General features: G+C 41.6%; 15 protein-coding genes and 1 long non-coding RNA gene across 46 annotated transcripts in view; 7 read left to right on the plus strand and 9 right to left on the minus strand.

The window, feature by feature from the left end:
* Positions 1–9562, plus strand: part of pde4d (phosphodiesterase 4D, cAMP-specific) — a 217063-nt gene extending 207501 nt beyond the window's left edge. For all 12 annotated transcript variants that reach the window (XM_061767848.1, XM_061767849.1, XM_061767850.1 and 9 more), the window contains 5 exons: positions 110–209; positions 2560–2714; positions 3223–3345; positions 3442–3624; positions 4357–9562. In XM_061767848.1, coding sequence (XP_061623832.1) covers positions 110–209; positions 2560–2714; positions 3223–3345; positions 3442–3624; positions 4357–4893 — 1098 coding nt within the window. In that variant the 3' untranslated portion in view covers positions 4894–9562. The remainder of the gene's footprint in view (positions 1–109; positions 210–2559; positions 2715–3222; positions 3346–3441; positions 3625–4356) is intronic.
* Positions 9563–11211: 1649 nt separating this feature from the next.
* rab3c (RAB3C, member RAS oncogene family) lies at positions 11212–25660 on the minus strand. 2 transcript variants are annotated; one of them, XM_061767861.1, is made up of 5 exons: positions 25509–25660; positions 22961–23185; positions 18783–18901; positions 14918–15042; positions 11212–13539 (listed from the first exon to the last, which is right to left on the minus strand). In XM_061767861.1, the coding sequence occupies exons 1-5, from the start codon at positions 25581–25583 to the stop codon at positions 13349–13351; spliced, it is 735 nt and encodes a 244-aa protein (XP_061623845.1). In that variant the 5' UTR covers positions 25584–25660; the 3' UTR covers positions 11212–13348. The 2 variants fall into 2 exon arrangements, with proteins under 2 accessions (XP_061623845.1, XP_061623847.1); XM_061767863.1 differs by lacking the exon at positions 25509–25660 and adding an exon at positions 25037–25240.
* A 2977-nt stretch (positions 25661–28637) lies between these two features.
* On the plus strand, positions 28638–37209 carry plk2b (polo-like kinase 2b (Drosophila)). Of its 2 annotated transcripts, none has more exons than XM_061767859.1 (14): positions 28638–28915; positions 28988–29095; positions 29186–29302; positions 30017–30146; positions 30241–30424; positions 31156–31465; positions 31553–31700; positions 32210–32304; positions 32490–32625; positions 33491–33571; positions 34892–35051; positions 35180–35309; positions 35392–35502; positions 36442–37209. In XM_061767859.1, exons 1-14 carry the CDS (start codon positions 28730–28732, stop codon positions 36631–36633), a joined length of 2088 nt encoding a protein of 695 aa, XP_061623843.1. In that variant the 5' UTR covers positions 28638–28729; the 3' UTR covers positions 36634–37209. The 2 variants fall into 2 exon arrangements, with proteins under 2 accessions (XP_061623843.1, XP_061623844.1); XM_061767860.1 differs by having other exon boundaries at positions 31267–31465; positions 36442–37208.
* A 37452-nt stretch (positions 37210–74661) lies between these two features.
* On the minus strand, positions 74662–76638 carry LOC133474563 (uncharacterized). Its single transcript, XR_009787554.1, has 3 exons — positions 76300–76638; positions 75886–76026; positions 74662–74985 (listed from the first exon to the last, which is right to left on the minus strand). It is a non-coding gene; the product is annotated as an uncharacterized LOC133474563 (long non-coding RNA).
* Positions 76639–85348: 8710 nt separating this feature from the next.
* mier3b (mesoderm induction early response 1, family member 3 b) lies at positions 85349–100149 on the plus strand. Of its 3 annotated transcripts, none has more exons than XM_061767865.1 (13): positions 85349–85393; positions 86245–86269; positions 89377–89522; positions 90966–91088; positions 91220–91343; positions 91870–91943; positions 92040–92112; positions 92190–92332; positions 92800–92881; positions 95348–95442; positions 95520–95647; positions 95735–95898; positions 96338–100149. In XM_061767865.1, the coding sequence occupies exons 1-13, from the start codon at positions 85385–85387 to the stop codon at positions 96793–96795; spliced, it is 1644 nt and encodes a 547-aa protein (XP_061623849.1). In that variant the 5' UTR covers positions 85349–85384; the 3' UTR covers positions 96796–100149. The 3 variants fall into 3 exon arrangements, with proteins under 3 accessions (XP_061623849.1, XP_061623848.1, XP_061623850.1); XM_061767864.1 differs by lacking the exon at positions 85349–85393 and adding an exon at positions 85406–85622; XM_061767866.1 differs by lacking the exon at positions 85349–85393 and adding an exon at positions 85413–85489 and having other exon boundaries at positions 86243–86269.
* A 3181-nt stretch (positions 100150–103330) lies between these two features.
* elac1 (elaC ribonuclease Z 1) lies at positions 103331–108292 on the minus strand. The gene is made up of 5 exons (XM_061767868.1): positions 108008–108292; positions 106701–106907; positions 106566–106624; positions 104840–105047; positions 103331–104029 (listed from the first exon to the last, which is right to left on the minus strand). The coding sequence occupies exons 1-5, from the start codon at positions 108162–108164 to the stop codon at positions 103539–103541; spliced, it is 1122 nt and encodes a 373-aa protein (XP_061623852.1). The 5' UTR covers positions 108165–108292; the 3' UTR covers positions 103331–103538.
* A 52-nt stretch (positions 108293–108344) lies between these two features.
* me2 (malic enzyme 2, NAD(+)-dependent, mitochondrial) lies at positions 108345–122526 on the minus strand. Its single transcript, XM_061767867.1, has 15 exons — positions 122388–122526; positions 119306–119454; positions 116689–116822; positions 116467–116616; positions 115655–115730; positions 115421–115582; positions 115130–115343; positions 114227–114324; positions 114034–114147; positions 113802–113913; positions 113055–113197; positions 112583–112685; positions 112219–112289; positions 110382–110480; positions 108345–109778 (listed from the first exon to the last, which is right to left on the minus strand). The coding sequence occupies exons 2-15, from the start codon at positions 119420–119422 to the stop codon at positions 109614–109616; spliced, it is 1758 nt and encodes a 585-aa protein (XP_061623851.1). The 5' UTR covers positions 119423–119454; positions 122388–122526; the 3' UTR covers positions 108345–109613.
* A 691-nt stretch (positions 122527–123217) lies between these two features.
* On the minus strand, positions 123218–147465 carry mapk4 (mitogen-activated protein kinase 4). Of its 4 annotated transcripts, XM_061767869.1 has the most exons (11): positions 147335–147465; positions 147106–147208; positions 143104–144178; positions 142585–142760; positions 142136–142255; positions 131529–131673; positions 128836–128918; positions 128654–128732; positions 127560–127779; positions 127318–127471; positions 123218–126836 (listed from the first exon to the last, which is right to left on the minus strand). In XM_061767869.1, the coding sequence occupies exons 3-11, from the start codon at positions 143468–143470 to the stop codon at positions 125988–125990; spliced, it is 2193 nt and encodes a 730-aa protein (XP_061623853.1). In that variant the 5' UTR covers positions 143471–144178; positions 147106–147208; positions 147335–147465; the 3' UTR covers positions 123218–125987. The 4 variants fall into 4 exon arrangements, with proteins under 4 accessions (XP_061623853.1, XP_061623854.1, XP_061623855.1 ...); XM_061767870.1 differs by lacking the exon at positions 142136–142255; XM_061767871.1 differs by lacking the exons at positions 147106–147208; positions 147335–147465 and having other exon boundaries at positions 142585–142734; positions 143104–143363.
* Positions 147466–152441: 4976 nt separating this feature from the next.
* Positions 152442–163312, minus strand: tspan36 (tetraspanin 36). Its single transcript, XM_061767873.1, has 7 exons — positions 163067–163312; positions 158691–158882; positions 158534–158608; positions 157202–157297; positions 156904–157053; positions 156733–156816; positions 152442–153892 (listed from the first exon to the last, which is right to left on the minus strand). The coding sequence occupies exons 1-7, from the start codon at positions 163124–163126 to the stop codon at positions 153812–153814; spliced, it is 738 nt and encodes a 245-aa protein (XP_061623857.1). The 5' UTR covers positions 163127–163312; the 3' UTR covers positions 152442–153811.
* Positions 163313–171800: 8488 nt separating this feature from the next.
* On the plus strand, positions 171801–172571 carry LOC133474922 (protamine-like). Its single transcript, XM_061767099.1, has 2 exons — positions 171801–172207; positions 172400–172571. The coding sequence occupies exons 1-2, from the start codon at positions 171801–171803 to the stop codon at positions 172569–172571; spliced, it is 579 nt and encodes a 192-aa protein (XP_061623083.1).
* A 3279-nt stretch (positions 172572–175850) lies between these two features.
* Positions 175851–176496, plus strand: LOC133474830 (protamine-like protein). Its single transcript, XM_061766887.1, has one exon. The coding sequence runs from the start codon at positions 175851–175853 to the stop codon at positions 176421–176423; it is 573 nt and encodes a 190-aa protein (XP_061622871.1). The 3' UTR covers positions 176424–176496.
* Positions 176497–180724: 4228 nt separating this feature from the next.
* On the plus strand, positions 180725–184054 carry mpeg1.1 (macrophage expressed 1, tandem duplicate 1). Its single transcript, XM_061767874.1, has 2 exons — positions 180725–181262; positions 182036–184054. Exons 1-2 carry the CDS (start codon positions 180813–180815, stop codon positions 183716–183718), a joined length of 2133 nt encoding a protein of 710 aa, XP_061623858.1. The 5' UTR covers positions 180725–180812; the 3' UTR covers positions 183719–184054.
* A 1131-nt stretch (positions 184055–185185) lies between these two features.
* prf1.5 (perforin 1.5) lies at positions 185186–190595 on the plus strand. Of its 2 annotated transcripts, none has more exons than XM_061767884.1 (5): positions 185186–185537; positions 185669–185972; positions 186045–186316; positions 187332–187473; positions 187559–190595. In XM_061767884.1, exons 2-5 carry the CDS (start codon positions 185709–185711, stop codon positions 188444–188446), a joined length of 1566 nt encoding a protein of 521 aa, XP_061623868.1. In that variant the 5' UTR covers positions 185186–185537; positions 185669–185708; the 3' UTR covers positions 188447–190595. The 2 variants fall into 2 exon arrangements, with proteins under 2 accessions (XP_061623868.1, XP_061623867.1); XM_061767883.1 differs by having other exon boundaries at positions 185703–185972.
* On the minus strand, positions 189810–213956 carry smarcad1a (SWI/SNF-related, matrix-associated actin-dependent regulator of chromatin, subfamily a, containing DEAD/H box 1 a). Of its 7 annotated transcripts, none has more exons than XM_061767880.1 (26): positions 213518–213657; positions 211232–211268; positions 210986–211103; positions 210784–210904; positions 209842–209908; positions 208023–208162; positions 207349–207418; positions 206341–206435; positions 206018–206143; positions 205364–205442; positions 204644–205275; positions 203324–203520; positions 203150–203240; positions 201980–202079; positions 201594–201653; positions 201357–201432; positions 201151–201286; positions 196613–196744; positions 195987–196082; positions 195326–195440; positions 195128–195240; positions 194225–194413; positions 192889–193007; positions 191873–192055; positions 190864–190973; positions 189810–190031 (listed from the first exon to the last, which is right to left on the minus strand). In XM_061767880.1, exons 3-26 carry the CDS (start codon positions 211096–211098, stop codon positions 189970–189972), a joined length of 3222 nt encoding a protein of 1073 aa, XP_061623864.1. In that variant the 5' UTR covers positions 211099–211103; positions 211232–211268; positions 213518–213657; the 3' UTR covers positions 189810–189969. The 7 variants fall into 7 exon arrangements, with proteins under 7 accessions (XP_061623864.1, XP_061623865.1, XP_061623866.1 ...); XM_061767881.1 differs by having other exon boundaries at positions 210986–211106; XM_061767882.1 differs by lacking the exon at positions 211232–211268 and adding an exon at positions 212732–212879 and having other exon boundaries at positions 213518–213651.
* Positions 213957–245538: 31582 nt separating this feature from the next.
* Positions 245539–251381, minus strand: atoh1a (atonal bHLH transcription factor 1a). Its single transcript, XM_061767889.1, has 2 exons — positions 248029–251381; positions 245539–246724 (listed from the first exon to the last, which is right to left on the minus strand). The coding sequence occupies exons 1-2, from the start codon at positions 248180–248182 to the stop codon at positions 246090–246092; spliced, it is 789 nt and encodes a 262-aa protein (XP_061623873.1). The 5' UTR covers positions 248183–251381; the 3' UTR covers positions 245539–246089.
* A 2040-nt stretch (positions 251382–253421) lies between these two features.
* grid2 (glutamate receptor, ionotropic, delta 2) overlaps positions 253422–288358 on the minus strand; it is a 456195-nt gene continuing 421258 nt past the window's right edge. The window contains exons 15-17 of one of the 6 annotated variants that reach the window (XR_009787777.1): positions 268872–269109; positions 258433–259379; positions 256243–256374 (exon numbers count right to left, since the gene is read on the minus strand). Coding sequence is in view for 3 of the 6 variants with exons in the window: in XM_061767886.1 (XP_061623870.1) it covers positions 255913–256374; positions 268872–269109 (700 nt within the window). In the remaining 3 variants the exon portion in view is untranslated. Of the gene's footprint in view, positions 259380–259715; positions 259805–268871; positions 269110–288358 lie in introns of all 6 variants that reach the window. The other 5 variants (XR_009787779.1, XR_009787778.1, XM_061767886.1 and 2 more) reach the window with 5 other exon arrangements.

A 288358-nucleotide genomic window follows, 5' to 3' on the forward strand; every position in this document is an offset into this window, starting at 1 on the left:
CTTTTTCCTCAAAACATGAAGACCCTTTTCTTCATGACTTTGTTATATTTTTAACTTGTGGATTTCTGATTCTCCCCCCCCCACTTCTTCGTCCCTCCCTGGCTGGCAGGCAGTGTTCACGGACCTGGAGATCCTGGCCGCCATCTTTGCCAGCGCCATTCACGATGTGGACCACCCAGGAGTGTCTAACCAGTTCCTCATCAACACCAGTGAGTCTAAAAGCGGCGCCATATTCGCGGCTACATCACGTTTGTTCACACGCACTCTACTCAGAAGTGGAAGTGTGCGAGCACACACACACACAAACAAACATATACACGCATGCCAACACAGTGACCGAAATACACATTTGAGTGACTAACCATTTTCATATGCAATGATTAGGGTTCCGGTTACGCTGTACAATGTTGAATGTGTCCCTGTTTATTTTCTTGAGGGGGGAGTTTAAACTGCTAAACATACAGTAATGCACAGTAGTACTGTACTTTTGTTTGACTGTTTTATCACAAAATATTGCAGCATACACTCAAAATCTCATTGCTAATTATGCATGAATTGAATATGAATGAAAAATCTGCAATTTCCTGAATCCGAAACAGCGATATAGCACAATATAGTGAGGGAACAATGTACAAAAAAAAAATGTCAAAATGATACATTCACAATGTTTCCACACTCTCGTGGCTCGTATTGGATTTATTTAAATCATTCACTGCGAGCCTTCCCAGTTAACATGGATATTTGACTTCGAAAGCCGTCAATGGCAGTGAATGTGTTAATAACGATGCAGTAATTTAGATATTTCTTAACATGAGACAATAAATAAAATACATGCATGGGAAAAAAAAAACCTGTAAATGTTTTAAAATTATGTATATACTGCAGTTACATATAGATGTTATTTTTTTACATTTTCTGCCTCACCGTTCTGAGGACCGGGGTTCAGTCCCCGGCCCCGCCTGTGAGGAGTTTGCATGTTCTCCCTGTGCCTGCGTGGGTTTTCTCCGGGCACTCCGGTTTCCTCCCACATCCCAAAAACATGCATGGTAGGTTAATTGACAACTTTAAATTGCCCGTAGGTGTGAATGTGAGTGCAAATGGTTGTTGCCCTGCGATTGGCTTGCAACCAGTTCAGGGTGTACCCCGCCACCTGCCCAATGATTGCTGGGATAGGCTCCAGCACGCCCGCGACCCTAGTGAGGAGAAGCGGCTCAGAAAATGGATGGATGGATGTATTTTATTTAGATTTTTCAGTTTAATATCAAATATGAAAATTAAAAACAGCACTACCTGGTGGCTGGTAACATATTTGACGGATAATTTTATCTATGCCTTCTTATAAAATGACAATGAATAATCCAAGTAAAACTGAAGACAGAAAGTCTGTCTTTTAGTCTTTTGTTTTTCTTTAGCTCACTGTTAGTGACTTAAGTAAATACATAGCGACAAAGGACTGTGATACATGATGCATACATACTTTATACATATAAGACACGGAATATATACAGATACATAAGGATTGTGACAGTTTGATCGAAGACATCAAGGAGGCGCTTTGTTTACACGTGATGTCCACGTGTCCGAGCACATCTTCACGTGTGATGACACGCGGCCTCGTGCTCGCAAGTCGGTGGACGGAGTTCAAAGTGGAACGTCGATAACGCTTTTAAGCACCAACGCAACATCATTAGGCGCTCGCAGCTCTTCTGGGAAACGAAGCAGAGTCACTTAAAGGACAACTTGCTTTAGGAGCTGAATTGAATGAAATGCCATGGCCATTACAAATGACTTCGAGCAACCCTATGGCCATTCAAACGTCGTTACTTACAGTGTATGCGGAAAATCTCCACAGCACATTTTGTTATGTTGCATCCTTATTTCAAAATGTGTGTTTTTTTTTTTTTTTTTTTTTATCTTTAAAAGTCGACACACAACACCCCATAATGACAATGTGAAAAAAATCAGAAGAAACACGTAAGGTCAGTTTTGAGCTTCGTGGCACTTGTATAAATACACAGTACATGTGATTTCCTTGTATTTTTAATTTTTTCTGAATTTGCAAAAACAAATAAAATAAATTCACCGCATTTTTTAGCACATTGTCATGAAACATTCCATTGTGGAATAAAGCTGTAATGTAAGAAAATAGGGATGAAGTGAGGCACCATGAATACTTTCCGGGTGCACTGTACTTCAGTGGTTGACAACAGTTGATTTTAGCGGACCAGCCAGGACACCTACCATGTTAGTGCTCAAGTTACTGCACAACGTTGCGTGCTTTTTGTGCAAACAAATCTCCATACCGACGTGAGCACACGGCACACATTTATTCCTTGTTGTTGTTTTAAGTATGAATACGTAACTAGTATATGTACATCTTTACTTGAATGGTTTTTAATGTTTGTTAATATCAGTGGACCAGCCAGGACACTGTCAGACTTGGGCGCAAGGTGTGTAATCAGTAAAAAATATCGCTTAAAAAAATTAGCTTGACTGTAGCTTAATGGCCTTTAAATCTCGTCATAATAAACGCTGGCTGTGTGGATTCCTTCCCGGCAGACTCTGAGCTGGCGCTGATGTACAACGACGCGTCGGTGCTGGAGAACCACCACCTGGCCGTGGGCTTCAAGCTTCTGCAGGAGGAGAACTGCGACATCTTCCAGAACCTCACCAAAAAACAACGACAATCACTGCGCAAGATGGTCATCGACATTGTGAGTGCAAAAAAAACGTATTCCTGGTTTCCCATTGAAAATAGTATCTTATCTCTCTAGCTAGCTGTCTGTCTTTGGTCCGTTCATCCATCACCTACTTTAGTAGTTTGTACTGTTAGCGGACCAGCCAGGTCACCTCTCGTGTTGCATCAACACTTATTGTTGTGCCAAGTGCTTATACAAACATTTCTTCCCAATAAAATAAGCAAAGCACATGGATAGTGCTAATATTACAGAGTAGTATTAGTGGACCAGCCAGGACGCCTCGTCCTATGTTAGCACTTGTAGTGATGTTGCGTCAATTTAGTTTAACTCTTCATCCATCATCACCCACTTGTTTTTAGCGGTTTATAATTTTGGTGGACCAGCCAGGATCCCTCTCATGTTACGTTAGCACTAGCGTTGAGGCTACTTTACAGTTGTGTGTTTCCCAGTTTTTTTTTTTTTTGGTTGATTTTGTGTGTGCATATTCTCCCGATGAGTCATAACGCGCTGTTTCGTGTCTTAGGTGTTGGCTACTGACATGTCCAAGCACATGAATTTACTTGCTGACCTGAAAACCATGGTGGAAACCAAAAAGGTGACCAGCTCGGGAGTGTTGCTGCTGGACAACTACTCGGACAGGATACAGGTCCCGTATCGCTCGTACTAAACATGTTCCATCGAAAAGCCCCATTGAAAACTATTTATTTTTTTTTTTGTATTATTATGGACTTGTTTTGTGTAGGTCCTGCAAAACATGGTGCACTGCGCTGACCTGAGCAACCCCACCAAGCCACTGCAGCTGTACAGGCAGTGGACCGACCGGATCATGGAGGAGTTCTTCAGCCAGGGCGACCGCGAGAGGGAGCGAGGCATGGAGATCAGCCCCATGTGCGACAAACACAACGCCTCCGTCGAAAAAAGCCAGGTGACACACTCCATTTTGTTGAGGCACTCAATACAGCGCAGTTTTGTTCTAATCGTGTACGACGTCTATTCGGCCCTACCTGAGCATGCCTTGTGTAGTTTGGCAAATAGCGAACAGTTCTTCAAAAAAAATGCAGAGTGTGCTTGCTTCAAGCTGTTTATTGCCACTCCCAGTTGAAGTTGACTGTAAAATCAAAAACAGAAAAAAAAAATTGCGCATTGTTTATTTAACCAAAACCACGTAACTTTGTGTCACGAAAGTCCGCTAGCTTAATGCTAACAAAAATTGGAATGCCATAGACGGGCTAACGAAACTAGCATCAATAATGTTTGTAAACCTTTAAAAAAAAAAACTATTTAACTGTGAATATAACAATACTCGCATGCAAATAGTTTTTTTTCCTGCTCTTTGATAATGACAAAAATTACTGACGCCTAGTTGCCTTATATTATGCATTGTATTATATGTACTGTACTTATGCCTAATGTTACAGTTAAAAAAAAAAAAAAAGGTTTTTAAGAATACAACCTTATTCAATTTTTTGGGTGAACATGCTGGCCTACTATGCTACTGTATTGTAGTATTGTAATGTTTGTCTTGATTGAGAGCTCAGTATTTTTGGGGAGTTGGTACTTGGTGTTAAAAGTTTGAGAGGCGCTGCTTTAGTGGTTTATTAGTTGGACCAGCCGGGTCAGCTCTGCTACATTAATGGACTCCCTCCCCTTTGCACAGGTCGGCTTCATCGACTACATCGTGCACCCCCTGTGGGAGACGTGGGCCGACCTGGTGCATCCAGACGCTCAGGACATTTTGGACATGCTGGAGGACAACCGGGAGTGGTACCAAAGCACCATCCCCCAAAGCCCCTCGCCCGCCCTGGACGAGGCCGAGGACGGCGGGCGGCACCCGGCCGGGGACAAGTTCCAGTTCGAGCTGACGCTGGAGGAGGACGGCGAGTCGGACACGGAGAAAGACAGCGGCAGCCAGCCGGAGGAGGAAGATGAAGATGAAGAGGAGGAAGAGGACGAGGAGGAGGAGGAAAAAAGCTGTACGGACTCCAAAACCCTCTGCACGCAGGACTCGGAATGCACTGAAATTCCATTGGACGAGAAGGTGGCAGAGGAAGAGGAGGTTGCGGAGGAGGGGGACACTTCCTGCTCACAGACGTGTGTCGCGCAGGAAGAAGAAGAAGAAGAAGAGGTGGCTGCGGAGGAGGAGGATGAAGATGAGGAGGAGGAAGAGGAGGAAGTGAAAACTCCCGACACATAACAGAGTTAGGGGGCGGTGAACTGTTCTTCTTAGTAATGATTATTTATAGAATTTTTATTATTTTTTTTGGGGGGGGGGGGGGGGGGGTTATGTGTTTTGTCTTATTTTTATGTTCCCCGTCCACCCTGCTCAGACAGCCCTCGTAAGCCTGTTCTAGACTGTACCGCACAAGCAAAAGATGATGATGCAAAATTTCCCGCGTACTCCTGCTAGGCCATTGGAACCGCGCTCGAGTCCACTTGACTCCAGAGCGTTCGGTTCTGATGTGTGCTCAAGTTCGGTACGCTTCCCCCAAGAGATTTGACCCGATTGGTTGTTGATGTGCACGGTATGAAAACAAGTCTACGTCACATGCAGGCACACTTACACAATATTTGATTATGATTATTATGATTGTCATCTCTCCTCTTGCCAGTTACTCACGATCACCGCCGCCTTCCACGGTAGAAATGAACCAAATGAGTACAAATAAAACGGGATGAAAAACACACGCAATGTGTATGATGACATAAACAGAACAACTGAATCTAATGCACAGTCACCAAAAAAAAAAAAAAAAAAAAGACCACAGTACACTGTCATTCGATTGCACTGGAAAAAAATGATCTTCTCAAAAGAAGTAAAAATATATATATATGATATGATAAGATTCTTAAAATAAGGACAGTAGGATGTGTTTATTAGATATAAGACAAATGCACTAGGTAAGATTTTGCGTTTTTGCAGCGTATGCGAGTGTTCCCCGTCACGATAACCGCCACCTTTTCAAGAGGAATCTCAGGCAAGTCCGGCCCGCTTTCAAATGGCCTTGGACTGGCTGCAAAAGGCCGACAGTGTAGGACAGGCTTCGGGCCACACCAAGCACACCTCCATCCACTTGTGAGCTCTGCGCAAGCGTCCCAACCGCACGTCTGCTTCAAACATGCCCAACTACCGGTACTCGGTCACTTTTTATTTTTATTTTTTATTTGTTTTTGCACTCAGGATAACTTTGTATTCCTGTTCACATTGAGGTGTCGTGTTTTGTCCTCCATCCCCCCTTGTTCTTCTTCTCTTATGTCTGAGAGGGTGTGTGTATGTGTATATGTGTGTGTGTGAAAAAGACAGCCTTTAGAAACACATTAAGGATGTGGAAGTCTTCCTTGGAAAGCGGAGCGATGCTGTCTTTTTGTCTTGTCGTCTTCTGACATTTTCTACATATTCTTTTACTGAGCGAGTGCGGATGTTATGGTCTTTTTCTTTCTTTTTTTGGTTCTTTTTTTGGGGTGTGTGTGATTGTGGGACTCTTCTGAGGCGTTTGCACTTGCTCCGATAGCATTTATACTCCTTAATATACTCCCACTCGGCTAACTTGCTAGGACTAATTATTACTTTTTGTTTTGACCATGGAGGAAGTGAACTTGAAGAAAAAAAAAAAAAGAAAAAAGTTGAAGTGGGGTGAAGCCTTTAAATATTATCGTTGCCTACAGTTCTTTTTGAACACATCCTGAGACAATGCAATGCTTTGTAGTCCATACAACAAAAAAAGCACCTTTTTTTCCATTTTTTAAAGAATACAACTAGCAACTGTTTAATGGGTAACGGGGTGATTATTTTTTTAATATTATTTATTTTTTATTTGTTTGTTTCAGTATCACTTCCTGTTTGTTTTGCTGTTGTTTTTCCACCGCATTCAAGCCAGTGGCTGTCTTTGTTTCTGGACCAGACAATCAGCTCTGACTGGTTAACTGACACCTTCACATGTCGCCTAGTTTTATTTTTTATTATATTTATTTCTTTTTCATTTTTTCATTCAATGTTCTTTTTTTCTTTTATTTCTTTTCTATTCCATTTTATCTTATTTTAATTGTCATGTTTTTTTATGAAATATTTATTGTTCATTTCTTTTTATTTTAATTGTATTTTTTTCTATTTTCATTTGATTTGTTGATTCAATTTTGTTCCATTTCTTTTTTTTAATCTTATTTTTATTATAGTTTGAGTTTTAACTTTCATTCAATTCATTTTTAAAAATGTTTTTTTAATCAATTTCTTCTGTTTTTATTTTATGTTCTTTCTTTTTTGTTTTTTATTGTTTTTATTTATTTTGCTTTCATTGTTTTGTTCTTATTTTTACTTTCAGTTCTGTTTTTAATTTATTTTATTCTCTTTTACTCTAACATGCCAACATGTCTCGCGCACTCATTACAAGTTTTAGTTTTTTAACCCTTTTTTCCTCCCAATTACACATTTTCTACTATATTTTGTATTTTCCCTCCATTTATTTGAATCATTTGAAGGTGGCACAGTAAAGAAGTCATTGCAGCATAGACAGGCTTGCCAGTTCAAACATCCAAATATTAATTTTTGTTTTTCTTCTTTGGTGTACATAACGTATGAACAACAGTTACCAAAAAAAGGAAAAAAAACACACACTTGAAGAGTACACACGGATTTTCTTTTCATTTTGTGGTGTCTCTCTTTTTTAATCTCTCATTTTTGTGCCAAATGTATTTTTCCCTCTATTCTCACGCTCACCCAATGCCCTTACCTGTAATACGATCTTTTTGAGTTTGAATCGCTGTTTACAAACATGATATTTATTGTTGTATATATGCTATATAGTTATCATTATTATTAATGTTATTACTATCATAACGCCGTTTGTTGTAAATGGTCGACTCTTAATCATCCCTTTTGGTGATGGTGTGGCTGGAATCACGTACCTCTTGTTGAGAGAATGTGTTTGAGTGAAAAAAAAAAAATAATAAGGTTTTTAAAAATGGTTGCTTGGGGAGGGGGAGCTAACCGAGGGCGGTATAAGCCAAATTATTTTCTAAAAAGCAACTGTTCCTTGGCCCATGGGCTGTGCCTTAAATTCAACACTCTCTGTCGCCCTTTTTCTTTCTTCTTCTGCTGCTGCATTAGCGATGTACGGGGGCCTAGAAGGACGAAGTTGCAAAACTGAAAACAAATGTTCATGTTTGTTGAGGTTGGCATTGTAGCGTTACGCACGGTACTATTTTGGGATAATACTACCGACAAAATCACCGTTCAGTGATTACATGAGGGGGAGGAAAAAGCAACTTCAGTACATTGTGATAACTTCTTCACTGAAGAAAGGAAAACTTAAGCATACATTTAAAAGAAAAAAAAGTTTAGTCAAATTATTTTGGGGGATAGATAATTAAAAAAAAAAGAAGAATTCAACAAAAAAAAAAAAATCGGTATTTACTACAATGTTGGACAGCGATAGTATTGTTGTTGGATTTTGGTGTATCGATACTGTCCTGCGATAGCAATAGCCGTGCGAGATAATGCGGGGAAGCCAAATATTTAAAAATACTGTATTTATTCAAACTTAGTAATCAAGACTGTGTTGTGGCGCTTCGTCAAAACGAAATGGAATGACGAGTAGCGGAGTACCAAATACATTTGAGAAACATTTGATAGTCATAATATTAATTAGAATAAAGTAACAACAAACCTCTCTTTGCTCGACAGAGCGACAAGTAGTGGGACAACCGAATCGTAAAAATCGGACGTAGTAAAACAACAATGGAGAAAAACATTACAATGTTTTTAAAATTATAGTAATGACAGAGCTGTTTTCTTACGGACTCTTCGTCAAAAGAATTTGACTTGATGTTAAAAAACAAAAGTGATTTGGTCAAATTGTTCACAATACATATTTACAATATTTATTAAAACTAACGACAATCAGTGCTGTCCTCGACGGTATTCGTAAAAGCAAAATGTAACGCTAATCGTGTAGTAAAATGTTTGCATTCATGAATTGGAGTAAAAACCGCAGCAATGCATTGCAGCTGTTATAGAAACAACGAAACGACAATTGGCGCTTTTGAAATCAAAACATAAAAGTAGTATCGTCCTTAACAGCGGTAACATCGATGTAATCGAGCATCGATCTGACTTTGGTGCATCCGTGCAGTACGTTTGTTAGAACAAAGTAATGACAATTGGCCCAAAAGTAAATTTATTAAGCAACATATCTTTCACAACATGTACATTTGTTGAGCATTTTTGTTTGTGATACTTCTGGGCCACCGTAGCGATGTCCTCACCTCTCGATAAATTGCCTTTTTGTTTCGCTGTTGAAGCCAAACTTTTCCCCAAGGAAAGCACACAAGGCTTAGCGACACACACACACAAACCCACTCACACGTGCACGTTCAGCCGCTGCTGCATTAAATTTGGCTGACATGCTGACTGTGTGTGTGCGTCGCTAATGGACGCCCCTCCCCGGCAATAGAACCCGACGTTCCGGCCAACAGAGACGCTTCTTTTGACACATATACTGTAGACGCTAAACAGCCCTGGCCCAATGGAAACAGTCTGTTCTTCTTTTTTGTGTTCTATTTTTTTAATGGTATGACAGAAAGGAAAGAAAAACACACAAACTGTAACTTAAAAAAGAAAGGAAACAAAAAGGTCTTCAGGACGCGACTATTATTTTTTTGGGGTTATGTCTTTAGAATGCCAACTTGTCTGGACGTTTCACAGGACAATTCCAAATGTTATTTTATTGGAATTCTTGTTGATTGCAGTCTATTGGATAGCACTGTAGAGCATACAACTTTATGGATAAAAAAAATGGAGAAAAAAAAGAATGAAAAAAGTGTTTTTATATGCAATGGATTAAATAAAAGCATGGGTTGATTCTGCCTAATCTGGGCCTTCTATTAGTTTCTTGAATAAATTACGCAGATGGTTTTCCACAAGTTCACCTATGGAAACGCTGTTACAACTTTTACTTTCTCTAATAGGGCTGTACTATGTGTATGTATATATATATATATATATATATATATATATATATATATATATATATATATATATATATTTAACTTCATTGCGATGTACGCAATGGTCACTGCGATGTTGGTGTACTCTAATAAACAATCAAGTGTAATATTCAAAGTGACCAGCAGAGGGACCTGTTCGGACATGCTCATAGAAAGAATGTTTACCTGCTGCATTTCCTATTTCGCTCCTCAGAATGAAACTAGGCAAGCACGTGTTAGCTGCGTGAGTGCGCGAGGCGCGTTCAGGGACACTGCGTAAATGCGATTGAATGTGTTCTTTTGTAATACAGGACATCATTGTAAAAATGGATTACTAGGAAAAATATTTGTATCAGAATGCTTTAGTTAAAACACTGTAGGATCACACTGTGGTATTAAGTCATTCATTTTGTTTTGTAATATGAGAGTAGATAAATTATTTTGGTAATATACTGTCGTCAGCCAGAGCTGCGAGGAATGCAAAGTTATTAATGTCCTTTCACCGTCGTTCCTGTCGTACTGTGTTGTGTGTTTTTGTTTGCACAAGGACAAAAGTCCTGTTTATCTTTTAATTCCAAATTAAAAAAAAAAAAAACACACAATTCAAGCAAAACGTTTGACCGGTGAACTTAGTTCAAAATGTTGAATTATGAACGATGAACTGAAGTAGTTCATTTTTGGAACGATGAACTGAACTTTGAACTAGTTTGCATAGAAAATGAACTTTCCCAACACTGATCCTCTATTATTTCACATCATAATATATATTGCAGATTTTAAAAATAAATAAAAATACCATGTAATTTTTTGCCAATATCGTGCAACCCAATCCTCTATATAGTCAAGTTTAACTGTCTTCTTGGTGCTCATTTAAAAACAATTACACATTATACTTTTTTTCAATAAAATTATACATTTTTAAATAAGTTACACTATTTTAAAATAATACACTATCAAATTAAAATAATCATTTTTCACAAATGACATTTAAAAAAAAGGAAATTCCACATCAAATTTTCAAATAAACATTTTAAATTAATGACACTATCCATTTTTAAATAAATTATACTATGAGCATAAAAAACAAAACCTTTTACAAATAAATTTACACAATTTATAAAATAGTCATGTTAAAAACAAACGATCAATAATATATATATATATATATTTAGAAAAAAATATTTCTGTATTGATTTTTAAAACAAATTTTATGAATTGATGCAGTGTAAAGATTCTAAGTCAAAAATATATTAACTGTTCATAAATTGTGTGTTTCAGCAAAAAATATATATCTGCAAGTAGCTATGCATGCAGTAATGTTTCACTGTTTTCACAATATTATGTGTATTACCATTATCAATAATTTGTTACTGAGCAAATTTACACGTTCAGCAGGTTCCAAAATGCAAATTACAAGCACACTGAAGGAGGAGCTGTGTTGCAGCTCATCACTAGGTGGCGCTGGAGATTTGGCACTGAAATTGGAGGCCCAGTCAAAGGTGTTCTGACACCACAAAGCAAATGAACACACGGCAACATAGAGTTGATTTTATTTCCTACCATCTCAAACACAACCTTCTCGCATATCCAGTCACTATTATGCAAATCACCCTGCTCCAAAATGGATATTTTCACTTGAGATCGACATTTATATCTTATTTCATGGCATCAACTGCAAACAACATCACACAAACTCTGTCACACACACACACACACGCACACAAGATCTAATTGATCCCTTTACGACAACACTGCAGTTTGACATGATTGACATGTAGCGGGGACACCATCTCCTTTTTTTTTCTTACAAAAATGTGTACATAAACAATATGGCACACACACACACGTACACACTGCAGTCATAGTGATGGAGAGACTATTTACAGGCTTTTTAAAGCCATAAAATATTGCACTTATTGGCCCATTTGCACGTCACGGCGAGCGCCGCAAGCATGCTTTTTTTTTTTTTAAATCTGTTAACATAGCATTAATATATATTTATATATACACTTATTTTATTTATACTGGGATATAAATCTACTTTCAAGGTCATGCATTTTCCTGCTGTTATTTCGTTGACGACACAACAAACAAACGAAGCTAAAGGGAGTGTTTTTTTTATTTAGTTTTTTTTTGTTTGTTTTTTTTACTTTTCTTTTGGCACAAATATTTCCATGATTGCAAGTGTTCCAACAGAACCAAAAAGGCCAAGGATATTCAAATAAGCTACAATTGGACACAGCTCACTGTTGCAGTGCCCTCGGCGCCCACTAGTAGGAGCTGTTGGCTCTATTAGCGTGCTGACTCCCAAAGGAAACTATGGCTGTCAATTCCCCTCCATCCAGACAAGTTAAATAGTACATTTACTTCCTGTGCTGTGTCACAGTTGTGAGATCAAAAACGCCAACGCACGTCTTGTCTTTTTAAGCTGAACGCGTGATTGGCTTTTTTGTTTTGTTTTCAGTGCCATGCGGAAGCTCGTGTAAAAGGGCCTCGCTGGAGGACGACGCGGAAACAAATAAAAACAGGACTGAGGCCGTGTTGGAGATGCTAAAAGGCCACTTTTTTTTTTTTTTTTTAAACACCTTAAAATCCCCTCAAAAGTTCATTCACAAACACACACACAAGCGCCTCAAGGAGCGCCCTATTTGGCAGCCTAAGATTTAAAGGGGACATATTATGGAGATTTCACTGAAACCACAGCTTGAAATACATTAACATCGTTATCAGCGTTAGCTTCTGATAACTAGCGCATACTCCAATGTTTGACTAAGTTGTTGACCAGTACACTGATTGACAAAGTCGAATTCCACGGCTTGGTGGTCAAGTGCTGCCTCCGTGAGTGCAAATGCAATCAAATGTTTAGTTTTGTTGTTTAAGCTGGTAACAGTGAGTAGCCATTGCGATGCCCTAGCTCCGCCCCTAGTCATCATGATAGTTTAAAAAAATACAAATAAAATCTGGATTCGGAATCTGCATGAGGCCGATGAAGTGCTGCCTTCACAGGTGAAAATTCAGTCGAAATTTTGCTAGCCGCTTTTTAAAATTTATTTTATTGAGTAGTCCATAAAGGGGTCTGAAATTTCACTAAATATAGCAACAAACTTGATAAATTGGCAACACTGAGTAGCAGCGCACTTCATCACAACACCCTAGTTTCAACCCCCGGTCATCATGGTAACGAAAGCCATACTCCACATTTGCATAAGAGAGACTCGCCAGCCCCCCAAAGAGAGACTCGCCTCCCCCACCCCCCCAAAATACAGCACACTTCATATTCAGTAAGATGAAGTGTGCTGTATTTCTTTGTCCTTTGTGTATTTTGACAGAAGAATGTCAGAGAGTAATTTATTAAGAGAGGCAGGAACTGTTTAAGATTGTGAAAGCATTTGCATAATATGTCTCCTTTAAATAAAAGTTACACAACATAATCACTAAGGTTTTAGGTTTAGTTTGGATGCTTTACAATGAAGTGGACTACAAACATGGAGGTTAGCGACGGTGTCGCTAAGTGCACATCCTGTAACTTCTTATTTGCTCGTGTTAGAAGGTGACGAAGGTTAGGCGCTAGTACGACAGCATTTTAGTAACTACCACTAAACGGTCCAGATGGCGAGGGGAGATGCGTTTGGGGGCAGTGGGACGACATAAACACGTTGCAGGAAGTAGAACTAACAGTTGCAGGCGGGATGCTGGAGGGGCGGAGCACTGTCCGTCAGTTTGGCAGTGGGCGCTCCTGCGGTGACGGCCGGGTCGCCGTCCAAGCTGTCGGACATCTTGTCGCAAATGAGGTCCACGAGGCGCTCGAAGGTCTGCTTGACGTTGATGTTGTCCTTGGCGCTGGTCTCGAAGAACTCAAAGCCTTTGTTGGAGCATTTCACGAGAAATTGGTACATTAGCATTTAGCGTTAGCGTTTCCTTGACACACACTTTTGCAACCAACAAATACAGGTCGATACTGCATAGTTGATACCTGTATAGTTTTAGTATTTAGCATTAGCATTTCCTTGTCACACACTTTTGCAACCAACAAATACAGGTCGATACTGTATAGTTGATACCTGTGTAGTTTTAGCATTTAGCATCAGCATTTCTTACGCACACGTTCTTTAATATCGCCTCTAACCAATAAATATATACAGCTAGAATAGTCCCTATAATGTTTTAGTGCTCTATCGCAACGTTAGCATTCAGCATTAGCATTTCCTAATGTGCTTTTGTTTTATTAGCATTTTGCATCAGCATTTTCTGACTCACACTTTTTGACATATGTGCTGTTACCCAAAAAATAAATACATATAGATAAATATAGTTTTCTCTATATAGTATGTAGTCCTTATACTCTTTTAGTGCTTTAGCATTAGCATTTCCTGACAAAACATTTTCTGCAATTTTTACTGTAACCAGCAAATATCAATAACGTTGATATATAGTGTCTATACCGGTATTGCTTTAGTGTTGTAACATTGCATTAGCATTTTCTTACACGCACACATACAGTGCTGTAACCAATAAATACGGATTAACATAGTATACTCTTTCTACTGTTTTAGTGCTTTAGTGTTTCATTGGCATTTAGTATTAGCATTTGCTGCAGGCACACTTCCTGCAATATCTGCTGCGAGAAATACACACAAAAATAGTTTCTATAGTCTTCATACTGTTTTATTGTTTGTGTTACATTATCATTTAGCATTACCTTATACACACATTCTGTGATAGCTGCTCTCACCAGTAAATACAGATCAATATATACTTTCTATAGTCTTGAGTTTTTTAAAGTTACCTAAATACTTAGCATTTCTTTACACACTTTCTGTGATATCTGCTGTGACCAACAAATACTGATATAATTATATAGTCTTTATACCGTTTTATTGTTTCAGGTTTACATTAGCGTTTGTTTTATTTGCATTTCCTCATGCAGACTTTCTGTGATATTCGCTGTAACCAATACATACAAATGAATATAGTATATTATTCATACTCTTTTAGTGCTTTATTGTTAAAGTACCATTTTGCATTAGCTTACTCACACACTTTCTGTGCTATCCGCCGTAGATACATATTTTATGTAGTCTTTACACTGTTTTTATATTACATTAGCATTTCCTCACATACGTTTTCTGCATCTGTTTTAACCAATAAATTCAGATAAATCTAGCTGATAGTACAACTCACACCTATTTTGTAGTTTAGTTCACAGTGCACCCCCCAAATAAGGTTTTTCTCACACTTACCCAGCTGTTCCGCCAACAGCCTGCCGCTATCCACCGACACCACTCGTTCCTCTCCCATATCACATTTATTACCAGCCAGCACCACTTGTGCATTATCCCACGAGTATGTTTTTATCTGGGTAGACCTGAGCATAACAACACAAGAACACGCTTCGGTCAAACCACAAAGACAAGTTGTATTTGGGTCACCAGATTGCGCAGAATCTTTTCAGCACTAACAGAGAATGGACAGGATGTAAAGTTGCTCCGCCCATTTGGACGGGTCATAAGTCGAGATTGCATCATCGTTTGTTGGTCAGTTTCTTGTGTGAATCACTGCTGGTAGGGAAAGGAAAGTGGGTCAAGTGCTGTTCTGGGCTGAAGTCGTGCACTCGTTTGTAGGTTCATTGTTTTTCTTGTCGTTATCACGACTTCTGCAAACATTGAGGCTAATTTGCATTTCATATTGTCTTTGCGGACATGCTACAAGTCGAGATGTTTACAGTGGAGAAGGATGCTAGTCAATAAGGTGGGTTAGATAATCGGGGCGAATTTGAGCATTTTGCCTCCCTTCAGATCAAAGTCAGCAAAGGTTCGATTATCGATAGAGCTCTAAGATTATCCTGAGCGATTATCCTGTGGTGTGGGCTGTGTTGCGCATTTTTGTTCCCCCCCTAATCTGAATTTTTTTTCATAAAGTGTCTCCCAACTCATTCAACACAGTAAAAATGACGAGAGGAAGACGTTACAACTGGAATTTAGTTACTAGATAAGCAACTGTCACGATTGTCTGTGACGATGTGTGTGTTGGTCATCTTGAGTTCAGCACACACTTGCCGATATTTCCCTCAGCACGTGTGGGGTTGCTCACATTTTTGAATGCTAATTTTATTCTCAACTCTAAAACCTTGACACAATGGAACATCAATTCCAGGGTCAAACGATCACCATCATAAAATCATGTTTAGTTTTCTTTTTTTTTTTTTTTTTGCCAGTTTCCAAACTTCCATACGAGTGTAAGGGAAAGTCAACGACTGCCTAATAAAACTAAAATAAAGTAAAACTACTTACCCTATAATGACGTGGGACAGATACATAATGGAGAGGGAACTGTGAAACTGTCACCACGTGGTGTTCTATAGGTATTGCTATAAATTACTGTAGTATAATATGTGTTTATATGTCAGCATCTACTTCGTAAAATGAATTTGTGTATGTAATTGATATTTACTTACTTATATTTCTTGGTTTACTTCACTAAGGAAGCATTTTTTTCCCCCTGAAAACTTTAGATGAACTCCAAAATTGTACCGCTTTCGGAGGCTTTGACATCAGCGGTTCCACTGTACTTGATCGTTAAAAGGCCCCGCAGCCAAACAATGCGTCAGGTGGGTGTGTGTGTGTGTGCTTGCGCACAACAGTCCCTGTGACTCAGTCAGGCGCATTGAGAGAAAGAGCTTAAGGAGCAAATATCTCCTGTGGTGCTGCAGCCCGACTGAAAAGTAGGCCAGCGAACACGCTGCGGCCTCCGACAAACCGGAGAGCGACAGAGGCGGCGAGGCGGCCCGACGTGCTGTGTATGTGTTCGTAGAGCTGTGTAAGATGTGACTCACTTAGAAAAAGCATCTGTGTGCATGAAATGGAGCGTCGGCACTAGACTAAGAATATGTGCATGTCACAGACAGGATGTGAAGACGTCACACGGTTAAATTCAGGAGCAGCTGAGGAAAGAACGGTTGCCATGGTGATCCTTTTTCCTTTTTTTGGTTCTTTTTTTTTTTGCTTGATGTCGCACAGTGCAATGGAAGATGGGAGGAGAGGGTGCAGACTGTATTACTATATGAAATCCAATGTAACGTACTAAAAGAAGGGAATGTAATACATAGGAAATCACAAAAGAATGCGGCAGTTCAGTCATGTTTGCGTATTTTATGTTTAGTTTTGGGCTCACGTTTGGTTGAAAACCATCTCAAGAGGTCGAGTAAAGAAGTACTGGTCGCCAGCCAGTCGTAGGACACATAGAGACATCTTATTCTTATTATCTTATTATTTTATTTTATTTATATTTAATGAATTAGTTATTTTTATGAATTATCATTACAAGTTATCAAATCTTAGAACTCAGAAGCAGATGTGCTAACCACTACTCTACCGTGCTGCCTTTTCCCCATCCCATTAAAAAAATTAAAATAAAAAACATCTAAAATATACAATGAATTGATTTACTGATTTTTAGTTTTCCCCAGTTTATCGAGGAAATTGTTTTTCAAAATGAGCATCCTGACTATCCAACTGTACATAAGTAAGCCAATCAGGCAATGAGTTTTTGTTCTTTTTTTTTGTCAACATTGCTTCAGGTCTTCAGCTTCTGCAGGTTGTGTACTTCGACTGTGCGGATTATTCCAGTTAATTCACATGCTGCAGATTCTGCGGCGCTCAGCACGTTTAGTGTCACGTGCCGCCATTGAAGTGACGAGCACGGCGTAGACGTCGTCGGCCTTAATAGTGATTGAAGTGTGTTAGCTTCGACTGATGCAATTCACTATAATTGCTCATCTGGTTCTGCTGACGTTGGCCGCGTTTCCTTGGACTGCACAGGACTGAATAAGCAGCCTTTTCTTTAATGAGGTATCTTGTCCATTGCGTGTTTGCATGTGCAATACAAAAGTTCCTCGGAAATCATGTGTATAAATTACAGAACATAGAATAATCCTATAGGCCAGTGGAACCCCTAATGTTTAACACTTCAGCTTCAGCCTCGTTTTCGATGTTATGCTGTTTGAAACTGAAAACAAGTAACCACACGTATGGTCACGCCATAGTTGTTCTACTTTCAATATACTGTAAGTCCTTTGCTGTTAGCTCGGAATTGAAATAATGCCAGGTGCTTTATTTATTTATGAGTCAGCTGTTAACATTGGGGTGAGAGAGTACCAGGGCACGACGTGCTTCATTTCATTGGAATGTACATTGTATTTTCTACATGAATATGACAAATAAACTAAAGTTGCTGAAGTGAGCTTCACATCTCCAAACTCCTTTTTAAGCAGAGATCAGATATATTCAACTATTAAGAACAGTACAATACATGTGCAGTTAATCTTTAAAACTGTTCATTTTTTCCCAAGTATTTCTTAAGATGTTAGTGTAAAAAGTTTGAGAATCACTAGTCTCAAAGTGTTTTTTTGTTTGGTTTTAATAGGCAGCACAGTGACCCAGCGATATAGTATATACTGTAAATCTTTATCCCATGGTTTCTAATCTTAGTTCTGGGGTTCCTGTGTGGAGTTGGCATGTTCCCCCCGCACTTGCGTGGGTTTTTCTCTGGGTACTCTGGCTGCCTCCCACATCCCAAAACATGCAACTTAGGTTAATTCAAGACTACACTTCCACAAGTGTGAATGTGTGTGTAAATGGTTATTTGCCTTGCAATTGACTAGCGGCCAATCCAGGGTGTAGCCCGCTTCTCGCCCAAAGTCAGCTCATTCTCAAACCAGATGAGGACAAGTGCAATCGAGAATGGATGCAGGGATGTTTTTATTAGCCATTTGTCTTGATCGTATGTTTTAGGTCCATTAAGGTGTCTTTGTGATTGAATATGGTTAGTTCTCGCTCCCCAATGTGCCCTTATCTGAGTTTAAGACATTATTAATGTTTACGAGGAAGTGTCACATGCCCAGCGCAGAATGACCACCCAGAAACCTGGTTTCTAAAGATGGTTGAATATGGCCCAATTTAGACACTGACACAACACTACTTGAGAGCTCTCCAAGTCTATTGCGCCTACTTACACATCAAGCCCGCTTAAGTACTGTGGCTATTTCGGTCTTAAATTTTCCAACAAGATGATAGCCCGAAAATGAAAGACGAGATAACAGTGACTTACCAGTCCTGCACGGCGCCGAAGGATTCCTCGTTGGTGATGTCATACATGAGGATGAAGCCCATGGCGCCGCGGTAGTAGGCCGTGGTGATGGTCCTGTAACGTTCCTGGCCTGCTGTGTCCTACACACACACACACACGCACGCACGCTCTGTTCACTGTCATGTGCATACACGACTGTCGACACCGTGACAATCTGATTACAAGAGAGCATCAACCACATAGGATGCAAACAAACTGCTAACAAAATGAGAAAGGAAACTAGTAAAAACGACTTGTTGTGTAGCTGGTAGAAAATCTGCTGAGAGGAAAATCAGAACACAAAATGTGCAAAATCACCATGGAAACGAATGCCCGCCATTGCACCTTTTTGTGCGGAAATCTCAATGAAAATGCTAATGATGACGCTTTGATGTTCTTGATTGTATTAGAGGAGGACTTGTAGGCTAGTGCTATTTGTTTACTCCTCAACCTGTTTGCCACGAGTTACATAACGACAACACGAGGCCTGCCGTTTGCGCTGGGCAGTTTGTTCCGCCCACAGCAAAGTGTGTATTGCGGGGCGCGTCTGTCTGTGAATCATGATGGAGGACATTTTTTTGGCTGCTCCACTTGGCGCCGCTTAAACACGCTTTGCTCTCCGTCGGCGTGCGCATAGCTATGACCACGGTGCGCTCGCTGTAGCTGGAGGCCTACTCTGACCTTCACTCTGCAGAGATTGTGCTTGCCGACACACGCGCGCACACACACAGCGGCGACCTTTTAACCGCTTACAATGACACGCACAAAAACACACACACACTCAGGCTGTTTAACAAGCGTCATAGACAATTGTTTCTGTTGCTAGATTATACAAGATGGTACCACTGGTTTGCCCTGAGCTTCATTCGAGAATAGCTGAGTGCACTTCTCCAGTGATTTTTTTTTCTCTCATTTAAAAAATGAGCATGTCTGGAATAAAAAAAAAAACAAAACAAAAAAACGGCAACAACTGCTGAGTCGTGCAAATCGGAGCTCAATGAAAAGCTGGGCTTGACGCTCACAGGAAATCAATGCAAACAGCTGACACCATCAAGTGGAGAACGAGTGGGCGGAGTTATTTATTTTTAAGGGTAATGTTGTAAGATGAGTTTGCAATGATATTAAACGGTTATGGGCTCATTCGAGGACTTTAATTGTCATACCAACACACATTTACACATGGTATGGCACCAAATTTGATACTCAAGGTCCCACATTAGCCCAATAAATCTCAATTTGTGTGAAATTTAACTACAACAAGACATAAGATCAAATAAGAAAGAAGAAGAGAAAAAAACCAAGATGTGCAAATGTAGCAAGTGCCAGAGGCTGGAGTTGCACATAGTTTGGAGTACGGTATATATATGGTTGAAACTATTAATATAGAAAATTACAGGGTTGTAGCCATCATTTCAAAAGTAGGTGGGGCAAACTGTTCAGGAATAAGCCAAATGTTATGAGCAAATGATCATCCTCTACCATTCAACTACTCCTCTCCATAGTGGCCAAAAATCTACAATAGATTAGACAAGACAAGGATGTATACAGTGCCAGTCACAATTTGAAATATGAAAATCCTCGGAAGCCCACCAAAACCTCAATAGCCTAGACGAGGGTCAATGATTCCCAAATACATGTTCGTTTTTTTTTTTTTTTTATCACCACAATAAGCATATGTGAACATGGGGAAATAAAAAGGCAAATAATAAGCAGTCCAACGCGCTCATTCTGAACATAAATGTGAACATGGTTTCAGCCAATAATTTAAATGTTGAAATATAGTATGAAAAACAAAAAATGATCAGTAAAGTACACAAGTACGTTTACAAGCGTAAATGTGGTTTCAGCAAATAATTAAAATATTGAAATATACAGTACAGTGTTCCCTCGTTTTTCACAGTTAATGGGGACCAGAACCACAGATGCATAACTTCTGCCCTCTTTGATCAAATGTAAAAGTTTCACTTTTTCACAGGGGCATTGTAAGGGCTTGCTTAACTAATCAAAAAAATGATCGCTTAAACAAAAAACGTTCTTGCGAACACAACAGCGTGGACGAGACTGGCGAGACACAACGAGGGAAGATGCTGGGTGAGGCTGCGATGATGCGCAGCCAATCAGCTCACGGGAAAAATCCACTCGTGCTCTCATTGGTCGATGTCACGCCTTGTATGAGTGCCCGTACAGTACAGGCATGTACAAAACCTCTGAGTCAACTCATGTCTTTGTTTGGCATGCGGGGAAACCTTCTCTCGCGCGCATCAACATGAAACAACGCGTCTTTCCGCAATATGGCTGCCGATATGGCTGTATTTATGAATATTTGGGAAAAACCCGCGAAGAACTGAAGCCGCAAAACGTGAAGCGCAAAGTGGCGAGGGAACACTGTAGTATAAAAAACAAAATATGATCATTAAAGTACACAAGTGCTCTTTCTATTGTAGTATGAAAGTTTGAAAAATACAGTATGCGCAAAGCAGTGAACACAAATTCTGAGCAGAAACTAATCATGATTACGTCTCTGCATTAAAATACTATATATAGCAAGCAAGCTAAGATACTGTAATGTATTATGTAACGATACTGTACTAATTCACACTATTGTTTTCCAACAAGCAAAAAAAACAACGATAGCATCCTGATAGATTACTTACTTCATGCCACAAAGTGTATTTATTATACTGTAGTGCTCATAACTTTTGACTTTTGGGAGGTAATAATGACAGTAATTACCAAATATTGATCATCCCCTAACATTTATGCTGCCTTAATTTGTCATAAATTGGACACATTATCAACGTGTATCAGTTTAACTCGACTTACATTTGCTTTTTTGCAGGCTGCTTATTTTTTTAACTCTGCCGGTGTTACAAAGGAATTGAATTGTTTTAATGCTTATAAAAGTGGAGGGAGGGCATATTCGGAAAGTGGGGAGTGTGCCCCCTTCATTTACACTCATAAGCAATCCTAAACATTTTTGGGGGGCGTCAGTCACCTTCAGTTTTTCACTATTCCCAGCCGGGCTCGGTCCCTATCAGAATCAGAATCATCTTTATTTGCCAAATATGTCAAAAACACACATGGAATTTGTTTCCTATGACTTGTGCTGAATCATAGATCCAATGAGTCGCTATCATCTGGCAACCATTATGTTCACGAGACGCTTACTGCAAGTAAAGACATCTCAGTCTGAGTCCAATTAGAAGACGACTGGTCAGTTCCTTGAAAGCAAAGAGGACACTTAATAGCAATGAAACAGCACACATCCCGACTAGACGGTCACTACGCTGTTGAAAGCTATTTTAACGTCAGGGGTTGGCTAATTGCTGCAAAATAATCTAACGAGAACAAGAGGATACAATCTCGACAGGAATGTTAACCTTTGGTGTGAAAGTGAAAAGAGGGAAGAGAAAGAAGGTGACGGAGAAAGAATGGCACAATGTGCTTCTGCAACTCTTAATTAAAAAGCTTCAGATCATCTTCACTCCCAGACACACACACGCGCACACACACACACACGGGTAGGTGTCAGTGTGTGTTCTTCCCCTCCCGCTGGGCACCAAGCTAACACTTACTGGTCTCCTCTCAGAAATGTTCAGACTTCCATCTGCCTCCCCATTTCCAATGAATGGCAAAGCACAAAGACTAAATGCTTGATACCGGGAGATTACTTTTTAAATCAACAACAGAGCGGATGTGCCACACCCTGCTGGATGTTTTTACAGGATTTTCTTCCCATTTTATCCTGTTTCGAGTCACTGGGAAAGCATAGCCAGTCTCAACTGACTACGGATCTTTTTAAAAATGGGGAACAATGTCCATGCATATCAAGCCTGATACACCATGACTGTAGCATGACCCTAAAGTGCGGTTCACACGTATGTATCATGTGTGCTACTTTGATTCTTCCACTTAATCCATTTACAGATCATCAAAAATGTCATCTCTCAAATCGGAAGTCATGCGGGATCAAACCTGACGCGGCCCACACACGAGAATTCTTTTTAATTAACTTGGGGAGGACGTGCAATAATTGATCCTCGTATTGCAAGCCGAATGAATGAAATCCTTTCCTGTTCACGTAGCTGAATTTTTTTGGTTGATTAAAATCAATGGGTGCAATCCCGACCATGATAAGGCACGACTGGGGGATTTCGTACCCATATCTGCAGCTTGATCCTCTTGTCGTTTTTGTACACCGTCTTCACTTTGAAGTCAATGCCCACTGTGCTGACGAAGGCCGAGGTGAAGGCGTCGTCGGCGTAGCGGAACAGGAAGGACGTCTTTCCCACGCTGCTGTTGCCGATGATCAACAGCTTGAACATGTAGTCGAAGTTTTGGTCACCGCCCTCGCCCTTGCCTTTCGCATCCTGAGTGGCAGCCATCTGCAATGACAGTGAAAAGACTATGAGATGGTAGCTATTTAAGGAGGTACTCGGCATGAAACATCATGAGAAGGCTAGAAAGGGACTACATTTTTAGGCGTGATATGACTTTACTCTTCAGTCTTACGCCTTCTACCAGGGAATGGCCTGGTAGCATACAGATGGACAAACACAAATCATTTTTGCAAGCAGTTCAACCTTGGCGCATGTCTGAGTGTCATTCGAGTTAAACATAATACTTTTGTCTTAGGCCCGCTGCCTGCAACTAGCTTTCATGACAGCCGACGGTCCGGCCACTAGTTTTGTTGCAATACGAAATTTGAATTGCAATCAAAAATGCAACGTTGTATCACAAGAACCTTTCATAACAAAAATTTTCGGGAACAAAGCGAGATCCAGCCAGCTGCCACCAAGCTGTATCAATACAGTAAATACAATATATATTTTATCTAGAAGTATTTTAACTTCACTATATCTGGAATTTCATATGTACCGATGGCTAAAAAGCAAAGCATGAAGAGTCTCTGTCACCGGAATACACCATTGCAGTCTATGAAGGGGGAAATTAATGCAAATAGCCTTTTTAAATTAAACCAAAAAAATTCTTGCCCCTTTCCGGGCTACAGCTGCTACGGCAATCCGCTTCTTCCTTGACAATCACACCATGTTGTTTGTGGTTCAATAAAAGTAAAATAAAAAATACAGTACAGTACATGCAGCCAGATCATGGTAGGTTGATCGAAGACTCAAAATTGCCCACAGGTGTGAATGTGTGCGCGAATGGTTGTTTGTTTCGATGTGCCCTACGATTGGCTAGCGACCAGTTCATGGTGTACCCTGCCTTTCACCCAAAGATGGCTGAGATAGGCTCCAGCACGCCCGCGACCCTAGTGAGGACATAGTGGTACGGTAAACGGATGGATACTTTTTTTTAGCTAGTAGCGAAAAACGTTTTAGATCTACTAAATTCTCCTATATTTATTTTTCCTGCGCACATCGCGCTTTTGTGGATTCACTTGTTAAACTCACTGATGTTTTCGACAAGAACATAAACATATTCCAGTAAGACTATGACTTACTTTTCTTTATATTCTAGCTTCATTTTTCTAACATGGTGCATTGTTCATTTCAATATTATTGCTTTATTTTCATAACATTCCAACTTTTTTTTTTCTCCCAACATTACTCTGTTACTCTATATTATGCTCTATTACTCCGACTTCTTGCTTTGCAGAATTTCTTGAGCACAATGATCCATCACCCCAAAAATAGTATCATATGCAGTATCACCTGGGGCACTTCCTCCCCTGCCCCTAACGCAGTGTCACCAACTAAATGTTTGACCTACTGCAACTATTATAACCATCTGTCGCTACGTCTAACCTCCTCGGTTCTATGTAAGCAGCAGCCGTCCACCTGAGAGGACACACACACAAGCACAGTCATCTTTGCTCCAAGGTTAACCGTGCAGTCAAAATGCACCATGTTCATTACTGTCAAACAGCAGCCTTGCTATCATTTTAGAATTGAAAAATAGAGCATCCATTTAACCTGCTTCTATTTAAAAAAAAAAAAAACACACACACACACACACAAATATACTTGCAAGGGCACACCATAGAGGAGCTGTCATTTACACACACCTCGTGTTATAATGTATGATTAATGTTTTTAAAAAAAAATGTGGTGGGAATGAAGGAGATGGAGGCTAGAGGGTTGGGGGGGGGGGGGGGGGGGGGGGGGGGGGGGGGGGCTGTACAGGCTGATGCTAGCAATCTGTCCCCGAGGTCATTTTATGACGAATGATGAACCATTCACAGATGAGGCTACTTGACATGCTGACAAACATACCTGTCTCCAAGGCCCTGGACTGGAGTTCAGTCTGTGTACAAATTGTCCTTCTTTGTTTTAGGAAATGTTTGTTTATGTTTTTTTTTCGTCTTCTTCTTCTTCCGCCTCCCCTCCGCGTCGCTCGTTGGCTGTGCTGAAGCGATTTCAGCACCAGGGAGCTGTCCCGCCACCTCCCCCCTTCTCTCTTTCCTCGCCCACCCCTCCCTCCGTCCCGCTTCTGACGTCATCTACCGCTAAGCTTGACGGGAGTTGTATTTTTCTGGCGACTCCGACGAGGAACTGCGGCCACAGCCAAAAAGCAGAGCGTTGACTACTATTCCCAGCATGCAACGCGGTACGTTCGTAAACAGCTGTGTGATTTATGATGGCGACGCGGTGAAAAGAAATGATAAATTAGCTTTTTACCGCTCGCGTGTCATAAATATCGCCTCCCGACTTCACGGTGGTGTTTTATAGCGTGTGTCTTCCTTACCTTGCCGTACAAGTCCATTGTGTCGTCGTTTGGATAACGAAAGCTGTACAAAAACGGAATAATACGTGATTGCATAAGCTAAAAACTACTATTATGGTGGCTTCGGCTGTCAAGTATTTGTGGGGGCCGTCCTTATGGAGCTTGAGGCCGTCTGTGATAGGACGACTGGCTCAGAAATACATGAAGACTGCTTTCCAAAGTTCTAGCTAGTTGGTGGACGGCCACCATGTTCCAATTAGGCTGCAAAGTCTGCAAGGATTTGGCTGAGTGATGTTTTGAGCCGGAATAATGGGGAGTGAAACAGTTGGTCCCTTTAGTGACATATCAGAACAGGCTACATTTGTTAAAAAAGACTTTTGGAAGGTACAGTCATAAATGTATAATAAATTACTTGTCCTGTTCTGCTGCTTTGTCAAGCAGAATAGGGAATCTACAATATATCCCTTTTATGCCACAACAGTGGAGCTTTTTTTTACTACCGCTGTCGTTCTTTGTATTATGAGGGATATTTATTGAACATTTCAGTCGGATAGAATGAGATTTTGCCTCCTACATTTTGAGGGACCAAAAGTAATGGGACAAAAAAAACTCTGGTTGGTAACGCAGTGTGCTTCGGGTCATTGTCCATCTGTGCTGTGAAGCGCTGTCCAATGAATTCTGTAGCATATGGCTGAATATGAGCTGATAATATTGCCCGAAACACTTCAGTATTTACTGTATCCTGCTGATTTTGTCAGCAGTCATATCATCAATAAATACAAGCGAATCAGTTCCATTAGCAGCCATACACGCCCATGCCATGACACTAACACCACCACCACCACCAGGGTTCCCTAATGTGGCTGTATCAGGTTTTGGATCATGAGCAGTTCATTTCCTTCTCCATATTTTTCTCTTCCCATCACTCAAGGTACAAGTTGATCTTTGTGTCTTCTGTCCATGGGGTGTTCCAAAACTGTAAAGTTTTTTTTTTTTTTTTTTTAAGATTTTGTATGGCAAACTGTAATCTGGCCTTCCTGTTTTTGAGGCTCACCGATGGTTTACATCTTTACATTCTCAGTATTCACTCTGGTGAAGTATCCATCCATCCATCCATTTTCTGAGCCGCTTCTCTTCACTAGGGTCGCGGGCGTGCTGGAGCCAATCCCAGCTGTCATCGGGCAGGAGGCGGGGTACACCCTGAACTGGTTGCCAGCCAATCGCAGGGCACATACAAACAAACAACCATTCACACTCACAGTCACGCCTACGGGCAATTTAGAGTCTCCAATGAATGCATGTTTTTGGGATGTGGGAGGAAACCGGAGTGCCCGGAGAAAACCCACGCAGGCACGGGGAGAACATGCAAACTCCACACAGGCGGGCGCCAGGGATTGAACTCTGGTGAAGTATTGTCTTGATTATTGTGTTTGACACACATGCACCTAACTCCTGGAGAGTTTTATCGATCTGGCCAACTGTTGTGAAGGGGTTTTTCTTCTGTAAGACAGTTGCAGTAGAGGCCTGGCAGAGCATCACCAGGATGAAATCCACACTTCCACACTTCAAACTGTAATTGACTGCAACGGATTTGCAACCAAGTGATCAAAAAGTGAAAGATTGAATTATGATTGTTAATTTGTTTGATTACTTTTGGTTCCTTAAAAAGCAGGAGGCATACATACAAACTGTTGTAATTCCTACACCGTTCACCTGATTTGAATGCAAATACCCTCAAGTTAAAAGTCTGCAATTACAGCACAATTTGTTTTTGTTTCACTTCAAAATCATTGCGGTCGTGTTTAGGGCCAAAATATTAGAATTGTGTAACACTCCCGATATTTATGGACCTGACTGTAAATACATGTACAGTACATACATGTTTTTTGTATGGTTCTTTTATTAACATTTAGTTTATTTTTTTTCTCCCCATAGACTGATTTATACAGTACAGCAACGTGCCGGCTTTTCTTGCTCCAGGAGCAGTGAGTCGAAGCTCTTCTTAACGTAGCAGTTTGACTGATGCGACCTCACCCGATCGGAGGACAGATGGAGGCGCTCGGAGAGAAGCTGCTGAAAGAGCTTCGCGCGTCGTCGCTTGGCGCTACCCTTTCCCAGGCTGGCCGCACCAATCTATGCTCGACCAGACGTGGGCCTACGACGTCGGCACCGTGCGGTCCGGTCTGAGGGGAAAGTCTCGAGTACTGTGAGTGAGGTCAATCTGTGCCCTTAGGTGATCCTCAGTTTGTGCAATGCTCTGTTATGAAATAAGATTAGGATGATGATTTCAGGGACTGAATCTATGCAATATTTTTGAATGTGCTGCACGAAACAACCACCTTATTTAAGACAAAATCATTTCATTTTTGCATGTGTACTTTAATGTGCCAAAAATTGGCAGATTAGCTTTTTTGCATTGCATATATTGTTTTGTTTTGTTTTTCTTAAACATATTGAATTTCAAACATCTCAATGGTTTACTCTAAATACTATGCGATGCAATAGCTTTAACTAATACAAAAATATGTAATTTTAGTGTCTTCTCTGTTTGGATCGAAGTGCAGGGCACATATTCAGTAGACAAACAATATGGAACATGGGAAGATGAACCTCTAGCCTGGTGTTGCACACAAAAACAAATCCACCATGGAAGAAAACAGCCTGAAGTTGATTAAAATACAGAAATACTGGATGCACTCACCTGAGTTAAACTGCATTACATGCACACCAGCAACCAGGGGGAGCTAGTGCTCCAAACAGCGACATAGACTCCAGACAAGACGACTGTATTGCTGCTGATTTGCTTGTGGACGACTAGTACAAGTACTAGTACAAGAGATGTATATTAAAACTAACAAATATTAAAATATTTTGTTTGCTCAAAGTATTCTAGGTCAATTTATTTGTGATTGTTCTCTTTTTTTGTTGTTGTTTAGTTTTTTTGTTTGTTTACTGATGCACATAAAATCCAGTCACAACCATGAGTAATTGCTTTAGAGTGTTATATAATATAAATGCAACAAAATATTTTCGGAATGTCTGTGTACGGTACCTGCAAACTAATAGAGATCAATGAAAGTGCGGCGGATGTCGTGACGTCACAAACGGGGCGGGGTCTAGAGCCCTCACCGCAGTATAAAATGGGAGGCGAGTGCTTTGGGTCAGCATTCAGAGTGCGAGGACGAGGCCAAAGGCACAACTCGCATTAAAAAAAAAAAAAAAACTATTTATACACACAATAAATGGAAGTACAGAGGACTACCGGGCTTCAGCAGGCAAAGAGTGGCAACATGTGCGAGTCGACGCCGAGGTCCGGCGAGTCTCGGCGGAAGAAAGCAGAGGAGCGCGGCTCTCCCTCGGAGATGTCCCGGATCGTTACCGACCCGGCCACCGGCAAGTGCTACTGCCGGGGAAAAGTTCTGGGAAAGGTATAGCACTTAACTTTTATGCATGAGCTCAATCATGAATAAAACCAACACTGACGAAATTGTCTTTTGCAGGGAGGTTTTGCCAAGTGCTACGAGATGACCGACCTCGCCACCAGCAAAGTTTACGCAGCCAAGATCATCCCGCATGCGCGCGTCTCTAAACCGCATCAACGGGAGAAGGTATAAACCCACACATGCAACTGTCAATAAAATTCATCATCACAATGACTTAAGTAAAGCAAGTTTTTCAAAAATGTTGATGTTTTCTAGATTGACAGAGAAATCGAGCTGCACCGAATACTCCATCACAAGCACATCGTGCACTTTTACCACCATTTCGAGGACAAGGAGAACATCTACATCCTGCTGGAGTACTGCAGCAGAAAAGTTAGTCACATGCTCAAGTTCAAAGCATGAGGGGTGGGCAATCTTTTTCCTACCGCTTTTACTTACCGGTCCTCTCCTGTGCCCTTGGCTACTTGTTGAGTCCCTTCCTAACATGGTGTAGCACTAGTGGCCTTTCCAGTCCACATGGATCAAATCCAAAGTCATATGAATCCACCATACTGCATGACTTTTAATCTGTCATACTAAATCTATGCAGAAAGATGATCCATTGATCGCTTTATTTATTTTTTTGGAACAATTCTCATATATTGTGAAACCAAATGCACTCTTATCAGAGATTCCCAACCGCTGTGCCACATCACTTTAGTTTGGCGTGAGAGGTGTGCTTTGGTAAATTATCCAATGTCACTTAATTAGAGCAAAAATGATTATTTACTATCTTTGGTCTTCTATCTATGCCAGTGACCTATAGTGACTGGCAGCACAAATGCTGAGTAAGTTAATGTGTTAGTTAATTGCAACAAAATGATCATTACTTCAGTATAGATACTTTTGGGGGATTTTTGTTTGGTGGTGTGCTATGAGATTTTTTTGAAAAATACAGTATTTGCTGTGACTCAGTATAGGTTGGGAAACACTGAATGGGCCACAGTCCGTAGGTTTGCTTCCCCATTCATGTTTGGATTGAAACCTGACAAGTCTGCATTCCTGTGGTGACTTGCAGGCTTAAACCTTTTTTATTTTTTTTTGCAGTCCTTAGCACACATCCTGAAAGCCCGCAAAGTGCTCACCGAGCCGGAGGTGCGCTACTACTTGCGACAGATCGTCTCAGGGCTCAAGTACCTGCACGAACAGGAGATCCTACACAGGGACCTTAAACTCGGTAAGTTTCGGCGTGCATTTGATGGCATGTGTGTTGAATAGAAAAGGAGCCTCACCATCTTGCCCTTTCTCATCTTACCCACTATCCCCTTTAGGTAATTTTTTCGTAAGCGAATCCATGGAGCTGAAAGTGGGTGACTTTGGTCTGGCAGCCAAGCTGGAGCCGGCGGGGAACAGGAGGAAGACGATCTGCGGGACTCCCAACTATCTTTCCCCCGAGGTGCTGAACAAGCAGGGCCACGGCTGTGAATCAGACATCTGGGCCCTCGGCTGCGTAATGTGAGTAGACTTCTAAATGAGTCCTAATGTCAACCCTCTTATTGCTACTTATACTAAAGAGCCAGAAACTAAAGCATTTATAACTAGAAAATGGATGGTTGTCGATGACTACAATGTGTCCCACAGGGTTGCAAATGAAAACCTTTATTTAGCTTAGCTGTCATTGACGTACTTTCTCTTATTGTGGGTGGAGATGTTTGCTAACTGCGGTCATCCTTGGCTCAACCCATACTACGGGATCCAGTTGTACTCAAACCTATATGCACAGACTTGGTAAACATTTTTTTTTTTTTATATACTGAGTCATGTACTGTAAGTTCATATGTTTACTTTTTTTTTTTTTTTTTTGAACACAAAATATGCACAGAACTTGGAGGTTCATGCTTATTATTGGACAGCAACAATGTATGAAATGTGGGGGGGGGGGGGGGGGGAAGCTTGAAAGTATAATAAATTATGCTATTGCACACTATGGAAAAGTTGGTTGAATAAAATCGTAACGCTGTGGTACTCGGTGGATAAATGAAGGTTGTCTACCATCAGGTCTTTGCGGTTAATAAAGCCCCGCGAGAGTTCTGGGTTTGAATCTTTGCTCAGGCCTGTGTGGAGTTTGAATTTGTTTCTCTGGGTTCTCAAGCTTCCTCCCACGTTCCAAAAACATTCATGTTAGGTTTATTGAAGACTCTAAATTGACCATAGGTGCGAATGGATTGTTTGTCTGCATGTACCAGCCGACCAGTCCAGGGTGTACTCTGCCTCTCGACCAAAGTCAGCTGGGATAGACTCCAGCTCACTGTAGAAAATGGATGGATAGAGCCTCACGAGCATCTATCTCGCTCCAGGTACACAATGCTTTTGGGAAGGCCGCCCTTCGAAACCACCAACCTGAAAGAGACGTACCGGTGCATCCGGGATGCTCGCTACTCGCTGCCCTCCTCGCTATCCCCGCAGGCCAAGCAGCTCATCACCAGCCTGCTGGCCAAGGTGCCAGAGGACAGACCTGACCTGGAACACATCTTGAGGCATGACTTCTTCACACAGGTGAGATACAATTTTCCATAGGACAGGCGCAACCTCCCTTCCTTCCTTACAGTAGGGTACTGACCCACTTTTGGTGTCCCCTTGCAGGGCTTTAGTCCGGAACGTCTGTCGGCGAGCTGTTGTCACTCGGCGCCAGATTTCCACGTCTCCAGTCCTGCCAAGAGCTTCTTCAAGAAAGCAGCAGCGGCCCTCTTTGGAGGCAGGCGGGACAAAGTCAAATACTACGAGACTCTGAGTGAGTAAGACAGACTTACTGAACACCATGCATTCCTCTCTTCAGCCTTCAATGGGGATTTACCGACTTAATCCAACTTTTAATACCAGCACTATGACATCACTTTTTATAGATATTATCAGAAAAACACAATACAACAGCATGCAACTGTACCACGTACATCATATAGAGCATTTCAGAATCATCATTTATCAAATCGGCCAGCACTAGTGATTCTGAAAGCACTGGGTGGAATACATTCACATGGCAGCATGTAGAGGCTGAAATCTGATTGGACAAAACGTCCATACGCACTTGCTGGAAAAAAAATCCAGCCAAGATAAATGTAATGAAATGAGGCGAATAGACTTTTGGGATTAAATGAATACAATTTCATGGAGCAAATTTTCGAATTTAGGGTAGTGCTTAGGCCAGTGTTTAGGCCAGTAGAGAAGCCCTTGACAGCCCACTACTGCTGCGCACTTGTGTAGTTTGTCATTGCACTGCATCAAACATAATTTTTCTTGCAGATAAGTTAACCAAAGAGGAAGAGGAGATCTACAAGTTGCAAAATGACCTGGAGCGAACTGTCATCAGTCAGCAGCAGAGCAAAAAGACAGCTGACGTAAGAATGAATTATTCACACTTGCAATTTTCCGATGCTCCCTAAGCGGGCAGGTTTTATAGCATGTTCAAAAATTCGGTTATTTTCAACCATTTCGGGTTGAGTCATAGTAGGAGGGGATGAATCCTGCTCCGCCGCCATCGCACATTTTCAAACGCTGTCGTCATTTGTTTCATCCTCCTCAGAATGGAAGTCTACTTCCGCCATCTGCCCAAAGCCCCGTCGCCCCGGCAACAGAGAGCCGATCCCTGACGACAACGCGAGATACCATCCGTCTGATCGTCAGGGGGAGTCTGGGGAGTTGCAGCAGCAGCAGCGAATGTGAGTTATTACAGTCGTACTCTGGCCACTTCATTAGGTACACTGCAGTTTAATGACGTCATGAAAGAGCCGTATTCAAAATCCTACAATAAGGCTGCTTATACTTTTCATATGAGGGTAACACGGTGACTTGTTGGTTAGCACGTCTGCCTCAGAGCTCCGTTCTTGCTTGGATTTTCTCGAGGGTCCGAGCCAGAACACTGCCATGAAGTTTTGATATTGAAAATAAACGACTGAGACTGAGTGGAGCTGACTGCTAACATTTGTAGCTAACACTAGCCACCGACTCTCTCAACTTTATTTCTAAAGCCCTTAAAAAAAAAATAATAATAATCAACCACAGCAACAACAAAGTGCTGTTTTACACTTATATGGCTTTTAAGAATGTTAAAAGTAAAATAAAATACCTGTATAATTGATACAGATTTAATGATTGGTCATTGGACTTGTGTTTAGCAATCCCCCTCGCAGTTCTAAGGTTCGGGGTTTGACTCCAGCCTTCCTGCTTGCGTGGGTTTTCCTAGGGTACTCTGTCTTTCTCCCATATTCCCAAAACATAAATGGTTCTTTCATGGAAGACTTTAAATTAGGTGTGAATCTGTGACTGTTTGTCCATATGTATGTCCCTGCAATTGACTGGCGACCAGTTCAGGGTGTACCCCGTTTTTCGCACTAAGTCAGCTGGGTTAGGCTGCAGCTCAGCCTAATAAGGACAAGCGCTACAGAAAATAGATAGATGGACTGGCAGTATTTTCCTTCTGTCCCTCTGATGGATCTATTTGTGCAGGGGTACCTAATAAAGTGTCCATTGAGTGTATACACAAGCAAATGAAATGCTAACGTCCATACAATGTCGTCCCTCAAGGTCTAGAGTACAACAGCACGGGGAGCGTGGCCGACACGGTCGCCGGTGTGTTGAGGGGATGCCTGGAGAGCATGCCTAAAGGTGAGTCAATTATCTCCGCCAAGTACGACGGTCCCGACATATGCGGTTTCGAGTTTTGAATCAATTCGGCGGATGCTTCGGAGAGTGATTAAAACATAACGCGTCCTGACTTTGGGTTGTTGGTGGAAGATTATAATGCTCCAAAACCTGAAGTCTGTAAGGGCAAAGCTTTATCACTCAATGAAGCATCCTCTGAATCTACAGTAGCGTTTGTTGATGCTGAGTTCCGGTGCAGTGCTCCACATAGACTTTCCCTGGCTCTGCACAAACGCCTGCTTTAGGAGTTTGGTGTTTTCTTCAGTGGTGGTAGTAGCAGGCCTTCCGCTGCGTGATTTGTCAAGAACGGTTTCCGTTTCAAGAAGCTCGCCACTGATAGCGTATATTATACTACGCGTTGAAGTAGTGTGCATGGCACAGTTGCTAACCAAAACGGCAACACCTAACAATGAATTAAAGCCTCGAGACTAAATGCTTGTTGTCAACCTGCATTATGTGGAGTCAGTATCTTTAACGACAATTCTCCACAGTGTTGTGTGCGTCTGTTTGTTCCGGGGAGTTAAGGGTTAGGGTCAGTACATACCTTCTCCCTTTTTCCAGGATTTAAGTATAATTATCTCAGTTCATAGATGCCATAGTCCAAATAGTTGCTGAGTCCATTTGAACTACATTGCTAACCAAAACAGCAGCACTTACAGATGAATTCAAGCCTGGAGACTCACCATATGCTGTAAATTAGCTGATCTAAAATATGATCTTACAGTGTCTTTAATGGTGTATTTAATTATTTCTTTAATTGTTAACCAAAACAGCAGCACCTAACCACAAATTCAAGCCAGGAGACTTACCGAATGTTGTAAATGTTATTTGGAGATGAGTCCAATAGACTCTGACATGTGTTTGGTCATCAGTGGTGCGTGCTTCATTTTCCGAGGGAGCGACACACTTTATTGGTTCCTCCTAGTAATTCTGAAAGTTCGAAAAAAAATAAAAGCCTGTCCCCCAATTGACGCCTGGTCCCATTTGCAGTTGAGTAACTGAACACCCCCTTGGCCACCATGTGCCGAAATGCATTTGTCACTACAGAACAGTATGTCTTGTGCTGCATTCAGGAAAACTGGGAATTATGCCTCAAGCTTTTAAAGGCCTCCACTCTAATAAACGCCTGCCCGCATCCGGCTCCTCACCCCACCCTTTCCGGAAATATTTCCGTACGGAACATTTATGATGTTAGTGCACCTATTTGATAGTCAGGAATATAAATTGCACACAGTCTTCCTGGTAAATGAGTCCTAATCCGCGTTGTTCTGTTTTGTCCTGCAGCCGACAACATTCCTCAGAGCGCAAATAGCTGCGGACTTCAGTGGGTGACCAAGTGGGTGGACTACTCCAACAAGTACGGCTTTGGATACCAGTTGTCTGACCACACCGTGGGCGTTCTCTTCAACAATGGCACTCACATGAGCCTCCTGCCAGACAGAAAGTACGCGCCACCCCAAATGTTACGCTATGCAAATGTTGCCAAGTGCTGTTCAGCCACTGCCAAAAAAGGATCTGCTTGAGCTTTTTAAAGGGTTTGTCTCACTCTGTTTATCTCCACTTCATCACCAGGACAATCCATTATTATGCAGAGTTGGGCCAGCGCTCTGTTTTCCCCACCTGCGAGGTTCCTGAACACTTTGTGGGCCAAGTGACTGTGCTCAAGTACTTTTCCCACTACATGGAGGAGAACCTCATGGATGTAAGCCCTCTCTCATTCATTCTGTTCCTTGATGATAGCATGTCGCGGCATGTCGAATGATAACGCTGTGTTGTGTTCTCAGGGCGGGGACCTGGGTAGTATGACGGATGCGCACATGCCCAGACTCTATCTGCTCCAGTGGCTGAAATCAGACCGTGCCCTCATGATGCTCTTTAATGACGGCACTTTTCAGGTAAACACTCTCGGGGAAAACACGGCCGGTTGCCAGGAGCAGCGAGATAACAGTGCTAAACTCAGATCAACAGCAAATGGGGAGGAAGAAAACATAATATTCAACTAGAAATGCGTGCATCCTATCTATATGTGCCATAAAAGTGATTCGGCAAGACAATTAGGTTCTAATAGTAAGGGGATCTTAAATTAAATTGAAAGCATTCTCCTTGAAGTTTGTGAGGTCAAACCGGAAAAACGATAAAATTTGTCAGAATGACCGTTTTTGTGCGGCATCCCCTGTATGTTGTGCTGCATTCATGAAAACTGGGTATTAGGACATATCTCTTATGAAGTAAGGAAATAGGAAAATGAAGTAGCAGAGCTCAAGTGTCCTCACAATCATCATCGTAATTTAATAAAGTGGACACAAATATTTCCCCCCCACTAATTACAAGTAGAACATTTGCGTTTTAGTCCATTCAACTTTTCTAATTCAAAGCTCTGTTTTCGGGAATGCAAAATTTTAACTGTAAACAGGAAGCCCAAAACAAGAACCGTAACAAAAACAAACCCTTATCAGGGGAAAACTTCTTTGGGGGAGTTGAAAGGAAAAAAAATAGCACATGGCCTTACAAACCTTCAGGGGTATTGAACTCATTTAGGTCGTAAGCCACATCGTAATTCTGGTTTCCCTCGGAGTCCTATTATGACTAAAAATCACATCATTTATAATCACACATACACAGATACGTCTGCATTTCATTGTTATATATTTTAACAACAGAATGAGTTTGGAATCAGAAGTCATGAAAAATGGTGACAACTGAATATCTAAGTATGCAACGATTGTTTAATTTAGGTTGAAGGAAAAAAAGTTGCTGAATTTCAGCCCAAATGGAAATAATTCATCAATAATTTTAACAACTGTTGTTGTCATTTATTGTTATTATTCCCAAAGGTGAACTTTTACCACGACCACACCAAGATCATCCTGTGCTGCCAGAGGGATGAGTACATGCTGACCTACATCAACGAGGACCGCATCTCCAAGACCTTCAAGCTCAGCTCACTGCTGGCGTCCGGCTGCCCCGCTGACCTGCGCGAGCGCATGCTATACTCACTCAACATGCTGCTGCAGAGGTGCAGCTAAAGACCCCACCCCCACATAAATACAGTAGAGCATGTGTGTGTATTAGACACATGGACTTGCATATCCTGCAGAGCTTGCATCCATCGGGGAGGAACTGCGCAAGTGGAATTATGGAGGAACAACAGACAGTGGATAATAAAAGTGACTATGCAATGGAGGGAAAATGAGGTTTCACTGGAGGAAAAACAAATATGTTGGACCAAGGAATGTTGATACGATCCAGATGTGTTGGACAAAGAGAGAGAAAGAGGATGTCTTTTGGGAAGACCAAAAAGCTGGGCTGGCACTAGCTTGAATGTTAAAAAAGAGGCTGCTAGACGGTCTTACTGTTGTAAATGATGTACAGTGTAAGCTTACCCGCCATACAGAATCATGCTAATATGTGTGTGGATGGGCCAGGGTTCAAGTATTTTTTTAAATATGTATGTGTGTGTATCTGAGTCAGTGTGTGTGTGTGGGAGGGTTGTAATATGCAAAACAAAACAAAAAAAACAGATTTATTCTCTTTAATGACAACGAGAGTGAACGCACAGAGGAGGAAGAGGATGCTTTTTTGGGGGGGCGGGGGGGGGGAGGGGGTTGTGGGGGATCACCCTGGTGGAAAAAATGTACTGCATAACTTATTGTGTACAAAAAAGTGCCGTATTTATTTATTTAATAATAAAGTGCATTTTCTTATAAAATTGAAAATTGGAGTTTGTTTTTTTTTTTTAAATTAGTACTTGCATTTACAGCACATGTCAAATTTAAGGCCCGGCGGCTGTAACCGGTCTGCTATATCATTTTATGTTGCCTGCTAAGGCGAAGAGTGTCAACTTCATGTTTCTTGCTGAATGGATTTGTCCTCATTTTGGTATAAAATATGTCCCCAAATTGCAATTGTCCTTCACTTTAATCAGTTTTAGAATAATTTCACCAAAAACGCTTGACATAATTTGGAAAATAGTTGTGTAGTTATTTACCTGCCACTATTTTCCATGGCTTCTGATTTCAAATGTATTTGTTATCACAAAATGCAGAGTATAATCACAACTAAATTAATGTAATATGAGGAGGTGATTATACGTTTACTGTAGGTTATACGGTTTTCAATCATAACAACTCTGAGGCAAACCTTAGCTACAGTGTGGCCTGTGATGGAAATGAGTATGTCAGGTTTTCTGTGATGTAAAAACATTTGCCCAAGTGAAATCATTTGAAAACTTCCATCCATCTATTTTCTGAGCCGCTTCTCCTCACTAGGGTCGCGGGCGTGCTGGGGCCTATCCCAGCTATCATCGGGCAGGAGGCGGGGTACACCCTGAACTGGTTGCCAGCCAATCGCAGGGCACATACAAACAAACAACCATTCGCACTCACATTCACACCTACGGGCAAAGTCTCCAATTCATGCATGTTTTTGGGATGTGGGAGGAAACCGGAGTGCCCGGAGAAAACCCACACAGGCACGGGGAGAACATGCAAACTCCACAAAGTCAGGGCAGGGGATTGAATCCCGGTCCTCAGAACTGTGAGGCTGACGCTCTAACCAGTCATGCACCGTGCCGCCCATTTGAAAACTTTTCCAAAGAAAAACAAAAAAACAATTACTGAGGGGAATGATACCTAAATGGACCATAATGGCACTTCTGTCTTATTCTGTTGGAAATCAAAGCATGTTATCTAAACATGAGCGTTTGGAAAAGGGAAATGGGTGAGATAGAAGAGGATGTCAACAGTAAACGGCTAAACTCTGCAAAAATAACCTGATGTGACCTTGACTAACTTCTTTCATGGTGACTTCTCTTAAGTAAATAACTACTGCCTGTCTCCGAACTAATGAACTAATTTATGTGATCAAACATACCACGAGACTCATTAGCATTCTCTCAATGAAATTTTTTTTTAATAATTAAAATGTATTTTGCAATTGACTAATTTTAATTTTCTGCATGTTTTACTCTCTAACAGTAGAAATGGAAGGACCCATTTAGTGAGAACCTCAAGTCAGCGGGAAAGACGTGTGGTACTTCTCTCCCTCTTCTCCATGAATGTCAGTCAGAGGTCGTTTCCACGGAGGTCACACTTTTGTCATCCGAATGTTCAATTGATGCTTCTGTTTTCAGCACCTCTTCACCTCTCGCAGTTTACTTACTTAACATTTGGAGTCCAACATAGATGCTTGAGTCATCCAATTCAGAGGTTCACTCGTAATATCGGCACTCCGCCCAGCTCAATAATACATGGCCAACGTGTAGAAATGTCCAAGCTGGGAGAGCAGAACAGGAAGTAGCGGCCCACGTGAGGGAAGGAATTATTCATGCGGCGATTCCTCCAGGGTCCGAGTGCTTTTGACCGTAATGCACACTCCAAATAGACTGCTGATGTTGACGTTGCGTGGCATTCAAGGTCATTTTAACCTCGTGTCCTAACAAAAACAGAGCGGAATCTGCATCAGATGCATGCATACATGCTCTTGAAAACTAACAGGCAGAAGAAGATGTAGGAGGAAGTCAAACACAGATTCACGCATGTAGGAAAAACAGAAAAACATAACGCTAGAGAGATATAGCAATTTCCCCCCAGTGAGAATGCTGAGAGATGCTGAGCTGAAATGCCAGTGAAGGACATTCAGTGTGAATAATACTGGAAAAAGATTAACAATAAGACATAACTGAGAGCAGCACGGTGAACTAGTGGTTAGCACAGTTCTGAGTTTGAATCTTGACTCCCAAGCGGTCTGTTTGGAGTGTTTATGTTTTACCCTGTCCTTGTGTGGGGTTTTCTCCGGGTGCTCCGGCTGCCGAAAACATACGTTAGGTAATAAAGCCTCCGAATTGTCCATATTGTCAGTTTGAGTGTGAATGGTTTCTTGTTGCTGTTTATCTGTGTGCCCTGTGTAACAGGTTACAAGTTACTATTGATTTCACCAAGCACTCCCAGTATTATTATTAACGTTGAATATATATATATATATATATATAATATATATATATATATATATAAAATATAATATATATATACCTTTTTTTCTATTACACGTGTGCAATTACTACCTGAGCTGGCGTGCGTGCGCGGTCAGGTGCATGATTGCGTGGTGACGTCAGGGCGCGTACGCGACCCCGGGCGACTCACTTTAGATGTGGTCGAGGTAAGCGTCATCCAATGCTCCCTCCTGATAGCCTCGATGATTAAAGTAATAAAAACAATGTCATAGTACATTGGTCACGCAATTGTTGACGATTTCCTACGTGATTTTGAGCCAATTTTGTACTCGTCGAATGACACTTTGGAGCCGTCTTCTGTCGACGAAAACGAGCTAATGTTGCTAATGCTAACGCGATTAGCAATTGGCCCAGTTAAAGCAATGCAGACAATCACGGTGTTTTCGGACCTACAGGAGAGCCAGCAAGGACGGGGCGGTGACACTCCACTTCATTGTAACTTTTTGAACACAAGTTTGTGATGTGACTGAGCTGTGAATTAAAATCACTGTGAGACCCGACTACGACTCGCCTTGATTATAAACCCAGAACACAAAGCAAAGGAAAGCACACGGATTAGACCTGCGATTAGCTAGCAGCCGGTCCAGTGCAATGTACCACACATTATCATCAAAGTTTGCCATACTATGCACACATCAGATGGCGTAAGCAAAAATAGCTGCATTGCATCCGATTAGTCCTCATTTGGGCAGTATCCCTTTTAGAAGTTGGTCGAAGTACAAGCCCTGTATATATTTCAAAATGGCTGTCTTGATATTTGGCATCTTGTTATGGTAGATGTTTACCAAAATGTATGTGCAATGGTGAAACTAGTGGGCTAATTTAAAACAAAAAAGAAAATTCTAAGGGGTGCTACAAAGTTCGAGAACCCTTAAATACATACATTTTCACTAGGATAGTTTGAAAGAAGTATTCGGGCATGTTGTTTTTCAAAGCAAATCCTCAATGATAATTTGATCCCACACTCTATGCACATTAGATGGTATATGCCGCAAGGCATGGGTCCTTGAGACTTTCCCCTCCCCCCTCCTGTCATGATAAACATGTCCACCCAATTTTGTGTTGATTGCAGATTTTTTTTTTCCTCTAGTAGGAGCTACTGAATGAGTTTTGTGGGTGTAATGTTTTGGAACCCTATAAATGCATACATTTTTACCAGGATATACAGTGATCTATCAAGCATGTTGAGCCCCCACAAAAAAGGCGATTTGAAGAATAATAAGCACAATTCCCAAGTTATTCATCCATCCATCTATCCAGTTTTTTATAGTACTCGTCCTCATTCGGGTTGTGGGTGAGCTGGAGCCTATCCAAGCTCACTTTGTGTAGGGCACATACAGACAAACAACCATTCACACTCTATTTACAATTTATAATCTTCAATGACCCTAACCGCCATGTTTTGGGAATGTGGGCGGAAGCCGGAGTATGCAGAGAAAACCCACGCAAGCACAGGGAGAATATGCAAGCTCCACACAGGAAGGACGAAGCCCTCATACGAACCCACAGCCTCTGAACTGTGATGCATACTCTGCCGATCCGCTAAACACTAACTCACAGTGCTGGTTTGGGCCCTAATTATTATGTCTTTTTAAAAAAAAAAATGCAAACTGGCTTTAGTGGTGACGTTTGTCCAGCGTCATCCAATCCAGTTTGGCCGAATTGCTATTGTGCTAATTTACATACTACACACTACATAAGTTTATCCAAAGGTGTTAACCTACAGGACAGGTGAAGCTCTTTTCCCATTAAAGAGCCCAAACGCCATTCCCTCAGTTACTGTGAGCACTGTTGTCTAATTGAGGGAAAAGGGTTTGTGTTTTCGGTGTGGCACAAACCTGCTCCCCTTTTGAGTCATATTGACCGAGGAGATGATGATGATGTAGTGCGTGCGGGCAGGCTGAGCCGTGAGCCTGAGCTGATGTGACAAAGGGAATCTTTACAGTCCAGTTCCAATCGATTCAATGCCTTGAGAGTGAAATGACCTGGATGAACGAGAACATTTACAGGCATGAATAGAAGTTTCTGGTCAGTTGTCCTGACAACAAAGCTACTCATTAGCTAATGCTAAAAGGGTAATTAAACTCAGCTAATGAATGCACATGCTAAAAGCTAACATAGCCTACAGTATAACTTAAACATGTCTTTAATTAAAGAATAGGCTCATTCGTGTCCTGAAATGTTAATTTTAACACTGCACACGACTCGGAACAGTAACGTTAGCACAGATGCTACCACTAGCACAGCATGAATCCTGGCTGGTCCACTGATATCAAATTTGACCTAATCTTACTTTGTGGAAATACTTGGGACCGTGCATGGCAAGGTAGGCATCAATGTTATAGTCGAGTGTAGTTTGGCTTTTTTGCTGAATTTTAGTTTCATGTTATCACCTGTTGGTCCAATTGTGTGTTCGCAATGGTGGGAAGTAACGAGGTACAGATTAGATTTTTCTGGTATCTGCACTTATTTATTTTTCAAGGGACTTTTTACTTTTACTGACTACACTTGAAAACATATCGATATACTTTCCCACCTCTACAATCTAGGCCTAAATGTTCCACTAAAATCCACCTTAAAACATCCAGAGTATAACACAATTTCCTTGCATTATATTGCTGATTCACAAGTGACACACTAAAAGACTAGTTTAGTCTTTTAGTGTGTCACTTTGGGTACCACCATTGTTGGTGTCATTTAAAAGGCCTGATTCAGACGGCAGTCTCTGTGGAGTTCACAGAAAATGCACGGTGGGAAACTTCTCCCAGTGATGAAGGGAAAGGTCCCGATCGAGAGTGTCAGTTGTGGGAGTAAGATGATCATTTAACAGCTAGTTGCTAAATGGGAAATCCAGTAAGTGTGCATTTAAAGATAAAAAGCCCTTTGTGATATAATGTATGTATTTAAAAAACGAGAATATTTCTGTATCACGGAGTCAAAGACATAATAATTGCCTAATTTGAATTTTTTTTACAGGTTGCAATGCAGCGACATATTGTACTCTCCAGCGCCCTCCAACTTTTTTTCAAACTCAATCTCGAAAGGCATTTACTTTTTTAGAATGTATTTGAAATGAAATTATATGCCATGATGTATTGTGTCATGTGGCAATTGTGCCATTTAAGAATCTAAATATTGGAATTATGTCACTTGGAACATGCAGTTTAAATCCAGCCTAATTTTCTAATTATTATACAGTATATTGTTGCTTTGAATTGCCCTGTGAAAACAGATGAGCTAAATGGGCATGTTACAGATGTCTCGGTCTAGATTTAGAAGAGATTATGCAAACGTTTGAACCTCGTTAGACTCAATGCACATTATTACAGGCTAATTGCCTTCTTTTATTATTGGTCACATGATTGCAGATTCCAGGAAGCTGTGAATTTTTGAAGACTTCCTTGTTTCTACATTACTTCTGACCTGCTTTCCTTCGTGCGGTTTCTTTTCTCCACCCTCCAAAACTCACTGTTTTCAGTTTCTATTTGTGTTCTACAATTTCTGCAACATTGTACCCAACGGTACCCCACCTTCAAAGTTCCTTTGCTATCACTGAAGCGCGATAGTGTTCCAGTTGATAAATGTAGTGCACTTTTAGGTGTGAAGTTAATTGATGTTTGCTGAAGCAAAAAGCCATAAGACACAACATTCTGTACATACCAACAAATCCAGGGGTGTGTTACAGTGTAAAAGTTCAATTTATCATAATCAAATGTGTCAACGTCTAGCATCTGTCGATCAACAAAGCATTTGATAAGAATTGCATACCCAACTAAGTATGTAATCCAGCGCTCTGTTTCTGTCAGTTTTCTGTTTCCTTTTAAAGCAGAATTGTGTTGCAACATGGTGCGGAAGGCGTTGAGCAGAGCTCCCCAAAATGTATCAAATAATTCAATTCAGCCCTGCCTAGTCGAGGGTGGGAGCGCAAAAGGCTTCAAAGCTGTGTTTCGATCCAGTGACTCAGAGAAAGCAAATAGAACACAGACGTGCCCCAACTACCTAGGTGGGGCTGCATTGCTCAACAAACGTTCAGTGGTTAGTCAGCTCAAGAATCGTTGCAGATCATACTGTTTGAGAAATTGTCAAGAGCCTCATTAGCAGGTGGAAGACCCATGTAAAGCCACAACAGCCTGGTACGTCCAAAATGTGCTGAGCGCACCATGCTCGAGGATGGCATTGTACCGCTCAACTAGGAGTTGTCGCAAGTCAGGCAACATGGTTTTGTTGGTCAACTTATTTATTAAACAAGTAGTCTGGAACCTCAGTAACATGTGGAAGGACCATACAATTGTAATGCTGGCCACACACTGTTGTGGAATGGCACTTGAGTACCGTATTTTTTGGGCTATAAGTCGCAGTTTTTTTTCATAGTTTGGCCGGGGGTGCGACTTATACACCGAACCGACTTATATGTGAAATTATTAACATATTTTAAAATATGATTTGGAGTGACACTGATGGTTTGGTAAACTTAGCATGTTCTTTATGCTATAGTTATCTGAATAATTGTTCATATGTCACGTTAACATACCAGGCACGTTCTCAGTTCGTTGTTTATGCGTCATGTAACGTTAGCTGAATGTGTTAAGTTCGCATAGCGTACACCTATTCAGCCTGTTGTTCGCTATTCTATTTTTGAAAATGGATGGATGGATGGATGGATGGATTGAAATGCCATTCATGAATCCGCCCCCGTACAAGGGAAGGCCTGCATTGCCAACCGTCGCTTCCTAGGTGACGTTACCATAGCATTAGATACACGTCCATACTACTCCAGCACATGCCTCCTCCTCTCATTCATAAAAAGCCGCATGCCCTTAAAAAGAGCGTTCCGGGAAGTCACTTGTCAAGCACAATATTTCCGGAGCCAATCAAATGTCATCACGTCTCTCTTTTAAATGGGGCATACTACAACCGAGCTGAGTGGGAGACACGCCACTGTTTCCATGGCAACCACGTCTCGCTCGCTATCTCATCATCGTCCCCCGCATGTAAACATCTGTAAATTATTTGGAACTCTCTGTCTTAGTCATCACTCCTCCTGGGCTAAACACTATCATCACATAATGTCATGAATTTGGTGTACAGGTTTCACTGCCTGTGTTTATTTACCAAAACAGAAACACACTTTGGAGGGGGCATGTACATATGTGATTCACTACAGCTGCCATTGCAAAATGTTTGCCAAGAACAACTACCGGTAAGTCTATCTAACAGCAAGTTGTTAAAAACAAATTTTAGAGAATAAATATGAAGAGACAATTAATACAGATGAATAAATATAATTGACAATTAATTATAAAAATATATATAAAGTATCAATAGATAAATAAAATAATTCCAGATTGTAAAACCTTGAGTAATGTCCACTTCGTATATTTTCTTTAATAGACACCATATGTATCACTTAATAATATATTCTATAATACAGTATATGGTTAATAACAACATTTTAAACAATCCATTTTTTTTATTGAAATTACAAATTATCATGTTTGGGGATTTAAGTTAGAAAAACAATTTAAATGTAGCATAAAGTAAATACATATTTCCGTATTAATAAATTGAAATGAATCCAACATAATACAATTGTATTGAATGTATTTATAATAGGATGCAAATTTGGGGAAACATTCTAAATAGCCTATGGGAAGAAAGGTTAGTGAGTGTTTAAAAAAAATGATATTCTCAAATATAAAAATACCAAGTGTGTTTTTCCACAGATTTTTATTCTGCGAATAATCTTGAATTATTTTATCAATTAAACTAATTTGACTTGACTGAGCTTCAGACTACAAACTAGTTAAGATGGAATCGACAGGGCCTTTACTACACAATTCTTAATCAAGGAATGGATTATTTAATTGTCCCACTCTCACAAATTTTAGTGTGTGTACAGTATAAACCAGAAGATGGTCACACTTTAAGTGAATTTTATCTATTCTATGTACTTTGGATTTAGAGTGCATAAATGATTTGAGCTGTTTGCATTTGTATGAGAGAGGATTCACGCAGTGGATGAAAGGCCGTTGTGATTTTGGCCTACTGTGTGTCTTTGTAGCCATGTTAGGCCTTGCGGTGTGTGTGACACTTATGAACAATGGATGCCAAGGTGCAGGCGTCATTCCTCGCCAAGAAAGTTGGCATGTGTGATGAGCCACAAACAGCTGGACTTTTTTATTCAAAGTGATAACGATGAGTTGTGCGCCGTGCATCTGTTCATGTCAGCGTAAAATCCCACCTGGATAATAAAGACTGAGGTCTGACTAACACCTCCTCGAATGTACCTGCACGCCATGTCTGTTAGCAGGTTCTCTGCAAACGTTTATCTCATCGGGGCTGTTTACACGACACCGCTTTATCTGAAAAGGGATAAAAGGGTTGCTGGTTTTGGTTTTTGTTTATATGACAACACTGCTTTGTCGTCCGATGACTGAAACATTTGAAAACGGGTTTCAAGTGGTGAATAGTCAAAATCAAGGTTTCGTTCCAATTTTGACACATAATAGGCACTCCATCTTTGAACTCAGCACTTTTTCTGATTCATCAGTGCAACATTGTGCCAGCTCCCATTTACAAGATGGCCACATCAATGAAACCAGGCTTCACCTCCTGAAAATAAAAAATCAAAATAAAAAGAGAGTGAGGTTCATAGCATGGTAGTGCCAGAGTTCTCTTTGATTTGGTAATGTTTTATTTGTGGGTGTGCGGTCTACAGTTGATTTATCAATCCAGACTTTTATGGTGCGTTGGTATTCTTTTTATGACAATGCACACAATGATGACAAGTGGTGTCAATTTTACCAAGTGTATCCAGGGACGGCGTAAAGTAAACCTTTTCTAGATGACGGTAAGGTCTGAAACTGTGATGGAAACATGGAAAATCCTATTTATCATGTTCTGAGCTTTGGGAGATGTCTGCACTTCTGTTCATACTCTAGGGACATTTTCCTCGTTTACCAATGTAAACAGTCTCCACTTATTTCCACCCGTAAGTATCGGTATGAATTCATGCAAAAATAACTCTCCACGTGCAAGTTTTGCTTGAGCATGTTGAGACATGCCTCAGTCAAACCCTCCCAAATCAAGAATGACGGTAGTTTTTCTGGCCTTAAGCATTTCCGTCTCTTAGTAGTTTTTTTATTTTATTTTTATAATATCTACTTGCAATCACCCTCTGATATATCTATGAAGAGGGGCTTGTTGTTCATTGTCCTTTTTTCTGAGGCTCTTCATTCACAACCACTCCAAGGTAATAATACACACTGACCATGTGGGGTTGTGTTCGTCACAATGTGGGCTCCAGCAATGAACCAATGAGCACGCGCGCATGCATTCTATGACAATAATCTTTAGCAAATGTCAGCATTTCAATGACGCAGCAGTCCCTTTCCCATGATTGTGTATCGTGCAGGGGTGGGGAACCTGTGGCCTGTGAACTTGGTCTTGATCTGCCACACGCTGCTTTAAAAATAAATAAAGAAATACATTAAAAAAAGCTCCCAAAAGCCTAAACCATTTAACTGATGGCAAACATTTGTTCAATTGTTGAGTCATATTTTTTTGTGTGTGTGCCCTTAAGTAGGGATACCAAATAATGGCACACTTTGTTGCTTCACAATGCTGACGTGAGTGCTGACTCAGAAATGAGATGACAAGTGCTGCTATTGCTTGTTAAAAACCAATAAGGGAGGGACTGTGTGAATCGTTTTCACCTTCAAATGCTTTGTAAAATGGTTTGAGATGTTGGTGAAGGTAACAATTGAGAAGGCATATGCACCAATATGGAGTATTTTTTTGAATTTCATGGATCCTTCCCTGTTCTCGGACATAGGGGTCTTGGTGCATTTGGACAAACTGTTTCCTTTGTAACACTCAAAGAAAGGAACCATATTCCGTGGCTATCTTAATATAATCCCAGCCGATTCGTGTGGAACGTTAATAACTGAACCATCCATGACTCAAAGGCAATTATCTAGCTGTTTATGTCACATTGAAAAAGAAGCACTGAGTGATTACGTGACTGGGTACATCAGAAAAGCCTGAAAAAGCTCAATGAGAAGTGATGGAAAGGTGCTATGTGAAAGAGTGAGAGCGTGACAAAGCGCGGCAGCAGGTTGCAATGAAAAGGCCTGAACATTTTTTATCAGAGCGTCTAATTGGCTTAAAGGTCAGGTAGGAAAGTGAAGTTGGTTTAGTTTGTTGTATTGGCTCGCCGGCTCCGATATGTCCACATGCACGTATTGTAATGTTAATGTATTGCAAATGATTTTCGTTGGTACCCGTATTATTAATGCAACAGCAACACTGACTATGGCACTTGCATAATGTTCAAAGAGCTCCTCTACCTACACATTCAGTTTTTTAGACCGAAGGGTACAGAGAAGTTATTTTATCTTAATAGTTGTCTTTGTTTGTTTTTCTGTCTTCTTTACGTTATAATCGTCATAATTTGTGGGAACATGTTGTGCAACACTTTGTCTCTGTGAAATTGCGGTTGTCTCACACTGCCATTGCCTGCAAAAAAATGTTCAAACTTTTTAACACCTAAGTGGCTCAGCTGGTCAGGAATAGCGAGCGCGCATACGAATAATGAGACTGAAAATGGGTTTCTCTGCCACTAAATGTCTGAAAACAATTCATACTTTTTTAGGGAATGTCTATTTTAATTGTAATCAGATTAGTTTTGAGGCTTTTGACCATAAATTAGACATAGTATTCTTGGTAAGATGTTTTTTGCAGTGTACAAAGACAACCAGTATGTTCTAGTTTTTTGTTTTTTCTTAAGTACACACACACACACACGACAGAAACCAATCATCCATAATTCAGTCACCGTCATGCTCTTGTCTCAAAAAACCTTGATACCTTAGCACTCTATCTGTGGATTTCTGCGTCAAGCGGTTTCTGTGAATGAGAACGCGTTGCTAGCGAGTTCTATTGAACTGTCTGGTAGTATCACGTTGCTAAGCATTGTGATGTGTGTCGGTCCAGTTTAGAAATGTGCCCGGCTTGTCTTCCCTCCTCCAACCTCTCCCTGTTGTGCGGCTCAAAATAGTTGGAATTACCCGATTGACGCAGCCTGTGGCGCACAACATTTTGTTCTCCAACTGACTGACTTCATTCTGGAAGAGCATGTAGCATGTTGTCTTTTGTAAATGCATTGTTGCAGCTTCCAAGAAGTAACGTGATACTGCCAACATTTGAGCCCTTTAGTATGTTTACATCCGCATGAAGACATTTTGTCTTTGGGTAACTGCTTGCACTATAACCTCCAAGCAGTAATGCTACTCTCCTGACATCTGAGCTTCTGGTGCATCTTTAATGATGTTTAGTTCTGCTTGATTGTGATCTCTCATCTAGTCCAAATCATCATTTCATTGTGTATGTTGGTAATGGATGGGTTTGCTATTGTGGGTATTGTGTCAGGAGATCAATTTAGGACTAGGATCCTATGTGGTCAGACAAAAATAAGTTTTACAGTTTGCAATTATTGCCTCTGGAGTACCACAAGGTTTGGTACTAGGGCCTTATACAACTGCAAACTATTGCGTCACTCTCCTATAAAAAGCATTTTTGTTGTTGAATTTTCAATCTGAAACACAAAACACACTACGACCACCGTAATTTGGTCGATTTTCCATTATTGTGCAAACCCAGCTACACATACTAGAAATCCAATATCGATATGCATATTGATATTTTGTCCCACCTTTTAATGTCAATGTACTTTTCAAATCTTGGTGACCGTCGCATGGTTAAAAACAGTTACTGTATGTTATGCCATGTTGCCGCTGCATTCAACTTTGCAAGGAGGACCTGAGGAGACATCCAGACTACGCCAGCGCCCGTAATTCATTTAAAGAACACACCCCCATCAGTCATATCTTTGCCAGTAACCTCGGACAGCTTGTCTCAGGTAAAAGGGAGCGGGTTTGATTGTAATATTTTATACTTGTATGACAGTCAAGAACGTTAGAATGTTAAAGCACTCCATATACATTTAGTGAGGGTATTTCTATTTTTTCTTTTTGTTCTGCTGCTGCACAGTGATAGTGGTTATGCACGTCTGCCTCATAGTCGAGAGGATGTGGGTTCGAATCTGTGTGGCGTTTGCATGTTTTTTCACTTTAGTCACACATTTGTTGACACTCTTTCTTACTCTGGACTGATGAACATCAAGGCTTTGATTTTATTGCAACTGTACGTGCTGGCGATCATTCCAGGGTGTACCCCGCCCAAAGTCTGGCCCAAAGTCAGCTGCGGCGGGCTCTAGCTCACCTGCAACCCTAATGAGGTATAGTTGGATAGAAAATAGATGGATGGGTGGATGTTGCTCTGCTGTGGTCCCCTTTATTGGTTATAGTTGTTCTCTGATGATCTGTCCCTGGCTGCATTTCCAAGGTTAAAACACTTGCATGATTTAAACCAATGTCTGTTTTTCTTAGCTTTGTTGGAATATACTGTGCTTTTTCGAAAGTCACTGCCTGCTTGTCTGAATGTTCACGTTGGTGTGAAGAATTCTAACATTAAGTCACATGCTGCATGCTTTTTTATTTTAGATACAAATGACTGAGATTAATATACTCTTTGACAATTTTTGTTTTAGCGGGTCTTGTTCACAAGACACTGTGTGATTCTTCTCTAAATGCTGGGCGAACAAGGAGGGGAATTATTGGAACGTCGATGACGCAGGAGCCTCACAGCGCGACTGTGTTTTCACTCATATTACTAATCAACTGATGGCGTACGAGAGCAAAACGAACGCAGAAGAAGGAGCCAATTAGTCTGCGTATGCAGGAATGTGAGCATGTGTGTGTCTATTCATGATTGTCTACCACAGCTGCACGAGACCCCAACCAGTTTCTGACATGAATGCAAGAGTAATATCAGTAATAGAGTAAGCATTTATTAGCCACGCAATGGGGAAATTCCATTTTTGTTGTAGACATGTGAACAGTAGGAGCACAAAAGAATAATATCAAAGAATACAAAAATATGTATGTAAATGGCAACTGTAGATGAATAAGATACTACTGTATGTATACAGTATTGTGTATTAAATGTGAACAGCAAGAATAGGCTGCATCATTGTTGCAACTTTGACCTTGTCCCTTCCGAGGTCACCGCAGCGAGTCACTCATGATTTGTTTGACCCAGTTTTTAAAGCGCCCTTTATGCCCTTCCTCACGCAACCCACCCATTACAGATCCAACCTCGTGACCCACCTAGCCTCTCTACTGGGGTACTAATTGACCCCATGCCGTCTGCACAAAAGGCAGCACCATGGAGTAAGTACTTCAACATCAGTGCAGTGAGCAACCTTGTATGGAGCAAAAATACTTGCAACAGTGGTAATATAATCAGGCTCGCCCTTATGCATAACAATTAGGCGATACAAAGGCTTTTTTTGGTTTTGTTTCCGACAACAGGCTGCTGAAATGAGTGAACAAAAAGCTGCAGCTCCAGGCGACTTGGTGGGACTTGGCCAGCACAAAATGACAGCTCATTGTCAACTTTTCTCATCTTTGTGCTGAACTGTTTAGACCAGGGGTGTCAAACTCATTTATGTCGCGGGCCACACTGTAGTTACGGTTTGCCTCAGAGGGCCGTTATGACTGTGAAACCATAAAAATCTTTAATAGCCTCATCATATTTACACACGAAATGATGCTATTAGGCTAACGATGTAACCTGTGATGGACTGCCGACCAGTTAAGGGTGTACCCCGCAGCCCTGCCTCTCGCTCAAAGTAAGCTGGGATTGGTTAAACTCAGCTGTTACTTCAATGGGGACAAGTGCTACAAGATGTATTGAATAGCAAAAAGCCCTCACGTGAATAGTTGCTCATGATTGAAGGTGGTACAAAGGGTCGTGGGCGGGGGGGCTCTCTGCAGCTGCGCAAGTGTACACAAGCAATCACACCTTCCCTTCCAACAGGAAAGACTTGGCTGTCTAAGCACAAGGCTTCCTGCAGCCTGAATGATCCCAAATGGTGCTTTTCCTGCCCGCGAGCTTCCTGAGCTAATGAGCCACTGTAGGCGTCGCCACAATGGAAGCACGCAGCTGCCGAGACCTTCTGTTGTGCGCATGTGTTGTTTACTAAAGAACCATTTCTTTCTTTTTAAATCAAAAGTTAGACCAACATCAAACGAGTGATCTTTTGAGATGTATTTTCTTATGCACTGACTCACACGCTGTTAAGCATGCAGCCGAGTGGGCAGAGGCAAGCGGGCCACGCTTCCTGCACAACAGGAAGCCGAGTGCAGGGGAAGATTGCGGGGAGGGGTTCAAATGGGGTTGATTGATTGAGCTCATTTTAACCCATTGTCTCCACTTCCCTCGACAGGTGCACTCCTGCCTTTTAGTGGAGTGGGTAAAAACACAGCGCAGTTGCCTTTTGGGTTTGCTTTCAAATGATTAAACCTTCTTTTTATTGTTGTTGTGGGATGTACTGAATGAACAGTAAATGAAGCGGCGTGGGGTTGCTGCTGTAACACTTTGTTCCCAATTTGCAATCAGTACTGGTCGACTGGCTGGTGCATGTTCAACAAACAGAAAGAGAAATTAGAGAGATTGAAAGTCAACCATTACCCAACATTGAGTGCTTTCTTGGTCTAATGGACATATTCTAAACTTGCCTTTTTTTTTAAGATGCAAGTTTTAATAGATTTTTTTTTTTTTTTGGGCAAACGGTTCATTTTCCAAGCAATACACAACATACTGTGCATCTCCGATGTTGGGTGCACCACTGTGAATTTCTTTTGAATGGTGTAAATACAATTGACAAAGTCTCTTCACAATTGATTCCAATTGCACTTGAGGAGCTATGTTACCATAATCAGGTTCGTTTTACTAGGTGGTTATCAAAGATTTCAATCACATTGCATTTGTGTGTTTCAGTTACCCTGTTGATGATGTTGGTTTGCTTCATTGAAAAACAGCTACTCACAGAAAAACAGAAAACCCACGTGTATCTTGGTTTATTCAAACAAAAATCGTATACGGATACTCAACAAAACTCATGGATGACATCTACCATCAGGTTTGTCAATTAATTCAATATGTACTCAGTTTGTAATATTTCTACCCATTTGTCTATTCAGTCGCTTTTTGTAATGAATGTTTAATTGCAAAGAGTCTTTATGGTCACCCTGTATAGAGTGGTGGAAATAATGATTTGATCCCCTGCTGCATTTGAAAGTTTGCTCACTTACAAAAGAAATTAACGGTCTCTGATTGTTATGGTTTTGTATTATGAAAGTAGACAGAATATTGGTAAAAAAAATACATAAGTGCACAATATGAACGTTCTAAAACTTGCATTTTATTGAGTGTGATGAGGATTTGATCACCTACAACTCAGCCAAGTCTGGCTCCCTCAGATTGGTTCATGCCAAAGTGGCACACAGCTGCGCACAACCAATTACAAGTACTCTTGATCTTCCCTGGTCTTGAATAAAGCACACCTGCTCCACTAGGAGTTCATTTCTTAACTTCTGATCTCTATAGGCAAGGCTAGAGAGCTGTCAAAAGATGTCAAGGACATAATAATGATCACAATAATGATCTCCCGCAATGTACATAATACACCTAAATATTTTGTGGTACTGAAGGTTGTAGAATGTCTTTTAAATTGACAAGCTCAATCCAGAGTTTGTCTTTACGAGCATAATGGGAATCTAATCAGGAAGAAGGGGAATCATGTGTTCATACAGTTTGCTCTTTTTTGACCATAAGTGACACACACGGCAACTAAAGGGACAAGCCAATCTCACCGTCCAAATTGTTACTCAGTGAATTCATAATTTCTTTCTTGTCAAACGGCACAAGTGGATGAGTGGCACGAGTCACAGAAAATAAAACTAAATTCTTTGTTCACAAAATATTGGTTAATACCACAGTCCTTTAAAATGAACATGAATGGGAACTAAAAGAGGAAGTACAAAGCTACCAAAACAGCTCATCCACATGACTACTGGCTATCATCTCCCACGATGATGAATCAATCAATCGAACTATTGTATAAAGCAGATGTTCTGGTACACTATTGCTGCTACCTGGATATGCCGCTCCATGTATGCCTTGCCTGCCAGCGTCTTACACTCTGATGTGCTGCACTCTCTCTAGGGCCTCTTTGCGCAGCCTGCATCTGGAGTCCTGGCTGATATGGCAGACCCTCCCTCAATTGAGCTTGTGTTGAGGGCCTCAGGTATTTTCCCTCTCTGTCAGCCACTTCTTCAATTTGTCAGTGGTACATGCCACGCCGGGCCTGCCACTTACTTTCGGTAACTTTCTAAACTTGTCATAAAAAAACAAAAAGTATCTTTGATGTTGGCTGAAATTAAGCACAGTGAGGAGTGTTGCATTATGGCAGTGCCATGTCCAAAATGTGTATTGTAATAACAAATTATATTAAGATCAATACATTTGGGGGCTTGATGATTGGTACAAGAATAGAACTGTAATGTAAATTATTTTCCCCTGTTTTTGATTTAAAACAATGTAAAGATAAAACCAATGGTGAAGCTGTTTTTGTGGTTGTAGGTATCGATCGTTAATTTAATATGTCAACCAGGTTTATGTATAGTCGCATGGTAAAATGGGTTTGCGATAATGTCAGCGAATCATAGAAGGAAATCGTCCTTTCCAGCACTCTCGTCAGTTTGACTTTTAATTTCCAACCAACAGCATCTTCTTCGGGCTGATTATGGCAATCAAGGGGGAATTCAATGCCTTACATGCAGCTCATCATCGGTCTTGAAAGAAGTATCCAATTAAGAAATCTGCGTAGCCTGCTGCACACAATCAGTCATCCAAAGTTCAAACATAGCATTTTATTTGATTGGAGTGGGGGGCACACACACACACACACACACACACACACAAAAGGAATCGTCCGTGCATCACTAGCTTCTTGTCTGTTCTACGGATCAACACTCTAATTTGTAGATTTAATGGGGAACCATTCATCTTCACTTCAAACTGCCCTCAGGTATAAAAAGTTTGGAGTTATAGGGGTTGTGTACGCATATTTTGTCTTTAGCAGTATGGTTTACTACCTAGTAGTATTGACTACCTACCGTACTGTGTATTTAAAATGTGAACTGAAGAAAAGTAATGGACTTGCTGGTGAAAACAAAGCTAAAAGGGGTAGATCCATACATTTTCTATACCTCTCGACTCAACTCAGTGCCGGTCCAAAGTCTGGATAAATAAGTAGGTGTGGTGTCAGAAAGGGCATCTGTCCATAAAACCTAAACCAAAACTTCATCTAAAATGGTTACCTAGAGTAAGGAAATGTTGGGAAGAAATCAGTCTCGGCTCTCTCTTAGTCCAACATCACTGACCTTCTGGATGAGTAGGCAAAAACTCCTGGTTGCACATTTCAAAATCTTTTAGAAATTCCTAAAAGAGTGCAAGCTCTTAGTGTAGTAACAAGTCCACATTCAGAGTCCGAACGTTGGCCTGTAAACTTAAAGATCCTTTATATAACTTAAAATGAGTCAAAATAAACACGCAGCATACTAATTGCTTCGTTCCACTGACTAGCATGTACGTTAGTGTTTATGGGAAGCACACTCTATTTAGTTCAAAAAGAGAACGAATGGGCCAAATTAAATCTGGCCTAGAAATGATTGGAAATTAAATTAAATAGATGAATATTAACAGCTCTGACTAAATTAAGTATCCGGCACCGGCCTTCTTTTTTGTTGTGCTTGGCTGTTTTCTCTGGGTACTCCAGCTTCCTCCCACATTCCAAAAACATTTCTTAGGTAATTGAGGACTCAAAATTGTCCATATATATGAAAGTGAGTGTGAATGATTTGTCGGTATGTGTCCTGTGATTAGCTGGTGACCAGTTCAGGTTGTACCCCGCCATGTGTCCGAAGTCAGCTGGGATAGACTCCGGCTCACCACAGTGAAAATAAGCGGTACAGAAAATCGATGGTTGGTTGAAATACGAATGGAATTGGCTGCTAACAAGCAATATACTTCAGAAACAAAAGTTTCAACAGTTATAGTTTTCTTGTAAATGGAGCAGACATGTGTCCCAATACTTTAGACTGCATGCCACTCTGTATCCAGTCCATGCAGAGGTTTGCATCGTCATGATTTATGTGCGTTGCCGCTTTGCTATTGAGATTTCTTTGTGAGGCCTACTTTTAAGTGCCTCTCCCTGTTTTTTTCCTATCACTTCCTCCCCTAACTCCCCCCCTCCCTTACTCCTTCTCTGCTCTCTCCACCATCCCCTATGTCCTCCCTCCCTCCTTTGCAAATTAGTATTCCAAGCAGTCCCTGCTGGTCCAAGCGGGAAGGCTGTCTGCCTGTTTTTGGTTGAGAGCTGCTGGAGTGAGACGCCCCAGCACGACTTGACGTTTTTATTTTTTATTTATTTATTTTTTAATCAGTGTGAAATTACCCATCGTGCACACAGACACGCATACATACAGATGTCTCTTGCACCCTACACCACAAACCTTCTTTCCCGGCCGTGTGCAGTCAGCTCTGATAGATTGCACCTGAGCCGTAATGGCTCCCGTCTCGACTTCTGCTTTGATAAGCCCTTCAGACGCGAGACATCACGACCCAGCGCCAGGCACAATACAACACACAGTGTGGCCAGGCCCGAAAAATTGCTGGAAAGCCATAATAGCGCTGCAATTATTTTGTTGACAATCACCTTCAAAATGACTAGCCTAATGCACTGCATCATTTGCAATAAATCCCAAAGTCGTGTGAAATGGATAGCCACTCAGCTTTTTTCCTCCCACTGGATACATTCAGTTAGCTTATTTTCTGTTCCTGAAGATATTAAAAAATATATATGTTTATTTGTTCCTTATTTGCAGTCTCAGGCAAGCAGGGGCTACTTGGGCTACACTGGCATGACTGAATTCTAGGTACTCCTTGCAGAGTGCATTTCGAGATCATTCTCGAATAGCCGGTTGAGAAAAGAAGATGAGACTTTCAAAGCTGTCATCAGCGTGAATGGTTTCGCTGAGCCGCGTGACAAGAACACACACGCGTGAGCATGCACACACACACACACACACACACACACACACACACACACACACACAACTAAATTCTTTTGTAACGCTTGTGCTCAATTACGCAGGTGAAAGCCAAAAAATTGGCATCTATCACTTTCATCCATTTATGCCAGTTACAAATTGACCTGCTAACCAAAAATATCACAGAGTTGGTTTTATTTAATTTCAATTTCATTGAAATTGACATCCAATTTACAAGTGCTATTGAATGTTGACCCACTAAATCTGGGATCCGTTGCTCTTCGGGAACCATTTTTAACTTGGGAGATCATCTAAATGCGGTGTTACTAGTTACTTTGAAGAATTAAATACTCATTACTTGGTTTGAAAAATAACTAAGTTGGATTACGAGTCTAAGTCTCCTCGCCTCCCCTGTGTGGCGTTTGCAGTTTCTCGATGCTTGTGCAGTATACAGGGTCTTCTGACTCACCGGTCATCTGGTATCCCACTTATGCTGGACTAATCATTCTTGCTCCATCATGATGACAAACATACAATTGTTTGGTTACTTGGAACGGAGCCATTAAAAGAAAATAAACGTGCTGCTTCATGAAGTCAGTATTATCTGATCACATGTGGCATCCTGCTCTGGTAGATTTCCATTATCTTAATCTTTCTGTTCATATGGACTGTTTGCGTCTTGGTGACAAGCATACAATTGCTTGCAGTTATTGTAAGTCAGCCTATGAAGACAAAACAAACCACATGCTGCTTCATCATGACAGTATGACCTGATCACGCTGCAGCCTGCTCTGGTATAGTTCCATAACAGTATCTCAATACTTTTTTTCCCCATATGTACAACCACAATTCTAATTTTATGGCTGCAACACATTCCAAAAAAGCTGGGACAGGTGGCAAAAAAAGACTGAGAAAGTTGAAGTAAAAGAGTGCGGGTACTGCATTGCAGTCCAGACCTGTCTCCCATTGAAAATGTGTGACGCATTATGACGCGTAAAATACGACAACGGAGACCCCGGACTGTTGAACAGCTGAAGCTGTACATCAAGCAAGAATGGGAAAGAATTCCACCTACAAAGCTTCAACAATTAGTTTCCTCAGTTCCCAAACGTTTATTGAATGTTGTTAAAAGAAAAGGTGATGTAACACAGTGGTAAACATGACCCTGTCACAGCTTTTTTGGAACCTGTTGAAGCCATAAAATTCAGCGAATAATTATTTGCTAAAAACATTAAAGTTTATCAGTTTGAACATTAAATATGGCGGCACGGTGGACGACTGGTTAGAGCGTCTGCCTCACAGTTCTGAGGTCTGGGGTTCAAATCCCGGCCCCGCCTGTGTGGAGTTTGCATGTTCTCCCCGTGCCTGCGTGGGTTTTCTCCGGGCACTCCGGTTTCCTCCCACATTCCAAAAACATGTATGGTAGGTTAATCGACAACTCTAAATTGCCCGTGGGTGTGAATGTGAGTGCGAATGGTTGGTTGTTTGTTTGTATGTGCACTGCGATTGGCTGGCAACCAGTTCAGGTTGTACCCCGCCTCCTGCCCGATGATAGCTGGGATAGGGACAGATGCCCTTTTGTGAGGAAAATGGATGGATGGATGGATGGATGGAACATTAAATATATTGTCTTTGTAGTGTAGTCAATTAAATATAGGTCGAACATGGTTTGCAAATCATTGTATTCTGTTTTTATTTATGTTTAACACAACGTCCCTATTTCATTGGAATTGGGGTTGTAAAACTGACCATCTGGGCTAAACATTGTTTTAATTGTATACAATTACTTGGAACTGAACATACAAAAACAAACTAGATGCTGCTTCACCAAGACAACATGTCTGCTCTACCAGACTTCCTTTAGTGTCTCAATACTATTTGTTCCTATGTTCTACTGACCTTGTTGCTCTTGTTTCAGCCCCGCCACATCTTTTCTCCACAACTCACTTCACGTGGCTCTCTCCTACCCAGATGCGTCAATACAACAAACCGGCTAACCTCACAGGTCAGAAAATGCTCGCGTTTCACCCTGTTTGGTATCTGGTAGCGAGTTCAAGTGGTACTCTTTCAGTAAGCTCTAAAAATGCGCCTTAATTTCATCTTCTCATTGGAAAAAAGACATTGACGTCGCTCAGAGTGAACTCAGAAGAACCCAGAGAAGGGTTAGATATATGGAGCAGGGTCATTTCGATTTTCTCATTGGTCCAGATGTACGCTAAGCAAAAAATAAAATCAATAAATGCATTTTACGAAGCATTCTTAAATTCCCAAATACAACCTGGTATGACAGCCTTCTGCTTTGTAAAAGGAACCTTTCATGCACTTGCGATATAAATTATGCATTAGTTTTACGAACAATTGTCAAATGTGTTGGTTCGTTGTTGCTTTGCTCTTTTGCTATTTGCCACCAAAGCAAATTTGTATGTTCCTTTTTTTTAAATGACTGGATTGACTCTAAAATGGCCACTTCAAACGAAGATAGCCGACCAGCTTCCTGTGTCATTTCAGACAAAGGGTTCTTGAGACTTTTTTGTGGGTCTTCTCATGATACGTTCATGTTGCTAAGGGAAACTGACTTCCAAAAACTTCTGACGAATGCTACACAGCCAAAAGTCCAAGATGGAAGGCGAAACTATGACTTCATGTGCAACTACTCATGTCAGTCACGTTTAAATAAACATTAATATGCCATTCGTTTGCAACATGACACTGACATGCTGATCACCGGACTGCGAAGCTGTTAAGTCGCATTCTCGGAATCCCAAAGTGGATTCTTCCAGACATTGCCATGCAGTGAATTCACACGGTGCGACACACATACTTGACATAGAGGTGGAGAGTGTTAACAATGCAACATGCTCATTACATGTCTATGATTTGCTTTGTGATGCCATATACACCCTTTAATCATTGCAATCATTGGCTGTGAGTAGCTTTGGAAACTGGCATCAAAACAAGATGAGGGATGGAGAAAAAACCTTGAAGTTGAATTATATTTTGATATTTCATGGGACGTCGATTTTTTTTTCCCCCTTCGTATAAAGCATTTCATAATAGTCAAATCCAACCATTATTGCCCTAAGTGCGATCAGGTGCTTCCTGCGAATGAAGCAAACAATGAGCTCGATTCTTCTGACAAACCCATTTGAAACTTAACATTTCTAAATGGCCAGGTGCAGCTCTTCTGCAAACTGTGTAAATGGTGCATTCCAGTATCACGTTTTGTTTATGTCGCATTTACTCCTTCCCTCACACGATCATTGTGGACTCCCTCAATCATCCAAGGTAATGGCCAATTCTGGCCAGTCGAAGCATATTGGTAATGTTCCTTTAAAGAGCGAGCCGGTCGTAAAGTGAATGGTCTGTAAAGTCCATTACAAGATCAAAATGGCACTCTTTAGAGCGCATACCTCCCTCAAGGCATGGCCCATATAATGCTTGGCCAATTTTGTTACCAGGCTCCTACCATTGTTGTATGAAGTACCTGAAAGCGATACTAGAAAACAATCCTCTACCGATAACTTCAGTAGAAGTAGAATTCTCTTACTAGATTAGTACTTGCGTAAAAGTCTCAAAGTATCTGACATTTCCTGTACGTAAGTATTCAAATTAATACTAGAAGTAAGTTGTTTTTTTTTTTTAAGTGAGCATTTAGAATTTTTATTTTCATTTATTTATTTAGTTGAGAGGTGTACTGTAGTTAAAGATTTGCATGTTGGTTAATGAGCAAAGTTAGCTAGCACGTTAGCCTGGCCATCACGTTAGTCGTACTCTTAAACAAGCTTATTATAACTAAAAGAACAATGATGTTTTGACTTCACTGGATTAATATGAATTCATTTAACATACCTCGTTAAATTGTTGGACGGGAAGTTTTTAAAGGCCAATATTTAGGTAACTTTAGGTAAGCAAAAGAGGCCCTTATCCAAATGGACGAAAAGCATTCCTGTAAATACACCCACAGGTGTACCTCATTATGACCACCACGGAATTCACAACTGCAGTTGTTTTTATATTGCACAATTGTGTAACGAAGATGGCATGTGTACAATTTATTTAGAAAACGTAGTGTACAAGTGAAAGTTGCCAGAAATATAAATCGGAAAGTAAGCATCTTTGTATGTAGTGCGTAACAGCATAAAATGTAGAGAAAATACTGCAACTTATTGCAGTGTTAGATACAGTATGTGACTTTAAGAGGCAAGGCCTGGTGGAGTGGGACGTAACATCGGCAAGACTGTGAGTGAGTGTCTTGGCGTGAGGTGTGATCAACAGCAGCTCCTGCGTGAGTGTGCTCATTGTTTGTGTAGTTTACTGGCCTCCCGGCTGAAAAGTGCATCAGCGACTGTGGTCTTTCCCACATCCAAGGGCTTTAGAGTAATACTGTATGTTGTAAAAACCCATAGAAAACGATCGTTATAAACTGCAAATTTCCTTTTTCATTAGTTATATCTTATATACTGTACAGTTATATGAACCAAAAAAGGGAATGAAATCTTGACTGAATGCTCTTAGTCGATCCCAAGTGGATGAGACCAGGAAAAAGAGGACATCGGGGCACGGAAATTATTTTAATATATGTAATTATTTTTTTCCTGACCCTACTCACTAACAAACAGAAAAAGTAGACACTTCTGTCTAAACCTTTTAAAAGTAGTTGATCATTTGATGGTTAGGCAAGCCTCAGTTATTGCACATTTCCTTCCGCCGTGTGTGTGTCACCACGCAACACTCCGCACACTGTGTAGCCCGTACAGCCGTTAGTTGACACTTGAACACGCACAGACGCACACCCTCACGCTCTCACATGCTCAAACACACACTTGCGTAAACATTCTGCAGGTTCACAGATGCGTGATACACGCACTTTCACAGAATTCTGTCTTATTTATTTATTTTTCTTTCCTACTGCACCCACACACACATACTTGACACAGAGGTGGAGAGTGTTAACAATGCAACATGCTCAAACATGAATTCAGGAAATCCTGTCAAATGGCACAATATTATATTCAGCTTTGGCCATGTGTGTTTTCTGTCAAGTAAAGGTTGCAATACATTTATAGGTTGTACATGCGCATTTTTAGTTGGATTGTGTTCACTTTTGTGTTTGGAGTAGTACTTGACAACGTCAACATGGGCCAAAAATGGTATCTGGATTCAGTTTTAATGAAGAAAATCTGTAGATTCACAAGACAGTTTCATTTACTTGTTGAAACATTATATATTCATATTCAGTGTTCCGCAGCTATATCATGGTTTTACCTGCCATGATGTCTTTTACACAGAGGCCCCGTAAAATTGCTATCGGTAAATATCTGGGTTGACTTTGACCATTTTGTGTCACTGCCGTTTATATTAGAACAGGATCATCAGAAAAATCCTTCTGATATTATCTCTGAAGACAGAAAATGGCCGACTTCGTCCCTCCCATTCCGTGTTGTTTTTACAGGCTGTCTTGCACAGACAGTTGTAAAAAGAGCTTCTTATACTAACTCCAAAGATGGAAAATTGCGAGGTTATTGTCATGCCTCATTTTCATGTCAGTGCTGTTTATACAGAACAGCGACATGAGGGGGGGAAAAAAATATTAAAAATGCCATCTTTTAATGCAGTGTAAGAGGGGCTTCCTGAGGGCGGAAAATTGCTGGGTTGGCTTTGGTCGTCCCATTCCGTGTTGGTTGTGTTTATACAAAACAGATGTCAAAAAAATTCAGTGTCATTGCAATTTATATAGAACTGCCATGTGGGGGAAACAAAGTGAAAAAATTCTTTGGTCATTTCTGATACTACCTCTGAAGGCGGAAAACTGCCGGGTTGACGTCATCCCCTTGATCCGTGTCAGTGCTGTTTTAACACAAAAGCCACATGGAGCAAAGCGGAGAAATTACTTTTTTTAAATGGCGCTTCAGATTCTATCTCTGTGGGTTGAAAATCTCAGGGTTGACTTAATCCCCTCTATTTGGTATTGGTGCTGTTTATCCAGAACAGTGAAGCTTAATGGTTGAAGAAAGGCTCGCTTTTACAGGCAGTGTGGACGGCGGACAATTGCAAGGTTGACTTTGTCTCCCCATTCCGTGTTGGTGCCCATTATACAGAACAGCCACATGGAAAAAATTGAAAATTGCATGGTTGAGAAGCGGCTCAGAAAATGGATGGATGGATGGACTTCATACCCCATTCAGTGTCGGTGCCATTTATGCACCACATCGACGAGGGAAAAGGTGAAAAATTGCCACTTTTGCAGGCAGTAGCTCCTACATAAGGGGCTTCTGATACTACCTCAGAGGACTGAAAATTGTGGCTCAAATCTGTCCTCCCCCCCATTCAGTGTTGGTGCTGTTTAAATAGAACAGCCACATGGAAAAAGGACGAAATACCACCTTCAATGGCTGAAAATTGAAGGGTTGACTTTGTGACCCCATTCTGTCTCAGTGCCATTTACACACAACAACCACATCGCAAAAAGCAGAAAGATTACTCATCTGGTTTGCCATTTTACAGGCAGTGCAAAAGGAGCATCTGATACTATCTCTGAAGGCACAAAATTGTCATCTTTGTCTCCACATTCCTTGTTGATTCTGTTTATACAGAACAGCAATGTGGTAGAAAGATAGGTAAGCGCCAGCTTTACCTCTGAAGGTGGAAAATTGCGGGCTCAAATTCATCCCCCTATTCCATCTTTGTGCAGGTTATATAGAAAAGCCACATGGAAACATGGAGAAAACTACCTCTTAAGATGGTAAATTGAAGGGTTGAATTTATCCTCCCTTTCCGTGTTGGTGCCATTTGTACAGAAGTACAACTCTGGCAAAAGATGCATGGGAGAAAACCAAAACAGAAAGTCAGAAAAATTCTGGGCTTTTTAGGCAGTGTAAAAGGCGGAATATCAAGGTTGACTTCCTCCCCTTGCCACCATTCCGTGTCGGTGCCCTTTACATAGAACAGTCACATAGGAAAAAAGTGGAAAGATTACTTACTATTTACTATCTTAGAAGCAGTATAAAAGGAGCGTCTGATACGACCTCTGAATGCACAAAATTGTTCCCCTATTCCGTTTATACAGAGTTCTGATGTAAAAATGCTGTAAAAAAAAAAAAAAATGTAACAAAGGTTCTAGTTTTTATGGGCATTATAGAAGAGGCTTCTAAACACTACATCTGAAGTTAGAAAGTTTAAATTGTCTTCCCATGCCATGTCGGTGCTGTTTATATCGAAAAGCAAATTGGAAAAGCGCAAATACGATGTCAGAGGGTGGAAAATCGAAGGGTTCACTTTGCCCCCTTATTCCGTGTCAGTGCCGTTTATCCAGAATAGCTAAGGGGGAAAATGTCAGCTTTTTCCAGGCTCTTTTCCATTTTGGAAACAATTAGCTCCTAAACTTTATATTACAGCCTTGCACAGAACACAGTGACTGTTCTGTCCGCGTGGCCAGACGTGCCATTACAAGCAGTCAAGCGACTCCAAATGCTCTCCGACTGACGGTGGGTAGCTTCCGCAAGATTGCGCTGCCCTTTTCCAATCCGCAAAGTGTCTACCAAAGGTCACGCACTCCTCTGTCTTTTTTGTTTCCCGCCGCACACGGACACGCAACTGCGTTTGAATTTTCGGAACGTATTTTTTTTTTTCCCCCTTTCCTCCTCTGTCGCGAGCGGAAGGCCGACACGTCCAGCGTGGCCAAAGAGGTTCTTTGCCAGGCCTAACCACGGTGTGGCCAACGATCATTAACTGAACGTGCCCTTTAGCCCACTAAGCCGCAGGCCTCTGGACAACAAGGGCCCCCGTGTGTTGTCGTTCCAGCTGCACTCAGTCTTTTAATGGGCACACGTGTAGCTCTATAAACAAGATGAAGGGAGGAGGAGACAGAGGCTGCTCTTTTTTTGCTTCCTCCCCACCGCCCCACGAGTAAACACAGACTTAGGGTAATAATTCGAATGCACTGAGGGCTTATCTGTATAAATGTTCCTTTATGTTTTGACTGAGCAGCATGGTCGCTTGGTCAAAGTTCCGTGTTCGAGTCTCCAGTTTACATGCTGTTTCCGTGTTCGTGTGGGGTTTCTCCTGGGATTCCGGTCCTCTTCATGCGCATAGGGTTCACTGAAGACTCTAAATTATCCATAGGTGAAAGGTTATCTATATGTGCTCTGCGATTGGCTGGCAACCAGTCCAGGGTCTAGCCCGCCTCTCGCCTCAAAGTCACCTGAGATAGGCTCCAGCTCACCCGCGAACTCACTGAGGACAAGCACTACAGAAAATGGACGCATATCTGCCTCGTAAGCAGGAGATCCGGGTTTGAATCTCCATTGGAACGTATTTGTGTTGCGTTTGTATGATCTCCCATGCTTGTGTGGGTTTTTCTCCAGGGTTCTTAGGCTAATTGAAGACTAAATTGCCCATAGATGTGAATGTGAGTGCAAATACCTGTTTATATGAGACCCTAATCAGGTCAATCGCTAGAGAAAATGCATTGATGATTGCCATTTAAAATAAGAACATTTTTGCAAACTTGCATAATCATGTGAAGTAGTGGGTTTCAAACATTTTCTCCGTGTGTGCTATGAGCCGATATGAAAGCAATCAGTTCACACCAGGCACGATGTAACTTGACAAACTGTACGCAACTGAACAATGGTGGATTGTGACGGAGCAACATTATCCACGCTTGGGCGCCCGATGCCAAGAACATAGCACCTTCGCCGCTCGCTCGCCACCCAGCCCCCGATGAGTCATCGGAAGGGGCGCTCTTAGGGGATTATGTCAAGAACAATGACAGCTATTAAGCTTAACTTTTGCTGCTTTTTGACGCTTAGTGAAAGTACCGAAAAGAAAAGTCTGGGCAAGCCTGAATTGATGATTCACACCAGCATAACCATGACTGACTTTTTTTTTTTTAAACTAAAGATTTATTTATTTTCTTATTTAAACTGGGTCAGTGCATATTAATGGTTATTTGGATGATGATGATGGCAGATCATAGGCTAATTTCCATGTTAATAAACGATGTTGTCAAAGAGTTTACTTGACCAATGTGAAGCCTGGTACACACAAACCAATTTTTACCATCTTTACCAAGTTGTAAATGTAAGAGACCCCACTTAAAGACAAGTAAAAAAAAACTCCATTTTTGTGCTTACTGCTCTTATGGTGTGTGGTGTACTCCAAGTGGCCAACACGCCACAAAACACACATAATGATATCGCCACCGACAATCGCAAGTTTGTCGTAAATATCGAGCAGGTGTTACATTTACGATTGTCCGCCCTTTGACTGTTCCGAGGAGGTCAGGGAGAAAAATCATTCTTAACACACGCCACACCACGGAATAATGATCTTTTAGAGATGTCCGATTATCAGGCCTTTTCTAACTTTCTTCTCATAATGCTATAACTTTATTCTTTTAATCTTTAGACAAAAAAGACATGTTGCAACCGTACTAAAATATATCTATTTATTATCCTTACCCTCCCCCCCAAAAAAAGGAATGGAAAGGCATTAATAGTAAATCATTGAGAGGTGTATTCAAGATTTATCCGTAGTTTAATTACAGCAGTTACTGATGTTTTGAAAGTTACCACATGACGGCCATAGAGCAGCTAAAACAAAAATCATGCGTTACAATTGGCTGTCATGTTGTTTATTCCAGTCTTTTTTTCTCATCATTGTTATTTGTGAGTGGGAACCAAGGCCTGAAAAAAGTCCTGCCCTTCCTCCCCTCTGCTCTTTTCTGCAAACCCACCACCGCCTCCACCTCCATCTTTTCATGTTCCAAACATCCCTGAAGAAAAGCCTGAAGGTGACTTCATCCATTGTTTTTCCCAGGCCGTCCTGCACCAACGCCATTATATGCTGACACACTGGATGACATGGAGCTTGTAAACAAACATAGTGAGACAAAAAAAAACTGTGGCGCTTTGTTTAGTAGTAGTAACGCTGCCTCACAAATTAATCATAAGAGCTGAGGTTTGTGAGCATTGAGTCAAATTGGGTTTGATTGCAGACCAAGACGTTTTGATCTTTGTATAGCATTGACTGGAGTCGTCCATTTACATTGATAAGGGTTTGGCCCACAGTAATTATATACAGTAGTAGGAGAATATTGTATTGATAAAAGAATCAATTTGCATTTTAAGAAGACAAAGTTCATTTTGAGGTACCTATAAGTTGCCAAGTAAAACTTGTCTTTTCTGAACCACACAGTCTTTCACAAGTGAGTATAAAATCATAATCTTTTTTAAGAATAACAGGGCATTTTGGGGGCTGCCGTTTTACGAGGAAAAAAAGTCTTACTTTTTTGGGGGATTTTTTATTTTATTTTACAATAATAAGTATGAAATATCATAAACACAGGTGCATTCAGAAGTTAAACTGTAATATGTTTCACAAACATGATTGCAACAATAGGTTAGGTATAGGTACAACCTACGTATTTTGTCCTAGTGTAGTTGCCGTAGCTAGTTGCGCATGCGCACTGCAGATTGTGCAGGCGCCGCGAATCGTGTTTGGACATTCCTCGTTTTAAGGGTACAACCATGGGAGCACTTTCAATTACGACGACGGCGGGAGAAAGTCGTTGACGAAAGTGCAACGGTGTGCAAGCAACTCCTGTCGCGTACAACGGCCACAAGACTTTTACTCCATACAGACCCCCAGAATCAATGACCAATCAATGACCAAGACGTCATTGATTTTCCTAACAACCAAACCGAATACCGTGACCACAAAACTGTTGTTTGTGAACCGTTCCACCCTCAGTACCGACCTAGTTTGTACCTGAACAATCGGCCGATGTGCGTACAGTGAGAAATCGGTCACGGAATGCACTTAAGTGCACGCTTCCCATTCGAACAGGTTGCTTTGCATTCCATTGTTTTGGGAATGTCACACCCTCAGGCCATGGCCGTCGACACAATCCAGATGCCATGCAAGCTTGACACACACCTCAATCGACTTGTATCACCTGACCCTCGTTACTAAAGCTTACTAGCTTTCTCTTTTGAGTTGGAAACATTCTCACGGTGCATTTTTCCGCTTGCTTGTTGCTGCTTGCTGTTCTAAATACTTGCTTTTGTGTTTGTTTGTACTTTCCACTTGGTAATACCTCACTTAAGTTTCACCAGGATGTAAATGGCATTTGCATACTATTTATTTGAAGGCTGAATAAGGGTGCCACTGATCCGAAATGTCAAAGAATGAATACATCACTGCATACCAACGCGATCCCCATATACGTGCACATATGCCTCCTAGTGGCTGTGAACAGTATAGACGACAGCATAACATCACTCCTCTTTCGGTCAGGAGCTCATCTTCGAAGATCTGGAAAAGTCACGTTTTAATTCGGACTAACTCTGGACAGAGAAAAGTGAACCAATGCTATTTGTTGTTCGTCAAATTAAGAACTAATTATGCTAAGAAACAGCAAAATGTAACGCTTAAAATGAGCAATTTCCTCACAAATGATATGTGATGCTTACACCAAACTGAACATAGCCATTATTTTCAGTAGTGCCTTTAATGGTCGTGGACGAGGGAGTGACACCAGAGACTGGAGTTGGAATCACTCCTTGGGGGTGTTTTCATTTTGTTTCGTGTATTTGACTGTTCAATAATAGAGCAAAACCAATGTATTTCACAGTATAAATTGTCATTTATTTATTTTTTAAATGTGAAAATATAATTTTGAAGCACCAACGAATGAGCTAATTACCAGTTAAACTAGAGTAGAAGGGGGCGGGGTGTTGTCACCTGAAAACAAAACTTGTAATATCTATTAAACCATAATAGCACTAATAAACATGACCATTTAGTGTCCATTTGGAGCAACTCGGGGGCTGGTTGCCTGAAAATAAATCTTGTAATATCTATGAAACCATAAAATCACAATTTCAATGGCACAGTGAATCGAGCACAACCGAAGCGGAAACGAACATGACCATTTCATGTCCATTTTAAGCAATGTGACAGCAGCTTTTTATAGACTGAAAACATTTGGAAAATAGCTCTCAGAGTCAGAGTTGCGAACTTCGACTTTCCTGACCCCGCTAGTGACTATTTCAAAGGGAGGGGGGGGGGGGAAGGTGACTAGCATTCAAATCTAGTGGGTGCTCCAACTTCTCAAAAACATGAATCTCAGGTTCATGAAATTGAAGATGCAAAATTGTCCACAAGTATGAGTGAGTGCTTGTTTGTTCGTACAGTATGTGCCATGTTATTGTCTAAAGACTTATACAGCTTTTTCTTCATTTATGATTATTTAATCATGTAAAAATACTCTTAAACAAATGAGAGTTTGACAATGATATGGTCATAGCCCAGGTTGAAAGCAATTGTCAAACCGTAGCAGTAAGCAACACACAGCAGTAATAAGCAAACGTAGCATAGTGTGACCCTGACTTCCTTTCTGGCTTTTCACACCTAAACATCTCCCGCGTCTGCGCCTGTAAAAGTCTACTTGCCCTGCAGCAGGAGGCTCCCAAACTCTCAACAATGTGGGAGGGTCGTTTTCAGAACTGGTGAGGGGGAGTGTTTTTTTTCTTTTGTGTGTGTGTGTGTGTGTGTGCGCACGCCTGGAGCGTTCATGGGATCCCGATGCGATGATTCACCGCGTGCAAGTTGCAACCCTCTGCTCCTTCTGCATGAGCCGACTGATGCTGCTCCACACTGCACCACCTCTTCCTCCCCATAGCCTTGTGAGCTCACTGTCCTCGTCTTCTACGTGACTCACAAGTGAATGCACTGATATAGATAGACCTCTGAGGGTGGATAGTGCTCCCTTCTGCACCATAAACTGAGCTGCTAGTGTAGCATTGGCTGGATTTTACAATGCGGCACTTGATGCCCATTTCCGATTTAGTGCCTATATCCGATCTTTTTACTACTTTGAAGTGGCCCGTTTACGATATCACGGTTTACTGTTGTCTGGCACTGAACACCTGCAAATACTCTTTACATATGAGCGTATATGATCTTATTGTATCTGATTTCATGAGGGTTTTTTTTTTTTTGCTTTTCTTTTCATCTTTATACTGCAATGACCATGACACGTATCACCCATTCCTACATCAACTTTTTGCAACTGTTGCTATTGTCTGTCATTGAAGAAAAAATGTACGCAGATGGAGTGACTGGACACTCTAGGTAACTCACTACATTCCTAAATTAGTCAACGTTTGATGTTCGGCTTGGCGACAGAATCTCTCAAAATTCACATAATTTCTTAAGAAACGGCTTTTGTACATCACATTTCCCCCCCAAAAAAAGACTGATTTGTTTTCATCCTGTGACTTATTCATGTATTTAATTGTTTTGTGTCTTCTGCCAATTTCTATTGTTTAGTATTTGTAGTTGTTTTTTCCTTAAATTCAGGCAACAGTCCCAAAAAAAAATAATGAAACACACACACTGACTGTCTAATTAAAAACATGCTTTCTTGATGGTTTTGGATGACAAGTTCACGTGTGTTGCATACATTTAAACCCAAAAGAAGAATTACATATATTTGGAAGCAATGTTGAGAAGTTTAAGAGGTATTTTACATAATGATGTACGTGTACAAAGACGTAGCATGCACATTCATCAACGAATAGGTGCACACCCCTTAACCTTGTGTACCGCACACCGAAAAGGTATGAGACCTTTCGCTGCACACCCAATCCTGGACCTGCAGCGCTGAACCAGACCGGGCCTCGAGATTATTCAAGTGAGGAAAGGGTGGAACCTCCAGGGAGGAGGAGGAGGAGGCGTGATGGCATCCTTCCTTGGAGGAAGCATATGGAGAGGAAGCCCCGCTTCTCCAGAGGCCTGAAGCAACTCATTTACAGAGGAAGTCCAATTCATGACATGGAATGTAAAGCCACGTCTTTGCGCTTGGATTCCCAAAGATGCTTGTGTGAGTGTCTTTTATTGTGGGAATGTGTTGGAACAACACACAATTCCTTACGGGCGTGTTTCTTCTGGATATGAAAAAGAGGGGATTTGCTTTATTAGTCACTGCTATTCATTCACGGCAGTGCTGAGCAACGGTGTAGAGTTCCTTGATCTGTTTGTTTGGCAACAATGGCAACCCTTAATTCTGGTGATATCGTCCTTGCACAAGTGGGAATCCAGTGTTGGTTTTCTCATATCTTGTTTATTTAGGCTGCAAGACCATAATTATAGTGGCATTTTTGAAACATATTTAACCTTTATTTAGGTGAAAAATGACATCAGTGTATTCAATAATCAGGTCTTACTTTGATCGCAAGGGAGGGAAAATGTGCAAATTTGGCCCAATGTGAGGTATGTGTGCAGTTCGCTATATTTATGGTTTTATTTCAAGTCTGCAGTCGTGTTGTCCACCATCCTTCCATTTTCTATACTGCTTATCTGCATTAAGGTCGCAGGAGAACTGGAGCTGGTACACACACCCCTGGACTGGTTGCCAGCCAATCACAGAGCACATATAGACAACCATTCACATTCACACCTATGGACAATTTAGAGTCTTCGAAGAACCTAACGTATGTTTTTGGAATGTGGGAGGCAGCCGGAACCGAGATTCAAACCCCAAATCTCTGCTTCCCAGAGAGCGAGTATACTGGCAAAATCATTACAAAAATTCTTGCCATTGTCCAAATACGTTCAAGCTTCCATAATATTCCACCTTCTTCATTCTCACTTCTCCCTCTCATGTTTGAGCAGGTAAAAAAAAATGTGCGTTTAATCCTTGCTTTTTTTTATTTTTGTGCAATATCCTTACAGGAATGCCTTAGCATGTGTGCGCGTCTTACCATACGTCAGAGGCCTTGACCTGCAAAGGAAAGCAGACGTGCTCTTGGCTTTGTCGCATGGGGGGGGGGGGGGGTCATCGTCACATCAGAGAGGGTCATCCTGAACTCGAGTTTAAGGGAAGCACAAAGAAAGAGGATGCATGTGTGCCTGCAAAAACTTTAGCTCACAGCGCTGGGGGGAGCGGGGGGGCTGGACTTCCTGTAGAGCGCAGGAAACAAAATGGCGGAGGACGGAGGGCCATGCTGGAACAATGCTGTGAAAATCAGCCTCCGCCCAGGTTAGGGAGCGAGGGGTTTGTGAATCAGAGGCCAGAGAGGCGGAGGCGAGCACGTCCCACATGGTGGAACACCTCTGACACTCTTTTTCAGTGTATGCTCTGCTTAGATCATTACTGTGCCTGCATACCTTGTCATAATGCGACAACGTATTTTAATGTTATCTTAAGTACGGAAGTTGGCTGGGTGGAAAGCTATGTGCAGTAATTCCACTTGGTTGGGGGAAATTCTGGGAATACAACCTCCACCTCAAGGGATGATAGTCTTTTCTTGTCATGTTTTATCATATTATATACAATACACTACTCACAAAAAGCTAAGGTTATTGGGCTTTCGAGTGAAATTTCAGGATGTACCTGTACTTAATTTCAACTTTTGAATGCACATGTCCAACTGTTCAATGTTTAAATACTTTTTGCACAATTTGCTGGTCTCTAACAAGGCAAAATTCATAAGGATGGAAAGTTATCTGCCTTTCTGTGACTCTTCTGGTCTGTCTGTACCTCTGCAGCAACCTTCTGAGGACACTGATGATCACTCATGATGAAGAAGAATGTTTAAATAGCAATTCTAATTGGATCAGGGAATCTACGGTCCATTCATCCATCAAACACCTGTTCACTGGCAACCAATCCAGATTGCACCCCCGCTCCTCTTCCCCAAAACTGTAACAAGGTCAAGTGGTATTCAAAAAAAAAATAATTGATGGATGGATGGATGGATGTTTTTCATTGGACAGTGAGAGATGGCATGAACGCAAACACAATTTTAATGTTGCAGAATGATAGTGTGTAAAGAATAGTAAAGACAAAAGCAAAAGTGATGACATATATAGAGTACAGAACATTACCATAAAAATACATACCGGTAGCATTTGGATGACATTTTGCAGCTGCTGGTTGTGCATATTTATAAAGTGATGGGAAAAAGCAAGTAGAAAGAGGAAGTTTACAGCTCCATCTTTGTTTTCAGGATGTTACGCAGGCTCTATATATAGTCTCGTGGAGATATAACAATCTCTGTCGCATCCTTTGAAGATAAGCGACTGTCATTGTCACGATTGTGGCTGCAGATATTCTGCATTAATGGTGCCTCAATTACACTGTGTTCCTAATAGTTGTGCATGTATGACAATTTAGTCTTCAATGAACCTGACATGCATGTTTTGGGAATGTGGGAGAAGTCAGAGTACCTGGAGAAAACAAAGGGAGAACATGCAAACTTCCGATTCGAACCCAGAACCTCAGAACTGTGGGGCAGTTGTAAGAGCGATACGATTTAAAGTTATTCTCATGCAAGACAACGCACCAACCTACGCTGCAGAAAAGTTAAGTCGTGGCTGATGAGTGTACATATGAAAACAACTCATGGTTTAGCCACCACCATCCCCTGACCTCAAACCTATTGAGATGCTGTGTCGCGTCCACCAAAAAAGAAATCTACCTATCTCTACACCTCCAAACAGCAACTCTGAGGACAATTCTTGCATCCTCAAATCAGATAGAATCAGCAATTGTCAATGGACTTACAAGATAAATGGTGACATCGATGTTAAGGCCAAAGAGGCCTTCCTAACTTAACATGGAACCTAATCGGTGCTGGGTTTTTTCGTTTTGTTTTTGTTTTCGTTATTTGTAGCTTGATTTACTCACCCAAACCTGTGTCACACTACAGCCAGCTAAGGCATGCACACTCTTGTACTTGGATCAATATCACTAAGGGATGTTTTTGGTCAGATTACAACCGTCTTGCCTTTCTCCAATCGAGGCTAAAACAATGGATAGATGCAGGATAAATATTGACACTTTTGTTTCATAATTTTCATCTTATATGTATAGCTGGATGTTGTTGAACTTAAAATGTCCATCCTTTCATAGCGAAATATCAATTGGTTTAAACACCTTTCGGAAATTTGAAATGTATTTGTTAAACAGTACACAGTCAGCTTGCTAACTGCATCATGTTGTTAAGGAAAGGTCCACCAGGTGCTCAAATGTCCAACCTGTCTGAAAACTCACATATTTTGCTGTTTGTATGTACATTGTCTGCTTGCAGTTAATTATTATTTTTTGGAATAAGGTGTGTAAAGTTTGACCAATATGCATTACTAGCAACATATCTACTCAATGCAATGAGTATGAATTGTAAAGGAAAATCCCACATTTTTTGAGTGAAATGGGGAAGTCGCAAAAGTGATATTGACTCATTAGTATGTGTAATATGTTAGGTTTATAAGCCAGTGCAGTTTACAGTATGTGTAAAAGTTTGTGGGTGTGGCTTATATATCGGTGCACTCAATAGACTGAATTTTAGGATTTATGATAATTGTTTGATGACATTTTAGTACGTGTAAATTGCATTGACTATGTATGATAATGAAGGAAAGCTGCATACTGTATGCCTAATTATTGGAACAGAGTGTAGAGTTATAAAGTTTCTTTGTCTTTTACAGCGACGTGATGAGAGGAATTTCGGACAATAGAGATAAAGTATGTAGGCCGGCAACTTTGAAAGCAAAGTTATTACATAATTTAGCACTCAGTGCGACTCCGTCAGACATTTCCATGCACTTCCCCAATCCACCCACCTAAAAATAAAAAATAAAAAAAATTTAAAAAACCTGCAAAATGGAGCTGTGATCAAAAGGATTAGAACAAGAGAGGGAGAGAGGTCACACACTCTAAACACGTGACCATCTGGAGAGACGGGAGAGTTTGCAGTGGTTTCATACTTAAAAGTCAGAACATTTTACTTCACTGCAAAATTTGACAGACATTTTCTTTCAATTTTGCTTCATAACAAAGCCATGTCCCAGTCGTTTTCTTCACACTTTTCAGTGTTAGAAAAAAGATAGGGAAAAAATCTGCATCTGACTGGATTTTTTATTTATTTTTTATTTTTTTTTGTGGGCAAAATAATGAAGCAGCAAAAATATTCTCCTCATGCTGCTGAGTCACATGGGGACAACTTTTAGTAGGTGTGAAGAAAAATGTCCCACATTTGGTTCTCAAATGCTCACCAGACTTTTCTGCCAGGTCATAATGCGCAGGCAGCACGGTGATCCTGTGGTTAGCTTGTCACCCTCAGAGTTCTGAGTTTCTGGGTTCGAAATATATCGCACTGGCGAAAATGGACCGGGGGCCACTTACGCCCCCCTTTGTTCTTTAATGCAGTTCGAGTGTTCACATTATCAAAACAAATGTATTATTTGCTCGGGCCTGCTCCTCTTCTCACCGTTCCATGCGTCCCGCTGCGGTCGACGTCTCATCTTCTTGTGGGGTGCTCCCCTGCGGGCTGTGGGGCCTGCTGTGGGGGTGGGATTTATTGTAAATGAGAACAATTAAACTTACTAAAATAAACATTTTTACTTATACATTTAAAAAATATATATTTTATTAAATACTTAAGTTAATATCAAATTACAATTTTAATTAATTCATTATAAATAATACAATTTAAAAAGGAACAATGAAATGTTATTTTATTAAAACCATTTTTTTTACATATTTTACGTATACTTTAAAAATATTTTTTTTTTTACCTGATCTACAAATGACCTGACCCATTCTGTCCGTTTTTATAAATCAAATCTGGCCCTTGAAAGCAGAAATTTGTCCACGTAGTCAATTTAATTGACTAAATTAATTAATTTAAGTATCGCCGTTCTATTTCCCAAACACATATCTGTATATACAGTGACAAGCAATTGAGAAGTGACAATTCAAAGACCATGGTCGATGTGTACAGTGTCTCTGTAAGTTTCTGCCTGATTGCATTGTGGGGGGGTGGGGGGGGGGGGGGGGGGGCATGAGTGCTTTTCATCCATTAGTATGCACTTGACTGCATTAGCCTTGTTGTACTTATAACATTCCGACTAATGTATATTGATGCCAGGTCTACTTCATTAGTCGGCCATATCCTTCTTTGAAAAACAGTCCCGCTTCTACCTGTACTTTATGAACTCAGAAAGTAGGTCAAAGCAGCTCTTTCCTAATATCTAAATAAATACATTACAGACAAAAAGCAGCATTAACCGGACCGACTTAAAAGGGGGTATTGAGTGCTAAGCTGTATCATGTTTGAATAGCCCCAGAGGTAATAAATAATTAAAGAGAGTGCAATGATGGCTCGCAGTGTCTTCGAGTTCATTTGGTCAATAAGAGTCGATAAATAATACATATGAATGATTTTATGAGTTCGTCTTACGTATATTGTTGTGAATTGTTGATTAAAGATGGCGTCTTTTCTGGCAATTAGCATTCCAGTCCTCCTCAGTGGTCGCTCCACATTGTTGCGTGCGTCCGGTTTTATGTGCCTCTTCATATCAGATCCGTTCTTACGGTTTCTCTGCATTCAACAACAAATAGTTGTATCATTCAATAGTTTTAAACTCCACTTTCCTTAATGTGCTGTGAAGCCCAAACGTATTCATACCCTTGACAAATTTTGATTTTTAAATATTCACAATTTTTCTTACATTTTATTAAAAGACTATCTCTATAGCTACAGTAGATGAGATATGTAAGAAAAGTTCTGGGACTGGTGTCAAAAAAGATACATTTCAAAACCAAACTACAATTTTTCTTCCCTTGGAATCTAATTACGAAGTAATATACTTACGAATCTAACGTAATCTACATTTCCAGCTTTCTCTACACCTTCATGCACTCCTGGAAGGATTCTTCTGGGATCCTCAGTCAAAATTGCCATCTTGAAGTTGTACACGACTTCAAAACTGGTGGCTTGATAACCCCATTGAGCTTGGGAAAGAGGGAAAAAAAAAACCACCCAGATCCAGGTCGGGTGAGTAGGGAGGTTGCTTCAGCTTGGTGATGGTCTGATTGGCCGGGAACTGTCGGATGCTCAGGGCATTGTAAGCAGCTGCGTTGTCACGGTGACTTAGACGCAAGTTTTCCTGCCACAACTCCCGCCTCATCTATCGAAGCAAATGCCGCAGGATCTCTTTGTTGACAAGCTAGTTCATCGTCTGGAATACATTGAAGGGGAAAACAAGTTATTTGGGTTTGAAATCAATCTTTTGTGACACTAGTCATACATATAGTATAACCTGGGCAAATTGATTTGCTGTTTTTAATGAAATCATAATTAAAACATATATTCTTTTAAAAACTCTCTGAAAATCATCCTTTTTTTTATGCCAATAACACATTGCTTTTGTACATGTTGTGGAAGTAATTAAACTTATTTAAAAAAAGATACAGTTAAGCCCAAAATTAACTTTTTGTTTTAATTCTATAACTCTATTTCCTGACAGATATTTCAAATGTGTATTTTTAAAGAATACTTATGCAATTAAAAAAAATCTGTTTTCTTGCAAATTATATATATATGGTTTTGCATGTAAAATAATCAAGATAATTAAAATAAGATACAGTTAAGCCCAGAATTAACCGTACCCTGGTCAAATAAACTGTATACCGTAATTTATTGTGTCCTTTATTTGTCCTTTGAGTTCCTCCACCATCTCATGTTAGATTGATTCACATTGAACTGCCGCGCTGCGCGGCGGTTTCCTACGTCTTCATTTAATACATTTCCTACCTTAGGTTTAAGGTATAACAAACTCACGAGTGAGGATTTATGCCGTCTAGTGCACCAGCAACAGATAAACATCGCAATATGGCGGCTGACACGAGGACCTCAGGAAATGTGAATGAAAGGGTTTTTGACAACCCCTAGTTATACAATATGAAAGATTTTTTTTCCCATTGCCCTTATACCTATGTATAATCCGCACTATTGACGTTTGATGATTTTCTTTTTGGGGGGGGGGGGGGTGAGAATTACAGTATGTTGTTTTAATTTTTTTAAATTTATTTCCATATTTTTAAATTATATAGATGTTTACAAATATTTTATAGAAATAATGTATATTTCAAATTCATGGTATTCATATACTGTAAATAAAGACATTATAATAAGAAACAGGTTTTTTTTCATGATATCATGAAAATTGCTTATTAGTGCCACCTTAAAAAAAATACATAATGGACTCTTCCTGTGCAGTTGAGTAAATCCTTTCCCCCAGCCATATATGGGGAAATACAGACCACAATATTTTAATTCCTCTGTGCTATTACAAGCAAAATTTTTGGTTTTGACTTTAAAGCTTTTTTTTTTGTTTGTTTGTTTTTTTTGGTCACATGGCGCACAGGATGAATTGACACATTTGCCTTGACACGAAAAACAAAAGTAAGACTCGGGTTATTCCCTCTTCAAACATTTTCTGTTCTCTCTTTCACCCGCCCGACGGTTCTTGTGGTGGATTCTGAGGTTGCCATGGAGACAGAGTCACCCACAAGGCTCGTCATAAGGAGCCTCTTGTCCATGACAACACAGCTGTTTGCTTCGCCCTTCATTTGATCTCATCTACGCACAATACCAACGTCTTCCGGAAGTTATACCTTTACTGTACTATACGTATGTCGGTCCGCTTTTCAAGTTCAGCTAAATCTCTTGATTCTATCATTGGGCCAAATATGGACATTTCCACCACTACTGCTGCTGCTGTTGAGTCAGTCGGAGAAATCTTGCTCATGTTGGCGTGGGGTGTGACGCATGTGCTGGATATATACAGTATATACAAACACCTACAAATTGAAGTGTGCAAGAGAGAGGAAATTGCAGCGCCCACTCTCACTTGTTGGCTCCACCTTCAAATCACCTCTTGCGTTTCATTCAAGGAAGAGAGTTCAAATTATTTCAGACTACTAGTTGTCTCTCAACTCAATGAACATGCCGTGACATTTTCAGACGGCTGCCTCACTTTATGTGCTGCTGGTACCATGCCGTCATCAAACACCGTGAAAACTACAGTCAAAAGTACAAATGAACGTTGTGTTAGTTTCAAGAGCCAGACAAAATACAGTGAAGCATACAACTGTCATTTTATGGATGCAAGGAAAATGACTTCATTGTGCTTGCCAAGGGAGCTAACCACAGATTCATGACTTGAGCTCTGTTTTTTTTCTTTCTGGAGCTTTGGTTTGGTTTAGTTTGTCTTGTGTGTCTCTGTGTGTGTTGAAGCAGTAGTTGTTTCAAGGTTTATAATTAACACAACATCTATGTTAATTTCCATTATGGCGTTTAGCATTATATGTTAGCATTAAGCTAGCGGACTTTCATTAGATGAAATTACAGTATACGGTTTGGGTGAAGATTTTGGTGTTTAAATATTCAATGTTTAAGTCTTTCTGTTTTATGTGTCAGTTTTACAGTAAGTTTTAAATGGAAGTGACAAACCACTTGAAGCAAGCACGCTGTGCCTCTTATTTGGAGAACTGTTCAACAGAGGGAGTTAGAACAGGAGCCAATGAATACTTTTGAAAGTGTAATTATGGTTTCATAAGTCTGTCGAAGGGGGGGGGGGGGTATTTTTTTTTTTTAATGGTCTATCTATTTCGTAGATTTTCACCTTTTGTGAATGGGTCTGGAATGTATCCCGTGCGATAAATGGGGGCTCACTGGACTGTAAGAACCCATAAAAAAATGATTGCTTCAAATTTTGTGATATAACGGGGGTGTGACTGATCAACCATGATATGGCGGGGGAACACTGAACTTGCATCCATCCTCTTTCTATATTCTAATTAGGGTCGCTGATGAGCTCGAGCCTATCCCATCTGAATTTGGGCGACAGACGTGCCCCTACATTGGCAGCCAATCAAAGAGGACATACAAACAAGCATTCACAATTACATCCATGGACAATATAGAGTATTCAATTAACCTAATACATACTACTGTTTTTTTTTGTCCTCTCAATTGTATGAATAATTTTGGTTTTGTGTTCCCTTTTTTTTGGGCTTGAGCACCTGACCCCAAAAATGTCTTTGCACGTGCCTGATGCCTTGAATAGATAAACGCCTCCCCGGCAACTATTTGCAGAAGTACTGGACTGACTCATGCAATGATGTCTCTTAATACCTAATGTTAAAAAAAAAAAAGAGAAAGAGAGCAAGAGACTCCTCAGTGTAAAAATTGATGGTGCCTGTAGGACTGGCCGCAATTGCTTCATAGCTGCCCATTGCTTACTAGTATTCATTACAATAACATCATGAACTTGTTATTTTTCACCTTTCAGAGTGCACTGCAGCATGTTTACATCAGTATTTGTAAGATAAACCTCCAAACAAAGCTTTGCTCTGCAGCTGTTGACCCTGTTAAGAAAGCCATTGCAGAAGTCAATAGAGTATTTGTCAACACGGCCATTTACATGACTCACCACAGTGAACATGGACACAGCACAGATATGGATGTCTCAGTCATGTTGCAGCTGGTATGAACGGTCGGGGCGGGGCTGGGGGGGGGGGGGGGGGGGGGGTGTTTGCAGAACTGACGACGTGGTGGGGAGCTTCAGCTGCGTCATGAACAACTTTGAGAGCTTGCACACAGCGCCACCAGCTGGCCAAGTCTTGAAGCATCAATATGTGGGTCATTCAGGAGGACATTTTCTGTACCCAGTCCCCATTAAATTTCAATTAATCCATACACAAAATACAAAAAAAAATAAAAATCTGGAAAATGATGATGACCAACCCACACATCAAATTTAAAACATGATAAATGTATAAAATCAGTTTTTCTGTATGAATTTGTTAGTTTGTCTTTGTAGTTATTACAATATTTTGTTTGATCACAGACACATTTTAAATACTAGTTATTGTGCTCTGAAGTTGTTTTTTTCTAACATGCACGTAATCCTATTACTAAAACGTTTTAATCCATCGAGAGGAAGAGAAGAAAACGTGAACTACATGACTAAATGACAATATCTAACTAATTGCTCTGACCATGGGCTCGTTTCTACTTTTCATGTTTTTTTTATGTTTTCACCTGTAAGTGGAATGTGGAGCTCAAATGCAACCTTGTTACACATATTATCAGAAGAAGATATCAAAGTTGTTTTTTTTTAGCTTCTATAGCTGAGTTTGGTCTTGGAAAATTAGCATATGCATAAGTTTATATATGTATGAATTATACACACACACAGTGGGTACGGAAAGTATTAAGACCCCCTTAGATTTTCCCCTCTTTGTTAAATTGCAGCCATTTGCTAAATCAGAATCAGAATCATCTTTATTTTCCAAGTATGTCCAAAAAACACACAAGGAATTTGTCTCCGGTAGTTTGAGCTGCTCTAGTACGACAACAGACAATTGATAGAGAACACTTTTGAGACATAAAGACATTGACAAAAAACAGTCACTGAGCGATAAAGGGTTGCTAGTTATCTGGTAATGCCGGTACATTTTTTATTTTTTATTTTTTTGTGACAATTCCTCTAGCAAGTCCTCTAGCACTTAGAGCAGTTTGAATGACTAATATTGCAATAGTCCGGTGCAATGACCATTGTGCAAAGCGCGCCGAGACTTCAAGGAATGTATGCAGTTTAAAGTGACGAGTAGTGCGATAATCTGGGACAATGTTGATTGTGCAAATGTTGCAGATACTCCTCAATCAGTGTGCAAATGGACCAGATGCTACTCTGGCATGAGTGTCCAGTACTGGTCAACAACAGATATGCAAATAGTGCAGCGTGGCGAGACTACTACAGTGAGTGCACGAGTAATATATAATTGGCCCCACAGAAATGTGACAACAAACTCAAAAATTGCCACCATGTTGTAATGGAATTGTAGGTTAGGTGTTTAAGAAGTTGATTGCAAGAGGGAAGAAACTGTTGGAATCTCTGCTAGTTCTAGTTTGCATTGATCGGTAGCGCCTACCTGAGGGAAAGAGCTGGTGACCGGGATGTGGAGGGTCCGAGAGGATTTTGCACGCTCTTGTCTTAGTTCTGGCAGCGTGCAAGTCCTCTTGAAGGTCTCGACGGTTGACACAAGGCAGCTGGACACGGTGAGGGAAGGATGCCTCCTGAAGTCCACGATCATCTCTACAGTCTTGAGCGTGTTCAGCTCCAGGTTGTGTCGGCCGCACCACAGCTCCAGCCGCTCCACTTCCTGTCGATGTGCAGACTTGTCACCGTCCTTGATGAGGCCAATGACAGTGATGTCATCTGCAAACTTGAGGAGTTTGCGCAGTTTGCGCAGAATGTATGCAGTTTGCGCTGAGGTGCAGTCGTTCGTGTAGAGAGAGAAGAGCAGCGGAGAGAGGACACAACCTTGGGGCGTCCCAGTACTGATGCTGCGTGTGGATGAGGTGGCCTCCCCCAGCCTCACCTGCAGGGATGATGGTGTTGAACGCTGAGCTGAAGTCCACGAACAGGATCCTCGGGTGGGTCCCTGCACTGTTGAGGTGATCTAGGATGAAGTGCAGTCCCATGTTGACTGCATCATCCGCAGACCTGTTCGCTCGGTAGGCAAACTGCAGGGTTGTCCAGCAGGGGACCTGTGACGCTCTTGAGGTGGTCCAGCACGAGACGTTCAAAGGACTTCATAACCACAGATGTCAGGGCGACAGGCCTGTAGTCATTAAGACCCGAGATTGCAGATTTCTTGGGGACTGGAATGATGGTGGAGCGTTTGAAACAGGATGGTACTTCGCACAGTTCCAGAGATCTATTGAAGATCTGAGTGAAGACTGGAACGAGCTGGTACGCGTAGACTTTGAGGCAGGATGGGGACACAAGGTCTGGGCCTGCCGCTTTGTTAATCTTTTGTTGTTTGAAGATGCGCCTCATATCCTGTTCGCGGATGGTTAACGCAGAAGTCGGTGGAGTGATTGTGGTCGGTGGTGCAGCTAGGTGGGTGTGGGGTGCTAAACAGCTTTGAAGTTCTATCTTTGCTTCATTGGTCCACTTTTTCACTGTTTTCACTGTAGGCTTTGCGCATTTAAGTTCTTGCCTGTATGTCGGTATTAAGTGAATTAAGCAGTGATCAGACGAGCCCAGGGCTGCACGAGGTATAGCACGGTATGCGTTCGTGTTAGCTTGAGGCGGAATATAGGCGCCAGCGAGAATGAATGATGCGAACTCACGCGGCGAGTAGAATGGCTAACAGTTCAAAAACAGCGACTCCAAATGCGGGCTGCAGTGTGTGCTGAGCTCCGTGACCATTTTTCGTTGATATAGAAGCGTATCCCGCCGCCTTTTGTTTTCCCTGATAACTCCGTGATGCGGTCTGCTCGGTGAAGATGAAAACCCGGAAGCATGACGGCGCCATCGGTTACAGGATCACAAAGCCAAGTCTCCATAAAGCACATGGCGGCGGAACGTCCTTAGTCTTCACTGGTCTTTATCAGAAGATGAAGCTCATCCATTTTGTTGGGTAGGGAGCGTACATTCGCAAGGTGGATGGACGGAAACGCCAATCTGTATCCTCTCTTGCGGAGTTTCACCAGGATGCCGGCTCGCTTCCCTCTGGGGCGTCGCCTCCGTTTCCATGCGCCGAGGACCGCGGTTGCTGCGGTTGCTTGATGGTTAGCGAGTCTCCCCTTGTGTAAGTGAGTCGTGTAATGTCTCCAAAGACGAACGAAAAACACAAAAACAAAAACAATACTAGAGAGCACGTAACCGAGGCGACCACACTGGTAGGCGCCATCTAAAATAATTTAAGTTCATTTTTTCCCTCATTAATGTAAACACAACACCCCACATTGACAGAATTGTTGAAATGTTTGCAGATTTATTACAAAAGAAAAACTGAAATATCACACAGCCATAAGTATTCAGACCCTTTGCTGTGACACTCATATATTTAACTCGAGTGCTGCCCATTTCTTCTGATCATCCTTAAGATGGTTCTTCACCTTCATTGGAGTCCAGCTGTGTTTGACTATACGGATTGGACTTGATTAGGTAAGATACACCCCTGTCTATATAAGCTCACAGTGCATGTCAGAGCAAATGAGAATCATGAGGTCAAAGGAACTGCCTGAAGAGCTCAGATACGGTATTGGCTGAGCTCCAGAGATGCAGTCGGGAGATGGGAGAAAGTTCTAGAAAAGTCAACCATCACTGCAGCCCTCCACCAGTCGGGCTTTATGGCAGAGTAGCTCGACGGAAGCCTCTCCTCAGTGCAAGACACATGAAAGCCGCATGGAGTTTGGTAAAAACACCTAAAAGACTTCAAGATGGTGAGAAATAAGATTCTGAGGTCTGATGAGACCAAGATAGAAATTGTTGGTCTTAATTCTAAGTGGCATGTGTGGAGAAAATCAGGCACTGCTCATCACCCGTCCAATAGAGTCCCAACAGTGAAGCATGGGGGTGGCAGCATCATGCTGTGGATGTGTTTTTCAGCTGCAGGGACAGGACGACTGGTTGCAATCGAAAGAAAGATGAATGCATCCGAGTACAGGAATATCCTGGACGAAACCCATCTCCAGAGTGCTCAGGACCTCAGATTGGGCTGAAGGTTTAACTTCCAACAAGACAATGACCCTAAGCACACAGCTAAAATAACGAAGGAGTGGCTTCAGAACAACTGTTGACTGACTGTTCTTGAATGGCCCAGCCACAGCCCTGACTTAAACCTAATTGAGCATCTCTGGAAAGACCTGAAAATGGCTGCCCGCCAACATTCACCATCCAACCTGAAAGAACTGGAGAGGATCTGCAAGGAGGAATGGCAGAGGATCCCCAAATCCAGGTGTGAAAAACTTGTTGCATCATTCCCAAAAAGACTCATGGCTGTATTAGCTCAAAAGGGTCCTTCTACCAAATACTGAGCAAAGGGTCTGAATACTTATGGCTGTGTGATATTTCAGTTTTTCTTTTTTAATAAATCTGCAAAAAAATCAGCAATTATTTGTTTTCTGTCAATATGGGGTGCTCTGTGTACATTAATGAGGGGGAAAATAACTTAAATGATTTTAGCAAATGGCTGCAATATAACAAAGAGTGAAGAATTGAAGGGGGTCTGAATACTTTCCATACCCACTGTATGTCACTGGCATAGATAGGTGAACAAAGATGCATTATTTGTTGTAAAAAAAAAAATCAAAAGAAAAATCTTTTTGTGAAAACATTCCATATATTCTTGAAAAAATAACTTTATTCTTGGAGTATTGCAATTTTATTTGCATATTATTACGACTGAAAAAATGTTTACGACTTTATCCACGAATTACGACTTTAATGTAAAAATACCCATTTTTTTACCCCATGTAAATATACAAATTTATATTCATAAAATTGAGACTTTAACCTCGTAGTGTAATTTCAATTTTTTTCATTGTGGATGAAATGACACAGCTTTATAGTTACATGGCAAATATCATAACTAATAATATGTAATAAATAATATAAACAGAACGCTGCATTTTCCGCCTTCTGCAGAGTGTGAAGATAGATTTTTAGTTTTTATTCTTGTACTAGGTCTCGTTACATTGTGAAAGTATATCTAATGTTGTGTATATGTTGCTAATGATCAAGGTGTGTTGGCATTTGACAATTTTTCGTAATAATCACAACGTCCAGGGCGCAAATGGTTGACGTATATCTCCAGCCGTTATCTTCCCACAGCCTCGGCTACGCTACTGCTCGTCGTGAGCAGAATTACCTGTGATTTCTCAGTGGTATGAATTAAAAACGTATTTTACGACGTGACTCAGGGAGGAAAAAAAATCTTTTAATGCAAATGAACGACCGTGCAAAGGATTCCCGTTAATCTGCGGTTGGGTTTGAACTGCGTCACGACCCAGGCGGCCGGCGCGCTCTCTGATTGGCCGACAGCCGTCATCCGGGTACTGCTCTACGACTGGCTCATTAGCTAAAGGTACCAATATGGCGGAGGTAAGAGGGAAAACAGGGGAGAAGCGATCGATCTGAAATCGATATTTTTATCATTTCATGTCGTATTTTCTCACTTTTTTTGCTAGCGATTGGAGAAGTTATGTTTTTTGCTGGCGTAATAGCGTGACTCGCGTCAAATTAGTGTTTATTATTTGAACGGAGATGTGCCCGAATGTCTCGGGTGATCCTTGACTACAAGGCCGCTGCGCCTCCGCTCTCAGCTGCTTCGGTATAGCGGCGGTGTAAATGGATACGTACATTTTAACGTCCGCTTGTTTGAAAATCATGCTCCGCTTTTTTTATTTTTATTTTAATTTTAATTTTTATTTTTTTTCCCTCTTGTGCGTGCGTGTGTGTGTGGCGGGGCTGTCTGGGTGAAAAAATATACCGACTCCATAAGTTGTTAATTCGCCATTTCGCTGTCGTCACCGGTAATTCAGAATTGGTCAAAAATGTTATACCTCTCCAAACGAATTGTACATGTTTACATGCATCGGTGTAACATCAGTGCTCTGACGTTAGCTCGCTGGCTAACTTGTGTCGCTTACAAATGACACATTGGTCTCTCCAAACGTCTCCGTGGCTTATTTTTGTAAAGTTCTCATGTCCCGCGGTTGCCATTTAATGAGGAATTTTGAGCCTGTATTCGTCGATATGTCATATACGAGGTTACAGTCGTCTTAGCCGCCTACTGTCGGTCAGGTAACGGTAAATGCAGCTTTTCCTTGCTCATCCCTGCCTGCAATCTCTTGGACCAATTACACTTTTTTTTTTTTTGCTGTATTATTATTATTTATATATTTAGTATAGTCACGTGTAATTCATGCTATGATTTTTCATCTCCCCTCCAGGCTTCCATTGGGAGTTCAAGTCCAGGTAAGTGTTGTTTGATCTTTAATATACTAAAAAGTGATCAATGATGCTGTTGTTGTCCTACAAAGGAGTTTTAGGGCCACACACACACACAGAAAATGCACAACGACAATAATGTTGCATTGAAACGTTACATAGTTTTGATCAAAAAGTTGTATATTTTCATGATATAAGATGTAACATTGGGAAAAGAGTTGTATAGTATTCAGAAAAGTTGTCTTTTAGCTTAAAAGTCCAGCATTATGAGATGAAAGCTGTAGCATCACCAGAAAAAACGATTTTGGACAAAGTTGTGCATTGATTCAATTCGTAGTATTACATGAGAAGAGTTATATACAGGCCCCTCCAAAAGTGGGTGGCTTCAAACAAAAGGTGCTCTGTCCTGAGTTGTTTAACACACTTAGATGTAAATACAATGAAATAAAAGTTGGAATTCTCAACGTTTCTCATATTCATCTTTTGATCTGAAACCCAAATATCTTCGGTATACAACAAAAACAAAAGAATTGACCTTACCGTTCCTGTACTTTTGGAGGGGACTGTATATAATTTTTTTTTCCCCTCAAGAGAAGAAAAGTACATTTTTGAGAGGTAAAAGCATAATTATGTTAGTTGTAATATTACAAGTTCAGTTACGTATTTAAAAAAAAAGAAGCTATTTTATAGATAAAAAGTCCATAAGTATGAGATTTAAAAAAATTATATTTTTGAGATTAAAGTAGTACGACAGTAGTAGTAGTCATTATGGGGAAAAAAGTAAATTTTCAAGATTAAAATTGTAATATTGGAAGAAAACACAAAAGTTGTAAATTTTAGATATTAAAGTTGAAATTCTATCAGTGTGAAATAGTATTTTTTTTTTAGGGGAAGCAAGGTTTTTTCTTATTTAAATAAGTAATTTATTTTTGTGATAAAGTTAAAAAAAAATAAAAAAAAAGAGTTTCAAGTCATAACGTTATGTGGGCGTTGGCAATAACAAAAAATTCTATTTTTGGACATTCGTTGAAACCGTCATTATGCTAGATATGACACTAGACATGGTAAATGTTTGTTGGGGGAAAATCAGCCTTCTCTGGCCACATCTTGTTTGATATCCAAGAAATCACTGCGCCAGAGGAAAAACAACCAATCAGAGACAGAAGGTGCAAATCATTTGAGGTGCATTCATGGGCACACATCTGGGCACGCCACCGCGACCATGCAAAAAATAAAACTTCGTACTGGTAACATTTAGTGTTATAGTAGCACTCCATTACGAATTAGGTGCTTTTCTGGGGAAACAGGGTAACAGGTCAGTGGTAGGCAGCAAAGGGGGTGGCAGCGATGTGTGATTAAAATGAATAGAAAAAAGTAGTTTATTTTCACAAAAAATCTAGCATTTTTAAGATTAAAGTCCCAATATTACGTGAATAGTTGGAAAAATATATTCTTTTTAGTTATAAAGTAGCATATTTTTGTGGAAAGTGTGCTTTAGAGAAAATGTTTTGAGACAATGGTCCTTTCTTTTCAAGATTAAAGGTTTAGTATTACGAGAATAACGTGTGTTCGAGAGGAGCCGCAATATTAGAATATCGGTGTAATTTTACAAATATTTTGAAAAGCTTTTACAAATATTTGCAAGATTTAACTTGTAATATTACAAGATTAAAATGTTATATTTTCAAGATTAAATTCACATTTTGATGATGTTTTCAAGAAGTCTTATTTTCAAAAAGTAAATTTTTTTGGGTTAAAGTCATCACATTACAAGAATAAAATCATGATTTGTACGAGAAAAATGTTTTTGAGCGGGGGAAAAAATCATACTTTTAAGTCATATTACAAGGTCATATTTTTGAGAAAGTTGTTTATTCATCCATCCGTCCATTTTCATGCGAACTCCACCCACTCCTCAGAACTGTGAGGCAGATGTGAGAAAGTTGTTCATTTTCGAGATTAAAGTCCTACTAATACCGCGAGTATAATCGTATTCTTAAGAGAATAAAGTTGTGTATTTCACTGCAAAAATAGCATATCTTTGAGATTACTTGTAATATTAAGACTGATCAGAAGTGGGCACTACTTCGCCTCGATAGTAAATGAGAATGAAAAGAATTTGTTGCGTGTGCTGATTCGAACGGGACACATGCGGAGTGAATCAAAACAGTTGGATGGTTTTCAAAAACTGTTCCATCCTTTTTACACGCATTAAAATCCGCTTTTGAGGGTGTTTTCCTCTCAGTCACTTGATGATTGAAACCAAGATAAAGATGTATTAATTCTTAATGAGTTTATCCATAGCCACGCTAACAAAGAAAAACAAGTCAATATGTAGCAGTAAATATCAGAATCATCTTTGCCAAGTATGTCCAAAAAAAAACACACAAGGAATTTGTCTCCGGTCGTTGGAGAACGCTCTGGTAATGCCAATTTTGCAAAAAGATGCAGTCCTCTAGCACTTAGAGCAGTTCCAATGACTATTCTCGCAATAGTCCAGTGCAATGACCATTGTGCAAAGGGCGGCGAGACTTCAAGGAGCGTATGCAGTTTAAAGTGACGGTTTGGGCCCTCCCGTAGGTCTCATGACGCATTTGTGGCGAATTTCAAGGATTTTGTGCAGCCGGAGCCAAAATGTTCTATTTATCAGTTCTAAAGCATCGTTTTTTTCACAACTGTTTTCTGCTCCTTTGTCTGCCACTGCTCTTGTGGCGTGTCTGTTTTGTCACCTTTTGACGAAGTATAGGTCGGATGAGTGCGACTTGTGCGTCCATACACTCATCGTATGCATATCCGATTTATGTCCAAATATTAAAGAGGCCTGGGTTGGATATGAAATAAATCTAATACACAACACATTGGCCCCCCAAAAAATCTGAATTGAAGTGTGGACATTGCTACCAAGCAGCAAGCCCATAATAAAGTTGTACATTTTTTAGAACAAAGTTGGATATTTTCAAGGTTAAAAACATTTTCCATGTGCCACACAAATACTCATTAGTATTTTTAGTGTGAAATTTAGAAGAAATTGCTGTCAAAATATAGAAAATCGTGCGCCTTTGTTCCAACAAACTGTTAGAACAACTAAAACGTATTCCTAATTTTGTTTTGGTTTCTCTTTCTTCCTAACACAGTTGGCTCTTTGTCGTCGGAAGATCATGACTTTGACCCGACTGCAGAGATGCTAGTTCACGAGTACGACGATGAGAGGACCCTGGAGGAGGAGGAGTCTCTGGAAGGGGGAGGCAATTTCAGCTCTGAGATTGCGGATCTGGAGAAGGTAAACTTTGTAACAAAATGTCTGAATTATTTACTCCATCTTTTACTTATGTTTTGAATGGTATGTCTTTGTCATTATTATCCTTGTATTTTATACAGTTGCAAATCTAGTCAAAAACCTGCGAGTGGAACAAACATAGTATATTATTGTATGATGATATGAGGAACTATTTGCTATTCAATTAAAATGGTAATCTAGCGTGAATTGTGTAAACATTTGCTTCACATAGCTGTGTCAGCTGTCTGTATTCTGTCATAGAATTTTTTTTAAAAGCTTTGATTTTGACCATAACAGATGGAAAAAAAATTGTGAGGTCCAGAATTATTTACTTTTTTGTTGTTGATGATGTTTTTTGCCACAATAGCTCAATCAGTGTTTAATTTGGTAGGCTTCTACAATATGGCATTTAAAATTAAGGAATTTCAACAATTTTCTGCTGAGTGCCTTCCATTTTCAGGGGCTCAAAAGGTTTATTACAACAATACAACCATGACCAAAATCATAAAAACTAATTTTCTGTAGACTAATTTATATATCATGTATGTACTATATTGGTAGATAACTCAGTCAAGATGTATTCTGGCCAATGAAGAGCACGTATCATTTTCTGGACGCTTTAAAAAAAACAAAAACATTTGGAGACACGTGCTTTTTCATTGGACAACAAATGGAGGCTTTGTTTCTTGGTCTTTAGTTATAGTAGAGTTCCAAATTAATGTGTAATAATTTGGATTCACTCAAGTCTGCTTGAAAAAAAAAAAAAAAACAGAACCCGAATCATCATTTTTTTTGCAATCAAATGAAAACGAATCAAAGTAAATATTTCATTCTGACAAGAGCTACATTGCTGCAAAGCCGCACAACTTCCTTTTGTTCATACCCATCGCCATTTTGACTTTGACGCTCTGGTGGATGCTCTCGGAGCTTAACTCTAAGATTTGTTGGCATGACACGTTGATGGTTTTGTAAAACGGGCATATTTCATAATTTTGCTGTAACTTTTTGATTAAACTGCAAGTTGTTTGACTTTGGAGCCTTCACTGCACGATGCATAAATAATGCTGACAATTCAATTTCCAGCGTCTGCCTCACAGTTCTGAGGACCGGGGTTCAGTCCCCGGCCCCGCCTGTGAGGAGTTTGCATGTTCTCCCTGTGCCTGCGTGGGTTTTCTCCGGGCACTCCGGTTTCCTCCCACATCCCAAAAACATGCATGGTAGGTTAATTGACAACTCAAAATTGCCCGTAGGTGTGAATGTGAGTGCAAATGGTTGTTTGTTTGTATGTGCCCTGCGATTGGCTGGGAACCCGTTCAGGGTGTACCCCGCCTCCTGCCCGATGATAGCTGGGATTGGCTCCAGCTCGCCCGCGACCCTAGTGAGGAGAAGCGGCTCAGAAAATGGATGGATGGAATTCAATTTCCCTCTATCTATCCTCTTGACCAGGAAGGGAACATGCCGCTGGAGGAGCTGCTGGCTATCTATCGCTACGATGCCTCGGCTGGTTCCAGTATAGACAGCTCCTCTGGCGACCTCACCGACGAGCTGCCCGACATGACTTTGGACAAAGTGAGCATCACCCATCTCGCCGATATGTGACGTCTCTTTCTGAGAAAAGCAGCCTCTTTTTTTTTTCTTTTTTTGGTTGGGGGGGGGGGCGGCGGTGAAATAGTTTGTCAACTTGACTAATTTCTTCCTAGGAGGAAATTGCTAAAGACTTGTTGTCTGGCGACTACGAGGAGGAGACCCAATCATCAGCGGATGACCTCACCCCTTCGGTCACCTCCCACGAGGCCACCGATTTCTTCCCCAGAACACTTCGATGTGAGCTGCCCACACAAAGCTATACTTCATCTTTAATTTAATCTGTAATTATTAATTACATGGCTCAAACTAAGCAGTCTCGCATCGCAGTTTGTGACTCAAAAATTTGCATTTTGCCCCCCAAAAAAACGCATTGAAAAGCATAACTGCGAATTAGTTTTGCCGCGAAGACGGAAGCACCCAGAGGCCCATGTCAAGTAGAGTCAAGTCGGTGAAAAACATGGCAAATGTGGTCAATATTCATAAGCTGCAGCCCTACATTCAACTCCCACATTATATTGTTGTTTTTGTGGTTTTGTTTTGTTTAATAAAACCCTTGCTTCGGGTCACTGTGCTTTAAGCTGCAAAAATTGTTCCTCAAATGACGAAATGATTAGCAAAACTGCTCCTCAATGGAAATATGTCCAGACAATGTTGTTCAGATTATATCGAAGTAAATATTTGGAGAATCGTGCTTTTCCAAGTACACTTTATTGAAATCTTGAAAATGTGGCGGTGGATTGAATGTATTTTATCCTTTCTTCAGCCAACGCTGTCTCTGACGGGGATAAAGACTCGGAGTGTGACGATGATGGTCCAAGTCCAGAAGACTCGAGAAAGGTATGTTAATGTTACATTTTGAAGCGTGTAACATGAGCTACCGCTTAACTCCTGCATTAATTAAATGTTATGTTTGTGTTTGATTTGTATAAAAAGGAAATAATGGTGGGCGATGAGTACCAAGCACAGGTTCCTTTGACAATCTGCTACTACATAGAAGGAGAGAAAGGTAGCTACTCTTGTTTCTATTTCTCAGTGAACTCTCTCCAGCAGTTTGCTTAATATCACTCGTGCTTTGCTTTGCAGTGTACGAAGATAAAGACGAGCTCATGTGGAGCCCGGGTGCGCTGCCAGAGAGCAAGGTCAGGAGCTTCCTGACCGACGTGATGTCACGGACGACGGACGAGAAGACGACGCACGACAAACCGCATGTTCGAGACAACGAACAGGTCGGCCGTTTTTCATCTTTTCACTCTTCATATCTTTCGTTCTACGCAGTGGCACCTGACCTTGACAGAAAACAAAAAATCTGTTAATGAAGAACAGTAACAGTTTTATCTACTACAAATGTCTGTGACCTTGTTTGTTACAATAACAGTTTGTACTTTAATTAATTAAATACTGTATCTGTAGCTCAGCTGCAGGTAGGGAGGCGTCAGCAGCCTTTTTTTGTAAACATTTGAGGAAAAATATTACAAGATTAGTTGGACAAAAGGGACGTGTCTTTGAAGGAGGTGTTTATTTTTCTAAACGTGCATTCTTGGTCAGTGTGTTCTGGAGTTAGGGGCCAGTATTTGAGGGAATATGCCATTTACACAGATTTCAACACCTTGCATTCTACCCATTTAACATTTTTTTAAGCATGTCACACAATCCTTGCATAGACTTTTTCTTAACCTCTACTCTCCTCACACAGGCTTTGCTTGAGCTCGTCAAGTGCAACTACAACACGCACGAGGCGCTCGAACAATACTGTAGCCACCTCAAGTCCTCGAAAGGTAAGCAGAGTCAACAGGTCCATCCATCCGTTGTCTTCCGCTTATCCGAGGTCGGGTCGCGGGGGCAGTAGCTTTAGCAGGGACGCCCAGACCTTTCTCTCCCCCACCACTTCATCCAGCTCTTCCGGGGGGATCCCGAGGCGTTCCCAGGCCAGCCGAGAGATGTAGTCTCTCCAGCGTGTCCTGGGTTGCCCCCGGGGTCTCCTTCCGGTGTGACGTGCCCGGAACACCTCACCACGGAGATGTCCGGGAGGCATCCGAATCAGATGCCCCAGCCAGCTCATCTGGCTCCTCGATGCGGAGGAGCAGCGGCTCTACTCTGAGCCCCTCCCGAATGACCGAGCTTCTCACCCCATCTCTAAGCTTGTATCCAGGATCTCGTTCTTTCGGTCACGACCCACAGCTCGTGACCATAGGTGAGGGAAGGAACGTAGATCGACCGGTAAATGGAGAGCTTCGCCTTTCGGCTTAGCTCTTTCCTCACCACAACGGACCGATACAAAGTCTGCACCACTGGAGACGCTGCACCGATCCGCCTGTCGATCTCTCGTTCCATTCTTCCCTCACTCATGAACAAGACCCCAAGATATTTGAACTCCTCACCTTGGGGAAGGATCTCATCCCCAATCTGGAGAGGGCACGCCACCTTTTTCCGATTTAGGACGATGGGCTCAGATTTGGAGGTGCTGATTCTCATCCCAGCCACTTCACACTCTAGTGCGAACCGCTCCAGTGAGAGTTGGAGATCACGGCCTGATGAAGGCTCAGAACCACATCATCTGCAAAAAGCGTCCCAAGTCGAGGTCAGCAGCGCCCCATCCCCACTATACACAGTGTTGATGGTGCACTGCGTCCCCCAACTGAGACGCCTGATGGTGGACCAGAATTTCCTCGAAGCCGTCCGGGTGTCTTTCTCCATGGCCTCACCAAACTCTTCCCATACCAGAGTTTTTGCTTCAGCGACCACCAAAGCTGCATTCCACTTGGCCAGCCGGTACCTCTCAGCTGCCTCAGGAGTCCCACAGGCTAAAAAGGCTCGATAGGACTCCTTCGGCTTGATGGCATGGACACCAATGGGTTCGGGGATTCCCGCCACGACAGGTACCGACCACCTTACGGCTATAGCTCCGGTCGGCCGCCTCAGCAATGGAGACGCGGAACATGGTCCACTCGGACTTGTGTCCCTCGCCTCCCCCGGAACATGAGCAAAGTTCTGTCGGGGGTGGGAGTTGAAACTCCTTCTGACAGGGGATTCTGCCAGACGTTCCAAGCAGACCCGCACGATAAGTTTGGGCCGGCATCTTCCCTCACCATCAGAGCCAACTCACCACTCTGTGGTGATCAGTTGACAGCTCCGCCCCTCTCATTACCCCAGTGTCCAAGACATGCAGCTGCAAGTCCGATGACACGACCACAAAGTCGATCATCGAACTGCGACCTCGAGTGTCCTGGTGCCAAGTGCACGTGTGGATATCCTTATGCTTGAACATGGTGTTCGTTATGGACAATCCATGATGAGCACAGAAGCCCAATAACAGAACACCGCTCGGGTTCTGATCGGGGGGCCGTTCCTCCCAATCACGCCCTTCCAGGTCTCTCTGTCATTGCCCACGTGAGCATTGAAGTTCCCCAGCAGAACGATGGAGTCCCCAGCGGGAGCGCTCTCCAGCACCCCCTCTAAGGACTGCTTCCAGGAGGGGAGTCAACAGGTCACCCGTGCCAATTTGTAAACCGTACTAATTGGGAGTGACTACGGTTGCAAAGGGGTGGGAAAGTTCCGGCAAGTTTCTGATGAATTTTCATTGGAAGTTAACCCAGGGAATTTTGGAAAGGTATCACGTTTAAGCATGAATATAAACATTTTGTTTTGTCATAAGCAGATGTCCGTGCAAATATGCAATCAAAAAGGGTGACATTTCAACAGATTTAGTAGAATTTAATCAAGTTTTATGTATTGAACAATCAGTGCTTTCAGTGACGGACATAAATGTTGAGTTTACTGTAATATTGTTCACCCGACGACCCATTCAAAATATTAACAACAATGCACTACCTCATCCAAAAATACCAATGAAAAGAGCCCCTCTCAAACAAGTTTGTATTATAGTAAACCTCTGTAAAATTTCCTGTTTTATTCCTTTAATTCCCATAGAAAGTTCCTCCCCCCCCAAAAAAATGAATTTTGCGGCACTATTTGTGACTCAATTTGGTGTTCTAATTGTGCAGTTTTTCACAAAACAGTGGGTATGTTCCTTCAGCAAAGCTTAATTCCATTAATGGCGATATTCATCCAAGATGGATTTATTTGTATAGCATGATTCATACACTCGATGATTCAGAGTGCTTTACAAAAAAAGACTATGGTATCTCCAATTAACTTTCCCCATTGAAATGGATAGAAATTTTATTATACTGTTAAACGTTCCACTTGATATGAAACTGTCATTTTGAAATTTGTGCTTCCAGAAAAATGTCCCCCGTGGTCTGAAGAGGAGTGCAAGAACTTTGAACATGCTCTGCAGATGTATGACAAGAACTTTCACCTCATCCAGAAACACAAAGTGAGTCTTGTTGTGGGGATGTGAGAAGGGAATTAAAAGATCAGTTTGCTGATCGTTGAGTGGCTTTCTTTGCTCAGGTGACAACGCGAACGGTAGCAGAATGCGTGGCGTTTTACTACATGTGGAAGAAGTCGGAGCGTTTCGACTTCTTCGTGCAGCAGAATCGCTTCGGCAAGAAAAAGTACAGCAGCTATCCCGGCGTGACGTAAGTAGACATCAACGGCGAAGTGGCTTTGTGGAACAAAAAATGCCGACGCTCAAACGAAACGAAAACCTCCCGTTCGGCGCCCAGAGACCTTATGGACAGGCTCGTGGACGAAGCCGAGGGTTTGGCCGTGGACAGTTCGTCGTCCATGTGCTCGGGAGGCAGCGGCGGCGGCGGCGGAGGAAGGATGGAAAGCACGACGGATCAACAGCTCAGCCTGCTCAACTCCATCACGGCCAGTGACCTCACAGGTCTGGATCTCTTTTTACTCAAGTATACTACATCAAAATAATGTATTGCTTTACATTATCAGTTTTTTTCTCAAAATTGCTTTGGGAAAATGTATTACATTTTCTAGTCATTTATCACATTAAACAAATGGTTAATTGATTTGTTGTAAAAATGTGAAGCTTGTGTTGAATAATTTAATTCCAGAATACAGTTTATGGACCACGGGTTCATGATTGTGTACACGACAGGCGTGTAGTGTCGCTGCTTTATGATCATCTCCATTTTAAGGGTTTTGCTGCCATCTTGTGGCATTTATACGCAATTATAATATTATCGTTTCCAGAAGTGGGGATTCCATTATTTGCAGGTTTTTGCTGTTTGCTGCAGGGCTCGTCATGGTGAAAAGGTTTGATGCCTAGTCCTTACCATATGTATAAAGTGTTTATGTGTGTGTTTCAGCTCTGAGCAACAGCGTAGCGACTGTGTGCAGCCCGGCCGAGGTGACGTGTCTGGACTCGTACAGCTTCCCCCCACTGGACAGCCTCCACCGCGCCTCCCTCAACCACGACGAGTCGCTGGGCTTCCCGTCGGGAGGCGGGGACGCCGACTGCCTCAACATGCTGGACGCCGGCTTCTACCATTCTGAGCTGGGCCAGCTGAGCGGCGTGTGCGTCGCCAAGGACTGCGAGCGACCCTCCAAGAGACTCAAGATGGCGCTGCCGGACTCGTTCATGGGCGACGTATCCGTGAGCAACCTCGGCGTAGACTTTGAAGCACGCCGGACCACGCCGCACCACCACCGGATAACCGGTGCCAAAATGGCCGTGTCGGTCACGGACTTCGGCGAGCCCAACGCTTTTTTGGGAGGGCACTCTCGCCACCACTCACAACACACCGCAGCACTTCAGTCCGACTGATCTTCCTTGTCCTCTTCCTTCATTCTTCCTTTTTTTTTGCGTGTACATAAAAGACTGACCTCACATCATATATATGTACAGAAATATAATTTTGTTTCATTTTTTTTGTGTACTATGACATCAGTGATGTCTCATATCTAAAAGATCTAAAAATCTTGATTTCTCTCAAGACTTTATAATAGCCATTTTATTTGTTTGTCGCCGTGGTAACGTCCATGTACAGTTTGATCAACAGCGGCCTGCCAGTTTTCTTTTCTGGTGCCAAAATCATATTTCGAAGGTGCTTATTTAAAGTGGTACTTTTTTTTTTTTTTATAAATCAGTGTTTGGTTTACAGGTACGTTGCAGTAAGCATGTTGCTAGCTTTTTATTTTCTTCTGATTTGGGTGTACCTATTGTGACTCAGAGGTACTACATCAGAGGTGTCAAACTCATTTTCGTAGTTATGGTTTAGAGGCCTGTTACACACATTGTTGGCCCTGCTTTTGATCATATTTAAAAAAAAAAAAAAAATGTTAATTTGTTCTAAGTGAAGGCAATTTAAAATTTTGGACAGATTTTCTGCCAAAATGAAAAATTCTCAAGAAACACCAAGTAAAGTACTTGCCTTTGTGGGCCACATAAAATGACGAGGTGGGCGGGATCTGGCTCCTGGGCCTTGAGTTTGAGGACCCAACGTAATCACCCATCCATCCATTTTCTGAGCCGCTTCTCCTCACTAGGGCAGGAGGCGGGGTACACCCTGAACTGGTCGCCAGCCAATCGCAGGGCACATACAACCATTTGCACTCACATTCACAGGAAACCGGAGTGCCCGGAGAAAACCCACGCAGGCACGGGGAGAACATGCAAACTCCACACGGGCGGGGCCGGGGATTGATTGTGAGGCAGACGCTCTAACCGACGTAATCAGCAAATGACAAAACAAAACCATTTAACTGTCCAACTCGCAGACTAAAGTCACAAAAGGCTCACATATAACATTGTAGTTGAAAAGAAATGCAGAATTTATCCAACTTTGTCCACAATGTGATGTGTAACCCTGGTTGTTAACGTGCCAATTATGTTGGCGTAAAGTCTGCTTTTTTGCGTCGTATGAACGTTCAAATTGGCCACCTGGAGCACTCATCCAGTTAAATTCCTTGTTTTCGTCAAATGTGTTCATTGTTTGATGAAAAATTGTCAGATTTTGGCGACATCTTTATTTTGTTTCTCCAATTAATGATTGCTAATCACAGAGTTAGCAATGTTAGCGAAAGTTTAATTGGAGCACTTGTAATGGTTAAACACCACTTGTAGGTTTGTTTGTTTTTTTCATTTTGGGTCCATTTGCAATTTTGGTCATTTCGCAATTTCTTGCTCTTTTGATTCCCTGAGTAACCCTGGTTGTTAATCCCATTGTAATCACAGTAATAAGTATCATTTAAATGTGTTAATTGGCTAAGTGGAGCACTCTTATTGGATCAAATTAAGATGAACATTCACCTGGCGACTAATTGGCCGTCATGGACTGAAACTCAACTCGAACTCATCGCTGAAGAAATTTTGGCCACCACCTCGCTGTTACTGACATGTTTAGAGATGTTCGCGTTTAAAAAACAAACAAACAAAAAAACTTTTTCGCACGTTTTCGTTTTGTTGTTAATTTCACACTCCAACTTGATTCCATGCCCCCCCCCCCCTTGTCGCAATGTTAGCGTAAAGCCAAAAACTAATTGTAAACGACAGCATTGCTCGTTCACAAGTGTTTTCCAGTTGCAACAATTGGCATCTTGCCGATACTTAAATTTCTGTTGATCCGGTCATGTCGGAATTCTGATTTTGTGTGCATGTAGTGTTTTCTAAGAACTTCAGTATTTGATGCCCGCACAACTATGTATGTGTGCGTGTTGGCTGTGTAGCAGGGGGAGGGGGGGGGGGGGGGGGGGTTGTCATACCGTATTATATTTTAGCGAGGAGGTCTTCATGCATCTATGCATTGTGTGACACGTAAGGTTCATTTCAGGGGCTGTACATGACATGGTGTTTGTGTGTGTTTGCAGTGTACACGCACTCAGATCAACTCATTCACGCTGTCCATGGCATCGTTGATGTAAATATGAATTAGCAAGTAGCCTTTAAAAAGTCGAATGACCTGACCTCTATTTGTCAATCTGTGTGCATACAAAGCTTATTATTCTGTTTGTTTTTAAAATGGCCATCCGTTGTAGATATGTACAGAATTTAGAGGTTTTTGCCTTGTACTGGTTGACTTGGGATTGTTTAACTTTTTTTTTTTTTCTTTTTTTTTTTTTTTTGATTAGATACATTGGAACACAATCCGTGAAGGTTTCGAAACCACGTAAACTGAAATTGAGCCGTCACAGGGTCAAACTCGTTTTTTTTTTTTTTTTTTATGCAATGCTTTGGCTATTACAAATATGTCTGGCTCTGTGCTTATATTCATTTGGCGTCATGGAAAAAGCCCAAGAAAAAGCTAAAAATTATATGCTCACAATTTTGTGAGGCTTTTTTTTTCTCTCCCCCCCCCACATGCAAAAAGTTGGACTCCAAATTGATTTGCTTTTAGGGCATTCACCTTCATGGCTTCCACTGTGTTATGGTTCTTTGCTCCCTACCGTTAAGTGAAGACGCTCAGATGGGCTTTGCCCATGCTTGCCGACCGCCCCAGACTGAAAAATGCCACGTCAATTATTCTGATTATTAGCGTTATCGTAAAAAGAGAAAAACTCTTCCCTATATTTGTCTCGATGGTAAAGGGATGGCTGCTGCTCTTTGGGGAGATGTTTTGTACTTTTGTTGGTTTTTGTTTTGTTTTGTCCAAGAAAATGCAGTAGGTGGTGACTAGCGGTGCAGTGCTATTTATTATTTCACTCTGTGGTTTGTACAAACACTTGTCGGAATGTAAAAGGCCATTTTAGAAGTGGTAGGTTCAAGTATTTTTTTTTTTCTTTCGCCACCCTGTGAACTCTGGAAAAATGTGATATTTTATTGATGTGCAAGTGTGTGTGTGAGAGCGTGGAAGAAAGCACTAAGCAAATTTAATTGTATATTTTTGGTTGTTTTTTAAAGTCATTTTGCAGGAAAAAAACATTTAAAAAAAAAAATACTAAATACCTTTGTGAATAAAAACCCCTACAGAAAAACTATATATCCAGAATTCTAGACAATCAAAAAGGCATCACTATAGAGAAATGTTCCAGAACAGAAGTTATCTTTGTTTATAAGAATTGTACATTGACATTCAGTTTGTTTGTTTTTTCTCTCTTCTCTGCATTTGTTAAACATTCTTTTGTATTTTTTGTTGTTTAATACCTTGTGTACAGATCCAGAAATAAAAGCTCTGGAAAATGATTCTGCAATAACTGTTATTTATTATTGTTGATTATTGGGGTTTTGTTTTTTTCCTCTCGTGTAGACAAACATTGTCACCAAGTGCACATGGATGTTGATATTTAAAAAGATTCAATTTAAAACAACACTATTCGGGTTTCTACGCAAGCATGGAATTAGATTTTATACATTTCCAGGTCTCTAAAAGTATGTAAAATAGGAACTTGTATGGAAAAATATTCTTGTTTCCAAGACTGTTACGTACAGTTCTATTTTCTAAAACACAAAATTACAGTTATCTAATTAAAAATATAGATCGACCGACAGAGAGTACAAACAAAACAGTGTTAGGGTTTCAAATTGTTCACAGGGTTTCAAAGTAGGGTTTAAAAACAGGGTTAGTGTTTCAAAGTGGGGTTTCAAAACTGGGTTAGGGTTTTAAAGTAGGGTTTCAAAATGGGGTTAGATTTTTAAATTGTTTACAGGGTTTCAAAATAGGGTTTAAAACAGGGGTTAGGGTTTCAAAGTAGGGTTTCAAAACGGGGTTTAAAAACAGGGTTAGGGTTTCAAAGTAGGGTTTTAAAACTGGTTTAGGGTTTTAAAGTAGGGTTTCAAAACAGGGTTAGATTTTGAAATTGTTTACAGCGTTTCAAATTACGCTTTCAAAACAGGGTTAGGGTTTCAAAGTAGGGTTTCAAAACAGTGTTGGTGTTTCAAATTAGGGTTTCAAGAGATAAAGGTTTCAAATTAGAGTTTAAAAACAGGGTTAGTGTTTCAACATAGGGTTTCAAAACGCGGTTAGGGTTTCAAAACAGGTTTAGGGTTTCAAAGTAGGGTTTCAAAACAGGGTTGGTGTTTCAAATTAGGGTTTCAAGAGAGAGTAAGGGTTTCAAAGTAAAGTTTCAAAGTAGGGTTTAAAAACAGGGTTAGGGTTTCAAATTGTTCACAGGGTTTCAAAGTAGGGTCTAAAAACTGGGTAGGGGTTTCAAATTACGGTTTAAAAATAGGGTTAGGGTTTCAAAGTAGGGTTACAAAACTGGGTAGGAGTTTCAAATTACAGTTTAAAAATATGGTTAGGGTTTCAAATTAGGGTTTAAAAACAGGGTTAGCTTTTCAACATAGGGTTTCAAAACGCAGTTCGGGTTTCAAAACAGGTTTAGGGTTTCAAAGTAGGGTTTCAATACAGGGTTGGTGTTTAAAATTGGGGTTTCAAGAGAGAGTAAGGGTTTCAAAGTAGGGTTTCAAATTAGGGTTTAAAAACAGGATTAGGGTTTCAAAGTACGGTTAGGGTTTCAAATTGTTCGCAGGGTTTCAAAGTAGGGTTTAAAAACATTGTTAGGGTTTCAAAGAAGGGTTTTAAAACTGAGTTAGGGTTTCAAAGTAGGGTTTTAAAACTGGGTTAGTGTTTTAAAGTAGGGTTTCAAAACGGGGTTAGATTTTGAAATTGTTCACAGCGTTTCAAAGTAGGGTTTAAAACAGGGTTAGGGTTTCAAAGTAGGGTTTCAAAAACTGGTTAGGTTTACAAAGTAGGGTTTCAAAATGGGGTTAGGTTTTTAAATTAGGGTTTCAAAACAGGGTTAAATAGTAGGGTTTCAAAACGGGGTTAGAGTTTCAAATTGTTCACACGGTTTCAAAGTATGGTTAGGGTTTCAAAACTGGGTTAAGGTTTCAAATTAGGGTTTAAAAAAGGGTTAGGGTTTCAAAGTAGGGTTTCAAAACAGTGTTGGTGTTTAAATTACTGTTTAAAAATAGGGTTAGGGTTTCAAAATAGGGTTTCAAAACTGGGTAGGGGTTTCAAATTACGGTTTAAAAATTGGGTTAGGGTTTCAAATTAGGGTTTAATAACAGGGTTAGGGTTTCAACATAGGGTTTCAAAACGCGGTTAGGGTTTCAAAACAGGTTTAGGGTTTAAAAGTAGGGTTTCCAAACAGGGTTGATGTTTCAAATTAGAGTTTCAAGAGAGAGTAAGGGTTTCAAAGTAGGGTTTCAAATTAGGGTTTCAAAGTAGGGTTTAAAAACGGGGTTAGGGTTTCAAAGTAGGGTTTCAAAACAGGCTTAGGGTTTCAAATTGTTCACAGTGTTTCAAAGTAGTGTCTAAAAACAGGGTTAGAGTTTCAAAGTATGGTTTCAAAACAGTGTTGGTGTTTCCAATTAGGGTTTCAAGAGATTAAAGGTTTCAAATTAGGGTTTAAAAACAGGGTTAGGGTTTCAACATAGGGTTTCAAAATGCGGTTAGGGTTTCATAACAGGTTTAGTGTTTCAAAGTAGGGTTTCAAAAGAGGGTTGGTGTTTCAAATTAGGGTTTCAAGAGAGAGTAATGGTTTCAAAGTAGGGTTTCAAAACGGGGTTAGGGTTTCAAAGTAGGGTTTTAAAACAGGGTTAGGGTTTCAAATTGTTCACAGGGTTTCAAAGTAGGATCTAAAAACAGGGTTAGAGTTTCAAAGTACGGTTTCAAAACTGGGTAGGGGTTTCGAATTACGGTTTAAAAATAGGGTTAGGGTTTTAAAGTAGGGTCTCAAAACTGGGTAGGGGTTTCAAATTACAGTTTAAAAATAGGGTTAGGGTTTAAAAACAGGGTTAGGGTTTCAAAACACGGTTAGGGTTTCAAAACAGGTTTAGGGTTTCAAAACAGGGTTGGTGTTTCAAATTAGGGTCTAAAAACGGTTAGAGTTTCAAAGTAGGGTTTCAAAACTGGGTCGGGCTTTCAAATTACGGTTTAAAAATAGGGTTAGGGTTTAAAAATAGGGTTTTCAAGCGACAGTAAGGGTTTCAAAGTAGGGTTTCAAAACAGGGTTAGGGTTTCAAAGTAGGGTCTAAAAACAGTTAGTTTCAAAGTAGGGTTTCAAAACTGGGTCGGGCTTTCAAATTACGGTTTAAAAATAGGGTTAGGGTTTCAAAATAGGGTTTGTGTTTCAAATTAGGATTTCAAGAGAGATTAAGGGTTTCAAACTAGGATTTAAAAACAGGGTTAGGGTTTCAAAACGGTGTAACGGTTTCAAAGTAGGGTATCAAAACAGTGTTGGTGATTCAAATTAGGTTTTCAAGAGCCATGAAGGGTTTCAAAACAGCATTAGGCTTTCAAAACGGGTTAACGGTTTAAAATTAGCGTTTCAAAACGCGGTTCGGGATTCAAATTAAAAAAAGAATGCTGCATGAAACACTTTTTATTATTTTTATTACGTAAAAAAATGAAAAGCTAGGACACATTTGAACATCTTTTTATTTCATATTTTTAAAACATTTTTGTAAAATTCAAAACAAAGCCAAAGAAGATTACGATACGTCTTTTTGTTTTGAGTGACTTTCTGAGAACGTTACTGATCCAAAGTCACCATTATGATCCGGAAGACGACATTTATGTTCCTCAGGAAAGTGACTCACTCGAGTCTTGTCAGTCAACAATCCAATTGTTACGACGTAGATGGTTTAGTTCTGCGTGACGGAATATTGACGGTGAGAAAGTCCTCGGCCAGAATGACCTCCACGTGGTCGTCGCGGAGAACTTCTTCAGCTTGACGTCGCAGCTCCGAGACGTCGTCGTCATCGTCTCCGTCCCCGTCGACTTTTTCAGGTTTGTACCTCTGGCTGAAATGATACAAGGCCAGCCTCCGAGCCCCGCAGGCCCGCGCCAGCGCCGCCGCCATCCCGGGCGTACTGTGCCCGTGCTCCAGTGCCTTGTCCGCGTGCGCCTCCCCCAGGGTGGCCTCGTGGACCAGGAGGTCGGCCTCCCGGCAGAGGGCGAGGCCGCCGCCCGGCGCCGAGCTGCAGTCCCCCAGGATGCACACCTTCCTCCCGGGGACATTCTCTTCCAGAACCTCGCCGGGCGAGATCACGCGTCCGTTCTCCAGGAGAACCTGGTGACCCGCTTTGAGACGCCCGTAAAGCGGTCCGGGCTTCAGGCCTGAGGAAGACCACAAACTCAATGTAAACTCTGACAAATGAAAATGTGAGTGTTACCATCTTTGTAAAGCGTAATATTTCTTACAGTTCTTACAATGCAGGGTTGGGGAACCTTTTTACTGTCTTAAATTTAAAAAATGGCAGTTTATAAATTTAATATTTAAATTTTAAAATTTAATATTTTTTTTAATAACTGATGTTTTTTTTTAAGTTCGAATTATTATTTTTAATTATTTGATTTATTCAAACATTTTAATTAAAGTTTTTAAATTGTTTAGAATAGTAATTGTACCCACCTAAAAAAATAGAATATTTTTTAAATTCAAAAGCACCACTAGACTACTATTTAATTTATTGTTGTATTACAGTGGTTCTCAAGTGTAGTACGCGTACCACTGGTATGCAAAAGAATCACTGCCCAAATACATTTCAGTTGTACTGTATTTAATTTTTTAAGTTCAATACGTTTGCATTTAATACTTAAGAACTTTTATTTAGGTACACATTTTATTTAATTCTTATGTGTAGTACATTTTAACTGAATCTTTATTTAAGTAGTTTATTTTCCCTTATATTTGAGCGCAATGTTAATGTTGAAACTGTGAATAATGATAGCATGGCTTACATCTCTTTTCCAGGTAATGATGAACAGCTACCGCACTTCATGGTGGTGGTACATGGGGAGCTAAGATTTTTTTTTAGGTGGTACTTGGTGCACAATTTTGCCATCCGTTGTTTTACTGGAGCTCAAGCAGGTGTACTTGATGTTGTGTCCACTGTGTACATAAACCTCAAAAAGATGCAGACATACCGAGCTGTTTGAGAAGTTCCGTCTTGAGTCTTCCGGGTCGGTCGCGTTCGTGCACGCAGAATCCAAAAGAGGGAACGCGGTGGAACAACCTGAAGGCTTTCACTACAAACCTGTCGTCTTCAAAAAGGAAGTAAGCGTCGGAAGCGTCCAATGAGATGTTTCTGCCGGGACGCTCCTGAGGGAGCGGCGGCCCACGCTCTGCCGTCACCTAAAGACAAAGAACACGATTACTGTATAGCCAAGTCTATGAATGTAACAAACAAACAAAAAAATCATAAAGCATGGGCAAACTATAACACAGGAATTTATGGAATTACTGAGGACGAGCGTGGGAAAAACTCAATTTTGGTCATTTTGAAAGAGAGCTTCAAGGCGAAATAAATAATACATAATAAAAACGAGTTTTTTTTAAATATCTGTGTGATTTATCTAGCAATGATTACTTTCATATTATATACAGTACACATATTAGTTAATTTAAAAAATACATGAAACTTGTACTTCCTATAAAAATATTTTAAATAAAATATCAATTTATCTGAATGCATCACCTTTTAAACTAATGCATATACATGGATTTTTCTTTCAATAAAAATGTATTTTAGAGTTTATTTTATTAATTATGGGTACAGGCCCGGCCACCAGGCGCTCGCCTTCGAGCCCCACCTCCCGGCTCCAGAGCGGGGCCCCAGTGACCCGTCCGGCCGGGCAAGGGAAACCAAGAACCATACATTTTGTTCGTCATAGGGGGTTTTTGGAGCCGTGCTTTGTCTTGTCCCTCACCTAGGACCTGTTTGCCATGGGTGACCCTACCAGGGGCGTGAAGCCCCAAACAACTTAGCTCCTAGGATCATTGGGACACACAAACCCCTCCACCACGATAAGGTGACGGCTCAAAGAGAGGTTAGGTCGGGGATGAGATCCTTCCCCAAGTGGAGGAGTTCAAATATCTTGGGGTCTTGTTCACGAGCGAGGGAAGAATGGAACGGGAGATTGACAGGCGGATCGGTGCAGCGTCTGCAGTGATGCGGACTTTGTATCGGTCCGTTCTGGTGAAGAAGGAGCTAAGCCGAAAGGCGAAGCTCTCGATTTACCGGTCGATCTACGTTCCTACCCTCACCTATGGTCACGAGCTGTGGGTCGTGACTGAAAGAACAAGATCCCGGATACAAGTGGCCGAAATGAGTTTCCTCCGCAGGGGGACCGGTCTCTACCTTAGAGATAAGGTGAGAAGCTCAGTCAGGGGCTCAGAGTAGAGCCGCTGCTCCTCCGCATTGAGAGCAGCCAGATGAGGTGGCTCGGGCATCTGTTTAGGATGCCCCCTGGACGCCTCCCCGGTGGGGTGTTCCGGGCAAGTCCCACTGGGAGGAGACCCCGGGGACGACCCAGAATACGCTGGAGGGACTACGTCTCTCGGCTTGCCTGGGAACGCCTCGAGATCCCCTCGGAAGAGCTGGATGAAGTGGCTGGGGAGAGGGAAGTCTGGGCTTCCCTGTTGAGGCTGCTGCCCCCGCGACCCGACCTCGGATAACCGGAAGACAATGGATGGATGGATGGATTATATATTAATTTGGACATTTTTTAAAAGAATATATTTCAATCATTTTATAGGAAAAACATGCTGCATCTCTTAGTATTTACTATTCTCATATGGAAAAATATTTTCTAATTAATATTTAAAAATGACTTTTATTTGATTGCAATAAAATCAAAAACGAGCACAAACCTCGGGACTGAGCTGACCCCCCTCTGGACTTTGGTCTTGTGTGGGCTCCAGTTCATGAACTGGTCCAAGGAGCAATATTCAGAATGTGAATATGATTCATAACGGGCAATAAAGGTATTTTCGTGGCGTGCTCACCGGCGTAAGGGAAGAGCAGCTGCGAGCCCGTCAGGCCCAGCGTCACTCGCAGGAAATGGCGGAGGCCGCGGGGCCCGAACACATCCACGCACTTGACGCCCGGCTCGGGATCGGAGGTCGAGTTGAGGCTGACTGTGCAGAGGAGGCCCGGGAGACCAAACAGGTGATCGCCGTGAAGGTGAGAGATGAACACTTTGCTGATGCGACCTAAAACACATAGAACACAATCTGTTAGTTCTCATGCTTTCATACGCTTGAGTAGCACAACGCAAAAGAAAATACAGTGATTTTTTATTTTTATTTTTTTTAAATTAGCAGTGTTTTGTGCTCAGGCCAAAGCAATAAAAGAACTTCTGCATTTTTGCAATCTTTGTGTCATTGATGTTAGTTGTCATTCATTGATGGGAGTTTTCTTTTCATCTGCATTTCAGGTTTCCTGTCTTATTGGTGGTCCTTGAATAGAGCTCGTGCAGGGAACAGCCGAAACGAAAGTGAAAGTTCGCTTTTGCTTCTCTCCCGATGCAGATTTTTTTTTTTACACAAACCTACTCATAACTTTATAATGACTACATAATGAATCAAGTGTATTATAGATTTTATTTATTTTTACCTATTGGTGTAAATGTTTTTTTGGTTTTTTTGTTTTCAAATTAAGCAGACTTAAAATTCAATTCAGACTTCAAATTGAGCAAAGTGGACACTTTTCTGTTTTGATTGTTTGGATTTACTTTTTTTTTAAAGCGGTACTAACCCTTTTAAAAGTCACATACTAGTAAATGCAATATTAGTAGTAATATAAGTAATATTTGCAGGTAGAAGTAATATAATTAGTAGGTAATAGTAGTAATGGCAGGTAGTAGCAGTGGTCGGTAGTAATACCTAGTAGTGGTAGTAATAGTTGCAGTAAGTAGGGTTTGTAGTAAGTACTACTATCTAGTGGTGGTAGTCGAGCTAGTAGTAATAGTGCTAGAATGTAGTGTTGTAGTAGGTAGCAGTAATATCAGGTACTAGTAGCAGTGGTGGTAGTAGAGCTATAGTAGTAGCAAAACATACTGCCCAAAAATGGGTAAAGTTTTGGTGCGACATGATGATGAGGAGTAATAGCACTGAAAGCATGATTGTAGGAGTAGTAAGAGGTAGTAATAGAAGTTGGAGGGAGAAAAGGAGGTAGTAGCAGTTAGTAATAGTAGTTGGAGGGAAAGGAGGTAGTAAGAAGAAGAAGAAATGTAGCTTAATAGTAGTCATGGTGTCGTAGTAGTAGTAGTAGTAGAAGTGGTCGTAGGACCACCAAGACGACTCGGACCGACCGGCTCGTATGTGGCTCTTCATCAGCTGAGTCTGCGTCCCTTCCCCGCAGTCGAACAGCCAACAGTCGCCCTCGCTCCGCAGCACCAGAGCCGAGGCGCCGCGGTGAGGGGACGGATAAGCCGAGCCCGTCCCCAGGAAAGTCACGTCCATGCTCATGGCGGCTAAAAAGCAGCAGCAACACAAACGTCGTTTTTTGTTTTAAGTTTCCTTAAAAGCAGCTTCCTTTTTGCGACAAGTCTCGTCGCACAAAGATGACCAAAACGTGCGACGGTGGTGGTGCGTTCAAAGACATTAGGATTAGTAACCCGTCTCAATAGAAAACAATACACGAAAGTGTACATTTTAACATTTTTATTCACCTCTTTAAACAAACAATTATTAATAAGCGGCATCAATATTGGAATCTCAGCAAACAGAGGGTGAGGCCATTTTACTATTCAGTACAAAGAAACATTTTATGATACCACAATACATATACACTCATGACATACAGTACAGCGGCAACACAGACGACACTTAATTGAGATTTTCTTGAAATAAATACATTTTAAACAGACTACATGCAGTATGACAGTAAAAGCTGTATTCTGGATACGACATCTAACAAACTTGACGTTTAGCAGTCCTTTAGCGGCAGCACAGATGATTACAATTGATTAAAACGGTGTTAAAAGATGTCCTGGCATTCAACAATGTCCTATACATCAAGTTTATATCAAAGTAATTGGTTCATATTTAGTTTTAGGCCGTGAGGTTTGCATGTTTCCAGTGTGTGAGATCACAATGACTAAACTATGCAGCAATATGAAGCAATAAATAAAGTTGCCTTTTGTGTACAAAACATCTCAAAACATACCTACAGTACAATAGAAAAATAGACCTACATATTTTACTCCTTTTTTTCATGTTGATTTAGCTGTAAAAATCTGCAAGGCACAGAAAATATATTACTGCATAATATAATAATTAATGAATAATTAAAAAGGTTAGAAACTTGTTCAATCAGCGTCGCACAATTATAAATATTTTTTAAGAATGTAAGTGAGCGGAAATGGTGTACTCAAACTAAAAGATGTCTGATTGCGTACTTTTAAAGGAGACTTAATACACAAATAGAATCCTTACTGGCAGCCCAACAACATAAAACACACACAACTGACTTTTCCCTCGTGATTCTGTTCGTAAAACGGTCAGACTTGATAATTGTAAATGTTAATACCTGTTTAACACGATTGGAGTTTCTCATCTTGAGTACGCCACACACAATAAAAAATGTTTTCCTTACCCTGTGTGGGTTCGTTCACATTTTTAAAAATCATCGCAAAATATGGGTACCCTGCTTAATCTAAATGCCAATAAATTGTTTGCTCAGCTAGTGCAACTCAAAGCTTTCAGTGCTTAAACTATATTTTTGTGCTGCCCTTTATCACCACTAGGGGATGCAAGTGTTGAAGTTATATATAGAACAGTCACAATTCCAAACTAAAATGGCCATGCTGTCACATGGCAGCTGAAATGTAACATAATACATATTCAGTTGTCCTTTGCAGCGTGATTGTAATAAATGGAGTGGATAAGGTAACTAAAGGAGGAGTGAGTGTACTTCTAGTGATTAGAGTCGGGGCTGAAGCTGACCCCAGGCCAGTCGTAGGTGTCAGGTAGGAAGGAGTCGTAGTTTGTGTTCCACACGGTGGCATGCACTAAGGCATTCTTGTCCAGTGGCTCCGGGTAGCGGAACGCCATGCCTTTGGCGTACACGAACTCCACTACCTGCGTATACATGTACACAGTCAAGAGAGCTTAGTTACACTTTATGCCATTGTAGGAACACACTGGCTGACGTCATATTAAGCAAATAAAGTTGTAATATTAGCAGAAAACAATTTTATGCATAATCCATCCATCCATTTTCTGTACCGCTCACTAGGGTCGCTGGCCAATTTTATGCATAATAGAAAAATAAAACTGTATGACAGAAAAAACGCAACATTGTATATTACCAAGAAATACCTCTCTATCCCTGCAACAAGATGATTTTCAGTGTAGGGGATGGCATTATATTCTGTAACAGGTAACAATAAACAGGAGGAAACCGCTTTTTTGAAGAATTGTTCGCCATCTGCCAAACTGCTGCTTGTTGTGACGTTCACTACCACCACCACCACCTGGTAACTCAATTTTTGTTCACAACTCAAAACAAATAAATAAATAAATAAATAAATGAATATTAAAAAAAAAAAAATCAGCCTACCGACAGCTCGTGTCTTGAAAGACGCTTAAGTCGCATTACTCATAAGTCGAGGTACCAATGTACATGAATCAACAGGAAATGTAATGAAAATGAAGTGCTCTGAAAATGTGTATTAGTCTTACCTTCACAGCCATCTGGAGAGAAACCTCTCTGATGTTAGAGAGAGGCGGGTACAGTCGGCCTTCTTCCAGCTCTTTGTCGGTCACCTGCTCTGCCAGCGTCTGCAAGACAAACAGTACAATTTATTGCATGTGAAATACACAGAGTGGACAAAATGTTGGCCAGCTAATCTGTATTTAATGACAAAATGCAACCACAGAATATTTCAACTCCATTTTCAGGTTGTTGTCATATTTCATGTTTTAGTAGAATTTGAGAAGCAGGAAGGAGTCTTTGGGCCACACTGAAAAAGAAATCCATCCATCCATTTTCTGTACCGGTTTATCCTCACTAGGGTCGCGGGTGTGCTGGAGCATATCCCAGCTGTCGTCGGGCGAGAGGTGGGGTACACCCTTGAACAGGTCGCCAGCCAATCGCAGGGCATTTATAAACAAACAAACAACCATTCGCACACACATTGACGCCTACGGCCAATTTAGAGTCTTCAGTCAACCCACCACCCATGTTTATGGGATGTGGGAGGAAACCGGAGTGCCCAGAGAAAACCCACACAGGCACAGGGAGAACATGCAAAACTCCACACAGGTGGGGCTGGGATTTGAACCCCGGTCCTCAGAACTGTGAGGCAGATGTGCTAACCATTCGCTCACCCTGCCGCTCTGAAAAAGAAATATTTCTTCAATTTTAAAAGTTGAAATGACATAACATTAAGAGGGAAAAAAAACATATTACGAGATAAAATTGTAAAATTACAAGAAAAAAAAAACAGAGGAAAATAAGAATAAAGTCAGAATATTACAAGACAAAACTCCATTTGGAATGTTATAAGGTTAAACTCATAATATTAAGAGAAAAACATTTTGGGCCTCATTCAATAACCATACGTACGCACAAATTTATGCTTAAATCGTGCATATGCATGTTTGACGCACAAAACTGCGATTCATCAATACGTTGGTACTTGTTTTTGTTCATACTCTCCGAACAAATTTAGAACCCAAGTAAAAACATGTTATAATGACCAACTTTTTATATTATTTGTTACTTTTGATCATTATACATTACTGTATATATTTTCCTCTTTCAACATTTCAAGTTTATTAAAGTAGCCATTTCGAACTTTTTATTTTTAACAAAAAATTTAAACGCAACAGTCCACTGTCTCCCTCTAGAGTCTTGCCTGTAATATCATTAAATATATATTTTTTTCCTCAAAATATTATGTCTTTATTATGACATCTTAGGCGGCACGGTGGCCGACTGGTTAGAGCGTCAGCCTCACAGTTCTGAGGTGCGGGGTTCAATCCCCGTCCCCGCCTGTGTGGAGTTTGCATGTTCTCCCCGTGCCTGCGTGGGTTTTCGCCGGGCACTCCGGTTTCCTCCCACATCCCAAAAACATGCATTAATTGGAGACTCTAAATTGCCCGTAGGCATGACTCTGAGTGCGAATGGTTGTTTGTTTCGATGTGCCCTGCGATTGGCTGGCAACCAGTTCAGGGTGTACCCCGCCTCCTGCCCGATGATGGCTGGGATTGGCTCCAGCACGCCCGCGACCCTAGTGAGGAGAAGCGGCTCAGAAAATGGATGGATGGATATGACATCTTATTTCATCATTTGTAATTGCAGTGTATAGATGACTATACGACAAACATGAAGTAAACAGCCAAATTGCTGATGTTATGTCAACAGATGTAGATAAACATATGAATAACAGTGGTGCCCTAACAGAAAAGCGACACGAGTTAGCATTGACACAACATACAGACGAAAAGCCACATCAAACAGTTAGCCTGGTGCTTCACTCTCATATGCTTAAAAAAAACTCAAGCAATCATGGACCTTGGCGGCCTCCAAGAACACCGTGTCGCTGATGTGGCGCACTCCGCTCAGGATGACAGCCAGAGCCACACCTGTCACACAAAAACACGAGTCTACATTGTGATGTCAATTAATCAAATCAATCAAAACTTTATTTGTAAGCACTTAAGCAAAAAAATAAATACAAATGCGACTCATGAATGTATAAATCTAAATAAATCAACCCCGCTCGCCACTTGTCCACAGGACATAGACACACAAACGCACACAGGTTAACAATAAATATGATGACTTAATAACCTGAGGATGAGCACAGAGAATCCAGGTGAGGAAATTCCATCACCTGCTCCTGAACAATAAAGAGCATTTCCTTTGTGTTGCTCACCTGGAAAGATGTAAGCGTTGTTGCCTTGTCCAGGAGTGAAGACTCGTCCGTCACTCAGAGTCACGGGATTAAATGGACTACCGCTGGCAAAAAGACATCTACCCTGTGTATGTGTGTGGAGCGTTGTTAAAATTAACAATAAATCCTGATACAGTGAACCCCCGCTATTTGCAGGGGACGGGGACAGAGCCCTGCCACGAAGAGCGAAAATCAGAAAAAGCCAAAAAAAAAAAAAAGGGTTTGGAATTGTCTACAAATGCAACAAAATGGCAGCAAAACACTGTTTTTTTCTATTCGACGAAACTATGTTTTAAAAACAAAAACAGCAAATAGGCAATTTTTTCAGCAAATGACAGGATAGGTTCACCCCCCAAAATTTTATGAACGAGCAAACTTGAGAATTCTTTACTGCGAATAAGTGGGGGTTCACTGTACTGGTCATAAATCATTTGCAAAGCCGTAAATTGTGTACATCTGTCAGCGTGTAGGCATCCTCGGCAGTACACTCTGCTTTGGCAGTGGGGTTGCTCAGGGCGAAGATGATGGGCCGCTCGTTCATGGCGCCCATGGCTTTGATGACATCATGGCTGAACAGTCGACCGGCTCCCGCCACGCCTGCCGGTGGCCGAGATAAACGTTCAAAGTTAAGACTTTAGTGGAAGTCTGCGCTTAACACACATTGAAATTTTGATTTGATGGGAATTTAGATTGAGTTTGCCAAAAAATGAATGAAATGTGTGCTGTTGTATTTCTGAGTACTTGGCGAATTATTGGAACGGGCCTGTCGAGCTATCAGTACATCACGGGCGAGGTGTTTGAGGTTCTAACTTAAGTCAAAATGGATGTCTCACTATGAAGCAATAGAACCATGTGATTCCTCCACAGCCAAAAAGCAAAGAAAGCTATGACAAAAATTAAATATACAATGACTTCTTATATACAGTGGGTACGGAAAGTATTCAGACCCCCTTAAATTTTTCACTCTTTGTGAAATTGTAGCCATTTGCTAAAATCATTTTAATTAATTTTTTTCCTCATTAATGTACACACAGCACCCCATATTGACAGAAAAACTTGAGATTTTTGCAGATTTATAAAAAAAAAAAAAAAAATGAAATATCACACAGCCATAAGTATTCAGACCTTTTGCTCAGTATTTAGTAGAAAGTTTTGTGTAATTAGCTTAAGTTGTTTTTGAGTTACGCACTGCACGTCTTACCAATGATAGCTGTGGGTCTTATGGTGTTGACAGCATCCAAAAAGCTGTGAACGTCACCAGGACTGTCATGAACAAATGCTTCCTGGTTGCCGTCCGTCGCCTGCAACCTTCCCTGAAGACACAAACAGCGCAGCCAATCAATAATGATGCATTTCTTGAAGGGGATAACTTCATTGAGCCAGACAGGAAGCAACACAGACAGCTTCTCCGCATCCTTATTGCATCTGCTGACCTTTACGAGTAAGCCATCTTTGTCGAACATCCAGATTTTCTGCCTGGCGTCCGCCTGCGACATGCCCGACTCCATCATGGCCATGACAATCAGGTTCGCGATGCCGAGAGCAGCCTATGGGCCCAATAGTGGGTACAAAATTACTAAATTATTATTATTTTAAACAAAATGGACTGCGTAACCATCAGTTAACCTCTCCAGCTCCGAGGAAAAGCACTCGGTGCTCTGTGATGGGCTTCCCAGTGGCCCTCTGAGCTGCAAGCAGACCAGCGAGGGCCACAGCTGCAGTGCCTACAATGACAAACATGCAGAAAATTTTAAATATATATATATATATATATATCTCCATCCATTTTCTGAGCCGCTTCTCCTCACTAGGGTCACGGGCGTGCTGGAGCCTATCCCAGCTGTCATCGGGCAGGAGGCGGGGTACACCCTGAACTGGTTGCCAGCCAATCGCAGGGCACATAGAAACAAACAACCATTCGCACTCACAGTCATGCCTACGGGCAATTTAGAGTCTCCAATCAATGCATGTTTTTGGGATGTGGGAGGAAACCGGAGTGCCCGGAGAAAACCCATGCAGGCACGGGGAGAACATGCAAACTCCACACAGGCGGGGCTGGGGACCTCAGAACCGTGAGGCTGACGCTCTAACCAGTCGTCCACCGTGCCGCCTATATATATATATAAAATAAAAAAATCTGATTTCTCCACATCTTTTTAGACTCCTCCATAAACTTCAACTTTACAGCTACCAAGTCTGCTATGCAAGTGGCGTTTCCGATGGTAAATCCATTGCGACACATGGTGATATCGGTCATTTTGTGTAATAATATTAAAGAATATTAAAAAGTTGTATTTCTTTTCAATTTCATGCTGCTTTTTCTCCACTGCAAACAGCAGCACTTTCTCATAAAACTCCGCCGTAAACATCAGCTTTACAGATGCCACGTCTAGTCTACGAAATTGCAGCCACAAAGTGAAGGGAAACAAATACGGGTTTAATTATTCAAGTGGACGACACAACTTTCATGGCGTCTACTAGAGCGAAGAACTACAGTATCCTACAGTATTTTGAGCATAATTACTGAACCTTGGATATCATCGTTGAAGGTACAGTACTTCTCCCTGTACTTCCTGAGGAAGCGAAATGCGTTGTGGTTCCCGAAATCCTCAAACTGGATCAGCGTGTCCTGCCCATATTTGTCCACCACGGCCTCCATGAACTCATCGATGAGGTCGTCATAAGCCTGGGAGCGGTCTCTCCTCTGGTACAGGCCCATGTAGAGCGGATCCTTGAGGAGAGTCTGATTGGTGGGCGAGAGCAGACGTGTAGGGAATGACGGAATTATACAGCCCGGGAGGTGACAGAGCGCCTTCCCACCTCGTTGTCCGTGCCGACGTCAATCACGACGGGCAGACATTTCTCAGGTCTGATGCCAGCGCACGCTGTGTACAGGCAGAGTTTGCCAACAGGGATTCCCATGCCGTAAACACCCAGGTCGCCCAGGCCTAAAATACGTTCTCCATCGGTCACAACGACTGCCTACAAGTTGTAGTGTTGTGTTAGTGTTATTTGTACGACCGTTTTGACTTTTCTTTAGGAGACGATACTCACAGCCACATTGGTCTCTGGCCAGTTGTCCAAGATGGAGCGGATGTGTCCTTTATCCAGAATCGAGATAAACAAGCCCCTTGTGAGAGAACAATTAGACTTCAGATATCTTTTTGTTTGTTTTCACGTCAGGTACATAACAGAGGGGCAAACTTTTGTGCTCAAAGGCCACAATTTATTTTTAAATATGGCCCGATGAGGTTTAAAAAAAAAAAAAAAAGCAAAATATGTAAAATACCTGTCAAAAGTAAAATATGTAAAATAACTAATTCTGATATTTTAAACTAGGAATTCATACATTTTTCAATTTATGTCACGTTGTTAATTTTAATATTTGATGATATTAATGACTAAATAATTTATTAGAAATTTAAAAACAATTATTAAAAATGTATTACTATTTATTACAATAACTTTTTACGTTGTAGTTTATTATTTTCACATGTATGCTTTTTGTTAAATGAAAATGTTTTGTTCAAATATTTTTATAAAAATTTAAAATTCAACACCTCGCCCCTTATAGCTATTTAGGAGGCGTCGATCTGGTCAAAGGGAAACATTTTACTTCTATGAAACCCATTTCTTCTTCATACATGCAATTGGTTTATTCCCCCCTCTGGCAACCAATAATTTCATGAAAAAACTAATAAAACATTAAAATATTCATTTAATAATTTAAATTAAAAAACAGTTAAATTCATGTAATAAATATTAGATGGGCAGGATTTAAGAATGGATCAGGGAAATATGTCGCCCACTGCCCACCCCGATAAGCAGTATAAAAATGTGGAGTCAGTTCTTGATGGATTCCTTACTTGGGTCGTCGAAAGATGTGTCCGTACTGTGTGCAGGCCAGGCCAACGGTGGGGGTGTAGACGATGGGCATCAGCTCCTCGATGTCTCCCATCAGCACTCTGTAAAAGAGCCTCTCGTTTCTCTCCTGGATGCCCATTAAATAGATATACCTGTACAGTTAAACAGGATAAATAAAGCGTAAAATAGGGGTTCTTTCAATGCTTGTTGCAATATGCGTTTACTTTTCAAGCGGATCTGTCATTTTCTTGAGATTGTTCTGGAAGCGCATGGCCTGGAGGTCTTGTGTTTCTACTTTCGGAGGCAGGAGGCCGTGCAAGCCCAATATCTGTCGCTCCTGTAAAGAGAAGGCCATTCCCTGGGGAAACACAAAGTGACAACAGTCAAAAACATCTTACGAAATACAGTAGCCACCTGTTGAGTTGCTTTCGCATTTACAAAAGGCTGTAAAAATATTTCGTTGGTTAAAGATTAAATGCAAATTGTTTGCATTGTATGTATTGTACTGTGAATGTACTTAAAAGTTAAATACAATTGAACTGTAGCTGTGCTTTAATTCGTACCTTCCTTTATGTTCTTGACATAGTGATTTTCATTCATTGTAAAATGCTAGATTATATTTCATGTTTTAAATATTTGTTTTATTTGTATTTAGTTCAGAGATTCTTTAGCGTATCACTAGAGAAAGCCCACGTACCACTATTGGTACCCGTACCAAACTTTGAGAAGCACTGGTCTACGTTTTCTTTCTGTATGTTCGCTCTAATGGACACATGCATCAGTCTATCGCTAGGTGTTCTGTCCTCTTGAACAAATAAACACTGAATGTCAATTAGACTTCTTTTTTTCCCCCCCCATGAGAATAGAGAACAAATAAATGCCTCCTCTCCCTTTCCACTTGAAGAGTCCGCTTGAACAAATATTATTTTATTTGAACAAACTGAGGCCTCAATTTTCCCATTTGAACAACTGAATGCTCCTCTTGTTTTTCCTTGAACAAAAATGCTTCACTTCAATGAAACTCCTTTTATTCCCTTCAGGGGGAGGAGAAAAAAAAAAAGAAAAAAAAAGATGTTTCCACGACTATAACATCTGATACTACGCGATGTGATGCGTCGCTGTACACTTCACCACAGAGTACACTGCTTTAATTGGCGGAGTTTAAAAAGAGAAAGCCAAAAAAAAAAATAATAATAATAATCACATCATCATGAAATATTATAAAAAATGCATTACTAAGACTAACTGCCTCCTCTCTCATGCCTGGTATCCTGCAGCTGAGTATATTTAGGCATATAGCCACTATTTGAGGTATTTTCTACCAGTTTTAGTCCTGCGTGGGTCTTGTGTCTATCCACGAGGTGACAGAGTGCCATTAGAACAAGTTGACTTGTTCACCCCTGACAGGAGAAGCCGACAGTTGTGAGAAGAGAGCACCCGTAAGCACTTTTGAAAGAGAATTTTTTTTTTAAATAAATAGAGAGAGGGGTTTTGTCTGCAGGAAGCCAATAAAGGAGAGAAGGGGCACATGAAGGGGTGAGGTTGGGGGCGGGGATGCGGCGTATGTTCATGTATGTGGGTATGCGGGAGCTTCCTCCACTAATCTATAACATCTGAGGCTCCTTATTGTTGGGACACATACAAGTGGAGGAATCCCCCTGCAAAATGCAAAGTCATGCTGATGGAACAATTTTCCTCACTAGTTTAGTCACTGTGATGCTGAAAATATATTAGGTCTAGTGTTAACACGATACTTAAGCATATTGCCACTGATTACTAAGACTTAATCACAGTTGGTGAAGGACCTGTTTTGCATGTAAGGCTAGAATGTCTATTTTTAGCACAACAACACTTCTGCTCGGGTCTACGAGCCAAAGCGGCACAGAGTGAGACCAGGCCTCATTCATGACCTTCTAGCTATATTACCAAGCCCATTGTGTAACCCATTCACAAAAACGGGCAGTGAGCACTTCAAATTCACAGCATGAAGAAATAAACACAAGAAACACTGCACAACATTTGAAATTGTGACCTGAAACGTTCTGCTGCAGGAAATCATTATGTACGTTGTGTAGCTTCAGCGAGACCGTCTGACTGGTGTCTCGACTGGCCAGATTTGATTTGCTGCTTCCCGAGAATGTCTTCTCTACTTTTCCCGAGAATGTCTTCTCCACTTTTCAAAATGAGAAAGCTAGTGAGGCGCGAGGAGACAGAGCTATGCAAAATCTAATAACCTCATACTGATTATTCTATATATTGTTTTATATTCAATATGGTGTCTATTTTTAAAAATATATTATTTTAAACAAGTATTAGTATTAATTTGTGGAAAAATTCTGCCCCACAGGGCCAGTAAATGATTTACACATAATACACACCTGATACTCTCCGCAGTTGAGTCCATAAAATGCTTAGTCTGTGAGTGATGGAGGCCATAAAATAAAATATAATAATATATTATTGGATTCCATATTTATTAGAATAATTGTTTGACTATGTATGATTTGTTTTAAATTATCGAAAAAGTAATGTAATTGAAACATTATGAAAATCTGTACACAAATTGTAATGCCACACTTCTTGCAGAAGTAAGTAAATAACTACTGCTGTGGCCACTATATGTGGAAATACCGTACACTACTTTCTCATTAAAGAAAAGCTAGGAGGAATCAATCTGGTCTAAAGAAGACATTTTAGTTCCAATACTATGCAACCCATTTCTTCACTGTAACATCACAACATGCATACAGTACATGAACAGTAATTGTTTCTCACTCCGGCGCACAATAACCATACACTCATTACGAGATACCATATTGTACGTGTTTAAAGCACACTTACTTTGTTGGTGCGGGGGTTGAGCATTAATGGCTTGCCCTTCTCTTTGGTGTGTGCCCATCTGCAGGCAGACACACAGGCAGGCCTCAAGGAAAAGCTGCTCCTCAGCCGGGACAACATGATGGACTGTCGACAGTGTGGGAGCTGAAAAGCTGAGAGGAAAGAGAGAGTGAGAGAAGAGTATCGAGAAAGATTGGATCATTTGAGAGTACTCTTCTCAGAAAAACTTAACACCTTGGAGATGAAGCAACGGCCCAAAGGGGCGGCAAAAGAAATCAGGAAACAATAGTGTCGTTAGGTTTTGTAGCTGCTTCAGTGCACTGTTTGGCAGCATGTACTGTAAATTCAAACCCAACTTGTTGGTTGCCTGCATGGGGCGCAAAAGACCTCAAGAGATGTAGTGCATGTTTTTTAATGGGTAAAAAAAAAAAAAAAGTTTTGTTTGACTTTTTTCTTGATTTTTTATTTTTTTTGGATTGGTTGCTCATTTTCCCAATGTACAGATTATTTGTTACGATACACATTATTTGTACAAAGTCAATCTGGGGGGTTTCTATAGAAAAACACTAAAAAGGGAGAATTCACACAGTCAAGGAATAGAAGCGCTGAGGTCTTTAATCTGCACGTCGACGTCAGCGATTGGGTCTGCGTGAAAACAAAGCTCCGAGGGATGGACATAATCTTTAGCTCACTGCTGCGCCACACGAAGCAAAAGATCACATGACAAATAGGAAGACATGGGCGCTTTCTAATATTTTGGTGACCTGATTTAGGCGACGTGCGTGTGTGTATGTGTGGTTGGGGAGGGCTGTAATAGAATTGTCATTTTAAGTGGCAGCTGTGCATGTGACCTGTACTCTGAAGCCAAAGGAAATACGTAAGCAAGTATCAAGTGTGGGCCAACGTGACCCACTTCCTCTCTGTTTGAGAACAAATGAACATCCACAGTATTTGATTTGCTGCTTCCCGAGAATGTCTTGTAGCCTGGTACACACATTCTTACATCTTAAGCAATTTTTTAAAAATGTGAGCAACCCCACACATGGTGAGGGAAAAAAATGCCGTGTATTTAGGTACTGTTCTTATAGTGTATGGTGTGCTCAAGATGATCAACACAGCACACCAGACTCATAACGATAGCTACATTGACAATCGATCCTCCGAAACAGAAGTCTTGCGTAGTACCAAGACTGACCTGTGAGAGGCAGCATGGCGCCACAGGGCATCCGGACTTCCAGGAAATACAAATAATTAAGAGAAGTAATACAAAAAGAAAAATAAGGAAGGGGGAATAAAAATAATAATAATAATAATCACACTAAGCACACCCCACACCACATGATAATCGCTCGGGATAATCTGTACAGACATCCGACAATTGAGCCTTTCTTCGCTCGGAAGAGGGGAATTCGGCTAAAAATCGGTACGATTTTCTGTACGTGTGCGCCTGACTTTACTGGTTTAAGAAAAAGGAAGAAGCTATCAGAGAGCCCAGTAATACCCCTCCCACGATAAAATGCAACATATTTTAAGTGCTGATTAGGACATTAAACTAAGTTTGCAAACCAGGTACTGTATTTCGTCAGGCTGTTTATTTACTGTACTGCAGCCCTTTTTGCATGTATTTTTTGACTCGTATCAAACAATAGTATAGTATATTACGTATTACGTATATTACAACTGATGTTAAGTGAAACTGGAGTTTAAAACTAAATACAAATGACCAGTAGGAAGAAATGAAAAACAAAAACATGGACGCACACAATATCTATTTGAGGGACATGTTTATTCATCTCAAGCTGATGACACCCAGTCATTATTTGCGAAAATACAGTAGCTAGTTTGACAATTTGTTTAGACTTAAAGTGTAAAACTGACACGAAAAAAATATGTAGAAAATGATTCCTATTCCTAATTAATTAAATTATTGAAAAAAAGTCACTGTGCACAACACAGCGTGTTTGTGATCTGACGATGATGACAGCCAGCGATTATAATTGAACATTTTGTAATTAGTTGATCTACAAGAGCAAATGAGCCACTATGATACCGTTTTTGGCAACCACCCAGTAGAGCAGATGGTCCCCTTATCAGTTCAAAGTATTGATTGAAGCGTTTTCATTTTCAGGCAAACAGCAAGCTGGTATAACGCACAGATTTTTGGGTAATTGTTGAGTGTTTTATGTTTGCCAGGTAAATTCTGGCAAGACTCACAAACATCTCTCACAAAGATCTTCATTTCTCAGTGGAGATGTATCACTTCAACATACTTCCTTGACACCAATTACTACTTTCCTATTAGCTCAGTCACAAGAAGAAGTGAAATTGTGACTGGGGAACCGTAAATAGGTAGCGATTCACCGTATTTCATTCATATACTATGGGAAAAAAGTGGTTCCCCTATCGGCTTCCTATGTTCAACCTTTCATATTCGACTGTTTGTTGATCCTGAGGTAATGTAAATGAAATGAGACAACATTTCACTGTGCGTGTTCACTCTTTGACTGACAATGATCATCGTCTCGAGGTTTAGTGTACACAGAAACACACCTACTGGCATGCTTTTCCATGTGTGAAGTTTTAGGATGTCTGAGGCTATCAAGATCAGTGTCACCTCAATGTGAGTGAATGAATGAATGTGAATGGCACCATTCATTCCAAGAGGAGGTAACAATACTTCTGAAGCACAAGGGGTGGCGACTTTGTTTCCTCTGTTTAATGTGTAACTCGCAAAACAGAGGGAGGGCGTAAAGACTCTAGAAGTACTGTACGGTACAGCAGAATTACTTAAAGCTAACAGCTGACGCAACCATTAAGAATGAATGGAGCCGCACTAGCAAGCTAGTTGGCTAAGTTAGCCACCTGTCACGCCCCGCTAGTAACTTAACAGAGGGTGGGCCATTTTCAAGAAGCTATTTTAATACATGAATGAGACACGGTCTTGTTTTTATATTTAAAAACAAACAAACCAAAAAAAAGGCTTGTTGAACTGACGCATGCGCACGTCACAGACATTCGATCCCTTTCCCTCTCACAACTGTTGACAAGTTCCTCAATGGCGTACGTTTTTAAAATGACGAATTACCTGGTTTTGAGGATTTATACCGCCGCGGTGCCTTTAAAAAGAAACTCTCTGCGGCATAGTTCCAATAGTGAGGGCTTCGTTGACAGAAGCCACTGATGCACTGAGGGAAGGGAAGATTGGCAAACCAGGCGGAGAGGAACTTGGCCGCTCAGCCAATCAGAAGCCGGGATTGCCTCACGAGGTTTACCGTAACTAACAACATGCACAACGCTTTTTTAACCTCGCACATCATGACGCCACTCTACCGTAATTACTATAAAGCAGTGGTGGGCAAAGTACGACCCTCATTAAATAATTGGTTCATTCGGTTATTGCAAATATATATATAAAAAAAAGTCAAATGAAGAAATATTGAGACATGTAACAGTTTATTTTATTAACTAATTGGTTAATTAATTAGAATTGAATTAATGATAAATGATAGAATTAAAAATGAGAATGAATTAGAAAATAAACTTTTGCAAATTTCTAATAGTAAATAAATAATTTGTAAAACAAGAATGTTACATACTGTATACATTATCTTTTATTTTACTAACCAAATGGCTTATTAATTAATCTTACATTAATAAATAAGATTGAAACAAAGATAAGAATAAAATATTAAATTATGATACAATTGTTTTACTTCATCTATGAGTAAAACAAATTAGCACAATATTTTCCCGCCCCTCGTATCGAGAAAGATTGTATCATTTGACAGTACGTCTCTCAAAAAAAACTTAACACATACTAAACTTTCTTATGTTTGCCCAATTCCGTTTTAAATATTGCTACTAAAAACAATTCAAATCAAGCATTTTTTAAATTAATTTTATTATGTTTTCCCCACAAAAGTTGAAAAAAAACTATCCATGCTTAGCATTTGAACCTCCCACCTTTACCAAAATGAAGTAGAAAAAGCCTGCAGAAAAGACACATCAAGTTAAACATATTCCTATACTGACAAAGCATGCAGATTGCGATTCAGAGGCTGCGTTTACATTCAGCAAGTTGGGACGCATTAAGGTGTACAGAGGCACGTATACGTGTGCAGCTGCATTTCTTCATTCACCAGAAATTGAGGTCAGTAACAATGTGTTCAATTTGTGTGAGAGAAGTTATTGCTGGTTTAGTGGAAACTGTACTGTAAATAATAATAATAATAATAATAATAATAACAATAATAATAATGTGCTCATTGGATTGGAATAATCATTGAAATCAGTTAATTTTGTAGCACATCATATTAAACATCGCTGTTACAGATAGAATAAAAGCAAAATTTATAAATGTGGTTGTGAGTTTAAATGTGCTGTATGTCTACTGTGAATAGAACTTGAGTTAGTTTTTTGCAAATGCTCTCTTTTTTCCAGTTCTACATTGAATGCATGCGTTTGTGGACCAAAGTTACAGTAAATCATAATAATAATAATACTTATTGCTTCCTTGTAGAAGAGCTAAAGCAACATCAAATGCAACTCATTTCAAGGGTTAGGCACAGGTCAGCACGATAAATAACCTTTTTGGATTTCAAAGGATTCATATTGTTCAAATGTGTTGATTGCATTAGAATTTGGGGGCTTACGTTAGAGTTTGTTGTTTTGTACTCTCAAATGCAAAAACAGTCCCATAAAGAGCAATATTTGCCATCCATAAAAAAAATTTAAAAAAAAGCATTGCACATTAAAACCAAAACCAAGTCAATGCAAATGAACACAAAATGTGAGTCAAGAAATTTGTAAAAACCACACAACAGACACAAAATGTCCTGCAAATGTAAGCATGTGACAGGAGTTGTACATTTTATGCAAGCAAGCTTCATTTTCTTGTCCTATGGGACTCCTCGGTTAATACAGTCAGAGGAACCTCCCGTGTGTAAAAAAGACATTTTGGTTACAAATTGAGGGTCTGGGAATACTAAAACATAAACCAAACTATGAGAGCCATTATGTGTAGTTGTCTGGTGTCAAGTGCAGCGTATATTGGGACAGCAGCAGAGTTGAACCCAGAATCTACTCCACAATGCTGCACCCTTAACTTTGAAATCATACTTTTTTTATGTCACTGTGGTGAATAGAAACAGATAGAACTAAAGAAGCCAAGCTACCTCCACAGAGGAGGGCCACAGCCAAGATTTAAACCCAAAATCGGAGAACTTTGAGGCAGGCGTGCAAACCAAAATTCCACCATCCTGCCCCATTTAAAAACACGTAAAGGACTTTTACAGCCGATTCCCTTTAAAAAAGCAGGCGTGTCAAACTTATTTTCGCTGCGGACCACACAGGAGTTATAGCCGTTATGGCTGAAAACTATAGAAATGTATACAGTACTGTAATCACCTTATTCTATGATTACATATCCAAAATTGCCCCTGCATTGGACTGTTATCAAACGACTTCCAACAACAAATTGGATTTAAAATCAGAAATCATGAAAAATAGTGGCAAGCAAATAATTTTGTACATTGTCCAGTTTATGTTAAAAAGGGATTTGGTGAAAAAAAATGCTTGAACAATGGCAGTATTTAAATTTCTTTCAGTACAGATTTTCTCCATAACGATGCGGGGTGTCAGATCTGGTCTGGTTTCGCACATATGATATACAGTGTAGCCTTATAACAGTGAACCCCAGTGTATCGCAGGGGGTACATTCCAGAACTGCCCACAAAAGGTGAATGTAAAAATAAAAAATTGGGGGGGGTTACCCCTCCCACACGCTTTAAACATGTTAAAACACACTTAAAGTTATTAAAGCATACTTTATAAACACATTGTAGACGTATTTGACCAAACACAAAATGAAAATACTGTACATACGTATTGTAGTGTCTGTGTGTTAGACACACACATGTGCCTTTAAGAGGCGGGGCCTGGTGGGGGTGGAGTATAATGTCGGCAAGTCTGCGTCTCGGCGTGAGTTGTGTCCGACAGCAGCTCCTTCAAGAGTGTGCTCATTGTGTTTTATGTTTTACTCGTATATGTAATCTATTTTTCCCATTGAAATGAATTGAAATGCTACTAATCCATTCCAGCCCCCCAAAAAACATTTGAGAGTTTTTAATAAAGAAAAACTGCACTTTTTTTTTTTTTTGCATGAAACCATAATAAAGACAGAATAAAAGTGAATGTAAAGTGAAAAAAAACTGTTATTTTTAAAGTGTCATTACTGTATGTACTGTAGTATTTGTGCGCCATTATATCAGCATCACCACACTAGTGGTACACTTTCATTGCTCAATGACTCTCCATACTTGTGTTTTTTATGTCCTAAATTTATATTTTGCTGTACCGGAGACAAATTCCTTGTGTGTCTTGTAACGTACTTGGCCAATAAAGCTGATTCTGATTCTTCTGATTACTCGGATGTGTGCCTCTAAGGGGCGTGGCCTAGTGGGACATCAGGGGTTGGAGTCAATAAATAGCTGAAAGTGCAACGGTGAGTGTGCCTCTCTTTTTTTTATTTTGCCACTTAAAAAGAAGAAAACAATCTCTTAAAAAAAAAAAGCATGCAATTGAGCAGGTTTCCAAATGATGAACTGCGGGGAACTCTGTATACTACGAAAGAGAGTTTAAAAAGTAAAAAAAAAAAACTTTTGTGTGTAAAATCCTGCAGTGGTCTTTAAGTCTGCGGGGGTGGTGGTGTCCTGTGCTCAGGAGGTCTGGGCAACCTGCTGTTGATGTTCACCTGTTTGTTCTCCTCCCTCCGCCCTTTCCCGTCACCTTTCTCCTTATTCTGACGGCACAACTTCAACGCTCGGGATATGAACACATCCAAGTCGAAGACGCGTTCTTTCTGCTTGACAGGAAGTGACTCGTCGGGTCGGAAGTCAGAGGAGGAGGCAGTGGTGGTAGTGGGGAGAGCTGGGGGAGGAAGACGAGGAGAGGTGGGAGAGGACGGGAGGAGGGAGCAGAGAGATGGAGGGGTGATGGGCGGAGAGGGACTGAGTCTGTCCTCGTCGGTGAAGTGATGAGGCTCCATGTTCGGGTAGTGGAAGACCGGAGTCGAGAGGTCCGTAGGGGAGAGCGGGAGAGGCGGAGAGCAGGTGTAGCAGGAGTGCCGCTCCAGAGATGGACTCGGACTGGGTGAGGACAGACGGGACTGGGTGCTCTCCACCCAGCGGAAGATCTCCTGAAATAAATCCCCCGTTCCTGCAACGCGGTCATCCGTGTTCAGCTCCCGCACGTCCTCCACGCTTCCACCAAGTGGCTGGATGGGCACCGGAGGGTTGCTGGTGTTGCGCTTCCAGTGAGACAGATCCAGAATGAGCCGTGGTTCCGAGTAGTGCTGAGGTTTGCCGTCCCGCCACGCGATCCTGTCCAGATAGGAGGGCGAGCCCACCTTGTAGTCGCACGAGCGGCCGCAGTCCAGGTCGCCGAACCCGAAACCACAGGCCCGGTCCAGAGAGGAGTGGGAGTTTTCCAGGTAGCGTTCGGCGGAGCTGCTGTGAGAATATTTACGTGGGTCCACCTTGAAGAAATGACAATAAATGGGAAAAACAAAAAAAGACAGCAAAGAAGTGAGTTCTTTTTGTTTGATTTATGTCCATTCTGAAGACTCGTTTCGGTAACCAAATATGACCCTAACGAGACGACGAGTGAACAAGTGATCGGTATGTAGGGTGGTCCTTTTATGAACCACACTGGGCAACAACAACACCCTAGGAACACACCCACCAAGGCATACATAGAGCGACTTTAGAGTCTTCAATCAACCTACTACGCATGTTTTTGGGATGTGGGAGGAAACCGGAGTGCCCGGAGAAAACCCACCCAGGCACGGGGAGAACATGAAAACTCCACACAGGCGGGGCCGGGATTTGAACCTCGGTCCTCAGAACTGTGAGGCAGATTGGCTAACCTGTCGTCCACCGTGCCGGCTCTTAAAAATCAAATACGTACAAACATATAGTGTATATAAACAAGCAAATTTATAGATGCGCATCCCCTACCTGGGCCTCCTCTAGAAGTGAGTTGCAACTGGCTCTGGGGTCCCTCTGTACCTCCTCTTCCTCGGTGGTGTCTTCCATATCTGAGGTCATGTGACCAGAAGGCATGCATGCGCATCTCCCGCTTGACTGCTGCCAGCACACATCGGTTGCCAAGCTGTACATGCACAGAATGGGAAAAAAGAAATACATTTTTTTTTTTTTTTTTAATTGTTTAGAATGTGAGGTTAATATGGGGGGGTTACCTGTCCCAGTGGATGCTGGAGGCCCGGCTCAGACTGTTGCTGAGGCTTTGCCCCGCGACGAGGCTGTCATCCAGTTCGTCCTCGATGCGGAAGGGGTGGGACGAGGTGGGCTCGTCCTCGGGACACGAGTACTGGCGAAGGAAGGAGTGGGACAGCGCCGCCTCGGCCGTCAGACGGTCCATGGGGTTGAACGTCAGGATGTGCTCCAGGAAGTCCACAGCTGGCAGGAAAAGGATGACCAATGTCAAGTCAAGTCTATTTTATCCATATGGCACCAATTCACAACACAGGTTATCTCAAGAGACTTTGAGTGTGCCGCATTTAAAGGGAGCCATGAGTCTTTTTGGGAATGACGCAACAAGTGGTGGATGACTGGTTAGTGCATCTGCCTCACAGTTCTGAGGACCGGGGTTCAATCCCCGGCCCCGCCTGTGTGGAGTTTGCATGTTCTCCCCGAGCCTGCGTGGGTTTTCTCCGGGCCCTTCGGTTTCCTCCCACATCCCAAAAACATGCAGGGTAGGTTAATTGACAACTCTAAATTGCCCGTAGGTTGAATGTGTGTGCGAATGGTTGTTTGTTTCTAGGTGCCCTGTGATTGGCTGGCAACCAGTTCAGGGTGTTCCCCGCCTCTTGCCTGATGACAGCTGGGATAGGCTACCGCGACGCTTGTGAGGATAAGCGGCTCAGAAAATGGATGGATGGATGGATTTGGGGATCATCTGCCATTCCTCCTCGCAGATCCTCTCCAGTTCTGTCAGGTTGGATGGTGAACGTTGGTGGGCAGCCATTTTCAGGTCTTTCCAGAGATGCTCAATTGGGTTTAAGTCAGGGCTGTGGCTGGGCCATTCAAGAACAGTCAGGGAGTTGTTCTGAAGTCACTCCTTCATTATTTTAGCTGTGCGCTTAGGGTCATTGCCTTGTTGGACGGTGAACCTTTGGCCCAGTCTGAGGTTCTGAGCACTCTGGATATATATATATATATATATATGTTGTTGTTTTTTTTGTATTATGAATTTATTTTCTTTACTTTCAGGAGAGCTAAGCTAACGTCCGCTATGTTTAGGGAGACTGGTCGCTCAAATGTGTCTGCTCACCTTCGGCATTAACTTCCGGCAACAGCACAGAAAACGGCTTCTTGACTTTCCAGCCGTGGTTAATATACGAAGGCATCACCTAGACAGTAAAACAGGACAAAAAAAATACAGTAAGATCATCACTGTATGGTAATTATTATACTGTTGTATATAATGTGCTGGTCAAGAATGGGAGTAACCACCTGTAGCAAGTCCTGTCTGTCCTCATCTTTGATTACCGGCACAGTGTCAAGAATCAGCTGCATCTGCTCCAGCTCGTGAGCTCCTGTGATGGGAAGAGTAACCAATTGCAGCATAGCAAAGGACGGACCAGTTAGGACTAATATTAAAAATAATATTCCAACTTTCTTCTTGTAATGTTCCAGCATTTCCCTTGGATTGTTCCAACGTTTTTTCTTGTAATATTCACAAAATTGTCTTGCAAAGTTTTAGCATTTTTCTTTCTCCTTATAATGTTCCAACTGTCAACTTTGTTTCCCCTGTAATATTCTGACTTCTATAATATTTAATTTGTTTCCTTGAAATATTAATTATTTTCTCCTACAGCGCTTTACCTACACATTTCGCTTGTAATACTACATTTTACGTCTTTTTTGTAATTGTCCATTTTTATACAATATTCCAACATTTGTATTGAAATGCGCCATATTTGTTGTTGCAATATTTTAACCTTCTACTAATAATAAACTTAATAATAAATAATAAAAATAAACGTAAAAACCCGATCCCCCCCCCCCCCCCCCTTGTAATATTCCGATTTTCTTGTAATATTCCAACTTTTTACTTTGTAATATTTCCATATTTTCCAACCAAATGTTCAAACAAGTTTCTGGTAATATTTTGATTTATCTCTGGAAATAATCTTGCAGTTGTACCTAATAAAGTGTCTGCTGGTTGTATTTTGCAGCATAGCTGGCTGGTTTTCGACAGTAGATTTATTGTAGGGACGTCTTCACACCAGCAGAGAGTGCTATACCAAAACATTAGCCGCCGGGTACCGTTTACTTAATGCATTATTACACTCACATTATTATTATCAGCATTTGTGTGTTGAATATTTTGCGGATTTTTTCAAAACTAGCAGTATGTTTCTTACCCACATTATGGGTAAACACCGCCAGTGTATTATAAAGAAAGTGCACTGGGTTCCCTGTGGTAAATATTAATAATAGCAATAAAAAGCGATTGTTCAGCTGCTTTGTGGACTGTGGTGTTCAGGTGAAAAACAAAAACTGTCGGTGTGACTGGAACAGTGAAGTGCCTCTTGTGCCCCGGTGTTGTCTAGCAGGCCGGTGGAGGTCAAATAAGATAGAGGAGGAACAACACATGCAGACTTACTCTGGAATCATTTGGTATTCTGCTCAGGCAATCACCGAGACTGCACAGAGAACATTGACTGTCTTCCTTTCAGGACCGAAAATCTCTCAACAGACGCGCCTTGTGTAATGTCATGTTGAATTATGGATGTGGGATTCATCGAATAAAGGAAATGGCTTGCTCTTAGGGCTTTTTAAAATTCCACTACCAATCTTATGAATTGGAAATGAGCATTAGTGCCAGACTGGAAAAAAACAAAAAGTACTGACAGTTAAGTCTCGTGGTTTGCATATTCTTATGCCTCACAGTTCTAAGGTTCAGGGTCCGAATCCTAGCTCAGGCCTTCCTGTGTGAAGACCGCATCTAACCTTTGGCGCAGCTAGTCTAATGCGATTTGGGTGAATTTGATCGGGGCACAAGCAGCCGGATACGAGAGCTCCGATGACAGACATATTTCATTCTTAAATATGTGAAGAACAGGCATCGAACCCTCTGAATCATTGAAGAAATCATTTCATTCAACACGATATTATTACTATCATCATCATCATCATTATTATGTTTTAAATCAAGGGGTGTCAAACTTTTTTTTTGTCACGGGCCACATCATAGTTATGGCTTCTCTCTTATATAATTACAAATATATACAACAAATTGATGGATAACTAGTTTTGATATCAGAAGTCACTAAAAAAAATAATTGTTCAGCTGTTATTAAATTTTTTGGGGAAAAAAAAAGTGATTGGTATCAGAAAATGCTTGCAATATCTCAACGTTATTACAAGTGAAGACACTGCAGATTTTGGTATTTTCGCAAGAAACATGATTTGCTTTCGATGGCCACGTAAAATGATGCGGCGGGCCACATCTGATACGTTTACTTGTACTATTGCCACCTTATTTTTGTAACATTACACACTTAATTTTCATAGTGTAAAGATGTTATTGTCATAACAGTAAACGTTTTTCTCATAACACAATGAGTTTATTCCCTAAACATTACATATTTTCTCTTGCAAGTTTACTCATATTACCACTTTTTTCTCGTTATAGTACAACTTTTTTGGGGGTCATACGTTTACCTGTATAATTAGTAGTTTATTCTCCAAACATGACAACTTTAACCTTGTAACCTTAAACCGTTTTTTTCTGGCAACATTAAGGAACGTTTCCCCTCTCTGTTGACTAAATTATCTTTTCAGTGTGGCCCTAATACTCATTTGTACGCTAAAAACAGCAAAACATGACAATTACGGAGTTACCACTGCACATGTATGTAAATAGAAAATACTTCTCTGGGGGAAAAAATAAGAGACCAATGCAAAATGGTCACTATTTATTGGTAAGTTTGAGTAAAATGAACATTTTTGTTTTATTCTGTAAAGTACTAACAACATAACTCGAGAATTCCTAATACAAGTTTCCTCCTTTGGAGCTTTAATTTGCCGAAAAGGAGAAATGGTCAAAATAGCGAAAAGGTCCAGACATTTTCAGGACTCTTAGCTTTTTCCAGACCTGTATGTATACAGTGCTGTAGCTATAATTCCTATATTGTTACCTGCAAAGAGCATGCGTCCAGTGAGCATCTCAGCCAAGACGCAGCCTGCAGCCCACATGTCTATAGCCTTCGTGTAGTTGTTCGGGGACAGCAGCAGGCGAGGAGAACAATACCACTTAGTGACCAGACCCTCGGACAGATAGCCCTGTGGGAAAACGACATTTTTTTTTTTTTTGTAACTTTCCAAAAATAACAACAACGCCACGTCATTAGGAACACCTGCACAGAGATACAATGGACGACAAATGTGCGTTTAGAAAAATAATTATGCTCGGCTTATTGTTATATATTACATTTGTGTGTTTTTCACCCATAGACAGCTCTCTGGCTTTTGTGTTGATTACACTTGTAGTCTGAATCTTCACAGGCAAAATCCGAACCTGAAATTGACGGTACACATTTAACAACATTGAGATTTTTCTTCTCATCTTATTGCAACATTTGTCTCATCACGTTACAATAATCGATCGTTTTGTGTTTTTCGTGTTGTGTGTTACACACATCACTGTAGCCCTCTTCAAAGGTAATGCCCAATTCTGAAATGGTTACTATTAACAGAGATTTTTTTTTGTTTGGTTTTGAAAAAAAATAAAAATCTATCCACTTTAATCATTTTCTGGAGTTACTTTGCATTTCAATGCCCGACAAAAGGTTCATGTTGGTTGTTTGTGACAACTTGATAAAAGTAGATATTAATGAACTTCCCTGTTCTTCCTCTATATGTGCATCTCTTGAATATTAAGACATTAAACAATTCACAACAATCCTTTATTAAGGCTCTTGTGCACTAAATCAATGTATTGTGCATCATTTACAGTAATTATTTTATTTCGGCTATGCATGTGGTTTTTAAAAGTGCGTTCCTTGTCTTGCTCTGTTATTATGTGCTCTTCCCGTCACGCTAATTATTGCTTTATCTTGTAGACTTGTACTCGTTGCGGTGTAATTGCTCAATTTAGTCGTCCGTGCGAGCCATCGAGGGACTTAAAGCTGATGTCTTAATCCCACTGTGAGAAATTGCTTTTTCACACCGTGTAAAGTACTCCAAATCAGTCTGGTCAATGGCAACAGCAAGCTTGGCATTTAAATAAGGCCAGAAAAGTGCCACAATATTAGGTACCCCCCCCCGCAGTGTACAGTTTGTGAAAAAAGAGCAAAATATTAGAAACAGCTCTTAGTTTGATGCAGTTTAACACCACCGCAAACCACAACAATGAACATTATTATGAAACTACTGCACTGACATATTTACACTTACTCTGCGTTTGCATTACAACAAAGTTATTCATCCATCCATCCATCCATTTCCTGAGCCGTTCTCCTCTATCCCAGCTGTCATCGGGCAGGAGGCGGGGTACACCCTGAACTGGTTGCCAGCCAATCGCAGGGCACATACAAACAAATGACCATTCGCACTCACAGTCACACCTACGGGCAATTCAGAGTCCCCAATTAATGCATGTTTTTGGGATGTGGGAGGAAACCGGAGTGCCCGGAGAAAACCCACGCAGGGAAGGGGAGAACATGCAAACTCCACATAGGCTGGTCCGGGGATTGAACCCGGGGCTTCAGAACTGTGAGGCTGACGCTCTAACCAGTCGTCCACCGTGCCGCCGAAGTTATTCAATTCAGTAAATTATACTTCATGTCATCATTATAAAATACATCATTATAAATACATATAAATTAGATGATTTAAAAAGCTACCAAAGCTTGAAAAGATGTCTTGTGGTGTTCTGTAATAATAACCACAATAGATATTATTCAATTACCCCTCTAACAAATAAGATAATATGGCAGAAATATACACTAAAATAATACAAAAATAAAAAATAAATAGAATAAAATATTTTAAAATAAATGTAAAATATAAAAACATAAACATAATTGATAATGTTAAGAAAAATTATTTACTATTCCAATGAAGTTGGGACATTGTGTTAAACATAAATAAAAGCAGAATACAATGATTTGCAAATCATGTTCGACCTATATTTAATTGACACTACACAATACACTACAAAGACAAGATATGTTCAAATTGATAAATGTTATTTTTTTTAGCAAATAATCATTAACTTGGAATTTTATGGCTGCAACAGGTTCCAAAAAAGCTGGGACAGGGTCATGTTTACCACTGTGTTACATCACCTTTTCTTTTAACAACATTCCATAAACATTTGGGAACTGAGGACACTAATTGTTGAAGCTTTGTAGGTGGAATTCTTTCCCATTCTTGCTTGATGTACAGCTTCAGCTGTTCAACAGTCCGGGGTCTCCGTTGTTGTATTTTACGCTTCATAATGGGCCACACATTTTCAATGGGAGACAGGTCTGGACTGCAGGCAGGCCAGTCTAGTACCCACACTCTTTTACTACGAAACCACGCTGTTGTAACACGTGCAGAATGTGGTTTGGCATTGTCTTTCTGAAATAAGCAGGGGCGTCCATGAAAAAGACGTTGCTTGGATGGCAGCATATGTTTCTCCAAAACCTGTATGTGCGTTTCAGCATTAATGGTGCCTTCACAGATGTGTAAGTTACCCATGCCATTGGCACAAACACAGCCCCATACCATCACAAATGCTGGCTTTTGAACTTTGCGTTCATAACAGTCCGGATGGTTCTTTTCCTCTTTGGCCCGGAGGACACAACGTCCACAATTTCCAAAAACAATTTGAAATGTGGACTCGTCGGCCCGCAGAACATGTTTCCATCTTAGATGAGCTCGGGCCCAGAGAAGCCGGCGGCGTTTCTGGGTGTTGTTGATAAACGGCTTTTGCTTTGCATAGTAGAGTTTCAAGTTGCACTTACGGATGTAGCGCCGAACTGTATTTACTGACATTGGTTTTCTGAAGTGTTCTTGAGCCCATGTGGTGATATCCTTTACACATTGATGTCGATTTTTGATGCAGTGCCGCCTGAGGGATCAAAGGTCACGGGCATTCAATGTTTGTTTTCGGTCTTGCCGCTTACATGCAGTGATTTCTCCAGATTCTCTGAACCTTTCGATGATATTATGGACTGTCGATGATGAAATCACTAAATTCCTTGCAATTGTACGTTGAGGAACATTGTCCTTAAACTGTTCGACTATTTTCTCACGCACTTGTTCACAAAGAGGTGAACCTCGCCCTATCTTTGCTTGTGAATGACTGAGCAATTCAGGCAAACTCCTTTTCTACCCAATCATGGCACCCACCTGTTCCCAATGAGCCTGTTCACCTGTGGGATGTTCCAAACAGGTGTTTGATGAGCATTCCTCAACTTTCTCAGTCTTTTTTGCCACCTGTCCCAGCTTTTTTGGAACGTGTTACAGCCAGAAAATTCTAAGTTAATGATTATTTACTAAAAACAATAAAGTTTATCAGTTTGAACATTAAATATCTTGACTTTGTAGTGTATTCAATTAAATATAGATTGAACAGGATTTGCAAATCATTGTATTCTGTTTTTATTTATGTTTAACACAACGTCCCAACTTCATTGGAATTGGGGTTGTAAATGACATGAATAAAATATGTAATACAGTATAAAACACCAACCATCCATCAATCAAACTGAGCATTATGTGCAAGGACAGCGTGAGCCAGCTCTTTTTCGCATCTCATTCCTCACCAGGTGCACCGAATGAAGTAAACAATGACTTGCGTCATTCAAACGCTCTCACTGTTCAACCTTTCAATACAAATCCACACGATTCCTCCAGTGTCTTCGAATGTGTCAACATTGGCCACATTGACGCTTCGCTTTCTCTCACCCGCCGCTTAACTTCCTGCTAAAAGATTTCTCACCCTTTCCCCCATTTGTCCTCTGGCTCCCCCATTTGCAAACACGCCCCGCAGGTGTCTGCACCCAGCTGACCCGCTGCTCTGTGATCTGAGCTGACAGAGATCACCTTTCATCTCACACACACACACACACACACAGCTCAACTAATGTTACAGTATTCCCGTTAAGAATAAGGCAGCTCATGCAGATCATAGAGTAGGGTTAGTACTAAAGCTGATACTAGACAGGTTGAGGCTGGTATACAATATACAGTATGTACAGGAAACTTCATTACCTCCGCCTCCATAATCTTATAAAACACAACCCAAGCGCTGGATGACAAACTATACGAGACAACTAAAATACAGCGGTACCTTGATTTACAAGTTTAATTCGACCAAGCTTGAAACACAATTTACTGGTATATCAAATCAATTTTACTAATTTTGATTCATTTAAATACCATTTCCAGCAATCCACTGCTATTTTTTGTAACTTAGTTTTCATAAAGGAAAATTGTATAAAAACCATAATAAAAGAGAATGTAAAGTGATAAACTGCACTTTTATGAAGTGTAATACGGCTGAAAGACACACACACACACACACACACACACACAGTCGTATTCATGTCCTTGATGTGTGCCTTTCAGGGGCGTGGCCTAGTGAGTGACATCAGGAGCTGGAGTCGGTTGGGTTGGGCAGTTATTTCCGTGTGAGCGTCTGATCCTTGTGAGTGGTTTCATTTTGTATTGGTATGTTTGACTGTTTAGACTGACTATCTGTGACTCTGTTTCGAACCCCGAACCAGAGATCTGTGAAGCAGATCCATTGTGCTGCCCAAGAGCAAATCCATTTGTCAGTAAAGGATGTCAATGCCCACAAACATTCCTTTTTTTGTGGGATGCTTCATTTGAAATACTATCCTGTCTTATCGGGCAGTCATTCCTACACCGGAACAACCAACATTTTCACGAGGAGCCCTTATCTTTTTCCCTCATAGCGCACCGACAATACATCAGCGTAAGCGAACAGAATAATATCTCTACAATGCACACATTCAACCATCTTCAGCGTGACCGATTCGCACATCGCAGGAACAATAAGGAGAAACATCTCATTACCAAGTGAGAGTAATTACAGTATGTTAAAAATCAATTTGGCTATAATAATGTGGATTTATTACAACTTCCTGTAAGAGAGTACAGTTTAATGCCCTCCAAAGTGAATAAAAAGTGTAAATTCACAACAAAACTCCCATAAGGCTGCTGGCATGTTTAAACAAGTGGAGCTGATGATTCATCGCACTCTATTTGCAGAAGATTAATGGGGAAAAACAACGCAGAAACGAGAGAAGCAGCGAAAACAATCACTGAACAGTAAGCAAGAAATAAGGTGTACAAATTGGAATTTTTCAATACATGATGTTGTAGCATTTAGCATTTACCTTTGCGTTCATTACATTCTATAACTTTGGAGTTCATTTGTTATAGCTAACAAATTCACATTTACCACAGTGGTTTAAAAGTTAAATTACCGGTAAGAAAAAAAAAATTGTTCCTGAAACTTTCCGAAAGCATCAATATGTACGGTAAGATTGTGGTCGTCAAATAACAGCTGTTGATGCTACGCCGGATTGTAATAGGGAGAATAGTAACAATTGTTGTATCACATACTTTATGGAGAGGTTTAGAATATAGGTTGACTAGCCAGCACACCTCCCAAGTTATGCTAAAGTTAGTATTTTGAGTCAAGTGTCCTGTTTTACTAAAAATATTTTAAAATGTGATTTTTGTGTCACTCAAACAAATGTGACTCTGTTATTCATCACAAAAAGAAAACTATATCCTGTATCAATATATACTGTACATTCATGTATATTGCATATACAAGTATATCAAATATATGTGTGTTTATATGTGATATATATACATGTTTTGTCACGTGTGGGGAGTAGCTGGACCCAAGAGCAGGCGGAGGCAGATGTAAAACGATGAACAGTTTATTGAGCAAAGGTTATGGAGGTGGTCCTGGATGTGTTGGCAGGCGGCGGCGTGGACAGGTGGCAGGCAGTGGACAGAACATGCGGCTGGCTTGGTGGCAGGAATGATGTGGGTCAGGAACACAGGGGAGCACTGGGAACGAGGAGACACAAGAGTTAACAAGGGAACGGGGAGTTAAGTGGCTTACTTGAGTACGGTGGGCCGTGGTATCGCTAGGCGAGGCTGCAATACTTTGGTGAGGATTTCCTGGAAGAGGCAGACTTAAATACCGGTGTTGATGAGGCTGATTGGAGACAGGTGCTGAAAACAGAGAGGGGAGGGGGGAAAGAGAGCGGACGCAGAGAGCCCTCCAGGCTACTATAATGGAACTGCAGGGCAGTATATGACAGTATCCCCCTCTCAACGGACGCCTCCTGGCGTCCTGCCAGGCTTCCCCGGGTGAGCCACATAGAAGTCGTCCAAAAGGGTATGATCGAGTATAAGCTTCCGGGAAATCCAAGACCGCTCCTCCGGCCCATACCCTTCCCAGTCGACCAGGTACTGGAACCCCCGAGGCCTCCCGTCGAGGATGCGTGACACCGTGAAGGCCGGATGGTCGTCAATAATCCGGGGGGGTTGAGGGGGTTCGGCCGGAGGGCTTAGGGCGCAGGTGGAGACAGGCTTGAGTAACGAGACGTGGAATGCGGGATGAATCTTTAGGGACTGTGACAGTTTTAACTGGACGGAATTGGGATTAATGATTTTGGTGATGGGAAAAGGGCCACTGAAGCTGGAGCGAGTTTACGGGACTCTGTTTGAAGGTGTTTGACCCACCTTGTATTTGGGCGTCGGGGAGCGATGACGGTCTGCGAGCTGCTTGTTGCGTGCCGCGGACCGGTTCAGCGCTGCCCGGACGTCCTTCCAAACCGCCTGAACTCTCTGGAGGTGATCTTGTACGGAGGGGACTGCCACCGCCTGCTCCTGTAGGTCAAACCGTGGAGGTTGGAAACCGTAGCAAGCCATGAATGGGGACATACCGGTAGCGGAGCTGGTGAGGGAATTCTGAGCGTATTCAATCCATGGGAGGAAGGAACTCCATGAGGAGATGTTGCGGGCGGCCACACAGCAGAGTGCCAATTCCAGGGTTTGGTTGGCCCGCCCCGTCTGGCCGTTGGTCTGCGGGTGATACCCCGAGGATAAGCCGGCTGTTGCGCCCACCGCCTTCCAGAATTCCTTCCAGACCGAGAGGAAAACTGGGGATTGGAGACTATGTTGATGGGGATACCATGGAGTTTGAAGACATGTAATACAAGGAGGTTAGCAGTTTCCAGGCCGGACGGGAGTTTGGGGAGGGGCACATAATGGAGACTTGAAAAAACGATCGATGATTGTGAGAATAACTGTGTTACCTTCAGAGGGGGGCAGGCCGGTAGCTAAGTCCACAGCGATGTGAGACCAAGGGCGGCTGGGAACTGGCAAGGGGCGCAGCAGGCCAGCTGGAGGTCGGTGAGAAGACTTCCCTCGGGCGCAGGCGGAGCAGGCTTGAACGAACTCGCTGGTGTCTTTGATGAGGCTGGGCCCCCAGAAGTGCTGTTGAATGAACTGGGTAGTACGGGTGATGCCAGGGTGACAAATTAATTTAGAGTTATGGGCCCACTGTAAGACTTCCGAACGTGCTGAATCCGGGACGAACAGGCAGTCAGGAGGCCCGGTCTTGGGATCAGGTTGGGTCTTTTGGGCCTCCTTGACCACCTGCTCGATCTCCGACGTGGCCGCTCCAACGAAACAGGAGGCTGGAAGGATGGATTCGGGTTCTGCTGTGCTGGAGGGTGGTGAGTGAATACGGGAGAGGGGATCTGCCTTGGTGTTATGGGAACCGGGACGGAAGGAGAGACTGAAATTGAATCTGCTGAGGAATAGTGCCCAGCGTGCTTGTCTGGGGTTGAGACATTTAGCAGTACGGAGGTAAGCAAGGCTTTTGTGGTCAGTCAAAATGAGAAATGGTTGTTTCGTCCCCTCCAGCCAGTGCCTCCATTCTTCTCGGGCCCATATTACGGCCAGCAGCTCGCGGTTTCCGACGTCAAAATTCCTTTCTGCTGGAGATAGGTGACGGGGAAAAAAAGCACAGGGGTGACGTTTATTGTTCGTGGGGTCTCGCTGCGAAAGGACTGCTCCAGCTCCAGAATCCGAGGTGTCAACCTCCACCACGAACTGGAGGGAAGGGTCAGGGTGGCGCAGAATGGGAGCAGTGGTGAACAGGGATTTGAGGTTATTGAATGCTTGTGAGGCTGCCGGGGTCCACTGAAAGGGGGAGCTGGTGGGTGTGAGACTGGTGAGGGGAATAGTGACCTTGCTGTAATTACGGATGAATCGGCGGTAGAAATTGGTTAATCCAAGGAAACTTTGCAGTTCTTTGCGGGTCGCGGGGATGGGCCAGTCGATGATAGCTTGGATTTTGCCAGCGTCCGGTTGTAGTTGTCCTTTTGCAATGATGTAGCCGAGGAAATGTACTGAGGATAGGTGGAATTCACATTTTTCCGGTTTGACGTATAAACGGTTCTTGAGGAGGTGCTGGAGCACTTGGCGTACATGGATGCGGTGTTCTTCGGGGGAGCGGGAGAAAATGAGGATGTCATCGAGGTATACAAACACGAACCGGTTGAGCATGTCACGGATGTCGTCAGTTAAACCAAATGGCATGAAAAGATACTCGAAGTGTCCGAGAGGGGTATTGAAGGCGGTCTTCCTTTCGTCCATTCGTGGTAGGCATTACCGAGGTCCAATTTGGTAAAGATTTGGGCTTCGCAGAGGGGTTCAAAGGACGGGTCGATCAGGGGTAGCGGTGGCTTATTTTTAATTTTAATGTCATTGAGTCCTCTGTAGTCGATGCATGGGCGGAGAGTCGTGTCTTTTTTCTCTACGAAGAAAAATCCAGCATCGACCGGCGACGAGGAGGGGCGTATGAGGCCAGCAGCCAAGGAGTCGCAGATGTAATCCTCCATAGCCTTTTTTTCGGGAAGGGAGAGCTTGTAGAGTCGGCTGGTGGGAAGTGGAGCTCCCGGCAAGAGGTCTATGGTGAAATCATACTGGCGGTGGGGAGGTAGAGAGATGGCCAAGTCCTTGCTGAATACTGGGGAGAGGTCATGATATTATTCTGGAACTGGGGCGGCAGAAGGTGGTGGGTCTTCTGAGGGTGGAACGGCAGAAAGCAGACAGTGGGAATGGCAATGAGGACTCCATCCGGTAATGGATAAACGAGTCCAGTCTATGGTGGGGTTGTGGAGTTGGAGCCAGGGAATACCAAGAACTAAGGGGCTCTCAAGGGAAGGAGTGACAAAAAGGGAAATGTTTTCGCTGTGATTGCCTGAAATAAGGAGTGTGATGGGCACTGTTTGGTGGGTGACCAGGGAAATTACTCGCCCATCCAAGGCTGTGACTTTTTTCAGGGATGGAAGTGGTTGGAGAGGGATTTGGAGCTGGTGAATTATTTCTTCATGAATAAAATTATCATCGGCACCGGCAGGGATGGGGGTGTTATGAGCAGAAATGATAATGCATGCGCGAGGGAGAGCTTGAGGGAATTGAGGTTTGGCTCACCACGACCCTCTCGGGACGCGGTGAGGCTGGTCTTTCTGGTCGGAGGGGGCACGAGGAAATGAAGTGACCGGATTGACCGCAGTAGATGCACAACCGCTGGATGACACGACGCTTTCTTGTGGATCGAAACGTGTTTGACCAATTTGTATGGATTCATCGGATGCAACGGGGAGTGACAAAAGTGCGGAAGACGGTGCAGAAGGCGGGTGAGAAGCTGACGGCGTGGTGCTCAGCATGGGAGAGTGTTTACACAAGCAAAGCCCTTTCTCACGGGCTCTCTCTCGCAGTCTGTTATCCAGATGGATGGAGAGGGCGATTAGAGCCTCGAGAGAGGAGGGCTCGTCCCGGACCGCAAGCTAGTCTTTGATTTGTTCGGAGAGACCATTTGAAAAGATTCCCCTAAGGGCTGCGTCATCCCACCCGCATTCACCAGCAAGGATACGGAGGTCGATGGAATATTCCTTGACGGACTTAGCACCCTGAGTGAGTGTGAGGAGACGACGGCTTATTTGCCCTGAACGGGGTGATCAAAAACCTTACGGAATTCGGCAGAAAAGGAATCAAACGAAAGGAGGACGGGGAGGAGTTGTGCCATAATGAAGTGGACCATTTTGCTGCTTTGCCGTGGAGGAGGATAGTGAGATATGCTACTTTGGAACGTTCGGTGGGATAACTGTACGGTTGGAGATTGAATACGAGTGAGCAATCAAGAATAAACTGGCTACATGCACCTAGTTCCCCGGAGTAGGGCTAGGGTGGAGGGACATGAGGTTCTTTGTACGGGAAGCGGGGTGGCTCGGAGGCTACGGGCTCAGGAGGAGTACTTAAAGGGGGTTGAATGGATTGCATCTGTTGGGAAAGGAGGGAGACATGTTGGGAAAGGGAGTGGAGCGTTTCAGTGATTTCTTGCAGTCTTTTGTCCTGTCGTCCAATGTGGGCGCCTTGGAGGGTGAGTGCGTTCTTCAGTGCCTCCGGAGTTGCTGGGTCCATAGTGGCCAAAGTATTCTGTCACGTGTGGGGAGTAGCTGGACCCAAGAGCAGGCGGAGGCAGATGTAAAATGATGAACAGTTTATTGAGCAAATGTTATGGAGGTGGTCCTGGATGTGTTGGCAGGCGGCAGTGTGGACAGGTGGCAGGCAGTGGACAGAACATGCGGCTGGCTTGGTGGCAGGAATGATGTGGGTCAGGAACACAGGGGAGCACTGGGAACGAGGAGACACAAGAGATAACAAGGGAACGAGGAGTTAAGTGGCTTACTTGAGTACGGTGGGCCGTAGTATCGCTAGGCGAGGCTGCAATACTTTGGTGAGGATTTCCTGGAAGAGGCAGGCTTAAATACCGGTGGTGATGAGGCTGATTGGAGACAGGTGCTGAAAACTGAGAGGGGAGGGGAGAGAGAGAGAGGACGCAAAGAGCCCTCCAGGCTACGAACTGCAGGGCAGTATATGACATGTTTTTCATTTTTATTATAAAGCTGTTTGTTCTTGAGCAGTTAGCATAGAAGCTAACACAGCTAGCATGTATCCTTGTGCAAAACTCTGACATTACCAGTGATTGATTATATCCATTTTGTATCCAAATTTCACTTTGTTTATTACATTATAAAGGGTTTATAATGCAATATATATTTGTTAAATATGTTTTTCAGGTGCTTTGCAGCACAAACAAATAGCGACAATTGTCCCTGACCGTTAGCTTAAGCTTACCTTATGAGAATAGTGCGGGTCGACTATCCGGGCCAGACCGAAGTCTCCGATCTTGAGCAGCAGTTGGTCAGTGTTGATGAAGATGTTGGCAGGCTTCAGGTCTCTGTGAAGCACGTTGGACGAGTGGATGAACTTGAGGCCCCGCAGCAGCTGGTAGAACAGCAGAGTAGCGTGACCTGCGGACATTTCGACTTAAGCCACTTTTACACCCAGCAGGACTGTTTGATTCAGTTTGTGAATATTTGCTTTTGTTTCCACCGACAAAAGTTGAAACGCATACTACTTTTTGGCACCCTTGTATTACAGTACCACTGGACGTATTGCATCAATGTAAAACCAAACGTATCGAAAGTTATCGCACTGGAATCCATTAAGCTAAGCCAAATGTGGCAAGTGTAAATACAACCAAAATATCTGATTCGGATTTTGGAAACACACTTAAAATCTATTATCTGGATTTTCTAAATTTATTGCGTCACAATCTGTTTTAACCAAAGCAAAGCTGTCATGCGTCTGTACCTGTCGACAGCGCTCCTTGCTCCAGCAGCCGAGCCAAATCCGTCTCCATGCACTCCTGGATGACGTACAAGGCGCCGAGCTGGGCCGGGTCCCTGGTCGATGGCCGTCCGTGGGGCGCCAGGACCTCATGGACCCGAACCACGTTCTCGTGATGCAGCCGGCGGGTGATCTTCACCTCCCTCAGCGCGTGCTTCACCGTGACGGCGTCACGCGTGGCCAATTTCTTGATGGCCACACGGCGTCCCGTGCGCTGGTCCACGGCCGACAGGACCAACCCGGTCCCTCCGGCGCCAAGGGGCCTGACGTCGACGAAGTGGCCGCTTAGATCGAAGTGGTGGAGGAAGTGCAACGTCTCTTGTCTCGCCATGATTGATGACTTGGGAGGCTGGTGTTTTTTTTATGTAATTAAATACATTTTTTGGTGTTGTTGATTAAAAGGTCCACAGGGTGTATCTCTACTCACTCCATTCCACCGTCATTACTCGCAAACGTTTGGGATATTGGGATTTTGGGTAAAATTACAAGATGTGTTGGTTACAACCGTGATCGTGAATGTATTAGTACAGCTAACTAGCTACTGAGTGCAAAGTGGCTAATGTGCGACTAGAGCAACAGATCTGACTTGACTTACGACTTGCTTAACCCAAGTGATGACTTTACTCGCTTCAAATTTAGCGAGGACTTGATCTAACTGGACTTGATTTTTTTTGCCACAGTAACTTGAGGACAGACTGGAGGGTTTAGACTTTAGAAACATAGTTATGACTTGCACATATGTAACTTGCTCAAAGCTCTGCCGGGTTCTCATAAACTCTGCTCAGGTATCCATTGAAACAGTTGCATCATGGACAGCTATAGTTAAATTGTCTTCTTCCTCTTCCATGATGGCGTCGGTGGTTCATTAAATCAACTTAGTCCCGAGCGAGAGCAATAAGACAACCACTGGTGGTCTTCCTGTGTTTTAATCCTGCACCAAACCGCTTCCTGTTGCCAACACTCTGGGATGGGGGGGGGGGGGGGGGGGGGTCAGCACCCCACTTTGAGCATCAGTCGACCGGCCCATGTGTTACCGCGCCTGCAGGAGGGAGGAGAGAAAGCAAGATACCTGAAGGTCACACAGCAACAGTATTCAGTCTCACCAGAGTTACTGTCACATTTAATAGATCCAATACAAGCGCTGTAGCAAAAATAATAATAATAATAATAATAATAATAATTCTGCCTTTACAAACGTAGTAATGCTCAGTTTTGATTGACTCTGTCAGAGAGGTATTTATTTAACAATGTGTTTACTCTTGTGGTTGAGCTATTTTGTCCCATGCACTTGTGTAGCTAAGTAACTACACCACTGCTGTACAAATACAAAAACCTGACAAAAACATACTGAAAAGTTGTAAAGGAGCTGTTTTTCTGCTGCAGGAACTGGGTGACTAGTCCGCATAGAGGGTAACATGACAGCTGCCAAATACAGAGAAATTCTTCAAGGGAACTTGCTCCAGAGTGCTCTGGAACTCAGACTAGGGCGTCGATTCACCTTCCAACATGACAATGACCAAGATAACAAAGGAGTGGCTTTAGCAGCAACCTGCGAATGTCCTCCAGTGGCCCAGCCAGAGCCCGGACTCGAATCCAATCCAACATCTCTGGAAAGACCTAAAAATGGCCGAATGGGAGAAAATACCCCAAAACAGGTGTGCTGAGCTCGTAGAGACATACTCAAGACGACTTGAGACTATGATTGCTGCCAAAGGCGCTTCAACAAAATAGTACGCCAAGGGTGTGAATACTTATGTATGTACCTGTTATGTTTAAATGTTTACATTTTCAATAAATTTATGCACAACCGTCTGAAAATATGTTTTTACTTTGTCATGATGGTATGTTTTGTGTTGATTTATTTGGATTTGTTTTTATAGAAAACTGTACTCAAATCAGCTTTAGAATACGTCTGTAACATAGCAAAATGTGGAAAAAGTGAATACTTTCTGGTGGCACTCTATACTGACCAGCTAAAGAAGCCGACCAAAATATTAGAATTTTCTCAATATAATGCAGCACGGTTCGACATTACTGCAAACTACAACAACCAACATTAACATTTAACTCTTGTACTGGATCACACTACATTGAGCAGTTGCGCGCTGTTATAAAGCACTTACATTACAACCGTCCTTGATCCCTGCAAGCAGCCAAACAATCCATCAATACAAATGAGCAAAGCTCCTTTATACACAGCCCCTTTTTCTCTCGGCCCTCTCTCTCTCTCTCACGAGCGAGGGAGGCTGCATATAGTGATGCTGGGTGGGAGGCGCAGCTTCAGACTAACTTTATAAATAATGCATCACCACTGGTGATGACGCTTTGTGTGTGTATGCTTGTGCATGTGTGTGCGTATACTGCAGCTTATTCAACCAAAAAACTTTTCCATCTTCATACAAAGAAAATACCACCACCGAAGTACTTAAAATTATATTTTTTTGGTCAGTATCGACGTGTACCACTTATGAAAGAAGGGCAGAAATTGTTGTTTGATAGCAAAATGTATCCAGTTCATTTCTTAATTTGTGTTACCACTATGAAATTATAGGGTGTTTTTGTTGTTGCGGCATTACCTCAGTGTGTGTCTGTCTGAACATTACAAATTACTTATTTTATTTTGTATTTTATTTATTTATTAATATTGTCATTTTTTTACATTGGTGTTTTTTTTGTTTTTTTTTTCAGAATAAATGTAACTCACAAATCCCACCCGGTAACAAGAGGCTATAGCATGTGACTTTCTGTGTGGGGCAGTAGGACCCTCTGACACAAGTTTCCAAAGAGTTTGGATTACATTATTATTATAATTTTTTTAAATTGATCTTCTTATTTTAAAAAAAACTTCCCTTTTGGGGACATGAGTAACCTGAACCTCACAAATTCTCCCTGGCAACAAGTGGCTTTACAAGCATGTTCTTTGTCAAAGAATAATAATTAATAATAATTAATAATTAATAATAATGCAAACTAGAACTAGTAGACATTCCAACAGCTTCTTCCCTCTTGCAATCAACTTCTTGAACAGCTAACTTACAATTCCATTACAACAAGCTGGCAATTTTTTGACTTGAGTTCGTTGTCACATTTCTGTATTATGTATTACTCGTGCACTCACTGTAGTTGTCTCGCCGTGCTGCACTACTTGCATATAGTGGCCACTCATGCCAGAGTAGCATCTGCTCCATTTGCACACTGATTGAGGAGTATCTGTAACATTTGCACAACCATTGTCCCAGATTATCGCAGTACTCGTCACTTTAAACCGCATACACTCCTTGAAGTCTCAGTGCCCTTTGCACAATGGTCATTGCACCGGACTATTGCGATATTAGCCATTCGAACTGAGGACTCTGCATCTTTTTGCACAATTGTTTTTTGTCAATGTCTTTATGTCTCCAAAGTGTTCTGTAAATTGACTGTCTGTTGTACTAGAGCGGCTCCAACTACCGGAGACAAATTCCTTGTGTGTTTTGGACATACTTGGCAAATAAAGATGATTCTGATTCTGATTCTGATTCTGATTAGAAATATTTTACTTCAGTTAAACTCCACAAACTGCGTTCAGTTTCTTATTGATGTGAAATGTTTAGCAAGCTATTCTACTTTTAGAGGTTTAGATCACAATGTGATGCACTTGACAGTTAAAAATGTTAAATGATAATGTTATGATTATCCTGGAAGAGGTTATTTATTATTATTGCCTACTATGGGAAATGTGTGTGCACTGTATTCGCAGGTGTCAGCATTAAAGCTTCACTGCATCTTTCTCTTGTGTGTGCACTGGCTTCATGCAGCAGCTGTGTGCGTGTGTGTGTGTGTGTGTGTGCGTGCGTGCGTGCGTGCGTGTGTGTGTGCGTGCGTGCGTGTGCAGTGTGACGCCCCTTTGGCATTACATCCACTAAAACACGTTTGATAAGAGGTGGGGAAAGTGCGCCAATACCACTAAAACCATTAAGTGCTCACCTCGCTTGAGTGGCAAGCTCCACGATGCAATCACAAAGCGCAGAATAAAAGAGGAAAAACAACAGCATCACACTCGCTGGAGCATCAGCAGCCTGCCCGCCGTCTGCAGACAAAAGATCCGGAGAACAAGATAAGCAAGACACAAGCGAGTCCTCGTAGGGGGGAAAAAAGTGAATTAAGAGAAGGCATCTCTTTATCTCGATCCTTCTTTGTTATATGAGGGTGATACCGTGGGAGAAGGGAGTGTAGGAAGCCGGCAGCGGGTCGGCGGCTCCAGAGTGGGGATCCGCAGATAATGAAATAAGGCAGCGGGCTGCTCCGGAGCCGAGAGCCCCGCTGTGTGGCCGCCCAGAGCACCGTGGAGAATGGAGCGAGAGAGAGAGAGAGAGAGAGAGAGAGAGAGAGAGAGAGAGAGAGAGAGAGAGAGAGAGGACGGATCTCTATCAAGACACACGTATGCACGTACGCACACACACTGCAGTTGATGAAGTCCCCGTCTCTCATTTCATCTTTTCCCACAATTCCATCTGCTCAGTCTGGGAGTCCCAGCAGCAGCAGCATCATGTAGGCAAGGATGACCTCACTTAAACTTTCTCCTTCTTCTTGTCTTCATTCCATGGCCTATAAAACCTGCTAAGGTTAATCAAGTACACACGCAACACAATTACATAAACGCCTTAAATATAAAAATGTGGTTGGAAAACATAAGTGGTGCAGTGACCCCCTACATTCAGCAGATGGCGCTGTTGTGAAAAAAGGTTGTTACAGTCTAGAATGCGGAAGTAGTGTGATTTAATCCATATCTAGTACGTATAGTGCTTCTTTTTGATGTCATTCATATTGTGTAATGTAATATTTTACATGTTATTATTTTTTGTTATTATTAATATTATGTTGTGTGTTTGATTTTTACCGTCATGATCTGTGTTTTTGTTCACTTTGTTTTGATGAGATATTGTAAGAGTTACAAGGTCAATTCAAGAGAACGAAACAACGAAATTTAGGACGATAAAACTGGTTGCAGCCATCATAGTATATCATAGCAATCCGCAGATACAAGGGGATGGAGAAAGTCTTAGCATGTTATGAAGTGCGTATAGTGTGGAGACATCCACGTTGCCAAGAGATGAACGGTCTACAGATGGAATGTGGTGCGGAGGAAATTGTCAAACATTGTTGTGGATGTCTAGTGGATCACAGCAATTTTTCCACATACCACTAAACATCAAGGAACGGAGATCAAAAAGTTAAAATACTGCTAGAATTTTCTACATTAATCGCACACATCAGTCTTAATATTCAGCATGCATTCTAAAATGAGTGTTAAATTATACATGCAGGGGAGGGGGTGGGGGCGAATGGGATACAATGTATAGCAGCCATGTTTTGATGTTTTGTTTCATCCCATTTTATTTATATTAAATATTCCAATAATTGTTCCCACTTTTGACACTGATATTTTAAGGAGTCCTATGGAGACATGTTCCGAAAATGTGATCAACCCTTGTTGTGAACAAGGTATATTATAAATAAACCTGAATTGAGAGTTGAGTAGGCATCTACGGATGGAACGTGGACGCAGGGCGGCTTTGGAGCACGTTGGTTGCCCCCCGTCGAGTCAAATTCAAATTTGCTTTTTTTATTTATTTATTTATTTATTTATTTTATTATTATTATTATTATTATTATTATTTTGTCCTGTTCGGCTGTTAGGTCAAGCAGAATGGAAGATCTGTATCCCTTTTATGCCGGAACAGTTTTACTGTGTCACAGTGGCGTTTTTAAGCTTCCGCTGTGGTTTCTTAGTATTATAATTGAAGTTAATTGAGAATCAGAGTCGAACAGAACAAAATTTCTAGAGGGGAGAGAGAAACGAAGACAAAAGACAAATCACTAATTGTAAACAGGATGAGGAAAGCAAGTCATTACATTATCTACAACAATGAAACATTAAATATGAGTGTTGCCTGGGGCTGTAGTGCTACACCTTGTGAGAGAAGGACAGGACAAGCTAGAACAGGACAAGGACAGCAGAAGAAGCATGCAGGACGAGGGTCGTGAACCCGGCTGTACAACTGAAGTGTGGTGGGATTAACTATATAAATTATAAAAGTCTATAGGACGAGAGTATGAGTGAGGGGATACACAAGGATATTAATGAGTTATTTGTCGCAATAAATGAGCGGCACCACACCCAGCGAAAGAGTCCCAGGGGTGTGTGCCTGTGGACACATGCAAGTGAATTGACATCGTTTTACATGCACAAAGACTGACAGAAGTGTCCTGTAATTGCTGTGGAGGCTGAGGAACCCACCCAATCAATCGAGGGGCGGGATCGGGCCCACGGTTCCACACGAGAGCAGCCCGGTGGACGGGACACGTCCCACACCGAGGGACCCAGAGCAGTCCGCCGGCCCCACCGAGGCGCCCCAACAACTGGCCACCCGGTGGGGGCCGCAGGGACCCAATGCCAGCCCCCCAGTTGATTAGGGACAGCGAGCAAGACGACAGCCGGGCGGGCTGGTCGTCACCCTGCTTTTGTACGCTAAACATATACTCAAAAGGGGTTTGCGGTTTGTTAGTGGAAGGCGAACAAATATACTGAGGAACGTAAAATAAAATAAAACGAAATCTCATCATTTGGGGGAAGCCGGCGACCACACGAGTCACTGTTTTATTTAATTCGGCCTCGTATGTGGCCATCCAGTGTAACGTTGCGTTAAAACTTGTGACAGTACGATCACCCGGAAAAGCACCGAGATGGCAGAGATGAAAGGAGTTACGTCACACTCTTTTGTGACTGACTGGCTCCAAGTCAGCCTTTGATCATCCACAAACTCCAAAATAGAATAAGCAATGTGTCGCAATATTTTTCATTGGCAGTCGCTCATCATTTTGCCCAGCCTACGCGTCACTCAGCGGTGCCGTGTGCTGTGCGGCTGCCGTTCACACGGGCTAATGCTACTAATGCTAATGCTACTATAGAACCCTCACACAAAGGCACATAAAAAAAAGAAAATAGTACACATCAATGATCTACACTAGTGCTTCTTGTTTGCTGAAACTGTTTTTAATTTTAATTCAGGAACATGGCGTAGCATTCGACTGGCAGAGAGTATTTACAAAAATCTAAACCTGAGTGATACCATGGCAACTGTGAGCCGCGGAAGTACTTGCGGTGGCAGGAATCTTTTGCCGGAAGTCCCGCCCCTTCCGTGGTGTAAACACTATCCACTAATCTATCGCTTGTACCAAAACAAGCAAAAAAAAGAGCTTGTTATTGACTTACACACTGCACTTGCGAGAGTCTCTCGCTCTTTCTCTGTCTCTCACACAGAATTATAAAAGCATTTTAAACAGGCAGACACTTTAGGTAAATTAAACGCATGGCGTAAGAACAATTGTAGCAAGTGAGTGAAAGATGCTAGGAAATAAATTCCCCCAGTGGCACTATGGACAGCTTCTAAGTTGTGTTATGCGCCATGTAGTTTTCAAACTGCTAGCAAGGTTTGAATGTAGCCTCACTCACTCTCCACCCATTTTGCGTGAAGAGAATGATCAGCAGGGTGGTCGATATGAATGCTTTGGGCCTTTTTAGAATAGTTCCTCTGAGGTTTTATTTGTTTGGGGTTTTTTTTAGAACAGTATGGCGGACCAGACCAAATGATCTTACGGCCCATTTTTAAGGTCTGTCAGTTGCCCACGCTTGACGCTGTGATTATCAAGCATAGATGACGAACATGCAGCATGTAATGGAAACTAATACGGTTCTGACCAGAATAGCGCTGCTGATCTTTCACTCTTTGTTGTGTGTGTCTGCGGCGTATGTGTGTCCTAATGAACACTAATGGCCTCTGACAAATGGAGCATCACAGTGTCTATTTACAGAAACACCAATGCACACATACGTGTTGGCAACAGCACCTGCTCCGTGTGGTCATTACTTATGGCTCTGCCCTAAAAAGAGAGGCATGGGTGAAATTTAGGGGAGGTGGGGGCATTTGTAACTGTCATACTACTAAAAACAGAAATGCACAATAAAACTACGATAAAGTCAAACTACTCACCCTTTGATGACACCCCGACATGCAATGAAGAGTAAACAGGAAGGTGCTTGCGGAGCCATATTCATGGAATCAAATGCATGATTTACATTATGTCTAGTGGAATTTATTTACATAATTGGTATACTGTATGTGCTGCAGTGAAAGATTTTTTTTTTTTTAGGGTCTTGTAAGGTAAAAAAAAACAAAAAAAAAACAAGGACAGCAGTGATATGGAGGACCGTGCACCAGGGAGAATTAACGACGATTACGCAACAAATTCAGAGAAGCAAGATATTCCCACATCCATCCATTTCCTTTACCGCTTAACCTCACTCGGGTGGCGGGCGTGCTGGAGCCTATCCCGGCTATCTTCGGGCGGGAGGCAGGGTACACCCTGAACCGGTCGCCAGCCAATTGCAGGGCACACGAAACAACCATTCGCTCTCAGAATCACACCTACGGGTAATTTAGAGTCCCCAATCAACCTACCACACATGTTTTTGGGATGTGGGAGGAAACCAGAGTGCCCGGGGAAAACCCACGCAGGCACATCTACAACCTTATTTAAAGGAATTGCTTAATTTTGTCAGCTTCAAGAAGGATTTGTGGCAAATGCATTGTATTTTGTGCCAGCTGCTGAAATTCAAATATTTTGTCTGATCTGAAACACACATACTGGTCAAGTGTATATTTTCAATTGTTATGGGGACATGTTTTGATAAAGCATAGCATAAAAGTCAAGCCAACGCTGGCTACCTCTTAAATAGCAGCACGCGACATGTAACAAGTTTTTTTCTTTTCTTCTTAGTGCAAGCACTATGTAAGTTGATAAAAAAGGGACATTTTGTGTAGTTTTTCCACTGTGCCAAGTTATCAAGCCATGTACTGTATACAAGTTAAAAAAAAAAAAACTCCAGTCCATTTTAGAGTACTTTTCTTCTGTACTTTGACTTCAAAGAGGTGAACACAGTAGTTCTATTGTTACTGGTCTTTTTTTAAAAAAAATAATAATAATTTAACAAAAGTATTTGTACTTCTAAGTACAGTGTGTGGGTACTTTTGCAAAATCATACTAAAACAGTAATGCACTCAAAGTGTGGTACTAGTAACACTAGTGCTACGTGCATGGGCGCTATCTACTGGTACGCAAAAGAATCACTTCCCAAGTACAGTTCAGTTATATTTCACTTTTTAGTACATTTGCAGTTAAACTCATTCACTGCCAATGACGGCTTTTGAAGTCAGATATCCATGTTAACTGGGAGGGCTGGCAATGAATGAGTCTAGCGGTTTGCTTTTAAACTTTTATTTGTGCACATTTATTTAACTTTTATGTGCAGTGCATTTTAATTGAAACATTAAGTGCAGTTTTTTTTCCTATATTGATAAACCGTCAACCACAAATACACAACTAACAAATATTTTCCATTTGCATGTATGTAACAAACAGCAATTGAGATGAGAGCACACAGGAGAGTGCAGTTGGGTGAACTACTTGAGCGACAGACAGGCAAAACACACCTCAGGTGGGGAAAAAACGAGACAGGTGAATTAAAAACAATACACAAAAATAGATGAGGTGGAAAAAGAACACAGCCCGCAGGGAACTAAATCAAGCAGAAATGTAAATCAAGCTAAACACAATGACATGAACATGTCATACCTGGCAAATATTCACATCATTATCATTTCCTGTTCTATGGATATGACATTTTTTCCCATAGTTGGTGTTATTGCGTGGTGGCCTGTTTCTTAAAAGAAAAACACTCTTGTTGTATTACTGTCAAATTTCTCATTTCAGTTCTTCTCCATTTCATGTTGGTTTTTATCTTTATTTAGACACAATTGCACCACTTTCAGGATATTCTGGTCACTGCAGCCAATTTTTACCAGTCGAATTAAAGTGATTTGTTTTTTCAAAGCAGTGGCTTTAATAATATCCTGTGACTTAAACAGATAAGTTAATGTTAGACAAACTCAATATTCATGTTTAATCAACATAATGCAATAATGTGGTAATGTTATTGTATTAGAGCGTTTTATTCGGCCCACCACGCCAAATTCTAAAAATAACGAAATCCACAGAACTGTTATAAAAAAGCACCAATATAACAACCATGCTCCCACAACACAATAGAATGCATAAACACACAATGCATTAAGGGTGTGATACAACCAATTTTATATGAAATACTCACTTTATTATTTTAGAAAGACACTATAACCATGTGGACCTGTAACTACATTTAACACAGATAACTCACCTAAAAAAAAATAACATCCTCATTAAAAGAAAGCTAATGTAGATTAGTTAGTTTAATCAAATCAGCTATAAATATTGCAACTTGACATAAGGCCTTAAACCCATCAGGGTGCATTCTAATGAAAATTTTGAGTAACAAAAGGAAAAACAACTTGAATCAATGTATAGTGATTCAAAACAAAAAAAAATAAATAAAAAATAACTCCTACGAGTGAGTTCAAAAAGGTGGCAAAAATGAGGAGGCAATACTCTCGGGATTATTGGGAAGTTCAGCCAAATGCAATGAAACAACATTCATGCTGGATACTCTCGCTTTTGATCCACCTGACAGTCTACAAGGGACATGCCAAAACAGTAATAATTAACAGATATGAGGTGGTGAAGTGACAATTTTTGGTCAGGCGTAAAGAGGCTGGTAGCCGCTCCTCCGGCCACCGCTTTTACAGGCGATCACGCACACGCTCAGCATCCCGAAGAACTGCAAACAAAAGGGAAAAGTCAAGTGCTCTGCACATTTTGATATATTTACTGAGAGTTCAGGTTATGTGATGGGATGTATGCTAACAACATTTAAACAGAAGAGTGACTTTCACCTTTCATTCAGTTTCAGCCAGTGAAAAGCAACTATATTTAACATTTTCCATCCATTTTCTAAGGCTTGTCTTCATTATCGTCATCAGTAATAATATTTTCAGGACATGATGTCATAGCATGCCAATAGCTTGACTTCTTTAGCTCTGAAACATGTCTTTGTCGATATGCATTTAACACAGAGACTGAAAAGAAACATTTGGAATTTTAGGGGCGGGATGGTGGGCTTGCGGTTAGCACGTGTGCCTGACAGTCAAGAGGATCTGGGTTTGACTGTTGGCTCCTGTGTGGTGTTTTCATGTGCCCTCTGTGCTTGCGTGGATGTTCTCCAGATACTCTGGTTTCCTTCCGCATTCAGGTACAGTATACTCAACTCAATGCAACTTTATTTCTATGGCACTTTCATAATAGCCGCAGCTGTATAATAAAAAAATAAATAAAAAATAAAAAAATAAAAAAAAACGCTCCACACAACACATAGAATAGTATTTGTACACACTACATGTACTACATTGATACCTTTGAGGTAAAAATGTTATTGTATTTGCACAAAAATAAAATAAATAAATAAATAAGTCAGTGAGGCTGACAAAATTAAGATTTTTTTCTCCCCCAACCTCTCGAGTGGCACAAATAGGATGCGTCATGGCAGCGTAAATAGAAGGGGAAAAAACGCATTGACTCGGATACCGTCAGATCGGAATCAGCCCTCTTCCAAATGTGGATATAAATATGGTCTGTATCAGACTTCGGCCAATGCGAGCACACCGGAAACGAGCAGTTTGGAGGCACCCCATCAATGCGAGCTTGACTTGACATCATCGAAATAAACAGGTTGGTGATGGCTACACACCCATGTCTGCCCAAACACAAATATACTCGGCTTTACACGATCAGGATTTTTGGGGCCGATCACCGATCAGCGAGTATAAAAAACGATAACCGATCACTGATCCGGTAACAAGATGGAGGAATGTGTCTATTTAAATGACCTGTTCATTTACTGTATATACTTGTGTACTTAATTGCTCAAAAGAAAATATTAAAATAAATAATGTACTTTGTTCCACTATTTATGCCAGTGAGGCAATAGTTTACAGACAGAACAAATGAATGGTCTTCTATTAGATGGCAGGAAGGAAATGCAGTAATTAATGTATCCACTTTTTGTTGGTGTGCTGTGAGATTTTTCTATTGTAAAATATGTTCTTTGGCCCCATAAAGTTTGGAAATTACTGCTCTAGTCAGATCGTGTATTCTAAATCAGTCAGGTCAAACCAACATTAGATGACAGAAATAATGTGTGCTAACTTATTGTAATTAAATGACTTTATTTTTAAATAAATTACTTCACCCACACCGAAACTTTAGAGTATGATTCGACAGTACGGCAGTATGTTTACGTCCAACCGTTCGTGTTAGGAGTAGCTTGCTAGGCTACATAACATTTTATTGCCTGCTTGTGAGTCGTATCGTATTAAAAGTAAGTGAACATACCTCAAGCAAGCCTTAAACGAACGTCCTCTCCTGTCCTGAGCGCCGGTGACCACCAACACACGTTTTTCCCCATTTGTTCTTATAATATCGTAGGCGCGGTCTACTCTTGTTGTCGTCGCCACGGTAATGAGTGTAACCGATCGCATTTGAGTTGACAAGATAAAGCCCAATGATCGTAAAAAACAGGATGCGGTGGTATCGGAATACAAGATTTTATTGCAGTCATCTGACAGTGCAATCGCGAAAGAGCAAATTTGTCTTGTAGTTTGATCCGGTACGTGTTGCCTGTCTCAAACGTGTTGTTTGTCCCACATCGCCGCCGTTGTTTTTTGTTTTGTTTTTAAATAAATAACTTCATTGGTGCGGCATGGTGGACGACTGGTTACAGCGTCTGCCTCACAGTTCTGAGGACTGGGGTTCAATCCCAGCCCTGCCTGTGTGGAGTTTGCATGTTCTCCCCCGTGCCTGCGTGGGTTTTCTCCAGGTACTCCGGTTTCCTCCCACATCCCAAAAACATGAGTGGTAGGTTAATTGACAACTCTAAATTGCCCGTAGGTGTGAAAGTGAGTGCGAATGGTTGTTTGTTTAAATGTGCCCTGCGATTGGCTGGCAACCAGTTCAGGGTGTACCCCGCCTCCTGCCCGATGATAGCTGGGATAGGCTCCAGCACGCCCACGACCCTAGTGAGGAGAAGCGGCTCAGAAAATGGATGGATGGATAACTTCATTGGCCGTCAGATATTTACAGTACTACGTCGAAAGACACGCAACAACGGCAAAAATAAACTAGGTTTTGGATTCAAATATCGGCGACGCGGAGTAAATGTGTTTCGCGGAGCAGATTAATGGCAAATTATGACAAAGCCCATCAGCCGATCAGCATAAAATGCTAAATATCGGCCAATACCGATCAGCCCCATAAAAATCAGTGTAAAGTCTAAAATATACACATTAAAAACACCCTCTGACAATTAAAGACGGTCTATAATATTACATTGGAGGTGTGACCATTATAAAGTAAATTAAACTGCAGATGTTGGCCAGTGCAATACGGAGGTTACTCTAATTGTCTCAATAGAGGGTCCAAAAAAAATTGGATTCAAGCATCAAATTGGAATTGGGCACTTGGACCAGCAGTGTAAAGCCAGCATGTGTACGATTTAATGTGTATGTCAGTCGCGGTATTCCATTAGCGGTGTTCCATTTTCAGAGCGTGCGGCCACATCGTTACCTTGATGATGGCGAAGCCCAGAATGACCAGCATGGCGTACTTCAGCAAATCCTGTAGCAGGTGGTCCAGCTTGACTTCACAACCCTGAAAGGCACACAAGCCCCATAGAGTACGTCGCGTTTCATTTCAACATTTGACTACAGTCAGTGAAGTCCAGCAATATTAGTTCACCTCTAAGTTGAGCAGGTTTAACTGCTCCAACCTGCCAGTGCACTGTGTGCTGACATTTTTACAGCACGACTCTGGCACCGTGCTGTTGTGGCTTTTGTACCAGGTCGTGTTGTACCAGCTGGTGTAGTTCCACACGCCACAGCACTGCAACTGCACAAAGAATAATAAAATAAAAATATGATTTCCATGTATATCACAGCAAAACATGACCTGTTAGACGCAAGTCAAGCCCAATGAAAAAGGAACTGAAAACAAAAAGGTTGTCCAAAATGGAGGTGCAATACCGTCCAATGCCAACCTGAGTCTGCAGGTAGTCCACACTCTTGGTCTCGGGGTCCTCACCGTCATACTTCGCAAAGACGTTGTTCATTAAGTGATCCAGATCTCCGTTTATCTGTACGCAAAATTGAAAAATACTAAACATTTGAAAGAACATATGTGGTGATTTTGCAGTTCACGCAAGTGGGGCATTGCCCCACCAGAACCAGCAGATGTCACTGTGGTGAAACAAGTTAATTTTTGTAATTCAATTGCAAAATTAATGTTGATAAACATAATCCTTATTGTTCTGGTTTTAGAGGATTTCAAGGAAAGTTTTTTCCGTGCAATCTTATTTGAACTTATAGATTGATGTTATATTTATTGCCCGTGTTGTAGTATACAAATCTATGTTAGCATACAAACTTTTATCATGTTAGAATTCTATAAACTGATGTTATTGATTAATTTTAGTTTTTTGCCCCAACAATTTTAGCAACTTTTTATAACCAGGTTGCAATATTTTTAATGGTTAGCATACTACCTATTAGTGCGTTGACATTTTATCAACTCTCATTGAAATTGGGCACAGGGCATGATGTAAAATCCATAGGGATCTGCCTCTGCGTTTTTCTCTACTCAGGTAGCCATCTTGCTAAATGTTAGCATACAAACTGTTAGTGATTTGCCGTAGCGCTTTCTCAACTCGAGTTTATATCGTGCTCTGTGTTAGCATACCATCTGTTAGCATATTAGCATTCTATAAATTCTCATTTTAAATAGTACCAGACTAGAGGGCAAGATGTAACATTGTTATTGATCTGCTTTAGCACATTTTCTACTCAGGTTGCCATCTTGCTATACAGGTGCATCTCAATAAATTAGAATACTGTAAGAGAGTTTGTTGTGTTTCAGCATTGTAATTCCAAAAGTGAAATTCATATATTATACAATTTCATTCAACAAGAATATACTTTTCAGAAGGCCAATTCCGACCCATTTCCATATTAAAATATTTTGCGCCGTTTCTTATGGAACATTCTAATTTCTTGGAGATGGTAAAATGTGAGTTTTCATTAGCTGGAAGCTAAAAATCATCAAAATAATAAACAAAATCCTAAAATAGTTTACTCTGTTAGTGAATTGAACTACAGAAATACATTAAGTTTTCTAATTCTTTTTTTTTTAATGCACCTGTATGTTAGCACCGTATAAATTCACCTTTGAAATACTACCAGACTGCAAGGCATGATGTAAAATCTTTATCAATCTGCCTAAGCGCATTTTCTACTCGCGTTGCTACCTTGCTGGATGGAAGGATGAATACTTCAACTAAGTATTGTTAGCATACCAAATATTCGAAATGACTCACTTTGCCTTGGTAGATGAAGCTTAGCACCAAAACGGCCACTTCAGCTGCAAACACCACCATGATGATCAAAAAGAACTACATGAAGAAAGACAAACAACAATTCAGATCAGAATTACAGTGAAGTGTTGTTGATGCACATTCGGGGTGGGGCACTCACAAAGCTCAGGCCCACTTTGGACTCTCGCATGGTGGCGCAGCATCCCAGCAGGCCAAAGATAAACATGACCACGCTGATGCCGATGATGACCACAGCCGGGATGAGCATGTACTTGTCCTGGATGAAGCTCTCAAAGTTGCCATAGCTGCGCAACACTTGGGCGCCAACGTAGGCCAGACCAGCACCTGCAGCCTGGAAAACACAAGACACATTTAGGATTAAAACTTTTTTATTTTTATTTTGGTAATTGACTCTTGAGACTCCCCACCAGCTTCAGACAGAGCAGGAGATATTATATTCAAACCGTGCAAACACAATTGTGCTTGCTGGTCAAGTTGCCATGTGATTTTAACACATGGAGGCAGCACTTAATCACCAAGCCGCTGAAATAGACTTGCGAATTAGTGTATTATGCGCACACAGCAGACATCACAATGCGGCAAAATCAGAATGTTTAATTTCACACTTGCCATCTAACGGAGAAGTGGCTAGCATTGGCCAACAGCTAATAGGGCAATAGGACTGACTGGGCAGCAAACAGCAGGTAAACTTCTCAAGATGAGGCAAAAAAAAGGTCCGGATTGCTATTGACAGTGGCTTTGGTTTACAGCTGATCAGTTGCTAACAGCTCCTCAACATAAGGCAGAAGTCCCCAACCACCAGACCGGTACTGGTATGTAGGCTATTTGATACGGGGCTGCACAGAGAGACTGAAGAAAAATGATGATGGAAATAAAAATTATATTTAGAGTCTGAAACAAGTTTTATTTTTCAAATCTGGCCTGTGGCTCCATCCACACGGCAAACTGCTTGTCTTGGTCATGTGACACAGTGAGCCCACAAGCTAGCAAAAATGAGTAAAAAAAAAAAAAAACATCAAAATGGCCAAATGAGGACAGAAGAAGAAGAGCTGCATTTAAGAGACACTCCAAGGTGCTTCTTCAGGCTTGCAGGATTTTCTACAATGACAGTGCCCAAATCTAAAATACAGAGTAAACTGAACATAAGTACCAGCGAAAAGTAACTCCCATTACCCCAAGAATTTACCTTTTTTTTTCCCCTGTGGAAGCTATCCTCATCTATTTAGTTATTTTTCTGTCTGTAAATGATTTAAGATGCCACAAAATTCCACCAAAGCCCTGGCCAATGGGAGAAAAGTTCAAGCAATACATCTCAACTGCTGAGCTAACATCTTTTGATGTCAAGGGGGAGCTAAGTTTAGCTCAGTTTATTAGCAGAAGTTACGGAGCATCCATTTTTTTTCAAAATCTAATAATCTGTAGAGCCATTTATTTTTAAGAGAAATGTTGTGAGATGACCGAGATATTATCGTGTTTTAAGATCATAACATCACTATTGGAAGCAGAACTCGGTCCCTATAAACCACAATTAGTGAAACTTCACTGTTATTTGTACAAAAACATTTTAAAAGGTCAATGTGAGGTAACATCAAGTGTGGCCATCAACTTGTCTCCAACACAATGGCGACAAACCAGCTGGTCAGAAGCAGCAGAGGTTTGTTCTTGATATCATCTCCTGTGGTCTCATGTGAGCTTGTCTAGCGAGGAGACGTTTAAGAGCATATCATCATCGTGACATGCTTTTTTTTTTTTTTTTTTTTGCAAACATGTGACTGACTTCTCTAAAAAATTACTGTGTCACATTGTGATTGTGTTCAGAGTATCTTAATCCATGAGAAAGACGCCACTCCAGTATTATTGTTTCTAGCCCCTTGATTGATTGGGTGGGGTCCTCAGCCTCCGTGGTTCAGGCACAGCAATTACAGGACACTTCTGTCAGTCTTTGTACATGCGAAACAGTGTCAATACACTTGCAAGTGTCCGCATGCACACACCCCTGAGACTCTTTCGCTGGGTGTTGGGCCACTCACTTATTGCGACAAATCACTCATGAATATGCAAATTGATTAGGTATCCCCTCACTCACACTCTCGCCTTTTAGAATTTATATAGTCAAGCCCACCACACTTCAGTTGTCCAGCCGGGTTCACGACCCTTGTCCTGCATGCTGCTTCTGCTGTCCTTGTCCTGTTCTAGCTTGTCCTGTCCTTCCCTCACAGGGTGTAGCACTACAGCCACATGCAACACTCTTATCTAATGCTTCATTGTTGTACATATGTTATGATTTACTTTTCTCATCCTGTTTACAATTAGTGCTTTGTCTTTTGTCTTCGTTTCTCTCTCCCCCCTAGAAACCTTTTTCTGTTCGACGGATCGATTCTGATTCTCAATAAACATCAATTATAATACTAAGAAACCACAGCAACAGCTTAAAAACTCCACTGTGACACAGTAAAACTGTTCCGGGATAAAAGGGATAGATCCTCCATTCTGCTTGACCTAACAGCCGAACAGGACAAAAAACAAAAAAGAGAGAGAGAAAGACACCACTGTGACCTATTATCAGCACACCGCAATTCTTGTTTCACCTTTCGCCTTTTGTCAGTCGACGGGAAAAAAAGACTAACGTCTCTTTCATGTGTTCCAAGAGCGTATTGTTGATGCGGGCGATCACCTGTCTTTCCGCTGGGCCGCATGACTCATGTTTCTTAATCACGCCACAGTCACGGGGCGGCCATGGGCTCGCTCCCCCCAGGCTCGCCCCGTAATCTCCCCAAGAAAGTCTGATCTAATGCAGTGAAACGAGGCAGCAAAGAAAAGAGGCTTTTTTGGGGGGGCGGGGGGGGAGTTTTTTTAAGGAGTCACCAACTTGCTGGAATGTGTTGAAAGCGCCAGAATTTTATATGGGAGTGGCAGAAAAATGGGATGTTTTTGGTGGGTTGCAACTTACTGTAGAGCAGTGAGTCAGGGGTGTGTTGTCCAACTTTCAATGAGATAGTTGCTTTTTTTAAAAAAACAAATTTAAAAATAAAACAAGCATGTTAACTACCTTAAATAACTTATGTTTGGATCCACTCTGAGTTTTAGCATTGGGAGGAGAAACACAAACCACAATTTTATCAAGCATTATATTTCATAGTCAATTTGATAGGCTTTTCTTCCTGAACTAATGTGGCATTATGCTTGCGTCCATATAAATTTACATTATATAGTTAAATGTATAATTGGAACATTAATACCAAGAATGAGCATATGACAAAATGTCACTGGTAAACTATGAAGAATATTTCTTGATTAATCTATAAATTTTCAAAATATTTTTATGTAATGGGAGAGTGTTAGATGATTCTGAAAGTTATTTTTATTCAATTAATTATCAAATAATTACTTTATTATTTGACAATCTCTGAATGTTCTGATCTTGTTTATTTTTACTTAACTAGCAAGTAATGACAATTTTTTTTAATGGGATGGGATAATTTCAGAACTTTATAAATTCCTGTTTATTTAATTAACAAGCAATTTTTTTCTTATATTTTAAAGGAATGGGATGATCTCTGGATGTTCTTAACTCCTGTTTTTATTTATTTTTATGGTCAACTGATGTCATTTATACATATATTTTAATGTGATGTCTCTGAATCTCTAATGTTCCGTTTATTCTATTAAATCAACAATCATTTTTTTTTAGTATGTTAAATGGGATCATGGGAGAATCTGACTGTTCTGAATACCTGTTTAAGTTATTTAGTGGTCAATTAATCAATTTATTTTTTCAATATTATAATTTAAGGGCGAATCTGGTTGTTGAAAACTCCTATTTTTTTTATTTCATGGTCAATTAATCGCTTTTTTAATAATTTGAATGGGACGGGAGAACCATGCTCTAAAATTTAGAGCATTCAGAGGTTTAGAGTCTAAATTCTCTTCTTTTTTTTTTATCGGTGGTCTATGTTCTGAGAAAGAAGAAAGAAAAAAAAGTGTAAGTAAACAGCGCGATGAAAACGGTATTGTATTACAGCGATAAAACCACGACAGTGTTTTCCTGCGCAACCACGCAGATTGGGATTGGTTGAAATCTGGCTGCATTTAGCAAATCGAACACAAGTGAATGTTTACAGAGTGCAAAAACAACACACGTCGGAACGAGAGTCAAAGTGGGTGAAAAGACGACATGTTGGAAGAAAGCAACCAGATGACCGATGACACTTGGACTAAACGTAACGTAAAAAGACGTCAAAATTCAACGTTTGAATTATATTTATAAACGTAATTCCGACGCCCCAGTTTCCTAAAAATGAATAAGCAAAGAAAAAGAGGAAATGTTGTTTTATGTACTTCCTTAAAGTGTGACAAGCATGTCGATAAGAATGAGGTTTATCGTTCAACTAGCTTCAACGAGCCGTGCTGTGATTTTGAGGACGTTCACAGTGGTTATGAATAAATAAACACCATTTGATAACATAAAGGATATAAATATTTTTTTAAAATAATAATAATAAATTCCTGTCTTACCCAGAAGACCAGGCTGAGGAAGAGGAGGACCGTCTTGGAGGTGATAATGCCGCAGTCCATGTCGTCGAGGCGGCGGTCAGGAGACTGAAGTGAAGTCGGCCGGGCGGCGGGTTTCGACGTCGCTCCTCTTTTCTCTTTCACCCCCCTCCTCAGTCTGGTCACGAGGGATCCAAGAACTGTGACGTCTGTGACGCCACGCGGTCACATGGCCCGGGAGTGGCGGATGTGGTGGTGCAGTATATTGATGCAACGCTTCGTCGGAATCCTCCTTCAACGATTGTGGCCTTTGACAGAAAAAAAGATGTTTTATTTTTTTTTCCCCTGCTCTGTCACTGTTGTGTAATGCTACATTCGCCTGACTCTCATGCGGGCCACGTGGATTCAATTGCACTTTATTCCTTTTTAGAGGTGGCAAAAGTACTCGCACTTGGTACCTTAGTAAGACTCACCGACACTTGTGTACAAAAATGAATAAAGATGTTGGTGAAAGTAGTGTAGATTCGACTAGTTAAGTATAAGTAGACTGATCTATCCTTCGTTTGCCAACAAATGGGACTAGCAAACACAAGCAGTCATGACGATTCAGAAACAAGTATTAGCAACATTTCTGCTTGATAATTGTGTTTATCACCTCTTTTACAACTTTAATTAATAGTACTATCACCTCTTTTACAACTTTAATTAATAGTACATAAAAATACAACTTTAAACCGATGAATTAAGTATTATAGTTCCGCTATTAATTCTTGCTACCAAAGTAGCAGCCGTGGCTAGCTAGCTTGGTATTCCTAGCGCTGCTATTTTGTTGAAGCTAGTCAAGTGAGGCTGCTAGCTGTTTTAACACTGCAACATCCCCCTTGAGCTAAAAGTACAGAACATCATGTAAAAATAGTCATAAAGACATAAGTAAAAGTAGAAGTACTGATTCAACTCATTAAGTAAAAAAGTACAGATTCGGAATTCAGTACAAAAGTAAAATATCCAATGTTTTGAGAACTTGGCACAAAATGAAAACTATACACACAAACAAATGTTTCCTTTTTTAACTTGCAAAGTGCTCAATACTTAGAACAAAATCACTGCACACGCTATCAAAACATGTTTCTACAGCTTTGCTAACGTGAACTGATAAACAAAAATAATAAATTAGCTAATGATAAGAGAAAAAAATATATACCTTACTGTGTTTATTTCCAATAAGACAGAATTATTTCAGTGCCAGAAGCTAGTGGGTGTTTTTACTGACACAAAACGAAATATTTTGTGGCAGTGTTGAGTTGAGCTTCATAGAGCTCCAGAAGTCACGTGACTGACAGTCAGTGCCTCACCAATCATGAACCTCACCGCACGTCACTGGTGTTACCAGCTAATTAGCTATTAACTTCCACCACTGCCAATACCAATCCTTTCTCTGCGTCATCTTGAGAGGTTTACCACCCTGCTTTGTCTGATGTCAACCTCACAAGGAGCCTCTATTGGAATATTTGTTCATCACGCTGCTGTTTGCCGTCAGTTGCCAATGCTAGCTACTGCTACGTTAACTTGGCATTATTGTCAAGATGTTAGTGACACCATGAGTTTCTGTTAAGCATCCTTGGTTCTCCTGAAAGGCGCGATATAAATTGAAGCTTTTGTTTTCCCCATTAACTATAGAACACTTTACACACACCTAATTTTTGTCTTTGGCCCCTTTTCAGCTCTCATGCCACCCCACATACTGCTGGGCCAATGACGGCAATGATTTTGCTACATTGACAACTAGAGGCTGAGGTTGGGATGGCGCGACTAAGAACCCCCAATCTAAACAAGCAACTGCGAATTGCAATGTGCACGCAAGTCCCCCCAAAAACGACAGAATGGATTCTGTTTTCCCTCGCACAGGCAGCACTTTGTCACAGAGTCTCTAAAATAAACCTGGGACCTGAGTGTGGTGCTCTGACCCATCACCAAACACAAATAGGCGCTTGTACCACATCGACGAAGCGTTAATGTAGTGTTTCACACCTGCACGCCAAGACTGAAAATGGTGCTGATGCCAAGCTACCACTGGCTAATTTGCATAACATCGCCCCACACGGAGTTTCTCCACCACTTGGCACCGACTGTACGAAGATCCACTATTTCCAAGCCACAAGCGAACTTCACGGAAGTGTGTTCGTGTCGAAGCTCAAAGGTAAGCAGAGCTGCAGTGTTAGTGCAGATTTGCATTAGCGAACGACAGTAGCTACATACATTCCGATAAAAATGACTTGCAGTCAAGTCATCAACGGAGACAGCAACACTGCCGCCGAGCAGATGGAGGGACGCCCTTTCCCACACGTGAATATTCTCAATTTGTTGTGTGAATATCTTGAAAACTGCGTTACGTTTATCTCGAAAAATAAATGCGCGTGCCCGCTGATCCACAAACGCACCTTCAAGAAATTCACAAGTAGAATTGAATATTTACAAATGATAAGTCATGATAAATGCACACACAACATTAATAAATATATATGTCAGGGCTATATTTGTGGATCTGAAAAACTTGTAATTTGCGGATATACAACCAATTCCAATGAAGTTGGGACGTTGTGTTAAACATACATAAAAACAGAATACAATGATTTTATTTAATACACTACAAAGACAAGCTATTTAATGTTCAAACTGATAAACTTTATTGTTTTTAGCAAATAATCATTAACTTATAATTTTATGGCTGAAACATGTTCCAAAAAAGCTAAGACAGGGTCATGTTTACCACGGCGTTACATCACCTTTTCTTTTAACAACATTCAATAAATGTTTGGGAAATGAGGACACTAATTGTTGAAGCTTTGCAGGTGGAATTCTTTCCCATTCTTGCTTGATGTACAGCTTCAGCTGTTCAACAGTCCGGGATCTCCGTTGTCGTATTTTACGCTTCATAATGCGGCACACATTTTCAATGGGAGACAGGTCTGTACTGCGGGCAAGCCAGTCTAGTACCCGCACTCTTTTACTACGAAGCCACGCTGTTGTAACGCTTGCAGAATGTGGTTTGGCATTGTCTTGCTGAAATAAGCAGGGGCGTCCATGAAAAAGACGTTGCTTGGATGGCAGCATATGTTTCTCCAAAACCTGTAGGTACCTTTCAGCATCAAAGGTGCCATCAGATGTGTAAGTTACCCATGCCATTGGCACTAACACAGCCCCATACCATCACAGATGCTGGCTTTTGAACTTTGCGTCCATAACAGTCCGGAGGGTTCTTTTCCTCTTTGGCCCAGAGGACACGACGTCCACAATTTCCCAAAACAATTTGAAATGTGGACTCGTCGGACAACAGAACACGTTTCCACTTTTCATCAGTCCATCTTAGATGAGCTCGAGCCCAGAGAAGCCGGCGGCGTTTCTGGGTGTCGTTGATAAATGGCTTTTGCTTTGCATAGTAGAGTTTCAAGTTGCACTTCCGGATGTAGCGCTGAACTGTATTTACTGACATTGGTTTTCTGAAGTGTTCCTGAGCCCATGTGGTGATATCCTTTACACATTGATGTCGGTTTTAGATTCAGTGCCACCTGAGGGATCGAAGGTCACGGGCATTCAATGTTGGTTTTCAGCCTTGCCGCTTACATGCAGTGATTTCTCCAGATTCTCTGAACCTTTTGATGATATTATGGACCGTAGATGATGAAATCCCTCAATTCCTTGCAATTGTACATTGAGGAGCATTGTCCTTAAACTGTTTGACTATTATCTCACGCACTTGTTCACAAAGAGGAGAACCTCGCCCCATCTTTGCGTGTGAATGACTGAGGAATTCAGGGAAGCTCCTTTTATACCCAATCATGGCACCCACTTGTTCCCAATGAGCCTGTTCATCTATGGGATGTTCCAAACAGGTGTTTGATGAGCATTCCTCAACTTTCTTTTTTTTCCACCTGTCCCAGCTTTTTTGGAACGTGTTGCAGCCATAAAATTCTAAGTTAATGATCATTTGCTAAAAACAATAACGTTTATCAGTTTGAACATTGCATATCTTGTCTTTGTAGTGTGTTCAATTAAATATAGGTTGAACATGATTTGCAAATCATTATATTGTTTTTATTTGTTTAACACAACGTCCCAACTTCATTGGAATTGTGGTTGTATTTGTGTAAATCATTTTGAGAACATGCAAACGCCACACATAGGAAGGCCTAGGAGAGCAAAAGAACTTTAGAAAAAAAACATTCACACTCAGACCTTAACTAAGAGTCCTCAATTAACCTAAGAAGCATGTTTTTGGAATGTGGGAGGAGAAAAAAAACCAAAAAACACGCACCAAATTCCACACTGCAAGTCGGGAAGTGAGATCCGAACCCCAATCCTGAGAACTGTGAGGCAGATGAGGTCACCCTGCCACCTGCAACTGTAGCCATATTTAAAAATGAAAAATCAATCAATTTCATCTCACTGCGGATGTGCAACGTGCCAGCCTAATTCATCCACTGGGAGACTAATAAAGTCTGTAAAACATTCCATAGTTGGCTTTGCTGAAGGGTCCCTGCATTCCGACGTCTCTAATTTAAAGCTAAATCCCGCCTTGCCTCAAAAATAGGAGTCTTATTTACCGCGGCTGCCGTTTGTAATAAGGCGCGCTTGACTCGATGACGTCACTTCCCCCCAAATTTTTTGAAATACGCGTCACGGGATTGCGGCGCGTAATTGCGCATCAGCACTTTGTCTGAAAGTCTCTCATCTCTCTAAAGCGCGCACGTTACTAAGAGCCGAGAACCGATAAATGTCCCGGGAAAATTCTCGTCCGGCATAACCGGCACTTCGGTGACAAAGCGCACCCACCACCAGGCCACCTGGAGGATCCGCAGAATATCGTTGCATACGGCTCCGGCCCACCGAGAATGTCCCCTGCAGCCATATCCCCGCGAAGGAGATCCAGGAAGAGGGGCGGCGGTGCGCTGCCCAACCTCATCCTGAATGCCATCTCTTACAGCGGGCCCTCGGGCACCACCCTGGCCGGCCTCAGGAGAGTACTGAAGGCCAACGGCTACGACGTGACGCGCAACAGAGCCAAGCTCCGAATGGCCGTCCGCAGGCTGGTGGCCAGGAACTACATCGTGCGCACCAGGGGAAGACGCCTCAGGATCAACCCCTACGGCCCTCGCAGGCGCAGGGGGGTTCGGATGCGGCGGAGGGGGAGGCGACGGGGAAGGAGGAGGAGGAGGAGGAGGAGAGTCCGGAGGAGACGCTCCAGGAGAAGGCGCAGGAGGGCCACACCCCGCCGCCGGAGGAGGGGGAGAAGGAGGAGGAGGAGGAGGAGCTCTGTGAGGAGGCGGAGGAGGAGGAGGAGGAGGGGGTCCGTGACGAGGAGAAGGAGGAGGAGGAGGTCCGTGAGGAGGAGATCCCGGAGGAGGACATCCCTCAGGAGGAGGTCCGTGAGGAGGAGGAGAGTGAGGAGAGTGAGGAGGAGGAGAAGGGCCCCCAGGAGGAGGAGGAGAGTGAGGAGGGTCCGCAGGTTGAGGAGGGTCAGAGTCAGGAGGATCCGACGCAGGAGGAGGCCCGTGCGCAGGAGGAGGCGCAGGAGGAGGAGACTGAGCAGACTCTATTAGTGGCAACTTCGCGTGGACTGTATATACTCACTCCCATTTTCTGTATTTATTCATATATACATGGACTTTACCACATAATGGACCTTTCTGCTTCCCATGCCACTCTGTTCAAATAATATTTCTGTGTGAAAATAAAACATTGATAGACATCTTGCTTTGACTTCATTGGAGCTCGACAACCACAAATTCGTACAAGGGAAACTATATGCAAATGCTTAAAAAAAAAAAAAAAAAAACGGTCCACTGTGGAGTTCAAGCAAAAAACTCTTAAAAAAAGAGAGGAAAAAAAGGAAAAACACCATACAGAATTTCCCCATCCCTTTCAGGATCAGGACTATTTTAAACGCGGCACGGTGGCCGACTGGTTAGAGCGTCAGCCTCACAGTTCTGAGGTGCGGGGTTCAATCCCCGTCCCCGCCTGTGTGGAGTTTGCATGTTCTCCCCGTGCCTGCGTGGGTTTTCTCCGGGCACTCCGGTTTCCTCCCACATCCCAAAAACATGCATTAATTGGAGACTCTAAATTGCCCGTAGGCATGACTGTGAGTGCGAATGGTTGTTTGTTTCGATGTGCCCTGCGATTGGCTGGCGACCAGTTCAGGGTGTACCCCGCCTCCTGCCCGATGACAGCTGGGATAGGCTCCAGCACGCCCGCGACCCTGGTGAGGAGAAGCGGCTCAGAAAATGGATGGATGGATGGACTATTTTAAACAACACATGAATTTCAAATGTTATGTTTCTATCTATAGTTGTAATAGCTGCAAAAAGAAAAGCAAAAAAAGTTACTGCCAAAATGAAAACCCCTTTCAGAAACATGAGGTAGACACTTTATTTGCGTTGGTGGGCCACAAATAATTATGTGGCGGGCCAGATCCGGCCCCTGGGCCCTGTGTTTGACACCTGTGACTCCACTCGTTTTGTTTTTGTTTTTACCCACTTTGGATTTTGTGTACTTTTATTTTGTTGTAACATATAGCAAATACTGAGCATTACAATGGAATTAAATCAATTCTATGCATGTTTTTACTGAGCAGATGCTGCTATAAATGCACTTATAGCAAACTACACAGTATGATTAATTCCAGCAATATCTAAAAAAATAACTAAATAAATAAATGCCTTTAAATAAAACTTTTTTGACTTTACAGTCTTTATTTTGGGTCTGGCAGGCAACTTGGAAAGGTGAGTAGTTTTACTTTATTTTAGTTTGAATGTTGCGGCATCTACACTTGCATGACAGTTAAGCTAGAGGTTCAAATGTTGCTTAAAACATTGTACAGTTTATAAAAAGTCTTACGGTGGAAAATGTAGTTACTTTACATTGTACCTGTGACCTATAATTGAAATGAAACCACAGTAAGTTTACATTTGAAAAGTTTTAACCAAAAGTGTTGCACCTGATGGAGTAAAAGTGGCTAAAAAAAAAATGGTCCAAAAGCTGAACTATTAGGAGTACAATCAACATTTTCTGTCGTTAGAAACAAAACAAAAGTCAAACTTGGGAGTTTATTTTTGACTTTGATTATTTTGCACATTTGTGTTTGATTTGTGGCTTACATTACAAAATGGATCCTGTTTTAAATTCACAAGTGACAATGGAGCTGTAAACGTGCGTGCCGCCTGGGATTTGCGGGCCCTGTAAAATAATAATAATAATAAAATACAAATATAAATTACAAAAAAAAACCTTAAAATAACAGGAAAGAAAATCGAAGGCCATTTAGGCCTAAAAAATGGCCTCAATTTGAAAATATTGAGGTAAAAAAAAATATACAAAAATCAAGACCACTTTTTCCCCCCATGCAGCGTGTCAATTGTGGAATTTCTATGATCCACCCTGCCGTGTAATTCTAAATACACGTGAATCAACGAATAACGGACTCACAAATCCTCCTGAAATGAACCCCATCCCCGCATTCACGTGTGATATATCTTCAAAAAATATTCACCTTTGAGTCCTTAAGTAACCCTTACAACATCGTTATTGATTTTTTGCAAACATTTGATCTATTGCCAATAACAATATTTATGAATATTATTGCATAATATTGCCTATGTAATTATTATACTGTCGATTGTATTCATTTTGTATTTTTATCGTCTATTCTATTTCTTTTTTTACGATATCTATTTCTCTTACATTATTTATTTGTATTTACATATATTGTGGGATTTTCGATTATATTTCTGTTGCATTAAATTTTATTGTATATTCTATGATATTGGATTATTTCTATTCTATTGTTTTATTGTCTATAGTATTGCTATTGGATTATTTCTAGTTTATTAATGTTGTCTCTTTATTGCATTGCAGAATTATTATTGACCATATTCGATTGTACATTTCCAATTTATTCTATCGATTGTTAGTTGTATTTTTCGTTGTGTATTGTATTTAAAGTGTCTATTCTATTTCTATTTCTATAATGTATTCTTTTTTATGAGCTGTAGGCCTGTTGTCCATTTTATTTCTATTGCATTATGTCTACTGAATAGAACAGAAACAAGCAAACATTCGGGTTGTTTTTTTTTTAATGTTTATTTTTTTGACATAGAAAAACGAAACACGCGCAGCAAACACTGCACAATACACGGCTACTGCACTCACACAGTAGTTTACATTTAAAAAAAAAAAAAAAAAAGAAACGCATTTTCTTTGTAATGACTTTGCTTCGCAGGAAATCATATTGCGTATTTCTTTGGACTACAGCAACACGCCTCCGTCGGAAAAGGCGGGGATGAGCTAAAATGACATTGAGCGCCGGTATATATCAGACACATGACAGTACTATGTCGTAACTATAATGACCTGAGCTGAAATGACGCGTCGGCGGTGCACCGTGCGTCATTACGCATCACACTTTGACCCCAGAGCTCTAATGTCTCTAAAACCCCAACGTACAGAGGGGATGCATCCCCGCTAAAAAAAACTATGAGTCGTCTTTTGTTCAAATGCATTCCAGGGCTTATGAGTTTGCATTCAAAGAGGGCTTACCTGTAGAAATTGGAGAGTTGAGGTGTGCTCTCGGGTCTCACCCTCCGAGGTAGCCATGAGGACTTGGTGAAGACTTGCCAGAGCTGCACAAGCGTGGAGACGTCAGTCAGACCCACGAGCTCCAACTCTGCTTTTGACTCCAAGACCCGCAGAGCGCTAACAGGGCACCATGTCTCTTGCACCCAAATCCCCGAGGAGAAGATCCAGGAAGAGGGGCGGCCCGGCGGTGTCCAACCTCATCCTGAACGCCATCTCCTCCTACGGGGGTCCCGGCGGCCTGACCCTAGTAGGCCTCAAGAGAGTCCTCAAATCCAACGGCTACGACGTGATGCGAAACCGAGGCCGGATCCGCCTGGCGCTGCGCAGACTAGTGGCCAGAAAGCAAATCCTGCGAGGCAGGGGTGCGGGGGGGCGGGGGGTCCTCAGACTCAACCCCTACGGCCGCCGCTACAGGATGAGGAGGCTCAGAGGGAGGAGGAGGAGGAGGAGGAGGAGGAGGAGGAGAGTGGGAGGGAGACGGAGGAGGGGGAGGAGGAGGAGATACAGAGGCAGGAGGAGGAGGAGGAGAAGGAGGAGGCGAGGCCGAGCTCGAAGCAGACGCAGGAGGCCCTCCTCCAGGAGGAGGGGGAGGAGGAGGAGAAGGAGGAGGAGAAGGATGTCAGTCAGGAGGAGGAGGAGGAGGATGTCTGTGAGGAGGAGGAGGAGACGGAGGATGTCCGTGAGGAGGAGGAGGAGGAGGAGGAGACGGAGGAGGACCCCCGTGAGTAGGAGGAGGAGAAGAAGGCTGTCCGTGAGGAGGAGGAGGAGAAGTAGGAGGAGAAGAAGGGCCCCCAGGAGACTCCGGAGAAGGCGGTACCGGCGCAGGAGGAGCGCCAGGTCCTACGGGAGGACCCGCCAGAGGAGGAGGAGGAGGAGGAGGAGGATGAGCTCTCGCTACTAAAAAGCTCTAGGATGGACTTTCCTATAATGTATTGAACATTTCCTCGTTTGCCATTCTTCCTTTTAACATTTTGACCTCTGAACCTGCTGTGCCTGTCCTGTCACCAGTGTAACCTCTCGTGTGAACAATAAAACAAGAAAACCAACGCTTGCTTTGTATTTGTTTAAACAAACTGGACACTTGAGAGGTTCGCTCCAGGCCTATTTCAGCCCCATAAACAAACCATAGTTAAAGCCGAAATCAACTTTTTTTGTTTGTTAAATAAATAAATAATAATAATTATATCTTCATCCAAGCTAATACTCGAGGAGATGACAACATGGTTATTTAGCCTGTCAGCTCCTCTAACATCTTGCTGTATTTTTCAGTAATTTCTTATTTTTATTTCGTTTATATTTGGTGAATGCCCGATTCATTTTCCACGCCAGCCCACTTGGTAGCGCACCAAAAATGATGTAGAAGGAAATGATGGCACAGAAATGAGCGATTTTGCAGAGCGGAGCGTAGTTGTAAACCCCTCACTAAAAATATTATTTTGCATTTGTGTAGCATAAAATAGTCGTAAATGAAAACAATACAAATTGCCACCAATGAACATCATCTAGTACTTTTGGAGGAGCTGTGGTTGCCAGCAGCGGTGTGGGTGGTCACGCGGTCACAACTCAGCACTCCTCTCAACTTTACTAATTTGTTTTTATTGCTTTTGTTGATCTCATTTCTTCACTGCCAGCCCTCCCAGTTAACATGGATATTTGACTTCTAAAGCCGTCAATGGCAGTGAACGTGTTGCGCGAAAGTTAACTTGCTAGTGACACGGCGATGTGGTTTGAGAGAACTTTATCCACTCGATTATAAATTTGAGCGTCATAACGCTGCTGCCGGTTTACCACCCGTCGTGACGTGGAGAGGTTCTCCCAACCGGCTGCCGCGACTTCGTGAATCTCCTTGCAGACTTCGATCGCCGGTGACATACAGCTTGAGGTCCGGAGACGTGACACGAAAAACATGATCGAGATGGGAAAAGAGGAAAAAGAGCAGGACGACAGGCGTAAAAAAACAACTTCCACGTCTGGAAATGTATGTATATGTCTCCACATTAACAGGTGATGTAACATTTGCACGCTGGATATTGACAGTTGCTCTCGCCCGTTTTATTTACCTCGCTGGTTTCGACAGCTGTATTATACACTACATTGGTGTCTATTCACCCGTGAGGGGTTGGGGGACGGGAAGACGGGGACAGTTGGACTCGGCACAGCCTACGTCATATCGAAGAGATGGGCCGCTTTGTTGTAATGCTGAATTCCAGTCGTAGGGGGCGACAAAAATAGCGGATTATAGTGTTATTGTTTGTTAGCGTAGCATACACAGTAGGTTAGCTGTCCGGCTGTGGTCACATGACGTTCTGCATATCGAAGATTGAAAATGATGGGCTTGGCTGACTTTGTAACATAGTGACCTTTTTTTTTTTTTTTTTGCATACAGATTTGCATACATTGTAACTATGTGTACACATATTTTCTTTTTTTGTGTTAAATGCTGTAAACATACCCCCTGTGCTTGTGTACTGTATTAAAAAAAAAATAACTCTACAAATCTAACAATGACTTTGAACTTTTACCTAGTATTTTATTGTTTTATAATCTGTCCCAAACCATTAAAAAGCAATGCCTCAGTCTTCATCTGCTGTCTGATACTGATATAAAAATACTCTTCACACTTTTTAAGGCGCCCCTACTGCTTACTTTGCTTTTGCCTCAGGCCAGCTCCATGTATGCTTGAGCTTTAAAGTGTGAAGCAATAGAAGTTTAGGCACACCTAAACATTTATGAGCCGTGTTTGTGTACGGGTGCCATCCAAGCCTCGGTGGACCGATTTGTGAACAATATTTGAGACAAATGGCCTTTTGAGCAAATATGTTATTTCTGTGGTGTACGTCAAACGAGTAGCCCTTAATTCGCATTAATCAGTACCCCGCCGTCAGCCATGAAAATTCGGTGACCCCGATATAGCAAACAGAACTATAAATGCGGCACTTGCTTTGGTTCCCATTTTTCATCAGCCAAACACTAAGATCGAAGACTTTTTATATGTACACAAAATACTTGACCATGTGTTATTATGACTAATGTTCATTTATGTTAACACTGATCATGTGAATGATTTCTCACAATAACAATTTAACAATGTAGGAAACAAATACGCAACATCTTTTCTATGAATCTCTGCAAGTATTTACAAATGCTTTTTTTTTTGTTACATGTACACTTTTAATAAAACTACAGCTATTGGCTGTATATGAACATCAATATAAAAAATGTGCAGGTGTTTGATTGATACATTTACTAAATTTGACACATTACATCAAAGAAATGATCTCAGTGCTTCACTAAAAAAAAAACAGTTCTTTGAATGTACTAGTTTGAACATGTTTCAGATGATTAAAATGTGGTAAAGAGACGTTTAAAAAAAATTTTTTTTTTTTTTTTTCCCCCCATCAACTCGAAAATTACGTCACCTTACTACATTCAAAATAGGTTTTTTTTTTTGGGTCCCGTTCGGTTGTTAGGTCAAGCAGAAAGGAGGATCTGCATCCCTTTTATGCCTGAACAGTTTTACTGTGCCACAGTGGAGTTTTTAAGATGCCATGCTCAAAATTAAATACATTTAGAGGATTTTTTTTACCCCCAGTTACTGCACCATTAAAATCCATTTAAACATATACACCAATGAATCAAACATGCTTTATTCGAAATAAGCATCGCCGTGCAATTATCTTCATTGCATATGCATTACGTGAACCGAAACTTCACTCAATTAAATCGCCTCTAATGACAACTGATTAAACTCGATGTGTAATGAAGTCGTAATGGCGACGACATTTGTTGACTATTACGACTTGTCAATTCATGCGTCACGGGTGGCAGCTGCGTAATTTGGCATCATGCTCTGTTCTAAAGGCTCGCATCTCTCCCAAACCATCACGTACACAGAGACAAGATCCCCGGCAAACCTTATGAAATGCTTTTTTGCAAATGCGTTCAACAGTTCACGAGGACACTTTAAAGGAGAGTTCGGCTGGAGAGGACGCAGCGGCTTGAGAGCAGGGACGCGCGGTGGTGTTGGAGCTCACAGCAACTTCAAAAAACAAAAACAAACCCCAAAAAAAACAAAAAAAAATCCTCACATAAAAACAAGAAACAAGCAGATTTCAGAGAGGAAGCACTCTTCATACTCGTGTTTGTATCTGAACATAGTGGAACGCAGGCGCATCTCATAATGTCGGTGTCACTTGCGCCCACGTCTCTAAGGAGACCGAGGAAAAGGACCGGCCCCACGGTGTCCATCCTCATCCTGAACGCCATCTCCTCCTACGGGGGTCCGCGGGGCGTGTCCCTGGTGGCCCTCAAGAAGGTGCTGAAGGCCAGCGGCTACGACGTGACCCGGAACCGAGCCAGGATCCGCCTTGCCCTGCGTAGGCTGGTGGCCCAAAAGGTCATCGTGCGCACCAGGGGCAAAGGGGCTTCAGGTTCCTTCAAGCTCAACCCCAAACCGCCCGGTGGTCCCAAGAGGAAGCCCGCGAGGGGAGGGAGGAGGAGCAACAAGAGGAGGAGGAGGAGGGGGGGCAGGGCGAAGAGGAGGAAGGCCAAGGGGAGGATGACCAGAAGGGGGCGCTCCAGGAGAAGACGCAGGAGGTCCACACCTGCGAGGAAAAGGTCAACCAGGAGGAGGAGGAGGGCCCCGAGAAGGAAGACCCCCAAAAGAATCCGGAGGGTTCGACGCAAGAGGGCCAAGCCCGCCAAGGTCCGCAGGAGGAGGAGGAGGAGGGTGAGCGGAAGGCTGTACAAATGATCCACCGTCTTCCTGGCAGCCCAAGAACCACATGGAACGTGTATTTATGAAGCTATCGTGTCTTATGCTATCTTTTCTTCTCTAATAAGAATCAATAATCCTGCTGTCTCAGCACTTCCTTTCCCAAATGTCCATGTTGTGAACAATAATAAAACTTATTTACAATGACACGTTTTACTCGACCCATTTTACATCTTAACTCAAGCGTCCACAAATTTTCGACAGCACGCTAGTTATAATGGGCCATTTAAAAAAAAAAAAAAAAAAAAAAAAAGAAAAAAAAAAAGCATGTCCCCTTCTGCTGCTTGGTCATGCAGGATGGAGGCCCTGGAGAACTTTTGTGCTGGAACAGTTTTTCTGAGTTATTTATAATGTGGTGAATATTTATTGGAAATTCAGCCAGACAGAAGAAGGTTTGAGAGTATAAAACGATATAGGACTACTACAACCCCAATTCCAATTAAGTTGGGATGTTTTGTTAAATTAAAACAATACAATGATTTGCAAATCACGTTCAACCTATATTTAATTTACTACATTACAAAGACAAGATATTTAATGTTCAAACTGATAAACTTGATTGTTTTTTGCAAATAATCATTAACTTAGAATTTTCTGGCTGTAACATGTTCCAAAAAAGTTGGGACAGGGTCATGTTTATACTTGTTTTATACTGTATTACATATTTTGTCATTTACAACCCCAATTCCAATGAAGTTGGGATGTTGTGTTAAACAAATAAAAACAGAATACAATGATTTACAAATCCTGATCAACCTATATTTAATTGAATACACTACAAAGAAGCTATTTAATGTTCAAACTGATAAACTTTATTGTTTTTAGTAAATAATCATTAACTTTGAATTTTCACGTTCCAAAAAAGCTGGGACAGGTGGCAAAAAAGACTGAGAAGGTTGAGGAATGCTCATTCAACACCTGTTTGGAACATCCCACAGGTGAACAGGCTAATTGGGAACAGGTGGGTGCCATGATTGAGTATAAAAGGAACTTCCTTGAATTGCTCAGTCATTCACACGCAATGATGGGGCGAGGTTCACCTCTTTGTGAACAAGTGTGTGAGAAAATAGTCGAACAGTTTAAGGACAATGTTCCTCAACGTACCATTGGAAGGAATTTAGGGATTTCACCATCTATGGTGCATAATATCATCAAAAGGTTCAGAGAATCTGTAGAAATCACTGCATGTAAGCGGCGAGGCCAAAAACCAACATTGAATGCCCGTGACCTTCGATCCCTCAGGCGACACTGCAGCAATAACAGACATCAATGTGTCAAGGATATCACCACATGGGCTGAAGAACACTTCAGAAAAACAATGTCAGTAAATACAGTTTGGGATTACATCCATAAGTGCAACTTGAAACTCTACTATGCAAAGCAAAAGCCATTTATCCAGAATACCCAGAAACGTCGTCGGCTTCTCTGGGCCCGAGCTCATCTAAGATGGACTGATGCAAAGTGGAAAAGTGTTCTGTGATCCGACGAGTCCACATTTCAAATTGTTTTTGGAAATTGTGGATGTCGTGTCCTCCGGGCCAAAGATGAAAAGAAGCATCCGGACAGTTATGGACGCAAAGTTCAAAAGCCAGCATCTGTGATGGTATGGGGCTGTGTTAGTGCCAATGGCATGGGTAACTTACACATCTGTGAAGGGACCATTAATGCTGAAAGGTACATACAGGTTTTGGAGAAACGTATGCTGCCATCCAAGCAACGTCTTTTCCATGGACGCCCCTGCTTATTTCAGCAAGACAATGCCAAACCACATTCTGCAAGTGTTACAAAAGCGTGGCTTGGTAGTAAAAGAGTGCGGGTGCTAGACTGGCCTGCCTGCAGTCCAGACCTGTCTCCCGTTGAAAATGTGTGGATAAAACTCACGCAAGCATGGCGAGAACACGCAAACTCCACAGAGGAAGGCCTGAGCAGGGATTCCGACCCAGAACCTCTCTACTGTGAGGCAGAGCTAGCCACCACCCAACCGTGTTCCCGTTATGTCATATTACATTTATGAACTCAGAAGAGTAGACCTCCACGAAGGCCCAACATGGATAATATTATCAATTTCCCCACATGTGACACTTGCGATACTTAAAACTGACCTTGAAACCTGTTTTGCATTCATGTTTTTGAGTCAATACCGCCACCTAGTGGGTACATTTGGGAGTCAGAAAGGGTTTACTGGGCTGGACAAATCAGCAAATTGCAAGCTTACCTATATTGGGTGTCACAAATTATGTACTGAGCCTTTGCCTGGCAATAACTCATTTATTTGCTGTTTATGTAGGTGTTTGTTGACACAGATATAACTCTAATGAGCAAATTTAAAGAAAAGGACATTACATTTAAGATAATTGCATGAAAGAAAAGTCATTTTGGGGACAACCTGGACAGTACACAACCTTTATTCCTGCATGTACCCGTCCTCCAAATGTACTGTACAAGACAGACATGATTAAATATGCCTTTAGAAATAGCTCGTCATGACAAATTTTGATAAGTTCATTCCTAAAAGGATAAAAATTGGATGTTGCATTGATTAAGATGGGTGATGTAAATCTCAAAGTTATACCTCTTAGATCCTATTTTATCCAAAGAATTTGAAGAAAGAATCTATGTATTTCGGGTGGACATCTATTGGAGTGGAAGTTGTTGGTAGATTTTAACTGAGTCAGGTAGGGTGGGTCCAAAGATGGAGGTCTTTGTAGGTCAAAATGAGGATTCTGAAATTGATGTTCTGGGGACTGGGGAGGTTGTGTGGGACAGCGGTAATGTAGTCAACGATCAGAGTGGAGATGAATCGATGTGCAGCAGGTATATGAACGTATTGAACAATCTTTTGACTGTTGCAATAGTCCAGATGGAAGGCAGTGAATGCATAAGGTGGGACAGGGATGTTCTTGAGGTGAAAGAAGGCTGTCAGACGACGTGGTGGTCAAAGAAGTGATACCAAGGTTTCTGATGTGGGGGGAGGTTGGTCCACTGGAGGGTGAAGCTGCAGGTTGATGTGACGAGTGCTTTTGGTTCAATGATAACTTTCAGTTTTGTCACAGTTTAGCTTTTAAAAGTTTGGAGCCAGTATTTTATTTTGGTGACGCGATCTTTCAGGATTGAGTGAGTAGTATGGAAGATTGTTTTAATGTTAGTGTGGATGAGGGGCTGGATATCATCATCGAAGCACTTGAATTTGAGACCAAAGGGACAACTGCAGGATGATGAATGGGCAGAGAATTGAACCTTGGGGGACACCTTGGGGATGGGGCCCGGGGAGCTGATGACTGCTGAGGAGATTTTAACCTGAAGGCTGTGTTGGTCTTAAAGGTGGTTTCAAGTCAGGTGAGATGGAGATGGGGCACTGAGACTGAGCAAGACTAAGGTTATTGGCATCATAACAGAGAGGTTCATTACTTGGAGGTTTGTTTCAGTGCTGCAGCAAGATCAGTTTGGGTGAAACAATGTTGACTTTCTTTGGCCAGGCAGTGAAAGTATTTTCAGATTGTGCATTCTGTCATATGCTGCCTGCAGTTACTTTCAGTGGTACCATAGCCCTTTTACCTCCCGTAAGTCACCCTATTCCTCTTTCCATTTTTGACTCCTGTTTCTCCTTGTTGCAGTGTGTTTTCCCCCCCATGTTCCTGATCCACGTAATTCCTGTCGCCAAGCCAGCCGCCTGTCCTCACCACTGCCTGCCACCTTTACACACGGCCACCTGCCAACCCAACTAGGACCACCGCCATTGCCTTTCATCAATAAACTATTCATCCTTTCACATGTGCCTCCGACTGCCCTTGGATCCAGCCACACTCCATTTGTGTCACATTCAGGCCTGGACGAGTTTGTGCAGTGACTCATTGGGGAATTCTACAGCAGAATAAGCTTGTGACACATGACAAAACATGCTTCCCCCTTTTTTCAGACTTTGCTTTCACTTCTGCTATTAAATGGCTTTGATAAGAGGAAGTCTGAAGGTGAAGAATAAAAACTTCTGATATGAAACATTGTAAACAGGTACTGACCTAAAAATCTACTCATTTACCAGCACTGATAAGGCAGGTCCTTCTGCATCTACTGTAGCTTACCCAATGCTGAATAACACCTGTAAACCACTTGAATTATTCAGAAATGCACTGCATCAAACAAAGATTTACATAGGTGGTTTATGACATTGGCTTTTAAATTCCACTATTCTAAAACCTGGAGTCGTATACAGTATTTATACTTTGGGGAAACAGACTAGCTAACCAAAACCGAAACTTAATTTCAGGCACGGTTTCTTCAGGAACAAGTTCCACACTTATGATAAGAGAGGGAGGAACTGTGTAGCCTTTAGTTCCCCAGTCTTTTTCTACCATTCTGGACACATTCAAGATGAGGGCACCGGTGACTCTCCTGGCTGTGTTTCTCCTTCACGTTTGTTTTGCAGCTCCTGTCAACCGTCCGACCAACTGGCTCAGACAATGTCGAGCCTCCACCAACCTCTCCATCACAGCCCTAGAGGCGCTCCCTGGCGGAGGCTGGGATAACCTTCGCAACATAGATATGGGTCGGGTCATGAACCTCAGCTATTTCCATTGCCAGACCACTGAGGACGGGCTCTACTTCATCCCAGATGAGGTGTTTGTCATACCCCACAAGGAGACCGGAGTGGAGACCAGCTCTGAGATAATCAGCTCTTGGCAAGAGCAAAAAAGCTTGACGTCTCACGGCATAAATGCTGACGCATCATTCTTCTCTCTGTTGAATGGTAAATACTCGTCTGAGAACCAGAGGATGAAAATGCATCAGGTCAAAGATTCTTCAACCACAACCAGAGTGCAGGTGAGGTTTTACAAATCTGTTGAAAATGTAAGATGTTATGCTAAAGCAACCAACATACATAATGAAAGGAAAAAAACAAAACAAACAAAAACCCGAACCTCTACGCATTATGGTAAAATCAGTTGACAAGCTCTCAGATTGACTTTGTTTGTGAAGGCTGCAGAAGAATGTATTGTACTTTAGTTCAGGCGTCCTCAAAGTTTTCAGGTCTGGGGATAAACCTTTCCAAGAAACACTTAATGTTTCTAATGTCAATTCAATACTGTAATTAGATGTAATTTGACGGGGAAAGATTATTGCAAATTATTTCAAGGACCCACAAAGCTACGTCCCGTGAAAATCCAGGTAACTCCCAACCCCAGTTTGAGAACCTCTTTGTTCACTTCTCTGTATTGAAAATTAGAAGATAAAAAATTACACCACAACAGTGTAAACAAGCTATGCGCATAATGTAAACATGGAATCTACACTAGCCAGAAAAGGTTAGGGATATATTATTTCAACTGTTCCATGTTTTGGTCCTTTTTGCTCTGCTGTTCTCTAACAGAGATCTTAGCAGCACAATTCACAGCAGGTGTTTGATCCATGAATCGACTAATACATTTCTTGGTCTGATTATAATTAAGATTTTTATTTATTTTTTTTAATCTAGATTTGATTGTCATTCTGTCTACATTTTGATATCATGGGACAAAGACACCACCTAACAATTGGTCAAGAGTCCCTACCACTATGAGGCTTCAACATTTAACTGTGTTTAATTTCATTCTCAGGTTCGTAACCTCCTCTACACAGTTCAAGCTTATCCGGACTTTAGTCTAGATTCACGTTTTGCTCAGCAAGCCAAGGAGATAGCTGATGCCATTGAAAACAACCAAACAAGGAATGCAAACTATCTCTCAGAGAAGATGGTGTTGGACTACGGGACTCATGTGATCACCAGTGTCGACGCCGGGGCTACTTTGGTGCAGGAGGACTACCTGCTTTCCTCATATGTGTCGAACGGCGCGTCGGAAACTTCTGGAGTCAAAGCCTCTGCTGGCCTGAACTTTTTTGACAAGGTCAAGTTTGAAATAAGCAGCCAAAACACACAACAGAGCTCGTCACTCCAGACGTATCAGTCAAACATTCAGTATTCTCTTATTCAAAGCCATGGCAGTATACCTTTCTATCCAGGTATCACGCTTCAAAGGTGGCAGGAAAATACCAGAAACAACCTGGTTGCTGTTGATCGGTCAGGATTAGCCCTGCCCTATTTTATAAATGACAACACCTTCCCTGATCTGCCACAGCCTACTGTTAACAAAGTAGCCAACTCAGTGAGGAAGGCCATAGAGCGCTACTACAAGGTCAACACTCGCCCCGGGTGCGTCGACGTCAACTCCCAGAACTTCAACTTCCAAGCAAACGTCGACGACGCTTCATGCGAAGGCCCCGCAACAAACCTCAGTTTTGGCGGTGTCTACCAAGAGTGCATTCCCATCTCCAAAAATGCAGGACCGCTGTGTGACGCCCTGGCTCAGAAAAATCCGGATACAGGTGCCTTTTCTTGTCAGGTGCCTTATTCGCCAACTTTACTGAGATCAGAGGCTCGACAGCAAGCTTACACCGTGTACGAATGTCATGATGAGACATATCGATGCGGGATCTTTCACTTGTCCCACTGTCACCGTCAAGTGTGTCAGGACAACTCGTATGTACGCTCAGCTCACATAAACACCTACTGGTGTTCGGTCAGTGGCAAGGCTCCAGAAAACTCCGGGTATCTCTTTGGAGGGATGTATAGCCCCTCCCTCGTGAACCCCATCACCAACACCAAAACCTGCCCAGCAAATTTTTTGCCTCTCAAGTTTCTCTCAGACGGCCAAGTGATCTGTTTGAGTAAGGACTATGAAACTGGCACCAAATATGCCGTACCGTTCGGAGGCCTCTTTAGCTGTCAGTCAACCAACCCGTTGGCAGGGCAACAACATCGCTGCCCCGACAGGTTCAGTCAACATCTTGCCGCAGTCAGCGATGGTTGTGAAATCCTCTACTGTGTCCAGTCGGGATTATTCACAGGCGGGCAGCTGCGTCCAATCCACCTCCCTCCTTTCACTAGGGCACCACTGGTTAGTGTGAAAGCCACCAACACAGTAATGGTGATGACAGAAGGTGAAAACAGCTGGGTAAGAGTCAGAAATACCAAGGCGTGGAAACTGGCAGACCCGAAGGATGTTCAGGAGATTCTCAGAAGCTTCAACCCAAACCAGAGTCAGATGTCCAGTGGAGAAAAGGCAGGAGTAGCATTTGCCGTGATGGCTATGATGGCTCTGGTCCTCGTGGGAGTAGTGGTCTTGGTGAAAAGAAGACAAAAGCTGTTCGGGATGACCATAAGGAGAGGTTACAAGGATATATGTCAAAATGAGGTCGTGGTTGATGAAGGGGAGAGAGCATTACTGCAAGACAATGCTTGAAATATTCAAACAACTTTTCTTTTTTGTTACTTTAATGGCAATGTATGAAAATGTTTAATCATTGCGGATAGGCTTGAAATGCTATGCATAGGGACTTTTTAGTGACCAAGGACTGCAATGGGATTTACAGTGGTACTTTAATTTAAAGTTGAATTTCTTACGCGACCATGGTCATAACTCAAATCAACTTTCCCCAGTGAAATTAAAAGAACTGATCTGTACCAGCGAGGCTAAACTGGGGTATTCGTAAGTCAATGTGCTGCTGTACTATGTTTTTGTTGTAAATTTTTAACCTCTGACAAACCTTTAATAAAGGAACAAAATAAATTTAATAAATGATTCTGTACTGTATTATCTGGCTGTTGTAGAACAAACTAACTGAATGTACACTTCATGTCAAAACCTGGTTGGACACGGTTATTCAATAGCATGAGAAAGTGTTTCCAAACTTTTGACCGGTAGTGTATATGCTTTATAACACAGGTGTCAAACTCAAGGCCCGGGGGCCAGATCTGGCCCGCTACATCATTTTATGCAGCCCGCGAAAGCGAATCATGTGTTGACTTCATGTTTCTTGCTAAAATACAAAATTTGCATTTTTTTTTTTAATTATGAGATATTGCTACCATATTAGGGTACCAATGCCCCTTTTAAAGTAAAGTGAATAATAGTAGAATTTTTTTTTTCTGGTGCCTGATTTAAAAACTAGTTATCCATCAATTTGTTGTGCATATGTACTAATAGGAGGCCATTATACAGCTTCACCGTCATAACGGCCCACTGAGGGACACCATAACTAAGATTTGGCCTGCAAAAAAATGAGTTTGAGATCCATGATATATAATGAAGTAAATGGCATTTAAACTGACAATGTAATAAAGGGAATCTGAGGAACAGTTTGTATTCCGAATTCCCCAATAGAAATACAAAAACAAACGTTAAATAATCAGTACAACAGGATGCATTTGAGTTCTTTGTATTACGCTACATTTTGAATGCTTGAACAAGCATATTTAACATCCAGGGACTAGTGCCATGTATTCAGTGTTGTGCGAATTTATTGCCAATTTCACACTGAGCAAGTATGCACGAATTAAAATGACCATTCTATTTTTATGGATGCATACTAGAAATAAAACACTGAACACCACAAGTTCCAAGGCAAAAGCAGGAGACGCCTTGCACTGAGCGTGGAGAGACATTTTTATCTTCTGTGGGTTTGCTGAACCCCCCCAAAAAACCAAACACACCTACATTCTGTCCACATGCATAAATAGACATTGGCAGATGTGACCTCATGGTTATGGCAACGTTTATCAGCACACAGACAGGCAGGCTCAGCCTCTGTATGGACAAAAGCGCACATACAATAACCGGCCGACTAACCCCTTTGCACGCACACATCCATTTCCAGTAAATGTGCAGTTGTGCATCTTGCTCCAGTGAGAATAAAAGAATCACCCTCCCCCACCCAGCTGTGAGGGAAAGGGAGGCGATCTTGAACATGAAACAAACCGTCTCATGCTGAGGAAATTGGAACAGCCTAAAGGAGTGAGAGAGCGAGAGCGCAAAAAAAAAAAGACAGACAGACATGAAAAGCCCTGAGCTATGAATTCCCTCCTTGGTGTTTTTCAAACAGCGAATCACAGACAAAAGTGAGTCGCTAGCCGGAATCTCTGCCAGTCTGCAGCTTAATGTCCAGCAGGACCAAGAGTTTAGACTGTCCCATTGTTGCTGATGCCACTGAGGCTTAGAGGACAAAGACAAAATTCTGAAGGGGAATTTCTGCACCATTTTGAACGATAAAACCCAATCAGAGGTAAGTGAGCAGTTTCCTTGAGTATGAAATCTTTAAAATATTGAGAGCATGTTTTCACATCTGTGGTAGGATTAAAAGCTCCCGTTCTTTAAGCTGCAATGCCTAGAAGCTGATTTGTTGTATGTATTCAGTGAGAGTTCACTGAATACCAATTCACTCCACAAGGTAACAATGCCAGGATTCCGAAGCAGCAGCTTTGTTTCATTGGTGTTGGCATTGCCAGTCATCCTGGAGGTCGGCAGGGTCCGAGCGTGTCGCCTCGGCTCTGCGACACAGTGTGAAAACGCTCCCTTCGTGCCCGGCTATAACCTCGCTGGGGAGGGTTTCGATGTGGTCCGGATGCGTCGGACTGGGGCTTATGTCATTAATGTCAAGGGTCCTCTGGCTGACAACAACACATGCACACTGTGCCCAAACCGCTTCCACAAAGGACAGGTGATTACTGCTGAATTCTGCACATTCAACATTATTTGTTCCACACTGTCCTTTTTTTCCCCCCATGACTAGATTCAGAAGCTCCCAACTTCTGTGCTTGACTGGCGATCCTTCAGCCGTTGCAGCAAGCAGCTTTCTAGTGCCCTCCACCACTCTGTGGACTCCCTGCTGCGCAGCTCCAGCTCATTGGTGAACAACAACTGGGGTGTGGGTTTGCGCCTGGATCAGATCGGCAAGGTAGTGCTGGGAGGGAGCCGCTCGGACTTGGCCAAGTTCGCTCGCTCGCAGCACAGCGTGGACAAGGCCACTTTTGCCATACATGAAATCAGTTGCACCTACTACAGGTAAAACAACTGACCAACTACAGACCACATCTGTGCTCACAAAACTCACTAAAGTTATTTGATGCTTCATCAAAATGAAAAGGTCTGTGCTAATATCTCCACACGTGTGACAAAGGGCAATTCTAAGTTCACGTTTAACCTAAAACAAGCAGCTCACAGTTGGTTATTTGTCAAAACAGACCGTTTTTACTGGGCAGCACTGTGGACTAGGTGTTGTGATTCCCAACTACTATTCCGTGAGAGATAATCAGGTGTGTTGTGGGTAACTATCCAATTTCGTGTATCCATCAAAGAATTTTCTATATTGCTTATCCTCATTAGGGTTGCAGGTGTGCTGGAGCCTATTCCAGCTGACTTCGGGCGAGAGGCGGGGAACACCCTGGACTGGTTGCCAGCCAATCGGGCAATTTCACTTAATTGGTCCGAGTTATTTTCTTTGTTCAAGGTACAATTGACCTGTGTATTCGCCATTTGCCATTCATACAACAGCACAGCTTTGTGTTCAACTACTGAAGTAAAGTTCTGCGTAAATAGACAATGTTATTTCATTAGACTGCATACTTTTGTGACACGCTTGTTTGGTGGTGTGCTGTGAGATTCATCCAAAGCAAAATATATCCCTTGGCTCAAAGGTTGGTTACCACTAAACTAATAGTATGTCTGACTAGGGGTAAGCACAAGGTTCGGTGTTCAAATCTAGGCACCAACCTTCCTGTGTGGAATTTGCATTTCGTTTTCTCTGGGTACTCCAGCTTCCTCCCACATTCCAATAACATGAAATGCTAAAGCTCACTGAAACCTCTGGCGACCAAAGTCTGCTGGGATAGGCACAAGCTCACCCCAGATCCTAATGAGGCCAACCAGTACAGGAAACAGACAGACAGACTGCCTTTACTAGCGACTACAGGATGAAAGAAAGTAAACGTTTGAAGCATTCACAATGAACCAGACTACCCATGGGGAACAAAATAGCCACTCTCAGTATGTTAACTTCCAATTCCTCTTATTGTTTCAGCTACAGGCTGGCTGACCACCCCCAGCTGAGTGCAGCGTTCACAAAGCATCTGAAAGGACTCCCTCGGAACACAGTTACAAGCCAAAGCAAAGCCCTGTACAGACGGTTGATCGCCACATACGGAACACATTACATCCACCAGGTCAGATGCAGATAAGGCCACACAGTCAGTCTCTTCGCTATGGGAATAATGCAGCGACTTACTTTTGTTTGATTGTATTTCCGAGGTTCAACTTGGTGGCAAAGTGATGCGAATCACAGCGTTCCGGACTTGCTTGGCCACACTGAAGGGCTTTACAGAGGCAGAGATCAAAAACTGCTTGAATGCTGAACTCCGCATAGCCTTGGGTTTCCTCCCTGCCAATGCATCCTACTCCAACAAGTGCGACAAACTCATGAAGGGCAACATGAGCATGGGCTTCTATCAAGGCTTCATGACCCATAAGATTGAGGTCACTGGAGGGGAGAAATACTTTCCGGACATCCTCTACCAGCAGGACCCTTCTGACGCCTACCACAGCTGGATGAACAGCCTCCAAGACAACCCGGACGTGGTTTCCTACGCGATTTTCCCCCTGCACCATCTGGTGGAGGACTCTCAAATCAGCGCTAATCTGAGGGCAATCATCTCAGAGTACATCCAAGAGAACAAGCTTCAGGAGGACCAGCTGGGTTTAAAGAACTGCTCCCCAACTCCCAACCTGGACCACAACTGCTGTCCACTGCGGGCAGGCCGTGGCGCTTTCAAACTGGAGATCCACCGAGCCGCCGGTCTCAAGGCCGACACCTTCACCAAAACGGACGCCTACGTGAAGATCTTCTACAATGGCATCTACGAGGAGACGGCTACAGTGTTGGACGACGACAACCCAGTTTGGAATGCCACCTATTACTTCAGTTCGGTGGATGTGGGGCAAGAGTTGAGGTTTGAAGTCTGGGACAGAGATGTTCTTTACAACGACCAAGCAGGCGTTTGCATCATCTTTCCCGAGCGAGGAACTCATTCTCTGAGTTGTCAGTTGAGAAAAGGAGTCCTCTACTTTTCATACAGCATCAAGTGCGATGCTCACTTGTCAGGCTTCAGGTGCGGACGGTACTCCCCAACTGCGGTTTAATAGGGTCTTATTGTTGATTTGATGGTAATATCTTCTTTATGAATTACAAAGAGATTTTCCTTGGAACAGTCAGCATGATAACCCCACCAAATTTACCGAAGCAACATCCTATTGCAGAAAAGTGTGATTAGGGTTTGTTTTGACATCCAGTACAGTGCCCAATTTACTTAGAAAAACAAACATTACCATGCTCATTTATAGACGCAACCATATCACTTCCCTTTCATACCGCATACTTTAGACTTACCTCGACTTTAGAATCCTGTAGTGGTTTGATGTTATGATCTTGATGACCATTTTTTGGTGATCATTTGGGTCTCCGAATGAATCATTCAATGTGCAATAAATCTTAAAATGGCAGGTTTATCTTTCAAGACAGAGACAAAAATGGCATAAAATGGCCAGGAATGTTTATATTCTCCTCAAAATTCTCAATAAAGCTCCTCTGAACTGGATCATCATGGTCATTTACATGAAATCTCACTCAGACCAAACATTTCCAAAACCTAACCTCAAAGAGCAAGCGTCCTCCTGTTGTGTACAAATATTCCAGGTTTGTTGGTACTTTGTTTGCACAACTACACAAATAGTCACCTTATTTACGCAAACATGTTTGTATTTATTGAAGGTATTCAATTCAAATTGACAAAAAAACAACAACATACAAATCTGCATAACAAAAACATTTTAAAAGGTAACATGAACACTTACAACATATTAAGAAGTCGTACAGTACAAGGATGTAGCAGCTGGTTCCAAGACTCATCACCACCTCCAATGCAAGGCCAAAGCTTCAGAAATATGCCCGGCAAAAGGAACTATTACATTAAATGCATCATCCACTACTTTTGCTCTTTTCAATTTTGCAATGGGACTAGAAGGGAACAAGCTTGTTTTACTTTTAGCAAATATTTGGGTGACTTTGAAGAAAGTACCAATACAAATAGACTGCTAATATTAATAGGTCAAACTCTTAACGTTTTTGTTTATAAATGGGGTGGTGACACTGTAGAAAAGAACGGAATCGCCACGCACACCAGTGGACATCTTGGGGTATAACAAAACAGCCACGTTTGCTGAAACTTGCGTTCATTTCCGAAGAAATGTACTGACCTTATGAGTCCTGGCAAAGTCTTGCTTGGATGATGACAGTACAGTTAAGCTTCCATGAATATACAAATTGATCAACAGTCAAGATTAAAATGTTGTTATAAAAGGGTTTGGTCCATGTATCAAAAGAATATGAAGATTGATGGTGCCTTCCGACAAAGGCTGCATTACTATCAGTTTGGTGGGACTGCACGAGACCATTGAGTTTAATGACAAAAAAGGCACAAAATTTGTTGAATCAAAACCAGCTTCGTTTTTTTTTTTTTTTTTTTTTTAATATATAAATGTGGTCAGCAGATGGTTTTCAAATGTGTTCCAGTGTGTTTTTAGTCAAAACTCAAGCCTGCCTGGGATCATTGAACTAAATGAAATACTTTTTGTCCCCTAAGTTTCAAGTTTTGTGTGACTGAATATCACATCCCCAATGACGCTTTGAGCAAAGACGCCATATCTTCAGGTATGGCCCCTTCATCACCTAAAAACATAAAACACTGGTTTTCATTTTATATACGTCAGAATGGTAAAATGCAGCAAATCTTGCCACGACAATCAAAAATGGCTTTTGTTTGTTAAAATGACAAAACATGAGCAAAACATGAATTCAATTACAGTGCTTAATTTGTAATTTCACTTCCTGTTATCAATAGCCTATTTCCTCAAAAAGTGGCACTCTGTGGAGACCACGCATTTCTTGGTGCTTTAACTGATGTAAATTATTTTTGAAAAATCATAGATTGTATTATTAATTCATTCATACATTTTCTTTGCTGGGTAAGTGACCCTTTTCTAGCTGACTTCGCCAGTCAATTGCAGGGCACATAAACACAAAACCATTTACACTTACATTTATTTTCAAAACTAAATGATACTTAATATAATGTATTTGCATGTATTACTATGTATTATCACATCATATCGCTGTTCAAAGAAAAGCATCTAATAAAAATGTTAAGATATGTTTTTTATGTTTCAGATCAAGTAAAAATCTTTTGGATTGGAGATACATTAGACGGCAATAAATATAATTATAATATTATTACACAGGTGTATTGTGATAATTTACCAGTATCATGCCATCGAGAGGCACCATTTGTTATTTTCTTTCCCTAAGGGTTTAATCACAAAGTATAATGGAGGCCACTATTTGAGGAAAAAGTGTGTTCGCAAACCTCCTCTTGATCGCAGTGGTATCATAAAAACGCAACGCATCGACCAAAAAGTAATTCAATATAGAGTTGGAAGCAAGTGTAATGTTTGTGTGCGCGTGAGTTTGTGCGCGCGAGCGCGTGTACACGTCCACTCCTTACACTGCTCAGCAGTTGTCATGTCCTGCTCCAGCTTGAGTTTCTTCTGGCCCAGCTGCAGTATACCGTCCTCAATGCTGTCTTTACTGATCAGCTTGATTACTTGCACAGTCCTGATACACAAACCAGAGGGTGGGTAGGGGGGGGGGGGGGGGGGGTGCAGTGTTTTCTTTCCTACACTATTGTATAGTACACAACAAAAGTGTTATATTCTGTAAAACGACCCTTTGTCCTGTCGAATTCAAAGTCAGCGTGAAGCGAGTTTAAAAGCAGGGTACACTCCACAGAGCGTCAGCATTTCCCATCAAAGTCAGCAAACGGCTGATTCTCAGAGTCTCTGAAAGATTACGCTGAACAATTATCCAGTGGTGTGGGTTGTGTTAAGACTGTCGTTTCGTAAGATTGTCGCGGCCGGCAATAATAAATGTAAAACCTGTTCAATATTTACGATCGCAAATCCTTATGTGCGTGGTCAACACAGAATTGGGCTAAGCCACGGACTTCAGGTGAGAGGCGGGGTACACCGTGAACTGGTCCCCAGCCAAAGGAAAATCTAGAGTCTTCCATTAATACACAAACGATTCACCATAATAAAAAATGACAAGCATAAGTTTGCAACTGTACTGCAGTTACCAGATAAGATCATAGTAACCTAGCTTCTTCTGCTACTACTATTTTTCTTCTATATGTATTTTTGGGATGCTCTGTGGCAACATGCTGCCTCTCACGTGACTTTGTTGTGTGTGTGGTTTGCTGTGTTGGTAATCTTGAGTACATTGCACACTGAATGCTTTAGGAACACACACGGCAATATTTTCACTTCATCATGTGTAACCTCGCTCACATTTTCAAAGCAGTTAAGATGTTGAAAATCATTGTGAGTGTGTGTGTACCCCGCTTATGCCACCTAAAATTGCAATGAAAGATGGCTAATTTGAACATGTTGCACTACATCTGAAACACTTGTATGTTAAATGCTCACAACATTTCTACTGTATGTGTTCCATTGTACCTGGTCTGACCCAAGCGGTGACAGCGGTCCTCGGCCTGCTTGTCGTTGTAGGGGTTCCAGTCGATGTCGTGCAAGATGACAACGTTGGCCGAAGTGAGGTTGATGCCAAGGCCGCCGGCGCGGGTCGACAGCAGGAACACGAACACATCGGTGTCATTGTTGAACTCGTCAATCAGCACAATTCTGCGTAGGACAAGAAGGCATACACAAACATTAAACACATTGGATTGGATATTATTTCAAATTAATCTCCTCCAGAAATAGTAGGGCTGCACGACAGTAAGGGAAAATAAATTACATTACAATTTAATTTAATTTAAATGTTTTAAAACCTTCGACATATATTGCAATGTGAAATAATACAGGATCAGTGTTGGGAAAGTTCATTTTCTATGCAAACTAGTTCAAAGCTCAGTTCACTTCCAAAAATGAACTAGTTCAGGTCATAGTTAATCCAAAATTTTGAACTAAATTCACCAGTCCAAAAACAAACTTTAAAAAAAAAAAAAATATGTTTCTGATGGGCTGTTACCCTCAAAACAGTGGCATTTCATTTCCCCATTGTTGCCACCCAATCAATCCACACTAGTAGGAGCTTTCACCGTACAATGGCAAAAACATGAAAAAGTTTTTTTTTTTTAAATGAGGAATTACAACAAAAAAGGACTTCTGTCCTTACAAATAATAACTTTCCTAGTAATCCATTTTTACAATTATGTACTGTATTACAAAACATTCACTCCCATTTACGCAGTGTCCTGAATACACCTCACGCACTCATGCAGCTGCCGCGTTTCATTTTGAGAAGCAAAATTGTCCATGTGCTGCTTTTGCTGCCTTTTAATCTTTGACCATGTCCAAATAGGTCCCTCTGCTGGTCACTTTTTAATATTAGTTGATTCCATTCCAAAATTGCAGCATACCCTGCGATGTGACTGACTATTGCGCGCACGTACATCGCGATGACGATCCTCAAACCAAATATCGTGCAGCCCGAAAAAATTGTGTGAGCTGACCTGTCTGCTATTGGCGTGGAGCCGTCCAGTCTAATGTAGCGATGCTTGAGATGTTTCATCAGTACCTCCACGATGTCCAGCATCATAGTGAACTGACTGAATAGAACAACTCTGTCTCCCTGTTATAATGAAACAGACACCATGAGGCCCAATTTAAACCACCAACTGTGTGATCAGCTGACACACTACAGGCGCACACACACACACACACATACATACATACAAAACACTACACAAAAATACAAACACTGCACACATGTGCATGCAAACAGCGGAACATTCAAAGTCAAACAGTAGAACGAAGTCCAACCAAAATGTTTCGGAAAACATGCCTCAACTCAGGCAAAACTTGGCAGTCGAGAAAAATCACCACGGGAGACCGCAGCAAATATAAGCATCTAAAGCAGGGGTGTCAAACTCATTTTTGTCACGGCCCACATTGTAGTTATGACTTTTCCCTCGGAGGGCCGCTACAACGGTGAACCCATATAAATGAAAGATTACCACATATATTATAATTACATATAGTATACACAACACATTGATTAATAACCAGTTTTGAAATCAGAAGCCTATAAAACATGTTTTTTAACTATTACATTTCTTTTCAAAGGGGGATTGGTAACAACAAAATGCTAGCAAATATCTCAATGGTATTACACCAGAACACAATGAGCAATTTTGATTTGCTTTCACGGGCCACATAAAATGATGTGGCGGGCTGGATCTGGCCCCTGGGCCACCAGTTTGACACCTGCGATCTAAAGGATTACCTCCACAAATTTTTTTGGGGGTTACATTTTGTGATGTCGCCACAAAATTAATGGTGAATATGAGTGATGGCAACCATCGAACCAGAAACGGTTATTAATTCCTGCAATGCCTATAAATGCCAAAAAGCGACAGTATCACTGTGAAAACACTGTCCTGTTCCCTCGCAATTACACGTCTGCCAGGTATCTTCAGTTCAGGTTCAGTAGTTTTTCTTGAGTCTATTCTTCACTGGAATGTTAAAATGTTACTTAAAACACTGCCTTTACAGTTAATCAAGGTTTTATGACTACAACAGTGCCCTGCGATTGGCTGGCGACCAGTTCAGGGTGTACCCCGCCTCTCGCCCGAAGATAGCTGGGATAGGCTCCAGCACGCTCGCGACCCGTGTGAGGAGAAGCGGTAAAGGAAATGGATGGATGGACTACAACAGTGTGAGCCTGGAGATAATTCACTACACGCGATTTATTTTGTAATACAAATCGCGTCAACCAGCTTCATGGAACAGATCGTGTTATACTTTGAAGATCCTGCTGTATACGCGTTGGCGCAATGTGCTGTGAACCTTGTCTTTGAGTGATGCCAGTCTCTCGGTGAGCCAATGGAACTTCCCAGAGTCGAGGAGCTGACTGTTCTCCAGCTGGTAGGAACTGATGGAAGCGTACTGCTGACACAGACGATGCAGCTCAAAGTCAGACATGACCGCCATGTCCTCCTGGATGCAGGCAGCATTTGCGTCGTGGTGAGTTGGCTCCTGACGAAGAAGGACAGAGTCTTGTCATTTTTGGTTTACATCAATCAGAACTTCAGTACAAATTAGGGCTGGGTGATACGGTCTTGTTTCTTTTCCATAAAAATCAATTTTGTAATTCCAAATCGATTTTTTCCCTTCCCTCCAATAGGAAAAGCAAATGACGTTAAAACCCATTCTTAAGCCAGTCTTGGACTCCACCACACTGCCTGAAGGTCAACATTCTTCATCTAGTTCAGTACATCCAGCTAATTAGTAAATTACAGTTAAAGTTATGAAATACTTATCCTGCCCTGCTCTAAATTCTGTTGCCAGCCTTGCTTTGCATTCTTCAGGTCAAAAGTTTCCAATAGGTCGATAAATCACTGATGTTCGCAATGAATAAATGGGCACCACGTCTTTGGCAATCAATCTTCCACTGGGCTCCTTTTTCGTCATAGGCAAAACAATGCAGAAATGATTCTTCTCATGTTGTGCGCTTCTTAGCGTGAATTGAACCCACTGCTCATATTTTTGAGAAAGAGTCACTAGCGGGGTCAGCAACGCTGACTGTTGTGTGCACATCAGTGGAGGCATTCTTTGAACAATGGAAGCTGACAAAAAAAAAAAAATCTATTTCAAACCAATAAATCAGCCTGACATACTCAAATTAACCGATAAAATGATGAATCGCCCAGCCCTAGTACAAATACGCTTGGTGGGCGGGTATAAACTTACCTTTAGCATGAGTTCGCTCATGGCTTTGAGCTTCTCTGTAGTGTAGTACTGCCGATGAAGCAGAGGGTGGTTGGCCATCTTCCTTAACTGCATCATCACAGACAACTCTCGTTCTGTGAGGACAACAAATTAGGTCAGAGAGTGGCCTTAAGACTTTTTGTGTGTGCGCGCGTACGTGTCGTGGGAAACATGGCTTACTCTCGCCGGCGGAATCCTTGAGTTTTTTCAGGAGCGTCTGGTAGAAAACCTGCTGCTTCTCACTCATGGAGCAGTACTCCACCTTTTCTTCCTTGTCAGGCAGCTGTTTGAGGACCTGGAAATGAGGGGAGTGGAAAATACTAAGATCAACAAGTGATTTTTCCCATCATAATACTGCCACAGAAAGGTTCAGGATGTTCCAGCAGAATTTGGAAAGCAACCAAGTACAGAAATTATACTAGAGCAACATTCAGTCGACCTTTGCCAAGATTCACTGGTTCAATCATTAAGAAATTAAAGACAACTGAACAAAATATTGCATGTTATTAAGGGGGGGGGGGGGAATCTATATGTACCAATATTTAACGGGTTTTTCCTTGGCCCATGCACATTTCCAAGTAGTACTGCAAAACAATTCCAAAACAATGCTGCATTGAACGCATCATTTGGAACGACAAACACTAATTATCACCAACATAAAATGTAAACCAAGGCCTCCCTGTACTGTTTTTAAATGACTGCTGACAGAATGAACATTTTACCACTTTAGCGGATTGTAAAAACTGTATTTTGATGCTAAAGAACAGCAAGTATAATAACTTTTCACTGGAGGTCAAGGGAAGACTAAAAAACATCTTAGCTACAGAATACAATGACTTACCTCATTCTTAACTCTTCGAAGGATGAAAGGTTTCATAATGCGTTTGGCTTGAGAGATGCGATCTTTCTGAAATTGACTCTGCTCCTCATGGGACTTCTACAGAAAGCAAAATGCATGGAAGAGGCAGAAAAATAAAAAATAAAACATTTTCACTTCACATTTAAAATTGTTTTCATGTAAAATAAGAGCTTTACACAAAAATGTTCTTCTCAGAAAAGAACTCATTTCACATGACATTTTCTACTTTTTTCACAAAATGTTTATATTTTTAAAATATTTTCAGTAAATCCCAGCATTTTTGCAATTCGTTATAGACAAATTCTCATATTTTTCTGTGGAACTTATCCTCAGCTATTTGCTCAAAAACTCCCCTATTTGCAGTATTCTGCTCTTTCTATAACACTAAGTTGCCACAAGGCTAATAGGAAAACAGCAGTTGGTGTGAGGAAATTGTATTTAAGTGATGCATCTAGACAGCGAGACTAACTTCTTTGTATGTCGGGAGGAGCTAAGTTTAGTTGTGGTTAGTGGAGGATTATTGTATTTATATACATATATTTTTACCATCTGTTTCAATCCTGTGTGCTATGTTCTTCACAGAGATGGGAAAAAAGCCATAGAAATACCATAGAAAACATCTTGGAGAGCTGCGTGGTGGAGCTAGAGAACATGGACGGCATGATGAAGTTGAGCAGTGACATCAGTTCTAAGAGGTTGTTTTGTAATGGCGTGCCAGTGAGCAGTAAACGATGCTGCGCCTGAAAGGAGAAGAAGAGATGGGCAGCAAGAATTAACACGCTGATGGCGGCAGTTTTGAAGGCACAATAGAACTTTAAAAGGTCCAGGTACCACTTATGAGGAGAATCTTTTCCCAAAGACCTCCTCATAATCTTAGCGCCAACTATTAACTTAACTACCTCGTGCAGCCCTGAACGCAAAAGGAATTATTTATTTCTTGAACATTTCAACCCGTTTAATCGAAAGCTACTTAACCATATTCATTGAACATTTTATTCAATTAAATATTTAGCAGTCATTGAATGCAGCCCTATGGGGGGCACAAGTCAGTGCAAACTGTAGGCCGGTCCCAAGCCCGGATAAATGCAGAGGGTTGCGTCAGGAAGGGCATCCGGCTTAAAACCTTGCCAAACAAATATGAGCGTTCATCCAAAGAATTCCATACCGGATCGGTCATGGCCCGGGTTAACAACGTCCGCCACCGGCGCCGTCAACCTGCAGGGCGCTGTTGGAAATTCAGCTACTGTGGGTCGAAGTCGAAGTCGAAGTCAAAGAAGAAGAAGAAGAAGAGGTGGAAAGCGGGTTCTTTGGCAGAAAGAGAAGAGGAAAACACAGAGCCTAGAACTGAATGTGGGGACTTTGAATGTTGGGACTATGACAGGAAAATCTCGGGAGTTGGTTGACATGATGATTAGGAGAAAGGTTGATATATTGTGTGTCCAGGAGACCAGGTGGAAAGGCAGTAAGGCTAGAAGTTTAGGGGCAGGGTTTAAATTATTTTACCATGGTGTAGATGGGAAGAGAAATGGAGTCGGGGTTATTTTAAAAGAAGAGTTGGCTAAGAATGTCTTGGAGGTGAAAAGAGTATCAGATCGAGTGATGAGGCTGAAATTTGAAATTGAGGGTGTTATGTGTAATGTGATTAGTGGCTATGCCCCACAGGTAGGATGTGACCTAGAGGTGAAAGAGAAATTCTGGAAGGAGCTAGATGATGTAGTTCTGAGCATCCCAGACAGAGAGAGAGTCGTAATTGGTGCAGATTGTAATGGACATGTTGGTGAAGGTAATAAGGGTGATGAAGAAGTGATGGGTAAGTACGGTATCCAGGAAAGGAACTTGGAGGGACAGATGGTGGTAGACTTTGCAACAAGGATGCAAATGGCTGTAGTGAACACTTTTTTCCAGAAGAGGCACGAACATAGGGTGACCTACAAGAGCGGAGGTAGAAGCACACAGGTGGATTACATCTTGTGCAGACGATGTAATCTGAAGGAGGTTACCAACTGTAAGGTAGTGGTAGGGGAGAGTGTGGCTAGACAGCATAGGATGGTGGTGTGTAAGATGACTCTGGTGGTGGGGAGGAAAATTAGGAAGACAAAGGCAGAGAAGAGAACCATGTGGTGGAAGCTGAGACAGGACGAGTGTTGTGCAGCTTTTCGGGAAGAGGTGATACAGGCTCTCGGTGGACGGGAAGAGCTTCCAGAAGACTGGACCACTGCAGCCAAGGTGATCAGAGAAGCAGGCAGGAGAGTACTTGGTGTATCTTCTGGCAGGAAAGGAGAGAAGGAGACTTGGTGGTGGAACCTCACAGTACAGGAAATCATACAAGGAAAACGGTTAGCTAAGAAGAAGTGGGACACTGAGAGGACCGAGGAGAGGCGAAAGGAATACATTGAGATGCGACACAGGGCAAAGGTAGAGGTGGCAAAGGCAAAACAAGAGGCATATGATGACATGTATGGCAGGTTGGACACTAAAGAAGGAGAAAATGATCTATACAGGCTGGCCAGACAGAGGGATAGAGATGGGAAGGATGTGCAGCAGGTTAGGGTGATTAAGGATAGAGATGGAAATATGTTGACTGGTGCCAGCAGTGTGCTAGGTAGATGGAAAGAATACTTCGAGGAGTTGATGAATGAGGAAAATGAGAGAGAAGGGAGAGTAGAAGAGGCAAGTGTGGTGGACCAGGAAGTGGCAATGATTAGTAAGGGGGAAGTTAGAAAGGCATTAAAGAGAATGAAAAATGGAAAGGCAGTTGGTCCTGATGACATTCATGTGGAGGTATGGAAGTATCTAGGAGAGGTGGCTGTGGAGTTTTTGACCAGCTTGTTCAATAGAATTCTAGTGCGTGAGAAGATGCCTGAGGAATGGAGGAAAAGTGTACTGGTGCCCATTTTTAAGAACAAAGGTGATCTGCAGAGCTGTGGCAACTATAGAGGAATAAAGTTGATGAGCCACACAATGAAGTTATGGGAAAGAGTAGTGGAGGCTAGACTCAGGACAGAAGTGAGTATTTGCGAGCAACAGTATGGTTTCATGCCTAGAAAGAGTACCACAGATGCATTATTTGCCTTGAGGATGTTGATGGAAAAGTACAGAGAAGGTCAGAAGGAGCTACATTGTGTCTTTGTAGATCTAGAGAAAGCCTATGACAGAGTACCCAGAGAGGAACTGTGGTACTGCATGCGGAAGTCTGGAGTGGCAGAGAAGTATGTTAGAATAATACAGGACATGTACGAGGGCAGCAGAACAGCGGTGAGGTGTGCTGTCGGTGTGACAGAAGAATTTAAGGTGGACGTGGGACTGCATCAGGGATCAGCCCTGAGCCCCTTCCTTTTTGCAGTGGTGATGGATAGGCTGACAGATGAGGTTAGACTGGAATCCCCGTGGACCATGATGTTTGCAGATGACATTGTGATCTGCAGTGAAAGCAGGGAGCAGCTGGAGGAACAGTTAGAAAGATGGAGGCATGCACTGGAAAGAAGAGGAATGAAGATTGGCCGAAGTAAAACAGAATATATGTGCATGAATGAGAGGGGTGGTGGGGGAAAAATGAGGCTACAGGGAGAAGAGATGGCAAGGGTAGAGGACTTTAAATACTTGGGGTCAACCGTCCAGAGCAATGGTGAGTGTGGTCAGGAAGTGAAGAAACGGGTCCATGCAGGTTGGAACGGGTGGAGGAAGGTGTCAGGTGTGTTATGTGACAGAAGAGTCTCTGCTAGGATGAAGGGCAAAGTTTATAAAACAGTGGTGAGGCCAGCCATGATGTATGGATTAGAGACAGTGGCACTGAAGAGAAAACAGGAAGCAGAGCTGGAGGTGGCGGAAATGAAGATGTTGAGGTTCGCTCTCGGAGTGACCAGGTTGGATAAAATTAGAAATGAGCTCATCAGAGGGACAGCCAAGGTTCGATGTTTTGGAGACAAAGTTAGAGAGAGCAGACTTCAATGGTTTGGACACGTCCAGAGGAGAGAGAGTGAGTATATTGGTAGAAGGATGATGAGGATGGAGCTGCCAGGCAAGAGAGCTCGAGGAAGACCAAAGAGAAGGTTGATGGATGTCGTGAGGGAAGACATGTTGGTAGTTGGTGTTCGAGAGGAGGATGCAGGAGATAGGCTCTCATGGAAAAGGATGACGCGCTGTGGCGACCCCTAACGGGACAAGCCGAAAGGAAAAGAAGAAGATTTAGCAGTCATTGCTACCTGACGTAGACTGCTTAAAATATAACATGGCTCTGAACCGAGAGGAGATAGTTCACAAAAGCATGTTGCCAACTTTGCCAACCAAGACTAGCGGGCTAAGTTCCTGCCAAGAAAATGCATGAGCAAAAAATAAATAAAATCATTAACATTGTTTTGCATGCAACAAAAATGAGCCCGATGGAAGAAAATGACAGAACATTACAAGTTTCAAAAGCAGTAATTTATCGACGACGTAAACCTTTGACCCCAGCGTGTACTTGCAAGATACAAATATTTCGCAGAGGTTGCCTTGCGTCACCTTTACAACTGCACATGAGTACACAGCATAAGAGGTAAAAATGCTCTACGTGTGCACGGAGGATGTGGGGTGTCGGAAAGGTTCCAGGATCTGTCTCAAAAGATATATTTCAAGACCAAACTATAATAGCTCCCTTTCAACATGGGACAGGCAATCAACAAGCATGTTTTTGAAAGAGATTCTGCTGTTTTCTCTTGGTTCAGAGCCCGAGAAGAGGAGAGACTTGACACGTGACAACTCGTGGCTGCTTCACCAAGGGAGTGGGGTCACAGTCAAGGGGACCGGTTTTGAAAACGTGGTTGACATCAAGATGGCAATGACGACGGAGGTGCAGTAGACTCCATGGGGATTATGTTGAAGGGGAAAACTTGTAGATTGAAGTTTTTATATTAAATATTTCGCTTTTGTGACACCAGTCCTGGAACTTTTCTGACACACCCTGTATGTGATTTGTCACAATCATATCAGAGATTTTAAATTTGCTAAAAGATAGGGAGGAGTAACTGGTTTGGTTTGTTTGTTTTAATGGATCACTGGTCCCCATAAGTAGGTATACACTTTTCTAAATGATATGACATGATCTAATGCAAATTATTTTGCAGACCCCGGATTGAGAATCACTACCAAAGAACACCGGTGAACTCACATTGATCGACATGAGGTGGCGGTAGCGCAGGGAGTTCATGTTCTTCAGCATGTGACCCTCATCAAAAATGGCGTACGCAAGACGGAGCTTGCGGAACATACTGCGGTCGCTGTCTTTCCCAGTGGCGAGGGTGTACCTGTAGAACGGGGGAACAGCGTTGAAGAGCCCTCTTCTATAACGGGGTCTTTGCAAACTGAGAAACTCACGTGGTGACGAGGACGTTAAATTCAACGGCGCCATTGAGGATGTCATGCTTGAGGTAGTGGCGGTCCTCCATAGATCCTGTACATCACACAGAAGCACACTTCGTCTCATAAAAACTGAAAATGGGCAATGGGGCGCTTTTGCCAAATCCTAAAATGTCCATTAAGCACAAACACAAAGAATTGTATCACTGCACAAACCATCTACGGATATGAAAAGGTACAGTATGTAAATCCTACCACAAAAAACTAGCACTTTAAGACTGGGACACCACATTTTCAGCTCTCTGACCCAGTTATCTGTAAAACAAAAAAAAATCTGTATTGTGGACAAACATTTGAACTTCATGTGTAAATTCTGCATAACAATCTCGAGGCTGAGTTTTAGAGCTCACTTCATGCATTTTAAATGTAATGGAGCTGGTTCTTTTGGTTACATTGAAAGGCACAGTACATACATGACTGACTCAATTAGTTGACTAACACAACCTTGATGAAAAACTAATGTAGTGGCTCATACAGAAAGTACCTGCAATCAGTATCAAATCATTCCGCATTCTTCTAACTGTAAGGAGGTTGGCTAAAATTTGCCCCCCCCCCTCAAATGTTTAGGGTGTGTATGTTACCGAGTGTAGAGGAGGGCACAGTGATGAGGTGAGGACCCTTTACTCCCTTCTGGAATAAATGGCCCAAGAAGGCAATAGCCTGGATGGTTTTCCCCAAACCCTGAGCAGAGAAAGAGGCAGATTAGGATCATGATATCAGCCACTAAAACATAACTTTTAGGGGGATGGAGAAAAAAAAAACCAAAACAAAAAACAAGCTTTCGATCAGACTACCCTTTATTGTATTATACTCCATATTTATTTTAAAACAACAAATGGGATGATGGGCTGGTCCTTGCTGTTTAAAAAAAATGACACCTTCCCAGTGTGGACACAGCCTGTACTCATAAACACATTTATCATTTGAGTCATTCCAGCGACAAAAACACTTGGTACTAAGGTATGGAATTGTCATGTAAATGCCATTCAATTGACTTTCCACCAGTGTGTCTCGTGGATGCTGTATATGGTACTATGATACCAACAACTTACTGACTTTCTCCTGTCTAATAATACATCAGATACTTTCCAATCAGGTTTTAAGCCCCATCCCAACATTGAGACAGCTCTGCTTAAGGTGACAAATGAGATCGGCCTAAACACAGATGCAGGGAAACTCTCAGTTATAGTTCTGCTGGACGTATGACAACTGAAAGTATATTATCTGCACTCGCCGCTTTTAATTGATTTATTACTTTGTTTTAGGAAGCACTTGTATAGGCCTTGTATAGGAATTGTGCATTACAAAAACTTGCATCGTCTACTAAAAAAGTAACTCTTTACTACTGCCCTCCGACTCTAAACAGCTGACAGCCGTAAGAGCATGCATGCAGTTGGAGTTTACACACACAGCCTAAAGTTACCTCCTAGTGTTTTGATACTAACTCTATCTGCTCAAGATGCACATTATCCCGCATGTGTTGTACACAACAGATTTATGATCGTTTATTTTGTATTGCTATGCCTCTATGTATATTTTGATATTTTTATATATTACATTATGTTGACAGGAAAGTAAGAATTTCATTGCACAGGGGAAACAAGTCGAATCAGATGTCACACAGTGGACAAATTTCAATCTGTAATAAATCAATCAGCAGGATCTCCTTTAAAATGACAGTGATGCACATGGTCAACACCGCACTAGTAGTTGCTACGCTACACTTGCTCTTCTTGTGGCTTGTGTCTCACCATCTCATCGGCGAGTATACCGCTCAGGTTGTGCTCGTGCAGGAGCAGCAGCCATTTCAGACCAATTAGCTGATAGGGCTTCAACTGGAGCCTGGAAGACAAATGTGATCCGCGCGAGGAATAACAAACCAATTAGATGACATTTAGTGTTAAAAAAAATTGCAGGTCACTCACTGGCTATTGAGCAGGCTGGGCTGTTGCATTGCCCCCATGCCAGCCATCATCACTTCTCTGACTTGCGTGACCATCTTGGAGGAAATGGTCTCACATTTGCACATGAGTCCCCGTACAATGGTGCGCTCCTTGAGAACCCTTTTGCAGCCCAGCAGCAGCTCCTCTGACAGCCCATTGTTCTTCTGGAACAGACTGGTCTTGGGAGTGAAAGAAAGAAGGGATGGTGAGAACAGGCGAACAACATAGGACTTTGTTTTGGACCTGTGACTGGTCTTACGTTTCACATTTATACGCACAGAGTAAATTTGTATGTATTTTTGTAATTTTATTTTGATTAAAACCCAAATGTCACCAAGCAATTTGAATATTATATAAGATACAATTGAACTTATTTGAATATAAAATTAAGTAGGAATTAGCTTCTAAAGTGCCCTTTGCATTTAATAACTTTTACTTGTTATAGTGAACTACAGTACTGAAAATATGAACATTCCAATTTGTTTAGATGCGTCAGTTGTGATCAAAATGTAATGCATTGTTTTAATGTTCAACATTATATTAGGGGTTGATTTATTTTTATACGTGTGTGACAGTTAACCAATCAATCAATACTGACAATCAATATGCATATTAACACACACTATACATGGTTTTACACCATTTATATTCATGGCTCATTAACTAAACTGTGTTGAATCTCACTTCAATGTGCAATATCATGCATACATCCAACACATTAAGGTTTTTCTTTTTTGCATGCAAAATACATACTGGGTGTTCATCAACATGTCATTATACTATATATCGTTGTTACTATGATACTTTCACATTCCACTAGTTTTGTGTCCACTGCTGTAGCATAATTGGACTACATTTATACTTTTATGATTTAATGTATTACTTGCCATGGCAACAGGCAACACCAAAAATCTCTGTCTTCTTTTCTTCCTGCTTAGAATAGATGTAAATTTTCCTCGGGTCCCATCTCAATAAATTTGAATACTGTAAAAAAGTTAATTCATTTCAGTAGTGTAATTCAAAAAGTGATAAAACGTGAACCTTACGCAGATTCATTCTCACCTAATTTATATATTAAAAATCATTTTGATTGTTCCTAATGTGATTAAAATTCCTTGAGGTGAATTTGACACACTATGAAATATTTCACTCTGTGTGTAGTGAAATATGAGTTTTGCTTTCTGAATTTGACTACTAAAATAAATATTTTTTCCCCATGTTATTCTAATTCATTGAGATGCACCTGTATTCTCAGGCATGCATGCTTAGCAACAAAAGTTACACAACTGCAAGATTTCTCACCAGGCTCAGCCAGTTTTTAAAGGGTCGCAGCTCTATGATCTTATTGGCTTTTTTGACAGAACACCCAGAAATGAGTGCTAGCTCATCGATGGTGGCCTCCTGAAAGAACTTAAGGATCTCTTCCTTCACGCCTCCCGTTTTTGTCAACGCTTCATCGTAGTCTTCAAACTCACTGCTCAAGTCGGCGTCATCTTCGTTGTCGGAGCTAAAGCGCTCTTCAGCGGCGCGGGCTGTGCGCTTTCTCTCTTCCGCTCGCTTCTTGGCCAGACTGGTCCCGCTGGCAAACCTGGACAGGATCTGTGCGGCGGAGGACGAGGAGGAGCAGGATGGTTTCTGGTAAGATGAAGTAGTTCTCTTGACAGAGGAGAACGAGTCTTTTGTAATCCACGAGGAGAGGGTGGAGCTGGAATGCTTGGCCTCTTCTTCAGCTGAATAATCGTCGCTGTCCACTGTAGCGTCTGAACTGTTGTCAGTATCACTCACATCTTTGTGTGTGTTCACCTTGGCATCCATTTTGTTTTCACAAGATCCACGCCGGTGTACATTGCTTTGCTCCTTTACAGACTTCTCCTTGCTCTTGGGGTGGTGGGCTTCCTTAGGTTTGTATTCAGGCGAGCTGAAGCTGGTCTCATCTGTGAGACAGGAAAAAAGACGCATCAGATGAGAAGGGACTGACGCTGGTGACAGACTGATGAGAACGTGTGCGAGGTGTGCTGGGACCTGGGCCAGAGAACATTAGGAGAGCATGCAGAGCCTCAACGTCATCCCAGTTGTGTTCCTGAAGAACCGATCGCAGCTCCTACAATAAGATGGACATCAGTGTGGTTTACGAAACACAACCAAACATCCATCCATTTTATATACGACTCCATATTTGCTAGTTGGAATTATTTGGGAGGACATGGTGGTCACTTTATGAACGGTTGTGTATCAACAAAAAAAGAAAACAAAAATCTGAAAGCCTTATAATTATGGGGTTAGGGAGTGGGCTGGACCACAAGTAGCAAAAGTCTGCAGATAATTGACACCTGTTATAATTGTAGTGAGAAAAAACAAAATCCAAAAGGCCCAAAAATTGTTGAAGCGGGGAGAAATCATCAATAAGCATTTTTGGCATTGGCACCCCCGAAAAAGCAAAGCAAAAAAAAAGAAAGAAAACAATTTGAAAAAAATCTGCAACCGACCAGACTGCGAGTATGCAGGGGTCCACTTTAGACAGAAGATAGCTTTTAGGAAACAGGTTAAAAAATTGCTTCAAATCTCCAAAAATTGGAGGTTAGCCAGCATTCTGAATGGGTGGAAGCTCAACTGTAAAAATTCCCCCGCGTGTACTGTAACAAGGCATTTGACAACATTTGCCTTATATATATTTACCTCTTTGTCCTGATTGGGGAACTTTTTCTGTAGCCTTTTGACCATCGCCTCCTGCTTCTCCCAACTTGGTTCATTTCCTCCATCATCCTCATGATTATAATCGCCATAGTCTTCAGCTTCAGACAACTTTTCATTTCAATACCAGAGAGACAAAGGAGGCAATTATCAGCATTGAAGACAATGTTCTTTCAACAACAAAAGATCAGAATCAGAATCATCTTTATTAGCCAAGTATGTCCAAAAAACAAGGAATTTGTCTCCGGTAGCTGGAGCCGCTCGAGTACGACAGATGGCAGTAATAATAGTTGCAGCATTTATCTTACCTCTGATTGTTTCTTCCTTTTGTAGGGTAGAGTCTCAACACTACACAGTGAGCTGTCAGAGTCATCCGGCTTTCTCTTCCTGGCATAATCTGTGTCTGAATATAAAAATAAAAAGGAGGGGGTGTTGACCAGTGACGCTGCTTTAATTGGTTGACTGCGCATAGAAATGAATGTTGTGGAAAGTACACATTTGAATGGCGCCTTCTTCTTCTTCAAAAAAAAAAAAAAAAAAAAAAAAAAAAAAAAAGGTGTGAAATTATGCAACCAAGTAAATTATCTGCCTACTGCTAAAAATATGTCTGTGGGAGAGCCCTTCTGAATTTTGCCTGATTGCAAAGTAAAAGAGCTAATTTTCAGACTCAAAACAATTTATCCCGTGCAGCAATTAGGGAGCAGAAAACAGCACAGTTATAAACACAATGCTTATAACAAAGAAGCAAGTGAAAATTAAACAGGATGTTATTAAATTATTGCACTGAATATTATAAGAATAAATAGTATGTACAGGTTCCGTACATGGTGCACTGTATGTGCACGTGTAGCTAGAAGCTGTTCAAGATACTGCATTTGTATTGGTAGAGCAATGTTTGAAGATGTTTGGAAACATTTGAAATTGAAGATCTTTGTACATATTTGAAATCTCAAGTCTTTCGCAATCATAGTTTGTGGTATATTTATGGTTTAAACTATTACTATGGGAAATTATAATCAGTTCATCAATTATTTGCAGAAATTCGCTAGTTGCGGTCAGCGTTGATCCCTATCCCCAGCAAATAGCAGGGGCCCACTGTATTGCACTTAGAATTATAAGAATAGTGTGTACTGTGAGACGCAGTCCTTGTGAGGTCTGCAAGGTCAGAATTCTGAGAGTTCAGGAAAAGAACAAGAACAGATAAGCAGTAATGGGGATGCTGTGATCACGTTTTATGCACCACTTTTCAATATTTTCCTGTTGAAACACACCTCGTCTGTCATATAAATTGGGCTGGTGTGTGACTCTATTCATACCTTCTTCATCAGAAATCAGCAGATATTCATCAAGCGCTACATCCAGTTCTCTGAAACTCCCAACAATCTGCTAACAGAATACAATATATACTATTGTTAGACATTCAGTTGGTGCAAGAGGTAAGTGTATAAATTCTACCTTTACAAAGATAATCATGCTCAGATTTTGACATTTTTTATTTTTTTTTATTATTCTTGTGCAGGCAATTCAATTTCCCTTTGAGGGTCTAAAAGCACATTCAGCCTCAGCAAACATAATAAGACACCATCATAAATGAAACGGTAACTTGGTTATGGGACAAGTTGCAATGAAAAAAAAAAAAAGAAAGAATAAAACCAATGAGATAAGAGCAATGCAACACAGTAAAATCACATCATATGGAAGATAAAAAGAATAGCAGCTCATTTAAAAAAAGAGTGCATGTACTAGTGTTAAGCAGCCTGATGGTAGAAGGAATAAAAGACTTGGTCTGTTTTACTAGGATCCCACATCTGCTTGCACCTGGAGCCAAGTTTGAGCCAATTTTTAAAGTGCAAACTTTAAATCAGGCCCTTGAAGTATCTGCCACTATCTGTCCTCATCCAGGACATACAATACCCGTCATTGACTTTATTCTTTCAACAAAAAAAAACAAACATGTCAGTAATCATAATTGTAGCGTTTGTTATCTCACCTCTGATTGTTTCCTCCTTTGGTAGGGTTGATCCTCGACAATCTCCTCTGATTGTTTCCTCCTTTGGTAGGGTTGATCCTCGACAATCTCCAGGGAGCTGTCAGATTCATTATGCTCGGTTTTCCCGACACGGTCTTTGTCTGGAGGAAGAAAAATAAAATAAAATACGGAAGCAGTGCTGACCAGTGACACTACTTTACTGGAATTTAAGAATATTAAATCATGCTGGCGGCACGGTGGACGACTGGTTAGCACATCTGCCTCACAGTTCTGAGGACCGGAGTTCAAATCCCAGCCCCGCCTGTGTGGAATTTGTATGTTCTCTCCGTGACTGTATGGGTTTTCTCCGGGTACTCTGGTTTCTCTCCCACATCCCAAAAACATGCGTGGTAGGTTGATTGAAGATTCTAAACTGCTCGTAGGTGCGAATGGTTGTTTGTTTATATGTGCCCTGCGATTGGCTGGCGACCAGTTCAGGGTGTACCCCGCCTCTCGCCCGAAGATAACTGGGATAGGCTCCAGCACTCCCGCGACCCTAGTGAGGAGAAGCGGTACAGAAAAATGGATGGATGGGTTAAGTTTGTGGTGGATTTTGGTGCCGCAACCCAACGGGACTTGGAGAAGGTGTTCGACCGTGTCCCTCGTGGAGTCCTGTGGTGGGTGCTTCGGGAGTATGGGGTATCGAACCACATGATACGGGCTGTTCGGTCCCTGTCGGACCGGTGTCAGAGTTTGGTCCACATTGCCGGGAGTAAATTGGACTCGTTTCCGGTGAGGGTTGGACTCCGCCAAGGCTGCCCTTTGTCACCGATTCTGTTCATAACTTTTATGGACAGAATTTCTAGGCGCAGCTGAGGCGTAGAGGGGATCCGATTTGGTGGCCTCAATATTGCATCTCTGCTTTTTACAGATGATGTGGTTCTGTTGGCTTCATCAGGCTGTGACCGCCAACTTTCACTGGAGCGGTTCGCAGCAGAGTGTGAAGTAGCTGGGATGAGAATCAGCACCTCTAAATCTGAGACCATGGTCCTTAGACGGAAAAGGGTGGCGTGTCCTCTCGAGTTCGGGGATGAGATCCTTCCCCAAAGTGGAGGAGTTCAAATATCTTGGGGTCTTGTTCACCAGTGAGGGAAGAATGGAACGGGAGATCGACAGGCAGATCGGTGCAGCGTCTGCAGTGATGCGGACTTTGTATCGGTCCGTTGTGGTGAAGGAGGAGCTAAGCCAAAAGGCGAAGCTCTCTATTTACCGGTCGATCTACGTTCCTACCCTCACCTATGGTCACGAGCTGTAGGTCGTGAACGAAAGAACGAGATCCCGGATACAAGCGGCCGAAATGAGTTTCCGCCGCAGGGTGTCCTTGCTCTTAGATAGAGATAGGGTGAAAAGCTCGGTCATCCGTCTCAGAGTAGAGTCGCTGCTCCTCCGCATTGTGAGGAGCCAGATGTGAGGTGTTCCTTGCATGTCCCTCCGGGAGGAGACCCTGGGGACGACCCAGGACACGCTGGAGAGACTATGTCTTTCGGCTTGCCTGGGAACGCCTTGGGATCCCCTCGAAGAGCTAGAGGAAGTGGCTGGGGAGAGGGAAGTCTGGGCTTCCCTGGTGAGGCTGCTGCCTCCGCGACCCGACCTCGGATAAGCAGAAGACAATGGATGGATGAATATGGTCACCAATTAGACAATCATTCATGGGAACCCTGTAATTATGTTTTATCCTCTACTTTTCAATATTTTCCTGTTAAAAGACTCCCGGAGACACGTGTAGTATAAATGATGTACACATAATAAAAAATGAGCTGGTGTACAACTCTGTACATACCTTCATCATCAGAAATTAGCAAACACGTGGCAACAGCTCCATCCAGTGTACTTGTACTCTCAACAACCTGTGAATACAATACATTTTACCCTACTGTTATACATTCAGTTGGTACAAGACGTAGATGTATAAATACTGCCTGTGGAAAGATAATGCTCAGATTCAGACAAATTTATTGATCCCGGTGTGCGTAATTCATTTGCAGCTTCCAGGTCCAAAAGCACATTCAGCCACAGCAAACAATAAGACAATGTCATAAAAGACATGGTAAATAGGTTATTGTACAGGGTTCCTATAAATTAGGGCTGGAATGAATGAATGAATGAATGAATAAATAAATAAATAAATAAATAAGCAATTCACTTAAAGAGTGGTGAGTGTTGAGCAGCCTAATGGCAGAGAAGACTTGGGAGTATCTGTTATCCTCATTAAGGACGCAGAGTAACACCAGCTGGAAGGCATTAGGTTGAATTCTGTGGGAAGGACGTGCTTTTTTGGTTGATCATTTTGGTGGCTTTTTCAGCTTTCCGTTTCTCCCAAACCGATCCCAAGTCTCTCCGCCTGAGTCCGATAGTCTGGGAGCACAACCTTGACAATGCTTTCGAGGCAAGTTAAGATAAAAGAAAAGGTTAAAAGGCTTTTGACAAAAGACTGATAAAAATTACATTAAATAGTATCATAGATGGAGAAGGACTTAAGCTTTCGCATCTACGTTCAAGTCCAACTTTAAAGGGGACCTAAGCCCTCACATTTTTAAAGAAAGACTGCAGTGTATGTCAGCACTAGTCAAAACACGGTATCTCTACAAAACCACAATACCCGAAAAATTCCCGAAAGAGCCCAATTTTTTCACAAGGGGGAAAACTCGTAGTGTTCACTGACTGCTCGGAATACCGATATGCCTAACTGGCCCATGCCTCGTTCCAATCTGACATAACTCACCTCCGAGAGCTTTTTCGTTGAAAGCTGAGGGAACATGGCTGCGAGTTTTGACTCTTTTTGACTTTTTTCCTCTTTTTTTTCATCCTCTGTGACATTTGCAGACGGTTGGACCACAGGTTCCCTGGAGAAGCAAAGACAACGCAGGATAAGTAAATGAATGGCAGGAACATAAGAAACAAATCAATAGATGTACGTCGTCAACCTGAATTTCCTCGAAAAGGAGATTTTCCTCAGTGGCTCGTCATCGTCACCAGAGTCTTCAAAAAACACTCCTCGGGCATGGGACTTTGCCGAATGGGATTTGGTGGATTTCATCTGAGCTGCTGGGCAAAATTTACAGATAAAATCCCAACAGTAAGTCAAATGACGGCACGTAAAATGGAGAAAACGTGTCATGGCCTGTGTTTTATTACAGCTGGACAAGATAATATGAGGTGCAAACTGTCACCTATTGTACTCTATGGCGAATGGAAGAAGGCGCCCCTCTGAGGTGTGGTGATGATGATGATGATGAAGAAAACTGTGAATACATTGCTCGTTAAACAGAGATATTTATTGTCAGCAAGCAAATGCATTGCACCAGTTCTGCAGACCCTGGGTGAGATGAATTTGAATTGCCTCTAACATGATGATATGATGTCATTGTTGGTGTGCCCTCCCATCTCAAGTTTCTGAAACTCTTGTGTTACGTGCAGATGTGCTGTTTGATCTGGAATCCTTCGTAGGAGGACTTTTGATCAGCGCTATCGCCTATTGGTCCGCTTATCTAAACCCTAATGCCTAAAAAGGAGTGAGAAGGGCACTCCGGTTTCCTCCCACATCCCAAAAACATGCATTAATTGGAGACTCTAAATTGCCCGTAGGCATGACTGTGAGTGCGAATGGTTGTTTGTTTGTATGTGCCCTGCGATTGGCTGGCAACCAGATCAGGGTATACCCCGCCTCCTGCCCGATGACAGCTGGGATAGGCTCCAGCACGCCCGCGACCCTAGTGAGGAGAAGCGGCTCAGAAAATGGATGGATGGATAGATATTTGTACTGGTCGCCAGCTTCAATAGGTATGCGGTGGCCTGACACAGCGGCATCCTGGCCAGGGGCTACCGGGCCACCGTTAATGTTCGACCTTGAAACTGTGTTATTCTCTTTGTATTTCGACAGGGCTTTGGTGCAATCTTGAGGATGTCTCAGAAAGAACACTTGAACTGCGATTAGGTGAGTTTTCGCCAACGGGCTGGGGTTGGTTGCACAGGAAAAAAAACGCATAGAGGTAAATTTGTGAAAGTGAACGTGAATATGCGCACAGGACTACTGTACAGTGAATATAAAAAGTCTACACACCCCTGTTCAAATGCCACGTTTTGTGACAAACATGAGACTACGCTAAATCATTTCAAAACGTTCCAGTTTCTACTTCAAAGTGAAGTTGCGAGCGGCGTGGGAGCCATGTTTGACAGATGGCGAACACAGCTTTACTAAGACTAGGAGGCAGCGCCAGGCGAGTTACGCCACAATTTGTAAACGGATTGTGGATGCTTGGGCTAACGTGTCTGGTTGCACTGTTGTTCGAGCTTTCGTAAAAGCCGGCATCATTTCTGAGGAGCCGCACGGCAACCAGACAGACCCCGACAATGACGAGAGGGAACCTGGCGTGTTTGATGGAGAACTTGCCCAGCTGTTCATTTCGGATACAGAAGATGAGGACTTTGATGGATTTGTAGATGAGGATTGATAAAAAAAAAATCACATGAGTACATTGTTAAATACATCAATAAAGTACAACCGAACTCAGTTTTGCTCCTGCTGCCTTTTTAAAAACATTGTTTTAGCGTGCTTGCATGCTACTGTATGTTTTAAGCTAGCGTATGTTTTACCATGCCTCCGCCCAATAATACGGCGCGCCTAATGTATGTGTTAAATACAGAAATAGACCCCGTAACTGAGACTGTACCTTTTAATACGGTGCGCCTTATGGTCGTGAAAATACGGTAAGCTTTTCTTGACGTTTTAGCAGTCACATCTTAAAGCACAAGCCATGGTCCGCTGAGAGCTTCCACGGCATCAGAGGGATGAGTCAGGATAAGGGTACAAAAGAATCTCTAAGGCATTAAATATACCATGGAACACAGTGGAAAAAAATTATCTTTACGAGGATAAAATATGGCACAAGAATGACATTACCAAGAACTGGACATCCCTCCAAAAAAAAGCTTTTTACTGATGGAAGCTTTCTGACAGCAAGATTACCGAAAAATTGGACCCCCTTTGACTTTGTATTAAGACGTCGGCCAGTAATCGGTGCATTTTCACCAGTTCAAATTCATTTTCTTAATGTTTGTCACAGGAAAATGAACTTTTATCACACTAATTTACAGGAACCGTCTGATAATGCGAATGCTGAATTAATCAATTTGACACACATAGCTTGATCTACAAAGTGCTGACAAATGAATTTGTTGACATTGCTGAATACTGCCGTCCCTTGTATTTAGCGAACATCACAGGTAACCTGTGTGACCTGCGACGCATGGGTCGTTGACATAACAACCACACCGGATAACGATGCTTAGGTCACAAGTATTGCACATAACTAGCTCCTATGAAGTAGAACTCACGACAACGCATACGTAACGACGTAAGTAGAACTCACGACAACGCATACGTAACGACGTAGCATGCTTTGCACATCTGGCTAACAGCTACGGTTAAGCTAGCCCCGCACATCGGCTTTACTCACCCGGCTTGTTCTCCTTCTCAGACTCCGAACTTGTGTTTTGCGCTTTGCACGCGGACGACTTTTGAAAACGGAAGCGTTCCAAGTTGAACTGGCTCATTTTGCCCGGGCTATCTCATGCTTGACAACATTAAGCCTTTTGTGCGACTCCGGTTCGTAGCGGGTGTCTTTTTTTTTTTTTTTTTTTTTTTTTTATTATTATTATTTTTTTGCTTAGCCGGTAGCGTGAGCCTCAACTTTTTTTTTCTGGGCTAGCCTACCTGACAGCAACGACCACCGGCTCAAAATAGTCGGGCGATACGAGAAAGAACGCCGTCAGGTAGCTTTGAAAGACAGGTGGTAAATGGCGACTAGAATGCGGTGGTAGTTCTGTCACGAAACGAGAGAGCTCGGAGGCCAAAGACTGCCGCCGGTTTCCCGCTAACGAGCGGTTGTGTTATAGCATGCAAATGAGATAAGGTTGAGCCCTGTCATTGGCCAAAGGACCGGATGTGTGTGAACTCTCAAATGAGCCCTGTGTAGTTAACCTACGAAAATACTGAAATAATTTGTCAGAACATTAAATATTACTTATATTTATAATAATTTATAATTCATTAACATGTTATATATATATATTGTTTTAATAGTTTATACAGTGTTTCATCGAGTGGCAATGCAATATTATGCAAATAAGGGGCAAGTGAGTCCTCTCATTGGTCAAAAGACCGGATGTGTGTGAACACACGACCCATCGTTGGTCAAAGCACAGAAAGAAATAACCACTAGGCTCCAGGTCCAGGTGCACCAGATTCAGGCTGTGTCGAGTGTTATATACGATATCTATGGTGAAAGGACCGGATGGACGGAGTACTCACGAGTGAGTCCAGAAAAAAATAAAAATACTCTCGCGTCTCATTTTCCCGCGAGTGTGCTTTAGCCTACGGGAATATAATAAATTCAATTTTCTCTCTCCCAAAATAAAGCATAAATTATTTATAAATGTAAATTGTAATGATGTCGTATAAATATTGTTTTAAATCTGTGCGAACGAGCTGCTGCGCTGTAGTATGCGAATGAAATCTGCTCAGTGGCCAAAGGAGCGGATGTGCAGGAAATTAAGAATGAGTCAAGATAATTCCCTTGCGTCTCACTTCCGTGTTCGCTCCAGCAAGCCGTACATGAAACAGAACTGTGTGTAAGTTTAAAAAAAAAAAAAATCTCCAAATGTAATATAACTTTTATGTGCCCATGTAAACTATTGGTTGGAATGTTGTATTTGTAGGTGTGTACACACAGAGTCGAGTTAGTCGCACATTCACAAATACACAAAGAAACTGACCACAACATTACTAATACTCCACTTGTTCAAAAGTAGTATGATGTGGAACAAATTGTTTTTTTATTGTGTCTTTTTAAAATAACTTTTCATGGGTGTATTAGTTATTTAGCCGCTATCTAAGTACCTTTACAAATTTTATTGTGTTATTCTGTTTAACAGCTGACATTAATTCACTGGAACGCTGCACCACCTGTGTTGTCCGCTAGATGTCACACTCTGATGACAAAGTAATGTAGCATATTTCCAAGAAAAAAAAACCTGCATATTTGAAATAATATATTTATATATTTTGATATTGAACTTGAAATAGTTTATATCATTTCCTGGAAAATAAATTGTACATTCCTGAGAAAAAAGTAGTGTATATATTTTTGGAAATGTAGTTTTTCCAAAACAATTTAAAGAACCTCATTATCAAATATATTCAGATTTACAATCATATTTCCTAGAAAAAAAAGTAGCATTTTTTTAAAAGGAAAAGTCATATGTTTTCAGGCAGAAAAGTCCAATATTTTTGAGAAAAAGTCTTTTTTTATTATTATTTTGAATGAAAAATGTTGTATAAAGAAAAAAAGTATATTTTTTTTCAGAACAAATGCTGTATATCGTAAAAGAAAAAAACAGCATATTTTAAAGTATAAAGTTGTATATTCTCTAGTAGAAAGATGTATATTTAAAAAAAATACATGCTTTATATTTTCAAGAAAAATATACAGTCCATGACTTCCCAAGTACGAGCTGAATTGGAGGCCCGTGAAGGGTTAACAAAGACAAGTTCAGTCTGAGTTATCAACCACTCAAAGGTGGTAAATAATCCTTATTTATGTGTTTCTTGATGCTCAAAGTCGTAACGAGTTTCTAGAAGTCATCTAATCATGTTTGTAGTGCATTCATATCTTCATGTGCACACACACACACACAGATACGCACGCATTATGTCGACTTCCACCTGCTCTATAGTGCATATATTAGGACGATTATGCTGGATGCTCACATCAGTGTAGCGCCACCGTGTCGCCTTACTGTCGCCCCCATCATCGTCATGGAGACCCTATAAGTTATAACGTTGTGTGTGTGTGTGTGTGTACTCAAGGGGGGGGGGGGGACAATAGGCCGACTGACAATGAATCTGATGGAGGTTGTGACCCCTCACAGCAGGATTTTCCAAATGTGGCTCCTTGCCTTCTCCTGTGCGCTCAGTCAAGATTTGCTTACGATTCCCAGACACATCTACAATGAGTCTTAGCTCACAAGTAATGATGGTCAAAGTGCAGCATAGCGACACTGTACAGTATTGCATATTTATTTTGATCGTACACTATGTCCACGTCTCTGTATGCATGTGTATGTTGCGCGCCATGGCAAACTCGTCACCGAGTCCGCCACCACCCAGCCACCTTGGCGCCCAACTTGGCCGAGACCCGACGGCGGCAGGGAAGCACCTTGTCACCATGGCGACCTGTCTGGGATGTAAACTCCCCACACCCGTACCATAGAAATATATTTCCATACACAAACCAAAATGAGCATGCAAAATATAGTGGATTATTGATTTCAGAAGGTCAGATTTGAATGGGCTCATGTCTTTATTGTGCTATTCAATAGTGTCTCACGTAATATGAGTGATTCATGAAGTCTCACTGAATCAAGTAGGTTTTCGACTCAATTTATAGAGCACTCATTGAAATCCTGGGAAATTCCACATTTCAACCCTCGAGGCTCAGTTGAATTTTGTCATTTTTATCCATTTTCTGTAGGCCTTTTTCTAACTAGTGTTGAATATCATCATAATATGTCTACAAGAAGTATGCCAAAGTCAACACATTTGGAGGGTAATTAAATTAGACTACAACTTTGTTTTTATAAAAAAATTTACAATTTTCTAAAGGGGGAAGATGCCCCGCCACCCCTTCTTCCCGGTGGTGGAAGATGGCTTCTACCTCACAAGTTGATCCATACAAACTTGGTATTTGTGCATCATATGAAACTTTATTTTCAAATTTTTACATTGCTCTTACTTCAACTGAAACACTAATGTTACACAACACAAACAGAAAAGATTATCGATACGTTTGATTATTGCCATGTTCAAATAAATAGGCCTGTGATACGTTCTGATACAGAGTCTAAATAATAGGCTAAATAGCTTTTTAAACTGGTAATAACACATTAAAACTTTTTTTTTTTTTTTTTTTTTTTACAATTGATTAGCCATACTTTCTCAGAAATATAACATTCAAAATCATGGGGGCAGGGCATCTTACCTCATATATTGTCTTACTCACAAGGTCATACTTTCAGTTTGACATATTGCAAAAACAGTATTTGGTCTTCTTTTGTTCAAACTAATGGATCACCCTCCACAAGACTCATGTTAAAATTGAAAACAATTTAGTGTATGCATATCCTTTAAAAAAATAAAAAATAAATATTATTTTGTAGTGCCAATGTATTACGTCACCTCACCTCAAAACCTGGATTCCCACCGACCAATTAAATTATTTCAATACTCAACAACGTTTCAAGGCTGCTATGGTCCAAGGGAAGCAGCTGAGATTAAAATTGGCTCCATCTGGTGGTCAAGAAGGGAATTATGGATGGTGGTGGAGGATGGGGGGGTGGGGGGGGTGCATGTTGCCCAAGTGGGCGTCTTACCCTGATTTCCCCTATTTGTGTGCCCATGCTGTTGTCATACAAATTTACCTGTCAAATACACAACCTTTAAGCGAATGCTATTGGTTCAAAGAAAAAAAAGGAAAAACCTTTGTAATAGTGGCAGTTGTATATGTTGGAAAGCGTTATGAGAGTCTCTTTCGTATGGCCTATATTGTAACTGCCTCCAAACCTCAAGTGCAATACGATGCTTCACCTTCAAGAAAGAAAGGTGCTTAACCCGAGAGCAGAATGTGGGCATGTCCTGATTTGACAGAACGCCCACTTTCCAGGGTTACTCCACCCACAGTGCGTAACTGGCACAAGGGTACTTAAATGACATAATTAAGTGCAAGGGAGAATCTGTCCAGCCAGAGAAGCGTGGAGCTGCGCACCTTTTCTGACTTTTTAGATGCATTTTCCCACTAAAAGTCTTCTTTTACATTTGGTAGAAGCTTTTCATAAACGTATCAAACAATAATTCAAGGGCTTTTTGTGCCGCTGTGGTTTGGTCAACCCGGGTGTAAACTCTGGTTAGCGCGGGCCAAGAGGTGGGGGGAAGAATCCCATGTCGCGGGAGGTGAAGCCACCAATCACCGCGGCACAATGACGGATCCCCCCGTGGCTGACTTACAGGACATCCGTCAAACATCGCTTTGTTTGCCGCACATTCCTCGTCGCCTTTGTCTTGCCTCTTGCCGGCCTGCCAGTTCATCAAATCGCTCTCGAACTTTAAACTATGCAAACTGGTATTCCAATAACGCCAGATAGTTGTGTTACAAATAGTACAAATTTAACTGCTGTACTTGAGTAGATGTTATAATTGTTTTTTTTTATTGTCAGTTGTATATCCAATACGCATGTTCATAACTTGGCACAATGAAAAGAAAGCTTCTGTCCACAAAAAAATAATTTCCCCATTTTATTGGCGTTACATCGTGCTGTTGTTGTTCAAGAGCTAGCTAGCGTTGGCTGGACTTTAAACTGTTCCCATTGCTTTGCTAAAATTGTGAACTGACTAACCAAAAAATGGCGCTCAGTACTGATATAGTGAGGAATGATAACAATAGTAAAAAAAAAAATATATATATATTTTTTTTCCCAGGTTGGAGGGATATATATATATATTTTAATGCCATTAGCTGGCATTGATTTTTGGAGCCGACCATATCAAATATAAAAATTCTCATGTCATGGATGGGGAATAACTTGCTTCTCTGAATCTTGCGTAACGAGACTATTTTGACAAAGCAAGTAGAAAATACAGATATGTGTTTTCAAATGCAGGGACAAAAAGTGAAGACATCGGAAAAATAAACACTCAAAGTACAGAGACATGAAATATCTAAAAAGTATTTGTACTTCTTTACTTCCCACATTTGGATAACGCTCTGCAACACTATGGATTAATTATAATTTTTTTTGTATTAGTTAGCTGCCGGCGGCACGGTGGACGACTGGTTAGAGCGTCAGCCTCACAGTTCTGAGGACCCGGGTTCAATCCCGGGCCCCGCCTGTGTGGAGTTTGCATGTTCTCCCCGTGCCTGCTTGGGTTTTCTCCGGGCACTCCGGTTTCCTCCCACATCCCAAAAAGATGCATTAATTGGAGACTCTAAAATTGCCCGTAGGCATGACTGTGAGTGCGAATGGTTGTTTGTTTGTATGTGCCCTGCGATTGGCTGGCAACCAGTTCAGGGTGTACCCCGCCTCCTGCCCGATGACAGCTGGGATAGGCTCCAGCACGCCCGCGACCCTAGTGAGGAGAAGCGGCTCCGAAAATGGATGGATGGATGGATAGTTAGCTGCCGCCTTTTGTTCTCCAGTCTTTGCAGGGGTTGCGGTCAGGTCTGCGTCGGTCTGTCACATCATCCGTGTTTTAATTAGTTTGAAGGAGACATGAAGACAGACAGCAAGGACAACGGCCCAACCCCAGGCCATCAAATCTTTTTTATTTAAACATTTTATTGTTTTTTTTAAAATCGCATTCACTTCTACACTTCTTTGAATGGTGTTTTCATATTAATTACGCCACAAATCAAAAAGGTCTAAACACTATCGGAGGTGGCACTGCAACACTTCACAAACATGGATATGGTGAAAAACTAAGAAAATTATTTGGGATTCAAAGAAGAAAAAAAAATTGAAAGGACATACTTTTTATAGGAAAGTCCCAATACGGGACAGTATGTAGGTAGGTAATGATGATATACTGTATTTATATATTTTGTCCACAAAACATTGCATTTGACATTTAATTTTCTATTTATTTACTTTTGTAACACTTGAACTTTCCCTCCAGGGATCAATAAAGGATATTTTATCTTATAGGATCAGTGGTTCAGAAAGTGGATGGATGAATAATATTGTTGTGAGCCACTGTAACATTATGCACAATTTAAATAGTAACACTGTGCTTCAATATAAGAATAGGAAAAAATGCCGTACATTCATTAAAATGTACGGCATGTAAGTTCAATGAATTGTACCTAAATAAATGTACAGAAACAAAACGTTCTAAAAGAATAAAGGCAACTGTATTGTGCTTAAAAGTTAAATACTACTGAACTGTATTAACAAATGTACTGTTAGTGGATTAAAAAACATAAATAAATATTTTAAGCCACTGTAACACAATGCACAGTTACATTTAATTAGTGATTCTTTGTATACCACTAGAGGGCGGCCGGGTACCACTCGTGGTACACATACCACACTTTGAGAATCACTGCTCTAAATTGTCCATAGGTATAAACGCGAGTGTCTAAGGTTGGTTACCCTGGGTTGTACCCCACCTCTCACCTCTCGTCGGCTCACCTCTGACCTTAATGCGGCTAAGCGCGCTCGAAAATGGATGGATGCAAGTTTGAAAATGCTTCCCGCATTTTGCCTTTGTGTTTGTTTTGACATTTGACATGTAATGCAGAGTCGCGGTGCCATTGTTAAACACACTAAAACGTGCGTAAGGTGGCGCAATTGTGAATTCCTGGGAATAAAGAGGTGACGGGAACACAATGGAAAAACTCATTAAGCTATCCTCTCGACTGGCACACTGCGGATTCCGTGCGTGCCCGCTCAGTGGGGAGCCTGCTCCAATGTCAGCAGAGGAGTGGACACCACCCGGGGAGCCCGTCTCCTGTGTTTATCGCCCACTACGCGGCGCTGAATGTGCGCGCCGACGAATGTGAGAGAGCGTTTTAGGGGGGCCGGCGTCTGGGCCTCGTGGAGGTTAGCGTGCTGACAGCCTAGCCTGTGTTGAATCGCGGGAGAAAAAGAGCTGACGCGACGGGAGCTGATGTCTGACATGACCCCGCTCGGTGGGGAGCACCTCGGGGAGCTGCCGCTGACTGCGTGCGTGCGTGCGTGTGCGCGTGTGTGTAAAAAGGCAATTAAGTTACAAAGTGAATGTGTCCCCTCACGCACCTTGTTGAGGCTGTGTAAACAAGAAAAAGCAAATACTCGCTGAACTGAGGTCTGGTGCGATATGCTCACGTCAAGCGTGAAGGCGGCCCAAAATCCCTCCCCGAAAGCCGAATACATTTTTATCATTTAATGCTCTACAAGGAGTTTCTGCGATGTGCATTTTGTATACCGAGCCCTGCCACGAATATTGGAAAACTACAAGAAATTGACGGCAACCTCAAATTTTTTTTTTCTTTTATAACTGCCTATATCAGTGGTTGTCAAACTTACAAACTTATTTTACACCAAAAAAAAAAAAAACACCGTAATGATTAACATTAAAATACAGTCTTGTAGTAGGCTTAAGTGTTCATGAAAAACAAGGCAGTCTTAAATCCTAAAAACTATATTATTGTAGGCCACTGCGACATTTTGCTCAGTTTAAAATATTAACACTATGCTTCAGGCCCTGTGCCCCACAAATAGCGGATCTTAACTGTACACACTGCAAGCCGCTGTCTTATACACATGGTCTGTGTATGTGAAACAGCTCCTTGATGGACACGACGCTGGACTTCTCCCGCAGTGTAACCAAATCGAAGTGCTGCCCCCCTCCCTCCATATCGAATGGCTCTCCTTGACCGTCTCGCTTTTTTGTTGTTGTTGCTCACTCCCTTCTTTCTTCCACTCGCTCCTCAAGGTGCATTCACGGCTCGGTAAAGTGATCTATGAGCCCCCCCCCTCCCGGCCCTCCTTTTTTGGGCTTCTTCCACCATCTTCTTACCCCCTCGCCGTGTCCCGCCGCTTGTATGATCCTTCCATTCTTTCATGTCTTCACCTCGGTGCCGTGTCTATTCTCTCCTCTCTGCTGCTGCTTTGCCACCAGCCTCTGAGAAATGCCCACAAAGGCCCCCACTGTCTGCTGTGACCCCCCTCAGCCCTGTCCTGAAGCAGCCAAGCGTGGGGCCAAAGAAGAGGGGACCGTTTATTTCCAGCGCACACTCCGAAACCTATCACCATTCTTTTTTTTCTTTTTTGTTACCTTTACCTCCATTTTACTCACTTGGTCACCCCCCTGCCACATACTGGGATTTTGTTAAATTCCCAGTTGCTGCGCCCCCACCTGTCCCCAGTTGATCTTAATGTGGAACGATGGGGGACAATAAACTACAGAAATAAAAATAAACTGTCGCCATCATAAACCCTCGAGCAATATTTTTTTGTCAAAGGTCATAAAAGTGTAAAGGAAAGCCATTAACCATTTTTGTGTTATTTAATTGATTGTATTGCTTGTGTTCTGGCAGCATGGTGACCTCGCGGTTAACACGTCTGCCTCACAGTGCTGAAGTTCTGGGTTCAAATCTCAGCTCTGGCCTTCCAGTGTGGGGTTCCCTTAGTTGACCACACTTTGTGTATATATACGCTCTATATGTACAATTTGGCTGGTGCGTGTTCCGACTTAACCCATGTCTATCGAGTGCGGCGAACCCGCGGTCTGCCGCAACGGCGTTGGGGCCCGTCTAACTCGCCACAGTTGCACCACAATGTTGACACTTCAGAACTTGAATTAACAATATAAAACATAACAGTGCTTGCTCCCCCAGCTGTCAATCAACAAGGCAGTCAGTGTGCAAATGCGAATGGCCTAATGGGTCTTGTTGGCCACTTAAGTGCCGCCACTGCCCCCCCTTCTGTCCGTTTGTCCGTCTGTCCGTCATGAATAGAATAAGTCTAGTGGCGCTTGTTTGCCACTCCACTGCTCTCCCTTATCCTCCTCCTGTGTTATCACAGCTGATCAGTGTAGCTGCACATAAGTGTGCGGGTGCGCGCGCGTGTGTGGAAGTGCACACTATCCCCCACCCCCCTTTTTTTTTTTTTTTTTTAAATCAGTCCTGATCAGCGCACTCTGCCTGAGGAGGTCATGTTTTCATTCGCCCCAATCGGCCTGCGTCCCGATAAGACAATTTGTCATCTGGAAATTAGAGAGGACCCTCTTGGAGGAGGTGGGGGATGGGGGCGAAGGGAGTGAGGAAACATGATCACAAGGAGATACATTCTGGAAAATGGAAAAACATACACGGGTGCAGTTTTAACGGCATCCACTCTTCTTGGAAAGCTTTCTACAAAATGTTAGTCTGTAGGAATTATGGCAATTGCAGTTCCTCGCCAAGGTTTTTGGTGGGCTTCTTCCTCCGCACCCAACTCATCCAAGCATGCCTTTGTTCACTTGGGCGCTGTCATGCCTCCCTAAACACAAAGTTGGAAACGCATACAATTGTCTTGATAATATGGGGATTTAATTTGAGAGTAAAGCCAGGATCCAGCAGATAGCACTGGGGTGAAAAAAAGCTTCTGTTTCTTACAATCTAGTAGGCTAATCGATTTGCAGATTTGAATGTGTACAGTAATCCCGCACGACTCACCTATTCGCATTTGTTTGTGCTCTTTCTATAATGCTCTAAGCCATTGATCTTCAATTATAATTCGGAGGGGTCCGGTTTGCACTTGCTTGCCTGTTTCCTGAGTCAACTCTCCGACACGGTCGACTGTGTCACCAATCCGGTAAACCAACTGTTTTATTGGGTCATTATGGTCACGTGATCACAGCAAGATGAACTGTAATACTAAATATAGCTGCGTACAGAATCTGTCAGTTTTTGAGAGAGAAAAAAAATAAAAAAAATAAAAACACTGCGTGACGGCCCACATACTTTATTTAACAGTAATTAACCGTGGGTCCGCAAGAGACCTTGACTCGGTCCAGACCCGCTCTAAGCCTTGTCTAAATAGGACTTGGTGTCCACGTAGTATGTTGAAGTGATACAGATAGAAGCTTTGTCGAGCAGAAGCTATGTGGACTTCAGGTATTTTCTCAAAATGTATCATGAATTTGAAATGACATTAAAGTGGTATATCATCATTTTGTGATTAATTTAGGCAATTAAGAAACATTTTTTTTAATACTTGTTTGAAATAAATAACAACAAAAAACTCCAGGGGCCGCTGCCCCTATGAATAAAAAATAAGACAGCAAATGAAAGTCTTCATTCCCCCACAGGAATCCACATAAAGGAATGTACAATAACATGTCTGCCTCCATTGGCTCCAAGCGTCCACTTAAAGCTAAATTAAGTCAGAGTGGACCTGCCATGAAAATGAAAATGCCGTCACCCTGTTTTTGAAGATGGAAAAAAAAAGAAAGAGAGAGCTATTGCATTTGCCACGTGCACAATCGCATCTGCGCCTGTTCGCCTCGGTACAATAAGTGTGCTTGGGGAGCAATAAGATGTCAATTAGAGGGGCAACAATGAGATTAGGTGAGTCTGGAGTGGGAAGCTTTGGGATGCGGGGGGGGGGGATACTGATGAGAGGTAAGCACCACAAAATACATTTGCCACATATAATATTGAGTTTAGTTTCATTGTTGACATCAGTGGCTCCAGCTTGTGTGAAAACATCAACACAACCGACAAAGTTGACATTTTATTATTTTTCCATGTTATTGTTCTCCCCAGTTGATTTTCCTCAGTGTTCCGCGTTAAAACAGTACCGTGGGGAACTGCAAAAACCACGCCGCACAGAATGCGTCAGTAGGAAGAATGGAAGGAATCTTACCAAGGAGCAAACTACGGGCTGCTGCAGCGAAGGGGAGACTGCGGAATACAACACTACTGCGTCCAGAGCAGTAGTGTTTCATTGCGATTAGAATAAAGTCGAAATGTTATGAGAAAAAGGTGTTGTTTCGGAAAAAAAAACTAATCTTATGACAATGTTGTAATGTCACAAAAATTAAGTGGTAAGTTGAGTCGTAATGCTGCAAGAGAAAGTTGCAATGTCATGAGAAAGAAGAGTCACCCTGTACTTTTAAACCAAGTATTAACGTAATTAAAAAAAAAAAAAAAAAGCGATGTAACAAAAATAAAGTATAGCAGTTACAGGTATGTTAAAAACAGTCACATTATTATTTCTGAGAGTTTGATTTAGGGGAGTGATTGATGACATCAACTAATTTCAAGTGATTTGTCAGGTGGCCAATGGACAATCTTTGTGTGTTTGTGTTTGTGTGTGAGACCCAACCCCAGGCCTCTGGGTCAAAGTTCATGACACAGACTCACACCCAGTGGGGCGACGAAATAATTAACTATGATTGACAGACAGTTTCAACACGCACACCTAGACACACACACACACACACACACACACACACACACACACATACAAACACACATGGAGGGCACAACGTTCCCATAATCAGCAATACTGACTGTGGTAGCACTCCCATATTGTCTTTTTACTATTGGAAAAATATTATATATATATTTAATTGAAAACACTACAAAGACAAGATATTTAATGTTCAAACTGATCAACTTTATTGCTTTTAGCAAATCATCATTAACTTAGAATTTTATGGCTGGAACACGTTCCAAAAACGGACAGGTGGCAAAAAAGACTGAGAAAGTTGAGGAATGCTCATCAAACACCTGTTTGGAACATCCCACAGGTGAATAGGCTAATTGGGGACAGGTGGGTGCCATGATTGGGTATAAAAGGAGCTTCCCTGAATTGCTCAGTCATTCATAAGCAAAGATGGGGCGAGGTTCATTTCTTTGTGAACAAGTGCGTGAGAAAATAGTCGGACAGTTTAAGGACAATGTTCCTCAATGTACAATTGTAAGGAATTTAGGGATTTCATCATCAACGGTCCATAATATCATCAAAAGGTTCAGAGAATCTGGAGAAATCACTGCATGTAAGCGGCAAGACCGAAAACAAACATTGAATGCCCGTGACCTTCGATCCCTCAGGCGGCACTGCATCAAAAACCGACATCAATGTGTAAAGGATATCACCACATGGGCTCAGGAACAATTCATAAAACCAATGTCAGTAATGTCATGTAGTACAGTTCTGCGCTACATCCGTAAGTGCAACTTGAAACTCTACGATGCAAAGCAAAAGCCATTTATCAACAACACCCAGAAACGCCGCCGGCTTCTCTGGGCCCGAGCCCATGGGTATCTTACACATCTGTGAAGGCACCATTAATGCTGAAAAGTACATACAGGTTTTGGAGAAACAAATGCTGCCATCCAAGCAACATCTTTTTCATGGACGCCCCTGCTTATTTTAGCAAGACAATGCCAAACCACATTCTGCACGTGTTATAACAGCGTGGCTTCGTAGTAAAAGAGTGCGAGTACTAGACTGGCCTGCCTGCAGTCCAAACTTGTCTCCCATTGAAAATGTACGGCACATTATGAAGCGTAAAATACGACAACGGAGACCCCGGACTGTTGAACAGCTGAAGCTGTACATCAAGCAAGAATGGGAAAGAATTTCACCTACAAAGCTTCAACAATTAGTGTCCTCAGTTCCCAAACCTTTATTTAATGTTGTTCAAAGAAAAGGTGATGTAACACAGTGGTAAACATGACCCTGTCCCAGCTTTTTTGGAACGTGTTGCAGCCATAAAATTGTAAGTTAATGATTATTTGCTAAAACAATCAAGTTTATCAGTTTGAACATTAAATATCTTGTCTTTGTAGTGTCCATCCATCCATCCATTTTCTGAACCGCTTCTCCTCACTCGGGTCGCGGGCGTGCTGGAGCCTATCCCAGCTATCATCGGGCAGGAGGCGGGATACACCCTGAACTGGTTGCCAACCAATCGCAGGGCACATACAAACATACAACCATTTGCACTCACATTCACACCTACGGGCAATTTAGAGTTGTCAATTAACCTACCATACATGTTTTTGGGATGTGGGAGGAAACCGGAGTGCCCGGAGAAAACTCACGCAAGCACGGGGATAACATGCAAACTCCACCCAGGCCGGGGCCGGGGATTGAACCCTGGTCCTCAGAACTGTGAGGCAGACGCTCTAACCAGTCGAACACAGTGCCGCTTGTCTTTGTAGTGTATTCAATTAAATATAGGTCGAATATGATTTGCAAATCATTGTATTCTGTTTTTATTTATGTTTAACACAATGTCCCAACTTCGTTGGAATTGGGGTTGTATATCAACACGAAGGTAACTGGAATGTCACTCGGCAGTAGAGCACAGGCATCCACCAAGATTTACCTGTTAAAAAAATTATAGTGTTTGTCTGACCACAGTGTGGGGGTATTCTGCAATCAGCAGCGAGTGCTCTGGTGAGAAAGAGGCAGCAGAGCTCCTCTTACTTGTTTCACAGCTAAACATCAAAATGGGTGAACATGTCTGTCATAACAGGACCTATGAAAAAGTTTCATGGATTTACGCTAGAAATTGAATTAGGAAGTCAGCCAACTTTGTTTGAAGCCATCTACTGTACTGGACTTTACTACTGCATTAGCATAGGCTAGTGATAGTCCATGGTGCGTTCCGACTTAAGTACAAATTTGGGAACGCCACGCCATCGTAAACCGAGGACCCCTGTAATTACATTCTTGAAGGGAAACATTTGTTTTCAAGGTTTAACGTTATGGTTAATTACTTTGTGACCGCTCAGTTTGGGTACGAAAAGGGGTCTTCATTTCGACATTCCTTTTCTGTTGAAAATGGTAACACGTAAAGAGCTAACAAAAATAAAAACTGTTCGCACTTCATAATGATAGATGGTCTCCTTACAACAGGTGGTCTTACGAAGGCTACTTCCTGATTCATGGAGAACGATACAAGATGTTAGGATTAGACCAAGGGTGTCCAAACATTTTCCTCCGAGGGCCGCATACAGAATAACTGAAAGATGCACGAGCCGCTTGCAGTTTGGAAAACCCCTGGATTAGACGGACGATTCCGTTGTGACCCAAAAGTTTAATCCGTATTTTCACCAACTGAAAGCAAAAGCCATGTAAAAAGTGAGGCTTAATTCAGAATTAGTAACAGCCCGCTTTTTACCCTGAGCACTGATTGATCGTGGCTGCGTCCTGCTGTGTTAATCTACTTAAACTCTCAAAAAGGGAAACGACTGGAGGCACGAGGGAGGGCCGGCAGAGCGCAAAACAAGAGATGAAACTCGAGGGAGTGAAGAGTCCGAAGCCATGAGAGCGAAGGTGGTTGAAGATTCCGAAAGTGGTGACCCCCGTCCGGCCACGGCAGCCACCGGCTCTCTGGACTCCCCCACAGACGATTCCTGGGAGGTGTTGGGTGTCCGCAGTGTCACAACTAAACAAAACCATTTGAAAACAAAGTGGGTGGGTGAATGCGCTGCCGCAATCCGAGCCCGCCGCTTTTGTGGCCGCGAAGAAAAACAGCCTCTCGGAATCAAGGGGATGGAGTGGCAGGCACGGGGTGGGGAGGCGTTGATCTTGGGAGGAGGGGCGAGGTGGGGGGCGCCGTTTCAATCCACAAGTTATCCCCCCCCCACCCGTGCACCCGCCCGCTGCTCCACACACACACACACACACACACACACTCGCACTTTTAAGTACCGTATTTTCCAGCCTATAAGCGGCTACTTTTTCCCCGCGCTCTGAACCCTGGGGCCTATGCAACGATGCGGCTAAAATACAGATTTGTTTTCGCTAACTGCTATCAGGGGGCGCAATAAGTGCAAAAACAGGACAGGTCCAACTTGTTCAAACGTAATGCAAGGCTAAATGCTTAAAACATGACCGTTTCCCATAATGCACTAGGGTTTGGGCATGCGCAGATGCCTGTAGCGTGTAGAAGACGACGACGCTAGTTTTTGGCGCACTCAACGCAAAACGCAGCACGACACGCGCGAACGCAAAATATTTGTTATTTTTCACACCCTCATCATGGAAAGTGCAAGAAGAAAAGCGTATGATGCACCTTTGAAGTTGAAAGCCATCGATCTGTCTATCCAGGAGGGAAATAGAGCTGCTGCACGTAAGCCTGGCGTTAACGAATCGATGGTGAGGCATTGGAGACAGCGGTGAGGCGTTGGAGACGGCAGCGTGAAGAACTGCTGCGATGCCAAAAGACGACAAAGGTCATAGGTTCAGAGGTCATAAGAGCAGATGGCCCGAACTTGAAAATGTTCTTGATGACCGGGCGAACACACAGAGAGCAGACGGCAGAGGTGTATCCACCATGCAGATCCGACTGAAAGCAAAAAAATTGGCAGCGAAATGTGTATGGAAGGTTTTCAAGGTGGACCGTCATGGTGTTTTCGAGTCACGAGACGAAAAGGTCTGTCCACCATGGCAGTAACCCCCTCCCGACTACGAGGAAAAAGTTGCAAACTTCCATTAATTCGTTGCAACAAAAATAGCCAAGGATTCCATCGGACCAGACGACATCATTAAGTATGGATGAAGTGCCTTTGACGTTCGACCTGCCTCTAACTTGAACCGTTAACAAGACAGGAGCGTCATCCATTATGGTGAAAACAACTGGCCACGAGAGACTGCACTTCACGTGTGTTTTGAGCTGCACCGCATCTGGACAAACGCTTCCACCAATGGTGATTTTTAAGCGGACGGCTATCCCAAAAGAAAAACTTCCAAAATGCATCGTTGTTAAAGTTATCAAAAAGGGTGGATGATAGAAAGCTTAATGACTGAATGGCTGACGGAGTGTTACAGTAGGCGTCTGGGAGGATTTTGTTTTTAACCGGGAAAAAAATCATTGCTTGTTTTGGACAGTATGAGGGCCCATATAACAGATTATGTGAAAGCAGCCATCAAGAGATCAAACTCAATTCCAGCTGTGATTCCTGGAGGTACAACAAAGTTTGCGCAGCCACTGGACATCAGTGTGAATCGTGATTTTAAAGCGGCACTCCGAGGTGAGCGGGAGGCTCGGAGGACCAGCGGCGAGAAATCTTTCACAAAAACTGTCCGCATGCGAAGATCATCCTTTTCTGAGGTCTGCCAGTGGATCTTAAAAGCGTGGAGCAGTGTGAAACAATCTATGATCGCCAACGGATTTTGCAAGGCTGGAGTTCTACGTGAGGAGCACAACAGCACAACTTCAGCGCTAACTGTGTCTCGAGATGAAAATGACATTGAGAGCGACAGAGACTGAAATGGTGTGTGACGGAGACGTTCTGACACTGAAGATGACGACTTCAGTGGTTTCAGTGAACAGTAGGAGGATGAATAAAAACAATGACTTTTCTGTTACAGGCACTGTTTGGAAACAATTAAGGTATGTAAATAAACATTAAGAAAATCTTTCTGTGTAAATATCTAATTTCACAACGTATATATCCGCGGCGTATAGTCTGGTGCGGCTAATATATGTAAAAAAAATCATCAAATGTTTTCTACTCAAAGTGGGTGCGGCTTATATTCCGGTGCGCTCTATAGGCCGGAAAATACGGTACACCCTTCAAAGGTGAGCAGGCCTCATGAAAACGATTCTGTCACACAGAGATCCTGCAAAACACCCGCATCAGAACTTTAACACAGAACCCAGTGAAGGTTGAATATTGCTTGACGTGGTACCCCATTCAGTGTCACAACTTATCTAGTTGCGACCTGTCACCTGTTTTTTTTTTTTTTTTTGCTTTGTGTCGGAACACAGCATCTCACATCCAGATAATGAGTCGTGATGACATCAGCGTCAGCATCTGGTGTGAAGTATTATATCTTTGTTGGACAGCGACAATTGCTTTCAACACGACAGGGCAAGAGATGTAAGTGGATCAACTTCACACCCTGTCCTGGCATTGTCCTGGCACATCGTTCAAGTTGGTATTATACTGTACCTTATTTTGCTATCATATGCCGTTGCGCACAAACATCAAAACAACACCATCCCGAAACCATGTTTAATTGCTAATTTTATACGCAAAAAAAATATTCACTTTAATATGCTGGAAAAAAAAATCACTAATTTGTTACACTGTCAATGCTTAAAAAGGTATAAAAGGGCACCAGCTTGCTAGCATTAGTGGCTAGCAGCGCTAACACTCGCGCTCGCTAACTCACTAGCATTGACCTCTGGCTGACTCGCAATGGCCGGTCGACTCTTTTTCAAAAGTCTTAGAGCTATGTAATGCAATGTAATAAATAAAACGATCAACAGTTTAATAGGCGAAAGTAAATCCGCACACTTGCCTTTGTTGCTGACACATTTGCAGTTTTTACACAAGCGTTATAGCAATCCCTTAAAAAAAAAACCAGGCTTACTCAAATATATCTAACTTAATTACTTGTTATTGTCTAAAAAAAAAAAAATAAATCCAGACTTTCATTTGTGATTGCCTCACAGCAGAATGAGGGAAGAGGCCGAGTTTTACAACACTCCAGTGGAGCGTGGAGTGTTCAAGAGCGTTAATATAGTTGTTCTAAAGCTATTTTCACCACTTCAAATTTGGTTAATTATGCAGAAAAATAAGAACCGATGTGGGGACAGCATATACAACAAAACACGTGCCAATACTTGTGCTACCATAAAAAATGGGTGGGCTCAAACTAAAGGTGCAGTCCTGATGTAAATATCATCTCATATTGATCTTTTGAAGTCAAACCCAAATGTTTTCGGTCTATAGCAAAAACAAAGAAATACCTACCAGGCTCGATCGACATGGCTACACTCAATAATAACGCTTTTCCATTTGTACGATTTCTCGTGTCTGTGTACTGAGTGACGTAGACCACTGCTGCTCTCTGGTTGAGAGGTTTCATCATTGCTGTTGCTGTAGGTTCGCTCCGGACGCTGCAGTATTACACCTGGCCTCAGCGACCCTTAGTCTCCTCTCGGATTAAATCACAACATACAGTAAATGTAAATGTAAATCCACGATATATCATCCTCTCAGCATCACTTAAAGCAGGTTTCTATTTTTGCATAGCGAATTCATTACATAAATAGCAGTGGAATGGGACAATTTTGTCTATATGTAGTAATGTACAGGGGTAGCAGCCTTTGCCAAAAAGCTCTTTGACATGCTTGACAAGACCTTCATACGTGAGATCAGAGAGGGCAGAGAGTCAATTGCTACACATAAGAACATGCGTTTCAGGTTTTGGGACACACACACACATATACATCCATATAGGCATTAAAGACCGAAGGGAAAAAGATCCTAAATGTCGGGGAAAAAGGGTGAGTTTCAGGTGTGATTCTGAGAGAAAAGAGTGAATAAAGAGCACAAGAAAAAGGAAAACCAATCTGCTGCATTAAGCTTGGCCTGCACAGTGCCGGCATAGAGTCTTTTCTGCACTCCTCTTTCAGCACAGCGCACCCGAGGGACGGTAACGCTAAGCCCACCTCCATTCTTGCCGCACAAACTTTGATTTCCTATTAGGTTGCTCCTGATGGGGACTGATGGGGCGAGGAAGAAGAGGAGGACGAAGAGGAGGAGGTGGTGGTGGACGTCGAGATGGTGGCGGGCAGGATGGGAGAAAGAGTGCGAGCGCGGAAAAATGAGAAGGAAGCAAAAGGTGAGCAAAATGGGAGCTGACGGCGTTAGAATCATTTCACTGATTCGACATTTTGAATTGTTATGTCTCAGAAGAAGTTAACCCCTTTTAAAAAAGGGAATTGAAAATGGAAGGCATCGGTGTCAAAAATTCACTTAATGCATATCAATTTGAACATTCTAAAGTTAAGAATGTTCAAATTAGTGTCGAATCCGAACTGTCATATAAGTGTAAAAAAAAAACAAGAAAAACATATATCAAAATACATGGACATAAAATACATATTATTTTTATTTTATATAATTGATTATACATTTTACTTTTGAATTCTCATTTTGTACCCTTCTGAGCTGTTTTACAAGTGTAAAAAGAAGTTAACCATAGTTGATAAAATGCAAAACACCATAAATTTAGAAAAATATTCATTAATTCAATTTTAGTATTCTTTCATACAATACATTCTTCATTATAATATATTTTTGATTTCTGTTTTTCATTATGTTTTACATGTGGAAAAAAATAAAGTAACCATTGTTGCTAAAATGCAAAAAACACACGTTTTTAATACACGTTTAGCTTTATTATTTTTTGAGCATTATTTTATATTTAACATATTTACCATTATAACTGTTATACAGGTGTAAAAAGAAGTTAACCACTGTCGATAATGCGCAAACATTTTTAAAAATAGATTCTGAATGCTGTACGTGCGTGGCCTGAATTTGGTGTCATCGGGTCCCACGAGGGCAATGCATGAACAAAACTTTTTGACGATGTAGGGAGTGGACGCTGATTCATCGGACTCTATTGTTGTTCCATACTTTGCTGGCGTGAAACCGTTTGGGTAAGGAAAAAAAGCGAGGATGCTTTTTGTTGACAGAACTTTGTGTTGAAGAAAGAAAGCATCTTCAGGGACAAAGACAAACTTTTGGGTGAGTCTCCCAAGTCACGTGTGGGAAAGAGGGGCAGATATTAAAGTTGGGGAGGCGAGACGGGGATTTGGAGACAGAAACATACCGAGAGAGACAAAAGAGAGCGGTGCAGAGGTAGTCAGAGGGAGAATGATTGATTGATGTGGTCAGTGAGGCGTCACTGATCTCCACAGGAGATAATCTTATTAATAATGTTATTTTTTTCAGATTATGTAATGTTAATTTAAATACATTATTATATATATATTTTTTGTAATTACGGGTGATTACGTGTCTTCCATTATTTACTTTTGTTTAGTCAAATATTATTTTTGCATTATATATTTAAATGTATTAATTTTCATTTTTGATTATAGTATACGCTGTATTTATTTTATATATTTTTTATTTGGATCTGTTCCAGCTTTCTTCTTCGCTTCGAATTTGTTTTATATATCTATTGCTCCATTTTTATTTTTCATGATCTTCATTGTGATCATTTATTTATATATCATACGAGCAAGAACTGGAACCTCTACGACATCAGTGTCCTCCCTCCGAGAAACGGCAGCCCACCAAAACGGAATGTGAGCCTAATCCCACATTTAACCCGCACTGTTTTTTATGTTTGCGTTTCCCTGTCGAGGGCCTTGCTAATCCGTGACAGTGGTTGGACATGTCGGGTTATATTAGTTAGTGTTATCCCGCTGGGATCCCGTGTCTCGCCTGGGGTCTTTGACTCCTTAAAGATCCCCCACAGGCACCGTGGGACCACCAAACAACAAGGAGATCTTTTCACCTACAGGTCTCAAGATCTATTATTGGGGTTCCGACTACCCACTCCCTTAACTACCTCATTCCTTCACTGTGGGAACTTTCACAGGGTTGTTTAGAAGGAGCTCCGGCTCCCGGCATCCGTCAATATGTTATCTATCTGTATATTCTCAGGGTAAAATATTTGTGCAGTGTTTCAAAGGGTTGGAAAAGTTTTCAGGAAATTTCCATTGGGGAATTTTGGAAATATTTCAAATTGGAAGTTTTTTGGAAATTTATTTTTGTATTTTTTATTTTTTAGGGTGGTACTTGGAGTTGGCGGCACGGTGTGGGACTGGTTAGCACATCTGCCTCACAGTTCTGAGGTTCTGGGGTTCAAATCCTGGTCTCGCCTGCGTGGAGTTTGCATGTTCTCCCCGTGCCTGCGTGGGTTTTCTCCGGGCACTCCGGTTTCCTCCCACATCCCAAAAACATTCATTGGTAGGTTAATTGAAGACTCTAAATTGCCCGTAGGTGTGAATGTGAGTGCGGATGGTTGTTTGTTTCTATGTGCCCTGCGAGTGGCTGGCGACCAGTTCAGGGTGTACCCCGCCTCTCGCCCGAAGATTGCTGGGATATGCTCAAGCACGCCCGCGACCCTAGTGAGGAGAAGCGGTACAGAAAATTGATGCATGGATGGCACCTGGAGTTTGAGAACCACTGAAATTCACTATCCATCCATCCATCCATCCATCCATCCTCAGAACTGTGAGGCAGATGGGCTAACCAGCCGTCCACCGTGCCGCCCTGAAATTCACTAAAGCCTTGGAATTCGTCCAAAATGGATGCTTCAAACCAAAATGGCCGACTTCCTTTTCAATTTCATGCATGGGTCCTTGAGACTTTTTCGTGCGTCTTCTTAGTGACCCATAAAATACGTTTTAGACAGGGTTATTGGAGGTGATTATAGAGAAGGGGACGGCTTTGAGGGGGGTGGAAGTGATAGTCTGTTTGACAATAACATGAAGTCACTGAAGAAGAAGTCATCTTAAGTCAGACTAGTCAATTCTTACGACTAGTTAAAGGTGGAAGGGTTTTGTAAGTAAGTGTGTGCGTGCGTGTGAGAAAGCGATAGCCTTGTGTGTTCCGTACTTGGTTCATTCTGAGGCGCTCCACCCAGGCCCCGATTGAGAACGAGAGTGGGGGTCCCCTGGGAAGTGGACAAGGAGGGAGGAGGGCAGCGTGGAGGCCATGCAGCCCATTGAGCCCCTCTGAAAGGGAACCAAATCCAAGCAAAAAGGCTTCAATGTACTGTATCCCCTCACCTGAAAGCAGATACATGAGTGAAGGGGTAGTACAATAGCAACAGAAAGAGAGAGGACACTTTTCGACATTTTTTTTTTTACCAACTAAGACTTCTTACTCATTGTGTCTTCCTGCTTCCGGCTCTCCAGTTTGAACATCTTCCAATCTTCCACCTGGTTAACCTTTACTATCAACCATTTCTGCTAGCTCAAGTGGCTGCTGAAATTGGACCAAATAGTGTACGTTAACATGTGCTAATGTATCATAAAATACAAGTGAATATTATGGTTAACGGACGAAATGTAATTTAAAAAAACAATACTTCAATAAATCAATGCTACACCTCAAATAGATAGTGTGCCCAAATGAATTGCGTGTTCCGTTGTCCCCTTGAATAAACAGAAGCCATCCCTAATATACAGTGAGTACGGAAAGTATTCAGACCCCCTTAAATTTTTCACTCTTTGTTATATTGCAGCCATTTGCTAAAATCATCTAAGTTCATTTTTTCCCCTCATTAATGTACACACAGCACCCCGTATTGACAGAAAAAAACTGAACTGTGGAAATTTTTGCAGATTTATTCAAAAAGACAAACTCAAATATCACAGCTATAAGTATTCAGACCCTCTACTGTGACACTCATATATTTAACTCGGGTGCTGTCCATTTCTTCTGATCATCCTTAAGATGGTTCTACACCTTCATTGTAGTCCAGCTGTGTTTGATTATACTGATTGGACTTGAGCAAGTGACAATCATGAGGTCAAAGGAACTGCCTGAAGTGCTCAGAGACAGAATATTGGCAAGGCACAGATCTGGCCATGGTTACAAAAAAAATTCTGCTGCACTTAAGGTTCCTCAGAGCACAATGGCCTCCATAATCCTTAAATGGCAGACGTTTGGGACAACCAGAACCCTTCCTAGAGCTGGCCGTCCGGCCAAACTGAGCAATCGGGGGAGAAGAGCCTACGTGAGAGAGGTAAAGAAGAACCCAAAGATCACCGTGGCTGAGCTCCAGAGATCCATTTGGGAGATGGGAGAAAGTTCTACAAAGTCAACCATCACTGCAGCCCTCCACCAGTCGGGGCTTTATAGCAGAGTGGCCCGACGGAAGCCTCTCCTCAGTGCAAGACACATGAAAGCCTGCATGGAGTTTGCTAAAAGATGGTGAGAAATAAGATTCTCTGGTCTGATGAGATCAAATTCGAACTTTTTGGCCTTATTTCTAAGCGGCATGTGTGGGGAAAACCAGGCAATGCTCATCACCTGTCCAATACAGTCCCAACAGTGAAGCATGGTGGTGGCAGAATCATGCTGTGGGGGTGTTTTTCAGCTGCAGGGACAGGGAGACTGGTTGCAATCGAAGAAAAGAGGAATGCGGCCAAGTACAGGGATATCCTGGACGAAAACCTTGTCCAGGGTGCTCAGAACCTCAGACTGGGCCGAAGGTTCACCTTCAAAAAGACAATGACCCTAAGCACACAGCTAAAATAACGAAGGAGTGGCTTCAGAACAACTCTGTGATTGTTCTTGAATGGCCTAGCCACAGCCCTGACTTAAACCCAATTGAGCATCTCTGGAGAGACCTGAAAATGGCTGCCCACCAACGTTCACCATCCAACCTGAGAGAACTGGAGAGGATCTGAGAGGAGGAATGGCAGATGATCCTCAAATCCAGGTGTGAAAAACCTGTTGCCCCATTCCCAAAAAGACTCATGGCTGTATTAGCTCAAAAGGGTCCTTCTACCAAATACTGAGTAAAGGGTCTGAATACTTATGGCTGTGTGATATTTCAGTTTTTCTCTTTTCATAAAACTGAACAAATTTCAACAATTATGTTTTTTTTCTGTCAATATGGGGTGCTGTGTATACATTAATGAGGAAAAAAATGAACTTAAATTATTTTAGCAAAATTTAAGGGGGTCTGAATACTTTCCGTACCCGCTGTACATATACATAAAGACAGTATATGACGCCTCACCCCAAATTGACACTATGCCTCAATAGCTGCCTGCCCATTTCTTCACTTGGATAAACAAACACATCTCTGCAAATAAATGCCTGTTATCCCCAAAATGGTCTGTCTCATCCTTTGATTGACTGAATGCCACGCCTCAAAGAGACTGTCCACCTGAATAAACGCTGCACCTCAAATAGACACCTAATAGACATCAATGCCCCAATTGATCGTCTCTTGTATCAACCACTTGGAATAAATGAATGCCACACCTCAAATAGACATGCCCCAGTTAATCATCTGTTTCATTGTCCTGTTGAATAAACAGACACTGTGCTAATTAATTGTCTGCTCATTCCTCCACTTGGATAAATAAACACAGCGCCTCAAATAGACATCTTTGACTCGAGTAATCACTGGTGGCGAAACTAAATCCTACTGAATTCCTCAGAGAACTATGTACCTAAGTAATTGAATGTTTCCTGGTGAATCTGTTAAACAGAGTGGTGAAAATGACCCGTCTCATATGTGTGTGTGTGTGTGTGTGTGTGTGTACAGCCACATGTATGTTAGTGTGGAACAAGCGGTGACCTTCCTGCCCTCTTACATACCTCTCGTGTTGCAAGGTGTTTAAAAGAAAAAAAAAAAAAGACAAAATATGTAAAATCACCTGCAGCCAAATCACTTCCGAATGATCCTGGCTGTTCTTTCTTTTCTCTTCTGCTGGGTGAGGAAAAAGGAAGCAGAGGAGGAGGGCCAGCCACACTCCCTGGAAATCTGACCCTGCTGGAAGACATACTGTTTCAAAGGGAGTAAATAGCCTTACAATTTAGGTGTTTCCTACTGGAAGGTACAGTATACACACACACTGCAATTGCTGTGTGTGGGGGTGTGCGAGAATAGGTGACGATTTGCCATTCAAAACCACAAAGAAAGTATCACAAAAAAGAGCATAAGATGATCTAGAAATGCCCAATTTCCCCAACAATAGCCTGCACTCAGTAAGACACCGTGCCCCATTTAATCGCTTGTCCCATCTTCCATTGGAATAAACAAATAAAGGCCTCATCTCTGGTAAATGCCGTGCCTGAAATAATCACCTGTCCTATCTTATACTTGAATAAATGAATGTTCTACCTCTAGTAGACAGATAAACAGCACACCTCAATAGATGCCGTGCCCCAATTAATCTCCCATGTTGTCCACCAGGCTAAAAAAAAAAAATGCAGCACCATAAACAGACACCTGTCCCATCTCATATTTGATTAAATGAATGCTGCGGCTCAAATAAATGCCATGCCCCAATTAATCTCCAAGGTCGTCCCCTTGACTGAACAAATTCAGCACCTCAAATAGACAACATGCCCCATCTTTCACTTGAATAAACAAACGCCGCACCCACCGTGTTGCTGATTTGTACATATAAACGAGAGAAGGATTCCCTTTCTCTATGAATCTCTGGTCATGTTGTAGGGTTGAAAAAAAAAAAGGTGCACCTCAAATAAATGCCTACGCCCCAATTAATAAATCTCCTGTTGTGCTGCCCACATGAGTGAATAAACGCTGCACTTCAAATAGACACCACACTGTTGTTGTTTCGCACAGTACATGCATTTCATTGAAAAGCACCAGTATGCATACAATGATTTGTATATTTTTTGGAACACCCATTATACATCACATCCGCCAACACACACTCACACACGCACACGCACACACACACACACACACCCACGCAAAGCCGTGTAACGTATTCCAGAGGAGCGCCGAGCATTGTGGATAATTGCCGGGCCCATTGTGCTGTGCTTGAATGGGCCGGTTACCCAAGAACCCTCATGTTCGAGTCCATGTACTTTTGCTTTGAAGGTGGCCCGCACAAAGAGCTCAAGCCCCGTCAGAACAAAGAGCCGGGCGACCCCGCTTCGCCCGCAGACGTTTTTCATGGAGGGAACCGCACAGATAAAACGATCGTCTTCCTTCCTTGGGTGCCTTGTCATGGCAGAAACCACAGGATGTATAAAGTCAAAATAGTTTAACACCTACTCTTCAGAAGATGTTAAAGACTTTAGCCCGAGGACACTCTCACTACAATACGAGACTTCCTTTGTGACAATTGTTAAAGGTTTGACACTACTTTGTCTCTGGAAGATATTTTTGCAAGCAACCCTTTTTTTGTGGTTGCACCAATCAGATGCTTGGACATTGATCAACAATTAGTTTTGTCAACATGAATGAAAACACTGTCGTTGTTGGACGTGGAGATGTCTGTTAACATGGCTTTAAAACTAGTACAGTGGGGCTGACTATGTTGTGCATATTGTCGTCACTGGCACTGTAAAAGTACACAGTCTGGGCTAAAGTATTGAATTTGACACAGAAGCACAATAATCTGCCTGGTTTCTAGAGGAAATCAATAAAAATGTTCATGAGAAGAGGCCGCTACCAGTTCTTGAATCATGCCCCAAAACATGTTTGTAAGGGTGTGTTGTGTTTTATTGTGCTGTGTTGGAGTGGATTCGGTTGAATTGGTTTGTGTTGCGTTAGATTGGATTAGATTGATTTGAATTGGTTCAGTTTGGTGGGTTGTTTCAGTCGGTTGGTTGAATAGGATCAGGTATGTTTGGGTTGGTTATATTAGGTCAGGTTAAGTTGGGCTGCGTTGGTTTAGTTTCATCAAGATAGGGTTTGTTTTTTGTATTGGTTCGGGTCCAATGTTTTCAATGGATTTTGTTTAGGTTAGGTTAGGTTTGGTTGTGTTGTCTGGTTTGTTTTGGGTTCATTGGTCTCAGTTGGTGCGAATGCTTGCTTTTTTTTATACGTGCCCTGCGATTGGCTGGCGACCAGTTCAGGGTGTACCCCGCCTCTCGCCCGAAGATAGCTGGGATAGGCTCCAGCACGCCCGCGACCCGAGTGAGAACGGAAGATGAATGAATGAATGAATGAATGGTCTCAGTTGATTTAGTTTGTTGGGTTGGTTAACAGCATGGCGAGCACATCTGCTCTCATGTGTGGCGTTAACATGCTGTACGTGTGATTGCGTGAGTTTTCTGTGGGCTTCCTCCCGCGTTCGAAAATCATTCATGTTTAGTTCGTCGAAGACTGTAAATTGTGCCCACAGTATGTGTTAACACGAGTGTACGTAGTTGTCCAGCTATGTGTGCCCTGCAACTGACTGATGGCCACTCCAGGGTGGATCCTGCCACTAAGTGAACGGATAGACGCGTTGGTTAGGTTGGCTTGTGCTGGGTTTGGTCGGTTAGGTTAATTTGAGTCACGTTACATTAGGTTGGATTGTGTTCACTTGGTTTGGGTTGCTTTGTTTAGGCAGGTTTGGTTACTAGTTTAGGTTAGGTTAGTTTGGTTGGTCTAAGTGGATTTGATTTGTTGGGTTGTGTTTGTTTGGGTAAGTCAGTCCAGGGTTAGTTTGCGTTGGGTGATGATGGTGGATTTGGTTTGGTTATTTTGGTTTGCGGAATGTACAGTATATTTGGTTAGGTTATATAAGGGCTACTGCTACTTTTCATCGTCTAACCTTTTCTTTAGGTTAGTTGGGTCAGGTTTGGTTAGGTTAAGCTGGGCTGGATGGTTTCAGATGTTTGGTCTAGGTCGATTTTGTTTGTTGGGTTGGTTTGATTGTGTTGTATTTGCTTGGTTAGGTTAGATTCAGTTTAGGTGGGTTGCTTTAGGGTTGGCTGGTTTGGTTAGGTTATGTTGGATCGGATCACCCTTTACATATGTGTAGCTCGAGCTAAACAATACGATATAAAATAATTGATCAAGACAGTGTAACAATCAACCTCAGAATGAAAAACGCCACCATCCGTTTGAATGTAGTACCTGAGTTACTTGGCCTCGCGTGAACCAGGAAGTAGTCTGATAACTCAGGGGCCAATTACAGCACATCACAGCAGCCTCACAGTGCACGAGCAGAGCGCATCATTAACAATTAAAAGCCTCACTGACTTGCCGCTTGTTGCGATCCGACAGGTGCTCAGCGCCTCACAGCTGCGCTGTGTGTGTGATCGCCGTGGGTGACGCCACACAACATACAGTAATACTGGGTTACTGTTGCTAATGAGAGGTGAGGCCTCGGAGGCTCTTTTGAAGCCAGGGGAGTCTATACACTTGGTTAACATTACGTCAACTGAAAGCACACTGACAATATAAGAACATTTGTCCTTTAAAAAAATAAATCATTGTGGTATTATCAGAAGGAACAAAAATGTTTTGTTTACATTATTACATCATCTTTTGTCCATCGCGACACCATTTCATGTTCAATGGTTATCATCCCATTTTCCTTCCTTGCCATCGATGCACCCCTTCTATAGCGGTATCACCAAAAAAAGCCAAAGAAAAAGCAAGGAGCAGTTGTTGAACTTTGGTGACCTTTGCTACGACTTGTTTTTTTTTTTTTGTGCGTGTGCAATTTCACGAGGCATATTTTTTGAAATTGTGGATCGCGTTCAAATATCGTACGACTTGCGAGCGTTCAAATTTGTAACATGAGCGCCGCTTTTGAAGTGACTTTTTGCTCATGTCAGAATGCAATTCCATGAGAAGTTAAGTTAACCCCCCCCCCCTCAAAAAAATGTCCCAGCGTTGTTCCCCTCGCTGCGATTATTCCGGCCTCCCTCTCTCGCCCGCTCCCCTGTTGGACAGCAGATGGAGACTGTGGCCCAGTTCTGCCTTTTGTCTCGGGTCCCCAGAGAGAGACAGACCTGTATGAGGCTTTCTTGGACAAGCACACGGCCCGCTCGACTCCTGTGAGGCCGCCTCGCTTTCTGTCTTTTCTTTCTTTTCTTTTCTCGTTAAAAGGCAAGCGGTGGAATGCAGATATGGTGAATATATGTATTGAAATGAGCACATGTTGAACACCGGCCTCTCACTTTTTGTGAAGCCAACAATGAAAATATACTTGTTTGCATGTTTGAAAGATGTTTTAAAGCCACACTAACTTGGAACAATGGAGCGGGACGAACAAAAGAGAGCACGTGTCCAGCAGAAAGACAGCTTGATCTGCAACAGGCGAACGTATATAGAAGTAAATAAAATAAGCTTGAAACAATGGATTTTGTCTTTCACGGCAGCACGTTTCAGGTTTCTAGCGTCGCGTGGCTGTTATTTTTATTAACGTGAATAATGCATGCGTGTGTAACCTCCACCTGACCAGCTTTCCACCTGTTGTTCCCTCCCCCTGTCTTCATTGCTTCAATGTTTCTCCCAATTTGGCTGTTAGCGATACGAATTTGCAGTAAATATGATTAAGTTTGGTTTAAAGTGGGGGAAGTCAGACAAAAATTTCATGCAACAGTTGTGAGTCTTCCACCGGTTTTTGGTAGTTTTTACAATCAAGTGACGCAACTTCATTCTTCTCCAACTTTTAAATAAGAAATGTTTAGGTGAAAAACATATTTCTATATTTTGTATATATTTTTTTTAGATATTTTTTGGTCATATTTTCATCCCAGAAAAAAACATCCAAAAGGTTTTCTTAACGTTTTGTATAAAAAAAAGATTAGCAAAAGATAGAGATACCTGCTTTTCATCGTATTGGTTAAGGAAGATATTTCGTATGCATTTACTGCATTTTGCCACTGTCCTATAAAAAAGCATGCATCTCCAAATTTGGATTGTATTTTTATTTGATTTACTTTCCTTACCAAAAACGAAATGGTTCTTTTTTGTGTTTTGTCCAAAAATAATAAACTCATAAAAGGTGGTGATACCTGCTTGTCATCCTCTTTTCAGCTTCAGCTGCAGTACTTCATTTTAACTTCTGTCCAATTAAACACATGTACCTTGACATGCGATTTTACTACATGAAAAACATATTTGTCCTCTGTCGCATAAAAAACAAACAAAACAAAAAAAAAGCGTAGCTGCATGCATTACTTAGAATTGCTGTCCAATAAAAAGCATGTATCTCCAAATTCTTGTGTGATTTTCTTATTTTAACTGCATCGGACAAGCAAAATCTCATAAAGTAAGTAAATAAATAAAAACTCACAAAATGGAGAAATACATGCGTTTCATCGTTATTATTGCACTCTAATAAAAAGCAGGTATCTCCCATTTGGGGATTTATATATATATATAATTTTTTGTTTAAATCAGAAAAACAACAAAATGATTATTGCTTCAAAAACACTGACAAGAACTGCAGAACATATTTGTGGCTTCTTTAACGCAAATATGGATTTTGCAGTGGCCAACTAGATGGCGCTATCATCCTAAGATCTCTTTTATATTTAATACAGAGTCGTGACGTAATTATACAATGAATGAGTATACTGACATCTCTGCCCTGCATGGGACTGACATAAATTTTGCACGCGTTTTTCATTGGGCAACAATAACAAGAGGACCATAATATAAATTGTGTTCTTTCACATCGCAACAACACTCCTCTCATCATCTATGCTGTGTTTTGAGAAATGCGATAGGAGTCCGGTGGAAGCAGCAGATGTGATCATATTCTAACTCGCTCTCTGCATATCATCAGTTAATAATTGAACAAGAAGAGGCCATGATGGAGTTGGCGTGGCGGCGACATGATTGGCTGTCGTTTCAGGGCTCCGTGAATAATTTCTTACAATTTTTTTCTCGTTGTGTGTCACACTCTGCAGAAACTTTTGTGATGAGCCCTGAAGATGAAGTGGGGTGGGGGGAGAAAAAGAAAACGGGTTGGCTGGAGGAGGGAGGAGAGGAGTGGGTGGAGGTGCGTGCGTCCACGTGTTTTGCGCGTAAAGAGCGAGAGGACCGACGTGCGTGCGCCTACGCGTGTGTCCTCGGGGACGCGAGCGCTTACCAGCTGACGGCGCGCGAGCTCCCCGCTCGGGGGGCCACCCAACACCTCGGCGGCATGCACGCACAAAAAGCCGCCTGACGTCAATGCACGCTCCTCTGCCACTGGACGACCTGCACTGCGCCGCTTCAGTTGGGAATGAAATACAAAACACACACACAGAGAGAGAGAGAGAGAGAGAGAGAGAGAGAGAGAGAGAGACAAAGGTTAATCACGGTGTAGCGTAAATCTTTGCGTTTTCCAACGCGGTTGTGTCCAACAAACGCACCAGAGCGGCGCGCACGGCATATGGCGAGCGAGCGCGTGCAAAGTTTGTTTACTATAAATGACTCGAGAGAGGAGATCAGCTGTCGAATGTGCCGTTAAAACGAATGCGGACCAGCACCGAGATGCCCTTTTTGCGGCCCGTCTGGATTATTTACGAGCAGAAAAACGCAATAATGTTGTCACCGCAGTACTTGACTGCGAGGGATTGATATGAAACAATTAAAAATACAAAAATTAAAAAAACAACAGCCCTGTTAAATCGATGGAATATTTCCACCATGGAGAAGAACACAACAATTGGCACGAGTATCTACAAGATGTCAAACTTTTATTTTGGGCCCATATATTGTTAGTTTAATTGAATAAACCTACAAATGAAGTCTGCATCTCTCTGATACTGTATTCATAAAACATTTTGCTATCCGGGTTTTGATGTTACATTTCAGCTTTCATCTAAAAAAAAAAAAAAAAAAAAACATACAAAAAAAAAGAAAAAATATAACAAGGAAAATATATAGCAAGTTGAACTTTGTTTAGCTAGACATAAATTATTTTTATTGCCAGTGAAAGACGGATAAATTAGACAATTTTATCTAAAAAAAAAATTGTAAAATCCAGCAAGTACAAGATGTAGCATGTTTACATCCAATACTCATAAAATGTTTTTTTTTTCTCAGCATGGAAAGACATAAGTTTAGGTTTGGAGCGACACATTTGATTTTCGTCTTTTAAAAAGAAGCCAGACTACAACAAGAACACAAAATGTTTTAAAACTGAACAAGGAGTTTGAAGCCATGATGATTTTGTTATTTTTATGTGCAAAAAAGAAGAGATGATGAAACAAGGTCGCGACTTAGCGATAGCCTGTCAAACTTTGTTTGGATTCAATATTGAAAACATTGATTCATTGCCATTGAAAGACATATTGCAACTATAGCTTTGTTGATGACATTATTTTTACCTTGTTGTATCCTACAGAAGAAAAAAAATATCTAGGAAATATTAGTACAACTGCAATTTACTGAGGTTTGCAGCTTTGCAAAAATAAGCAGAGACAAGCAGCAAAATGATGCAATATTTTGTAATAGCGATAAGAATAATTTCATTGAGCTTGAATTATATAAAAGGGCTACAGTACTTTACATCATTGTCTAAATATAGAGAAACTTATCTACTGTCTGAAACAGTTCCTGGAAAGCAAATTGAAAACCAAGAAACATCTTTTTTTCCCCCAGTTTGCGTTTTATTTCCAAAGTCAAATGAACAAACAATGAATGGCAAAATTATAACTTTTCCAGAAAAGTTACCCATGTATTTAAAAAAAAAAGAAGGTTATAACAAATCAAAACAAAACAATAAATATACATGTCAATTAATCTCATCCAGTGAAAGCAAAAGACACACATACAAAAAAAGGGCTAGGTACAAAAAAAAAAAAAAATGATGGCTACATTAAATAAGCTCTATAGGGAGAGTTGGCAGTACTATGCTACAAGCAAGCAAACATATTATTCATTTTGTTGTGGGGTGTGGAATAAAAATCATTTGTCAAGCCCCTGGCTCGTATAGGCTACACATCATCATCATTTGTAAAGTGCACATGGTGAACTTTTGAAGTTGCAAACAAAATACATGACACAAACATAACAATAAAATACAATTTAGTGGAAGACTGGACTGCGTTTTGGGAGGGGGGGGGGGGTTGAAAGTGGGGGATAAAATGGCGATGAGACCTGGCAACTTCCAAATTGGCAGAAACCAAATTAATGTCACAAAGAAAAAGAAAAAAAAAAGTTGGACAACAATTTGGTTGACACTGCTTATGTCGTGTTATTTATTATTATATTTTTTTTTTTGTGTGTGAAATTATTTTAGAAAGAAACCGCGTGGAGCTCGTCCTCCTCCACCGCCATCTCATCCGAGTCACTGAAGTGGGAGTGCGGGGAAAACTCGCCGTCGCTGCGGGGCGAGTCCGCCTGCGCCGCTGGAGGGGAGCCGCCGGCTTCCTCCACCTGCAAGGCGGCGAACGACACGTCGTCGAAGGCGCCGTGCAGCGACATGGCGTCGATGTGCGCGGCCAGCTGACCTTCGGAGGAGTTGCTCGCCGACTGCGGAGCCCCGCCGTCGGCCGAAGAAGACGCCGCCGGGTCCTGCAGGAGCTCCGCCAGGGCGTTGATGTAAATCTGCGCCATCTGCAGCGTCTCGTACTTGGACAGCTTCTTGTCGTTGTCCAGCGCCGGGATGACGTTGCGGAGCGCGTCGAAGGCGTGGTTCAGGCCGTGCATGCGCCGTCGCTCCCGGGCGTTGGCGGCGACGCGCCTCTGCCGCTGCACGCCGGTGGCGGGCTTGCCGGACGGGGCCCTCTGCCGGGCGTTCGCGTCCTGCTCGGCCCCGGGGACCGCCAGGACCTTCAGGCGGCACAGATCCCGGACTTTGAGCGAGCCCTCGGCCGCTTTACGGGCGCTGGGAGGGCTGCGGTGGCCCGCGGAGTCCGGCGAGCCGCTCTCTACAATAGCAGGGAAAAATCGATTATTACTGCGCTTGTGCGCAGTTGGGGACCGCCGGGATGTAGGAAATGTCAAACACAAGTAAATATAAACATGACTGACGACCCCAATAAAAAGCAGTTTGTTTTTACATTTGACCAAGTAACTTCATTGACTTGTGTGTATTGACTAGTTAGTCAGCAAACCATCCTAACTGAACTTTACCCGCGTATTCTAATTTCCCAGTTTTATGTAATGCACCATAGGCACGTCATTTACATTGTCATAGCTTTGTAAATTCAGTGTTCTGCCATACCAACGTCATTGAATTTTGTTTTCCAATTTCCGAAAATGTTCTGGAAAGTACCATTTCAATTTCATTGAACGTCCTTGCTTTGTAATTTCCCAGTTTATTGGAGTGCACCATACAAACTTCGCCAGCTTCACGGTCCGAGCTATCCAATGTCCTCGTTCTCTGGAACGTACCAATCGAACGTTATTTATTTTGTCCTAGCTTTCTAATTTCCCACAAAAAAAAAATAAAAATTGATTCATCTTGCACTGTTTTACAAGTTTTAAGGAACGCAACATCATTTGTCCTAGTTTTCTCATTTCCAAATTTAAGTGAAAGCACCATCGAAACTTGATTGCATTGTCCACATTAATGCTTTCGAATCAAGTTTTCTGAAAGGCACCGTACACCTTTATTTACTGTGATGACATTCTAATTTCCAACTTCATTTCACTTATTCTAGATTTCTAATTTCCCACCTCAATGGAACGCACCATAGGAAACTTTCTAATTTCCAGTTTTTTTTCTTTGCACGCAGCATACAAACCTCATTAACCCTGTCCTAGCTGTGTAATTTGCCATTTCTGGATTGCACCATCCACAGTGTTCTTACTAATTTCCAAGTTTTTAACAATATAGCAAACGAATTTCATTTGACTTTTTAAAAACTTTTTTTTTTTTTTTTTTAAACCTTTCCTCTAAACTTTAACGTAAAATACCATATGAACTCAGTTTAAGCTTCCCAATTTACAGGTTTTGTGGAAAGCATTATATTACCCACATTTCATTTAACTTGTCCGAGCTATTATATACTTTTCTTTGACGCACCAACCGAACTTCCTTATATTTTACCTTCCCCGAGCTAACTTCCACATTCTCTCGCACACCTTGGTGGAACTTTATAGACTTGGTCCAACCCTTCTATTTTCCCAGTTGACATGAACGCACCAATAATTGATAGAATGCCACTTGACGCAATTCGACGAGCCAAATTATTTCAGTGCGCGCGCAAAAAGTATCAGAATATCTCACCGTGATATGAGCCAGCGCTGGAGCAGGGCGAATGTCCGAGGTAGTCCGCCGAAGTGTCGCGTGTCTCGCGGGAAGCGAGCCAGTCGCGTGGGTCGCTTTCAAAGCTCGCCTCCTCGGCGTCCTGACACCAGTCTGCCACGCTCAGGACGTCCATGTTTCCTCCCCCCCACCCACGCCGCGCAAATCACTCCTGCAGGTGGTGAACACGATACCGGGGACGGTTTGGCTTCGCGCGGGTCGCGTGTCTCTGGCGTCTGGAGATCCACGCGGCGTCCGTTTAAAAGGCGGCACGCGTCTCGCGGCCCCCCTCCTCGCGCAGGTCGCGTGTAGGCGACCAATCAGAAGACGCCGAGAAAGAAAAAAAACCCCAAAAACATACCGGCCGAAAAGATACGTTCAATGACCCTGCTCCCACGTTGGACTGTTTATTATAACATAATACATATAACATTACTATTACTTTTGAGCAAAAACAAAAGGGAAGTCATGAGACCCCCCCCCCCCCACCCCCCACCGAGTACACACGTGCACGATTTTAGTTTGTTATTTATGACCTAAAACCTTTTTTTTTTTTAAAGCAAATAAAGTAATTATGACTTTACCACTGCGTTAGCGTATGTTCCGACTTACGTACGCTTTTGAACAGATCTCAGTCGTAAAACGAGGACCCATGTACTGTATACAGACAGAAGACACGCATTAATGTGCAGCGCGTTCAAAAGTTTAGGGACACTTTCTGATGCTTTTGCATGAGAAGCTGTCTCAAAACGTCGGCATCGTTTATGCAAAAGCCACCAATTGATTTTCTGTTTTTAAACCACCTAATAATGAGCGTATATATTGATTTATCAGTCTCTTTTCTACGGAAGCGTATTGCATTCACTTGGAGAAAAAAAATACTCGGAAAAACTGAAAAAAAATATTAAAAAAACAAATCCCTCCAAAAAATTATTCAGAAAAACAGGAGTTTTTTATTTTATTTTTTTAATTCAAGTGAATGCAATACACTTCCGTGCTTTTCAGATCACAATTGACCCAAAAAAACAACAAACAAACTGCTTCTACTACTACTACTTAAGTGTCAACATATTTTGGGTGACCCACGGTCAATGCCTTAAAAAAAAAAAAAAAAAAAGACAAAATCTCTCAAAAGTTCTCCAAAAACTGAACAATGAATGCACGAGATCACGCGAGACTTGGAAAATAGTGATACAACCATAGCAGAAATGCAACTTACTGCGACGATATATATATATATACCTGGATGGCCATTAAGCAATGTTACACAACTTACCTGTATTCAATAAAGTTTTCATAATGGTGACAGTTTGACCTAATAACTTTTCCATTACTTCCCATAGGAAAATTAACTTTAAACACGAGTTAACATCTGTTTTCCCCCACAATATTGCGGTTCATCACCGATGGATTTATTTATTTACTTACTTTTCTGCCATACAGTATATAGGGAACTGATAACCCCCTGTGCATGCAAATGAATGCACTGGAACGCTTCAAAAAAATGCACCTTAAAGAGATCGGAACAACTATGAACGGGCATTAAAAAGTGCTGGAGGTTGACCATGAAGTGTGTGTAAAATAAATATGTGGGGGGGAGGGGGGGAGGGGTGGGGTGGCATTTCACAAACGGTTCCTGGGCCTCGCGCTCTGCTCTCTCTGTCCATTCTTCCTCCCTTCCATCATCTCCAGTTTCACCCGGCCTTTTGATCCGAGCCTCGGAACGCCCTGCCCGGTGTACGAGGCTTCGAGGGAGGCTTCGGTAACATGAACCCGGTTCCCTCACTGACTCACGTGTGTGTGTGTGTGTGTGTGTGTGTGTAAACTCTGCGATAATGCCAATCAATGTGATGATCGCATTGAAGGAGGAAACTGTATTAAAGAGCGATCAAAGCAGCAGACTTTTTAAAGTGTGACGTGGCTGATGAAGCGTGCACTAATAGCGGGCTATTTGGACCTAATTGCAGCACGCTCAATTAAGGACCGTGTAGAAAACAGTAGCTCACTGATACCCAACCACTGTACCTTCGCACATTAGTGTTCCGCGAGAGGGAACAGCAGTTATTTACTACAAACAAACTATCTTTCTATGCCAGTGACGTATAGTGACAGGCAGAACTGTTACATGCTAAATAAATATACCACATAATGATCCCCACCCAATAGCTTCAATATCATTTCAAACTCATCTTACATTACCCTTAAAAATAAATGGCAGATGATTTGATTTAAAACTATATATAGACGGCAAAAATGCGCGTGAACATGTAAAAGCAGCAAAGACTTGCCCTAACTTCCACTAACGGCCCAAGCTAGAGTTTCTCCCCAAAACACGAAGCTCTTCATAGTTGATATGCATCACTTAATACTTAAAAGTCAACACGTGACATAAAAAACACAAGACTTCCTTGATACCGATTACTATTTGGGTTCGGAGCAAATGAAGTTTTTGCAAACCACACTGCAGATACCTTTTCCAAACATATTATGGGAATAACCACCAAGCAGGCTTCCATCCATCCAAGAAAAAGAGCCGATTTGTCCTTATGTGAGTCACTGCCGCCACATCATAGGCAAATAGCCAGCAAAGCTAACTGAACCCAAGATGTGGAGGTGAGTAATTATACTATCTGCGATGCACTGAATCAACAATAAGTGAACCGCAATATAACAAGGGATTACTGTATCACAAAAACCTGCCAATTTAACAAGGGTGTGTAGACTTTTTATATCCCCTTTAGCTTCCCTTCACCTCCTTTGTTTATAATTGTATTATTCACTGCATTGTGGCAACATAAATAAATCCATAATCCACATACTCCTGTTTTTTTTTTTTTAATTGTATGAATAATTTAGATTTAGAATTTTTGGGTGCCCTATTTTTTGGCTTGAGTACCAGCCTCCCAAAATGTCTGTGCACGTGCCTGCCAGGAAAACATTGTTATTGCCTCATAATAAAATGTGTTTTCACTTATTTCTATAATGTACTGTATTTGTTCGTTAACTACTATTATCACCGATAAAAAAAAGGAAAACATAACTTGTTAAGGGGCCGGAATGGATGAATTCTACTTCCGTTCATTTGAGCGGGCAGCATTGCTTCGGTTTGCAAAGATTTGGGTTCGGAACAAATAAAGATACCTTTTCCAAACATTATGGGAATAACCACCAAGCAGGCTTCCATCCATGCATTTTTTTTTTTTATTCATGCATCCATCACAAGGGACGTCGGTCTGGCGCCGAGCGTTCGCCCCCTCTCTCCCCATACAAGCCCCCCCCCTCCTCGCCCAACGGGGCCTGGCCGGGCTCCTGAGGCTACCGACAGGTTGGATATTGTAGCCGGCCATTATTAAAGTGTCACGGCCACAATGGAGACTCTATGTTCCATTGGTCATGCCTGTGGGGGGGCTCCTCTATAGGAGAGGATGAGAGAAGGGCGTAAGGGAGCGAGGGCGGGGGGCTTCCATCATTCCAGGGCCGGGGAGAGGAGTCTGCGTGCTGCCGCTCCTCATGCTCGTCTCCCGGGAGACGGAGATGCGACGGGCACGCGGCCGCAGTGAGAGGGGAGGGGTGGGGGCACGAGAGGGACCTCAAACGCGGACTGTGGTTCACATACACACGTTAAGCCCGTAAAACTGAACTAAAACAGGAGACATTTATCCTCCTCTAACTAAACCCATCCAAACAAGATAATCACCAAGTATAATTAAGCAGTTGGCAATTTTTTTAAAATCATAACAAACGATGCAAATTAACAATCCCTTCATATAACTGTCACCATAATAAAACCTTAAATCAACTTTACCGAGGCTGTTTTAATTAACAGTTTAACATTCTTAAATGTTATACAAGTTCGCAGCTAAGTTGTCGACCGTATAATAAAAACACAATCAAACTCAAGTAAAACTCATCATTTGAAAAGTTAGAATTTAGATTTTAGTCTGCAATATTCTCCGTAGGAAACAGTGTAAAATGATTTCATCTATTCCAAGCACAAACGCCCCCATCATAAAATCTTCATTAACCGTAATGACATTTTTAAGCTATATTTAGCATTCTTTAGTGCCGTACATGAATACATGTGTAATATATAAACTCACTATTCGAAGGGTTGGAAGACTATCAATTGGATCGATCATGAAAGGTTTGTTCAAGCAGCAGATATTTGTATGTTAAGTGACTTAATCTATGCATTCCAGATTCAAACTGTCATCCTCATAAAACCAGGAATTGTACAGGAAAAAATCAAGGAGAACAAAACTAAAATACAGTAAAACTACTCACCGTTTGAAGACAGGGATGAAATGAAGAGGGAAAAAAAGGAACATTTTTAATTTTTTTTAGAAGGTTCTCTTCTCATTCCCCGTCAGCCATTACGTTCCGTTTCAAAAGACATTTACTCAGAAAAAATGTAAAGTGAAATAATCTGATCCCACAGAGTATATGCTTTTCATATTTTATTAAAATTTGTATTGGTCATATTGCACCGAGCAGCCAGATCATTTCCTCCGCCAGTCAGAGTATATAAGGTCCATTCCTAGTTCTGTTTCTCATTAAAATTTCCCTTTTTTTTTTTTTGCAATCGCTGGTAACTTTCTTTTGGTGGCATTAAAAAAACAAACAAAGAAAAAAAAGTAATACACTTCATGAATTAATCAAGATGTTCACTGAAGTGTCACGAGATTTGATTGTTGGCATTCCCTTTTACTTTTAAGGGATATTTTCTGGCTACATAACACTGGAAACTTCTGAAAGTTGAATAGTTGAGTACATTGTTTGCTCTTGTATATAATTGCTTTTAATACAGTAATTTTAGTACAATTTAACAAATATCTTAAGTTTTGTGGCGTTGTCCTGCACTGTTACACACACACACACAAAAAACAACAACATTCAGAATATAATGTAATCCCAGGTCATCAATACCTATTCAAATCTTTAGTTCCATCGGTTTTCCATTAGAAAAACATGACCGTTAGCAATGTTGTCATTTTTGAGGCAAACTTGAAGTCAACTTGAGCAATGCTTACTTACCCCCAAATATAGCTTCTGTGAAGTGCAATAAACGTGCCAGGACATTCTATTGGAAAAGAGGACAACATATATATATATATATATATATATATATATATATATATATATATATATATATATATATATATATTTAGAGACGTTATGCGAAATTATATTATATATTTTAAAGGATGATTTCAAATGTGTCATGGGGATTTGCACTCCAAAAAGAACGCTATTGTACTGTACCTGGGAATTTTGTATACTTGCCTTTGCTGACCTCTAGTGGTTCATCCTCAGCTTGCTGCAGTGCTGTACATTTCCAGAAAATGTTAAGGTAAAAATAACACTAACCATCCCACTGTAGAAAATCTGTTTATTAGACAAATTATACACAGAAAGCTTTGCCACCTGTAACAGAGGCCCCAGTTTGTTCAATTTTTCAATAATATGCAACACATACAACAAAATAGGCCTATCTTAAATACTGTACATCATATTTTCTTTATTTTTGTTGTTGTAATTATTATTTTGGAAAATTATCAAGTAAAATCTGTAGTTCTATATGTGAAATAATAAAAATAATTTAAAAAAATGTAAAAATAAAACAGCAGCAGGAGCAATTTGTGCATGCTTCGTTTTAATGACACATTTTTGTCATTTAGCCCCGCTACCCCCCAAAAAAATAAAATAAATAAAATAAAAATAAATCTGATTAACTGAGGATGGTGTAAGCAAAAGGGTTTAGATGTATGCATTTATGTTGCTCATGTAAGGCAGGATTTCCCAAACTTAAGGTTGGGACCACAAACGTGTCGTGGGTCAATTTTGTTTTGCCAGGTAGGCAACGGTAAAATGCTGTAAACTGTTGTTTATTAATCAGTAATGTTATAGTCAATTAATACTGGTGTTATGCCAATGCATTTTAATAGGTTCCCACGGAGGAATGCCCTTCGGGTCTTGAGTTGGAAAAAGTTTGGGAAACGCTGTAGCAAGGGAAAAAGAAAATCAACTCAACATGATAATTTCCTTTTTGTTTAACAAAAATAGCATTAACGTAAAATATACATTCCCCCCCCCCCCATTAATAAGGTCTTTGATTAATACTAAACAAAACTTTTATAAATGTCTGCGTCCTATTTTGCCAATCAGGAGCCATACTGCAGCCTAACAAGATAAGAAAAGAACACCTACGAACGCTTGCTTCTAAACACTGTGGCTTGGACCGAGTTCTCTATGCACAACGTTTTTAGTTCTTAAAGATTAACTGAAAACCTGCTCTAAACAACTATAATATTATGAATTATTAGGTGACAGTGAAAACTGTTTGGCTTCCATTTGAAGTAACCCAACCCCCCTGAAAAATGCTCTTACTGTACTGCACCCCCCTCTTTCGCCACTGAAATGCACCTTAATGGTCTTGTTGGAATTAAATGGCACTTTAAAAACCAGTCATAGAAGCAACACACTTAACATTACACCAAAAGAAGCTCATCGAAACTCATCGAACTCATCTGCTCTTCTGTGTTTGGGTCCTTGACTGGCAGCTGCGGGGTTGGGGTACAGCGACTTAGTTGGCATATAAGGCCGGCTCTGAAAATGCTGTTGCAGTGGCGTCTCCTCAACACAAAACCCTCTTCCCCAATTGATGCTCAGAAGAACTGAATAATGGACTTAAAACTTGATGCTTTAAGACGGCATTGAAACAAAAGCGAAAAATGTCAAACTAAGATTTGAATGATGCATGAAGCAAAAAACAGAGTCTACAGCACTCATTTAAGCAGTTTAAACAATTAGACAGCTCAGAAAAACGTAATTTTTTTTTTGCATTTCCTGACCAAAAACACATTCCACGTGTTAAAATATTTTTTTTTTCTGAAAACAAATCTCATAAAAAGACATATAATAAGCATTGAAATTCTTCCTTTTGTATATATATCTTTTGTTTTTTCTTGCCTGTTACCCTTCTGAAGAGTCTGATTAAAAGGTCTCACCATAACTTGAAAAGCAGAAACTACAGTACCTTGTGAGGGGGAAAAAAAAGGAGAGAAAAAAAAAAAAAGGTCAGTTTCACATACAATCACTTACAGGTCTGTGGGCACTGGTGCAGTGCAGTGGGGTTCACAAAGCGTCTTCAATGTGCATCAAAGAATGGACATGTCCGTTTTCGAGCTGAGACATCAAAATCACGGACGTAGTGTCATTAAGATGCGCTAATGGGAATTTAAAAGTTCACCAGTAAGGTCATTGTTTTTATGTCTGGTCTTAGGTCCCGTGGATCCACTGTTTTGACATCATCTTAAGAGATGATCGGGCATTTTGAAAGCGAGGGGGAGATATTTGAGCGTGGACCCCGACTTTTGGATAAAACTGGTGTCAAAGTACTCTTGTGGTACTCCTATGGATTGAGACATAGAATGTGTGGGCTTATTGTTTCAGGGCTAGACCACCACCAAGGCCTAGCCGGAGCGCAGGAGAGAAATAGAAGAGTTCTTAAGGGGCGTTTTCAGAAAAGCAGTCCTCATGTTAGGGAACAAAAACAAGCTCACACGCACCCTCAAAAGAATCCCCCCCAAACAATCACAAGAACAACACCGATAAAGCAAAAATATCATCCCTCTGTGGACCCTGTCCCGTTAGCACCTATACCGAATGTCCGCGCAGAACCCCACCTCCTCCTGCCGCCTCATACAAAATGGAATCACTCAAGCAGAAACTGAAAACATAAAAGTTCCTATGTACATAGATCTCTATGCTCCGACTCTTTAGTTTAGCATTGTTTGCTTTATAACCCCATTGGATCTTACCGCACACCCCTTGCCTCTTCCTACCAAACCATCAAGAAGCAAGCACTTAGATGGATGTACCCCTGTCTGGATCGTTTCCATATCCAAAGTTAGGTCCCGGACCAGTTGGCTGGTAGGGGATGGAGGACATTGTTTTAATGGGGCTGCGGAAGAAGCCGCCATTGGGGGCCCTCTGCCTAAAAGGACCGACTCCACCAGTCCGGTGGTCCTGGAGGACGCCGCCGGCGCCGCCGCTGCCGAAACCAGCGGAGAACCCAGCGGCGGCTTTGGCGGACAGGGTGCGGCTGAGGGTCTGGATCTGCTCGGGGATGAAGGTGGTGGTGGTGATGTGTGTGTTGCGGAAGTCGCTTATCTGCTCGAGGGCCTGGCGGGCTGCGGGCAGCGTGTCCATGTCGAGGGGAGTCAGGTCGACGGAAGAGGTGGAGAATTGCTTGTGGGGGCTTTCGTCCTCTGTGCACAGGCTGTTAACCCGGCGGTGTAGGTGCTCCAGGTCGATCTCCTTATCGTCCTGCAGGCGGAGAGGGGGGCGAGGGGGAGGAGTAGGATGGAGAACAGAAGGCCGTGACGGTTGATGGTCCAAAAAGAGTAGAGGGACATAAACAAAGAAAAGTGGGAAGAATGTGAAAATGTAAAGAATTTGAGAGATTCGAGGACAATTTCCAACCAATAAGAAGCAAATGAAAGGCAAGAGGGATTGAAAGGTTGAACAAGGTGAAGTAAATAAATAGTAGTGAGGGGAAGGGAAACAGAAGTCGGTCGTTGAAAAGGAAGAATCAGAAAATAAGACAAGGGTGGGATGAGTTCCGGACGTCATCCATTTGAGAAGTTTAAATGGATAACAATCATAGCGACAGGGTAGAGGAAAAGAGGTGAGCAAACGGGCGGGAGATGCCATCAACACGACCCCAATGTGATTTGGAAGAATCAGGATGCAGATATGAAATTGCAATTGGATGGATGTGATGTGATGTGATGACCGTGAGGGTGTGAAGAAGAGGTGGAAGAAGGGGAAGATGGAGGGAGGGATAGCCGTGGTCAGGATACTGAGAGCGAGAGAGAGGAACATATACAAACACTTCTACCAAATCTCGAAGGAAGTGCAGAACCTGGTATACGGGACGAAAACACACCGGCGTTGTGCTGTGTGCTTTGTGATTCCAGCGCTTACACCAACTACATACACATACATCTTTACACTGATACAATTATTGAATGGAGGAAAGTACTTAACGCTGCTGTATGTCAGATGGTTCTACCACAGAATTCGCATTGAGACCGACATCTCATTTTCATGTGAATTCCTTTCATTTTTTTACGAAAAACATCTTCTATGACTTATTGAATGATTGCTTCATACAGTATGATATACAGTGAAACCTCCGTAGTCAAACTCCCCAACAGGTACGAAGAATCGCTAATCAACTATTTTTGGCATATCGTCTTCCAAATGGCCAAGTTACAGAGAACTTTTGACTCGCCTGTCTGCTGCTGTCATAGGACTATAACGCTCCGTAGAGCAACGAAATGTCCGGCCAACAAGGTGACACAGTCTTCATATGTATGTGCGGGTCGGAGAGTACGAAAATAAGATGGTGGTGGGGGAGAAGAACGGTTTGCCTCGCAAGCTTCGGCTATTTTAACCAAGGCGAGTCTTAAAATATTCATACAAGCAGAACCGCGGGAGTGGCGGTGAGAAACGAGGGCAGCGGCGCGAAGTGAAGCTCCATCTTGGTTGCCAAAATGTTATTTCCAATAATCCGCCGGCAACAACTGTGTGTAAATATTTGACTAAAAATGACACCAGTAACATGGTCACTTTGAAAACATCCCAATATATCCTCAAATAAAGAAACACTGAAACAGAGAAATGCATTTTTGGAGCCCGGCTGCAGATACCATCGATTGTGTCCGTCAAGTCTTCAAAGAATAAGTAGTTTTGAGTTTTATTTTAGCTAAATAAACATCATCTGTAGAGTTCATTGATGTTTTATGATGCCGATAGTAAGAACCTGGAACAAAATAATTACATTATTTCCTATGTAGAAAAATTGTTTTAAAATGAGAACAACTTGGGAAGTCAAACAGCGTTATGGAATTGTGTTCAACTTTAGAGGTTCCACTGTAGCTCAATTAGATTTCAGTCAAAGGCTGTACGTTACAACAATTAGCTTTAGTAGGTTAAATAAAACTTAAAAACGACAAAGACTATGCATCTATCGACGTTCACATAACAATAACTTTATCACAAGTCCTAAGGATGGTGACAAGTGAGAGGTGTTTCACGCTGTTGCAGGACAGGCGGACGGGGTGAAGAGTGCTGCGGGATGGTGCAATGCGTAAGGGGAGGATATCGTGAGGACGGGGCTCGGGGGGGGACCAGGGCTGCGGAGGAATACTTTCATTTCTGTGAGTTAAGGCTCGCAGAGGTAGGTGGTGGAGAGTGTGGGGAGTCACATTGTTTTAGGCGGTCGTTGTGGGAAATACTGCCAAGTAAAGAAAAAAAAAAAGTACAGGGAGTTTTAAGGAAAGAGGTCATATTACCGGGGGTAAAGACAGATTTACTGACCGTGTCCTTTGGACCAAGGGGGCTCTGGAAGGCGCTCGGGCCATACCAGTTGACGCTCATGGACCAAGGTAACCAACAGTGGCACCCGCCCGTTACCATCTAAGGAGGGAGCAGTGGGCGGGTGGAGAGGACGGGAGGGAGCTAATGCTTTTCCTGCCACTATCATGCACACACTGAACAATTCAAACAAGGGTACGCCACAGGAGTGTAAAAAGTTGGTATGACAATAAAACGAATGGATGCAAAAGAGAAGAGTCAATCAAAATCTGCTGTCTTTGAGAGGGGACTTGGAGAAAGACCAAGGGGCCGCAGCCAGGACGAGTGGAAGGGTTTGGTGGTAAGTTCTGGAGGTCCTGCCATAATCATACTGCACCTACAGATCATGATCAACATTTCTAATGCGCCTCTAATGTTGATCAGAAATCAAAGGCATAACTTTGGTGAATGAAGTATAATGTGCAAAAGTATCGCATTGAACTTGATAGGTAAAGATGTAACCCGATTTTTACTCCCCGTAGACAGACAGCCTCCTCTACAGGCAAAAAGGCCTCGTTACACATACAGTGAGGAAAATGCATGTTTTGACAACATTAAGTGCTCGTTTGCTTTCAACTGATTCCATACTGCCATTTAGTCATTCAGTCTTTAAGCATTATCCAGTGCGGTCTTACTTAAATGTTCTACTGTATGTATAACCTCGGGGTGGGGGGTGAGGTGGTGAAGGTGGTCATTCGCATTTTGGGGGCGAGCTCGGAGGGGTTGTTCGGTTCGTAGGAGTGTTGCACGATCAGGGCGCAGGGAATGTCGCAGCATGCTGGGGGCTGGTAACGGGTGGGAGCGGGGGCAGCGGCGTTGGAGGTGTTAGAGGTCTGGGCCGCGGGGCGCTCGTTGGGGCTGTGAGGGCAGGGATCGGCAGTTTGCCTGGCAGATGGGCCGTCTGCCTGCTTCTGGTGTGTAGTGGCATGCGTAGAGCACCGAAAGTCGTAGAGGAGAAGGGTTTCGCAGAAATGTGTTTGTTTGCATGCAAGTCGGCAGTTAAACACGAAATAAAAAGTCACGACAAACACGCAGCGGAGCGACGGGCGAAGACAAAGAGGGGGATGAGTGACAGATGAGATCAGGCAGATGGCATGATGATAAAGTGGCAAAGAGAAGTCAATAGGAGAAAAACAGACAGGTGGGGGTGAGCGAGAAGAGAGACACGGCGGTCAGTCAGCGCACGCAGAGAAGCAGCTCGACCTGTGTCGTGTCCTCAGAGAGACATTCACACAGTCGTTATATACCTGGAAAGGGGAGATGTTTAAATGGCATTTTGAATTGCTCTCTGTCTCTCTCCCCTCGCCCGCTACATCCCTCAACACAGAGTACTTATCTACAAAAACAAAACAAAACAAAAAAAACAGGCAATATGAGAGCTTTGAGCCACATTGACACAGATCATTCCAAAGAGTTAGGAGGAGCAGACAGGCAATTCCCAGATCAAAATCCATTGACTTAAATAAGCCAAATGTACCAAAGAAGTGTATAAACGAGGATGACCTGTTCTGCTCATGCTAAATCTACATGGATTGTATGAAATATCAGATATGGTCATAACCATTGACGTTAAAACTATGGAGGAGCTCTGACAATGACATTTGACGGACAAAATGTTTAGCTTTCAAAATAGAGTTATATATTTCTTAACTCCAGTGGCAGAACTCCTTCATAAGAATCTGTCAAACATTTAAAAGGCCAAAAATATAAAACAATTGCTGCCTGATTATGAATGAAATGGTTCCTATACATAAAATCACGCCATTTTGTTCCAAAGTAATTAGGGGATAACTTGGGGTCTATAAATATAATACTAATAAATCTAGAGAAAACACTGTTTAGGTTTAGAGCTTAGTAAAACTGTAATAAATAAATAAATAAATCTGTGACTAAAGTGACCAAATACAACAGTTCAGCCATAAATGATTTTGTCCCTATAATAGGGACGGGAAAAATAATTGATTGTTAAAAATGTGTCCAATTGTTTGTTGATTCATCTCATCTTGAAGCATTTCAGCCAACCAATACCAAAACCCATGTGGATTGCTGAATCAGTCTCAACAAATTTTCTGTCTAAAGAAGTCCAATATGACATCAGCTATGGGAAGCTGAGTTACATTGACGCTATGGCACGACTCTTTTGGGAAGCCTTATCCTGATTAATGTGACACTGCCATCGAAACAGGAGTTCAGAACAATCGGATTCCATAGAAATATTAACACTGGGTTCATTGAATGCTAATTTACCCCATTCCTGATGCATAATGAAGTTATCAACTCTAGATTTCAGTTCTAGGTGTAGAATTATACTGTACATAATATGTTGCATTGAATAAAACACCAACGATATGATAAAAAAAGTAGAATTAATATCTGTATGGCAGTGAAAAGGAACCAGGAGAACCTATGATAGAGCTCATGTATTTGATAGCATTGGCTCCACCATCTACGAAAAAGGGCCAGTGAGAGAATAACCAGGAGATAATCTGCGGTCATTTTTGTCAGGAAATTAAATTCACAGTCTACATGGGGGCATATTGTGTTGTGTGCATGAGCGTATAAGCTCTACGGCTAGCAAACATTAACACCAAGATGCAGGTCCGTAGATGACAATGTTGGCCATTCCACACAGTAGCACAGACACAGTTAAAAACACGAAATTGCAGCAGACAGTATGCATGTCAAGGTTATGTACAAGCATGTTTTAGAGAGAATGTCGAAGAAACACAGAGACACAACCACAGATTAGTAGATGTTTGATAGGTGCAGAGCATGTGCGCGCCATGTATTGGGATGGGCTTTGTTTGGGCGTAGCCTACAGGTTTAGGTTGAGTATAATCTTAAACTAATGTCAGTGTGTGTTACTGAGTGTAACAAACCTGGATGGAACTTATATGAATAAAAATCCGCAGGGGATTCATGAATGTTTATGCCATACTTGGCACAAGTTTGAGCATTCATTTGACCAACACAAGCCGGAATGACTGAAGAGGTGGGGCAGCCATGGTGTGTGTGTGTGTACTTTGTGTGCGTAATTTTATGGGCAAGTATCTGAAGTGACTGGCAATTCTAAAGCACATTTTAAAAACATTCAACTCAGTATTACTTTACAATTACTTTGCAATCAGACATTATCTCGCTTTAGGCTATGCAGCTGTTTCCCAAAACGTAGTACAGTGGACCCTTGGAACTTGAATGGGTTGGTAGTAAAACTATCTATATGTTGCACCTCAAATTTGAAAACATCGTGTTTCAAAAGAAGAGTCCAAAAAGATCCTCGTGGTATGCTAGTTTGTTGAATGTTCTTCACAAGAATTAGTAAGGCACCCGAAAAAAAAGGAATGACTATTCAAAAGATAGGTAGGTAGCCAAACGCAAACCAAGCAGGGATCCCCCAGGAGGATTTGGGTAGCTGAATTAGCTTAACTGACTAGCTTAGCTTGCTAGCACCATGAATAGTAACTAAACCTCGTTAGTAGCATAACATTACCACGTTAGTTAACGAGCTAACAACAGTATAAAGTATTATTATTTTAGATTTTAAAAAATAGCAAAAACTTTAAACGATCGTTAAGTGTCTGATTTCTGTCGGAGCCAGTGCTGTGCTGTGATTGGCCAGTTTGTGTTTCCAGCGGTGTAGCTTACCCAAGTGTGAATTCCACTACAGAGCTACTTCGGACTACTTGGGATTTCTCTTGTCCCACACTCTGAAAAACACTGACCTCAAGGTAATTTCCAATTTAAAGTACATTTAACCTAAACAATTTAAAATGCCACTCATAACATTTAAGCTCAATGTTACTCTTTGTAGCAAGTTCATCGCAGTGGCATTCTCATGCTAAGAATGCACTCTCTGCACCAATATACTTTATGAATCCAGCCTTTCCCAGACCACGCGTAAAGAATGGAGCCACCAGGCATCTCTGTTTTATGTGAAGTGTGCAAAAAACGCATGGGGATGCGCAGGCACGGCGGGCACAAGTGTCCCGCAGGTTTGCAGGAGGCCAACGAGTTCTTCACTTAAACCGAGCGTGTCGCAATTTACCAGACTTTCACAACCATCAGGTGCACTTAAAAGTCTTAAATTTTCTCCAAAATGGACGGGGCGCCTTATAATGCGGCGCGCCTTATGTGTGCACCGAGTTCCAACATCTATAAATGTTGTCATGTGATGAGTGCTCCGCTTGACTGACTGGGAGCATTTCCTGCCGACACGGTGCTTATATAGAGGAAAAGCGGACGTGGCTGAGGACAGCATGCGGATGTAAAGGGGGAAGGGTGCGCGTGAAGGAGGACGCTAAAGCCACGCCCCCGGTTGGTATATAGTGCCGGGGTGTGCATTGTGCAAAAAAGTATCGGTTTGGCTAAAGACCCCCGAAAATGTCATCTGCGAAGAGACACGCTTACAAAGCAGAGTTTAAACTGCAAGCTGTCAGTTACGCGGAGGAACATGAGAATCGAGCAGCCACGAGAGAATTCAAGATAAACGAATCCATGGTTCGCAAGTGGAGGAAGGAGGAAAACGAGCATCGGCAAGTCAAGAAGACGAAGCTGAGTTTCCGCGGAAACAAGGTACAGGGTGAGTGTGGTACACAGCTGGCGAACACAGCTTTACTAAGCCAGGGAGGCAACGCCGGGCGAGTTATGCCACCATTTGTGAATGGATTGTGGATGTTTGGGCTAAGGTATCTGCTTTGACTGTTGTCCGAGCTTTCGCGAAAGCCGGGATCATTGCTGAACAGCCCCCTGGCAACGAGACTGACTCTGACAATGACGAGAGGGAACCCGGCGTGTTTGTTGGAGAACTTGCCCGGCTGTTCATTTCGGATACAGAAGATGAGGACTTTGATGGATTTGTGGATGAGGATTGACAAAAAAACCAACATAAATACTTCAATAAAGTACAACCAAACTCAGTTTTGCTCCCACTGCCTTTTTAAAAACATTGTTTTAGCGTGCATCCATGCTACTGTATGTTTTACGATAGCGTATGTTTTACCATGCCTGCGCCCAATAATGCGGTGCGCCTTATGTACGTTAAATACAGAAATAGACCCCGTAACTGAGACTGCGCCAATTAATACGGTGCGCCCTGTGGTCGTCAAAATACGGTAACTTTAGGAGGTTGGGTGATATTAAAAAAACGAGAACAGCCAAATTTTATGCGAGTGTTCCTGAGGAGATAAAATGCAACGTGTTATTCATCTATCAAGCTGCCTTGAAGTTGAATTAGTACTAATCTCTTTTGAAGGCTGGGTGGCATGCATGATGACTCGACGATGTCTGAAATATTAATGGTAATCAAAATTGCTCAACTGATCTGTTCATTTTTTACGTTGCAGTGGAAAGTAATCAATCTCAAGATTTTCCCAAAAAGCAATCAATGGGTCAGTGGATCAGCGTGGTAGAGGATAAATGTCAAGGGTCAGCTATAAAAAACAAGCCAGGCTGACTACATTTGCGGCATCAATGCTACGGGAACTCTAAAGGGGTTATTAAAATATTTCAATGTCAGCTTTCTCTGGTAGACCATCGCATGGTCCTTACAAATACAATTCGCAGTGTTAAAAAAAAATAAAAAAAAATAAAAATCAATTCCTCAAATAGCTCAGTAATAATGATTTTACTTTGTCTGTTACCACACTGAAATGCAAAACCTTGACCAAGATCCCAATCAAAGACCGTCACCACCGCCAATCTCCGCTGTCCATCCTGCTCCCGTTGCGTCTCGCTCCTGTGCTCAGTCGGGGGCTGATTCTTCATTGAAACTGACGAGTAGGGGGTGTGTGTGGGTTTTCTGCATTCTGGGGGCGAACAGTGGCTAACATAATTTGAGCTCAGATGAGGGTCGGGTGTCTTTGTGGATGCTCAGTGGCCGACATGACTACTGGTCTGAATGACAGATTAAAGCTGGTAACTAAGCAGGGTGCTTCAGGTGTTTACTGGGGTGTGCCATGGACAAAACTGATCAGAAACATGGCAACACGCATTGATTTGTGCATTATTTATAATCTAGGAAATCCATTTTTGCTTCCAAAAAAGAGCTTTTGTTGTAATTGCTTGTTAGTGAGCTAGACCACACAAAAAGTATTTAACTTATCTCCTATAAACATTGTAGAGGGGGTAGAGCAGAACTCTCATTCACAAAATATTGCCAATCAGAGTAACAAAATGGGCTCAATACTATGACACAATATGTGTAATTATTTTGCAATAACATTTCTTAACTAATTCAATATTCACTACCGACTTTAGAAAGAGCTACAAAGAAAATATAGCAACATCGTTTCTTGTGTCTGTGGCATTTTTAAGACTCAAATGGAAGATTTAAGGATGACCTTACATTTTTTAAAATAATTACAGCCTTGATTTTGAACTTTGTAAGGCTCTACAGTAACTCTTGTGAAGAGTCCATGACTTTTTTATTTATTTTCTATTTTACCAACATTATTTTCTATTTTACCAACATTATGAGACATAGTGGTATAGTGACATTTACCTTACTTTCTTAGGGGCTGCTCAATATTCTGGTTTGGTTTGCTTCGTGTACACACTACATTTTAAAACGTCGGAACAAAAGTTATCTAATAAAAATCATTTGCATAATGTCACAACATAATTGAACAGTGTGACAAAGAAAATTATATACCTTCAAGCGGTCTTGGTCCGCTTGTTTCTAGGGATCAGATAGTGATTATGTTCGTACGTAGATTACGTTCAAACTTGACCGAAACAAAGGAACCAGTGTGAACACAGCTTCTCAAAATAAAACGTCATTAGAAAGTTCTGCTCTCTGACCTTGTATTACAATTTATGATATATTTCATTGGGAATCACACTGTGGTAACAATTTATCTAAATTTCGTGCCTCTTCTTCCAAATGTACATAATGTACGTGTCTCAGTCACACTAGATGTCTAAGTAATGAGCAGGGGGTAGCATGTGGGGTAATTGTTTAATTTGTTTAACTTGATTTACCGACGCAATAAGACAGTGGATAATGAAATTATGGCAGTCATAATATAGGGGGAACTAAATTGCCGTCAACCTGCTGTCAAACGTGTTGCCTTGTTCTCGCTGAAGCTTTTTTGCAAGTGCTTGTCGCCAAAGGACCTGACGTTGAGGCGGGAGGAGTCTGCATGTGTCCTTCAGGTCCTACTTATGCATTCAGAGTTTTCTCAAAAGGAATCTACATAGAGAGCGGGTAGAACTTGACAATCAAATATGCCGAGGGATGTGAAAAAGCACTAATCATCAATACAACAACCTGGCGCACCATTTTAGTAAAATGTCCATCCCTAGTTCAACAAAAGGTTGTATAAGCAAGGCATACATTTAATTACTGCCAAAGGTGCTAACGTATTTGTCGTCCCCAAGCAGTTATAGAAATGCTCCTCTATAAATACAATATCTATAACCGCAATTTATCCTCACAAACTATAGCTATTTTCTTAACCTGATGGCAACATGCTATCTGTTAAAATGTGCTACTTCAAGTGAGTTTCTAAAATGTTCGTGACACATTTTTAATTGCCTCCCAGATAACTGTAAATATTATTTCTCCCATAATTGCATTTGCTTTGGTTCATCTGTGGGATGTTCTGGATTATCACATTTGTTGCCCTTTTGCAGTTGTGATTAAAGTCATTTATTTAAAACATTAGTCCCCCTTGTACTTGGAGTGCAGAAAGATGGGATTAGTTAGATAAGGTTAAGAGATTGTATGTGACAAATGCTAATGGTTAGTAAAAGTGACCCACGGTTGTGTGATTTTAATCTATTAATGGAAAAGCGAGTAAAGCTCTTGCCATTAGGCCTTTTTGTTTACACGCTCTTGTCTCTGGTGGAGCAAAGAAACCATCCGCATTACAAGAACTGCAGGGTTTCTATCATGAAAATGCTCCTAGAAAACACTTTGATTGCCTCAATTGATATGCCTGCCGGGGTGATCAAGCACAAAGGGGCTGATTGGAAATTTCACAGAGCGCTGCTGCTAATTTATAAGGTGCCACTGTTTTTGAGGAGAGCGCCAGCGGTGTAAATATCCATGTTTATTGTTGTGAGTCACCGTTTTGGACTCTTCTGTGGTCAGGGAAACTTGCCGCTTTGCTGAAAAAGAGCCCGGGGCTGTTTGTTGTAGCTTTTAACAATATCAGCATCCTCTGTTCTTCGCGGAATTCAACTAAGTAGTCGATTACTACTGCTGATAGTGGTGACTGCTCTAGCCACATTTTGAATTACGGAACACTACTCAATTAAGTATGACCAAAGCTTTTACAAAACAACTGAGCTTAATGTGGTTGTACACTAAAAAGCCAGCACCTGGATCAAGTCAAAGAGCGTTCTATTGGGAAATTACTGCAGTAAATGTTTTCCGAAAAGCCTGATCTGACACAGTGTTATTAATAGTAATAAGCCTTTAGTTTTTTTAAACGTCCATATTGATGGATGTACTGTGTGCGTGGAAAAGATGATCACACGACTAAAGTTGAGTTAACGAGGTCCAAACCATGATTAAAATCTGGAGGGATGACATCATAGAAGAAGAATTGTTGTTTGGAAGGTTTACGGAACGATCCTGATTGGTGGTCACTTAAACGGCAGATCTCCGGGATATTGTAATATGTGCTATTTTAAGGTTTGGTGTTTATTTTTGCCAATAGTTTTGAATTATAATACGCAAAGGAAGCTAAGTAACAGTGGAACCTCCAAAGACAAAGGGCCTCAAATTTTAACCATATATTTCTGGTAAAATATCGCTCATAGGCAAACAAAAGTTTAAGTTCAAACCATCATCATGAATAACATGAGATGTCAGCAAATTTCAGCACACTGAGCATGCAAAGGATTGATCATAAAAAGATGTTTTACTTTTTTTGTAATTTTTTTTTGACACACATTAATTTAAGAAATACCCATAAAAAACCTTCAGGCTCCAATGCTATGTGTCTTTTGGGGGTCTCCTAAGTAAGAATAGTTACTTGAGTTTAGCTTTAATATACAGCTGTTAATACCTGTGTGACAATTAGGAAATTGAAAAATTGCCCGGTTTTACAATGGCAACAATTTGTGCCTTGAACAAATTCCATGGAAAAATTCACTTGAAATTATTTCGTATGGGGAAACTGTTTTTAAACCGAGAAATTGCACACGAATGCTGAAATGATGAATGAAAGCATATGGAATGATATCGAATAATCTTGAATAATACAGAACAATATGGAATAATGTGCTATATGGTCAATGATATGGAATGACGTGAAATGTTATGGAATGATACTGAATTACATTAAATGATATGGAATGATATAGAATGATGTTGAATAAAAACAATGATGCGGAATGACATTGAATAATATGGTATGATGTGTAATGTTATTGAATGATTTAGAATGATCTGCAATGATATGGAATGATGTTGAATAAAAACAATGATGCGGAATGACATTGAATAATATGGTATGATGTGTAATGTTATTGAATGATTTAGAATGATATGGAATGATCTGCAATGATATGGAATGATGTGGAATGAGTTGAAACGTTTGAAGTTGAAACAGTTTGAATCGGTCAAGAAGGGTGGAAACGAGGGAAATATATATAAAAAAAAAAAATCTTCATTCTAGGTTTTTATTTTGATATTTTGGAACAGTTTACTTTGGGGGGGGGGGCTTCTTGTTCATTTCTGTTCCATTTGAACAGAAAGTGCTTTCAGCATTCACACAATTAGAACAGGCAACATAGGCTATCAACCGTCAAAGAATGGAATTTGGAGGTTCCACTGAATGTCCGTTTGACGGCAAAAATAAACATAGTAGAGTTCTCTTCACATGCACATTCAGTTTGCATTAGACAAGACAATGCCTTGTTCTTCTGCTGGCTGCGACCGCATTGTTGATGATTTTTACGATTAATGACATGTCAGAATGCTTTAACCTAATTAAACTGCTCGTATACACCCTAATGGTGGGTGAAAGCAGAAAAAGGAATACGATGTTGTGGGTCGTAAACGCAGGACTATGCACAAAGATCAATTACTTACTTACTTTACAGGCGAGCTGAAACAGTACCTCCCAGATTCTTTTTGACAGAAATGCCTTGTAACAAATGTAGTCCTCTTATGAAGAACAATGTAGGTTGAGTGCAAAAATGTCTTGCATGAGAGGAAGAAGATGAATGTGCCCATTTTGTGTAATGTACTGCATGGTTCCAGGGCTTGATACCCAATGACTATTTATTCTACTATCTTTAGGTTTGACGTATCCTTCTTTCCTACAATTGCTTTCTTTTCTTACGCCAAGTCCTTATTCTTAAATTGATTCTCTACTGTTGACTGCACTGTCGAACGCCTGGAATCTTTTCAGGGCTGTACCACTCATCCTGTCACCTAGCCCTCTGCTTACCTCCTTGGAGGGGACCCTGGATCCCTTCCTTCGTGACCACCAGCTTTCCACCATGGCTATGAGACAGGAAAGCACCACGCCGGCTGCCAGGACGCAGAAGACGCCGGCGAAGCTATGGATGTCCAGGGCGTTGCTGTGCCCTGATTGCATCGAGCTGTAGAGTTCACAGGGGCTGTCCTTTGGCCACCACTTGAGTTTGAGAATATCCATGTCGCCATTCTGCTGAAGCTCCAAGATTCTAGGGGTGTAGATGAAGCGCAAAGTTTCAATACATTAATTCATTGAATCGCAGGTGAATGTCACCGCAATGTTGCAGATGGAGCTGGCAATAAAAAATGCCATGTTGTATCACATGATCTTTCACATCAAAAATTAACATTTTCAGGTAAGATGATTCAGCCGGCCACCGCCAAGCTATACCTAGACTGTTTACACAATACATATTGCGTTTTACAATAATAGCTATAATTTTTTATTTCATATCTACCTGCGGCGAGAAAAGCAAAGCGTGAAGAGTTTGTCAGCGAACAGCGGCTCGAACAGATTGCGATCTTGTGATGATCGGTGTAAAAACAGTCGAGTGTTTCAAAGACGGTTTAAAAGAGAGTTATGCGCTGTATGGAGTGCTAATGGTTTTCGTCATGGAACATTTGGTATAGCACAGCAAGCGCAAAATGAAGTTTTAAGTGATGGAACTGGAAGTGTTATTGGAAGAGGCAGAAAACATATTACTGAGTTACAGAAAATAAATCGATGGCTCTGATGATTTTGGGAATCAAGCAACTGCATAAAAACATGTTTTGTTTGATTTAACTCAGCCCATGTGTATGGGACAGCACATCCGAAAACCTGCTCTGGGAGAGGACAGTACCAATGGTCACCGTGTGCTGAAATGACCCAGACACAGTGAAATGCAGAGTTGAAAGGAGCTTTGTCATAGATGATACATGGCATGACTCCTTCTTGTGACTGGTGAACAGGTCAGCCCTTAGATCACACAGAAGTTCCAATGCTGGTTGCCCCTGGGTTTTAGATCAGTTTCCATATCTATTTAAGTGAGCAACCCACACCCATTTTTGCACCTGCAAACCTTTATTAAATCAGTCCCTTAAAGACTTCAAATAAAAAAAACTGTTAAAAGGTTTTATCCTGGTGATAGTTTGGAATCTGGATCAAATTATTCCAAATATAACTGATTTCAATGGGAAATTCTGTTTTCAAAGTCAACCAGATCGAATGTTGAAAAGCGTCACAAGATGGAATATGGTCAACTTCCTTCCTAGAGATAAGGGGGAAAAAAATTATGATATGAACAGAAATGAGGTAAAAGCTTATAGAGAAAATAATACAATTGTTTAATTGACAACATGCTTAAATCCTTGATGAATAACTGCTATAACTGTGTCATTTTCATTATTCTAAAGTCCAAAGCAAACATGAAAGGTAAAAAACACATTACTGACAACACCGCAGATGTTTCTGTAATTGCTTTAGAGCCTCTGTTCCATTTGGGGGCAGTGTTGTCCCATCAAATCACTTCCCTGAGCCTGGAACAATATTGCGCTGTCAAACTCTTTGTGGCTAACATTAATATGTCTTGCAGCACAGCAAGAGTACACCGTCGCAATGTCATTATGCAGCCTAGCCTTAGTCTGGCGATTGATGGCTTCAGAGAGAATACAGCTCAGAGGTTGATGGGGTCCCTCTGTTAGCCTTCAGCTTACGATTTTAGTGGGTCGTTCTTTCTGGGGTGCTAGGGGATGAGCGCGCGCACACATGCATTATAAAGCTCTGTTTGCTCTCGGCTGGGTGTTTAAAAAAAGGTGATGTAGAGTGGAGGCAAAGAGAGGAAAAAAGAAGAAGGGCAAACTGGGAATGCAAAGACAATGCTCAAAGTCGTACTAGCACAAAAACACGAGTTACAGACAAAATAACTCCCATGAATACTCAAATAAAGCCAAAGAAGGGTTAGGAGGACAATCATAAAGTTAAGAATCCACACATACATATGTACAATGTGACAGATGTTGCAGATTATGCGCAGAATTTCCTCTAGGACTGAAAACCCTTGTGCAATTCCAGCAATAGGCTGCTGACATCAATCACAGCGCACGTCCCTCATCTTTAGAAGGAACACAAAAGATGGCCAGGCATCAAGAGATGCAAATGAGCACTGCAGACGGTTTACATAATTAATTTCCCCCACAATAACTGGAGAAACAAGGCCCGTTTATTTCATTGTAAATCTGATAAACAGGCTTAGCATTACAACCATGTCACTGTTGTTCAGGGATATTCTCATTACTTCCTGGGCCCATGTGAGCAAGGAGTCAAAGAGTTCTTTAAAACACATGCTGGGAGTGGAAATGATAGGATAACTCCTTTGACCCAACCACCTTCAGCATATTAAACAATGTTCCAATGTGGTTTGACCTCAGCTACTTTATGTCACAGTTTTCCATCCATTTTCAACACCGCTTATCCTGGGTAGGGTCACGGAGCGCTGGAACCTACCTATCCAAGCTGACTTCGGGCGAAAGGCGGACTACACCCTGAATTGGTCACCAGTCAGTTGCAGGGCACGTATAGACACGGACAACCATTCGCACTCACATTCACACCGTCACAGAGTGGGAACTGAACCCACGCTGCCCGCACCAAAGTCAGGCTAGTGTACCACTACACTACACCATCAGTGACCCTGATGTCACATATCATTAAAATTAACAGAGGTCTTCAACTTTGATTTAGGGCAATTGAAATCCTTTACCAAGGTCAGCTAAAAGTGGTAAAGAACCTGATTTGAACTTGTTTAGACAGGTTAATGGTGATGTCACCTGGGCCTTTTAAGGGGACAATAAATAATGCCCGCCATAAAAGTCAAAATGGTCACTAAAGGAAAAGACAAACATCTCTCATAGCAAATATATCCAGGCTTTCCCACAAACTTTTTCAAAATTGTCTCCTCATTGAGACCCAAAGTTAGTCAAATATATCATGAATTGCCTTATCATTGGCACTGTACATACGAGGTGTCACACATATTTTAAATCCAAACTAACTACTGTAATTTCTTGTGTATAATGCGCACCCCCCTCCCCCCCCAAAAGGTCAATGCGTAATATACACAGGGTATAGGGAAAAACACATTTTATAAATGTATGCTGCCATCTCGTGGTTATGAAAAAGCTGTACACTTTAATTCCAAAATGCCACCGCCACCTAGTGGTTATGAGAGAGGTTTACACTTTCATTCTAATATGCCACCGCCACCGAGTGGTTACAAAAAATGTGTAGCGTACACTTTCATTCCATTATGACAGGGGCAGTATGATTTGATATATGTACAGTTGTGCTCATAAGATTACATACCCTGGCAGAATCTGTGTAATATTGTTTTTTTTTGTTTTGTTTTTTTAAATATGACTGAACAACAACCATCATTAATTTATTTATGGTTATGGTTTATTTAATGATCATGCTGCTCTGAAATGCTTGACCGTTAAATTTGAATTCCATTAAAATAAAATTAAATCTGTTTCACCTGGTCCTTCATGTTTTCTTTAAATAATTGTACCCATCTTACAAATTCTGCGTGGGTAATCAAATATATGAGCACAACTGTGTTTTCAAATTTACTAAATAAAAGTAGGGCTGTGGATTTCAAAATAAGAGTAAGTAAATAAAAAAAAGTATTACGTGTTCAAATAAATTGCTTAACTTCAGAATAATTCTTTGAAAAAAACCTAACAAAATACAGATAATACTTCATGTTTTGATCACAGGCGGCACGGTGGCCGACTGGTTAGAGCGTCAGCCTCACAGTTCTGAGGTGCGGGGTTCAATCCCCGTCCCTGCCTGTGTGGAGTTTGCATGTTCTCCCCGTGTCTGCGTGGGTTTTCTCCGGGCACTCCGGTTTCCACCCACATCCCAAAAACATGCATTAATTGGTGACTCTAAATTGCCCGTAGGCATGACTGTGAGTGCGAATGGTTGTTTGTTTCTATGTGCCCTGCGATTGGCTGGCAACCAGTTCAGGGTGTACCCCGCCTCCTGCCCGATGACTGGCTGGGATTGGCTCCAGCACGCCCGCGACCCTAGTGAGGAGAAGCGGCTCAGAAAATGGATGGATGGATGTTTTGATCACATGGGTAGAAGCAAAATCATGCATTGTAAAAATGCATTATACATAGGTAGAAGGGTTTCCCAGAATTTTTAGGTCAACTTTGGGGGATGCGTATTATACATGGGTGCGCATTATACTCGAGAAATTACGGTAATACCCCTGGAATTTAACACACTTTTCATGACTTCAAAGGCCAAGTCCGAAACCTTGGTGTTCTGATAGATTCCGACCTGTCTTTAAACAGTCATCAAATCAATTACTAAAACTGCCTTTTACTATCTGATGAACATTTACAGAAGGCTTGCATGTGTCAAGCAGACCAGGAGAAGCTCATCCATGCTTTTATCTCAAGTAGACTTGACTATTGTAATTGTCTTCTGTCCGGACTCCCTAAAAAGAGCATTAAACAGCTGCAGCTCATTCAGAATGCTGCGGCTTGGGTTCTGACTAGTACAAACAGGTCAGAGCATATTACTCCAATTCTAAAGTCTTTACACTGGCTTCCAGTCAGCTTTAGAATAGATTTTAAAGTTCTGCTACTGGTCTATAAATCACTAAACGGTTTAAGTCCTGAATACATGAAGGAAATGCTAATGGAATATAAACCCTGTAGGGCACTGAGATCGACAGACTCAGGTCAAATAGTGGCGCACAGAGTCCAAAACAAACATGGTGATGCAGCATTTAGCGATTATGCTGCACACATATGGAATAAGTTGCCTACAGAAGTGACGTCAGCCCCAAGTGTGAATGTCCAGGTCTCTTTTTTCCAATGCTTTTTAGAGCATTTCCACTTTAAAATGATATTTCTTACACTGTATGCTGTTTTAATTGTATTTTTATTTTAAAAAAATTCTCTTTGTTTTAAATGTTTATAAGCAGTTTTATATTTGTTTTTAAATGCTTTTAATCATGTAAAGCACATTGAGTTAACTTGTGTACGAAATGCGCTGGATAAATAAATTTGCTTTGCTTTGCTTCTGTCACACCTTCATGCACTCCTGGAAGGATTCTTCCAAGATCCTCTGCAGGTCGGTCGCCACGGCCATCTAACCCTAACCCACATCCACAAAACGGGTCCCCTTGATGAACCCTTGAGCTTGGGAAAGAGGAAAAAGAAAAATCACACGGAGCTCCAGCACGGCGATATTCATCTCAGCCAGGAACTGTACAATGCTCAGGGCATTATGAGTAGGCGAGTTGTCATGGTGAAGCAGCCAATTGTTTTCCTGCCGTAATTCTCACCTCTTCTTGCGCACTGAACGAAGAAAACACCACAGGATCACTTAGTAGATGTGCTGGTTGATTGTCTTGCCCACAAAAAAGGGGAAAACTCAGTTTATTTCGTGACACCAGTCCTGGAACATTTCTAACATAATTTGTATGTTATTCATAAAAAAACATTACAGAGAGTCAACAGTTTGCATCATCCAAAACGAATAAACACTGCCACTTCAGTTGACAGACGGTATTGTTTACAATCAGATAGCAAACTGCTTAGCTCATTTGAATTGAGTTACTTACTCCATTCTTAGGCAAAACAGCAGCATCAAAGCAGGTAAATAGTCTTAGATCTAAATGTAGAGTGAATGACTGAACTTATACAGTCTTTGGTTTACAAAGGAGTTCCGTTCCAACCGCGGGTACGTAACACAAATGTGTACGCAAGTCAGAATGTTCCGCAATCTATCACAAAACTATGGTATAGTTTATATATAGAAAAGCACTACTGGGCCATAAATATAAATGCTAGCATATGAAAAATGCACAGTATGGCGGTACCTAAGTGTGCCGTGAGTCACGGGTTGACATTCTTATGCCGTTGCACAAACTAGTTCAATGTTTGCACGAAATTGGGACGCCCCTGCAATTTTATACAACAAACGTATTAAAAGAAATTCAGTGGCTAATTGATTGATTAATAAAACAACTTAGAGCACTGAAATTCTGACAGGAGGCAAATTTACCAGCGGCAAAATTTGGGAAACCCTAAAATAAACAACGGAAAACTAGATCCATATCATTTCTTCATACAGAGAAAAAAAATGAACGACTATGATTGGATTTGACATCAATATGTGGGGCATAATGATACTATTTTGCTGCAAGCTAGTGATTTGTGTTCCATTTGAGGATGAAAGCATATACTGTAGTTATAAATGCCAATATGTTGGTATTTCAAGCAATCATAGAAAAGGATAATAGCAACAACAAAGAATAACTAAAAAGGCTTCTTGACGATAAAACAAATCAGAAAGAAAAAGCCCCTATGGTCTTTCATTAAAATCTGATAATAGACACAAGATGCCGTATGACTAAGCTGCAGTAACTCTGAGGAGCTAAGAGTGCATTTGCAATTCAGGGAGGAGTGCTGTAGCTCTTCCCTTTATTAGGATGTCATCTGCCCATGGAGCTCATCATCTATTATTTGACACTAATGATCCTATAAGAGTTATGCCAGAAGCTGTTTTCCAAAACGTGTATGTGACGTAAAATGATAATGTGCTACTTTTAGGTGTGACGCAGTGTTTAACACTGGGGGAATGTATCACATGTTGGGATCGAGTTTTTCCCCGATGAGATGGAAATGGATGTCTGGGGATAGAGATATAGATGAAGTCCAATTCATGACGATTTTGACTGACATTCTCAGTGTTCATTTGCATATATTGTTAAAAGTTTTAAAAATATATTTTTTAACAAGTACAGAGGGGTCCTCTGTTAACGCTGGAATTCCATTCCTACAACAAAGAAACCCAAATCTGTACAAAAGTCGAAACACTCCATCAATCGCCAAACAAATTTAAAACAATCAAATGAAAAATCGGAAGTAAGGAGGTAACTACATGTTGCTGTCTTACGCTGCTGTGAAAACTAGTTTATTGCATGTCATTTATAACAACGAAACCTCCTATGTCAGGATCGTCGTAAACCACTTCCAGTCCTTGATGACTGGATCGGACGTCAAAACCCCAGTGGGCCTACTTTTTAAAAATATATTTAGTGCAAACAATTTTGGATAATGAATGTAAATTTTAGCACATAATTGACAGGAAAAAAAAGTGATAACGAATTTATTCAAGAATGAGTGATGAATGCTGGTTAAAAATCAATTTCCAAAATTAGCCAATAAACTTTGTCTCATGCAGATTTCATTGTAAACTATCAATGATGCCGTTGCATTTTACTTTCCTATACATTGTTACAATTGAGAGAACAAAGAGTACATTTTCTGCCTTAATGTATCCATTCACGATCAGAAGCAACTCTTACAAATACCCTCTGCAGCAGCAGTCACCGTTGTTCTTCATTAATCCTTTAGCCTGTGGCTGACAGGCGGAAAAAAAAGGCCACTGTGCGGCTGCCTGACAAAAACACGGCTCGAGTCAAAGGTTTCCCGCCGTACACCATCTGTCTCCATCACTAATTTGGCTGGTGTTGTCTCACTGAAATATGCTTTGCCCCAAAATACACAATTACACGTATGTACTTTGTGTGTTGTCACAGATGACAATAGAAATATGATTTTCCACTCCTTGATGCAGAGCAAACTATTCATAGACAATGGCATAAGAGAGACTAAAATAATTGTGTCCGTGTGAAAAATCTCTCGTTGATTACCCTAAATACAACCCCAATTCCAATGAAGTTGGGACGTTGTGTTGAACATAAATAAAAACAGAATACAATGATTTGCAAATCATGTTCAACCTATATTTAATGGAATACACTACAAAGACCAGATATTTCATGTTCAAACTGATAAACTTGATTGTTTTTAGCAAATAATCATTAACTTAGAATTGTATGGCTGCAACACGTTCCAAAAAAGCTGGGACAGGTGGCAAAAAAGACTGAGAAAGTTGAGGAATGCTCACACCTGTTTGAAAGTTCCCACAGGCGAACAGGCGAACAGGCTATTTGGGAACAGGTGGGTGCCATGATTGGGCATAAAAGGAGCTTCCCTGAATTGCTCAGTCATTCACAAGCAAAGATGGGGCGGGGGTCACCTCTTTGTGATGAAGTGCATGAGAAAATAGTCAAACAGTTTAAGGACAATGTTCCTCAACGTACAATTGCAAGGAATTTAGGGATTTCATCACCTACATTCCATAATATCATCAAAAGGTTCAGCGAATTTGGAGAAATCACTGCATGTAAGCGGCAACGCCGAAAACCAACATTGAATGCCCGTGACCTTTGATCCCGCAGGCGGCACTGCATCAAAAATCGACATCAATGTGTAAAGGATATCACCACATGGGCTCAGGAACACTTCAGAAAACCAATGTCAGTAAATACAGTTCGGCGCTACATCCGTAAGTGCAACTTGAAACTCTACTATGCAAAGCAAAAGCCATTTATCAACACCCAGAAACGCCGCCGGCTTCTCTGGGCCCGAGCTCATCGAAGATGGATTGACGCAAAATGGAAAAGTGTTCTGCGGTCTGACGAGTCCACATTTCAAATTGTTTTTGGAAATTGTGGACGTCGTGTCCTCCGGGCCAGAGGAAAAAAAACATCTGGACTGTTATGGACGCAAAGTTCAAAAGCCAGCAACTGTGATGGTATGGGGCTGTGTTAGTGCCAATGGCATGGGTAACTTACACATCTGTGAAGGCACTTAATGCTGAAAGGTACATACAGGTTTAAAAGAAACATATGCTGCCATCCAAGCAATGTCTTTTTCATGGACGCCCCGCCCCTGCTTATTTCAGCCTCATCACCACTGGTATATATAAGCCTGCCTATTCCCGGAAATCCTCGCCTAAGTATTTCAGCCTCTTCTAGCGGTACCACGGCCCACCTTATGTCAAGTAAACTATCCCAGTGCTCCCGTGTGTTCCTGACCCACGTCATTCCTGCCACCAAGCCTGTTCTGTCCACTGCCTGCCATTTGTCCACGCCACCGCCTACCAACACAACGTCTTCCCTCACTTCATCTATCAATCTTTACTTAAGTTTTTCTCTCGCTTTCTTGCCTGTCAGATCCACCGTCATCACTTCAAATTGTGACTATAGTGTGTACAGTATAAATATAAACTGTACATAAATGTGTGTCACATTAATTTTTTTGCCTATGAGTGTCAAGTCTTTTGAAATCCCTCAACAACAACCTAATTTAAGTATAGGTTTTAATGTAATTTACATCTCAATGTCAATGTTAGTCTCATGCATTATGGGATTATCTTTTCATATGATAGATTCAATGTGGTTATACCAAAAGTGTCAGTTGACCTGCGTGTGCATTTTCATGTTTATAATGGTCAGTAGCTACATATACAATATGTGAGTGCATGCGTGTGTGGGAGTGTGTCAATGAAACAGCTGTTGTGTGTGTATGCATGTGAGTGAACTACGTTATCACCTTGCTTTAAGATCGTTGACTTTGACTGGGGAGATCTTTAATGACTAACACTCACAGTGGATGTTAAAAGCAAATGATGAGAAGGTTGCCCGAGTGGCAGTAGGGGCAAATGTCGGGCATATGTGTGTGTCAGTTTGTGTGTGTGTGGGGGCTTCAGGTCCTTTACTTGCAGCTCTCGCTTTCTGCAGTGGCGGACTGGATGTTACCATGGCAACTCGAGGGCAGCAGCCTTGATGGTGGGGTGATCACACATTATTAGTTGATTTGAGCGGGTGGGCGGGTGATTTGGATAGAGAAGGGAGGGTGGTAGGTTTTGAGATAAGGAAATGATGATAAACGTGTGTGTGATACGGTGTCAATGTTTTTGGAGAGTGTCAGCTTCTGTCATCATCATGGCTTGGGGTTGAGGGTATATTTAGATTGCTATGTCAGGCATATTAGCAAAGCAAATCTGACTTTGTGTCAGTCTGTGGTATTAAAAAAAGGTCTTGATGAAAGATTCTTAGAACCAAACACAAAAAAGGAGGGTTAACAATTGAAAGCCTTCAAGTTCAAATGTGTTTTTAAAATGTTTCATGTTTAAATACTGGCACTATTCGTAACAGCCCCTAATGTTAAAACGCGTATCCCTACCGGAGTGAGATGAATGCTAAAAGACATCAAGTTGTGCTGCAGCGCCACTTCTGGGGAGGAAGGTCTTCAGAACCTAACTGGATGGTGGGAACTCACTCTGGAGCCTGTCATCTCAGTACCTGGCAAACTGATCTTTCAGTCATTGGTACTGCCTTTAGACAGATAATGGCCGTTTCCTGCTATCGGACTTCAAGAACAGAAGCAGCACTTCCACTTGGACAGCCAATTTCACTGGAAATATCTCCAGGCATATATAGGACTACCTACCAGACATACGTTTGTTTTAACTACTGTAGCCATAAAATAACATTTAGAAAAGCCAGAACTCTTGCAATTGACTGTGACTGATTTGTACACATACAACACTTACGTTGAGTGGGACCTCAAAAATTGAGCACAATCTGTTCTGTGACACCGGTTGACTTGCATGTTGTTCTAATTTCAAAACAATGTTTCCCGTAAGAAATAATGGAAAGAGAATTCATTAGATCTACTCTCAAGCTGAAATCAAACCTTCATTAACTATACAAGCAACCAGTGAAATGCTATTCTAACATTTCCAATATCATGTATAAATTACAAAAAGTTACAATTAGTTACATTGCAATAACACATTGTCCTCTTCCGTCTCCGTCGGTACATGTCAGTTGCGTCACATTTAATGGGAAAGAGAAGACCCGCTTTGATTGGCAGCAAATTAAGTCAGCTGTAGACACACGGATAGTGTGGCAGCCCGCCCATTCTCTGATCCGCCGGGGTGCGCTGGTCTACGAAATTATCAACACCGGTCTAAACCACACCATTTACGCTGGTCACAGAAAATGGACCCAATGTGTTTGTAGAGAGATACTATCAACTAGTTGCCTTTTATGAGTTGTGCTGGAGTTAATAGGGGCTATTTAGATCTGTAAAAGAGTAGAGCAGGGAAATAAATGTTTAAGTAATTGATATGTTATTAACTGGATTGCTTATATGGTAGTGAGTGACCAAAACACATTCCCTTGTTGCAGTAAGTTCCATTTCCAGTTCTATATTATAAGTTATCGTTATAATTATTTTTCTTTGCCAACACTGGATGGTGTGGATGGATGGCTTGCAGTCCAAGTTTTGTTTGACTTTTGAAGCATACGTCTCCAGAAAAGTTTGATTGAACTTCAAAATGAACATATGTGAAAATTTCTAGGTTCCATTGTATTGATTTATTTATTTATGACCAACCATATGTTAGAGAGACAGACTTTAACCCTAAGAAAAAACATTTTCTGCTTAAACATGCAGTTTTACTGTATCTTGTATATATGGTTTTTCACCTGAGAATATGCCTTGATAGCAGCTGTAGTCATTTAACATGCAGATGAGTTTGATGATCATGCATCAGGTGGCACAGTTGAGAGTCTTTCAGAAGGGGTGAGACATACTTGTAACTGCTTCTACGAGTGGCGTTGAGCCTCAAAGTGTCGCCACGATGCTGCACTACGACTGTTTCGGTAAAATATTCCTGCGGCAGCCGCATTCCCTTTTCTCGATGACTTTTTCTTCGCATATCTCCTGGGCGGCAAACACAATTCTCGGTCGGAGACAGTGGGAGTGTGAAATCGCCTTGAGGTGAGAGGTGCAGTGATTGGAGTGACTCATAGAACATGATGGAAAATTGAGTGGGAAAATGAGAGTAGGTTTGGTCGAGATGGAGGCCTGACAACAAACTCAGGCAGTGAGGGGAAAGGGGGGCGGCACGAAGGAAAAGACAATAGGAAGAAATCGACAAACACAAGAGGTGTGTAGAACAAAATGAGCTCAGAGGAGCGAGAAGATGAGCATAGGAGATGGACGCTAAAATGAGTCGGTTTGCACTGAGATGAACGTGTGACCGTCAGCTCTTAAAATGAGAACAACACTGGGCTGACAGCTCACTTACTGGCCTAACAACGCTGACATCATCAACGGCTTCTCGTGTGGCTCGCTGCTGTTCGCTGCATTCTCACAGCCGCCGGGCTCAGATTCATCCAGGATCACTTTTTCTCTGTGTAAAAATTTCACATCCTCGTCGGAAGAGAATGTCAGATTTGTTTGCCGGTTGTCTCTGGAGGTAGGTGGGAATGAAACTGGTGTTTTAATGGGAAAGTGCACTGCAAGTTCAGTTCTCCACATGGGTGAGTGATAGGGCTGTAATGATCCACTAAAATAAAGATTCGTATCTCAATTTCTGACTCACAGATATACGATTTGATTTTGTAAGGAAGTTTTTCGAGCACTTACGGCAAATAGTCTGGGCCTTTTTGACGATGCAAATTCCATCCCTGTTCTCGATCGGGAAGCTGGAATAATCCCATACTGAATAGAATAGAGCTTTATTGTCATTGTCACAGGAACAATGAAATATGCAAAGATGCAAATAGTTACATTTCTCTTCATAACCCTGTGGTGAATGAATAAAGATAATGAATTTTTTGAGAAGCATAAATGGTTTTGTCCACTTTCTTCTCTGTGTAAAGGTCCAATTTGTGAACATATCACATGAATGATCTTCAAGTAATTGCTTTAAAATGGTCATCTTATATCAGATTGCTCTTGTTTTGGTTCTGGATGTGGAGACGGGATTCAGCTGCTGTTTAGTGCAGGGTCGGATCTGTTCTATTGGGATACAGGGCTGCTGGCCACTCAAAATCTTGAAATATCCTTAACTATTTACCTTATCACCTTCCAGAGAAAAGGTTTTTCAATGTAAATATAATGTATAAACAATATATAATTGCTTGACTGATTGATTTTAGCGTGTTTATTTAAGTCGAAGAATTTCAAACTAGCCCTTGCATCCTTTGACTTTTCTCTATGTGGCCCTTGCTGGTAAAAGTTTGGACACCCTTGTCTTTGAGTATCACATTTTTCAGTTTTAATACTGTATCGCTCCAGGCTTAGTGAGTGATATAATAGGGAAGTCAGTGCTTGATCAAGGAAGATTTTCCTTTGAAAGAGATTAACCATTAAATTATGATCATGGTCTTTACAATTCTGTGACCTGCATTAATCTGAGAATAAGTCAATATCACACATCCTCAATGGAGTTGTTTAATGGACTGTAGCTAGTGGACTTTTGAATGCATGAACCTTTGAAAAAGGGCAGCTAACTGTCGGTTTTACGCACTGAAAATCAGGACTTTTGTTCTCAAAGCCGAGCGAGAGAGAGAGAGGGCTTCCACGCTCTGGCTCACAGACCTTGCCATGCTGAACTTCTCTACAAAGCTGTAGATATGAATGAATTCCAATACAGGCTGGACCGAAACATACACAACGTTTCCCGTTGCTGTGTGATTACAACAGTGTTGGTCACATTTCCATTGTTTCCGCAAGAGCAATTATAAACTGTTTTACAACAATGCGATAAAAGAACAAAACACAAACACCTGAAACATTTAGGTGGATTTGTCAGAAAAGTCCTTGTCTGAACAAGGATGTGTGAAACTAATGGCGTCTATGATGAACAGATAATTATGAGGTGAAAATCTCCTTTCTAAGTTCCTCTCAGGTTAAAAAGATGGGTGGCAAAATACAATGACTTGTTCCCACAAAGCTCACAATGTCATCAAAGCATCATTGATATTTTACATCAAAATCAGCAAAATTCAGAGGTTAATTAGCCATTTTGACTTGTGTACACCAATCAGACATGAGTCTATAAAAATCTACCTTTGTTGTCTATCATCGGTGTTGTGTTCACTATCGGAGACGGTTGGCATGCCCTTGCTGAAAATAAAATAATCAGCTTGTACCTGTCACCGTCTACAGAGTTTTTGCTTGTCTTCACACAGAAAACAATGCGAAAATATATTTTTATTGTCAATTATCTGCTGAAAACATTCCACTTTTCAGCACGTAGTTTATTAAACCAAAATAACAGTGATAACCTTTCGCTAGCGCTATATTGAGGGCCTCAGCTCATCTTCAAAACAAAGCGATTCTGCAAAAATATACACTTTCGGTATGGTATTGTCAATTATCTGCTCAAAACGCAATGTCCATTATCTAAGGGTGTTGGCATGCAGTTTATTAAAACTGAATAACTGCAAACAGGTTTCGTTTGTACCGTCTTAAGAGTTTGCTAATCTTCAATACAAAGCGATACTGCAAAAATACACAATTTCAGTTATTAACGCTGTATTCCTAACCTAAGGTCGTTGTCATGCAGTAGATTCAAAGAAATTAACAGCTTTGAGCGCTCCTCAAAGAGAATAGGGTGTGTAATAAAATGGGAAATATCCGTTTTGTAAAACAGTTCTGGCACTCAATGGCGATAACGGTTAAAATAATCATGGTAAGAAAACATCACCGCGTTTTTTTTTTAAGGTACACTGTTGTAACGTGCAGATGTAAACATAATCTTTTTGTGTAAGTCTGAATCACCATCATCAGTGGTTGTAAGTTTTAGTTGATTTAGAGTTCCAGTTGATTTATGAACAATTTCCAGCCATTAAACATTTTAAAAAATGTAGAACCTTACAGCCCACTGAGACCACCTACTGTTACTAGCTTGTAAAACAAAAGTTGTTCACTTTGTGAAATCCAAAGTATTTTATTATCACATTCTGAATAAATACTAAATAGATTTGTTCCGACCAATAAATTGTCTTCGGCAGTAAAACGAGTCAAAAGTTGTGATAAACAGTAGAGACACAGGACTGAATAATTTTGTTAATTTGTGTACCGCAGTAGCAGGTCACTGTGTACTCATCAAGAGTGGCAAGATTAATCAGCAGCAGGCGCCCGATTATTGTAAAGGGGCTCATCGTATTAAACCTTTCTGCTTTGTTTTTGTATAAAAGCTGCAAGATTCAGCGCTGGTGGTGCATACTTGATTTAGCTTTTGAGCAAGGCTTTTTCTTGGTGCCAACTTCTACTCTCTCTTGTGACCAATCCTAGCCATACCAAGACATTTTTTATGGTGCAGAAAACATGCTGACCTCTGTGTTACACAGTCGCACTGTGTTCTGAGTAAGTGTTTAAAATGATTATGAACAAGGAGAATTGTAGCTGACCCAGACACATTAGATAGAGTGGAGAACAATGATGATCAAGTATTATTCAGCAACACTGTAGCGGGCGATGGTGATGATTGAGAGCAAGAAGCTACTACTAACTTACATTGAAAGATTAAAGACAGACAGCCTAGTGCCTTTGGGGTGGATTTATATTGCAGGTATGGGTGCCCAGTTCCTATTTAATTCCTATACAGTGACACACCGTTCTCATGTTTAGCTATTCATTAATTTGTTTTTTTGCTATCGCTAGCAGTTGCCAATTTCTTTACAGCCATACGGAGTGCTGATCTAGGGTTAAAAACACACACAAAGCACTACAGGATTAAGAACACAAAGTCAACCAAGACATTTAAGACAACACTATTCCTACTGTGATCCCGTAGTGCTAGTCATGGAGTCCCCACGCTCCCGTTTCTTCGCGGAAGCCTTACAAGCAGGGGATGAAAGGTCTTTGGTCCCTTAAGCAAACTTAGCAAAGCTCGGTAATTCCAAGAAGTGTGTGGAGGATTCTGTGCCTTAGCTAAGTTTTCAATTAGGCCTCATTAAGGCAGAGTGTGCGGGTGAAGCGGAGCAGATCATCAAAGATGAAACAGGATAAACAACACAGTCAAGTCAAATGTTCATTAACCGTCATTAACATATTGAGAGTGTGAGAGGGAGACCTTGCCATCATTAATTGGGAATAATAAAGATTTAATGAAAGCACTAAGTGTGTGGGCTGCGTTTGTGATAGACTGCCAGTGACAGAGACGTAAATATTATAATATGGATGTTATGCATAAGGTCTGCATGGTCTGCTTACAAGCATTTTACTGGGGCTCAAAATGCGAGATCTACTCGGACAAAAGCAGTTTTATGTGCACTGCAACGATGCATTTTACTTTATCTCTATTGTAGCTACTTTACAGAATAAACTCTGGCACTTATTGGGGTTTTCTTCAAGGTCGGCAATAACAAAAAGTCAGTTTATCGATAGATTTTTAAACTGTAACGTATTTCTGACAAATTTATTGCTCTGTGCGTGAGCCTGCCAGAATACTAAAAGCATTGAAAAAACAGTTTGTAAGAGCCATACACGGCTAACTTTGTTTTCACTGGTCCCTGCAGCACTTTAACACAATCTGAGGAGAACACTTAGTGGGAGAACTCGCTTCAACACAAGTGAAACTGGTTTAACCGTAAATTTATTTGTTTGGGTAAGATATGAAAAGAAAGCAAGTAAGCTGTCAGCTGAAAAATGACAAAAGCAAGCTTGGGCGTCTTAAAATGTAAATTCGAGGAAAACCTCCTTCAGGTTATTACATTTAGACTGCAGTGCCCTCAAGATGATTTTTGAAATATATAACAATACTCACAATTTCCTTGGGACAAAAACGTGTGTGTGTGTGTGTATGTATATGCGCGAGAGGCTTTAAAACCATTTCCCCTCAGGACTTTAAAGCAACTTGTGTGTAGCTGTCATTTGAAATTAGCGGACTATCCCCTTTGCACTGGCTTTTCTGACTCTGCCAAATCTGGAGGCTGTCTCCATCCATCAGAAAAACACATAAACATGAATGCACACAGAGGCGTTGACTGCATTTGTTCTCCTGCTGCAGCAAACACACCCAGATGGAGGAGCTTCACCTGACCTCTAACAATGACTTCTTCTCCACAACAAAGTGGTTGAAAATGAGGATGTTATAGGAGGCTGTCTATTTCTAAAGACAATGGCTACCCCTCTCGTGCTAAAGTGCCAGAGACAATCAATCCTTTCTCAGGTAGCAGCTGAAAGAGAAGTTAAATACTGTGACAAACATACACAGGCAAAAGGCACTGTTTACCGTTTGTTTCTTGCAGTAAAATTGCGCAAGATCACTTTGTTTCCTACCAATTGCCGTTGTTGCTTGACGTTAGGAATAATTAAGATTCATGAGGGCATCTCTTTGGCATTAAGATCTCGTTCACAAAATAAACGTCTGTCATGGGGAGATTTATCAAGGAAACCTAACTCCACCTTTAAATCCCTGGGTAAAGTAGATGTGAATAATGGACAACACAATTATTTTTGCTCCAAGGGCACATCCTGTTTCACTTCACTGTTCAATGTAAGTTCTGGATGATAATCTAACTTCAAAGGTTATTGTCCACAACCTAATTGAACTGTAATATAAATCACTCAATAATGGAGACACAGCTAATCACAAAATAAGAAAGAAGATTGCTAAACTGAAGTGGATCCAGTATTGATCGTTGTTGGACACCTTTCAACATATTTAAGGGATTGTCGATATGAATCACTCACATTATGAACACCAACGGCCAGAATCATTAAATGGCTAGAAAGAAACTTGTCTGACAAAAATGTATTTCTTTTCCATTGTTGTGGTTGTCCTTACTCTCGGTACTTTCGTGTATGCATTAAACATAAATGAAGAGACTACATCACACAAACACTAGAAACACTAGAACTGCAGCGTTGTCTCTACAATTAATCCATGTTGCCAGACGATGAATGCTACAGGCAGATGTTGGCCTTTTATAAAATATGTCCCATTTATTTTGTGTATCTATGTGTGTGTGACCGTGTGTCTGTGTGTGTTTAAAACTCCATATCCACTTTTGGACTCTGCATCACCCCTTCCAATTTTCCTCTTAGTTTTTGTACAGAAGCGAATATCGAAGTACACCCAATAACAAACCTTTGTTTACTTGATGACAAACTTCTCAAACTTAACTCGAACTTATTCCAGTTCAGCCTGTAATGCAGCCCTATGGGGGGCACAAGGCAGTGCAAACTGTAGGCCGGTCCCAAGCATGATGATTAGGAGAAAGGTTGATATATTGTGTGTCCAGGAGACCAGGTGGAAAGGCAGTAAGGCTAGAAGTTTAGGGGCTGGGTTTAAATTATTTTACCATGATGTAGATGGGAAGAGAAATGGAGTCGGGGTTATTTTAAAAGAAGAGTTGGCTAAGAATGTCTTGGAGGTGAAAAGAGTATCAAATCAAGTGATGAGGCTGAAACTTGAAATTGAGGGTGTTATGTATAATGTGATTAGTGTCTATGCCCCACAGGTAGGATGTGACCTAGAGGTGAAAGAGAAATTCTTGAAGGAGCTAGACAAAGTAGTTCTGAGCATCCCAGACAGAGAGAAAGTCGTGATTGGTGCAGATTGTAATGGACATGTTGGTGAAGGAAATAGGGGTGATGAAGAAGTGATGGGTATGTAAGGCATCCAGGAAAGGAACTTGGAGGGACAGAGTGTGGTAGACTTTGCAAAAAGGATGCAAATGGCTGTAGTGAACACTTTTTTCCAGAAGAGGCAGGAACATAGGGTGACCTATAAGAGCGGAGGTAGAAGCACGCTGGAGGATTACATCTTGTGCAGACGATGTAATCTGAAGGAGGTTACCGACTGTAAGGTAGTGGTAGGGGAGAGTGTGGCTAGACAGCATAGGATGGTGTTGTGTAAAATTACTCTGGTGGTGGGGAGGAAGATTAGGAAGACAAAGGCAGACCAGAGAACCATGGGGTGGAAGCTGAGACAGGACGAGTGTTGTGCAGCTTTTCGGGAAGAGGTGAGAAAGGTTCTCGGTGGACAGGAGAGGCTTCCAGAAGACTGGACCACTGCAGCCAAGGTGATCAGAGAGGCAGGCAAGAGAGTACTTGGTGTATCTTCTGGCAGGAAAGGAGAGAAGGAGACTTGGTGGTGGAACCTCACAGTACAGGAAATCATACAAGGAAAAAGGTTAGCTCAGAAGAAGTGGGACACTGAGAGGACCGAGGAGAGGTGAAAGGAATACATTGAGATGCGAGATATGGCAAAGGTAGAGGTGGCAAAGGCCAAACAAGAGGCATATGATCACATGTATGCCAGGTTGGACACTAAAGAAGGAGAAAAGGATCTATACATGTTGGCCAGACAGAGGGATAGAGATGGGAAGGATGTGCAGCAGGTTAGGGTGATTAAGGATAAAGATGGAACTATGTTGACTGGTGCCAGTAGTGTGCTAGATAGATGGAAAGAATACTTTGAGGAGTTGATGAATGAGGAAAATGAGAGCAAGGGGAGAATAGAAGAGTAGTAAGGGGGAAGTTAGAAAGGCATTAAAGAGGATGAAAAATGGAAAGGTAATTGGTCCTGATGACATTCCTGTGGAGGTATGGAAGCATCTAGGAGAGGTGGCTGTGGAGTTTTAGACCAGCTTCTTCAATAGAATTCTAGCGTGTGAGAAGATTCCTGAGGAATGGAGGAAAAGTGTGCTGGTGCCCATTTTTAAGAACAAGAGTGATGTGCAGAGCTGTGGGAGCTATAGAGGAATACAGTTGATGAGCCACACAATGAAG

Source organism: Phyllopteryx taeniolatus, chromosome 3, assembly GCF_024500385.1.
Source record: "Phyllopteryx taeniolatus isolate TA_2022b chromosome 3, UOR_Ptae_1.2, whole genome shotgun sequence".
Classification (NCBI taxonomy): Eukaryota; Metazoa; Chordata; class Actinopteri; order Syngnathiformes; family Syngnathidae; genus Phyllopteryx; species Phyllopteryx taeniolatus.

Excerpts from the sequence above, each read along its gene's own strand:
- smarcad1a (XM_061767876.1), bottom strand. The coding sequence starts at position 213,614 with ATGAGCCAGTTCAACTTGGAACGCTTCCGTTTTCAAAAGTCGTCCGCG. Across the intron at positions 205,443-206,017 it reads TCCCCAATCAGGACAAAGAG|GAGCTGCGATCGGTTCTTCA; the intron begins GTAAATATATAT and ends ATCTTATTGTAG. Across the intron at positions 196,083-196,612 it reads TCTCCAAGATGTTTTCTATG|AAGTCCCATGAGGAGCAGAG; the intron begins GTATTTCTATGG and ends TGCTTTCTGTAG.
- prf1.5 (XM_061767884.1), top strand. The coding sequence starts at position 185,709 with ATGCCAGGATTCCGAAGCAGCAGCTTTGTTTCATTGGTGTTGGCATTG. Across the intron at positions 185,973-186,044 it reads ACCGCTTCCACAAAGGACAG|ATTCAGAAGCTCCCAACTTC; the intron begins GTGATTACTGCT and ends CCCCATGACTAG. Across the intron at positions 187,474-187,558 it reads GAACACATTACATCCACCAG|GTTCAACTTGGTGGCAAAGT; the intron begins GTCAGATGCAGA and ends TGTATTTCCGAG.
- me2 (XM_061767867.1), bottom strand. The coding sequence starts at position 119,422 with ATGTTGTCCCGGCTGAGGAGCAGCTTTTCCTTGAGGCCTGCCTGTGTG. Across the intron at positions 114,325-115,129 it reads CTTCAACGATGATATCCAAG|GCACTGCAGCTGTGGCCCTC; the intron begins GTTCAGTAATTA and ends TTGTCATTGTAG. Across the intron at positions 113,914-114,033 it reads AAGATGGCTTACTCGTAAAG|GGAAGGTTGCAGGCGACGGA; the intron begins GTCAGCAGATGC and ends TTGTGTCTTCAG.
- mier3b (XM_061767864.1), top strand. The coding sequence starts at position 85,566 with ATGTCTCGGGTGATCCTTGACTACAAGGCCGCTGCGCCTCCGCTCTCA. Across the intron at positions 91,344-91,869 it reads CTTCCCCAGAACACTTCGAT|CCAACGCTGTCTCTGACGGG; the intron begins GTGAGCTGCCCA and ends TCCTTTCTTCAG. Across the intron at positions 92,113-92,189 it reads CTACATAGAAGGAGAGAAAG|TGTACGAAGATAAAGACGAG; the intron begins GTAGCTACTCTT and ends TTTGCTTTGCAG.
- rab3c (XM_061767861.1), bottom strand. The coding sequence starts at position 25,583 with ATGCAATCACGTATTATTCCGTTTTTGTACAGCTTTCGTTATCCAAAC. Across the intron at positions 15,043-18,782 it reads TTCGGCGCCGTGCAGGACTG|GTCTACCCAGATAAAAACAT; the intron begins GTAAGTCACTGT and ends TGTTATGCTCAG. Across the intron at positions 13,540-14,917 it reads GCTGTTGGCGGAACAGCTGG|GCTTTGAGTTCTTCGAGACC; the intron begins GTAAGTGTGAGA and ends GCTCCAACAAAG.
- tspan36 (XM_061767873.1), bottom strand. The coding sequence starts at position 163,126 with ATGGACTGCGGCATTATCACCTCCAAGACGGTCCTCCTCTTCCTCAGC. Across the intron at positions 158,883-163,066 it reads TCCTCAGCCTGGTCTTCTGG|GCTGCAGGTGCTGGTCTGGC; the intron begins GTAAGACAGGAA and ends TGTGTTTTCCAG. Across the intron at positions 157,054-157,201 it reads TGGACTACCTGCAGACTCAG|TTGCAGTGCTGTGGCGTGTG; the intron begins GTTGGCATTGGA and ends TTCTTTGTGCAG.
- LOC133474830 (XM_061766887.1), top strand. The coding sequence starts at position 175,851 with ATGTCGGTGTCACTTGCGCCCACGTCTCTAAGGAGACCGAGGAAAAGG.
- elac1 (XM_061767868.1), bottom strand. The coding sequence starts at position 108,164 with ATGAGCATGGACGTGACTTTCCTGGGGACGGGCTCGGCTTATCCGTCC. Across the intron at positions 106,908-108,007 it reads GAAGAGCCACATACGAGCCG|GTCGCATCAGCAAAGTGTTC; the intron begins GTCGGTCCGAGT and ends TATGTGTTTTAG. Across the intron at positions 104,030-104,839 it reads GGAACTTCTCAAACAGCTCG|GCCTGAAGCCCGGACCGCTT; the intron begins GTATGTCTGCAT and ends GGTCTTCCTCAG.
- mapk4 (XM_061767869.1), bottom strand. The coding sequence starts at position 143,470 with ATGGCGAGACAAGAGACGTTGCACTTCCTCCACCACTTCGATCTAAGC. Across the intron at positions 128,919-131,528 it reads TGGACGCATGCTCTTTGCAG|GAGCTCACGAGCTGGAGCAG; the intron begins GTAACAATATAG and ends TTCCCATCACAG. Across the intron at positions 127,780-128,653 it reads GCCGGAAGTTAATGCCGAAG|CTGTGGACTTCCTGGAGCAC; the intron begins GTGAGCAGACAC and ends TTTTCCTGCCAG.
- LOC133474922 (XM_061767099.1), top strand. The coding sequence starts at position 171,801 with ATGTCTCTTGCACCCAAATCCCCGAGGAGAAGATCCAGGAAGAGGGGC. Across the intron at positions 172,208-172,399 it reads AGGAGGAGGAGAAGGAGGAG|GAGGAGGAGAAGAAGGCTGT; the intron begins GCGAGGCCGAGC and ends CCCCGTGAGTAG.
- mpeg1.1 (XM_061767874.1), top strand. The coding sequence starts at position 180,813 with ATGAGGGCACCGGTGACTCTCCTGGCTGTGTTTCTCCTTCACGTTTGT. Across the intron at positions 181,263-182,035 it reads CAACCACAACCAGAGTGCAG|GTTCGTAACCTCCTCTACAC; the intron begins GTGAGGTTTTAC and ends TTTCATTCTCAG.
- atoh1a (XM_061767889.1), bottom strand. The coding sequence starts at position 248,182 with ATGGACGTCCTGAGCGTGGCAGACTGGTGTCAGGACGCCGAGGAGGCG. Across the intron at positions 246,725-248,028 it reads CAGCGCTGGCTCATATCACG|AGAGCGGCTCGCCGGACTCC; the intron begins GTGAGATATTCT and ends CTGCTATTGTAG.
- plk2b (XM_061767859.1), top strand. The coding sequence starts at position 28,730 with ATGGAAGTACAGAGGACTACCGGGCTTCAGCAGGCAAAGAGTGGCAAC. Across the intron at positions 28,916-28,987 it reads GGGGAAAAGTTCTGGGAAAG|GGAGGTTTTGCCAAGTGCTA; the intron begins GTATAGCACTTA and ends TGTCTTTTGCAG. Across the intron at positions 30,425-31,155 it reads TGGGCCCTCGGCTGCGTAAT|CCGACCAGTCCAGGGTGTAC; the intron begins GTGAGTAGACTT and ends TGCATGTACCAG.